Source organism: Cherax quadricarinatus, chromosome 4 (assembly GCF_038502225.1).
Source record: "Cherax quadricarinatus isolate ZL_2023a chromosome 4, ASM3850222v1, whole genome shotgun sequence".
Classification (NCBI taxonomy): Eukaryota; Metazoa; Arthropoda; class Malacostraca; order Decapoda; family Parastacidae; genus Cherax; species Cherax quadricarinatus.
Window position 1 is genome coordinate 15,439,066 of NC_091295.1, and position 261,154 is coordinate 15,700,219.

General features: G+C 40.0%; 2 protein-coding genes across 13 annotated transcripts in view; one reads left to right on the plus strand and one right to left on the minus strand.

The window, feature by feature from the left end:
- LOC128684182 (uncharacterized) overlaps positions 1-60,390 on the minus strand; it is a 132,241-nt gene extending 71,851 nt beyond the window's left edge. Inside the window, exons 1-3 of one of the 11 annotated variants that reach the window (XM_053770326.2) lie at positions 60,111-60,390; positions 27,329-27,379; positions 27,147-27,205 (exon numbers count right to left, since the gene is read on the minus strand). In XM_053770326.2, the coding sequence (XP_053626301.1) occupies positions 27,147-27,205; positions 27,329-27,379; positions 60,111-60,246 (246 nt within the window). In that variant the 5' untranslated portion in view covers positions 60,247-60,390. Of the gene's footprint in view, positions 1-7,330; positions 7,402-8,435; positions 8,720-27,146; positions 27,206-27,328; positions 27,380-60,110 lie in introns of all 11 variants that reach the window. The other 10 variants (XM_053770324.2, XM_070094670.1, XM_070094678.1 and 7 more) reach the window with 10 other exon arrangements.
- Positions 60,391-66,438: 6,048 nt separating this feature from the next.
- On the plus strand, positions 66,439-228,000 carry LOC128684184 (uncharacterized). Of its 2 annotated transcripts, none has more exons than XM_053770333.2 (6): positions 66,439-66,661; positions 75,471-75,620; positions 81,316-81,701; positions 97,963-98,101; positions 104,313-104,384; positions 224,884-228,000. In XM_053770333.2, exons 1-6 carry the CDS (start codon positions 66,470-66,472, stop codon positions 224,887-224,889), a joined length of 945 nt encoding a protein of 314 aa, XP_053626308.1. In that variant the 5' UTR covers positions 66,439-66,469; the 3' UTR covers positions 224,890-228,000. The 2 variants fall into 2 exon arrangements, with proteins under 2 accessions (XP_053626308.1, XP_053626306.1); XM_053770331.2 differs by lacking the exon at positions 224,884-228,000 and adding an exon at positions 147,514-170,277.
- The last annotated feature ends 33,154 nt before the right edge of the window (positions 228,001-261,154 follow it).

A 261,154-nucleotide genomic window follows, 5' to 3' on the forward strand; every position in this document is an offset into this window, starting at 1 on the left:
GCCTGACATCACATGATGTTACATCGAGTGTTTCAGTAATTATTTCAGTGTTGTCGAGAAGATTGAAAGAAGATATATGTCGTGTGTTAATTAATTCCTCTCAGTCAGTGTTCTCACATGTTAGTGTATGGCTTAGTGTCAATTTTGTGCACAGAAAAGCATCATTTGCTAGTTTAAGCCATGTTGTACCGCATGTACCGCGGGTGTGTTTACCTGGAGTTTACCTGGAGAGAGTTCCGGGGGTCAACGCCCCCGTGGCCCGGTCTGTGACCAGGCCTCCTGGTGGATCAGAGCCTGATCAACCAGGCTGTTGCTGCTGGCTGCACGCAAACCAACATACGAGCCACAACCCGGCTGGTCAGGAACCGACTTTAGGTGCTTGTCCAGTGCCAGCTTGAAGACTGCCAGGGGTCTGTTGGTAATCCCCCTTATGTATGCTGGGAGGCAGTTGAACAGTCTCAGGCCCCTGACACTTATTGTATGGTCTCTTAACATGCTAGTGACACCCCTGCTTTTCATTGGGGGGATGTTGCATCGTCTGCCAAGTCATTTGCTTTCGTAGTGAGTGATTTTCGTGTGCAAGTTCGGTACTAGTCCCTCTAGGATTTTCCAGGTGTATATAATCATGTATCTCTCCCGCCTGCATTCCAGGGAATACAGTTTTAGGAACCTCAAGCGCTCCCAGTAATTGAGGTGTTTTATCTCCGTTATGCGCGCCATGAAGGTTCTCTGTACATTTTCTAGGTCAGCAATTTCACCTGCCTTGAAAGGTGCTGTTAGTGTGCAGCAATATTCCAGCCTAGATAGAACAAGTGACCTGAAGAGTGTCATCATGGGCTTGGCCTCCCTAGTTTTGAAGGTTCTCATTATCCATCCTGTCATTTTTCTAGCAGATGCGATTGATACAATGTTATGGTTCTTGAAGGTGAGATCCTCCGACATGATCACTCCCAGGTCTTTGACGTTGGTGTTTCACTCTATTTTGTGGCCAGAATTTGTTTTGTACTCTGATGAAGATTTAATTTCCTCGTGTTTACCATATCTGAGTAATTGAAATTTCTCATCGTTGAACTTCATATTGTTTTTTGCAGCCCACTGAAAGATTCGGTTGATGTCCGCCTGGAGCCTTGCAGTGTCTGCAATGGAAGACACTGTCATGCAGATTCGGGTGTCATCTGCAAAGGAAGACACGGTGCTGTGGCTGACATCCTTGTCTATGTCGGATATGAGGATGAGGAACAAGATGGGAGCGAGTACTGTGTCTTGTGGAACAGAGCTTTTCACCGTAGCTGCCTTGGACTTTACTCTGTTGACGACTACTCTCTGTGTTCTGTTAGTGAGGAAATTATAGATCCATCGATCGACTTTTCCTGTTATTCTCTCAGTAGTAGTAACCAGTTACCAGTAACCAGTGTACCAGTAGTTGACTCACTACCAACCGTCTCTGCCTGAGTCACTGTCTATTCATATTGTGCTGACCACAGCAGTATTCAAAGACCCCCTCACATATGGGTACTGTGGGCGGCCAGTCAGTGTTACGAGAGTGAGCAAGGAGACAAGGTTACGGCTGTTAGGGCGCTCCCCACATTATCCGTAATTATATGTACTACCAGCCTACGTGAGTATTACTTTACCCTATCCACTTGTTCGAACTCCCACATGACAATTCCTTTAGCACGCATTTTGTGCGCTATTATGCCATGGTCACACTTGTCGAACGCTTTTGCAAAGTCTGTATATATTACATCTGCATTCTTTTTATCTTCTAGTGCATTTAGGACCTTGTCGTAGTGATCCAATAGTTGAGACAGATAGGAGCAACCTGTTCTAAACCCATGTTGCCCTGGGTTGTGTAACTGATGGGTTTCTAGATGGGTGGTGATCTTGCTTCTTAGGACCCTTTCAAAGATTTTTATGATATGGGATGTTAGTGCTATCGGTCTGTAGTTCTTTGCTGTTGCTTTACTGCCCCCTTTGTGGAGGGACTGTGTGTAAAGTTTTCTGTGTCCTTTGTGGTCTTGAGCCCACCTGTGTGTTGACCACAGGTCTGCAGCCAGACCCCTGTGTAGCTCTTTGTTGCCTGTCACCCAGTGTGACCAGCGCGTTTGACAGCTGATATTAGTCAGCCCTGAGCGTATGAGCCCCTTTGTACAGAAAGCTCTTATGCTCGTCGCTCATAGATGTTGCGCAGAATTCCCATCGAGATTTGTTTCACTTCACCTCCAGACCTTCAGAGTGTAGTTATATGAAGAGAAACAAGTCTGGGGATGCTTAGACTAACCTCTGCTATAACTCCAACTGCCAAGAGAATGACACTTGTCAAGCTGCAGTTAGCCCTGTCGGCAGGCGCTGTGTCAGCCTCGTGTCACAAGCTTCAGTGAGCTCCTGCACAAAGATGATGTCACTTTGACTGCTAGCTCGCTCACTGCAGTATGGTGTATGATGTTACAACTCCCAGATGTTTCGCCCAGTCGTCTCTGCCACGACTCGCTCCACGACTCACTCCACACTCGCTGGCAGTGACAGCCCCAGTGACAGTACCAGTCGAGAAGTGTCCTCCTGAGTCGCTTGCCAGAAGTCCTGCCCAGTTGCCGAGTTTTGACGACGCCTCACTCGAGGGCACCAGCATGTCGTGCCCCAGGTTGAGTGAAACCTGCAGTGACTCCTACGATGTCTGCTTCACCATTCTAGAGGATACCGTACCCCGTTATGTCACAGCTCAGCCGCAGCGATGTCTCCTGTATTGCGGTATCTGTCCAGATGCAGGAAGGTGTGCAGTGATGCCCTTCGATGCTCACTGCCTATGACCACGATGTTTAGCACACCCCACATGTTTTTTTCTTCCCTCCCTGTAGGAAGTTTTTTTTTCCATGTCCATATGTATATACATGTTTTTATTTTGTGTTCTGTGCCCTGTTCCTATGAGAGAGAGACCAAGTTTTTTTTTTTTACCACCAGTATTGTCGCGTCGGGACGACGTGAGGTAGGTGGCCGAGCAAATGTAGACAGCCTGTACTGTCTGCACAGACAGTCTATGCTGTCTGCCAGCTTAGTTCATATTTTGCGGCACTCAGGTGCTGCCCTCTCCAGGCCTGCCCAGGTCAGTGTGATGCTGGTCCCACTCGCACTCGCTCACTCACACAGTGGCCTAGAAGCAGTCAACAGTCCTACTAGCTCTCTCCCTTGTGGGCATGGCCCTCCTGGGCCATGGGCACAAACACACAAGTCTGTGTACCCACCACGACTTTGCAAATAAAGTAAGAAGCTTCTGAAGACGTATCATTTACTCCCCGCTACCAAAATCACCAAATAATCTCATTAAACAAGACTGATTTACTGAATCGCTTGACTGACTTAATGAATCACTTGACTGACTTACTGAATGACTTGACTGACTTACTGAATCACTTGACTGACTTACTGAATCACTTGACTGACTGAACGACTTGACTGACTTACTGAATGACTTCACTGACTTAATGACTTGACCAACTTACTGAATCACTTGACTGACTTACTGAATCACTTGACTGACTTACTTAATGACTTGACTAACTTACTGACTTGACCAACTTACTGAATGACTAGACTGATATACTGAATGACTTGACTGACTTACTGAATGACTTCACTGACTTACTGAATGACTTGACTTACTGAATGACTTGACTGACTTATTGAATGATTTGACTGACTTACTGAATCACTTGATTGACTTACTGAATGACTTGACTGACTTACTGAATGACTTAACTGACTTACTAAATGAATTGACTGACTTACTGAATGACTGGACTTACTGAATGACTTGACTGACTTACTGAATGACTTGACTTACTGAATGACTTGGCTGTCAAAGTGACATATTGTCTCATTACTCACTCCCCCTCCTGCCTGTCAAAACAATGGGGTCGGATGCTGCTTCCCCTCCTCCATTCTATCTAATTATCTTTCTCCCTCATTCTATATCTTTCAATCTGTCTCTCTTTCTATCTGTCTGCCTATCTCTGTCTCACAGGTACACATAAATACAAGTATACATAGTGTAAATTACCTAGGATAACCCAAGAAATCCAGACAAAGTGCTATACTCTGCTTGAAGATGTGAGTAAATGTGATGACACAGTCTTGTGGCTCTCTCTGAGACAAAGAGCTAGATGGACAGACAGGGAGCTTGACAGACAGACAAATAGACAGACAGAAATGTTTGTGTACCAGCAAAAACAAAGGGAGGGCGATGGTCATCTAACATTTCCTTATCAGCTCTACCCTCATTTACGCTCATCAAAGTCAGCTCTTAGATGTTATCTCCCCTTATCTTGTCACTGTCATGGGGTGGACTTTTTTTTTCTTGCTTCAAGGTAACAATATTATTACATCTTCTTCTTCTTCTTCCTCCTCCTCCTCCTCCTCTTCTCCTCCTCCTCCTCCTCTTCCTCCCCTCCTCCTCCTCCTCCTCCTCCTCCTTCTCCTCCTCCTCTTCCTCCCCTCCTCCTCCTCCATTGCTTTGGTCTCAAACTCCTCCAAATCATGAAATTGATCTTCACTGACACTTCCATCTGTGTTAGAGCATCACTTGGGAAGAGAAGAGTCCCAGATTTGCTGGGGAATCACATATTTCTTACCGCTAGACATGCTGAAAAAGGACAACTGAAATAGCATTCCCACAATGCACCACTGGCTCCCCGATTTTTTTTATATGGTGCACACTGACCATGGAGACAAATTCTCTCACATGTGGGCCTACCAGCTTTCTCCTGCTTGATTTGAAGCTGCTAGAATTTATGCGTATAAATACGTCAGAAACATTGGCTCGTAAGACGTATTTATACGTCGGAAACAGTCAAAGGGCTAAACTCGTGAGTGGAGGTTCCACTGTATAGGAAAGAGTAAGGTGATGAGGATAAAAAAAAGATTACGTGACGAAAGATTGGATATCAGATTGGAGGGAGAAAGTAAGGAGGTGAATGTATTCAGATACTTAGGAGTGGACATGTCAGAAAATGGGTCTATGAAGGATGAGGTGAATCATAGAATTGATGAGGGGGAAAAGGATGAGTGGTGCACTGTGAGGGAAAAGTTCAATAGATAGGAGTAGTGATATACAGTGGACCCCCGCATAGCGATTTTAATCCGTGCAAGATGGCTCATTGTTATGAGAAATGATCGGTATGCGAATGAATTTTCCCCATAAGAAATAATGGAAATCAAATTAATCCGTGCAAGACACCCAAAAGTATGAAAAAAAAAATTTTACCACATGAAATATACATTTTCCTACACACAAAGAGAAGGATACATGCACAATAGTAGAGTAGTACATGCACAATATATATTGTGCATGTACTACTCTACTAAATGAAGAATAAATGACACTTACCTTTATTGAAGATGCAGCAATGACTGATGAGACACTGTCCTGGGAGTGCCTTTTCCTCCTGAGTACTGTAGGTCCTGTTTGGCATTTTCTTCCAGAACAGGCCTTATCACACTGTGTATGCCACTACGATTCTTAAATCTCTCAAACCAACCTTTGCTGGCTTTAAATTCACCAATATGAGCACTAGTTCCAGGCATTTTTCCCTGTTCACCTGGGTGTTAGTCGACTGGTGTGGGTTGCATCCTGGGAGACAAGATTAAGGACCCCAATGGAAATAAGTTAGACAGTCTTCGATGACACTGACTTTTTTGGGTTATCCTGGGTGGCAAATCCTCTGGGGTTAATTGTTTCTTGGTATTCTCAATAAGCCACACCAACAACGGTGCTACAGCAGCAGCAGCAGCAGCTGACAGTGCTACAGCAGCAGCAGACGATGCTACAGCAGCAGCAGACGATGCTACAGCAGTAGCAGACAATGCTACAGCAGCAGCAGATGGTACTACAGCAGCAGCAGCAGCTGATGGTGGTACAGCAGCAGCAGCAGCTGACAGTGCTACAGCAGCAGCAGACGATGCTACAGCAGCAGCAGACGATGCTACAGCAGCAGCAGACGGTACTACAGCAGCAGCAGCAGCTGACGGTGGTACAGCAGCAGCAGCAGCAGCTGACAGTGCTACAGCAGCAGCAGACGATGCTACAGCAGCAGCAGACGATGCTACAGCAGCAGCAGACGGTACTACAGCAGCAGCAGACGGTACTACAACAGCAGCAGCAGCAGCTGACGGTGGTACAACAGCAGCAGCAGCTGACAGTGCTACAGCAGCAGCAGACGATGCTACAGCGGCAGCAGACAGTACTACAGCAGCAGCAGCAGCTGACAGTGGTACAGCAGCAGCAGCAGCTGTACCACCAATAGTAGCGATGGTTGATTGGGGTTTATTATACAACCTGGCCAGCTCGGAGACACGCACTCCACTTTCATACTTATCAATGATCTTTTTCTTCATCTCTATAGTAATTCTCACCCTTATTGCTGTAGGGTTGGCACTAGAAGCTTTCTTGGGGCCCATGGTCACTTATTTTGCAGATAAAATCACCAAAAACACTGTAATAATACGAAATGTTCCGATTGTATGCTTGGATGTTACCGCGGAGGCTGGCTGGTAAACAATGCCACCGGCGGCACATGTGAGGCTGGCTAAGGGCGCACATTGGACGTGTCTCGGACGAACAGCGGTGAGCGGGTTTTTGAGCGGTATGCGAGGCAAAATTTTTGCGATAAAAGCGAGCGGTATGCGGATTAAACGTTATGTGATGCCGACGGTATGCGGGGGTCCACTGTAGTAACAATAGTTTCATTGCCGGCTACCTGTTAAGGTAGGGTAAGTCCAGCTCCCGCTATCCCACCCCCCTTTTTCCCCCTCCCCGAAAGTGATAGTTTGCTTGCCGGCTACTTGTTAAGGTAAGGCAAGTCTAGCTCCCGCTATTCCCGCCTTTTTTTCCCCCCACCCCGAAAGTGATAGTTTGATTTCCGGCTGCTTGTTAAGGTAGGGTCAGTCTAGCTCCCGCTATCCCTTCCCTTCCTTCTTCCCCCCCCCCTCCGAAAGGTGACGTGTGGGGCTCCGGTCCAAACAGTAATCACTAGACTCACAGCTCCCAGCACTACTGTAAGTACATGCCTGCCTTGTATTCTAGTGGATTTATTGGTTGAAAGCTTCACTTTTGACCAATAATAAACTTAGTCCTTTCAGTCTTGCTCTAAGTTGACTGTTGTAATAATCACCACATCTTTTAGGTATTGTACTTATCATGGAGAGTGATTTCTTAAGCAGTGGGTAACCTGTCTATCTTTCCAGCTTGGATGACAGAGAGGGTCACCTGCCAATCAACGAGTAGAATTGAAGGAGATGGACTAACGTTCTGAGATGTCCCAAATTTTGATCCACTTACCTGTTTGTGTATGCAAGTAGCAGGATATAACCCCTCATCATTGCAGTGGAGAAAACCTGCTTTCCTGTCATCTGGAAGGATTATTGAAAGCTAGAAAATCTGTGAAGAACGAGCCGGTGGGTTGTCATCAACACATGCGACCCCCCCCCCTATCATCAGCAACGGCTACGATTTCAACAACACACAGTGTCACCAACACCAGACACCCACGTTTTATATACATTAGCATTGAATTCAGTTATCATTTATATTTTTCATTTTCTTTAATGCAGGATTAATACTTCACATTTAAGTGTTTTATATTTTATATTTTCTAAATAATAAAGTGTTTATGTTTGTCAGTTTTTATTCTTTTTCTATACATTAATTTTCCTGAGGAGGAGCCAGCCTTGGTAATACTGTCTGAAGTTGTTACAGGGCTGAGTAAGCCTTCACATGCACCCAGGAGTCTGTGGAGACAAAGAACTTTTTCCGTGGAAGTGAAGAGGGAAATGTATGAGAGTATAGTTATACCAACACTTACATGGGTGTGAAGCATAGGTGGCAAATGTTGTAACAAGAAGGCTGGAGGCAGTGGAGATGTCATGTCTGAGGGCAATATATGGTGTGAATATAATGCACAGAATTTGTAGTTTGGAAATTAGGAGGTGTGGGATTACCAAAACTATTATTCAGAGGGCTGAGGAAAGGCTGTTGAGGTGGTTTGGACATGTAGAGAGGACAGAACAAAATAGAATGACTTCGTGTATCTGTAGTGGAAGGAAGGCAGGGTAGAGGTCAGCCTAGGAAAAGTTGGAGGGGGTAAAGGTTTTGTGTGTGAGGGGCTTAGACTTCCAACAAGCATGCGTGAGCGTATTTGATAGGAGTGGAGACAAATGGTTTTAATACTTGTCATGCTGAAGTGTGAGCAAAGTAACATATGAAAGGATTCAAGGAAACTGGCAGGCCGGACTCAAGTCCTGGAGATGGGAAGTACAGTGTCTGCACTCTGAAAGAGGGGTGTTAATACTGCAGTTTTATAACTGTAGTGTAAGCAACCCACGGTTGAAATTTCTTTTTTGGGCCACCCTGCCTTAGTGGGAATTGGCTGATGATTTTTTATTACCTTTCTTTATTCAGAGTCTGTCTTCTCCATATCTATGGAGGAGAGAGAATTCTCAGTTTCATACGAGTCAGGTTTAAGTCCAAAAAATGAGGAGGAAGAGCTACTAGTCTCACTTTCACTTCCAAAGACGAGGTCAAGTATCATTTCTCCTCCACGAATATCGGAGGAGGTGGTAGTATTACAAATGCTACTATCCTCATCAGTGGAAGATAAAAGTAAGTCCGCAAGCACTTCCTCTCTCATTTTTTGGAAAGAGCCTGACTCAGTTACGTTTTTCTCACCACCTGAAACATAAATTTATATTATAAACTAAAAGTTTTGTTTTGCAAATATGTGGCAGATCTATAGTGTAGTGGTAGAAGTGTAGTGTAGTGGTAGATGTGTAGTGTACTGGTGGTAGCTGTGTAATGATGGCAAATGTACAATGTAGTGGTGGAAGATGGGTAGTGTAGTGGTGGTAGATGTGTAGTGATGGAAGATGTGTAGTGGTGGTAGCTGTGTAGTGGTGGTAGATATGTAGTGTGGATATAGTGATGGTAGATGTGTAATGTAGTGGTAGGTGTGTATAGTGATGGTAGGCATGTAGTGTAGTGGTAGGTGTGTAAGGTAGTGATAGTAAGTGTGTAGTGTAATAATGGTAGGTGTGTACTGCAGTGATGGTAGGTGTGTAGTATAGTGATGGGAGGTGTGAAGTGATGGTAGGTGTCTACTGCAGTGATGGTAGGTGTGTAGTGATGGTAGGTGTGTAGTGCAGTGATAGGTGTGTAGTGCAGTGATAGTAGGTGTGTAGTGTAGTGACAGTAGGTGTATAGTGCAGTGATGGTAGCTGTGTACTGCAGTGATGGTAGGTGTGTACTGTAGAAATGTTAGGTGTGTAGTGATGGTAGGTGCATAGTGTAAAGGTGGTAGGTGTGTAGTGTAGTGGTGTTAGGTGCATAGTGTAGTGGTTGCAGGTATGTAGTGATGGCAGGTGTGATAAATTTATCATTAAATATCAAATATTAAACATGTGCAACACTTAGGTATCTTTAAAGACAAAAAGTTTTGCCATGCAGTGGCTTCATCAGTCCAATAGAAACAGTAGCAGTGAAGATCTGAAGGAATTTTAGGTAACCAGTGCCTTCTGTTCCAGATTGATGGACTGATTACATTGACTCCATGTTGAGGGACTGATTACCTTAAATTTCTGATCTTCATGACTTTGCATTGTACTGATGAAGTGTTTTGCAAACCCTTTCGTCAATAAAGGTACTCAAGAGTATATTTATCAACTAATTTTAAAAAACTATCTACAGCTGAACATGGATTTAACTATAACTTTGGAAGGACACCTACTTACTACACAAAGCATTGTGGGCAAACTAATTCTAAAATTTACTTATTAGACCATTCTAAATGAAATATATTTTGATAGGTGATGCTTGATGGTTTGTTTTTGAATGTGGTATTGACTTCTTCTTGTTGCACTGTAAAACAGGACATGTCTTATGCACTCTTGATTGAGTCTTATCTGTTGTTTAGTTAATAGTACTAAAACTGGTCCCTGGTAGTCTATCAGTCATCTTGTGATCAGACTTGTTGGGATTTTTAACCCCAGAGGATTTGCCACCCAGGATACCACAAAAAAGTTAGTGCATCATCAAGAACTGTGTCATATTTCCACTGGTGTTCTTCAATCTTGTTCCCCAGCATGCCACCTACATCAGTCAAGGGGCCAGTGGGTCAAAATCTCTCGTGGTCTTGATAATTATGTGAAAAAATATGATTTTGGGTTTTGTTTACAGAAAAAATAGTGTAAGCACCTGGCAACATTTTGGTGAAAACCCCATCGTAATACGATGTTTCTAAAGCAAATTATAACTACTTGAAACATGTCAGGTGATGACCTGCCAGGTAAATATATGAGTAAGTGTGAGGTGAATTTTTTACATATTTTTTGATTTTTAATTTTCTGTATATTTTTCTAATACACTAAATTTACCACTTAATATCATTACAATGTGGGAGGGGCTTACAGCAGAGGTGGGAAGAACTTGCATGATGATGCAACAACCAGCTGCCGATGACAGCAACCTGATCACCACTCACAAGATGTCTTATACTGATGCTATTATTACTAATATCCTTTTTCTGCTTATATCATTTATTCAGTAATGATAGTATGCATAAGATAACTTGGATAAATACATAAGAAAGCCAGCCAAAATATTATTTGTATATTATACCCAGAGGTGGCCTGGTGGCTAAAGCTCCCGCTTCACACACGGAGGGCCCGGGTTCGATTCCCGGCGGGTGGAAACATTCGACACGTTTCCTTACACCTGTTGTCCTGTTCACCTAGCAGCAAATAGGTACCTGGGTGTTAGTCGACTGGTGTGGGTCGCATCCTGGGGGACAAGATTAAGGACCCCAATGGAAATAAGTTAGACAGTCCTCGATGACGCACTGACTTTCTTGGGTTATCCTGGGTGGCTAACCCTCCGGGGTTAAAAATCCGAACGAAATCTTATCTTATCTTATCTTATCCCAGATCCTCAATATAAGAGAAGGGTTTTCTTTGTTACCTCTGGTAGCACTATAGAAAACAGTGTACTACACATGGGAAACAATAAGAAATCACTTATATCGCATAAATAAACCCAAAGTAGCGCAATTTTCGTGATTTTTTTTTTATTTCTTGACGTAATTAGCTAGTCTGCGCTTTTACCCGAATATCTCGAAAGTAAGATTTTGGCCTATTGCTTAACAGTACACCATTATTAATGATTGCATTGAAATGATTTTCACAGACAATATATATAAAACAAAGTGTGTTTGAATTGAGAATGGAAAAGTTTTTGGAATATCTCAAATATTTTTGTTTTTCTAGGGGGTAAAAGGCATATATTTTGGTGAATGTCAAAAAAGCACACCAAATGTATTTTTTTTCACCATAATAATAAGGTATATTAGATGAATTTTATCCATTACAAATTCATGTTAAACATATTCTAACAGTTAGGATTGTGGAAAGTGTCACTCGTAGTGCCAATTTGTCGTGTCATGCTGCCGTATGTCAAAATCAGTAAATATTTTTTTCTCAGTTTGTCTGTTGGCCAATCTTATTGAAACTTTGTCATATTCATTTACATATGCACTTCTAAACGTACACCAAAAATAAAAGAAATTGGTTGAAAAATAAAGATTTTGAACGAAAAAGCTGCACGCCACCCTCAACTAACACCCAGGTACCTACTTGTTACAAATACAATACAAAAGTTTATTTCTTTTTACAAAGGTTACAAAATAAAAGCGTTGGTATAACTATACTCTCTCATATATTCCCCTCAGTGCAACATTCACCTTTTTCCCCTCACCAATTCTATGATTCATCTGCTGTCAAATCCACTCCTAGATTCTTCATTTTTTAACCCCACACCTCTTGCCAACACCCGAGCATTCACTTCTCTTACAATCCCATCTATAAATACGGTGGTCCCTTGTTTTTCGTAAGCATTGGAAGTCATAATTTTCGAAAATCCTAACTTTTTTCGTCAAAACATTGACTCACAAATCGTCATTTGACTTGCAAATAGTCGTTTGTCCCAGACGCGTATGCACACCTTGAGCGGCCCCACACTCCATTCCCAGCCAGTGTGCCATTGTTTATCAGTGAGGACGATCCCATGCGTTCATGCGATACATTTCATAATATTCCATTCATTTTAGTGCTTGCAACTGCCAAATCAGCTACCATGGCTCCAAAGAAAGCTTCTAGTGCCAGCCCTTTGGTAAAGAATGTGAGAAACTATATAATTCAAGAAAAAGTTTGTAGAAAAATATGAAAGTGGTGGTGGTAGAGGGTGGTAGTGATGGTGGTAGCAATTATGATGGTGGTAGAGGGTGGTAGTGTTGGTGGTAGAGGGTGGTAGTGTTGGTGGTAGAGGGTGGTAGTGGTAGTAGTGATGGTGGTAGAGGGTAGTAGTGATGGTGGTAGAGGGTGGTAGTGATGGTGGTTGAGGGTTGTAGTGATGGTGGTAGAGAGTGGTAGTGATGGTGGTAGAGAGTGGTAGTGATGGTGGTAGAGGGTGCCTTCTTCAGTGATTCTACAAACTCCTCCAATAGTGTTGGAGTTACACAGGGGTACAGAAAACAATGCCGCCTCAGTTACAACCTTCACCAACATTATGTACGGCTTATGCTCTCAGTGGCTCTTATGCACCTGTTGCAACCGCTGAATGGGTTACAATGATTATTATGTATATATAATGTATATTACCTTTTCATTTAATTTTATATTGCTTATATTTGCGATAATAGCTAAATCGTAAATGTATGACTTTATATTATTATTTGACTGTTATATTGTTATTTAGCTTATGTTGTTAGGATGTACATAAAATGTGCTCAGTTAGTCTTGATTGTCAAACTACTGTAATTATCGCTTGTCGCTCGTTATACTGCCGGCTTCTGAGCTGCAGTTGTCCACGTAGCTATCACGTGATCGAGGGGGGGTGTCCTCACCTCTAGTGAAGTAGTCAGTCTGCTGTAGACTCGCTTGGTGGTTGGACAGATTGTCTGTCTCATTATTCTTGTTAGTTCTGTAGAACTTTGTTCACAGAACATTGTATAGACTTAGTGATTTTCGACGTTGTACTGAGGTTGTGTGTCGCTTAGACACTCTGAACATCTCAGGTCCTTAGCTATAGCTTCTGATCTAATTTTGTACTGGTTCCTGTGTATTGTCACAGTCACAGTTTTACCTATGCTGAACATAGATTCAATATTATGGGAGTTTTGTAACTTTTGTGGAGGATCTGCAGATGGTCCCTACTTAGTGTCGTTATATTATTTCCCAGTTCCTGATTCTGTGTCGCAGTCACTTGATATTGCATTGCTATTGGGCTTAGCATTCTTTGTTGTTCAAGCAGACTGTTCGGGTTGCCAGTCGGTCAAGAAGTTAGTTTATTTGAGGACTTTGTCAGTCACTTGTTTAAGTCTTATTCGAGTTTTGAGACATAGCTAACTACTTAAGAGCACTTGCACGCATACACACACTTGTACATATTTGTAATATCTTATTAAATGTTAATGTACCTGACGGTACTTAAGAATTATAAATGTGATATGTGCTTTCAGCACAATAATATTGAACTCGAGAGATTGATTTTATTTTGATTGCTGTATTTAATTTAATTTGATAATATACCTCTAGACTTAATAAATTTATTAAATTTTAATTTCTCTAGTTAGTAGCCTACCAGTTGTAATCCTAAAGCACTATTGAACCATACTGAATTTTAATGGATAATTGGACAAGGATACTGACTACTTGTTACGAAAACCCAGTAACAGGCTGGATGCTAGAAGGGCAGTCCTTTCTAGTATTCACTGGAGATCTCTAAGCTTTTAGAATCTCGTTTTTTGTAACAAATGGGGGCCTGTCCGGGATCTCTTGATCCAAGGTGTTGGAGAAATTGTCCAGTTTGACATACTAGTGAATCTATGATCAAACACTTTGAGTACTTTCCTAATCTGAAGACTTCGAGTTTAGTCTTGTACAACATACCAGGTGGATGTATGTACCTGACTGAGTCTCTTGATCCAAGGAGATGGAAATACTATTTATGAGTTCTAGCTCTAAGACAACCAACACTAAAATTCCTATTAGGATTATAGTTTCCCATAATCACTCTCTCGTAGTACAATTATTTTCGTGATGTATGCCAAAGTGAAACAGTTAATTGATACCCTGACTTTGTCTGAGTTAAGTACATTAAAACTTCAGACGTGTTGGCGAGTAGCCAAATATCTCGGTGTGACGTATAACAGGAATTACACCGGTGAAACTGTCAGAGTGTTAATTAAAGATATATTGTTTCCTGCTCATATAGAGATGTCTGATTATGATTCAGATTCAGAAAGCCTAGTGTCACAATTAGGAAGTATGGCTCTATTTGAAGTTGAAGAAAGAGCAACTAGAGCAGAAGTGAGCCTAGTGTCTGAGCCTAGTGTAGCTCAGTTCTCGCTCACACCTTCCCGCCTCACTGACACTATAGTACAGAGTATAGCTGTTAGTATGACACAGCCTAATACTAGTACAGTGTATACTACACCTGTATTTACTTATCCTAGACCAGATCTAGACACTCTAGAGACGGCTGGACCAAGTGTCCGACCTAAGGACCGTCCAGACCATGTTAATTTCCCTACTCCTCCATTACCCACTGGTCCTATCTCTCAGGAACAGTTTGAGAGGTTGGAACGCCTCATTATGTTGCAGACTGCACAAATTGAGGCACAGAGGAGATTGAACGAAGAAGATTTCCAAAGAGAAAATGTTCGCCTGTTAAGACAACAGACTGATATATCACAGGACACATTAAATGTGCAGAAAGCTGCATCTATGGTTCCTAAGTTTTTTGAAAGTGACTTAGACACATATTTTGATGTGTTTGAGAACCAGGCACGTGCTATGAACTGGCCACGTAAGCACTGGGCAACATTGCTGCATACTGCTTTGACGGGAAGAGCTCAAACCTGTACTGCAGCCTTACCATTTGCCAAGTACATTAGTTATGACGCTGTCAAACAAACTATTCTAGAGACATATAACTTGTTACCTGTAAGTTATCAACGAGCATTTCGTACGTTACAACGACAACAAGATCAAACTTGTGTAGAGTTTGCTCGTGAGAAAAAAGTTGCATTTGAGAGATGGACTAGAGCTGCCGAGTGTAACAACTACGACAGCCTTGTTCAGTTGTTACTACACGAAGAGTTTAACAACTGTATGTCTCCCGACATGCAAGAATATCTGGTCGATCATACTACCTCAGATATTCTGGAAACTGCAGCATTAGCAGACAATTACGAGACTTCTCACAAACTTGTACGTACTAAAACACAAAGAAACAAGGTAACTAAAGATGGTCCTAGAAGTTGGCAACCTAAATCAGCTGCTCATTGCCGGCCTGATGTACCTGCTACTGTAACTTCTCGTACCTTTACCAGGAAAACTCATAATCCTGAATCTGTCTCTGTGGCTAGACAGAAATCTGGTATCGAGAAGAAGAAAGTTAAATGTACCTATTGTAACAGAAAAGGACATACTAGAGAGTATTGCTATAAGTTAGAAAGAGATACGAGAAACAGTCGTGCGGCTGGTGCCCCCACTCAAGTCGTATCCTCTTCCGAGCAACAAAGACACCAAAATCCTAGCAATTCCTCTGATCCTACTGTTTTAGATAATATTACTCAGGATAGATGACTAGTGTCAGAAAGTGTATCTGACGAAAAGATTCGTTCAGCGATGAGTCCTTACTTTTCGAGAGATAAAGTAGGATTTGACGAATCACATCTAACTGAGATAATTTCTTTCAGAGACACTGGCAGTTATCTCACGTTATTAAGAGAAGATGTACTGCCCATAACTGACGATACCTATTGCAAGATAGATGTATTGTTAGAAGCCTATGGAGGGGCTGTTATAAAAGTGCCTCTGCACAAAGTTTATATTGAAACAAGCTATTATACTGGTTATATTTCAGTGGGTATATCCAGTGGTGTATTTCCCATCAGGTCAGTGGACTTGTTGATAGGGAACGATATCCTTCATGCTGGTATATGTAAAGAACCACTTGTGATTGATAATAACACTGATGATAATTATGCCATTGAAGCTTGTAGAGAGAAACCTATTTTATTTCCTCTCAGCGCAATTACTAGAGCTATGTCAAAGATTCAACAACCATCCTTGTCTCCTGTTGAGTTAGTGGATGACAATGATTTGGGCTTGAATATGTTTAGTGATGCTCTGCGCCCAGGGTCATTAACACTAACTCCCCCCGGTCATCAACCTAGTCAAGACACAACTGACGTTAAATTTCTTACTCATGATGATTTAATCAAGGATCAGTTTGTTGATCAGTCACTGGAAAGACTGAGAGATATAGCAGTTACTGAGAGTGAAGCAAAGGATCTCGATAATTGTTACTATTATAGTAACGGTGTACTGATGGACAAAAATACATGTAAGTTGTCAGCTGATAGAGTTTCCACCACAGTCAAGCATTTCGTAGTGTTACCAGTTACATTTCGTGAACAAGCCATTGATTTTGCTCACAATAGTCCCATAGGAGAACATTTGGGTGTCAAGAAGACACTCGGTAAACTGGCAAAACATTTTACTTGGCCAAAGATGAAGGAAACAGTAGCTGATCATGTGCGACGTTGCCACGTGTGTCAAGTGACAGGCAAGCCAGCACACACACCTCCACCTACACCTCTCACTATGAGCTCCAGTAGCAAAGTTCAGTTCACCTGGACTAGAGATTGTTCAGACTCGTTCAAAAGGTTGAAGCGCTTGCTATCCTCTGCTCCTGTGTTGAAGAGTCCTAATTTCAATCTTCCCTTCTTTTTACATATAGATGCGAGTGGCTATGCAGTGGGTGCTGTGCTGCTCCAACAGTCAACATCCACTGATATTCTCCATCCTATATGTTACTATTCATCTAAGCTCAAACGACACCAGAAAAATTAGGCTCTAGCTCTTGTGGTGTCCTTTAAACATTTTGACGAGTATTTGGGCCCTTCCCCATTTAAAATTTACGTAATTTTATGCCCAAATACCTTTTGTTACTTGCTATGTCAAATTCAGTAAAGTAACTTAATCCCTCCAGCCCATATTAACTATATATACTCATGTCATGTCTAATTATTATATTTATATATTCACAGTAATGTTGTGTGAGGAGGAGACAAGCTGAGTTTTGAGTGGGTAGTGTCGTGTGGGAGATGGTACTGCATGATGCAACACTGTCCTGCCGCAGACCCCCCCCTCACTACACACCTTAAGCTGTTTCATACTCAGATGTTCATACTGCCTCGCATTCCACAACCACTACTTAAGAGTGGAATGCAGTCTCCTCTACTATGATCGAGCCTCAACGTGCCCTCCTTGTCAGCGCTATCCTGTCTCTACACTGATGTACATAACCACGAGTATACAGAGATACGATACTGTGTACTGCCCTAGTACTAGGGACATATCCTAGTGACGGACGCTGTGAAATTGTAGAGGTGCTTGGCACAAGAGAGACTAATTAATATTTATTTTGATAATGGTATTGATATGAGTAACCAGAAATAATGTGAAAGACATTCATGCAACTCCTAGTGCGACCCTCTGTCGTGTTGGGGGGGGGGTGTTGCAACCGCTGAATGGGTTACAATGATTATTATGTATATATAATGTATATTACCTTTTCATTTAATTTTATATTGCTTATATTTGCGATAATAGCTAAATCGTAAATGTATGACTTTATATTATTATTTGACTGTTATATTGTTATTTAGCTTATGTTGTTAGGATGTACATAAAATGTGCTCAGTTAGTCTTGATTGTCAAACTACTGTAATTATCGCTTGTCGCTCGTTATACTGCCGGCTTCTGAGCTGCAGTTGTCCACGTAGCTATCACGTGATCGAGGAGGGGTGTCCTCACCTCTAGTGAAGTAGTCAGTCTGCTGTAGACTCGCTTGGTGGTTGGACAGATTGTCTGTCTCATTATTCTTGTTAGTTCTGTAGAACTTTGTTCACAGAACATTGTATAGACTTAGTGATTTTCGACGTTGTACTGAGGTTGTGTGTCGCTTAGACACTCTGAACATCTCAGGTCCTTAGCTATAGCTTCTGATCTAATTTTGTACTGGTTCCTGTGTATTGTCACAGTCACAGTTTTACCTATGCTGAACATAGATTCAATATTATGGGAGTTTTGTAACTTTTGTGGAGGATCTGCAGATGGTCCCTACTTAGTGTCGTTATATTATTTCCCAGTTCCTGATTCTGTGTCGCAGTCGCTTGATATTGCATTGCTATTGGGCTTAGCATTCTTTGTTGTTCAAGCAGACTGTTCGGGTTGCCAGTCGGTCAAGAAGTTAGTTTATTTGAGGACTTTGTCAGTCACTTGTTTAAGTCTTATTCGAGTTTTGAGACATAGCTAACTACTTAAGAGCACTGGCACGCATACACACACTTGTACATATTTGTAATATCTTATTAAATGTTAATGTACCTGACGGTACTTAAGAATTATAAATGTGATATGTGCTTTCAGCACAATAATATTGAACTCGAGAGATTGATTTTATTTTGATTGCTGTATTTAATTTAATTTGATAATATACCTCTAGACTTAATAAATTTATTAAATTTTAATTTCTCTAGTTAGTAGCCTACCAGTTGTAATCCTAAAGCACTATTGAACCATACTGAATTTTAATGGATAATTGGACAAGGATACTGACTACTTGTTACGAAAACCCAGTAACAGGCTGGATGCTAGAAGGGCAGTCCTTTCTAGTATTCACTGGAGATCTCTAAGCTTTTAGAATCGCGTTTTTTGTAACAGCACCCAACAGCAACACAAGTCGTGACATACATAACGATGTATTTTATTCATTCTAGAGTATATTCCATGTTTCTATGTTATTAATATTGTTTATTATGTCATATTAGTTGAATTGTGATAGATAAATAAGCCAATGAGTTGACATTAGTGTCATTCTCCAACAATAAACTCATCTCCCCTCCCTCTGCCATACACCAACAAGAGTCTTCAATAAAGTTAAGTGTGATGTTAAATGTTCATTTATACATTTTATTAGTGCTTTACATTTATTTGTCATTCTTTTCTGCATGTAAATCTATATTTAAGCTAGGGAAGTGACCCCTGATAAGGACTTGGTACCTAGAGTCCTTATGGAGGGGGATTCCCCTTCCAAACAATAACCTCTCTTCCCTCTCCCCTTCTCCCTGTCTTCCATCCATCAACAACAGCCTTCAATAAAGGTAAGTGTCATGGTGAATGTTCATTCTTTTGTGCATATAAATCTATCTTTAAGGTAAAAAAATTTTTTTTTGTTGATATTTCTGGGTGTCCGGAATGAATTAATTTGATTTACATTATTTCTTATGGGGAAAATGGTTTCGCAAATCGTCAATTTTGATAATAGTCACACTGTCTGTAACAGATTAATTATGAAATATGAGGAACCACTGTATATTAAACAACCATGGTGACTTCACCCATCCTTGTCTAGGGCCTACTTTTACTGGGAAATAATCTCCTCCTCTCCTACATACTCTAACCTGAGCCTCACTATCCTCATAAAAACTCTTCACTGCTTTCAGTAACCTTCCTCCTATTCCATAGATCTGCTACATCTGCCACATTGCCCCATTCTATCCACCTTGTCATACACCTTTTCCAAATCCATAAATGCTACAAAACCTCTTTACCCTTATCTAAATACTGTTCACCTATATGTTTCACTGTAAACACTTGGTCTACACACCCCCTACCTTTCCTGAAGCTTCCTTGTTCATCTGCTATCCTACTCTCCTGCTTACTCTTAATTCTTTCAATAATAACTCTACCATACACTTTACCAACAGACTTATTCCCCTATAATTTTTGCACTCTCTTTTGTCCCCTCTCCCTTCATACAATGGAACTATGCATGCTCTCTGCTAATTCCTAAGTACCTTACCCTCATCCATACATTTATTAAATAAATGCACTAACCATTCCAAAACTACATCTCCACCTGCTTTTAACATCTCTATCTTTATCCCATCAATTTCAGCTGCCTTACCACTTTTCATTCTACCCACTGCCTCACAAACTTAACCCACACTCACAACTAGCTCTTCCTCACTCCTACAAGATGTTATTCCTCCTTGCCCTATACACAAAATCACAACTTCCCTATCTTAATCAACATTTAACAATTCCTAAAAATATTCCCTTCATCTTCCTGATACCTCTAACTCCATTTAGTTACTCTCCTCTCCTATTTTTAACTATCTAATCCACTCGTTCCCTAGGCTTCCTCAACTTGTTAATCTCGCTCCAAAACTTTTCCTTACTTTCAACAAAATTTGTTGATAACATCTCGCCCATTCTCATTTGCTCTCTTTTTACATTGCTTCACCACTCTCTTAACGTCTCTTTTAATCTCCATATACTCCTCCCTCCTTGCATTACTACTACTTTGTAAAAGCCTCTCATATGCTAACTTTTTCTCCCTCACTATTCTCTTTACATCATTCCACCAATTGCTCTTCTTCCCTCCTGCACCCACTTTCTGAACTGCTGAACAGCAACACTACATTCTTAAACCTACCACATACATCTTCGACCTCATTGCCTATACTCTCAATAGCCCATCTATTCTCCAGTAGTTGTTTATATCTTACCCTAATTGCCTCCTCCTTTAGTTTATAAACTTTCACCTCTCTCTTACTTGCTGCTTCTATTTTCCTTGTATCCCATCTACCTTTCACTCTCACTGTAGCTACAACTAAATAGTGATCTGATATATCTGTGGCCCCTCTATAAACATGTACATTCTGAAGTCTACTCAACAGTCTTTTATCTACTGATATGTAGTCCAACAAACTACTGTACTGTTATATCTTTTACGTATACTTACTTATCCTCTTTTTCTTAAAATATGTATTACCTATAACCAAACCCCTTTCTACACAAAGTTCAATCAAAGGGCCAAATTATCATTTACACCTGGCACCCCAAACTTACCTACCACACCCTCTCTAAACGTTTCTTCTACTTTAGCATTTAGCTCTCCTACCACAATTATAATGTGTATAAGTTGAAGACCAACAACAAACCCAAACATGGTGATTTTTTGTTTTACAGTCATCAGACAAATAATATTCAAGTAACAAGGAACAACACCTGCAAAAGACCAGCGCCCATGAAATTATCAACACACCCTCTCGTCTGAGGCCTGGTGATCACTACCCCATACAACTGCCTCATACTACTTTCAAGAAAACTGCTCAGAAAAGGTGTTATGTCTGTGCACATACCACAAAACACATACAAAAACAAAGAGACAATCGTTTTATGTGTGTGGAGTGTAAAATACCACTGTGCATATACACTGGACTCTCGACCAACGCTGGCATCATCTAACGATAAAATCGCCTAGCGATGCGTTTCTGTGAAAAAATATTGGCTCAACCAACGGTGAAAAACTTGGGTAACAACATTCGTCCCGAATGCGTCGGCTGTCCATCCAGCCTGAGTGCCTCAGCTGCCCTGCCTTCAGCTAGTGTGCCATTGTTTACAAGCCAGGGCGGGCAGTTCCACGCATACATCCGGAATATTCTGTATTATTCCATTGCTTTTAGTGCTTGTAACTGCTAAATAAGTCACCATGGGCCGAAAGAAAGCATCTAGTGCCAACCCTGTGGTAAAAAGGGTGAGAAATACTAACGAAATACTGTACTATCGTACCACGGTCAGCTGTTGCTGCACCACCGTCAGCTGCTGCTGTACCACGGTCAGCTGCTGCTGTTGCTGCACCACTGTCAGCTGCTGTTGCACCACCATCAGTTTCTGCTGTACCATGGTCAGCTGCTGCTGTTGCTGCACCATCGTCAGCTGTTGCTGCACCACCGTCAGCTGCTGTTGTACCACGGTCAGCTGCTGCTGTTGCTGCACCACCATCAGCTGCTGCTGTACCACCTTCAGCTGCTGCTGTACCACGGTCAGCTGCTGCTGCACCACTGTCAGCTGTACTACTCGAAGATGTGGAGCGAGTGTTGTTGGTGTGGCTTAACAAGAAACAATTAGCCCCAGAGGGTTAGCCATCCAGGATAGCCTAAGAAAATCAGTGCATCGAGGACCATCTAATTTATTTCCATTGGGGTCTTTAATCTTGTTCCCCAGGATGTGACCCACACCAGTCGACTAACACCCAGGTGAACAGGAAAAAATGCCTGGAACTAGTGCTCATATTGGTGAATTTAAAGCCAGCAAAGGTTGGTTTGAGAGATTTAACCCTTAAACGGTCCAAACGTATATATACGTTCACACGCATAGCACCCCCAAACATATATATACGTTTTCTTTGTCATTCATTCAACATTGCCACGATAAGCCTGAGTCACCTAGACATGAGAGAATAGGTGTGTGCACTCACTGTTTATTTTTTATTTATTTATTTAGAAATTTTAGCATACAAACAGAGGTACAAAAAATACAGGTAAGAGCAGCATGCCAAAGCCACTTATATGCATAGCATTACGGGCTGGCTTAAAATTAACTTAAGATTAACTAAGCAATGATGAAATCAGTGATAAGACATTATTGTAAACAGATAACTATAAAATACAAATGAGTATTACAAAGACAGGTCCTATGGTTGCATGCATTGCTGTTCATTCAGTAGAATGGAGTATTCTGTTAGGTAGTGTATTTAAAAAAATAACAAAGTTAGGTTTAACATTTGTGTGATATAATTGTGAGTAACATTTAGGATATACAATTTATATGGTTCAGTTATTCAGTATTTATTTGGTTTTGAGTGAGTAAGTGAACTTTGAGAAGAGACTTGAATTTATAAACAGGTAGTGTTTCTTTTATATTTACAGGTAATGAATTCCAGATTTTAGGGCCTTTTATGTGCATTGAGTTTTTGCATAGCGTGAGATGGACACGAGGAACATCAAAGAGTGATCTGTGCCTTGTATTATGGTCATGTGTTCTGTTGAGGTTGGCAAGGAGATGTTTGAGGGGAGGGTTAATATCAGAGTTAAGTGTTCTATGTATGTAATAAGTGCAATAATAAGTATGGATGTTTTGTATGGTGAGTAGGCTGAGTGTTTTGAATATTGGTGGAGTGTGCTGCCTGTAGTGAGAATTTGTTATCATTCTAACTGCAGCCTTTTGTTGGGTAATTAGTGGTCTGAGATGGTTAATTGTTGTTGAGCCCCATGCACAAATTCCATAGGTGAGATAGGGGTAAATAAGAGAGTGATAAAGGGCCAGGAGGGCTGACTGTGGAACATAGTACCGTATCTTCGATAGTATGCCTACAGTCTTGGAAATTTTCTTAGAAATTTGTTGTATATGTGTATGAAATTTGAGTCTATTATCGAGGTGGATTCCTAAGAATTTTCCCTCTGTTAGCTTTGTGATAGGTGATCCGTTTATCGTTATGTTAAGAGGTACATCTGTAGCTCTGCTACCAAACTGAATGAAGTAGGTTTTGTCAATGTTTAGTGTAAGTTTGTTAGTCCTCATCCAGGTAGATATTTTCTGTAATTCGGTGTTTACAGTATTGGCTAGCGTGACTGGGCTCGGGTGAGAGAAGACGTTATGTGGTGTCATCTGCAAGAAGTGTGGGTTTGAGTAATTGCGAAGCATTTGGTAGGTCATTTATGTATAGGAGAAAGAGAAGAGGGCCAAGGACACTTCCCTGTGGGACACCAACTGTAATTGGTTGTGCGGAAGAGCTTGCCCCATTTGCGTACACATATTGGCTTCTGTTGCTGAGATAAGACTTGAGGTAGTTGAGGGAGTGCCCTCTAATACCATAGTGTGACAATTTTACGTGGAGCAAGTCATGGTCAACTGTATCAAAAGCTTTACATAAGTCAATGAAGATCCCCAGTGGGACTTCTTTTTTCTGTGCGCCATATTAAAATAATTTGGGATGCCTGGGTACCATATGCTCTTTTTTCCTTTTAAAAAAAGATTTTTTTTTTCTCAAAAAATTTGGGGCACTACGCGAGTGAACGTATATATACGTTTGGACTGTTTAAGGGTTAAGAATCATAGTGGCATACACAGTGTGATAAGGCATGGCGAAGCTGAAAAATTCCAACCCTAACAAGTGTTCAATTGTGACGAAACAGGCCAGTTCTAGAAGAAAATGCCAAACAGTGCCTACATTACTCAGGAGGAAAAGGCACTCCCAAGACACAAGCCTATGAAAGACAGGCTAACTCTCATGTTTTCTTGTAATGCTAGTGGGGATTGCAAAGTGAAGCCTTTACTCATGTATCACTCTGAAAATCCCAGTGTGTTCAAGAAAAACAGTCTCTCATCACTCATCAATACTCTTCAATAGAAGTAAGTGTCATTTTAGCATTTATTTATGTAATTATTGTGCATGTCTCATTGTTTTCTTTGTAGGGAAATGTATACTTCATGAAAAAAAAAAATTTTTTTTTTTTAATACTTTTGCCTATCTGGAACAGATTAATGGATTTCCATTATTTCTTATGAGGAAAATTAATTCAGCAAATGATAAATTCGGCTAAGGACAAGCTCACTGGAATGGATTAATATTGTTGGTTGAGAGTTCACTGTATATGCCTTTTATTATCAGTTATAGTAGCTGTTATGATTCTTTTAGACAAATACCGTTGTCAGGATGGCATCAAATCTGATGCCTGATCTGTCACCTATAGTTTAACCATTGTTGGTGGGCACCTCATAATTGATCCCACCAAAAAAGGGTATTTTGTGGCCCAAAAATAAACTTGAAAAATGATCACAAATATGTCTTAGAATTGTTTAAATTATCACAATATGTATAGGTTGCAAATATTGCAGTTTTATAACTGTAGTGTAAGCATGCCTCTGGCAAGACAGCGATGGAGTGAATGATGGTGAAAGTTTTTCTTTTTTGGGCTACCCTGAATTGGTGGGAAACCATCGATGTGTTAATAAAGTATTATGTTTTAGTACAATTTAAATTAATGCAATTGAGACATTATAAGTTTAACCCTTTGACTGTCACAGCCCCCAATCCTAAAGTCTCTCTCTATCTCAAAATATTTGAAAAAAAAAAAAAAAAAATACTTTTTCTTATGAAATGATTGAGAATCTTTTCCCAATGGTAATGACACGAAAAGTACAAAATTTGATCGAAAACTTGCGGAATTATGCTCTCGTGAAGTTAGCGACCTCGGGAATATTTATGCTTCAGCAATTTTGCCCACTTTCAGTTCTATTTTTGGCTAATTCCATTGTTCCAGTCGACCAAACTCATAGCTATTTCTTTAGAACTCCATTTGTTCTATCGATTGAGTACAAGAAACTGCCCATTTACCAATTTCAACTACCTAAAAAAGTGGTCAGAAATTGGGAATTTGTTCCAGTCGACCAAACTCATAGCTATTTCTTTAGAACTCCATTTGTTCTATCGACTGAGTACAAGAAACTGCCCATTTACCAATTTCAACTACCTAATAAAGTGGTCAGAAATTGGCAATTTGGCCAATTTCATGCAAATTAAAAAATATGCCAATTTCAAAATAGGGTCCAGAATGAACACTGCAGACATTCCTGGCTCTAAAATAACACTTTCTTTGTTCATCAGTCATGTCTCCAGGTCCCTCTGATATTACTCTTGCTTTCTATTTTGAATTTTTATTCAGACAAAAAATAGAAGATTTACTGTTATGCAGACTACTGCAATATTGTAATAATTGTTTAAATAATGTCAACCCATTCATGACTGCGTATCAGAATGGTTGGATGGACATTTATTGGACAATTATGTCATTTGTTTACTCTTGAACATCGGCAAAAATCTAACATTTCTGCTACTTTCAACTCCATTTCAAGGTCCTTTTCATTGTGAAACCAATCAAAATCATTTCTATTTCTATAAAATGTCTTCCATTCTATTAAATGAGACCAAGAAAACGAGAATACAACCATAAATACTATACGAAAATATACCTCAAAGTCGGCATTTTAATCCAAAATCACGGTTAGGAGTTTTTTCTCATTATGCACTGTGTGCTGCAGAATTTTTTTATACTGTGCACACTGACTACACAGACCCATTCTCTCACATGTTGGCCTACCAGCTTTCTCCCTCTTACACAAATAACCCGCACATAAAAGAGAGAAGCTTACAACGACGTTTCGGTCCGACTTGGACCATTGACTTTGTCAATGGTCCAAGTCGGACCGAAACGTCGTCGTAAGCTTCTCTCTTTTATGTGCGGGTTATTTGTGTATCGTTCCAGTCACGGTAATGTGCCTTTTTGTTATTTATTTCTCCCTCTTGATTTGAAGCCGCCAGAATTTTTGAATATATATATATGTCAAACACATTGGATCGTGAGATGTATATATAGGACCGAAACAGTCTAAGGGCTAAAGTAATTAGTAAATGGTTTAGCAATCCTCATAATGCACAACAGGACACTTTTAAGTATCTATATACTAGTATGTCAGACACAGTTAAAAGGTTAATATTAATACAATGTTGCAGTAGAATAGTGCAATGTGTTAATAATACACAAATAGGTCTCCCTCAACATTCGTGAGGGTTAGGGGATCATGAGCCTCATGAATGTTTGGTGCCTCAATATATTGTAGGGAAATCTAATACAATACTGCTTCCTTAATTTATTGGGATGGATTGTGAAGGACCTGCCTAGTATGGACCAACAGGCCTGCTGCAGTGTTCCTCCTTTCTTATGTTCATATCTTCTTATAACCATACTAGACAGACTGTTCCACTCATCAACCCAAGAACATAAGAAAGGAGGAACATTGCAGTAGGCCTGTTGGCCTATACTTGGCAGGTGCTTCACAAATCCAACCCACTAACATTATAAATGCTACCCAAGCAATAAGCTTAGATAATTCTATTTACTCATGTGCAAGTCTCACTCAAATCTAACCCCTCTCACTCATATATTTATCCAACCTAAATTTGAAACTACCCAAGGTTTTAGCATCAATAGGACCTTGGGTAAAGGGACTGAGACTGTAGTGGCAGGCTTCCTTGTGAAGAACATTGTGATGGGCAACTGAGACCATTTCTTCATATCTATAAAGTGAGTTTTGTAGGGAATTATGCCTCAATCAATGTCATTCATTACCTTCAAAATCCTCAACATAAATATGATTTGGCGGCTGGGAATTCGCGAATGTTCAAAGCCTGTGAAAGTGGAAAACGTGAATGTTGAGGGAGACCTGTACACGTATATTACCATTATTAGTAATATTACCTAAATTAAGTTTATTCAGGTAGTACACACAATTACAGTTACACAGATCTTACCTGGAAGGTCTTCTGCCATTTTCTTGGTGCCATGAAGGACTACACCAGCATCTGTTTGGACAGTTAAGGGGTTAATTTGGAATTACAAACAACACAGAGAACATAAAAGTAAAAGATTATTACATGTATTATTATTATTATTATTATTATTATTATTATTATTATTATTATTATTATTAACCCTTTCAGGGTCCAGAGGCCGAATTTCGAAGTGTGCACCAGTGTCCAAGAATTTTCAAAAAATAATTTTATTTTTCTTATGAAATGGTAGAGAATCTTTTTCTGAAGGTAATAAAACAAAAAGTACAAAATTTGATGGAAAATTGATGAAATTATGCTCTCGCAAATTTTGACGTGTCAGCGATATTTACACATCGGCGATTTTGCCGACTTTGACTCCCATTTTAGGCCAATTACCTTATTCCAGTCGACCAAATTCTTAGCTATTTCACTAGTATTACTTCTATTCTAACGATTGAGCACAAGAAATCGCCATCTCAACTGTTTCAACTACAAAATAAAATGATTGAAAATTGGTAATTTGGCCAATTTAGTGGAAAGTTCAAAATAGGGTCCAGAATAAACAATGCAAGCATTCCTGGCACTAAACTAACATTTCCTCTGTTCATTAGTTACAGTTTCAGGCTTTACAAATGAATTCCATCTTAATTTTTAATTCACATAATGAATTTTTATTCAAACCAAAAAATAGAAGATTTACTATCATGCAATATTGTAATAATTGCATAAATAATATCAGCACATTTGTGAACGTATATTAGACCCAACAGCTGGCGTGTATTAGACGTGTGAGGTCATTTATTTACTCTTGAACATTGGCAAAAATTTAACATTTCCACTACTTTCAGCTCAGTTTCAAGCCATTTTCAATACTAAAACCAATCAAAATCATCTTTATGTCTGTAATATATCTTCCATTCTATCAAACAAGACCAAGAAATCACAAATACAACTGTAAAAACATATGAAAAAACACTGCAAAGTTGCTGTTTTAATCGAAAATTACGGTCTCAGTTTTCTCTCTCAATATGCACTGTGTGCTGCAGGATTTGTTTTTTGTGGTGCACACATACCACATAGATGTATTCTCTCATATCTAGGCCCAAATTTACTGCTCACAGCTCATCAGAGTGAGCTGAGCTCATGGCATAGATCTACGGTTTGGACCCTCAACGTAAAGCCGTAGATCTACGGCACAGACCCTGAAAGGGTTAATACATAATGCTTTTGTTTACAATTCAAGGCATGAATTATTCATTACTTCTCCATTTGTTTATGATGGCATCTCAAGGTAGTTGATAGAAACGATTAAACTCAGCGAACGTAGAATGTTGATGGTAATAATGTGTCTCTGGGCCACATTAAATATCGTGTAGCTATGTAGGTAGGTGTAGGTATGTAGCCCAGGTGGACTTCATACCTACATTATTATTATAACTGATAATTATATGTATGTGTACCTGTACCTAGGTAAACTTACACACTGTGCTGGCATGCAGGTACACATTAAAATCACTAAGAGTGTCTTATTAGTCTTTTTTTATTTTTTTTTATTATCACACTGGCCGATTCCCACCAAGGCAGGGTGGCCCAAAAAAGAAAAACTTTCACCATCATTCACTCCATCACTGTCTTGCCAGAAGGGTGCTTTACACTACAGTTTTTAACCTGCAACATTTACACCCCTCCTTCAGAGTGCAGGCACTGTACTTCCCATCTCCAGGACTCAAGTCCGGCCTGCCGGTTTCCCTGAACCCCTTCATAAATGTTACTTTGCTCACACTCCAACAGCACGTCAAGTATTAAAAACCATTTGTCTCCATTCACTCCTATCAAACACGCTCACGCATGCCTGCTGGAAGTCCAAGCCCCTCGCACACAAAACCTCCTTTACCCCCTCCCTCCAACCTCTCCTAGGCCGACCCCTACCCCGCCTTCCTTCCACTACAGACTGATACACTCTTGAAGTCATTCTGTTTCGCTCCATTCTCTCTACATGTCCGAACCACCTCAACAACCCTTCCTCAGCCCTCTGGACAACAGTTTTGGTAATCCCGCACCTCCTCCTAACTTCCAAACTACGAATTCTCTGCATTACTGTATATTCACACCACACATTGCCCTCAGACATGACATCTCCACTGCCTCCAGCCTTCTCCTCACTGCAACATTCATCACCCATGCTTCACACCCATATAAGAGCGTTGGTAAAACTATACTCTCATACATTCCCCTCTTTGCCTCCAAGGACAAAGTTCTTTGTCTCCACAGACTCCTAAGTGCACCACTCACCCTTTTCCCCTCATCAATTCTATGATTCACCTCATCTTTCATAGACCCATCCGCTGACACGTCCACTCCCAAATATCTGAATACATTCACCTCCTCCATACTCTCTCCCTCCAATCTGATATCCAATCTTTCATCACCTAATCTTTTTGTTATCCTCATAACCTTACTCTTTCCTGTATTCACCTTTAATTTTCTACTTTTGCACACCCTACCAAATTCATCCACCAATCTCTGCAACTTCTCTTCAGAATCTCCCAAGAGCACAGTGTCATCAGCAAAGAGCAACTGTGACAACTCCCACTTTATGTGTGATTCTTTATCTTTTAACTCCACGCCTCTTGCCAAGACCCTCGCATTCACTTCTCTTACAACCCCATCTATAAATATATTAAACAACCACGGTGACATCACACATCCTTGTCTAAGGCCTACTTTTACTGGGAAATAATTTCCCTCTTTCCTACATACTCTAACTTGAGCCTCACTATCCTCATAAAAACTCTTCACTGCTTTCAGTAACCTACCTCCTACACCAAACACCTGCAACATCTGCCACATTGCCCCCCTATCCACCCTGTCACACGCCTTTTCCAAATCCATAAATGCCACAAAGACCTCTTTAGCCTTATCTAAATACTGTTCACTTATATGTTTCACTGTAAACACCTGGTCCACACACCCCCTACCTTTCCTAAAGCCTCCTTGTTCATCTGCTATCCTATTCTCCGTCTTACTCTTAATTCTTTCAATAATAACTCTACCATACACTTTACCAGATATACTCAACAGACTTATCCCCCTATAATTTTTGCACTCTCTTTTATCCCCTTTGCCTTTATACAAAGGAACTATGCATGCTCTCTGCCAATCCCTAGGTACCTTACCCTCTTCCATACATTTATTAAATAATTGCACCAACCACTCCAAAACTATATCCCCACCTGCTTTTAACATTTCTATCTTTATCCCATCAATCCCGGCTGCCTTACCCCCTTTCATTTTACCTACTGCCTCACGAACTTCCTCCACACTCACAACTGGCTCTTCCTCACTCCTGCAAGATGTTATTCCTCCTTGCCCTATACACGAAATCACAGCTTCCCTATCTTCATCAACATTTAACAATTCCTCAAAATATTCCCTCCATCTTCCCAATACCTCTAACTCTCCATTTAATAACTCTCCTCTCCTATTTTTAACTGACAAATCCATTTGTTCTCTAGGCTTCCTTAACTTGTTAATCTCACTCCAAAACTTTTTCTTATTTTCAACAAAATTTGTTGATAACATCTCACCCACTCTCTCATTTGCTCTCTTTTTACATTGCTTCACCACTCTCTTAACCTCTCTCTTTTTCTCCATATACTCTTCCCTCCTTGCATCACTTCTACTTTGTAAAAACTTCTCATATGCTAACTTTTTCTCCCTTACTACTCTCTTTACATCATCATTCCACCAATCGCTCCTCTTCCCTCCCGCACCCACTTTCCTGTATATACCATTCGTACACAACTTGTCAGACACTGCAACATAATGGAATCTTAATTCTGAGGACATGTACAATACCTTCACGACTACGACAACTACTACTACTAACCCATCACTTTGGGAAGGACCTACTTCTACTGGGAATCCCGCCTACCAGTGAATATGCCCTCGTCTGCTACACCTGACGTTACTATATAAGCGCCAGGCTCCTTTCTTCTGCTTCAGAATCTCCACGACTATGGTGCTCTTCGCACCTACTCCTAGGTTGAGGGACTGATTACCTCATCTTCTGTACATAGTTCTACTGTCTTCAAGTTATGTCCTAGAATTTGTATTGATAAAGCTACTGGATGGCGAAACGTCTACAATAAAGATACCCAGATGTTGCACATGTGTCTTAATCTCATCTTCCTGTAACCACAAACTTCTGCTGAACACTCTAACACTACATTTTTAAACCTACCCCATACCTCTTCGACCCCATTGCCTATGCTCTCATTTGCCCATCTATCCTCCAATAGCTGTTTATATCTTACCCTAACTGCCTCCTCTTTTAGTTTATAAACCTTCACCTCTCTCTTCCCTGATGCTTCTATTCTCCTTGTATCCCATCTACCTTTTACTCTCAGTGTAGCTACAACTAGAAAGTGATCTGATATATCTGAGGCCCCTCTATAAACATGTACATCCTGAAGTCTACTTAACAGTCTTTTATCTACCAATACATAATCCAACAAACTACTGTCATTTTGCCCTACATCATATCTTGTATACTTATTTATCCTCTTTTTCTTAAAATATGTATTACCTATAACTAAACCCCTTTCTATACAAAGTTCAATCAAAGGGCTCCCATTATCATTTACACCTGGCACCCCAAACTTACCTACCACACCCTCTCTAAAAGTTTCTCCTACTTTAGCATTCAGGTCCCCTACCACAATTACCCTCTCACTTGGTTCAAAGGCTCCTATACATTCACTTAACATCTCCCAAAATCTCTCTCTCTCCTCTACATTCCTCTCTTCTCCAGGTGCATACACGCTTATTATGATCCACTTTTCGCATCCAACCTTTACTTTAATCCACATAATTCTTGAATTTACACATTCATATTCTCTTTTCTCCTTCCATAACTGATCATTTAACATTACTGCTACCCCTTCCTTTGCTCTAACTCTCTCAGATACTCCAGATTTAATCCCATTTATTTCCCCCCACTGAAACTCCCCTACCCACTTCAGCTTTGTTTCGCTTAGGGCCAGGACATCCAACTTCTTTTCATTCATAACATCAGCAATCATCTGTTTCTTGTCATCCGCACTACATCCACGCACATTTAAGCATCCCAGTTTTATAAAGTTTTTCTTCTTCTCTTTTTTAGTAAATGTCTACAGGAGAAGGGGTTACTAGCCCATTGCTCCCGGCATTTTAGTCGCCTCATACGACACGCATGGCTTATGGAGGAAAGATTCTTTTCCACTTCCCCATGGACAATAGAAGAAATAAAGAAGAACAAGAGCTATTTAGAAAAAGGAGAAAAACCTAGATGTATGTATATATATATGCATGTGCATGTCTGTGAAGTGTGACCGAAGTGTAAGTAGGAGTAGCAAGATATCCCTGTTATCTAGCGTGTTTATGAGACAGAAAAAGAAACCAGCAATCCTACCATCATGCAAAACAGTTACAGGTTTCTGTTTCACAGTCATCTGGCAGGACGGTAGTACTTCCCTGGGTGGTTGCTGTCTACCAACCTACTACCTACTTGAAGATGCCATATTAATAATGATAATAATAATAATAACACAATAATAATCACTCTAAGGAGCATCAAATATCCTATAAAACATTAATACAGCAGACCCTCAACTAACAGCGGCATCAAGTAATGGCAAATTCGTCTAATGGCGCTCTTTGGCATAAAAAAATGGCTCTACCAACAGTGAAAAACTCTTCTAATGGCGTTCATCTCAAACGTGTCCATGTGGCTGGAGCGCGGCCTGAGAGGGCCCAGCCACTCCAAGACTCGGTGTGCCACTGTTTACAAGTGTTGCGGTCAATTCCATGTGTACCTGTGATATATTTTGTATTATTCCAGTGTTTTTAGTGCTAAATAAGCCACCATGGGCCCAAAGAAAGCTTCTAGTGCCATGCCTGTGGTAAAAAGGGTGAGAATTATTATGGAAATGAAGACAGAGATCATTGAAAAATATGAAAGTGGAATGCGTACGTCCGAGTTGGAAAGGCTTTACAACAAACCCCATTTAACCATCAGTACTATCTTGGCAAACAGAAAGGTAATCAAGGAAGCTGTTGTTACAAAAGGTGCAAGTATGTTTTCAACACGGAGATCGCAAACAATTGAAGAGGTAGAGTGACTGTTACTGGTAATGATAAACCAAAAAACAATTACCAGGAGATAGTATGTCTCAGTTAATAATGTGTGAAAAAGCAAGGAAGTTCCATGATGATCTCGTTAAGAAAATGCCTCAAAATAGTGATGATATTGATGAATTTAAGGCCAGCAAAGGCTGGTTTGAGAGATTTAAGAATCGTAGTGGCATACACAGTGTGGCAAGGCATGGTGAGGCTGCCAGTTCAGACAAAAAAGCAGCTGAAAAATATGTGAAGGACTTTAAGGAATATATAGACACTGAAAACTTAAAACCTGAACAAGTGTTTAACTGTGACGAAACAGGCCTGTTTTGGAAGAAACTGCCAAACAGGACCTACATTACTCAGGAGGAAAAGGCACTCCCAGGACATAAGCCTATGAAAGACAGGCTGACATTAATGTTGTGTAGTAATGCTAGTGGTGATTGCAAAGTGAAGCCTTTATTGGTGTATCACTGTTATGGGGCTATAGGACCCAACATGTATTTATAAGTAACAGTTACTCTGGAATACCTAATTATATTGAATTGATGGGGACTTTGCTCTAAATGTCAGAAGGACTGATCAACCTTATGACTGAGAGGCAGCTGGGTCAAGCCTATTTTTCTCAATATAATAGGTTATACTATAGACACATAAACACAATTTAAATAAGTAGTTTATAAAGTTGTATTTCTTTTTGTAAAAGTAAAATTAAGGTGTGGTAGAATTGTGGTAACTGGAGAATTGTGCTTGGCAACAGTCTTTTGTTTTGGTGGGAGGAGCTTAGGTAGGCTTCTCTCTCTCTCCCTCTCTCTGACTCTCTCTCTCTGTGGCTGACCTTCAACCTGGCAGGATCTTTGGGTCCTTCTTCTATCTTTTGGGGCATCATGTGTGCTCCAGGGGTGAGTTTTTATAATTTAAGTTGTGGCCACCATACCCAGGGTGACTAAAGTGTGTCAAAACACTGGTTAGCCCAGAGTTATGTCAAGAAGAGAGAAGGACAAAAGTTGTTGGAACACACCATGTGGAGAACAGGTATGGAGTGTGTAGATTTTGTTTTGAAAATGTGAGGCTGTGATTGTATATTCTGTACATATCTATTGAGAATGCAGTTATATTTTTATAGTAGTAGTTTACATAACCTGTGAAGAGGGCTGGTGAAAGGGTATCAGAGACACTCAAGATGATCAGCCATGATGTAAGTATTACCCCTAGACAGATAAGGCCATTAAGTAAAAAGCTACCCCACACTAGAACATGTAGTGAGAACCTTACTATCAAAGTAATAAAAGACCTACCAACATAACAATCACTCTGAAACTCCCAGTGTCTTCAGGAAAAACAATATCGTCAAGAACAACTTGTGTGTGCTGTGGAAATCAAACAGTAAGGCATGGGTCACTAGGGAACTTTTTGTGGACTGGTTTTATGGTGTGTTTGGCCCCACTGTGACAAAATACCTCCAGGAAAAGAAATTGTCGCTCAAGTGCCTCCTGGTACTGGACAGTGCTCCTGCTCATCCTCCCAACTTGCAAGAGCAAATTGCAGGGGAGTTTAGCTTTGTTACAGTGAAGTTTTTGCCTCCTAATACAACTCCTCTCCTCCAGCCTATGGACCAGCAGGTCATTTCAAACTTCAAAAAACTCTGCACCAAAGCAGTTTCGAAAGTGCTTTGAAGTGACCTCAGACACTGAACTGACCCTAAGAGAGTTTTAGAAAGATTACTTCAATATCCTCAGTTGCATAAACCTTATTGGTAAGGCTTGGGAGGGAGTGACTACCAGGACTTTGAACTCTGCTTGTTGAAAACTGTGGCCACAATGTGTACAAGAGAGGGATTTTGAAGGGTTTGGGGCTAACCCTCAGGAGCCTATACCAGTAGTGGAAGCTATTGTGTCATTGGGGAAGTCCTTGGGGTTGGAGGTTTGTGGCGAGGATGTGAAAGAGCTGGTGCAGAATGATGAGGAAGACCTAACCACTTCAGACCTGCAAGAGCTTCAGGTGCAACAGCAACAGATCACATCTCAGGAATGTTCTTCAGAGCAGGAGGAAGAGAGACGGAGGAAGATGACTTTGTCAAGGATTAGGGAAATGTGTACAATGTTTACAAAGGTGCAAGCATTTATCGATGAATTTTATCCTGTCACAGCTGTTGCAAGCCATATTGGCAACATGTACAATGATACTCTTGTGTCCCATTTTAGGGAAATCCTAAGGGCATGTGAGAAACAGAGCACTCTGGACAGATTTTTGGTGAGACAGGGGTCCAGTGACTATCAAGCTGGTCCTAGTGACATTAAAAAACCAAGAAGGGAGGTAACCCTGCCAAAGGACTTAGTACCTCAAGTCTTTATGGAAGGGGATTCCCCTTCCAAACAATAAAAGACCTCAATCTCCCCTGCTGCTGGCACATCACTCATCAGCAACTCCACAATAATGGTAAGTGGCGTTTAATTATTGTTTATTCTGCATGTACCATTTATTTTTGTTTAGGGAAATGTATATTTCATGTAAAAAAACTATTTTGTTAAATACTTTCAGGTGTCTGGAACGGATTAATTCTATTTCCATTATTTCTTAAGGGGAAAATTAATTCGACTAACGGCAAATTCGACTAACAGCTAGCTCTCTGGAACGGATTAATGCCGCTGGTCGAGGGTCGTAAGTCGAAATGGACGTAAGTCAAACTTTACTACTGAATATCAACATAACATTTTTGTAATGACTTTATTTTATTGTTTTATTTTGGTATTTCATGTTTTACTTTACTTTTTATGCTGTTAGTACTGTATTTTATACTGTAAGGTTTAGGATAAACACTGTGTACAACACAAACACTTGTTTATTTCCCAGAAATTTGGCATAAAAAACACGGTCGTAAGTCGAGTCGTCGTATGTCGAGCAAGTCGTAAGTCGGATGGTAGGTGTGTATATACAGATCTCTCTCAACATTCACGTTTTCAACTTTCACGGGCTTCACACATTCACGAATTCCCAACCGTCAAATTCCCAGCCACCAAATTCCCAGCCGCCAAATCATATTTAAGTTTCCTGCCACCTGTGAGTCCCTACTACCCTCCCTCCGACCCCCACAACTGGCAGCAAGCCCTCCCACCACTCAGTGTGGTGAGTGTTTTGTTTGTTCATTATTTGCTATTAAACTACAGTATAAATACAGTAGACCCCCGCATACCGTTGGCATCACATAACGTTTAATCCGCATACCGCTCGCTTTTATTGCAAAAATTTTGCCTCACATACCGCTCAAAAACCCACTCACCGCTGTTCGTCCGAGACGCGTCCAATGTGCGCCCTTAGCCAGCCTCACATGTGCTGCCGGTGGCATTGTTTACCAGCCAGCCTCAGTGGTAACATCCAAGCATACAATCGGAACATTTCGTATTGTTAGTGTTTTTGGTGATTTTATCTGCAAAATAAGTGACCATGGGCCTCAAGAAAGCTTCTAGTGCCAACCCTACAGCAATAAGGGTGAGAATTACTATAGAGATGAAGAAAAAGATCATTGATAAGTATGAAAGTGGAGTGCGTGTCTCCGAGCTGGCCAAGTTGTATAATAGACCCCAATCAACCATCGCTACTATTAGTGGTACAGCTGCTGCTGCTGCTGTACCACCGTCAGCTGCTGCTGCTGCTGCACTGTCAGCTGCTGCTGCTGCTGCTGTAGCACCGTTGTTGGTGTGGCTTATTGAGAATACCAAGAAACAATTAACCCCAGAGGATTTGCCACCCAGGATAACCCAAAAAAGTCAGTGTCATCGAAGACTGTCTAACTTATTTCCATTGGGGTCCTTAATCTTGTCTCCCAGGATGCAACCCACACCAGTCGACTAACACCCAGGTGAACAGGAAAAAATGCCTGGAACTAGTGCTCATGTTGGTGAATTTAAAGCCAGCAAAGGTTGGTTTGAGAGATTTAAGAATCGTAGTGGCATACACAGTGTGATAAGGCCTGTTCTGGAAGAAAATGCCAAACAGGACCTACAGTACTCAGGAGGAAAAGGCACTCCCAGGACAGTGTCTCATCAGTCATTGCTGCATCTTCAATAAAGGTAAGTGTCATTTATTCTTCATTTAGTAGAGTAGTACATGCACAATATATATTGTGCATGTACTACTCTACTATTGTGCATGTATCCTTCTCTTTGTGTGTAGGAAAATGTATATTTCATGTGGTAAATTTTTTTTTTTCATACTTTTGGGTGTCTTGCACGGATTGATTTGATTTCCATTATTTCTTATGGGGAAAATTCATTCGCATACCGATCATTTCGCCTAACAATGAGCCCTCTTGCACGGATTAAAATCGTTATGCAGGGGTCCACTGTAATGTAAACCCATTCATGACTGTATATTGGAATGGCTATTTGGACAGGTATTAGACGGTGACATCATGTGTTTACTCTTGAACACAGCAAAGAATCAAACATTTCTGCTACAGCTAATAATAACAATAGTAGCAGTAATAATAATAATAATAATAATAATAATAATAATAATAATAATAATAATAATAAATACGATATAATTGAAGAAGGAAATTGTACAAAAATACGAGGGAGTGGTTGACACATCGTCTGTATGGCTTTGTTTATGCTGGAGTGAGCATTAGTCTCCATGCTCTTCCAAACATTTCACAAAAATTCATTGTGTTTGGTGCTTGCAGATTGAGTGTGACTGGAGTGGTAGAGGCAGTGGTTGAGGCAGCGATTGAGGCAGTGGTTGAGGCAGCGATTGAGGCAGTGGTTGAGGCAGCTGTTGAGGCAGCGATTGAGGCAGCGACTGAGGCAGTGGTGGAGGCAGTGGTGGAGGCAGTGGTTGAGGCAGCTGTTGAGGCAGCGATTAAGGCAGAGGTTGAGGCAGCTGTTGAGGCAGCGATTAAGGCAGCGGTTGAGGCAGCGATTGAGGCAGCAATTGAGGCAGCGATTGAGGCAGTGGTTGAGGCAGCGGTTTGAGGCAGCGGTTGAGGCAATGGTATTTAATAATATACATGTTAATAATAATAATAATACATGTTATTAATAATAACATGTACTATTATTATTTATAAGATATATGTTATTAAATACCACTGCCTCAACTGCTGAATTATTGTGAAATGTTTGGAAGAGCACAGAGACTAATGCTCACTCCAGCATAAACAAAGTCACACTGACGATGTGTCAACCACTCCCTCATATTTTTGTACAATTTCCTTCTTCAATTATATCATATTTATTATTATTATTATTACTATTGTTATTATTAGCAGTAGCAGAAATGTTTGATTCTTTGGTGTGTTCAAGAGTAAACACATGATGTCACTGTCTAATACCTGTCCGAATAGCCATTCCAATATGCAGTCATAAATGGGTTTACATTATTTATACTGCAGTTTAATAGCAAATAATGAACAAACAAAACACTCACCACACTGAGTGGTGGGAGGGTTGGCTGCCAGTTGCGGGGGTGGGAGGGAGGGTAGTAGGGACTCGCAGTGGTTGAGGCATTGGTGGAGGCATTGGTGGAGGCAGTGGTGGAGTCTGTGGTATTTAATAACATACATGTTATTAAAGCGTAACATGTATATATTTAGTACAATTTACGACGTTTTCATGTATTTTATGATTGTTCATGGTTCAACAAGTTAAGGAAGCAGTATTGTATTATATTTCCCTACAATATATTGGGGCACCAAACATTCACGGTTTTTCAACATTCACAAGGCTCTTGATCCCCTAACCCTCGCGAATGTTGAGGGAGACCTGTGTTTACGTATGTATGTATGTATGTATGTATGTGTGTGTGTGTGTGTATATATATATATATATATATATATATATATATATACAGTGGACCCCCGCATAGCGACCTTAATCCGTGCAAGAGGGCTGGCTGTTATGCGAAATGTTCGCTATGTGAATGAATTTTCCCCATAATAAATAATGGAAATAAAATTAATCCGTGCAAGACACCCAAAAGTATGAAAAAAAATTTTTTTTACCACAAAAAAATGTTAATTTTAGTACACACAAACTGAAAAAGGCATGCACAATTACATGACACTTACTTTTATTGAAGATCTGGTGATGATTGATGGGATGGGAGGAGGGGAGAGAGAGTGTTAGTGTTTAGAAGGGGAATCCCCTTCCATTAAGACTTGAGGAGGCAAGTCCTTTTCTGGGGTTACTTCCCTTCTTCTTTTAATGCCACTAGGACCAGCTTCAGAGTCACTGGACTTCTTTCGCACAACATATCTGTCCATAGTGGCCTGTACCTCTCGTTCCTTTATGATTTGTCTAAAGTGGTTCACAACATTGTCATTGTAACAGTCACCAGCATGGCTTGCAATAGCTGTGTGAGGGTGATTTTCGTCAAAAAAGGTTTGCACTTCAAGCCATTTTGCACACATTTCCTTAATCTTTGAAGTAGGCAATTCCTTCAATTTCTCTCTCCCCTCCTTTGAACCAGTTTCCGCAGGTCTGGCCTCTTGCTCTTGAAGTTGATCTATCAGCTCATCAGTGGTTAGTTCTTCATTGTCCTCCTCCACCAACTCTTCCACATCATCCCCACTAACCTCCAACCCCAAGGACTTCCCCAATGCCACAATTGATTCCTCAACTGGTATACTCCTCTCAGGGTTAGCCTCAAACCCTTCAAAATCCCTTTTGTCTACACATTCTGGCCACAGTTTCTTCCAAGCAGAGTTCAAGGTTCTCTTAGTCACTCCCTCCCAAGCCTTACCTATAAGGTTTACACAATTGAGGATATTAAAGTGATCCTTCCAAAACTCTTTTAGAGTCAATCGAGTGTCTGTGGTCACTTCAAAGCACTTTTGAAACAGAGCTTTTGTGTACAGTTTCTTGAAGTTGGAAATGACCTGCTGGTCCATGGGCTGCAGGAGAGGAGTGGTATTAGGAGGCAAAAACTTCACCTTAATGAAGCTCATGTCCCCATAAAGTCGCTCTGCCACGTCTGTAGGATGACCAGGGGCATTGTCTAACACCAGGAGGCACTTAAGTTCTAATTTCTTTTCAGTTAGGTAATCTTTGACATTGGGGGCAAATGCATGGTGTAACCAGTTATAGAAAAAGTCCCTAGTGACCCATGCCTTACTGTTTGATCTCCACAGCACACACAAATTATCCTTGAGGACATTCTTTTGCCTGAACGCTCTGGGAGTTTCAGAGTGATACACTAATAAAGGCTTAACTTTGCAATCACCACTAGCATTGGCACACATCAACAAAGTAAGCCTGTCTTTCATAGGCTTATGTCCTGGGAGTGCCTTTTCCTCCTGAGTAATGTAGGTCCTGCTTGGCATTTTCTTCCAGAACAGGCCTGTTTCATCACAATTAAACACTTGTTCAGGTTTCAGTCCTTCAGTTTCTATGTACTCCTTGAATTCCTGCACATATTTTTCAGCCGCTTTGTGGTCCGAACTGGCAGCCTCACCATGCCTTATCACACTATGGATGCCACTACGCTTCTTAAATCTCTCAAACCAACCTTTGCTGGCCTTAAATTCACTCACATCATCACTAGTTGCAGGCATTTTTTTAATTAAATCCTCATGCAACTTCCTAGCCTTTTCACATATGATCGCTTGAGAGACGCTATCTCCTGCTAGCTGTTTTTCATTTATCCAAACCAATAAGAGTCTCTCAACATCTTCCATCACTTGCGATCTTTGTTTCGAAAACACAGTTAAACCTTTGGCAAGAACAGCTTCCTTGATTGCCGTTTTCTTGGCCACAATAGAAGAGATGGTTGATTTGGGTTTCTTGTACAACCTGACCAGGTCGGTGATACGCACTCCACTTTCATACTTATCAATGATCTCTTTCTTCATTTCTATAGGAATTCTAACCCTTATTGCTGTAGGGTTGGAACTAGAAGCTTTCTTGGGGCCCATGGTCACTTATTTTCCAGAAACAGCACCGAAAACACTGTAATAATACGAAATATTCCGATTGTATGCTTGAATGTTACCGCGGAGGCTGGCTGGTAAACAATGCCACCGGCGGAACATATGAGGCTGGCTCAGGCCGCACATTGGACGCGTCTCGGACGAAGGCCGCTGAGCGGGTTTTTGGGCGCTATGCGGGGCAAAATTTTAGCGATCAAAGCGTCCGCTATGCGGATTGTCCGTTATGCAAGGCGTCCGTTATGCGGGGGTCCACTGTATATATATATATATATATATATATATGGAGCAAGGGGCTAGTAACCCCTTCTCCTGTATAAATTACTAAATTTAAAAAGAGAAACTTTCGTTTTTCTTTTTGGGCCACCCTGCCTCGGTGGGATACAGCCGGTTTGTTGAAAGAAAGAAGAAAGATATATATATATATATATATATATATATATATATATATATATATATATATATATACATGCATACATACATACATACATACACAGTAGGGCTCCACTTACACAGCAGGTTAGGTTCCAGGCTGTCGCCAGAAAGCAGACATCGTCAGAAAGCAGACATCGCCGGAAGGCAGAACGCCATTTTTTCCATTCATAAATCCATATAAATGCCAGACAACAAGTTTACACTAAATTATATTAAGTTAGTAATAGAACTAGGCAATAAAAACACACAAAGTAAAATACATTCACAGTACATTCATTACTTATCTTAAAGTACGTATTTGCAATCTTAATGTTGGGAGAGAGGTGAGTAGCACTTATTTGTAGGAAGTCAGGTGCAGGTAGCCGAGGTGTAGGTAGCCCTGGCTCCCCGTCTCATACTTAATAGGTAGGTGTAGCCAGCTTGGGCTACACCTACCAGCTACCTACACTGTGGCCCAGAGCCATATTATGAACATCGACATACCTTGTTCACTGAATTTAATCATTTTTAACAACTACCTTTAGATGCCATCATAAACGAAGGGAGAAGTAATGAAAAATTCATGATGAAAATTGTAAACAAAAGCAGAGTGGGGGAGTGGCTGGGCCAAACGCAGATTCATACACGTTTTCTCTGATGGCTGAGCAGAGAAAACGTAATGTTGTCCCTCCACCCGGCTACCACACAGGTCTACAAGTATTATTATCAGAGCACATAAAATATGCAATAAATGCCAGACAACAAGTTTACACTAACTTATATTAAGTTAGCAATCGAAATAGGCATTAAAAGCACAATAAAAGGTAAGATACACACAGAGTACACTTATTACTTACCTAAAAATATTAATATTAATGTGTGAGAGGCGAGTGGCAGGGTGTTTATTGAATAAAATCAGAACAGCACACCATCATCCTCTAACTTGGCATTTAAAGCAAGAGGCTTACGACTCCTCTTTTTCTCACAGCTAACCTTAGATGCCATCGTCAACGAGAGCCAACTAGTTAACGAAAGAGTAAACGAGAGAGAGAACGAGATACAGAGTTGAAACAATGTAAGAACACAAACTAAACAGGTAGTGGGCGATCACGTGGTCAGGCGAAATAAATGCGTATTAATATGTGTCTACTTTTAGTTCATTCATGTACGTTTGTAAGAGTTTGTAAAACATTTACCTCAATATTTTTTTATTATAATAATAATTACCTCACAATACAAATACTCTTACACTGTGCACAAGTTAGTTCAGAATAAAAAAACAGCAGCACACCATTTTTAGAGTGAATGAAGATATTATTATTATTATTATTATTATTATAAAAGGCACTAAACCCACAAGGGTCATGAATTGCTATATATAGAGTAAAGGCATACGAAAAGAATATTTTTCTACAGTTATCCTCCAGTTTGACTAGAGAAAACGTAATTCTTCCGACACTACCTACACAGCTTCATAAACAAATATCATATTTACGTCAATTTTTATTCTGTGAGTGTATGTATCATGTTTGTATGCTATGTAATGGGTTTCATATATAATTTTGAGCAAAATATCATATACGGATTAATGGAAATGCCTATATTAATGTAAAATAAGACATTTAGTGTGCCCAAGAGTGATTATCATTACGTAGTATTGGCGTCATGAGTAGAGAGAGACTTAGCGATTTTAATGTGTACAGTGGAACCTCAAAAATCGAACTGCTCCCAACACAACCAATTATGTAAGTGTATTTTTGTAAGTGCATTTATAAGTGTATTTTTGAGGGTCTGAAATGGACTAACCTAATTTACATTATTCCTAATGGGAATAAATTCATTCTATAAAGGCACTCGAACAGCCTTCTGGACCAATGAAAGTTTGATATTTGAGGTTCCACTGTACCTGCACACCAGCACAGTGTGCAAGTACAGTGGACCCCTGCTTTATGATCAGCTCCCAATGTGACCAATTATGTAAGTGTATTTATGTAAGTGCGTTTGTACGTGTATGTTTGGGGGTTTGAAATGGACTAATCTACTTCACAATATTCCTTATTGGAACAAATTCGTTCAGTACTGGCACCTGAACATACTTCTGGAATGAAATAATGTCGTAAACTGGGGGTCCACTGTATATTTAGGTACAGGTACACGTAAGTATAATTATCAGAGTACATATAAGATACGCAGTAACTTTAAAACACTTGAAATTTTGAAAAGTTTCCTGACATAATAGATGTGGTCATGGAGAATGTAAACAAACCAGGTGGGGGGCGCCGTATTTGAAAGACCGCTTGCCGTATAGCAAATTCTGGTCATAATTTGACATCGCCGTCTTAGCAGAATGCCGTAAAGCGGGGGCCTACTGTATATAAGATATATATATATATATACATTATATATATATATATATATATATATATATATATATATTTTTTTTTTTTTTTTTTTCAACAAGTCGGCCGTCTCCCACCGAGGCAGGGTATATATATATATACATTATATATATATATATATATATATATATATATATATATATATATATATATATATATATATATATATATATATATACGAACCTTGGAACAAGGAACGCAGTGCTTTACCAACCTAGCTACACTGGTCAATACCTTGGCGTGTAGCCTGAGCTAGACGTTGATCCAAGGCAGCCAGCTTTCAAGCAGGAGGCTTACAGCTTTTCGTCTCATCCCCTGCATGCATCAACCTTACTAGAGATTTTAACAATGCTAGGAATTCACAAGAACAGGCGAAATATTCACAAACACTGATCTTTGGCTGAAGGAGACTCGAACCTACGAACCTTGGAACAAGGTACGCAGTGTTTTACCAACCTAGCTACACTGATCAATACCTTGGCGTCTAGCCTGAGCTAGACGTTGATCCAAGGCATCCAGCTTTCAAGCAGGAGGCTTACAGCTTTTCATCTCATGCCCTGCATGCATCAGCCTTACTAGAGATTTTAACAATGCTAGGAATTCGCAAGAACAGGCGAAATATTCACAAACACTGATCTCTGGCTGAAGGAGACTCGAACTTACGAACCTTGGAACAAGGTACACAGTGCTTTACCAACCTAGCTACACTGGTCAATACCTTGGCGTCTAGCGTGAGCTAGACGTTGATCCAAGGCAGCCAGCTTTCAAGCAGGAGGCTTACAGCTTTTCATCTCATCCCATGCATGCATCAGCCTTACTAGAGATTTTAACAATGCTAGGAATTTGCAAGAACAGGCGAAATATTCACAAACACTGATCTCTGGCTGAAGGAGACTCAAGCTGGCTGCCTTGGATCAAACTCTAGCTCACGCTAGACGCCAAGGCATTGACCAGTGTAGCTAGGTTGGTAAAGCACTGTGTACCTTGTTCCAAGGTTCGTAGGTTCGAGTCTCCTTCAGCCAGAGATCAGTGTTTGTGAATATTTCGCCTGTTCTTGCGAATTCCTAGCATTGTTAAAATCTCTAGTAAGGATGATGCATGCAGGGGATGAGATGAAAAGCTGTAAGCCTCCTGCTTGAAAGCTGGCTGCCTTGGATCAACGTCTCGCCTCATGATAAAAAACTTGCTTACGTGATTCATCCAGGACGCATCCCACATGTGGCCTCACCTGCCCCATGGGTGCCAGTGTTTACAAGCCAGCCAGTGCGGTCACATCTAAGCATACATTCGGTACATTTCACATTATTACAGTGCTTTTAGTGCTTGTAACCACAAAATAAGTCATCATGGGCCCCAAGAAAGCTTCTAGTGCCAACTCTGCGGTAAACAGGGTGAAAATTACTATGGAAATGAAGAAAGAGATAATTGCTAAGTACAAAAGTGGAATGCGTGTCTCGGAGCTGGCCAGGTTGTATACCAAACCCCAATCAACCATCACTACTATCTTGGCCAACAAAACGGCAATCAAGGAAGCTGTTCTTGCAAAAGGTGCAAGTTTGTTTTCAAAACAGAGATCGCAAGTGATAGAAGATGTTGAGGGACTGTTATTTGTGTGGATAAACAAAAAACAGATAGCAGGAGATAGCATCTCTCAAGTGATCGTATGTGAAAAGGCTAGGAAGTTGCATGACGATTTAATTAGAAAAATGCCTGCAACTAGTGGTGATGTGAGTGAATTTATGGCCAGCTAAGGTTGGTTAGAGAGATTTAAGAATCGTAGTGGCATACATAGTGTGATAAGGCATGGTGAGGCTGCCAGTTCGGACCAGAAAGCAGCTGAAAAATATGCGAAGGAATTCAAGGAGTACATAGACAGTGAAGAATTGAAACCTGAACAAGTGTTTAATTGCGACTAAACAGGCCTGTTTTGGAAGAAAATGCCAAGCAGGACCTACATTACTCAAGAGGAAAAGGCACTCCCAGGACATAAGCCTATGAAAGACAGGCTTATTCTTTTGATGTGTGCTAATACTTGTGGTGATTGCAAAGTGAAACCTTTATTGGTGTATCACTCTGAAACTCCCAGAGCATTCAGGCAAAACTATGTCCTCAAGGCTAATTTGTGTGTGATGTGGAGGGCAAACAGTAAGGGACCTTTTCTATGACTGGTTACAGCATGCATTTGCCCCCACTGTGAAAAATTACCTAATGGAAAAGAAATTGGACCTTAAGTGCCTCCTGGTATTAGACAATGCTCCTGGTCATCCTTCAGACTTGGCAGAGTGACTTTCTGGGGACATGAGCTTCATTAAGGTCAAGTTTTTGCCTCCTATTACCACTCCTCTCCTGCAGCCCATGGACCAGCAGGTCATTTCAAACTTCAAAAAACTCTACACAAAAGCTATGTTTCAAAAGTGCTTTGAAGTGACCTCAGACACTCGATTGACTCTAAGAGAGTTTTGGAAAGATCACTTTAGTATCCTCAGTTATGTAAACTTTATAGGTAAGGCTTGGGAGGGAGTGACTAAGAGGACCTTGAACTCTGCTTGGAAGAAACTGTGGCCACAATGTGTTGAAGAAAGCTATATTGAAGGGTTTGGGGCTAACCCTGAGAAGTCTATGCCAGTTGTGGAATCCATTGTGGCATTAGGGAAGTCCTTGGGGTTAGAGGTTAGTGGGGATGATGTGGAAGAGTTGGTGGAGGAGGACAGTGAAGAACTAACCACTGAAGAGCTGCAAGATCATCTTCAACAGCAAGAGGCCAGACCTGAGGAAACACTTCAGAGGAGGGGAAAGAGAAATTGAGGAAGTTGCCTATTTCAAAGATTAAGGAAATGTGTGCAAAGTGGGTTGAACTGCAAACCTTTATGGATGAAAATCACCCTGACACAGCTACTGCAAGCCGTGTTGGCAACCTATACAATGACTGTTATGGCCCATTTTAGGAAAGTCTTAAAGGAACGGGAGGTACAGAGCTCTATGGACAGATTTGTTGTGTGACAGAGGTCCTAGTGGCATTAAAAGAAGAAGGGAAATAACCCCAGAAAAGGACTTGCTACCTCAAGTCCTCATGGAAGGGGATTTCCCTACCAAACAATAACAACTTACACCATCTCCCCTCCTCCCATCCCATCAACCATCACCAGATCTTCAATAAAGGTAAGTGTCATATATTCTATTCTTGGTAGAGTAGTAATTGTGCATGTCTTCTTCAGTTTGTGTGTATTAAAATTAATATTTCATGTGGTAAAAATTTTTTTTTCATACTTTGGGGTGCCAGGAACGGATAAATTTGATTTTAATTATTTCTTAGGGGGAAAATTAATTCGGCTAACGATAATTTCGGCTTACGACGAGCTCTCAGAAACGGATTAATATTGTAAGGCAGGGGTCCACTGTATATATAGTGGAACCCCGACTTATGAACAGCTCCCAACTCGAACAATTATGTAAGTGTATTTTTGTAAGTGCTTCTGTAAGTGTATTATTGGGGGTCTGAAATGGACTAATCTAATTTACAATATTCCTTATGGGAGCAAATTCGTTCAGCAACGGCACCTGCACAGCCTTCTGGAATGAATTAATATCGTAAGTCGGGGGTCCACTGTATATACAGTGGAACCTCAAATTTCGAACTTAATCCGTTCCAGGAGCTAGTTCTAAATTCAAAAAGACTGAAAAGCGAAGCAATATTTCCCTTAACCCTTAAACAGTCCAACCGTATATATACGTTCTTACATGTAGCGCCCCAAACGTATATATAAGTTTTATTTTTCCTGCCTTCAAATTTGGCACGATTGGCCTGAGATGCCTTGTCAGCATAGAATGGGTCCTAACACTCAGTGTGCACGGTATTAAAAAAATCTTGGATCACTTAGTACCTTGTGGGAGCACCAGTTAAATTGGATGCCAGCTAGAGCAAACAGTGTGGCAAACACCAAGGATTCACTGATGTAATGACATATTAACACTCCTCTTTTAAGAGGAAAGCGATGTTAACCCCAAGTTTAGGGTTTGTCTATCTCTGTATCTCTGTCTATCTCTGTCTTCCTCTATCTATGTCTGTCTATCTCTGTCTCTGTCTACTTCTATCTGTCTGTCTATCTGTCTCTGTATCTCTTTCAATATGTCTCTCTCTTCCTATCTGTCTGTCTATCTCTGTCTCACAAGTACACATAAATACAAGTATACATAGTGTAAATTACCTAGGATAACCCAAAAAATCCAGACAAAGTGCTATACTCTGCTTGAAGATATGAGTAAAGGTGATGATGCAGTCTTGTGGCTCACTCTGAGACAGAGAGCTAGACGGAGAAACAGGGAGCTTGACAGACAGGCAAATAGACAGACAGACATGTTTGTGTACCAGCGAAAAGTGAGGGCGATGCTCATCAAATATCACCTCTAATCTTTTCTTATCTGCTGCACCCTCCCCCACCCTCATGTGTGCTCATCAAACGTCAGCTCTTATCAGATGTTATCTCATCTTATTATTACTTATTATTACCTATTATTATTAATACATATTATTCTTCTCCTCCTCCTTCTCCTCCTCTTCCTCCTCCTCCACCTTCTCCTCTTCCTCCTCCTCCTCCTCTTTCTCCTCCTTTGTCTTTCTCCTCCTCCTCTTTCTCCTCCTCCTCCTCCTCTTTCTCCTCCTTTGTCTTTCTCCTCCTCCTCCTCCTCTTTCTCCTCCTTTGTCTTTCTCCTCCTTCTCCTCCTCTTTCTCCTCCTCCTCCTCCTCCTCTTTCTCCTCCTTTGTCTTTCTCCTCCTCCTCCTCTTTCTCCTCCTTTGTCTTTCTCCTCGTCCTCCTCCTCTTTCTCCTCCTTTGTCTTTCTCCTCCTCCTCCTCTTTCTCCTCCTCTTTCTCCTCCTCCTCTTTCTCCTCCTTTGTCTTTCTCCTCCTCCTCCTCCTCTTTCTCCTCCTTTGTCTTTCTCCTTCTCCTCCTCTTTCTCCTCCTTTGTCTTTCTCCTCCTCCTCCTCCTTTGTCTTTCTCTTCCTCCTCCTCTTTTTCCTCCTGTCTTTCTCCTCCTCCTTTGTCTTTCTCCTCCTCCTCTTTCTTCTTTGTCTTTCTCCTCCTCCTCCTCCTCTTTCTCCTCCTTTGTCTTTCTCCTCGTCCTCCTCCTCTTTCTCCTCCTTTGTCTTTCTCCTCCTCCTCCTCTTTCTCCTCCTTTGTCTTTCTCCTCCTCCTCTTTCTCCTCCTTTGTCTTTTTCCTCCTCCTCCTCCTCCTCCTGCTCTTTCTCCTCCTTTGTCTTTCTCCTCCTCCTCCTCCTCTTCCTCCTCCTTTGTCTTTCTCCTCCTCCTCCTCTTTCTCCTCCTCCTCTTTCTTCTCCTCCTCCTCTTTCTTCTTCTCCTCCTCCTCCTCTTTCTCCTCTGCCTCCTCCTCTTTCTTCTTCTTCTCCTCTTTCCTCCTCCTCCTCCTCTTTCCTCCTCTTCCTCTTTCCTCCTCCTCTGCCTCTTTCCTCCTCCTCTTTCCTCTTTCCTCAGTCCTCCTCCTCTTTCCTCCTCCTCCTTCCTCTTCCTCCTCCTTCCTCCTCCTCCTTCCTCCTCCTCCTCCTCCTTCCTCCTCCTCCTCCTCCCTCCTCCTCCTCCTTCCTCCTCCTCTTCTTCCTCCTCCTCTTCTTCCTCCTCCTCCTCCTCTTCTTCCTCCTCCTCCTCCTCTTCTTCCTCCTCCTCCTCTTCTTCCTCCTCCTCCTCCTCTTCTTCCTCCTCCTCCTCCTCTTCTTCCTCCTCCTCCTCCTCTTCTTCCTCCTCCTCCTCCTCTTCTTCCTCCTCCTCTTCTTCCTCCTCCTCCTCCTCCTCTTCTTCCTCCTCCTCCTCCTCCTCTTCTTCCTCCTCCTCCTCCTCTTCTTCCTCCTCCTCCTCTTCTTCTTCCTCCTCCTCTTCTTCCTCCTCCTCCTCCTCCTCTTCTTCCTCCTCCTCCTCCTCCTCTTCTTCCTCCTCTTCCTCCTCCTCTTCTTCCTCCTCCTCCTCCTCCTCTTCTTCCTCCTCTTCTTCCTCCTCCTCTTCCTCCTCTTCTTCCTCCTCTTCTTCTTCTTCTTCTGCTCCTCCTCCTCATTATTATATACTTCCACATATCCAAAACATTGCTGGGACATATAAATACTTTGTATATATTCCAAGACAATAGTAAATGGCCAAGGCAGGTGTAAATGTCCACCTGTCAGTGTGTTTGTGACAATTTGAGTACAATTTCAGTGTCAGAACAAAGATGGGTTATAAAATGACAAGAACTACTACAAATTGTAATTATTAAAACATAAAAATTACATAAAATATGAAAAATAGAAAAAAAGGTATATAGGCAACACTTCTGCAAGCGGCAGGACTCAATGTTGCTGTCACATGAGCATCCAGTGCCAACTTCTCGGCCTCATATCTTGGTAAGTACTGACTCTATTTTTTTTATTCTAAGACATGTCAAAAAATGTCTTCTTTTTTCTATAATTTTTTTTTTTTTTTTTTTACAAAATATTCGGGGCACTGCTTGAGTGAACGTATATATACGTTTGGACCATTTAAGGGTTAAGAAATAATGGAAATACAATTAATCCGTTCCAGAAACCCAAAAATATTCACAAAAAAATACATTTTATAGAGATAAATTATAGTTTTACGTACACACAACAAATATAGTGTACAATTATGTATTAATTTAAATAAACATATAAAATAACATTTTTACTAACCTTTATCGAAGATTGGTGATGGCATCTGGAAGATAGGGAGGAGGAGAGAGGGAGTTGGGGTTAGTGTTTGGAAGGAGAATCCCCCACCATGAGGACTTTAGGTATCAAAGCCCTCTCTGGGGTTACTTCCCTTCTCTGTCTTTTAATGCCACGAAGACCAACTTGAGAGTCATTGGACCCCAGTTTCACAAAATAACTGTCCACAGTCCTCTGTTTCTGGTGCCTCTGTATTATTTCCTTCTTCACATCTATTGTGTTTCTCACTTTCTTTACCATAGGGGTACCACTAGCAAGTTTCTTTGGGCCCATGGTAGCTTATTTCACAGTCCCACAAGCACTAAACATAATGAATTAATCGTAAAATGTTTGAATGAGAGCACAGGTTAGTGTTCACTCAAGTATCAACAAAGCCAGACTTGCTCACAGCGCCTCTGCAGGGACGCGGACAGAGCGGGCTGGCAGACAGGTCTGGTACTCGGCGGTTCAAAAATAGGGGCGAGTTCGATAACAGGGACAAAGTTGGTTCGAAAAAAGCAGTCGATTTTCGAATAAGCGATACGTTCGAAATCTGAGTTTCCACTGTATATATATATATATATATATATATCAATCAATGGGAGCTATAGGGATGCGCAAAGCAACGCATGTAGTTTTACAGTACCTTGAGAGATGTGTTAGGAACTCAAGACCCCAGGTTTACTTAAGCAGCGATGCAGTGGGACACACTTGCAGACTCCTCCAGTAGACCAGCTCCACCCAAAGAGCACAAACAGTCCCACTGGGACACAACAATCATGGAAAAAATCACCAACACAATGCTCAGGAAGGAAAAAAAACTGGCAGGAAATGGCAGAAATCGTACACCAAATCCAGTCATTCCTGGAGTGGAACCACAGTCGATGGCCTCCACTCCAAACCGACAGATACAGATACTAATGCCGGAAAAAAAATCCCCCCCCAGTACCAACAATACCACCAGTCCGATAACATTCTTCTTTGCAAATATACAGGGTCTAAAGCCAGCAACAAACAACAAAATACCTTTCATCCATGGACTGCTTGCAGAGGCAAAGGCAATGTTCGCGGCTTTCACTGAGACCCACATAAAGGATCACTTGGACAACGAAATATGGATCCCAGATTACAACCTATACAGATGTGACAGAGTGAACAGGCAAAAGGGGGGGGTTGGCCTGTACATTGCAGAGTCACTTGTTTGCACAGAACTGCTAAATGCCTCAAATGATGTAGTGGAAGTTTTAGCAGTAAAGGTCGAGAACCAAAACCTAGTCATTGTGATAGTCTACAAGCCTCCGGATGCAACATCCCAGCAATTCCAGGAACAGCTGTTAAAAATTGACCACTGTCTGGAAAACCTTCCAGCTCCTGCACCCAACATCTTGCTCCTGGGGGATTTCAACTTAAGGCACCTAAAATGGAGGAATATAGCAAATAATATTGTTGCAGTAATAACACCAGGAGGCAGCTCTGATGAAAACTCACACTCATGCGAGCTTTTAAATCTCTGCACAAAATTCAATTTAAACCAGCAAATAATAGAGCCTACTAGACTGGAGAATACACTAGACCTCATCTTCACTAACAATGATGATCTGATAAGAAATATCACCATATCAAAAACAATATACTCAGATCACAACATAATTGAGGTTCAGTCATGTATGCGCGGAGCCCCAGACCGACATAATGAGATTAGTCACGAGGGAGCATTCACCAAATTCAACTTCAATAACAAAAACATAAAGTGGGACCAAGTAAACCAAGTCCTAACCGATATAAGCTGGGAAGATATACTAAGCAACACAGACCCCAACTTATGCCTAGAACAGATTAACTCGGTAGCACTCGATGTATGCACAAGGCTTATTCCTCTAAGAAAAAGGAGGAGTAGATGTAAAACAGAAAGAGACAGGCGCTCCCTTTACAGGCGACGGAAAAGAATAACAGAGCGGCTAAAAGAGGTCAATATATCTGAAATGCGTAGGGAGACACTGGTCAGAGAAATAGCAAGCATCGAACTTAAGCTAAAAGAATCCTTTAGGAGTCAGGAATCGCGGGAAGAACTAAAAGCCATAAATGAAATCGAAAGAAACCCAAAGTATTTCTTCTCCTATGCCAAATCAAAATCGAGAACAACGTCCAGTATTGGGCCCCTACTTAAACAAGATGGGTCCTACACAGATGACAACAAGGAAATGAGTGAGCTACTCAAGTCCCAATATGACTCAGTTTTTAGCAAGCCGCTAACCAGACTGAGAGTCGAAGATCAAAATGAATTTTTTATGAGAGAGCCACAAAATTTGATTAACACAAGCCTATCCGATGTTATCCTGACGCCAAATGACTTCGAACAGGCGATAAATGACATGCCCATGCACTCTGCCCCAGGGCCAGACTCATGGAACTCTGTGTTCATCAAGAACTGCAAGAAGCCCCTATCACGAGCCTTTTCCATCCTATGGAGAGGGAGCATGGACACGGGGGTCGTCCCACAGTTACTAAAAACAACAGACATAGCCCCACTCCACAAAGGGGGCAGTAAAGCAACAGCAAAGAACTACAGACCAATAGCACTAACATCCCATATCATAAAAATCTTTGAAAGGGTCCTAAGAAGCAAGATCACCACGCATCTAGAAACCCATCAGTTACACAACCCAGGGCAACATGGGTTTAGAACAGGTCGCTCCTGTCTGTCTCAACTATTGGACCACTACGACAAGGTCCTAAATGCACTAGAAGACAAAAAGAATGCAGATGTAATATATACAGACTTTGCAAAAGCCTTCGACAAGTGTGACCATGGCGTAATAGCGCACAAAATGCGTGCTAAAGGAATAACAGGAAAAGTCGGTCGATGGATCTATAATTTCCTCACTAACAGAACACAGAGAGTAGTCGTCAACAGAGTAAAGTCCGAGGCAGCTACGGTGAAAAGCTCTGTTCCACAAGGCACAGTACTCGCTCCCATCTTGTTCCTCATCCTTATATCCGACATAGACAAGGATGTCAGCCACAGCACCGTGTCTTCCTTTGCAGATGACACCCGAATCTGCATGACAGTGTCTTCCATTGCAGACACTGCAAAGCTCCAGGCAGACATCAACCAAATCTTTCAGTGGGCTGCAGAAAACAATATGAAGTTCAACGATGAGAAATTTCAATTACTCAGATATGGTAAACATGAGGAAATTAAATCTTCATCAGAGTACAAAACAAATTCTGGCCACAAAATAGAGCGAAACACCAACGTCAAAGACCTGGGAGTGATCATGTCGGAGGATCTCACCTTCAAGGACCATAACACTGTATCAATCGCATCTGCTAGAAAAATGACAGGATGGATAATGAGAACCTTCAAAACTAGGGAGGCCAAGCCCATGATGACACTCTTCAGGTCACTTGTTCTATCTAGGCTGGAATATTGCTGCACACTAACAGCACCTTTCAAGGCAGGTGAAATTGCCGACCTAGAAAATGTACAGAGAACTTTCACGGCGCGCATAACGGAGATAAAACACCTCAATTATTGGGAGCGCTTGAGGTTCCTAAACCTGTATTCCCTGGAACGCAGGAGGGAGAGATACATGATTATATACACCTGGAAAATCCTAGAGGGACTAGTACCGAACTTGCACACGAAAATCACCCACTACGAAAGCAAAAGACTTGGCAGACGATGCACCATCCCCCCAATGAAAAGCAGGGGTGTCACTAGCACGTTAAGAGACCATACAATAAGTGTCAGGGGCCCGAGACTGTTCAACTGCCTCCCAGCACACATAAGGGGGATTACCAACAGACCCCTGGCAGTCTTCAAGCTGGCACTGGACAAGCACCTAAAGTCAGTTCCGGATCAGCCGGGCTGTGGCTCGTATGTTGGTTTGCATGCAGCCAGCAGCAACAGCCTGGCTGATCAGGCTCTGATCCACCAGGAGGCCTGGTCTCAGACCTGGCCGCGGGGGCGTTGACCCCCGGAACTCTCTCCAGGTAAACTCCAGGTAAACTCACCAACACTTCAGGAAAGGACAAAGCTCATCTCCAAGCAGTGAAGGCACCACACTCAGGAGATTTCCTTCTAGCTGTTCCCAATTCCTCCCTGGGCACTCAACTCAACCCACAGGCCATTCAGATTGGTGTTGCTCTTCGCCTAGCTGCCCCCATCCTCACCGAGCCAAAACGTGCAAGACAAAACGGTGCTAAATGACAGTCTACTGTATTACTAAAATGTAATAATTATTAATTCCATTTAATTTTTCTAAACTATACTAAATTTTAATAATATATTGTAAATTGTTTTTGAAATTGTTCCACTGTCCCATTGTAGTTCACCCATATTGTAAATTAATTCCACTTGTACCATGATGAGATTAAGACACATGTGCAACATCTGGGTATCTTTATTGTAGACGTTTCGCCATCCAGTGGCTTTATCAATACAAATTCTAGGACATAACTTGAAGACAGTAGAACTATGTACAGAAGATGAGGTAATCAGTCCCTCAACCTAGGAGTAGGTGCGAAGAGCACCATAGTCGTGGAGATTCTGAAGCAGAAGAAAGGATCCTGGCGCTTATATAGTAACGTCAGGTGTAGCAGACGAGGGCATATTCACTGGTAGGCGGGATTCCCCAGTGGAAGTAGGTCCTTCCCAAAGAGATGGGTTAGTTGTAGTAGTAGTTGTCGTAGTCGTGAAGGTTATGTACATGTCCTCAGAATTAAGATTCCATGATGTTGCAGTGTCTGACAAGTTGTGTACGAATGGTATATAATACCGACAAGATGAGATTAAGACACATGTGCAACATCTGGGTATCTTTATTGTAGACGTTTCGCCATCCAGTGGCTTTATCAATACAAATTCTAGGACATAACTTGAAGACAGTAGAACTATGTACAGAAGATGAGGTAATCAGTCCCTCAACCTAGGAGTAGGTGCGAAGAGCACCATAGTCGTGGAGATTCTGAAGCAGAAGAACACTGCAGCATCATGGAATCTTAATTCTGAGGACATGTACATAACCTTCACGACTACGACAACTACTACTACAACTAACCCATCTCTTTGGGAAGGACCTACTTCCACTGGGGAATCCCGCCTACCAGTGAATATGCCCTCGTCTGCTACACCTGACGTTACTATATAAGCACCAGGATCCTTTCTTCTGCTTCAGAATCTCCACGACTATGGTGCTCTTCGCACCTACTCCTAGGTTGAGGGACTGATTACCTCATCTTCTGTACATAGTTCTACTGTCTTCAAGTTATGTCCTAGAATTTGTATTGATAAAGCCACTGGATGGCGAAACGTCTACAATAAAGATACCCAGATGTTGCACATGTGTCTTAATCTCATCTTGTCGGTATTATATACCATTCGTACACCACTTGTACCATAATCTATAATAATGCCCATATAATTATCTGTTATTGCCTGTTATTGTACGTGAGTTGTTTTTAAACTGCTCCATTGAGATACTACCATATTATAAGTTAACCCAAACTGTACCACTATTTGCAATTACCTAATTTTTATAAGCTAAATTCAACACTGCATTTACTGAACTCAGATATCAAATACCCAGATACATACATAATTTTTTTTTGTACCTCTGTATGTGTGCTCAAATTGTAATAAATAAATAAATAAATAAATAAATAAATAATAATCTGTTGTTGCCTTCCTAATCTTAAGTTATTATTTTTTGCCCGCAATGCTCTGCATACAAAGGGGCTTCTGGTATGTGCACCCAACTACGTATTATATTCTTTGTCCAACTATGTATTGTGTCAAAATAAAAATTGTTATTATTATTATTATTATTATTATTATTTATTATTATTATTATTATTATCATACATAGTAGCATACACATATTATGTGTAGATTACCTAGGATAACCCAAAAAAGTTAGACGAAGTGACTTATTTCCATTGGGGTTCTTGCAAGACATGTCTTAGTGTGCTGCTCCACTCAAATATACATATGATAATGCCTATTTTTATTTATTTTATTTATTTTTATGTCTTTGCAAACAGTACATTGAGATTTTGTATTTACAATAGTGGGTTGCAGTGCAAAGAGAGCCTCTATTATGCCTAGGCATTATGGGCCAACTTAACATTATTGGCTTACAGACTACTTAACACTAACGATTATATCATAGCTGTACAGTAGGATAGTAATTATTTCATAGTTGTACAGTAGATTATTAATTATAAGTGAATCAAAATTTGTATAAGACAAGAGATATATTCATATAATCAAAAATACTTTTTTGTGAAATCAATGATTCAGTTATATTCCTGTCAAACAATGGATAAAAGGTTCAAAGTGATTGTTGAAGTTATGATGTGGGAGAACATAAATGAGTATTCAGCTTTTAGTCTAGCGTAATTAAGTGGCTTTTGAGAAGAATCTTAAATTGATTTTCAGACTGGGTTACTTTAATATCTTCTGGTAATGAATTCCATATTTTGGGGCCCTTTATGTGCATAGTTTTTACACAGTGTGATAAGAACACGAGGTATATCAAAAAGAGATCTGTGTCTTGTGTTGTGGTCATGTGTGGTCATGTTGTGGTCATGTTGTGGTCTTGTTGTGGTCTGTTATGCCTATGCATAACAGAGGTTCTCTTTGCATTGCAACCCACTACTGTAAATACAAAATCTCAATGTACTGTTTGTAAAGACATAAAATAAATATGTTTTAATTTTTCTTATATCTCCCAAAACAAAAATTTGTTCAGGAAATTATTATTTCATGATGTAGCTATATAGATTGTATCTACTGTATGAAAAAATTTAAACTAATGACTGAGTTCCACTTAGTAGTTGTCAGTAGCTGTTACGTTAATGTATACTTAAATCTAAATTTTGGTGTTGGATAATTCATGGTTACATTTTAAATCAGAAAACCTGTCTCTTGGATAACTCGCTCAAGTTGATAATTTGAAGTCAGTGACCACCAGACATTGACTATACTGTAGGTTATTTCTTTACTTGATTAATATAATTTATACAGTTATACTTTGCAGATGACACCCAAATCTGCATGACAGTGTCTTCCATTGCAGACACTGCAAGGCTCCAGGCGGACATCAACCAAATCTTTCAGTGGGCTGCAGAAAACAATATGAAGTTCAACGATGAGAAATTTCAATTACTCAGATATGGTAAACATGAGGAAATTAAATCTTCATCAGAGTACAAAACAAATTCTGGCCACAAAATAGAGCGAAACACCAATGTCAAAGACCTGGGAGTGATCATGTCGGAGGATCTCACCTTCAAGGACCATAACATTGTATCAATCGCATCTGCTAGAAAAATGACAGGATGGATAATGAGAACCTTCAAAACTAGGGAGGCCAAGCCCATGATGACACTCTTCAGGTCACTTGTTCTATCTAGGCTGGAATATTGCTGCACACTAACAGCACCTTTCAAGGCAGGTGAAATTGCCGACCTAGAAAATGTACAGAGAACTTTCACGGCGCGCATAACGGAGATAAAACACCTCAATTACTGGGAGCGCTTGAGGTTCCTAAACCTGTATTCCCTGGAACGCAGGAGGGAGAGATACATGATTATATACACCTGGAAAATCCTAGAGGGACTAGTACCAAACTTGCACACGAAAATCACTCACTACGAAAGCAAAAGACTTGGCAGACGATGCACCATCCCCCCAATGAAAAGCAGGGGTGTCACTAGCACGTTAAGAGACCATACAATAAGTGTCAGGGGCCCGAGACTGTTCAACTGCCTCCCAGCACACATAAGGGGGATTACCAACAGACCCCTGGCAGTCTTCAAGCTTGCACTGGACAAGCACCTAAAGTCAGTTCCTGATCAGCCGGGCTGTGGCTTGTACGTTGGTTTGCGTGCAGCCAGCAGCAACAGCCTGGTTGATGAGGCTCTGATCCACCAGGAGGCCTGGTCACAGACCGGGCCGCGGGGGCGTTGACCCCCGGAACTCTCTCCAGGTAAACTCCAGGTAATACTATACAGTTTTCCACTTCAATAATTACAAAGTGTATACATAGTATAAATTTGTACTGTATAATCATCATAGATTAATGAGTACCATTTTAAGATTTTATTCATGTTATTAACCTGGATGGTGAAAAACCCAGAATAAACAGAGAAAGAAATTCAGACCCATTTCCATTGTGGGTCCTTTGAGCCTCTTCCCCAGGATGCCATTCACAACCATTAGTTGACAACCAGATATTGTACCTACTTACTGTTAGGTGAACAGGGAATAGGTGTAAAGAAACATCTTATTGCTGCACTAAAAAGAAAAAAATATCAGTAAAGATAATATAAAGAAAGAAATGCTAGTTCATTTATTTTCATATTGGAATGACTCATGGCTCAGGAGGTAGCACCTTCAGTTCACAGCTGAAGGAAGCAAAATGAGTAGAAACGTTGGTCTTCTTCCCTTACACATATTACTACTGTTCATTTAGTAGTAAGTAGTTAGTTTTTAGCTGACTGTTGTGGGTGTCATCCTGGGGAAGAGGATCAATGGACTCCAGTAGACATAAACCATACTGACATTCTTAAGTTTATCTGGGTTACTAACACTCCAAAATAATCCTGGAGGGCTAATACCAAGCAATGGAGCTATTACCAGTAGGGTGTTTTTAGGCCCTTTCCCAGGATATATTATTATTATAATGAAGGAGGAAGCGCTAAACCCGGAGGATTATACAGCGCCTGGGGGGGGATGTGGAAGGCATTCAGGCTTAATTCGGGGAACTAGAGCACAGATCCAATTCCCTAAATCAAGAGCCCCTCACCAACATCAAGGAACCTTCCTTGAGGGGCCCAGGATATAACCCACAACAGTAGACTAATTTCTTGATATGTTTCCTGCTCAGTAATGTGCAGCACATTTTAGGAATACTACATAAATAAGATAGTATATGTGTGACACTGCAGCATGTTAATTATTATAATAAAGGGGAAGCGCTAAACCCGGAGGATTATACAGCGCCTGTGGAGGGATGTGGAAAGTATTCAGGCTTAATTCAGGGAACTAGAGCACAGATCCAATTCCCTAGATTAAGAGCCTCTCACCAACAGCATGTTAATAATAATATTACATAAAGTAAGTTTATTGAGGTATACACAGACAGATCTTACTTCCAATATTTGTTGTCTCGTCTTTACTGATGTGAGGTTCAGCGTAGGTACATGAAGAGCCAACTTCCATTGGTTCCTCATGTACACAGCTAGCATCAACAAGTTTTACATCCATTCCCTCTTGTTGTTCATCCATTTATCTCCTTCCACACACTACAGTAGAAGAGTCAGACTTCAACCTGCCGCCTTGCTGACCTAGAGGTTATAAGGTCAAGTAATACCTTAAGTTGTATCCTTCCAGCTGTACCACCAGTTTATCTCGACCAAACCTGGGACATTAAACAAAAATGAACAAGAGTTACTTTCTAAAATAGAAACATGAACTAAAAGTTTCCATTGAGATCTGGTGGATCACCTTGCCAAGCCCCAAGACAGGCTGGCTTCCACACCACACTTATGTTCATAACCGGCTGCCCACTAAAACCGTTAAATTATCCTAAGAGCGGGGAAAAATCACCTGAATAAAATGATAACAGCTGATTAATACATATTTTGTATGTTTTATGTATTATATACTGTATTCTTACTGTATTATATACTGTATTCTTACTGTATTATATACTGTATTCTTACTGTATTATATACTGTATTTTTACTGTATTATATACTGTATTCTTACTGTATTATATACTGTATTCTTACTGTATTATATACTGTATTCTTACTGTATTATATACTGTATTCTTACTGTATTATATACTGTATTCTTACTGTATTATATACTGTATTCTTACTGTATTATATACTGTATTCTTACTGTATTATATACTGTATCCTTACTATATTATATACTGTATTCTTACTGTATTATATACTGTATTATATACTGTATTCTTACTGTATTATATACTATATTATATACTGTATTCTTATTGTATTATATACTCTATTCTTACTGTATTATATACTGTATTCTTACTGTATTATATACTCTATTCTTACTGTATTATATACTGTATTCTTACTGTATTATATACTGTATTCTTACTGTATTATATACTGTATTCTTACAGTAAAGTAAGCAAGAGAAATCAAAATGTTATTAAGTGTTATTATTAACATTAAACATCAAAAATGAAAAGATAATGTGAAAAAGAAATTCACTGATTTATGATTTAATATTATATGTTTAGGTTAGAACCGTCCTGGGGACCCTCATCCTCAGAGAAAAGAATAAACTTGTTTCAGGGAAAAATCAAGGTTCTCCCTGAAGCTGTTTGAAAATTTTCTCCTACCTATTTTTTTAGCTAACATACGTGTAAATTTTACCATATTACTAGTAATGACCCTCGTATTGTAGATAGTCTTAATGACCTTGGTGTAGTAGATAGTCTTTTTAGTATGATAATAAGGTGTTATCTTCATTGTAGAATAATAAGAACATATTATAACCTTTATATTATAATAATAAGGTAAAAGGACCCCAATGGAAATAAGTCACTGTGTCTGACTGTTTTGGGTTATCCCAGGTTCTCTACACATATGCTGCTATGTATGATAATTCTATGTAACTGTATTTGTGTATACCTGAATAAACTTACTTACTTACTTACTTACTTACTTACTTACTTACCACCCCGGAGATAAAACACCTCAATTACTGGGAGCGCTTGAAGTTCCTAAACCTGTACTCCCTGGAACGCAGGCGGGAGAGATACATGATTATATACACCTGGAAAATCCTAGAGGGACTAGTACCGAACTTGCACACGAAAATCACTCACTACGAAAGCAAAAGACTTGGCAGACGATGCAACATCCCCCCAATGAAAAGCAGGGGTGTCACTAGCACGTTAAGAGACCATACAATAAGTGTCAGGGGCCCGAGACTGTTCAACTGCCTCCCAGCATAAATAAGGGGGATTACCAACAGACCCCTGGCAGTCTTCAAGCTGGCACTGGACAAGCACCTAAAGTCGGTTCCTGATCAGCCGGGCTGTGGCTCGTACGTTGGTTTGCGTGCAGCCAGCAGCAACAGCCTGGTTGATCAGGCTCTGATCCACCAGGAGGCCTGGTCACAGACCGGGCCGCGGGGGCGTTGACCCCCGGAGCTCTCTCCAGGTAAACTCCAGGTAATCATATAACTGCTGCAGCATACGGGCGCCTGGCATACCTACGGATAGCGTTCCGATACCTCAGTAAGGATTCGTTTAAGACTCTGTATACCATTTACGTCAGGCCCATACTGGAGTATGCAGCACCAGTTTGGAATCCACACCTAGTCAAGCACGTCAAGAAATTAAAGAAAGTGCAAAGGTTTGCAACAAGACTAGTCCCAGAGCTACGGGGATTGTCCTACGAAGAAAGGTTGAGGGAAATCGGCCTGACGACACTGGAGGACAGGAGGGTCAGGGGAGACATAATAACGACATATAAAATACTGCACGGAATAGACAAGGTGGACAAAGACGGGATATTCCAGAGAAGGGACACAGACACAAGAGGTCACAATTGGAAGTTGAAGACTCAGATGAATCAAAGGGATGTTAGGAAGCATTTCTTCAGTCATAGAGTAGTCAGGCCGTGGAATAGCCTAGAAAGTGACGTAGTGGAGGCGGGAACCATACATAGTTTTAAGGCGAGGTATGATAGAGCTCATGGGGCTGGGAGAGAGAGGACCTAGTAGCAATCAGCGAAGAGGCAGGGCCAGGAGCTGTGACTCGACCCCTGCAACCACAAATAGGTGAGTACAAATAGGTGAGTACACACACACACACACACACACACACACACACACACACACGTACTCATATAAGAAGGGAGGCCCAACGTCAAAATGAAAACGACATAGCAGCAAAAGCCAAATCTGACCCGAAGCTGTTATACAGCCACATCAGGAAGAAAACAACCGTCAAGGACCAGGTAATCAGGCTAAGGAAGGAAGGAGGAGAGACAACAAGAAATGACCGTGAAGTATGTGAGGAACTCAACAAGAGATTCAAAGAAGTGTTCACAGAGGAGACAGAAGGGGCTCCAGAAAGACGGAGAGGTGGGGTACACCACCATGTGCTGGACACAGTACACACAACCGAGGAAGAAGTGAAGAGGCTTCTGAGTGAGCTAGATACCTCAAAGGCAATGGGGCCAGATAACATCTCTCCATGAGTCCTGAGAGATAAGATAAGATAAGATAAGATTTCGTTCGGATTTTTAACCCCGGAGGGTTAGCCACCCAGGATAACCCAAGAAAGTCAGTGCATCATCGAGGACTGTCTAACTTATTTCCATTGGGGTCCTTAATCTTGTCCCCCAGGATGCGACCCACACCAGTCGACTAACACCCGGGTACCTATTTGCTGCTAGGTGAACAGGACAACAGGTGTAAGGAAACGTGTCGAAATGTTTCCACCCGCCGGGAATCGAACCCGGGCCCTCCGTGTGTGAAGCGGGAGCTTTAGCCACCAGGCCAGAGGCGCTACGTGTACCCCTAACAACAATATTCAATACATCTATCGAAACAGGGAGATTGCCTGAGGCATGGAAGACAGCAAATGTGGTCCCAATCTTTAAAAAAGGAGACAGACATGAAGCACTAAACTACAGACCAGTGTCACTGACATGTATAGCATGCAAAATCATGGAAAAAATTGTCAGGAGAAGAATGGTGGAACATCTAGAAAGGAATGACCTCATCACCAGCAGCCAACATGGTTTCAGAGACGGGAAATCCTGTGTCACAAACCTACTGGAGTTCTATGACATGGTGACAGCAGTAAGACAAGAGAGAGAGAGGGGTGGGTGGATTGCATTTTCTTGGACTGCAAGAAGGCGTTTGACACAGTACCACACAAGAGATTAGTGCAAAAACTGGAGGACCAAGCAGGAATAACAGGGAAGGCACTGCAATGGATCAGGGAATACTTGTCAGGAAGACAGCAGCGAGTAATGGTACATGGTGAGGTGTCAGAGTGGGCACCTGTGACCAGCGGGGTCCCACAGGGGTCAGTCCTAGGACCAGTGCTGTTTCTGGTATTTGTGAACGACATGACGGAAGGAATAAACTCCGAGGTGTCCCTGTTTGCAGATGACGTGAAGTTGATGAGAAGAGTTCATTCGATCAAAGACCAGGCAGAAATACAAAGGGATCTGGACAGGCTGCAAACCTGGTCCAGCAACTGGCTCCTGGAGTTCAATCCCACCAAGTGCAAAGTCATGAAGATTGGGGAAGGGCAAAGAAGACCGCAGACGGAGTACAGTCTAGGGGGCCAGAGACTACAAACATCACTCAAGGAAAAAGATCTTGGGGTGAGTATAAAACCCGGCACATCTCCTGAAGCGCACATCAACCAAATAACTGCTGCAGCATATGGGCGCCTGGCAAACCTCTGAACAGCATTCCGACATCTTAATAAGGAATCGTTCAGGACCGTGTACACCGTGTAAGTTAGGCCCATATTGGAGTATGCGGCACCAGTTTGGAACCCACACCTAGCCAAGCATGTAAAGAAACTAGAGAAAGTGCAAAGGTTTGCAACAAGACTAGTCCCAGAGTTAAGAGGTATGTCCTATGAGGAGAGGTTAAGGGAAATCAACCTGACGACACTGGAGGACAGGAGAGATAGGGGGGACATGATAACGACTTACAAAATACTGAGAGGAATTGACAAGGTGGACAAAGACAGGATGTTCCAGAGACTGGACACAACAACACGGGGGCACAATTGGAAGCTGAAGACACAGATGAATCAAAGGGATGTTAGGAAGTATTTCTTCAGCCACAGAGTAGTCAGGAAGTGGAATAGTTTGGGAAGCGATGTAGTGGAGGCAGGATCCATACATAGCTTTAAGCAGAGGTACGATAAAGCTCATGGTTCAGGGAGAGTGACCTAGTAGCGACCAGTGAAGAGGCGGGGCCAGGAACTTGGAATCGACCCCTGCAACATCAACTAGGTGAGTACATGGTAATGCATTATTTACAGCTAGCAAAGTCAGGGTATTTCTCCAGAATGGTCTGTAATATACCACTGTGGATAAAATACTTTGCCATTTCTTGAACATTTCTGAGTGAGTTGTTTCTAAATTCATTAATTTTATCACACTCCAGTACATAATGACGCAGGGTGTGACAATAGTCCATCTGGGAAAGTTTACATTTCGTTTGGTCTACATCCATTCCCCAATGGAAATAAGTCACTCTGACTTTTTTGGGTTATCCTAGGTTCTCTACACATATGCTGCTATGTATGATAATTCTATGTAACTGTATTGTGTATACCTGAATAAACTTACTTACTTACTTACTTACTTAATCTGGTGGTGGTGATTTAGTCTGCCATAGATACTTGTAACCCAGCCAGAGCTGGGCGGTAGTGACATCCAAGAGTCTGCTTATCTTGTTGGATGCACCATAGACATGTGGCTCCTCCTGCATAATGGAATGATGATAGATGGACTGACTTGTGTCAATCTCCCTAAGTCTTAAGTCAATAAAGTTCTTTTCGTATTATTGCTCTCAAACTGCTAACTGACAACCCAAGATTGTAATCTACCCTCTCTTGGAAAACATACAGCTTAGCCAATTTATCAGTTTTATCATGCATCCGAAAACCAATGTGTGATGGAATCCACAGCATGTGCACTCTGACTCCACTGTCCACAATCTTACCATACCTATGTCTGGCTTCTGACACAAGCATGCCACAATTTATACTTAATGAGTTGAGAGCATTTATGGATGACAGAGAATCAGTTACAGTTAGTGTCAACCTTAGATACATGGATACATTTGAGTGCAAGAGGTATGGCAAACAGTTCTGTTTGAAGGGTAGAGGCCCAGTTATTGATACGTGTTCTAATTTCTTTATGAGAGCCATCACTCTATGACAACAGCAGCACTACCAGCTGCACCAGTGGACTGGTGAACAGAACCATCAGCGTAAATAATTTGTGAAAGAGTATTCTGTATGACTGTTATCAATACAGCTTAAGGCATCGTGTTTGGCTTGAAGACGAAGCTTTGGTTGTGATTTAAGAAAAGTTTTGGGGGGAAATGGAGGAATAGTAGTTTGGAATGGGGTAATATCCCATGGAGCAGGGAAGTGTGTCTGTTGCCTAACTTGACATAGATCATGTAGCTGGTTCATGCGGAGGTCGGTTCCAGTTTTTTCGATCCATCAGGAAGGATGTTCACCAGTGCTGAGGAAAGTTTGGAGGGCTTCTGTGCAGGAGTTTGAATGTGCTAACCTAAGCACATTGACCCCAATAAGGATATTTCTCCGTAGTAGTATTGAGGAAAAAACAGTTGATGGTAGTAGTGTATATGAGCGCCATCTATGGTAGTAGTGTTGAGGTGCCTCAGACATATAAACTACTAGTGTATGTTACTATTATCACTTATATACACTACTCAACACACAACAATGACGCCTATACAGTGGCTGGCAGTACCTACTGAAATAAGATTACCCAACTTAGTGAACTCCCCGGCTGATAATCTTGACTCAAATACTATATATTTGAATGGCAAGAAAGTTATTATTAAGGAAGAAGAATGTGATGACTCTATTTGTAGTGAGGATGGTAACAGCTCCAGTATGTATATCTATCCTGTGGTAAGTACTTCTATATATCATGTTCAATTAAATAAATATTATGTCGTAATAAAGTTGGTAGAATTACCGACAATATGTAAAGTAAAAGGACACAAGTGCAACTAATGTGGAGAGCGAAACGTTGCCACAATAAAATGTCACATTAGTTGCACTTGTGTCCTTTTACTTTACAAATATTATGTCAAACACAAGGTTGCTATCATAACTTGTATATTTTATCTTTGACAACAATCTCTCACACTTAAACAAGAAATAATAATAATACTCAGACACAAACTTACATAAATATTTGTTTCACCTTTAATTTGAAATCTCATCCAAAGGATCATAATTGTATGATAATTGTTCTTTAATATACCAATACCTAAATAAACTTGATTAAGCTTTTCCATGAAGTATCAGTTAAGGGATAAAAACATTATTGTAGCTAGGGAAAGCGTTAAAGCTGTATGGGTTTTGTTTTAGATATTACCACAACCACAGAATTTCTCTGATTAATTAGGCACATGTACAATTATTATAAATAGTGTAAATTACCTAGTACTTTTTTTGGGTTATCCAGATAATTTTAATTTTGTATTATAATTGGATTTGTGTAACTGTGCCTAAATAAACTTAATCATAGATAAATCCTGTTGTTTGCAGTAATGTCAAACAATATCCATATAGCTTTAACACTTTCCTTAACCTGGAGTATACCTGGAGGGTGTTCCAGGGGTCAATGTCCCTGCTGCCTGGTCCATGACCTGGCCTTATGGTGGATCAGGGTCTGATCAACCATGCTGTTACTGCTGGCTGCACATAAACTGACATATAAACCACAGCCTGGCTGATCATGTACTGACTTTAGGTGTCTGTCCAGCAGCACCTTGAAGACAGCCAGGGGTCAGATAAGATAAGGTTTTATTTGGATTTTTAACCCTGGAGGGTTAGCCACCCAGGATAACCCAAGAAAGTCAATGCATCATCGAGGACTCTCACTTATTTCCATTGGGGTCCTCAGTCTTGTCCCCCAGGATGCGGCCCACACCAGTCGACTAACACCCAGATACCTATTTGCTGCTAGGTGAACAGGACAACAGATGTAAGGAAACACATCAAATTGTTTCCACCCCACTGGGAATTGAACCCGGGCCCTCCACCTGTGAAGCAAAAGCTTTGCCAGCCAGGCCACAAGGTCCGTTGGTAATCCCCCTTTGTGTATGCTGGGAGGCAGTTGAACAGTCTTGGGCCCCTGACACTTATTATGTTGTCTCTTAGCATACTTGTGGCAACCCTGCTTTTTATTAGGGGAATGTTGCATCTCCTGCCAAGACTTTTGCTTTTGTAGGGAGGGATTTTTGTGTGTAGATTTTGGGACTAGTACCACAATAATTTTCTTTTTTACCACTTAATTGATAGTTCATGGTAAACTTTGAATAAGTTTATTTAGGTACAGGTACACGTAAGTACAGTTATCATACATAGTTTAACATGTGTTAATTACCTAGAAACCTAGAAAATTCAGAGTGACTAACTATTTCCATTGCTTGAATGTGAAGGCAGGCGAACCTACCAATGTTTCCAAGTCATCAGTCAATAATGAGTAGTCTTCCTTATATTTCTATAGGCAAAATTTTCTCCCCTATTAAATTTAGTAAGTTATTGGCAAACACTAATCTGAACCAAAACTAAATTTTAAATTATGCTGCTAGAAAAATAATAGGATAGATAATGAGCATCTTCAAAATTAGGGAAACCAAGCCAGTGATAAGATAAGATAAGATTTCGTTCGGATTTTTAACCCCGGAGGGTTAGCCACCCAGGATAACCCAAGAACGTCAGTGCGTCATCGAGGACTGTCTAACTTATTTCCATTGGGGTCCTTAATCTTGTCCCCCAGGATGCGACCCACACCAGTCAACTAACACCCAGGTACCTATTTGCTGCTAGGTGAACAGGACAACAGGTGTAAGGAAACGTGTCGAAACGTCTCCACCCGCCGGGAATCGAACCCGGGCCCTCCGTGTGTGAAGCGGGAGCTTTAGCCACCAGGCCACCCAATTCTCTTTAAATTGCTTGTTTTAAGCAGGAGTATTACTGTGCACTAATGGGTCTTTTCAAGGCCAGCAAAATTGCAGCCCCGGAGAATACACAGAGAACTTTCATTGCTCATGTTAGTACAATAAAGCACTCAAATTCCTGGGAATGGTTGAAGTCCTTTGACATGTACTTCTTGGAACACAGGTAAGAAAGATGCATGATAATATATGCTTGGAAAATCCTAGAGGGTCTAGTCCCAAATCTGTACATGGAAATTGTTCCCTATGAAAGCAAGGAACGTGGCAAGTTGTGCAACATCTCCCAGTAAAAAGCAGGGGTGCCACGAATATGCCAAGAAACAACACAATAAGTGCCAGGGACCCAAGACTGTTCAGTTGCCTCCCAGCATACATAAGGAGGGATTACAAATAGACACCTGGCTGTCTTCAAGAAATTGCTGGACAGGCACCTAATCAGTACCTGACCAGCCAGGTTGTGGTTCATATGTTGGTTTGTGTGCAGCTAGTAGTAATAACCTTGTTGATCAGGCCCTGATCCACTGTGAGGCCTGGTCATAGACCGGACCATGGGGGGCATTGACTTCCAAAACACACTCCAGGTATACTCCAGGTATTGGATAACTCACATATATGCTTTAACAAGTCATCAGACCTGCTGTCTACATAATTCACTGATGTTAATCAGTTATATGAGAAGTCTCCATTCTCCTACTGCCAAAAAGTTCTTTAGTAAACAAATTTAGTAAAGCAGTTAGCATGGACTAACCTAATGTAAGCTACAGTTACTGGCAACTACTTGGCAAAACATTTTATTGGCAAAACATTTTATTTTACACTTGTGACTACATACCCTCTATATACATACATCATAGGATAAGTCCTGTACATATTCCTTGCTTAAAATTTTGTTTTGAGAGATAGTAATGAAAATTGGGTAGGTTAGGTTAAGCTACATTAGACTAGGTTAAATTAGGTAACGTTCATTTACCTAATTTAACCTAACACCGCTCATCTTTGTTTACCTTTTGGCCAGGTGCAAGTAAGTAAGTTTATTCAGGTATGGGTACACATAAATACAGTTACATAAATTATCATACGTATGACAAGATCCTAGATGCACTAGAAGACAAAAAGAATGCAAATGTAATATACACAGACTTTGCAAAAGCCTTTAACAAGTGTGACCATGGTGTAATAGCACACAAAATGCTTGCTAAAGGAATAACAGGAAAAGTTGGTAGAGGGATCTATAATTTCCTGACAAATAAAACACACAGTAGTAGTCAACAGAGTAAAATCTGAGACGGCTACAGTGAAAAGCTCTGTTCCGCAAGGCACAGTACTCACTCCCATTTTGTTCCTCATCCTCATATCTGACCTAGACAGGGATGTAAGCCACAGCACCGTGTCTTCCTTTGCAGATGACACCCAAATCTGCATGACAGTGTCTTCCATTGCAGACTCTGCAAGGCTCCAGGCGGACATCAACCAAATCTTTCACTGGGCCGCAGAAAACAATATGAAGTTCAACGATGAGAAATTTCAATTACGTACTCTGATATGGTAAACGTGAGGAAATTAAAACTTCTTCAGAGTATGAAACAAATTCTAACCACACAATAGAACGAAAAACTAACGTCAAAGACCTGGGAGTGATCATGTCGGAGGATCTCACCTTCAAAGACCATAACATTGTATCGATTGTATCTGCTAGAAAAATAACAGGATGGATAACGAGAACCTTCAAAACTAGGGATGTCAAGCCCATGATGACACTGTTCAGGTCGCTTGTTCTATCTAGGCTGGAATATTGCTGCATACCAACAGCACCTTTCAAGGCAGGTGAAATTGTTGACCTAGAAAATGTAGAGAACCTTCACGGCACGCATAACTGAGATAAAACACCTCAATTACTGGGAGCACTTAAAGCTCCTGAACCTGTACTCCCTGGAATGCAGGCGGGAGAGATACATGATTATATACACCTGGAAAATCCTAGAGGGACTAGTACCAAACTTGCACACGAAAATCACTCCCTATGAAAGCAAAAGACTCGGCAGATAATGCAACATCCCCCCAATGAAAAGCAGGGGTGTGACTAGCATGTTAAGAGAACACAATAAGTGTCAGGGGCCCAAGACTGTTCAAGTGTCAGGGGATTACCAATAGATCCCTGGCTGTCTTCAAGCAGGCGCTGGACAAGCATCTAAAGTCGGTACTTGACCAGCCAGGCTGTGGTTCGTATGTTGGATTGCGTGCAGCCAACAGTAACAGCCTGGTTGATCAGGCCCTGATCCACCATGAGGCCTGGTCACAGACCGGGCCGCGGGGGCTTTGACCCCTGGAACTCCCTCCAGGTAAACTCCAGGTAGCAGCATGTGTGTAGATTTCCTAGGATAACCCAAAAAAGTCAGATAGAGTGACTTATTGCCATTGGGGTTCTTGTGGGGTCTTTAGTGTGCTGCTCCACTCAAATACATATATTAATTTTTCTTATATCTCCCAAAACAAAAATTTGTTCAAGAAATTATTATTTCATGATGTAGCTACATAGATTGTATCTACTGTATGAAAATTTTTAAACTAATGACTGAGTTCCACCTAGTAGTTTTCAGTTTTGGTGTTGGATAAGTCATGGTTATATTTTAAGTCAGAAAACCTGTCTCTTGGATAACTCGCTCAAGTTGTTAATTTGGAAAGTCAGTGACCACCAGACATTGACTATACTGTAGGTTATTTCTTTACTTGGATCTTCATTGATTTACGTAGAGCTTTTTATACAGTTGACCATGACTTGCTCCACATAAAATTGTTGCACTATGGTATAAGAGGGCCCTCCCTCAACTACTTGAAGTCATACCTCAGCAACAGAAGCCAATATGTGTACACAAATGGAGCAAACTCTTCTGCACAACCAATTACAGTTGGTGTCCCACAGGGAAGTGTCCTTGCTTAGTTAATCTTAAGTTAATTTTAAGCCTGCCCATAATGCTCTGCATACAAGGGGCTTTGGCATGTTGCACTTAACCACTGTATTTTTTGTACTTCAGTGTATCATGTTCAAATAAATAAATCAATAAAATAAAATACAGTTGTACTATACAGTTTTCAACTTCAGTAATTACAAAGTGTATATACAGTATATGTACTGTATAATCATCATAGATTAACAAGTAGCATTTTAAGATTTTATTCATGTTATTAACCTGGATGGTGAAAAACCCAGAATAAACCAAAAAAGAAATTCAGACCCATTTCCATTGTGGGTCCTTTGAGCCTCTTCCCCAGGATGCCATTCACAACCATTAGTTGACAACCAGATATTGTACCTACTTACTGTTAGGTGAACAGGCAATAGGTGTAAAGAAACATCTTATTGCTGCACTAAAAAGAAAAATATCAGTGAAGATAATATAAAGAAAGAAATGCAGTAAAGAAATGCTAGTTCATTTATTTTCATAATATTGGAATGACTCATGGCTCAGGAGGTAGCACCTTCAGTTCACAGCTGAAGGAAGCAAAATGAGTAGAAACGTTGGTCTTCTTCCCTTACACATATTACCCCTGTTCATTTAGTAGTAAGTAGTTAGTTTTTAGCTGACTGTTGTGGGTGTCATCCTGGGGAAGAGGATCAATGGACTCCAGTAGACATAAACCATACTGACATTCTTAAGTTTACCTGGGTTACTAACACTCCAAAATAATCCTGGAGGGCTAATACCAAGCAATGGAGCTATTACCAGTAGGGTGTTTTTAGGCCCTTTCCCAGGATATAACCCGCAACAGTAGACTAATTCCTTGATATCTGTTTCCTTCTCAGTAATGTGCGGCACATTTTAGGAATACAGTGGACCCCCGACTTACGATATTAATTCATTCCAGAAGTCTGTTCGGGTGCCGTTACCGAACGAATTTGTTCCCATAAGGAATATTGTAAATTCGATTAGTTTGTTTCAAACCCCCAAAAATACATGTACAAAAGCACTTACAAAAATACACTTACATAATTGTTCGAGTTGGGAGCTGATCGTAAGGTGGGGGTCCACTGTACTACATAAATAAGATAGTATATGTGTGATATTGTATTGGTGAAGAGGCATTTTGATCACAGGAACTATTAATTCAGTGAAATTAAATGATAAAGCTCCTGTGAATGAAATGTCTTCTTAGTAAATATCCTACATATGTGATTTGTTTGCTTACATGTTATTTATACTGACTCATACTTAGGTTTTAGAAATTTTGCTCATATGGTCAGCCTTGACCAGGGTTTCACCTGGGTACTTTGTACTATTGCACTTGAAAACTTTGGTAATAACTTTATCAGTGTTCTTGATATTGCACCAATAAAGGAGATAAGGATAAAAAGAAGAAGTAAACCCTGGTTGATTGGTGACATATTAAACATAATCAGATACAGGTATGATAGTTTGTGCAGGATCAACATAAAAAAATTGGGTAACAGATTATTAAATTTTATTGTTTAATAAGTATAGTATAGTATAGTATATAACATTTAGTGTAGTAATATCTGTTAGATAAGTTTATTTTTTTACCCCCATACCCATCCTGTGTATGCAAGTTAAAATACGGAGATACAGAATAGGTCGAGATATTAGATTCCAGCATTGTTAGCTAGGCAAGTTACAGTAGTAATGAATTATTTTCATCAATAATATATATAGTTGTAGTAAGAGGGTTGGTTACAAAGTTAATTCAGTCTCATAAACTTTACAGTGAAGCATATGCAGTATATCATACACACACTGCTGTCAGTATATCATATGCACACTGCTCTCAGTATATCATATGTGCAATGCTCTCAGTATATCATACGTGCACTGCTTCCACTGTACCATACGCACACTGCTCCCACTGTATCATACGCACACAGCTCTCAGTATATCATACGCACACTGCTCTCAGTATATCATATGCACACTGCTCTCAGTATATCATACACATACTGCTCTCAGTATATCATATGCACACTGCTCTCCGTATGTCATATGCACACCGCTATCAGTATATCATATGCACACTGCTCTCAGTGTATCGTGCACACACTGCTCTCAGTGTATCATGCACACACTTCTCTCAGTATATCATGCACACACTGCTCTCAGCATATCATGTGCACACTGCTCTCAGTATATAATGCACACACTTCTCTCGGTATATCATGCACACACTGCTCTCAGCATATCATGTGCACACTGCTCTCAGTATATCATGCACACACTGCTCTCTGTATATCATGCACACACTGCTCTCAGTATATCATGCACACACTGCTCCCTGTATATCATGTGCACACTGCTCTCAATATATCGTGCACACACTTCTCTTGGTATATCATGCACACACTGCTCTCAATATATCATGCACACACTGCTCTCAGTATATCATGCACACACTGCTCTCTGTATATCATGCACACACTGCTCTCAGTATATCATGCACACACTGCTCTCTGTATATCATGCACACACTGCTCTTGGTATATCATGCAAACACTTCTCTTGGTATATCATGCACACACTGCTCTCAGTATATCATGCACACACTGCTCTCTGTATATCATGCACACACTTCTCTTGGTATATCATGCACACACTGCTCTCAGTATATCATGCACACACTGCTCTCTCTATATCATGCACACACTGCTCTCGATATATCATGCAAACACTTCTCTTGGTATATCATGCACACACTGCTCTCAGTATATCATGCACACACTGCTCTCAGTATGTCAAATACACACTTCTCTTGGTATATCATGTACACACTGCTCTCTGTATATCATATACACACTTCTCTCAGTATATCATGCACATACTGCTCCCTGTATATCATGCATACTCTGCTCTTGGTATATCATGTACACACTGCTCGCAGTATATCATGTACACACTGCTCTCAGTATATCATGTACACACTGCTCTCAGTACATATATCATGTACACACTGCTCTCAGTATATCATGTACACACTGCTCTCAGTATATCATGTACACACTGCTCCCAGTATATCATGTACACACTGCTCTCAGTATATCATGTACACACTGCTCTCAGTATATCGTGTACACACTGCTCTCGGTATATCATGCACACATTGCTCTCGGTATATCATGTACACACTGCTCTCAGTATATCATGTACACACTGCTCTTGGTATATCATGTACACATTGCTCTCAGTATATCATGTACACACTGCTCTCGGTATATCATGTACACACTGCTCTCAGTATATCATGTACACACTGCTCTAAGGGAGTGGCAGATGTGTTCTACTAGTTGCTACAGTGGTTTTAAGAACATCTTTTAAAATCTATTATTTGCTGATTTAGTGTTCACAATCCACTAGGAATACAATATATCCTGTGGAAATACCCATGCTTTACTTGACACCATTATAAAGACCTGTAGTGCAATTGAAAAGTTCAAGAAATATGTTGATACTCATAATAACTCCATTATTAGTCTCCTTAAACACATCTCATAGCCGCATATTAATTTTCTCTTTGGTTGAAATAATGTACAGTATTCTACAGAGCATGAATTCATGCATCACAGAATTCCAAAAAAATAAACTAGCCTTATCTGTTCACAACTAACACACACATTTAAAATGAAAACTCAGTGTTTCTATCCATCATGGGTCACTTTCATTCTTGTAGGTACCCGTTGGTTACCCATTAGCAACCTGAGTTGCGAATGACTTTAATACAACAATTACAGTAAGTTGTGTTTTCCACAGGGAGCCGGTGTGTTGTCATCTCAAGAAGGTGTTCAGAATTTTGCATTAGACTGTCCACCTGTCTCTCCTGAGAGGAAGTGTTCTGTCACTACACAGGCACCTCCAGATGTAATTATTGTCAAATCAAAACCAAAGAACCCTGATTATAAGGTAATTTTTTTTAACAAATCTTCACTTTATTTCAATATTAAACAAGAGTTAAGTTTATTCTCAGTTTTTTTTTATGAAAATTAGCATCCATGTTTTCATTGTACAGTGGACCCCCGCATAACGATTACCTCCGAATGCGACCAATTATGTAAGTGTATTTATGTAAGTGCGTTTGTACGTGTATGTTTGGGGGTCTGAAATGGACTAATCTACTTCACAATATTTCTTATGGGAACAAATTCGGTCAGTACTGGCACCTGAACATACTTCTGGAGTGAAAAAATATCGTTAACCGGGGGTCCACTGTACTTGAACAAAATTAAATTTCTAATGTTACTTTACCTTTCATCAATTGATTCAGCACACACTCATCTGGAATTATGGTTTCCATTGGAGAGAAGTCTAGAAGTCTATAATCTCTCAGGCTGGATAGTAAGAGCTTTCAAAAACAAGAAAAACAATGCAGGGGGGACTTCTGCACAACCTTTCTCTGCTCTAATCAGTAAAAAAGTTTTCCTTGTGTGGGCGGGTGAGTGTGTGTGTGTGTGTGTGTGGGTGGGTGGGTGGGAAAGGGATGCTTTTCCTCATTTTTTTTCCCCCCACCGTGCTCATCAGTGGTCAGTACACCATACACCTTCTCTTTCTCAACTGTGTATATTTGCCCAACTGGTGGTGCACCATTTACTAACTCTTGTTAGGCAAGGGCATCTTGCATCACCTGGTCTTAGGTGGAGTGCCCACCTTCATGATTATTAGAATGCTTGTCACTTTTTTTTCCAGCTTTAGGAAATATTTTTACCTGATCAGTGGCTTTTAAAAGCACAAGTAATACCAGGCCAATGTTAACACTGTTTAAGGCACTTGTCCTTTCCAAAGCTGGAATTTGGCTGCACACTCACAACCCCATGTGCAGCAAGCAAAATTGTACATCTGGAAAATGTGCACAGAACTTTTACTGCCAGCATCGGTTCAAATACTGTGGCTGAATTACTGAACTGCTTCAATGCCCAGGCTCTACCCCCTTGTGGCATAGGTGCAAAGTACAGTGGTACCTTGACTTACGAGTTCAATTCGTTCCGTGACCAAGCTCATTACTCAATTTGCTCATACAGTGGAATCTCGGGGTACGAATTTATTTCGTTCCAGAAAGCTGTTCGAGTGCCGATACCGAACGAATTTGTTCCCATAAGGAATAATTTAAATTAGATTAATCTGTTTCAGACCCCAAAAAATACACTTACATAAATACACTTATATAATTGTTTGAGTTTTGGGCTGTTCGTGTCCCGAGGTACCACTGTATATCAAATCAATTTTCTTCATTGAAATTAATTGCAATACGATTAATTCATTCCAGCCCCCAAACAACCACCCCAATTTTTTTGTTACAGGTTTTTTAATAAGAAAAATGGATTTATAAATAAGAAATGATTTTTGCCAGGTCCCAGCAATGTTTTAGAAATGCTGGAGTATACATGTACATATATGAAACTCCTTGAAGCAGGGTGTAAGATGAGTGTCACTCTACTGCCAGTGGAGTGACATTTGATGATCATGCACTGCCTTAGCTTTATTTTTTACTGTTACAAATAAACTATGACTATCTGTTTGTTTCTATCTGTCTTTTTGTCTGTCTGTCTAGCTCTGTCTGTGTTCATCTCTGTCTCTGCTTATCTGTCTTTCTGTCTGCCTGTGTTTCTGTCTTCCTGTCTCTCTACTTGTCTCTCTCTCTCAGAGAGAGAGCCGCTCATGAACCAACCAGTATTACACACGATGCAGAGTCAGTCACATCTGTTTCCTAAACAAGTGAAAATGTATATTACTTGCCAATCATGTTTACTATGTCTTATATCTACAAGCATAGCATAGCACTTTGTCTGGATTTTGGGTTATCCTAGGTAATTTACACTATGTAAAACTGTATTTGTGTATCTGTGAGGCAGAGATAGAGACAGAGATAGACAGAGACAAACCATACCACGGGCGGGATTTGAACCCGCGGTCAGAGAGTCTCAAAACTCCAGACCGTCGCATTTGCAATCGTGTCATTACGATTTCATGAGTCAAGACAGAGACAGAGATAGACAGAGACAGAGATAGAGACAGATATAGACAGAGACAGAGATAGAGACAGAGATAGACAGAGACAGAGATAGACAGAGACAGAGATAGACAGAGACAGAGATAGACAGAGACAGAGATAGACAGAGACAGAGATAGACAGAGACAGAGATAGACAGAGACAGAGATAGACAGAGACAGAGATAGACAGAGACAGAGATAGACAGAGACAGAGATAGACAGAGACAGAGATAGACAGAGACAGAGATAGACAGAGACAGAGATAGACAGAGACAGAGATAGACAGAGACAGAGATAGACAGAGACAGAGATAGACAGAGACAGAGATAGACAGAGACAGAGATAGACAGAGACAGAGATAGAGATAGACAGAGATAGAGATAGACAGAGATAGAGATAGACAGAGATAGAGATAGACAGAGATAGAGATAGACAGAGATAGAGATAGACAGAGATAGACAGAGATAGATAGAGACAGAGATAGACAGAGACAGAGATAGACAGAGACAGAGATAGACAGAGACAGAGATAGAGACAGAGATAGAGACAAAGATAGAGACAGAGATAGAGACAGAAGGAGATAGAGAAAGCCAGAGCAAATCAGCCAGCTGCCAGCCAGCCAGCCAGCTGGCCACCCAACCAGCCGGCTTGCCACCCAACCAGCCGGCTTGCGAACAAGTATTACACGTTCCAGAAATGTTTCTCTTTACTTAGGGCATATGTTATAAAACATTCTTGCAGGATGACCAGTGGATTTGAACCCGCGGTCAGAGTCTCAAAACTCCAGACCATCGCATTTGCAATCGTGTCATTACGATTTCATGAGTCAAGACAGAGATAGACAGAGATAGAGATAGACAGAGATAGAGATAGGCAGAGATAGAGATAGGCAGAGACAGAGATAGACAGAGACAGAGATAGACAGAGACAGAGACAGAGATAGACAGAGACAGAGATAGACAGAGACAGAGATAGACAGAGACAGAGATAGACAGAGACAGAGATAGACAGAGACAGAGATAGACAGAGATAGAGATAGACAGAGATAGAGACAGAGACAGAGATAGAGACAGAGATAGAGACAGAGACAGAGATAGAGACAGAGACAGAGATAGACAGAGACAGAGATAGACAGAGACAGAGATAGACAGAGACAGAGATAGACAGAGACAGAGATAGACAGAGACAGAGATAGACAGAGACAGAGATAGACAGAGACAGAGATAGACAGAGACAGAGATAGACAGAGACAGAGATAGACAGAGACAGAGATAGACAGAGACAGAGATAGACAGAGACAGAGATAGACAGAGACAGAGATAGACAGAGACAGAGATAGACAGAGACAGAGATAGACAGAGACAGAGATAGACAGAGACAGAGATAGACAGAGACAGAGATAGACAGAGACAGAGATAGACAGAGACAGAGATAGACAGAGACAGAGATAGACAGAGATAGACAGAGACAGAGATAGACAGAGACAGAGATAGAGACAGAGACAGAGATAGAGACAGAGACAGAGATAGAGACAGAGACAGCGACAGAGACAGAAGGAGATAGAGAAAGCCAGAGCAAATCAGCCAGCTGCCAGCCAGCCAGCCAGCTGGCCACCCAACCAGCCGGCTTGCGAACAAGTATTACACGTTCCAGAAATGTTTCTCTTTACTTAGGGCATATGTTATAAAACATTCTTGCAGGATGACCAGTGGTATCAAAATTGAAAGGATTTTACATATTGGTTATTATCGAGGTTTTTGATATTTCCTCTCTCCTGCGAGTGGCAGCATATCTGAAGCTCACTTGTAACTCTGGTTTTGGCTCGCGACTCAAAGCAAAAAATCGACTGAGCTCGTAACTCTGAAAACTCGTAAGATATGGGCACTCGTAAGTCAAGGTACCACTGTAATTATAATAATTTACTCCAGGAAAGAAGTTGAGAACAGCACACTGAACTTGGAGGGTACCATGGGGGAAGACTGAAGCCCCCTAAATGTAATCAGCTCTCAAATAAAAATGCTGCTTTAGGAGAAGTCACCTAGCCTCCCCAGATTGCTACCCCTAAGCCCTTCTTATAAAACTTCTGCAGCTGCCCCTGCACTGAACTAATCCCTTTGGAGAACAGGAGACATTAGATGGTGTAAAATAGCCCCATTGAAAAGCCAGGGTGTAGTAAGTACTCTTAAAGATATGACTTAATATGCATTAAAAGTCAAAGGCTTTTCAATACCCTCCCTTCAAATATGAAGGAAGCTGGGCAAATTGCTCCGAACTCTTCCTGATCAGGCAAGGTAGTGTTGCAGGATACACCAACTTGACTGACCAGGTCATCACCCTGGAGGCCTAGATCACAGGGTAATGATTCTTGAAATTATCAACAGGTATGTGAGGGAAAAATATGCTGCATAATTTGCAACACTTCTTATGTGTACACTATTCATTGAAGACACTGACTGTACTGTCCTTATTTTTGATGATCTCACAAGATGATGGTTGGACCATCCTGAGGTAATTTATGGAGCTATCGGAAAGATGAAAATTATGATGGATATTACAGTACTGTAGTTAATATAGTTTTAGATGGAAAGATGTGATACAAGATGACCAGTGTTTCTGTTAATGTTTCGTATTAATCATGGTAGGGGAAAAAATTGTGGCAACAAATACTGAATGGGCTCTGCATTGTGTTTGATCAAGGTAAAATGTTAGTAGGTAAGTGTTGGTAACTGAATATGCTGGAAGTGAAGAGGTAAATATTTGCTTTGCCTGTAAGAGAATAAAATTGTGAGTATGTTGAACAGAGTAGAATAGGAAGGATTATTAGAGGAAGAAATCTAATTAGATGTTAGGGAACAACATGTCTGCCACTCATGACCTGCTTGAATGAAACCTAGATGTGGAGATGATGCAAAAGTTACAGCTTTATGCTTGTGGAGTTAATACTATAACTATAATAAATGCATGTAATATTCATAAGCAGTGAAGACATTATTGGAAAGTATGTGGAAGATGTAGGATAACAAAAATCAGTAGTAAAATGGGTTAGGGGAATATTTCGACTTGTAGAGAATGATGGATGATAGTCTTGCAGGAAAAAAATATACAAGAAGGAATTAAATAATAATTAGACAGCCAGCTTATGATAATTGGAAGTCAGAGATACACAGGATAATATCTTCTGAAAGCATGAAAGGAATAAAACAAGATGATTTCTTCTTTTTGGCTTTGGCCGGGGATTTGATTTTCAGACCTCAGTGATGAGAGCTATAACTACTGGGATATGGTGGTTCTAAATGATTATCTAGATAGATAAGTGTGGAGGCTTTCCTGCCCAGACTATCACATTAGAAGGTAGTTTCTAAGTTTTCTAAGGAAGAAATGGAAGTTCATATTATGATGCTTACATATGCAAATTTTACATAAAAAACATAATCTTTCCTTAATGTAGATTATGCATGGGAATTTTATGATGATTTAATACGTTTAGTAAGGTTGAGTTTTCCTTTCAGACTGAAAGGAAACTTGTATTGTCATGCCACAAATTATAAGTGTATTAATTAGTTCATATTTTTTACAGCTAAATGCACGTACTAATGCAAATATCTTGCCTCAGGTAAGAAACAACATACTGGCTACAAAACGAAGTAAGCCAGTGCATTGCAAGATAGTGAGAGCGAGACCTGGAATGAGAGTGTATATTTCAATGTCGTACCAAGGCCACATCTATGGAGATAAACCCGTTACTAGATGTAAGAAGCATGATGAGTGTTCCTGGTGCAAAGACCACGAGTATAACCAGTGTTTCTGCGTCATAAGCAAATGTCATAAATTTGAAATTGATAAAAAAGGACAACCTGTTGCTGTAATTACCGTTTCTCAGGACCATTTGGACAATGAAGGAAATGTTGAATTTTCCCTTGTCTTTTCATGCTGGAATTCATGTGACACCCATAGCAGATTTGGGAAAGAGTTGAATCTTAAAATACTTATACTTGATAGGTAAGTTTAAAATAGTTTTTTTATTCTATTTTTTTTTTTTGCTTAGAATAGTATCAAAAATACTTTACTCATCTTTTTCTAGGACTTGGCTGGGAAAGCTAAGATTAGTTCCTCAAAACATATCAAATACTGTAGATACAAGATAGGATTGACTTAAAGTAACATTTTGGTTTTATCATAATTTATAAAAAGCAAAGAACATAGTAGATAAACAAAGTTATCAGTTGTTACTTGTATGATATTATTGGAATGCAATTCTCTGGTTAAGCATAGTTGAGGCATAACACTTAATAGCATAATAAAAGCTTTACAAATGGGGAGTTCCATGAAATGACAACCAGGACCTAACACTTACCATCTCCAAATCTCATGAAATTTGGCATTCAAGGTTCTCCTGTGCTGTGAAGTTATGACCATCAATCTTAGTTCAGTCTGATCTGTAGGTTGAGTTATAACCTAGGCCATTTTATGTGCATACTTATTTTTTGGGTGACCCTACGATTCTGGGAGACTTCCATTGTGTTAAAAAAAACATTATTGTTTTGAGGCCTTTCTGTAATAAAAGCATCCATATACACAGGTTTTATTGTAGTTTCTTATAGCAACCATGCCATTATATATTTTTAGTTCTCCATTGGGAAGTGGAACAGAATTCTTCGTCCGTAGGCCATGCGAGTCTTAAGAGGAGACTAAAATGCCAGGGGCAAGGGGCTAATAACCCCTTCTCTTGTATACATTACTAAATTTAAAAAGAGAAACTTTTGTTTTTCTTTTTAGGTCACCCTGCCTTGGTGGGATATGGCTGGTTTGTTGAAAAAAATTTTTTTAGTTAATTAGGCGCCTTCATGAGGTTGATCGAATTTTTTTTCTTTTTCTTCCTCCAACTTTATTTCACTCATAACCTGAGAAAAGCCACATCCAGTCAGCTTCAAATTATCAGCACTTGTTCACTGTAACCAGGACCAAATTCAAGGAACAATTGGTATGTTTGCATGCACTATGACCAGAGTTGTTGAACCCATTTCCAACCCTCACTTTCATAGCTTCAACTGCTCAGGAAAGGTGCCATAAAATATGACAACAGCAAAGAGTGAAATTCAAATGTCTAAGTGCAGATTTTACCATTTTATGTGTAAAATAGCACAAATTTTTATTATTAACCCTTTGAGGGTCCAGACCCCCGATCTGAAACATGTCCACAGGGTCCAAGAATTTAAAAAAAAAAATTTTACTTTTTTTTTTATGAAATGGTAGAGAATCTTTTTCTGAAGGTAAAAAAACAAAAAGAACAAAATTTGAGGAAAAATTGACGAAATTATGCTCTCACAAATTTTGCTGCATCAGCTATATTTGTGCATCAGCAATTTTGCCCACTTTGACTCCCATTTTAGGCCAATTACATTATTCCAGTCGACCAAATTCTTAGTTATTTCACTAGTATTACTTCTGTTTTATTGATTGATCACAAGAAATCGCCCAGTCAACTATTTCAACTACCTAATAAAGGGATCGGAAATTGGTAATTTGGCCAATTTCACACAAAGTTCAAAATATTCCAATTTCAAAATAAGGTCCAGAATAAATAATGCAGGCATTCCTGGCACTATAACATTTCCTCTGTTTATTAGTTATGTTTCCAGGCTTTACAAATGAATTCTACTTTGATTTTTTATTCACATAATGAATTTTTATTCACACCATAAAATAGAAGATTTACTGTTATGCAATATTATAATAACTGTATAAATAATATCAGCACATTTGTGAACACACATTAGACCCACCAGCTAACGTGTATTGGACGTGTGATGTAATTTGTTTACCTTCGAACATCAACAAAAATCGAACATTTCTGCTACTTTGAGCTCAGTTTCAAGCCATTTTCAGTACTAAAACTAATAAAAATAATCTTCATTTCTGTGATATATCTTCAGTTCTATCAAATGACACCAAAAAACCATTAATACAACTGTAAAAGAACAGGAAAATACACCGCACAGTCACTGTTTTAATCCAAAAGCACAGTCGCAGTTTTTTTTTTTTCTCATGCGCTGCATGCTGCAGGATTTGTTTTATATGGTGCACACTTACCACATAGCTGCATTCTCTCATATCTAAGCCCAAATTTACCTCTCTCAGCTCATGGCGTAGAACTACGGCTTGGACCCAGGCTTCAAAGCCGTAGAACTATGGGACGGACCCTCAAAGGGTTAAACCACATGTAATATGACATGTACTTAATGGTTGATGTATCTTATGGCCAGGACAGTACCTATAATTTTAATATGCATGCAGGTAAATTTGCTTTTGGAATAAAATACTAAAAGAATTGGAATCACTGGAATTTGTGCCAAAACTGAAGAATGACTCATCTGATCAGCTTCAAATTTTCACCACTGATATGGTTTCCTGAAAACAGGGCTCATGCTGCCACTGTGTGGCATAAATTTGCTAATTTTATTGAATAAATAGTGATATTAATTTTTTATTCAATAACTAAATGCTGTTGCCTCACATTTAGGTGTCCCGTAGCTTGATTGCTTGGGCAGTCGGTTGACACTGAGGTCCGGGGGTCGATCCCAGATACAGCTGGAAACATTAGGGTGTGTTTCTTTAAAATGCCTGCTGTCCATGTTTACCTAGCAGTAAATAGATACCTGGGTGTTAGACAACTGGTGTGGGTCATATCCTGGGACAAAATTGGCCTAATTTGCTTGAAATGCATTGCATAACAAGGGGCTTTATATATAGTAATATGTCATTGATGTCAGCTATGCCTGTATACCATGTACATGTAGAAATGGATTATTATTGACTTCAAAATATTATTGATTCATTCTGTAAGATGCATAAGTTTAGTCTGAATACATTTATTATTATTTTTTATTATCACACTGGCCGATTCCCACCAAGGCAGGGTGGCCCGAAAAAGAAACACTTTCACCATCATTCACTCCATCACTGTCTTGCCAGTTTTTAAACTGCAACATTAACACCCCTCCTTCAGAGTGCAGGCACTGTACTTCCCATCTCCAGGGCTCAAGTCCGGCCTGCCGGTTTCCCTGAACCCTTCATAAATGTTACTTTGCTCACACTCCAACAGCACATCAAGTATTAAAAACCATTGGACTCCATTCACTCCTATCAAACACGCTCACGCATGCCTGCTGGAAGTCCAAGCCCCTCGCACACAAAACCTCCTTTACCCCCTCCCTCCAACCTTTCCTAGGCTGACCCCTACCCCGCCTTCCTTCCACTACAGACTGATACACTCTTGAAGTCACTCTGTTTCGCTCCATTCTCTCTACATGTCTGAACCACCTCAACAACCCTTCCTCAGCCCTCTGGACAACAGTTTTGGTAATCCCGGACCTCCTAACTTCCAAACTACGAATTCTCTGCATTATATTCACACCACACATTGCCCTCAGACATGACATCTCCACTGCCTCCAGCCCCGCTTGAGGCAGTGGAGGCTGCAACATTCATCACCCATGCTTCACACCCATTAAAGACCATTGGTAAAACTATACTCTCATACATTCCCCTCTTTGCCTCCAAGGACAAAGTTCTTTGTCTCCACAGACTCCTAAGTGCACCACTCACCCTATTCCCCTTATCAATTCTGTGATTCAGCTCATCTTTCATAGACCCATCCGTTGACACGTCCACTTCCAAATATCTGAATACATTCACCTCCTCCATACTCTCTCCCTCCAATCTGATATCCAATCTTCATCACTTAATCTTTTTGTTATCCTCATAACCTTACTCTTTCCTGTATTCACTTTTAATTTTCTTCTTTTGCACACCCTACCAAATTCATCCACCAATCTCTGCAACTTCTCTTCAGAATCTCCCAAGAGCACAGTGTCATCAGCAAAGAGCAACTGTGACAACTCCCACTTTATATGTGATTCTTTATCTTTTAACTCCACGCCTCTTGCCAAGACCCTCGCATTTACTTCTCTTACAATCCCATCTATAAATATATTAAACAACCATGATGACATCACACATCCTTGTCTAAGGCCTACTTTTACTGGGAAATAATTTCCCTCTTTCCTCACTATCCTTGTAAAAACTCTTCACTGCTTTCAGTAACATACCTCCTACACCATACACCTGCAACATCTGCCACATTGCCCCCCTATCCACCCTGTCATACGCCTTTTCCAAATCCAAAAATGCCACAAAGACCTCTTTAGCCTTATCTAAATACTTTTCACATATATGTTTCACTGTAAACACCTGGTCCACACACCCCCTACCTTTCCTAAAGCCTCCTTGTTCATCTGCTATCCTATTCTCCGTCTTACTCTTAATTCTTTCAATAATAACTCTACCATACACTTTACCAGGTATACTCAACAGACTTATCCCCCTATAATTTTTGCACTCTCTTTTGTTCCCTTTGCCTTTATACAAAGGAACTATGCATGCTCTCTGCCAATCCCTAGGTACCTTACCCTCTTCCATACATTTATTAAATAATTGCACCAACCACTCCTAAACTATATCCCCACCTGCTTTTAACATTTCTATCTTTATCCCATCAATCCCGGCTGCCTTGCCCCCTTTCATTTTACCTACTGCCTCACGAACTTGCCCCACACTCACAACTGGCTCTTCCTCACTCCTACAAGATGTTATTCCTCCTTGCCCTATACACAAAATCACAGCTTCCCTATCTTCATCAACATTTAACAATTCCTCAAAATATTCCCTCCATCTTCCCAATGCCTCTAACTCTCCATTTAATAACTCTCTCCTCCTATTTTTAACTGACAAATCCATTTGTTCTCTAGGCTTCCTTAACTTGTTAATCTCACTCCAAAACTTTTTCTTATTTTCAACAAAATTTGTTGATAACATCTCACCCACTCTCTCATTTGCTCTCTTTTTACATTGCTTCACCACTCTCTTAACCTCTCTCTTTTTCTCCATGTACTCTTCCCTCCTTGCATCACTTCTACTTTGTAAAAACTTCTCATATGCTAACTTTTTCTCTCTTACTACTCTCTTTACATCATCATTCCACCAATTGCTCCTCTTCCCTCCCACACCCACTTTCCTGTAACCACAAACTTCTGCTCAACACTCTAACACTACATTTTTAAACCTACCCCATACCTCTTTGACCCCATTGCCTATGCTATCATTAGCCCATCTATCCTCCAATAGCTGTTTATATCTTACCCTAACTGCCTCCTCTTTTAGTGTATAAACCTTCACCTCTCTTCCCTGATGCTTCTGTTCTCCTTGTATCCCATCTACCTTTTACTCTCAGTGTAGCTACAACTAGAAAGTGATCTGATATATCTGTGGCCTCTCTATAAACATGTACATCCTGAAGTCTACTCAACAGTCTTTTATCTACCAATACATAATCCAACAAACTACTGTCATTTTGCCCTACATCATATCTTGTATACTTATTTATCCTCTTTTTCTTAAAATATGTATTACCTATAACTAAACCCCTTTCTATACAAAGTTCAATCAAAGAGATCCCATTATCATTTACACCTGGCACCCCAAACTTACCTACCATACCCTCTCTAAAAGTTTCTCCTACTTTAGCATTCAGATCCCCTACCACAATTACTCTCTCACTTGGTTCAAAGGCTCCTATACATTCACTTAACATCTCCCAAAATCTCTCTCTCTCCTCTACATTCCTCTCTTCTCCAGGTGCATACACGCTTATTATGACCCACTTTTCGCATCCAACCTTTACTTTAATCCACATAATTCTTGAATTTACACATTCATATTCTCTTTTCTCCTTCCATAACTGATCCTTCAACATTACTGCTACCCCTTCCTTTGCTCTAACTCTCTCAGATACTCCAGATTTAATCCCATTTATTCCCCCCCCCAAATCTCCCCTACCCCCTTCAGCTTTGTTTCGCTTAGGGCCAGGACATCCAACTTCTTTTCATTCATAACATCAGCAATCATCTGTTTCTTGTCATCCGCACTACATCCACGCACATTCAAGCATCCCAGTTTTATAAAGTTTTTCTTCTTCTCTTTTTTAGTAAATGTCTACAGGAGAAGGGGTTACTAGCCCATTGCTCCCGGCATTTTAGTCGCCTCATGCGACATGCATGGCTTATGGAGGAAAGATTCTTTTCCACTTCCCCATGGACAATAGAAGAAATAAAGAAGAACAAGAGCTATTTAGAAAAAGGAGAAAAACCTAGATGTATGTACATGTATATATATATATATATATATACATATATATATACATATATATATATATATATATATACATGTTTATAGAGGGGCAACTGATATATCGGATCATTATTTAGTTGTAGCTACAGTTAGAGTAAGAGGTAGATGGGAAAAGAGGAAGGTGGCAACAACAAGTAAGAGGGAGGTGAAAGTGTATAAACTAAGGGAGGAGGAAGTTCGGGTGAGATATAAGCGACTATTGGCAGAAAGGTGGGCTAGTGCAAAGATGAGTAGTGGGGGGGTTGAAGAGGGTTGGAATAGTTTTAAAAATGCAGTATTAGAATGTGGGGCAGAAGTTTGTGGTTATAGGAGGGTGGGGGCAGGAGGAAAGAGGAGTGATTGGTGGAATGATGAAGTAAAGGGTGTGATAAAAGAGAAAAAGGTAGCTTATGAGAGGTTTTTACAAAGCAGAAGTGTTATAAGAAGAGCAGAGTATATGGAGAGTAAAAGAAAGGTAAAGAGAGTGGTGAGAGAGTGCAAAAGGAGAGCAGATGATAGAGTGGGAGAGGCACTGTCAAGAAATTTTAATGAAAATAAGAAAAAATTTTGGAGCGAGTTAAACAAGTTAAGAAAGCCTAGGGAAAATATGGATTTGTCAGTTAAAAACAGAGTAGGGGAGTTAGTAGATGGGGAGATGGAGGTATTGGGTAGATGGCGAGAATATTTTGAGGAACTTTTAAATGTTAAGGAAGAAACAGAGGCAGTAATTTCATGCACTGGTCAGGGAGGTATACCATCTTTTAGGAGTGAAGAAGAGCAGAATGTAAGTGTGGGGGAGGTACGTGAGGCATTACGTAAAATGAAAGGGGGTAAAGCAGCTGGAACTGATGGGATCATGACAGAAATGTTAAAAGCAGGGGGGGATATAGTGTTGGAGTGGTTGGTACTTTTGTTTAATAAATGTATGAAAGAGGGGAAGGTACCTAGGGATTGGCAGAGAGCATGTATAGTCCCTTTATATAAAGGGAAAGGGGACAAAAGAGACTGTAAAAATTACAGAGGAATAAGCTTACTGAGTATACCAGGAAAAGTGTACGGTAGGGTTATAATTGAAAGAATTAGAGGTAAGACAGAATGTAGGATTGCGGATGAGCAAGGAGGTTTTAGAGTGGGTAGGGGATGTGTAGATCAGGTGTTTACATTGAAGCATATATGTGAACAGTATTTAGATAAAGATAGGGAGGTTTTTATTGCATTTATGGATTTAGAAAAGGCATATGATAGAGTGGATAGAGGAGCAATGTGGCAGATGTTGCAAGTATATGGAATAGGTGGTAAGTTATTAAATGCTGTAAAGAGTTTTTATGAGGATAGTGAGGCTCAGGTTAGGGTGTGTAGAAGAGAGGGAGACTACTTCCCGGTAAAAGTAGGTCTTAGACAGGGATGTGTAATGTCACCATGGTTGTTTAATATATTTATAGATGGGGTTGTAAAGGAAGTAAATGCTAGGGTGTTTGGGAGAGGGGTGGGATTAAATTATGGGGAATCAAATTCAAAATGGGAATTGACACAGTTACTTTTTGCTGATGATACTGTGCTTATGGGAGATTCTAAAGAAAAATTGCAAAGGTTAGTGGATGAGTTTGGGAATGTGTGTAAAGGTAGAAAGTTGAAAGTGAACATAGAAAAGAGTAAGGTGATGAGGGTGTCAAATGATTTAGATAAAGAAAAATTGGATATCAAATTGGGGAGGAGGAGTATGGAAGAAGTGAATGTTTTCAGATACTTGGGAGTTGACGTGTCGGCGGATGGATTTATGAAGGATGAGGTTAATCATAGAATTGATGAGGGAAAAAAGGTGAGTGGTGCGTTGAGGTATATGTGGAGTCAAAAAACGTTATCTATGGAGGCAAAGAAGGGAATGTATGAAAGTATAGTAGTACCAACACTCTTATATGGGTGTGAAGCTTGGGTGGTAAATGCAGCAGCAAGGAGACGGTTGGAGGCAGCGGAGATGTCCTGTCTAAGGGCAATGTGTGGTGTAAATATTATGCAAAAAATTCGGAGTGTGGAAATTAGGAGAAGGTGTGGAGTTAATAAAAGTATTAGTCAGAGGGCAGAAGAGGGGTTGTTGAGGTGGTTTGGTCATTTAGAGAGAATGGATCACAGTAGAATGACATGGAAAGCATATAAATCTATAGGGGAAGGAAGGCGGGGTAGGGGTCGTCCTCGAAAGGGTTGGAGAGAGGGGGTAAAGGAGGTTTTGTGGGTAAGGGGCTTGGATTTCCAGCAAGCGTGCGTGAGCGTGTTAGATAGGAGTGAATGGAGACGAATGGTACTTGGGACCTGACGATCTGTTGGAGTGTGAGCAGGGTAATATTTAGTGAAGGGATTCAGGGAAACCGGTTATTTTCATATAGTCGGACTTGAGTCCTGGAAATGGGAAGTACAATGCCTGCACTTTAAAGGAGGGGTTTGGGATATTGGCAGTTTGGAGGGATATGTTGTGTATCTTTATATGTGTATGCTTCTAGACTGTTGTATTCTGAGCACCTCTGCAAAAACAGTGATAATGTGCGAGTGTGGTGAAAGTGTTGAATGATGATGAAAGTATTTTCTTTTTGGGGATTTTCTTTCTTTTTTGGGTCACCCTGCCTCGGTGGGAGACGGCCGACTTGTTGAAAAAAAAAAAAAAAAAAAAAAAAAATATATATGTATGTATATATATGTATGTATATATATGTATGTATATATATGTATGTATATATATGTATGTATATATATGCATGTGCATGTCTGTGAAGTGTGACCAAAGTGTAAGTAGGAGTAGCAAGATACAGTGGTCCCTCACTTTTCATAGTTCTCGGCAATCATAAATTTCGCCAATCATAGGGGTATTTTCGTATAAACATGGACTCGCTTTTCATTGGTTGACTCGCGAATAGTCGTTCGTCCGGGACGCGTATGCACGGTGTGAGCCGGGGCGGCCTCCCTATCCAGCCAGTCTGGTATTGTTTACCAGTGAGTGAAGGTCCCCTCAAGTGCTCCTACGAAATATTTCATAATATTCCACTCATTTTAGTGCTTGCAAGTACTAAATAAGCTACCATGGCTCCAAAGAAAGCTCCTAGTGCCAAGCCTGTGGTAAACAAGGTGAGAAATATGTACAGTGACAAAGTCTTGGGCCATTTTAGGGAAGTGTTAAAGAAACACCAGAAACAGAGCTCTCTCCACAGTTACTTTGCGAGACAGGACTAGAGTGACTCTCAAGGTGGTCCAAGTGGCATTAAGAAACAGAGAAGAGAAGCAACCCCAGAGAAGCAATTGGTACCTGAGGTGTTGCTGGAAGGGGATCCCCCTTCCAAACTGTAAACAATTCAATCTCTCTCCTCCAGTCTCCCATACACTAAGAAGAATCTCCAATAAAGGTAAGTGTTATGCTGTTAATGTTTCATTCATCATTTCCCATTGTATTGTTTATGTACTACATGTATATTTCATGTAAAAAAAATTTTTGTTTTAATACTTCTAGGTGTCAGGAACGGATTAATTGTATTTACATTATTTCTTATGGGGAAAATTGATTCGCAAATCGTAAATTTCGTTTATAGTAATGGCTACAGGAACGGATTAATTACGAAAAACGAGGGACCACTGTATCCCTGTTATCTAGCGTGTTTATGAGACAGAAAAAGAAACCAGCAATCCTACCATCATGCAAAACAGTTTCAGGTTTCTGTTTCACAGTCATCTGGCAGGACAGTAGTACTTCCCTGGGTGGTTGCTGTCTACCAACCTACTACCTATGAATACATGTAGGTGCAAATTTGAAATTTTACTGAAACTGTCAAAAATCTTAGATTGTTGGAATTGGATCAATTACTGGAGAAAATTTTTCCTAATCTGCTTTCAGCTTGTACCATTGGTGGGCTTTATATAACAGCTTGTTACTCTGATCTGTGCAAATTTCAATTTGCCAATTTTATTAAGCAAATTGTTTCCCATGTTATAACTAGCAAATGCCTCTTCCCTTAACTTTAAACCTTAAGTGCTGGTGTATCTTAATAGGAAGTATTTTTGTATTAATTTGGGGCTATAAGGGATGCCAGTTTACCCTTTTTTCCATTTTTTTTTTAAACTGGATTTTTTAAACAAATAAAAATATTTTTTCATAAAGGATTAAGGAGATTTTCAAATAGACTGCAGTTTTATGATATTTTTGAGTTTATGGAGAGACTTTCCTGTGTCTCAGAATGTTCTCGGCAACATTTTCATTTACTTTCTCAGAAATTTTTGCTTATTACTTGAGAAGGCCTTATTTGATCAGCTTCAAATTGTCAGTGCTTGTGTAATGTATCATGGGTAAGACTTGTGGAATTGTTTGCCTGCGTGGAGGCCCCATGCACAATGCTATGTGACCCATTCCCTGATTTTTGTTTCTGTGTGATAGGGGGAGATAGGCCCTTCTCATCAGCTTCAGAATTTCAGCACTTGTGTATCCTTAGAATAAGGTGTCTTGTAGCTTGATCACTAGCACACGCAGCTCTCACACTGAAGATCTGGGGATTGATTCCCCAGTTCCGCTGGAAAACATCAGGACGTATTTCCATAAAACACCTGCTGTCCCTGTTCACCCATCAGTAAAATGGGTACCTAGGTGTTAGTCGACTGGTGTGGGTCACATCGTGGGAAAAAAATTGACCTAATTTGCCCCAGAATGCTCTGCGTAACAAAGGGCTTTCTATATAGTAGTATGTCATTGATGTCAGCTTGGCCTGTATACCTTGTACATGTACTTGTAGAAATAAATGTAAGGGTGTGTATAAATGTCATTTTGTCACTTTTAATCTTGAAATAGTATAAAGCAGTATTTACATTGTTGCATTATTTTTGCCGTAGTGCTAGCGAGAGGCTCTTGATTCAAGAAACTGGACTTACCTTCCCCTTGCTTCAGTGAATTGTATGCCTTTCATTCCAAGGGTGCTATATAACCCCCGTAGGTTTGTTTTCCTCTGATTAAAATATAATGATTATAAAAAACATGGATGAGAACCAACAAGCTCGCTATCATCATAGCCAAAACATACTTCATGCTGTTTGGAAACAGTAAATCTCCAGTTTAATATACCGATAAATGAGTCCCGCATTTCAAGATACACTGAGGGTAAATTTCTAGGTCTTCCTGACTAATCTTAAATTTCATTCCCACATCCAGCATATTTACGTATTTTTTATATAGGTGGACTTGAGTCTTGGAAATGGGAAGTACAATGCTTGCACTTTAAAGGAGTGGTTTGGGATATTGACAGTTTGGAGGGATATGTTGTGTATCTTTATACGTATATGCTTCTAAACTGTTGTAGTCTGAGCACCTCTGCAAAAACAGTGATTATGTATGAGTGAGGTGAAAGTGTTGAGTGATAATGAAAGCATTTTCTTTTTGGGGATTTTCTTTCTTTTTGGGTCACCCTGCCTCAGTGGGAGACGGCTGACTTGTTTAAAAAAAAAAAAAAAAATCCAGCATATATCCAAGAAAATTTCCAAATCAGTAGGTGTCCTTTCCATGATAAGATACTACATACCCCAAATGACACTCCTTAGTCTATACCACTCTTTAATATATCCCTACCTCACCTATAGTATTTGTGTCTGGGGACCAATCACTGTCAGCCACCTTAAACCTTTAATAACCCAACAAAAAGCTGCTGTTCAGATGATTACCAGCTCCTGTGTTAGACAGCACACCCCACCACTTTTCAAAAGCCTGAACTTGCTAAATATACGAGACATTCGCTCATATTGTTATGCCTACTACATATACAAAACATTAACCCTTTGACTGTTTTGATCGTATATATACGTGTTACAAGCCAGTGTTTCGGATGTATATATACTCAGTAATTCTAGCAGCTTCAAAGCAAGCAGAAGAAAGCTGGTAGGCCCACATGTGAGAGAATGGGTCTGTATGGTTAGTGTGCACCATATAAAAAAAATCCTGTAGCACTCAGTGCATAATGATAAAAAAAAAACTCCGACCGTTTTTTTGGATTAAAACGCCGACTTTGAGGTGTATTTTCGTATAGTATTTATAGTTGTATTCTCGTTTTCATGGTATCACGTGATAAAATGGAACACACATTACAGAAAAAGAGATGATTTTGATTAGTTTCACAACGAAAACGACCTTCAAATTGAGCTCAAAGTAGTGGAAATGTTCGATTTTTACCAATGTTCAAGAGTAAGCAAATCACACCACACATCCAATACACGTCAACTGGGGAGTCTGATGTTCTTTCACTAGTGCACTGATATTATTTATACCATTTTTACAATAATGCAGTAGTCTGCGTAACAGTAAATCTTCTATTTTTTGTATGAATAAAAAATCAAAATAGAAAGCAATAGTAATGTAAGAGGGGCCTAGAGATGTGACTAATGAACAGAGGATGTGTTATTTTAGTGCCAAGACTGTCTACATTGTTTATTCTGGACTCTCTTTTGAAATTGGCATCTTTTTTAATTTGCGTGAAATTGGCCAAATTGCCAATTTCTGACCACTTTATTGAGTAGTTCAAATCAGTATTGGGTAGTTCAAATCGTCAGTTTCTTATACTCAATTGATAGAAAAGATGGAGTTCTAAAGAAATAGCTATGAGTTTAGTCAACTGGAACAACGGAATTGGCCAAAAACAGGGCTCTAAGTCGGCGAAATCGCTGATGTGTGCATGTTGCCAAGACCGCTAACTTCACGGGAGCGTAATTCCGTGAGTTTTCTACCAAATTTTGTACTTTTGGTGTCATTACCATCAGGAAAAGATTCTCTATTATTTCATAAGAAAAAAATAATTTTTTTTTTTTTTTCCAAAAATTTTTCGACACTTTCAGAAAGGGGCTTGTGACAGTCACAGGATTCAACTCCAATATAAACCCTCCACTTAAACTTCTTGATAGCTACACCAGAACGCACAGTCACAATACAAGGCATAAGGCACTCTTCAACATCCCACGTGTCAGCCTTGCACTATGCAAAAATACAGTGCACATAAAGGGCCCAAAGATCTGGAATTCACTACCTGAACCAGTAAAGGATCCCCTGACTACTCATAAATTTAGGACTTTGCTTAAAAATCATCTCATCTGTCAATACTAACCAAACCAACCAAAACAACTTCTAATCAGTTTTTTTTTTTTTTAACACATTGGCCGTCTCCCGCCGAGGCAGGGTGACCCAAAAAGAAAGAAAAACTCAAAAAAATGTTATATTATATATGACCTTTAGTTTATTAAACATCTGCCAGTCCATGAAATACTACTACTAGAACCATTAATTGTAATACAGTACAACTTCAAGATTATTGTTCTTATAAACCTCCACCTTGACCACCTCACATTAGTATTAAAATTAAATAAAGATTTTAATAAAAGTTAAGCACTCTTACCTTGTGTAGATTTAAGTAGTTATTATGTACTAGGATCAGTCTTCCTGAACTACCCCGGCATGATAGTCACTTTGTACTTACCAAACCAAAATTTTAAGTACACTTTGTAACCTTAACAAAGAAATAAAATCTTTATCTTTAACCCTTTCAGGGTTTCGGACGTACTAGTACGGCTTACGCACCAGGGTTTTTGACATACTAGTATGCCTAAATTCTAGCGCCCTCAAATCTAGTGAGAGAAAGCTTGTAGGCCTACATATGAAGGAATGGGTCTATGTGGTCAGTGTGTGTAGTATAAAAAAAATCCTGCAGCACACAGTGCATAATGAGAAAAAAAACTTTGACCGTGTTTTTGGATTAAAACAGCGACTTTGCACTGTACTTTCATGTGGTATTTATTGTTGTATTCTAGTTTTCCTGGTCTAATTTTATAGAATGGAAGACATGTTACAGAAATTGAGATGATTTTGACTGGTTTTACAGTGAAAAGTACCTTGAAATTGAGCTCAAAGTAGCAGAAATGTTTGATTTTTACCAAAGTTCAAAAGTAAACAAATCATGCTAAGCATCCAATACACATCAACTGGTGAGTCTAATATTCTTTCACAAGTGCGCTGATATTATTTATACCATTTCTACACTAATGCAGTAGTCTGCATAACAGTAAATCTTCTATTTTTTGTGTAATAAAAATTCAAAGTGGGAAGCAAAAGAATGTAAGAGGGGCATGGGGACATGACTAATGAACAGAGGAAATGTTATTTAAGTGCCAGGAATGTCTTTCTTGTTTATTCTGGACCCTATTTGGAAATTGGCATCTTTTGAAATTTGTGTGAAATTGGCAAAATTGCTAAATTCTGACCACTGTATTGGATAGTTGAAATCGGTAAATGGGTGGTTTCTTGTACTCATTCGATAGAAAAAATGGAGTTCTAGCGAAATAGTTATAATTTTTGTCGACTAGTACACTGGAATTGGCCGAAAATAGGGCTCAAAGTGGGCAAAATCACCGATGTGTAAACATCGCTAACTTTGCGAGAGCATGATTCCATAAGTTTTCCATCAAATTTCATACTTTTGGTGTCATTATGATTGGGAAAAGATTCTCTGTCTTTTCATAAGTTTTTTTTTTTTTTTTTTTTTTTTTTTTTTTTTTTTTTTTTTCTTTTTTTTTAAATTTGGGGGACCCTGAGAACAAGTCTCTGAGAGGACCTGTGGACCCTGAAAGGGTTAAAAGACATCAGTGGCTGATGCATTGTATGAAACAGATGGATCATTTCATGGGTTTAAGATGTGTAGGCACAAATTTTTTGGATTCTCTCTAATAAGTGGAAAATACATCTGGGTTAGCTTTAAAGTTTTAGTGCTTATTTGTTTTTTCCTCAAAAAAGAAAAAAATAATCTGATGTTAACTTATGTAAGTTGTCTGGTGCCAGTTTTATTAATGTAATCAAATTAGTTTCTGGGAAATGATTGGATAATGTCTCTTCCGATTGGAAAAAGTCAGCGTTTGACATTATTTAGTTATCCTAGGTTGAATCAACTTAATGTTCTTTTGTGTGTGTATAACATCTGTGTGCACTCAAGACCATTGTTAAATATTTGTATGTTATGTACATTAAGCTTGTGTAAAACTTGCTTAGCATATTTTGTCTTTTTTGGTCTCCTTAAAAGGTTTGACTTAGGTTTGGACTGTGTAATGTCTTAATTTACCATTTTTTATTGATGAAATTTGGATATTAGCATATAGAATGACTTGTAAATGCTGCTTCTGATTCCCTTCAAATCTTCAACACTAATATTTACTGCATTATTAACTTATGCTGCACTCTGCACAATTCCAGTCACGTGCATAGAGGCTCTGGGAATTGGGGTTATAGAGTACGAGGATACCTTTATCGGAGCATGCAGCGACCGAGGTGCGTTTAGTTTTATCATAATTTATCAAGCATTAAATATTTTCAGCTAGGTAATTAAAGATTTTTCTTTCATTTCTGGGTCACCCTGAATTTGTGGGAAATGGCTGACATGTTTAAAAAAAAAAAATAAAGCTTGCACCAGTTGAATCTGATTCCAGATATGAATTGTTTAATAGGTATATTCTGATTACCTATATTTTATATCTTTATATATGCTTCTAAACTGTTGTATCTGGGGACCTCTTCAAAAACAGTGATTATCTATGAGTGAGGTGAAAATGTTGAATGATGATGAAAGTATTTTCTTTTTGGGGATTTTCTTTCTTTTTGGGTCACCCTGCCTCGGTAGGAGACAGCCAACTTGTTAAAAAAAAAAAAAAATTCTGATTACCCAAGTTATATTCCAGAGCAATGCCTATTGTCTCATTTCCTCAAAATTACCTATGCCATAAATCTTGACTTAGAGGCCATACTGAGCTGAGATTTATTTGTGCCTGTTGAAGGCATTGAATAACTTTGAATACCAGATTTGAAGGTATTTAGAGATAGTAGGGTGTTAAATCCCAGAAATATTGAATGTCCTGTCCTGGAACTCTCAAAATCTTCCATGCTAGAATTACAAGTCCTCATAATAAAATTTGTTGAATTTTTTATATATTGTTTATAAAGTTTTTGCGATACATATTTTCCACTACATGTAAAAAATATTCATTTCAGTAAAATAATTAAGATAGAGTACTCCATTCATTGCTGTCAAAACCTCCTGAGAGATGCTTTTAAAGACAGGAAGAGAGATCCACACACCACACCGGGTATTAAACGTAAACAGGTGTCAATACCAGATAGCAACTGTGAGGTATGTATTCCTAGTCATTTTTAGTGAGAGAACACATCAGCTGCTGCAACCCATTTCCTCTTTATTATACAAAAAGAGGAAATTGGGTTGCATCAGTAGTCAATATGGAATGCTTACCTATACTTGTTTTCACATCTTGTCTGCCCTTCTGTCCACGACAAAACTGCCATCCATCCCCTTAAAAAATCACATCCACCTTAGGGTGAACTTTCCACCCAAAATAGCACTGACTTAAATTGTTTGTCAGTATTCATATACTGACTTGTTCCTGCTGTTAACTCTCCTTTGCCTAGCAGCACTTTCTGACTTACACAGGGTTGGCAAATATTTTGTGCATACAGTGTACTGTAGTGATGATAATCAGGAGCCAGTCAAAATGGACTTCCACAACCACAATTTCTGCATAATAATGAATTTTAATTTTTGACACAGAGACTAAAAAATGAACTGCAGTATAATAATTTTCACTTGCTCTACAATTTTATTATGAATGTGTCATTTTAGCAAGCATGGGAATGTATAATAATTGTGTAATATATGATACACTATGAGTACAGTACTTATTGTACATACTGGAACAGAGCTATGCTCATGGTGCCCTGTCTTCAGTGTTTCATCTCTCATGTACAGTAATTGTTTAAATTTTACAGGAATTGTATCATTTACTTTCTCTTGTATCCCATTCTAGTGTTCTTCCACTTGAGAAAGAAACTTAGCATTATTTGATGCTACATTTTTACCAAATTAAAACTTTCTCTGTTCTTCCTATTGATGGTACCAAGAAGTCTTCTTTATCTATTCTTTTGCATTATTATATATCCTTACAGTTGATTATCATGTTTTTTTTTTTCTCATCTCAGCAAACAAGGGCATTATTGCTGTTTTCAGCCTTATTGTTTTCATTAGTTTTATGCCATTAGTAAAGAACAGTTCATAGGATTTTATCCCCTTGTTCAAGTCATTTATATATTTTTAGAGTAGCATGGGCCTAGATATGGATCCTTTGGGAACCAAACTTGTTACACTCTCATCCCATCAACCCTTAAACTGTGCATGGGAATGTAGTGACATATCTGCTATGGATAGTTTTTTTCTCTTAGGATTATAGAGCACCAATAATTGGCTGTAATCTAAAAAAATGTAAGTAGAAATTAGAAACACGTTAGCTCCATTGGAATGGTGAAATCTTGTATTTTAGCAATGCTGCACTATTTCCTGGCTGAAAAGGACTTGTCATTCAGTTTCTTGAGTTTCTCATTATTATTATTATTATTATTATTATTATTATTATTTATTATATTCATATTAAACTCTAAACTCATGCAAGTAATTCAACACAGATGTGGTGGAAGCTTGATCCTCCATGTGCTGAACACGAGTCAGACATGCTTACAGTTTGTACTCGCCTTTGTACTACTGTATGTCTCATCTTAAGTGACTCATTTAGAATTAATCTTCGAAGGGATAGAACATAAAACATAGACATAGAACATCAACTGTTTGATTGTGGGCAGAAATTATCAGGGAAGATCCAGGTGGCCTGTGACTTATACCTGCACTATTACTTTGAAGCTAAATGTCTTAGGTAATGTACAGTTTTTTTTTTTTTTTTTTTTTTTCAACAAGTTGGCCGTCTCCCACCGAGGCAGGGTGACCCAAAAAAAGAAAGAAAATCCCCAAAAAGAAAATACTTTCATCATCATTCAACACTTTCACCACACTCGCACATTATCACTGTTTTTGCAGAGGTGCTCAGAATACAACAGTCTAGAAGCATACACACATAAAGATACACAACATATCCCTCCAAACTGCCAAATATCCCAAACCCCTCCTTTAAAGTGCAGGCATTGTACTTCCCATTTCCAGGACTCAAGTCCGACTATATGAAAATAACCGGTTTCCCTGAATCCCTTCACTAAATATTACCCTGCTCACACTCCAACAGATCGTCAGGTCCCAAGTACCATTCGTCTCCATTCACTCCTATCTAACACGCTCACGTTATGTTGATATATTCAAAGACTTGCTTGCCATATGTGGTAACTTCATTTTACTTCTAACAGCTAGGCTCATATACACATTTGAACCTAGATGAGCTGGATGTGGTTTTAGAGCCTGAGTGAATTTACATTAAATATGATTTGGCTGTTATGTGGTTAAATGAGTACCACTTTGCTTGTAGTTATCAGGCTGTATAGTCAAGGATAAAAGTCTTATTAGATGATCAACTTTAAACTGCTGGAACCTGCATAGGATTTTGTACAGCTTCAAACAGGTGTGTGGCATACCTGTGAGATAACTGTCATGTGATAGTGAATAATGAAGAATGGATTGTCTGTGACTGTGCATACTGGGAGCAGATTGTCCATGACTATACATGACAGGGAAATATTGTCTATGATGATACAAACCAGATTGTTCATGATTGTGCATATTTGGAAATGTGATTGGACCTACTTGAAAAATAGGTTATCTGATTGTTCTTACAGTAGAAACTGGGAAATAGTTTATCCATGACAATACTACTTACTGGGAAATAAGTGTCTGTGGCTACATGTGGATAAACAGGATTGCCAAAGATAAAATTGAAATAAATAGTAATGGTTAAATAAGATGGGATGAACCATAGAATAGACTAGCAGAAAATAAGGTAGGTGAAGTGTTGAGGTATCTGTGGAAAGAAGTTTATCTTTGGAAGCAGAAATAAAAATGAGACTAGTAGTACCAACAGTTTCATATGAATGTAAAGCATAGGTTTCAAACACTGCTGTAATGAGGGAACTAGATATAGTGAAGATGTCATTTTTGAGAGGTTTGTGATGGTATGAATGTTATATACAGAATTTGAAGTGTAGAAATTAGAAGATAGTGTAGGGTTATGAAAGGTATAATTCAGAGGATGTAGGAGGGATCGTTGAGGTGGTTTGGGCATTTAGAGAGACTGGAGCAGAATAGGATGTATAAGGAGGGAATGGCTAAGAAGGGTAAAAGTTATTCCAGGAAAGGTTGAAGGAAAGGGACTAAGTATCCAGTTGATGTGTGTGTGAGCATATTATATCAATGGAAAAAAAAAAGATTTGGTTTTATGGGTTGACATTCTTCTGGAGTGTGATCAAGACAGCATTTATGGAAATATTTTGGAAAACCAGTTAGCTGGATTTGAGTTTTGGAGGTAAGAAGTACAGTGTCTACACTCATAAGGAAGAGTATACAGTGGACCCCCGGTTAACGATATTTCTTCACTCCAGAAGTATGTTCAGGTGCCAGTACTGACCGAATTTGTTCCCATAAGAAATATTGTGAAGTAGATTAGTCCATTTCAGAACCCCAAACATACACGTACAAACGCACTTACATAAATACACTTACATAATTGGTCACATTCGGAGGTAATCATTATGCGGGGGTCCACTGTAGAATGTTAAACTTTAGGTCATTTGAATTGTGATATCTCTACACTTCTGGCAAGACAGCTATTGAAAGATGGTGAATGCTTCTTTTTTGGGGGTTAATCTACTTTGAGAGATGGCAGGTTTGGTAAAATAGTTTAAATATGACTTTATTTACAAACAATTCCTAGCTATTAAGTATTTCATAAACATTTTTGGTAATCTAGGGACAATACATGTAATAGAATTAGTGTAATGAATACTGATCAGTATAACATCCACATGGAGACCGGAAGAAAGAGTGAAATGGGAGCTGTGTTGTAGGGCAAAATATAAACCTCTCATTTCAACAATTCCCTTGTGATTTTTTGTCTTGTATAAGTTTTGTGCATATGTGTTTGACACTTAAGATACAGTGGAACCTCAAAAATCGAACTTAATCCATTCCAGGAGCTAGTTCTAAATTCGAAAAGTCTGAAATTCGAAGCAATATTTCCCATAAGAAGTAATGGAAATACAATTAATCTGTTCCAGAAACCCAAAAATATTCACACAAAAAATACATTTTATAGAGATTAATTACAGGTTTACATACAACAAATACTACAGTTTTTAATTATGTATAGTAATACATATAAAATAACATTTTTACTTACCTTTATTGAAGATTGGTGATGGCATCTGGAAGATAGGGAGGAGGAGAGAGGGAGTTGGGGTTAGTGTTTGGAAGGAGAATCCCCCTCCATGAGGACTTCAGGTAAAGCCCTCTCTGGGGTTACTTCCCTTCTCTGTCTTTTAATGCCACTAGGACCAGCTTGAGAGTCACTGGACCCCTGTCTCACAAAATGACTGTCCACAGTCATTTCCCTAAAATGGGACATGGTTCTGTCACTGAACTTGTTGCAAAGATGGCTTGTTTCAGCTTGCTCAGGGTGGTACTTCTGCACAAACATTTGGATATCATTCCACTTGGCACAAATCTCCTTAATCTTTGAAGAAGGCACCTCATCCACTCCCTCTTCCTCCTCCTCTGAAGCAAGTTCCTCAGCTGTGGTCTGATACTGCTCCAGATGAAGCTCTTGCAGCTCTTCAGTGGTTAGCTCTTCCCTGTGGTCCTCCACCAACTCTTCCACATCCTCACCACTCACCTCCAACCCCAGGGTGTTCCCCAATGCCACAGTAGAGTCCACAACAGGCAGAGGGTCAGCTGGGTCAGAGACATGGTCAGCCTCAAACTCTTCAAAATCCTTCTTTTGGACACAATCTGGCCACAAGTGTCTCCAAGTAGAGTTCAAAGTCCTGGAAGTCACTCCCTCCCAAGCCTTACCTATAAGGCTTATGGAGCTGTAGATGTTGAAGTGATTCCTCCAGAACTCTCTAGGGTCAACTTAGTGTCTGTGGTCACTTCAAAGCACTTTTCAAACACTGCTTTTGTGTAGTTTTTTGAAGTTAGAAATGACCTGCTGGTCCATGGGCTGGAGGAGAGGAGTGGTGTTAGGAGGCAAGAACTTCACTTTTATAAAACTGAAGTCCTTAGACAAGAGGTCTAATAAGTTTGGAAGATGAGCAGGAGCATTGTCCATTAACAGGAGGCACTTGAGTGGCAATTTCTTTTCCTGGAGGTATTTTTTCACACTGGGGCCAAACACTTCATAGACCCACTCTGAAAATTTGCCTTGTGACCCATGCCTTATGATTAGCTTTCCACAAGACACATAACTTGTTCTTAAAGACTAGGATTTTCTGAATGATACACAAGTAAAGGCTTCACTTTAAAATCACCACTAGCATTAGCACAGAACAAAAGAGTAAGCCTGTCTTTCATAGGCTTGTGTCCTGGGAGTGCCTTTTCCTCCTGTGTGATGAAGGTCCTTTTTGGCATTTTCTTCCAAAACAGGCCTGTTTCGTCACAATTAAACACTTGTTCAGGTTTGAATTCTTCACTGTCTATGTACCCCTTAAACTCCTGTACAAACTTCTCAGCCGCCTGTTTGTCTGAACTGGCTGCCTCGCCATGTCTTACAACATTGTGTATGCCACTACGCTTCTTAAATCTGTCAAGCCAGCCTCTGCTGGCCTTAAATTCACTATCAGCACTGGTTCCAGGAGTTTTCTGTACCAGATTGGCATGCAACTTCCTTGCCTTTTCGCAAATAATCGTCTCTGGAACACTATCACCTGCAATCTCTTTATCCTTGATCCACACCAGCAACAACTTCTCAACCTCTTCAACTATTTGTGGTCTTTTTTTGGTTAGCATATTAACACCTTTCGCAACATCAGCTTCCTTGATTTGTTCTTTCTTTACCAGGATAGAACCGATGGTCGACTTGTTTTTCCCATACATCCTGGCAAGCTCAACAAGTCTCACACCACTCTCATACTTCTGTATTATTTCCTTCTTCACATCTATGGTGTTTCTCACTTTCTTTACCACAGGGGTACCACTAGCAAATTTCTTTGGGCCCATGGTAGCTTATTTCACAGTCCCACAAGCACTAAACATAACAAAATAATCGTAAAATGCGTGAATGAGAGCGCAGGTTAGTGTTCACTCAAGCATAAACAAAGCTAGACTGCTCACGGCGCCTGCGCGGGGATGCAGACAGCGGGCCGGCAGACAGGTCCCGTACCTGGCGGTCCGAAAATAGGGGTGCGTTCGATAATAGGGACACAGTTTGTCCGAAAAAATGGTCCTATTTTCAAAGCGTTCGATTTGTGATACGTTTGATTTTTGAGGTTCCACTGTACATATTTTAAAAATTAATACTCATTTGCCATCTACCATTTTAAATCTCTAAAACCTTTATACCTTTTAGTGTTCCAAGGCATCCTGTAGAACTGGAGTGGAGGAGAATAATAGAATGGAGAAACCAATGGATTTAGTTGTTGTAAGTACAGTATATCCATCCTTTTGTTTTTGCTCCATCTTTTAAGGTGATACAATAGACCGTCATTTAACATGAGTTTATTTGGCACGATTCAGGTATAGCACGATTGAAGAATTGCTGCACAATTTTATGTAGCACTTCATAAAATTAATTTAACGCGGTTCACAGGAGGGGAAAAAATTTTGAGCGCACGGTCGCCTGCGGGATTGGTGATGGGTTACACCACTGAGTCAATGGGGGAGACCTATTGCCATTCCCTGCTACCCTCAGCCACCCACACCACCCTCCCAGCCTTCAGTTTGGTTCATATGTGTGTAGGACGATCCTCAGGAAGCTCGCAATGTTTCTTTACATACGTATTTTAATTGCCATATCCTAAATCTGCCAAGCAATCATGGCACCCAGTAGGCCCACAAGTGTTGCTGAAAGTGGCAAGAAAAGGTTTAAACATTTAAATCTTAGAATTAACGAAGAAAACAGAGATATTAGACAAGAGATAACCCGTGGCCGTAATGAAACGTCACTGTGCACATCAAATGAAGTAAATATGAGTTTGTGTGATTGACTGACTTACTGACTGACTGACTTATTGACTTGACTGAATGACTTACTGACATGACTGAATGACTTATTGACTTGCCTGAATGACTTACTGACTTGACTGAATGGCTTACTGACTTGACTCAATGATTTACTGACTGACTGAAAAACTACCGACATGACTGAATGACTTACTACTGACTGACTGAATAACTTATTGGCTTACCTGGTACCACATGGAGAGGGTTTCGGGGGTCAACGCCCCCGCGGCCCAGTCTGAGACCAGGCCTCATGGTGGATCAGGGTCTGTTCAACCAGGCTGTTACTGCTGGCCACACGCAAGCTGACGTACGAACCACAGCCTGGTTGGTCAGGTACTGACTTTAGGGTGCTTGTCCAGTGCCTTCTTGAAGACAGCCAGGGGTCTATTGGTAATCCCCCTTATATATGCAGAGTGACTTACTGACTTGACTGAATGACTCACTGACTTGACTGAATGACTTACCGACTCGATTGAATGACTTACCTACTCGACTGAATGACTTACTGACTCGACTGAATGACTTACTGACTTGACTGAATGACTTACTGACTTGATTGAATAACTTACTGACTTGACTGAATAACTTACTGATGACTGAATGACTGACTTACTGAATGACTTAGTTAGACTTTTACTCTTTAGAGGACCCAGAAATGGTGTCTAGAGCAGCTGATGCCTTACCATCAGTTGTATAATGTACTGCAGGGTAAAATAGAACAGAAATCCATTACAGAATTTATGCAAACTCCAGTACAACCATCAACTTCAGTACCAGAACCTCTGCCATCCACCTCAGCCCAGTAGGGCCACAGCATAACTCTCCACTCTCTCTCTTCACAATCATTGACAAATACCATCATCCACAGTTTAAGGTAAGAAATACTATTATTTCTGTTGCATTTGTAGTCTTAACAGTAAAAACAACATAATACATCACGACAATGAACTACAATTACATATTCATGTTGGGAGGGTTCGTGGAGATGTGATGGTTGGAGTTAAACACACTTGTTGGATGGTAACACTTATATTAGCTGAGTGTGAAGGAGGAGCCCAGCCTGCCATGTGTTGCCTGTTGTAGACCTAAGCGCAGAGTGAGAACGATTACGGGAGCACAGCGCTCACAACGCATCACGTGACATCACACAAGCTAGTCACTGAGCCTAGCAAGGGGTCATGTATGTAAAACATATGGATGGTACTAACTATGATACTCAGATAACATATACAAATACAGGGGATCAGCAACTATGCTGACATTCACTTTTATTTTTGTAAGATCTGTTGGTCTAAAAAAAAAGTTGTTTGGCTTTTTGGGGGCTTCCAGGAATGTAACCCTATTTTTTCCATGAGTTCTTCAGTTCATCTAACACAGCGTTTTTCAGGAATGTAAGTACCGTGTTAAATGACAGTCTACTGTACTTCATAACTCTGCTATATTATTATGCTGATTTGTTTATTTTGCTACGTAATCAATTTTTTAGGTTTATACTGTTTTGGTAGACATCCATAGTACTGGGCTGTTGAAGTTATAGTATATCTCAACTATGAAATTTACATCTATTAAAAATACTAGTTTATACTTCTTTGTTTATGTATTCTGAACTTGAGCTTCAGTGGGAAATGGCTGATGTGTTAAAAAAAAAAATTGATAAAAGTAAGGAAACTTTTGTTGCATTCTTAGATTTAGAAAAGGTAAATAATAGGGTGAATAGGAGAGCAGTGTGGCAGATGTTGCAAGTGTATGGAATAGATTGTATGTTACGGAAAACAGTTAAGAATTTTTATGAGGATAATGGGGCTCATGTTAGGGTTTGTAGGAGAGAGAGAGAGAGCAGGAGATTACTTTCCATTGAAAGTAGACCTTAGACAGGGATGTGTGATGTCACCAAGGTTGTTTAACATATTTATAAACAGGGTTGTAAAGGAAGTAAATACTGTACTAAGGTGTTCGGGGAAAGGTATGGGATTAAAATTTGCAGAATCCAATACAAAAGAAGGAAGTTGAAAGTGAACATAGATAAAAGTGAGGTGATGAGGGATAACAAATGAGTTAGGTAATAAAGGATTGGATATCAGATTGGAGGGAGGGAGTATGGAGGAAGTGAATGTGTTCAGATATTTGGAAGTGGACCCGTCAGGAGATGGGCATATGAAAGACGAGGTGAACCATAGAATTGAAGGGAAAAAGGTGGGTGGTGCATTGAGGTATATGTGGAGACAAAGAATGTTATCCATGGTGGCAAAGAGGGTAATGTATGAGAATACAGTGGTGCCAACACACATGGGTGTGAAGCATGGGTGGTGAATGTTGCAGTGAGGAGGAAGTTGGAGGCTGTGGAGGTGTTGTGTCTGAGGGCAGTGTGTGGCGTAAATATTATGCAGAGAATTCGTAGTTTGGAGATTAGGAGGAGGTATGGAGTTACTAAAAGGGTTATCCAAAGGGCTGAGGAGTTGTTTGGTCATTTAGAGAAGATGTAGCAAAATAGGATGACTTTGGAGGGTGTATAAATCTGTAGTAGAGGGAAGGTGAGGCAGAGGTCATCCTAGGAAAGGATGGAGTGAGAGGGTAATGGAGGTTTTGTGTGCAAGGGGCTTGGCCATGTATAGAGCAGAGCATTGCTGTAGGGATACTGGCCAATACTAGGCAGATACAACTCACTCCCACTGTTTTTAAAGCTACCCAATGTTCTCGCTTCAGTGGCACTACCCAGGAGTGTGTTTCACTTAAAACTCTCTTGCCATTTCACTGCTTATATCCTTCCTAAAATTAAATTTATTTAACCTGTATCCATTGCTGCGAATCCTGTCTTGATTAGGTATTTTCAGTGCACTATTAATGTTTCTGGTTTTCCATTCATATAAGTACTTTAATCGTGTCCCCTATTTCTTTTTTTTTCCTGAGTGAAAGTTCAGTGCTTTCAGTTTATATTCATAGAAAATGTTTCTGATACAGGGGATCAACTGTCTCATCTTCTGTTTTCCTGTGCATTTGTTCTTTCTGTAATATGGAGAACAGACCTGAGCAGCGTAATGTAAATAAGACATTAACAAAGATATATAAAGTTGGAGTATAACCTTAGGATTTCTATTATTTATGCGTCTTGATATGATGCCACCAATTTTATTAGCCTTATTGCAAAGACTTTTCCATTGTTGTCTTGGCTTTAGATTTCTGCTAACCAGAGCTGCTAATGATTTTTCATACATTTTGATAAAGTTATACAGTATTTTTTATAAGTGCCATAGATATTTTTCTTTCCCCTACAAGTTCATATTAAACTGTATCTGCCACTTCTGTGACTACAACATTAAGCTATCCAGATCATCCTGTAGCTCCCTAGTGTCCTTATCAAAAATTATTTGATTGCCTGTTTTAATGTCATTAGTAAACTTGTTTGATGGTAGGATTGCTGGTGTGTTTTTTCTCTCTCTCAAACATGCAAGATTTCAGGTACGTCTTGCTACTTCTACTTACACTTAGGTCACACTACACATGCATGTATGAGCATATATATACACACCCCTCTAGGTTTTCTTTTATCTTTCTAGTTCATGTTCTTGTTAATTTTTACTTATCTCCATGGGGAAGTGGAATAGAGTTCTTCCTCCGTAAGCCATACGTGTCGTAAGAGGTGACTAAAATGCTGGGAGCATGGGGCTAGTAACCCCTTCTGTATATATTACTAAATTTAAAAGGAAAAACCTTTGTTTTTCCTTTTGGGCCACCCTGCCTCGGGGGGATACGACCGGTTTGTTGAAAGAAGAAGTAATCTTGCTCATGTCACTGCTTGTTCCTTCGTCTGTATTGTTTATGTAGATTGCTTGCAAGTGGTACAGTACTGACCCTGTGGCACATCAATAGTAATAGGCCCCCATTTATGCAGACTGTTTCCTATAAGTCAGCCATGCCTCAGCCTGAAGATAATGTCTCCTATACCACGTTCCACTACTTGCTTCATTCTACTCCTGTTTGGAACTCATTCAAAGGCCTTACTGAAATTCACCCCTATACACAATATTGTATCCTTCATCATTGTTTATCACTTCAAGTACCTAAGTAACAAAAGATTAACAGATCTGTAAAGCAAGAATGTCAATTTTTAAAAGTGTTAAGATTCATTGATCAAATTAATTGTATCTACACTTATTCACTCCATCACGTTTCCTACAATTTTAGTTAGACTGATTGGTCCTTGGCTTCAAATTATAGACGTATCTTCTGCTTTGTAAATCTGTCAGTAAAATTTCCCTGTGTGCTGTGTGCTAATTTTTCTCAAACTTTATGGTGTGATTGATATGTCACTTTCCTGTTCTGCTAAGACTTGGGTGCAATATTTCTGTTATGGTTTGTTGAAAATGCAATCCCAGGACATGTGATATGAGATTCTACTGTATGTATTCACAAAAGTGATAAATTTACAAGGGTAAGACAGCGAAATTGCTAAGTCTAGTAATTTAGCAACAGCCAGATTACTAGACCTAGTTTAAACGTATTGAAGGGAGGGAAGCTACCCAGTGCCTTCACACCATGTATTTTTTTTTTCTAGCTGCCTTGTTGATATTTTCTTGTACAACACCTGTACAACTTCATTCATATACCTAAAAACAAAAAGTTACTAGCAGTGGGCCACAAGCCACCTTCAGCTGGAGAGGAAGAGAAAGTGGGACCAGCCTCCTGAGTACACTATAGTATATAGTTGTGTATTTTATTATTTAAAAAAAAAAACTGAAAGTAGATAGATAGTCTGTATACAGTGGAACCTCATTTTTCGGCCACTGCGTTTATCGGCCGATTCGTATTTAGGCCGTTTCTTTGGCGGAAATTTTGCTTCGTATTTCGGCCGTTGCCTCGCAAGTCGGCCGTATTAGACACGTCAGCCTGCCAGGACGCGCGTAGGCGAGTCAGTCTCCCTGTGTCTGTCAGCAAGTCAGCATATACTCTGCACATTCATCCAAAGGTTTCCTTAAAATCCATTGTTTTTTGTGCTTCTTTATTAAGTACGACTGTGAAATAAGCCACCCTGGGCCCAAAGAAAGTTCCTTTGGCAAAGAAAGTGAGAAACATGATGGAATTTAAGAAGCGTAGTGGCATACACAGTGTTTTAAGGCGTGGTGGAGGCAGTAGTTGAGGGGAGGATTCCCCTCCCTCTCTCCTCCCTATCTTCCAGATGCCAACAAAAGTCTTCAATAAAGGTATGTAAATGTGATTTTAAATGTTCATTTAAATGTTTATTTATCTGTTTCATTAGTCATTCAACCCTTTGACTGTTTTGGTCGTATGTATACGTCTTACAAGCCAGTGTTTCAGACGTATATATACCCAATACTTCTAGCGGCTTTAAATCAAGCACGAGAAAGCTGGTAGGCCCACATGTGAGAGAATGGGTCTGTGTGGTCATTGTGCACTGTATAAAAAAAATCCTGCAGCACGCAGTGCATTATAATGAGAAAAAAAAACTGACCGTGTTTTTGGATTAAAACGCCGACTTTGAGGTGTATTTTCGTATAGTATTTATGGTTGTATTCTCATTTTCTTGGTTTCATTTGATAGAATGGAAAATATATTACAGAAGTAAAGACGATTTTGATTAGTCTCATCATGAAAACGACCTTGAAATTGAGCTCAGAGTAGCAGAAATGTTCAATTTTTACCACTGTTCAAGAGTAAGCAAATCACACCACACGTCCAATACACGTCAACTGGGGAGTCTGATATTCTTTCACTAGTGCACTGATATTATTTATACCATTTTTATAATAATGCAGTAGTCTGCATAACAGTAAATGTTTTATTTTTTGTATGAATAAAAAATCAAAATAGAAAGCAAGAGTAATATAAGAGGGGCCTAGAGACATGACTAATGAACAGAGGATGTATTATTTTAGTGTCAAGAATGTCTGAATTGTTTATTCTGGACCCTATTTTGAAATTAGCATCTTCTTTCATTTGCTTGAAATTGGCCAAATTGCCAATTTCTGACCACTTTATTGGGTAGTTAAAATTGGTAAATGGGCAGTTTCTTGTACTGAATTGATAGCAAAAATGGAGTTCTAAAGAAATAGCTATGAGTTTAGTTGACTGGAGCAATGGAAATTTCCAAAAATAGGGCTCAAAGTCAGTGAAATCGCCAATGCATATATATCTCCGAGATCGCTAACTTCACGGGAGCGTAATTCCGTGAGTTTTTGATCAAATTTCATACTTTTGGTGTCTTTCCCATTGGAAAAAGATTGATCATTTCATAAGATTTTTTTTTTCCAAAAATTTTTCGACGTAGAATGACAGTTTCAGAAAGGGGCTTGTGACAATCAAATGGTTAAGTACAGTGGACCCTCAGTTTTCGAGCTTAATCTGTTCCAGAAGGTTGCTCTAAGTCCAAAATGCTCGAAAACTGAATTAATATTTCCCATAAGAAATAGCATGAATCCAATTAATGTGTTCCAGACACCTAAAAATATTCACAAAAAATGAATTTTTTAAAGATTGACTATAGTTTTCCATACACAAAACAGTTATAAATAAATAGTATAAACATTACGTACCTTTAATGAAGACTCTCTCTCACAAGTTTTTGCTTGAATTCTGTCGTGTTTGTCACTTTCTTTACCGAAGGGCTGGCACTCATGGTGGCTTATTTCACTGCCACACTCAATAAACAAGCACCAAAGTGAATGAATGAACACACAGAGTATTCTTTACACAACGAGAGACAGACGCAGACTGAGTGTGATACATGTGAGGAAGCGGCGTTGCCAACGGGGTGGACGCATCTCAAACACTCAGTTTCCAAGCGGATGCTTGAAATCCGGGACGAAATTTCGCTGAAAAAAGTATTCTAAATCCGAATTACTCGATTTCTGGAATGCTTGAAAACCGAAGGTCCACTGTACTATATTTATAATTTTTTTTTTTTTTTCAACAAACCGGCCGTATCCCACCAAGGCAGGGTGGCCCAAAAAGAAAAACGAAAGTTTCTCTTTTTAAATTTAGTAATTTATACGGGAGAAGGGGTTACTAGCCCCTTGCTCCTGGCATTTTAGTCGCCTCTTACAACACGCATGGCTTACGGAGGAAGAATTCTGTTCCACTTCCCCATGGAGATAAGAGGAAATAAACAACAACAAGAACTAGAAAGAAAATAGAAGAAAACCCAGAGGGATGTGTATATATACATATATATGCTTGTACATGCATGTGTAGTGTGACCTAAGTGTAAGTAGAAGTAGCAAGACGTACCTGAAATCTTGCATGTTTATGAGACAGAAAAAAAGGACATCAGCAATCCTACCATCATGTAAAACAATTACAGGCTTTCGTTTTACACTCACTTGGCAGGACGGTAGTACCTCCCTGGGCGGTTGCTGTCTACCAACCTACTACCTAGAATATTTATAATTGTTTTGTATATATCAAACTATAGTTATTCTTTAACCCATTAACTGTCGAAACATAAATCTACTTTCTTGCTGCTAGTGCTCCAAACGTAGATCTATGTTTTATTTTTCCTGCCTCCAAATTTGACATGATTGGCCTGAGATGCCTGGTCAGCATAGAATGGGTCTTAACACTCGGTGTGTGCAGTACTAAAAAAAATCTGGGACCACTTAGTACCTTGCGGGAGCACCAGTTCAATTGAGCGCCTGCTAGAGCAAACAGCGCGGCAAACACCTGGGATTCACCGATGTCGTGTAGTATTAACACTCCTATTTTAAGAGGAAAGTGAGGTTGACCCTGAGTTTAGTGGTTTTGAGGTGGATGTGGCCATAAGTGATCAAGTAAATATCAAAAGCCTCCATAATAACCCATGTGCAACATTTGTGCAACACCCATTCAGAATGTCTTATAACCTATGCCCTAAGTAAAGTGAAACAATTCTGGAATATGTAATATGTGTTTGGCAGGCTGACTGGCTGCATGCCTGGCTTGCCTGCCTGGCTTGCCTGCCTGGCTAACTGGCTGGCCAGCTGCTGGCTGGCTGGCTCTATCTCCATCTGTCTGTATCTATGTCTATCTCTGTCTCACAGGTACACATAAATACAATTATACATAGTGTAAATTACTTAGGATAACCCCCAAAAAAAATCCAGACAAAGTGCTATACTGTGCTTTTAGATGTAATGCGTAAGCATGACTGCCAAATACATATTTACACTTACTCAGGAACCAAACGTGGTGTGTAATATCTGTTGGTTCACGAGTGGCTCTCTCTTAGACAGAGACAAGCAGACAGAGAGACAGATAAGCAGAGACAGAGATATATAGAGAACTACACAGACAGACAGACAGAGAGCTTGGCAGACAGACAGACATGTTTATATGTAACAGTGAAAACAAATAGTCAGGGGCCGTGGATGCTCATCAAATGTCACCACTTATCACTGCATTATCAGCAGTGTACTGACACTCATCTTACATCATGCTTCAAGGGAGATTATTATTATTATTATTATTAGTAGTAGTAGTAGTAGTAGTAGTATTATATACTCCTGCATATCCAAAACATTGCTGGGACCCATAAATGCTTTGTATAGACAGTAGTAAATAACCAAGGCAGGTCACACACACACCTGTCAGTGTGTGTGTGTGTGTGTGTGTGTGTGTGACAATTTGAGTACAATCTCAGTACCTAATATTAGTGTCAGAGCAAAGCTTGGCTATGAAGTAACAAGAACTATTGTAAATTGTAATTATCAGAAAATAAAAATTATATAAAATAATATGGTAGTAGGTTGGTAGACAGCAACCACCCAGGGAGGTACTACCGTCCTGCCAAGTGAGTGTAAAACGAAGCCTGTGATTGTTTTACATGATGGTAGGATTGCTGATGTCTTTTGTCTGTCTCATAAATATGCAAGATTACAGGCATGTCTTGCTACTTCTACTTACACTTAGGTCACACTACACATACATGTACACATTTATTTATACACACTCATCTGAGTTTTCTTTGATTTTATCTTAATAGTTCTTGGTCTTATTAATTTTCCTTTTATATCCATGGGGAAGTGGAATAAGAATCTTTCCTCCGTAAGCCATGCGTGTTGTAAAAGTCAACTAAAATGCCGGGAACAATGGGCTAGTAACCCCTTTTCCTGTAAAGATTACTAAAAAGAATAAGAAGAAGAAAATTGTCAAAGTGGGAAGTCTGAATGTGCGTGGATGTTGTGCAGATGATAAGAAAGAGATGATTGTGGATGTTATGAATGAGAAGAAGCTGGATGTCCTGGCTTTAAGTGAAACAAAGCTGAAGGGGGTGGGAGAGTTTCAGTGGAGAGGAATAAATGGGATTAGGTCAGGGGTTTCAAATAGAGTTAGAGCTAAAGAAGGAGTAGCAATAATGTTGAAGGATAAGCTATGGCAGGAAAAGAGGGACTATAAATGTATTAATTCAAGGATTATGTGGAGTAAAATAAAGATTGGATGTGAAAAGTGGGTTATAATAAGCGTGTATGCACCTGGAGAAGAGAGAAGTGTAGAGGAGAGAGAGAGATTTTGGGAAATGTTGAGTGAATGCGTGGGGAGTTTTGAATCAAGTGTGAGAGTAATGGTGGTTGGGGATTTTAATGCTAAAGTGGGTAAAAATGTTATGGAGGGAGTAGTAGGTAAATTTGGGGTGCCAGGGGTAAATGTAAATGGGGAGCCTTTAATTGAGCTATGTGTAGAAAGAAATTTGGTAATAAGTAATACATATTTTATGAAAAAGAGGATAAATAAATATACAAGGTATGATGTAGCACGTAATGAAAGTAGTTTATTAGATTATGTATTGGTGGATAAAAGGTTGATGGGTAGGCTCCAGGATGTACATGTTTATAGAGGGGCAACTGATATATCGGATCATTATTTAGTTGTAGCTACAGTTAGAGTAAGAGGTAGATGGGAAAAGAGGAAGGTGGCAACAACAAGTAAGAGGGAGGTGAAAGTGTATAAACTAAGGGAGGAGGAAGTTCGGGTGAGATATAAGCGACTATTGGCAGAAAGGTGGGCTAGTGCAAAGATGAGTAGTGGGGGGGTTGAAGAGGGTTGGAATAGTTTTAAAAATGCAGTATTAGAATGTGGGGCAGAAGTTTGTGGTTATAGGAGGGTGGGGGCAGGAGGAAAGAGGAGTGATTGGTGGAATGATGAAGTAAAGGGTGTGATAAAAGAGAAAAAGGTAGCTTATGAGAGGTTTTTACAAAGCAGAAGTGTTATAAGAAGAGCAGAGTATATGGAGAGTAAAAGAAAGGTAAAGAGAGTGGTGAGAGAGTGCAAAAGGAGAGCAGATGATAGAGTGGGAGAGGCACTGTCAAGAAATTTTAATGAAAATAAGAAAAAATTTTGGAGTGAGTTAAACAAGTTTAGAAAGCCTAGGGAAAATATGGATTTGTCAGTTAAAAACAGAGTAGGGGAGTTAGTAGATGGGGAGATGGAGGTATTGGGAAGATGGCGAGAATATTTTGAGGAACTTTTAAATGTTAAGGAAGAAACAGAGGCAGTAATTTCATGCACTGGTCAGGGAGGTATACCATCTTTTAGGAGTGAAGAAGAGCAGAATGTAAGTGTGGGGGAGGTACGTGAGGCATTACGTAAAATGAAAGGGGGTAAAGCAGCTGGAACTGATGGGATCATGACAGAAATGTTAAAAGCAGGGGGGGATATAGTGTTGGAGTGGTTGGTACTTTTGTTTAATAAATGTATGAAAGAGGGGAAGGTACCTAGGGATTGGCAGAGAGCATGTATAGTCCCTTTATATAAAGGGAAAGGGGACAAAAGAGACTGTAAAAATTATAGAGGAATAAGCTTACTGAGTATACCAGGAAAAGTGTACGGTAGGGTTATAATTGAAAGAATTAGAGGTAAGACAGAATGTAGGATTGCGGATGAGCAAGGAGGTTTTAGAGTGGGTAGGGGATGTGTAGATCAGGTGTTTACATTGAAGCATATATGTGAACAGTATTTAGATAAAGATAGGGAAGTTTTTATTGCATTTATGGATTTAGAAAAGGCATATGATAGAGTGGATAGAGGAGCAATGTGGCAGATGTTGCAAGTATATGGAATAGGTGGTAAGTTATTAAATGCTGTAAAGAGTTTTTATGAGGATAGTGAGGCTCAGGTTAGGGTGTGTAGAAGAGAGGGAGACTACTTCCCGGTAAAAGTAGGTCTTAGACAGGGATGTGTAATGTCACCATGGTTGTTTAATATATTTATAGATGGGGTTGTAAAGGAAGTAAATGCTAGGGTGTTTGGGAGAGGGGTGGGATTAAATTATGGGGAATCAAATTCAAAATGGGAATTGACACAGTTACTTTTTGCTGATGATACTGTGCTTATGGGAGATTCTAAAGAAAAATTGCAAAGGTTAGTGGATGAGTTTGGGAATGTGTGTAAAGGTAGAAAGTTGAAAGTGAACATAGAAAAGAGTAAGGTGATGAGGGTGTCAAATGATTTAGATAAAGAAAAATTGGATATCAAATTGGGGAGGAGGAGTATGGAAGAAGTGAATGTTTTCAGATACTTGGGAGTTGACGTGTCGGCGGATGGATTTATGAAGGATGAGGTTAATCATAGAATTGATGAGGGAAAAAAGGTGAGTGGTGCGTTGAGGTATATGTGGAGTCAAAAAACGTTATCTATGGAGGCAAAGAAGGGAATGTATGAAAGTATAGTAGTACCAACACTCTTATATGGGTGTGAAGCTTGGGTGGTAAATGCAGCAGCGAGGAGACGGTTGGAGGCAGCGGAGATGTCCTGTTTAAGGGCAATGTGTGGTGTAAATATTATGCAGAAAATTCGGAGTGTGGAAATTAGGAGAAGGTGTGGAGTTAATAAAAGTATTAGTCAGAGGGCAGAAGAGGGGTTGTTGAGGTGGTTTGGTCATTTAGAGAGAATGGATCACAGTAGAATGACATGGAAAGCATATAAATCTATAGGGGAAGGAAGGCGGGGTAGGGGTCGTCCTCGAAAGGGTTGGAGAGAGGGGGTAAAGGAGGTTTTGTGGGTAAGGGGCTTGGACTTCCAGCAAGCGTGCGTGAGCGTGTTAGATAGGAGTGAATGGAGACGAATGGTACTTGGGACCTGACGATCTGTTGGAGTGTGAGCAGGGTAATATTTAGTGAAGGGATTCAGGGAAACCGGTTATTTTCATATAGTCGGACTTGAGTCCTGGAAATGGGAAGTACAATGCCTGCACTTTAAAGGAGGGGTTTGGGATATTGGCAGTTTGGAGGGATATGTTGTGTATCTTTATATGTGTATGCTTCTAGACTGTTGTATTCTGAGCACCTCTGCAAAAACAGTGATAATGTGCGAGTGTGGTGAAAGTGTTGAATGATGATGAAAGTATTTTCTTTTTGGGGATTTTCTTTCTTTTTTGGGTCACCCTGCCTCGGTGGGAGACGGCCGACTTGTTGAAAAAAAAAAAAAAAAAAAAAAAAAAATATAAAAACAAGAAGAAAAGGTATATCGGCAACACTTCTGCAAGCGGCAGGACACGATGTGGCTGTCAGGTGAGCATCCAGTGCCAACTTTGCGGCCTCATATCTCTGTGAGTACTGACCCTTACAAAAATTTTTTTTATCCTATGACACCTAGAAAAAGGCACTTTTTATTTCTATAATATTTTTTTTTTTTTCAGAGCACTGGGCAAGAAAACGTATGTATATGTTTGGACAGTTTATGGGTTAACCCTTTGAGGGCCAGCAGGTCCTCTCAGAGACTTGTTCTCAGGGTTGGCCAAATTTAAAAAAAAAAAAATTATTTTTTCTTATGAAAAGATAGAGAATCTTTTCTCGATCATAATGACACCAAAAGTATGAAATTTGATGGAAAACTTACGGAATTATGCTCTCGCGAAGTTAACGGTCTCGACGATGTTTAACCATCGGCGATTTTGCCCACTTTGAGCCCTATTTTCGGCCAATTCCAGTGTACTATTCGACAAAAATCATAACTATTTCGCTAGAACTCCATTTTTTCTATCGAATGAGTACAAGAAACCACCCATTTAGCGATTTCAACTATCCAATAAAGTGGCCAGAATTTAGCAATTTTGCCAATTTCACACAAATTTCAAAAGATGCCAATTTCTGAATAGGGTCCAGAATAAACAAGAAAGGCATTCCTGGCACTAAAATAACATGTTCTCTGTTCGTTAGTCACATCCCCAGGCCCCACTTACATTTCTTTGGCTTTCCACTTTGAATTTTTATTCTTAAAAAAAAAATAAGATTTACTGTTATGCAGACTACTGCATTAGTGTAGAAATGGTATAAATAACATCAACGCACTTGTGAAAGAATATTAGACTCACCAGTTGATGTGTATTGGATGCTTGGCATGATTTGTTTACTTTTGAACTTTGGTAAAAATAGAACATTTCTGCTACTTTGAGCTCAATTTCAAGGTACTTTTCATTGTAAAACTAGTCAAAAATCATCTCAATTTCTGTAACATGTCTTCCATTCTATAAATTGAGACCAAGAAAACTATAATACAACAATAAATACCATACGAAAATACAGTGCAAAGTCACTGTTTTAATCCAAAAACACGGTCAAAGTTTTTTTTTTCTCATTACGCACTGTGTGCTGCAGGATTTTTTTTATACTGCGCACACTGACCACATAGACCCATTCTTTCATATGTAGGCCTACCAGCTTTCTCTCACTAGATTTGAGGGCGCTAGAATTTAGGCGTACTAGTGTGTCAAAAACCCTGAGGCGTAAGCCATACTAGTACGTCCGAAACCTGCAAAGGGTTTTTGTGTTTTTTGTGAGTATTTCTGGGTGTCTGGAACAGATTAATTGTACAGTGGTACCTCAGGTTACCAACTTGATTCATTCCAGAAGGCTGTTCAAGTGCCGATACTGAACGAATTTGTTCCCATAAGGAATAATGTAAATTAGATTAATCCATTTCAGACCCCCAAAAATACACTTACAAAAACACTTATAAAAATACACTTACATAATTGTTTGAGTTGGGAGCTGTTCGTATGCCAAGGTACCACTGTATTTACATCAATTCTTATGGGAAATGTTGCTTTGAATTTAGGACGATCTTCTGGAACGGATTATAGCTGAAAAACGAGATTCCACTGTTTAAGGTTATTGATAGTTATGGAAAGATTTTATTTACCAAACAAATATTTTCTCTTGTCTTGATCTAGGTTGTTAAGTAAGGAGTAACAGTTTCATTTCCTATGGAAAACATGGATTCCAAATTTGTAGAAGCAGTATTCATTTAACCCTTAAACTGTCCAAGCTGATCTACGTTCACATGCGTAGTGCTCCAAAAGTAGATCTACGTTTTTTTTTACATTTTTTCAAATATATATATATATAAAAAAGTAGATCAAAGTTTTTTTACACATTTTCAAATGTAAAAAAAAAAATTTTTTTTTTTTTTACATACTTTCTAATGTTGAAAAAAACGTAGATGTACGTTTGGACAGTTTAAGGGTTAAGGAGAGCTTGTTTGTTTGGATTTTTGTGCCTCTAAAGTAGCAAACCACAAATGGTCTAAAAATTAGTGACCCTCAATAAAAACCATTTATCCTTTGAAAGGTCAGACCTGTGGGATCTCTTTAATTTTCAAGGGAATTTGTTCTTCAGATTTTAGGGAGGTCAGACTTAGGGCACAGCGTTGAATGTCACGTACTGTTCTTGGTTGAATGTACTTGTTGTAATTAACCCTTTCAGGGTCTGTCCCATAGATTTACAGCTTTACGTTCAGGGTCCAAACCATAGATCTATACCATGAGCTCAGCTCACTCTGATAAGCTGTGAGTAGTAAATTTGGGCCTAGATATGAGAGTATACATCTATGTCGTATGTGTGCACCACATAAAACAAATCCTGCAGTACACAGTGCATAAGAAAAAAAAAACTGAGACCGTGATTTTCAATTAAAACAGCGACTTTGCAGTGTTTTTTCGTATGTTTTTTATAGTTGCATTTGCGATTTCTTGGTCTCATTTGATAAAATGGAAGACATATTACAGAAATGGAGATGATTTTGATTGGTTTTCCTACTAGAAATGGCTTGAAACTGAGCTCAAAGTAGCAGAAATGTTAAATTTTTGTCGATGTTCAAGAGTAAACAAACGACCTCACATGTCTAATACACGCCAGCTGGTGGGTCTAATATACATTCACAAATGTGATGATAATTTATACAATTATTACAATATTGCATAACAGTAAATCTTCTGTTTTTTGGTTTGAATAAAAATTCATTATGTGAATAAAAAATCAAAATGGAATTCATTTGTAAAGCCTGAAAACATAACTAATGAGCAGAGGAAATGTTAGTTTAGTGCCAGAAATGCCTGCATTGTTTATTCTGGATCCTGTTTTGAAATTGGAATATTTTGAACTTTGTGTTAAATTGGCCAAATTACCAATTTCCAATCACTTTATTTTGTAGTTGAAACAGTTGACTGGGCGATTTCTTGTGCTCAATCGATAGAATTGAAGTAATACTAGTGAAATAGCTAAGAACTTGGTCGACTGGAATAATGTAATTGGCCTAAAATGGGAGTCAAAGTTGGCAAAATCGCCGATGCATAAATATCGTTGACACATCAAAATTCACGAGAGTATAATTTCGTCAATTTTCCATCAAGTTTCATACTTTTTGTTTTATTGCCTTCAGAAAAAGATTCTCTACCATTTCATAAGAAAAAATAATTTTTTTTTTTTTTTTTGAAAATTCTTGGACACTGGTGCACCCTGTGAATTGTCAAGTTCATTGTTTACTGGGCAGGGAGACAAAATATGCAGTATAATCTCAGGGTTCAACAGCATCAAAGCATAATGTTCTTATTCTAATTTAAACAATTGTCTCTTAGTGAAAATGCGAATTCAGTGGAACCTCAGCTTACATTCACCCCACCATGTGAACTTTTCAGGATACGTACCGTTGTTTGATTGATTTTTTGCTCCTGGATACATAGGAAATTTTAGGATGCGCTCTTCCCCTTCAAGGGAGGTTCCTTGGTGAGGGCCTCTTTATCTAGGGAATTGGATCTGTTTTTAGTTCCCTAAACTAATAATAATAATAATTTTTTTTTTTCAACAAACCAGCCGTATCCCACCGAGGCAGGGTGGCCCAAAAAGAAAAACAAAAGTTTCTCTTTTTTAAATTTAGTAATTTATACAAGAGAAGGGGTTACTAACCCCTTGCTCCCGGCATTTTAGTCGCCTCTTACAACACTCATGGCTTACGGAGGAAGAATTCTGTTCCACTTCCCCATGGAGATAAGAGGAATTAAACAAGAACTAGAAAGAAAATAGCAGAAAACCCAGAGGGGTATGTGTGTGTATATACGCTTGTACATGTATGTGTAGTGTGACCTAAGTGTAAGTAGAAGTAGCAAGACATACCTGAAATCTTGCATGTTTATGAGACAGAAAAAAGGACACCATCAATCCCGGCTGCCTTACCCCCTTTCATTTTACCTACTGCCTCACGAACTTCCCCCACACTCACAACTGGCTCTTCCTCACTCCTACAAGATGTTATTCCTCCTTGCCCTATACACGAAATCACAGCTTCCCTATCTTCATCAACAAGAATTGTTAAATGTTGATGAAGATAGGGAAGCTGTGATTTCGTGTATAGGGCAAGGAGGAATAACATCTTGTAGGAGTGAGGAAGAGCCAGTTGTGAGTGTGGGGGAAGTTCGTGAGGCAGTAGGTAAAATGAAAGGGGGTAAGGCAGCCGGGATTGATGGGATAAAGATAGAAATGTTAAAAGCAGGTGGGGATATAGTTTTGGAGTGGTTGGTGCAATTATTTAATAAATGTATGGAAGAGGGTAAGGTACCTAGGGATTGGCAGAGAGCATGCATAGTTCCTTTGTATAAAGGCAAAGGGGATAAAAGAGAGTGCAAAAATTATAGGGGGATAAGTCTGTTGAGTGTACCTGGTAAAGTGTATGGTAGAGTTATAATTGAAAGAATTAAGAGTAAGACGGAGAATAGGATAGCAGATGAACAAGGAGGCTTTAGGAAAGGTAGGGGGTGTGTGGACCAGGTGTTTACAGTGAAACATATAAGTGAACAGTATTTAGATAAGGCTAAAGAGGTCTTTGTGGCATTTATGGATTTGGAAAAGGCGTATGACAGGGTGGATAGGGGGGCAATGTGGCAGATGTTGCAAGTGTATGGTGTAGGAGGTAGGTTACTGAAAGCAGTGAAGAGTTTTTACGAGGATAGTGAGGCTCAAGTTAGAGTATGTAGGAAAGAGGGAAAGTTTTTCCCAGTAAAAGTAGGCCTTAGACAAGGATGTGTGATGTCACCGTGGTTGTTTAATATATTTATAGATGGGGTTGTAAGAGAAGTAAATGCGAGGGTCTTGGCAAGAGGCGTGGAGTTAAAAGATAAAGAATCACACACAAAGTGGGAGTTGTCACAGCTGCTCTTTGCTGATGACACTGTGCTCTTGGGAGATTCTGAAGAGAAGTTGCAGAGATTGGTGGATGAATTTGGTAGGGTGTGCAAAAGAAGAAAATTAAAGGTGAATACAGGAAAGAGTAAGGTTATGAGGATAACAAAAAGATTAGGTGATGAAAGATTGAATATCAGATTGGAGGGAGAGAGTATGGAGGAGGTGAACGTATTCAGATATTTGGGAGTGGACGTGTCAGCGGATGGGTCTATGAAAGATGAGGTGAATCATAGAATTGATGAGGGAAAAAGAGTGAGTGGTGCACTTAGGAGTCTGTGGAGACAAAGAACTTTGTCCTTGGAGGCAAAGAGGGGAATGTATGAGAGTATAGTTTTACCAACGCTCTTATATGGGTGTGAAGCGTGGGTGATGAATGTTGCAGCGAGGAGAAGGCTGGAGGCAGTGGAGATGTCATGTCTGAGGGCAATGTGTGGTGTGAATATAATGCAGAGAATTCGTAGTTTGGAAGTTAGGAGGAGGTGCGGGATTACCAAAACTGTTGTCCAGAGGGCTGAGGAAGGGTTGTTGAGGTGGTTCGGACATGTAGAGAGAATGGAGCGAAACAGAATGACTTCAAGAGTGTATCAGTCTGTAGTGGAAGGAAGGCGGGGTAGGGGTCGGCCTAGGAAGGGTTGGAGGGAGGGGGTAAAGGAGGTTTTGTGTGCGAGGGGCTTGGACTTCCAGCAGGCATGCGTGAGCGTGTTTGATAGGAGTGAATGGAGACAAATGGTTTTTAATACTTGACGTGCTGTTGGAGTGTGAGCAAAGTAACATTTATGAAGGGATTCAGGGAAACCGGCAGGCCGGACTTGAGTCCTGGAGATGGGAAGTACAGTGCCTGCACTCTGAAGGAGGGGTGTTAATGTTGCAGTTTAAAAACTGTAGTGTAAAGCACCCTTCTGGCAAGACAGTGATGGAGTGAATGATGGTGAAAGTTTTTCTTTTTCGGGCCACCCTGCCTTGGTGGGAATCGGCCGGTGTGATAATAAAATAAAAAATAAAAATAATATTACGTACTAATATTAATATAATAATACAGTGGACCCCCGGTTAACGAACTTTTTTCATTCCAGTAGTATGTTCAGGTGCCATTACTGACCGAATTTTTTCCCATAAGGAATATTGTGAAGTAGATTAGTCCATTTCAGACCCCCAAACATACACGTACACACGCACTTACATAAATACACTTACATAATTGGTCGCATTTGGAGGTGATCGTTAAGCGGGGGTCCACTGTAATACAGTGGAACCTTGATTTGCGAGTTTAATCCGTTCCGTGACCTAGCTCGTAACTCAGCTCTCGTATGTCAAATCAGATTTTCCTCATTTAAATTGAAATGCCATTAATCTCTCCCAGAGGCAGGACAAAATATTTCAATATAACACTATCAACTCTATGGCTTATTTATCTATCACAGTTCATCTAATATGACATAATAACAGAGAAACCTGATATATACTCTAGAATGAATAAATTTGGCCATAATATGACTAGAGATGACGGCAGCGACAGCATCTGTGTTTTGTCCTTTTTTCTTTCGCTTAATCGCTTAATTAACTTGCTACAATCTTAATGCTACTTTATCACTTAACTGATACAGTTTGCTTTAATTCCATGTAAATCATCCTCTTTTTTTCTCAGCACTGTCTTTTGTATCTATTTTCTTAGAACCCATGGTTAGAAAGCAGAAATTTGGCCAAATGACTGTAAAATATGCAAGCACTAGAGAACTGCTTCAACGGTGATGTAAACATGTGGACTCCTTACCGGATGTTTTGTCATCAGCTGCGCCAACTAGTGGCAGCATTCTAAATTATTATTACGTATTGCATATGTATGTATGTATGTATATATTATTATTATTATTTTTTTTTTTTTTTTTTCAACAAGTCGGCCGTCTCCCACCGAGGCAGGGTGACCCAAAAAAGAAAGAAAATCCCCAAAAAGAAAAATACTTTCATCATCATTCAACACTTTCACCACACTCGCACATTATCACTGTTTTTGCAGAGGTGTTCAGAATACAACAGTCTAGAAGCATACACATATAAAGATACACAACATATCCCTCCAAACTGCCAATATCCCAAACCCCTCCTTTAAAGTGCATGCATTGTACTTCCCATTTCCAGGACTCAAGTCCGACTATATGAAAATAACCGGTTTCCCTGAATCCCTTCACTAAATATTACCCTGCTCACACTCCAACAGATCGTCAGGTCCCAAGTACCATTCGTCTCCATTCACTCCTATCTAACACGCTCATGCACGCTTGCTGGAAGTCCAAGCCCCTTACCCACAAAACCTCCTTTACCCCCTCTCTCCAACCCTTTCGAGGACGACCCCTACCCCGCCTTCCTTCCCCTATAGATTTATATGCTTTCCATGTCATTCTACTTTGATCCATTCTCTCTAAATGACCAAACCACCTCAACAACCCCTCTTCTGCCCTCTGACTAATACTTTTATTAACTCCACACCTTCTCCTAATTTCCACACTCCGAATTTTCTGCATAATATTTACACCACACATTGCCCTTAAACAGGACATCTCCACTGCCTCCAACCGTCTCCTCGCTGCTGCATTTACCACCCAAGCTTCACACCCATATAAGAGTGTTGGTACTACTATACTTTCATACATTCCCTTCTTTGCCTCCATAGATAACGTTTTTTGACTCCACATATACCTCAACGCACCACTCACCTTTTTTTCCCTCATCAATTCTATGATTAACCTCATCCTTCATAAATCCATCCGCCGACACGTCAACTCCCAAGTATCTGAAAACATTCACTTCTTCCATACTCCTCCTCCCCAATTTGATATCCAATTTTTCTTTATCTAAATCATTTGACACCCTCATCACCTTACTCTTTTCTATGTTCACTTTCAACTTTCTACCTTTACACACATTCCCAAACTCATCCACTAACCTTTGCAATTTTTCTTTAGAATCTCCCATAAGCACAGTATCATCAGCAAAAAGTAACTGTGTCAATTCCCATTTTGAATTTGATTCCCCATAATTTAATCCCACCCCTCTCCCAAACACCCTAGCATTTACTTCCTTAACAACCCCATCTATAAATATATTAAACAACCATGGTGACATTACACATCCCTGTCTAAGACCTACTTTTACCGGGAAATAGTCTCCCTCTCTTCTACACACCCTAACCTGAGCCTCACTATCTTCATAAAAACTCTTTACAGCATTTAATAACTTACCACCTATTCCATATACTTGCAACATCTGCCACATTGCTCCTCTATCCACTCTATCATATGCCTTTTCTAAATCCATAAATGCAATAAAAACTTCCCTACCTTTATCTAAATACTGTTCACATATATGCTTCAATGTAAACACTTGATCTACACATCCCCTACCCACTCTGAAACCTCCTTGCTCATCCGCAATCCTACATTCTGTCTTACCTCTAATTCTTTCAATTATAACCCTACCGTACACTTTTCCTGGTATACTCAGTAAGCTTATTCCTCTATAATTTTTACAGTCTCTTTTGTCCCCTTTCCCTTTATATAAAGGGACTATACATGCTCTCCGCCAATCCCTAGGTACCTTCCCCTCTTTCATACATTTATTAAACAAAAGTACCAACCACTCCAACACTATATCCCCCCCTGCTTTTAACATTTCTGTCATGATCTCATCAGTACCAGCTGCTTTACCCCCTTTCATTTTACGTAATGCCTCACGTACCTCCCCCACACTTACATTCTGCTCTTCTTCACTCCTAAAAGATGGTATACCTCCCTGACCAGTGCATGAAATTACTGCCTCTGTTTCTTCCTTAACATTTAAAAGTTCCTCAAAATATTCTCGCCATCTACCTAATACCTCCATCTCCCCATCTACTAACTCCCCTACTCTGTTTTTAACTGACAAATCCATATTTTCCCTTGGCTTTCTTAACTTGTTTAACTCACTCCAAAATTTTTTCTTATTTTCATTAAAATTTCTTGACAGTGCCTCTCCCACTCTATCATCTGCTCTCCTTTTGCACTCTCTCACCACTCTCTTTACCTTTCTTTTACTCTCCATATATTCTGCTCTTCTTATAACACTTCTGCTTTGTAAAAACCTCTCATAAGCTACCTTTTTCTCTTTTATCACACCCTTTACTTCATCATTCCACCAATCACTCCTCTTTCCTCCTGCACCCACCCTCCTATAACCACAAACTTCTGCCCCACATTCTAATACTGCATTTTTAAAACTATTCCAACCCTCTTCAACCCCCCCATTACTCATCTTTGCACTATCCCACCTTTCTGCCAATAGTCGCTTATATCTCACCCGAACTTCCTCCTCCCTTAGTTTATACACTTTCACCTCCCTCTTACTTGTTGTTGCCACCTTCCTCTTTTCCCATCTACCTCTTACTCTAACTGTAGCTACAACTAAATAATGATCCGATATATCAGTTGCCCCTCTATAAACATGTACATCCTGGAGCCTACCCATCAACCTTTTATCCACCAATACATAATCTAATAAACTACTTTCATTACGTGCTACATCATACCTTGTATATTTATTTATCCTCTTTTTCATAAAATATGTATTACTTATTACCAAATTTCTTTCTACACATAGCTCAATTAAAGGCTCCCCATTTACATTTACCCCTGGCACCCCAAATTTACCTACTACTCCCTCCATAACATTTTTACCCACTTTAGCATTGAAATCCCCAACCACCATTACTCTCACACTTGATTCAAAACTCCCCACGCATTCACTCAACATTTCCCAAAATTATTATTATTATTATTATTATTATTATTATTATTATTATTATTTTATTATCACACTGGCCGATTCCCACCAAGGCAGGGTGGCCCGAAAAAGAAAAACTTTCACCATCATTCACTCCATCACTGTCTTGCCAGAGGGGTGCTTTACACTGCAGTTTTTAAACTGCAACATTAACACCCCTCCTTCAGAGTGCAGGCACTGTACTTCCCATCTCCAGGACTCAAGTCCGGCCTGCCGGTTTCCCTGAACCCCTTCATAAATGTTACTTTGCTCACACTCCAACAGCACGTCAAGTATTAAAAACCATTTGTCTCCATTCACTCCTATCAAACACGCTCACGCATGCCTGCTGGAAGTCCAAGCCCCTCGCACACAAAACCTCCTTTACCCACTCCCTCCAACCTTTCCTAGGCCGACCCCTACCCCGCCTTCCTTCCACTACAGACTGATACACTCTTGAAGTCATTCTGTTTCACTCCATTCTCTCTACATGTCCTCAACAACCCTTCCTCAGCCCTCTGGACAACAGTTTTGGTAATCCCGCACCTCCTCCTAACTTCCAAACTACGAATTCTCTGCATTATATTCACGCCACACATTGCCCTCAGACATGACATCTCCACTGCCTCCAGCCTTCTCCTCGCTGCAACATTCATCACCCATGCCTCACACCCATATAAGAGCGTTGGTAAAACTATACTCTCATACATTCCCCTCTTTGCCTCCAAGGACAAAGTTCTTTGTCTCTACAGACTCCTAAGTGCACCACTCACTCTTTTCCCCTCATCAATTCTATGATTCACCTCATCTTTCATAGACCCATCCGCTGACACGTCCACTCCCAAATATCTGAATACATTCACCTCCTCCATACTCTCTCCCTCCAATCTGATATTCAACCTTTCATCACCTAATCTTTTTGTTATCCTCATAACCTTACTCTTTCCTGTATTCACCTTTAATTTTCTTCTTTTGCACACCCTACCAAATTCATCCACCAATCTCTGCAACTTCTCTTCAGAATCTCCCAAGAGCACAGTGTCATCAGCAAAGAGCAGCTGTGACAACTCCCACTTTGTGTGTGATTCTTTATCTTTTAACTCCACGCCTCTTGCCAAGACCCTCGCATTTACTTCTCTTACAACCCCATCTATAAATATATTAAACAACCACGGTGACATCACACATCTTTGTCTAAGGCCTACTTTTACTGGGAAAAAATTTCCCTCTTTCCTACGTACTCTAACTTGAGCCTCACTATCCTCGTAAAAACTCTTCACTGCTTTCAGTAACCTACCTATTACACCATACGCTTGCAACATCTGCCACATTGCCCCTCTATCCGCCCTGTCATACGCCTTTTCCAAATCCATAAATGCCACAAAGACCTCTTTAGCCTTATCTAAATACTGTTCACTTGTATGTTTCACTGTAAACACCTGGTCCACACACCCCCTACCTTTCCTAAAGCCTCCTTGTTCATCTGCTATCCTATTCTCCGTCTTACTCTTAATTCTTTCAATAATAACTCTACCATACACTTTACCAGGTATACTCAGCAGACTTATCCCCCTATAATTTTTGCACTCTCTTTTATCCCCTTTGCCTTTATACAAAGGAACTATGCATGCTCTCTGCCAATCCCTAGGTACCTTACCCTCTTCCATACATTTATTAAATAATTGCACCAACCACTCCAAAACTATATCCCCACCTGCTTTTAACATTTCTATCTTTATCCCATCAATCCCGGCTGCCTTACCCCCTTTCATTTTACCTACTGCCTCACGAACTTCCCCCACACTCACAACTGGCTCTTCTTCACTCCTTCAAGATGTTATTCCTCCTTGTCCTATACACGAAATCACAGCTTCCCTATCTTCATCAACATTTAACAATTCCTCAAAATATTCCCTCCATCTTCCCAATACCTCTAACTCTCCATTTAATAACTCTCCTCTCCTATTTTTAACTGTCAAATCCATTTGTTCTCTAGGCTTTCTTAACTTGTTAATCTCACTCCAAAACTTTTTCTTATTTTCAACAAAATTTGTTGATAACATCTCACCCACTCTCTCATTTGCTCTCTTTTTACATTGCTTCACCACTCTCTTAACCTCTCTCTTTTTCTCCATATACTCTTCCCTCCTTGCATCACTTCTACTTCGTAAAAACTTCTCATATGCTAACTTTTTCTCCCTTTCTACTCTCTCTACATCATCATTCCACCAATCGCTCCTCTTCCCTCCCGCACCCACTTTCCTGTAACCACAAACTTCTGCTGAACACTCTAACACTACATTTTTAAACCTACCCCATACCTCTTCGACCCCATTGCCTATGCTCTCATTAGCCCATCTATCCTCCAATAGCTGTTTATATCTTACCCTAACTGCCTCCTCTTTTAGTTTATAAACCTTCACCTCTCTCTTCCCTGATACTTCTATTCTCCTTGTATCCCATCTACCTTTTACTCTCAGTGTAGCTACAACTAGAAAGTGATCTGATATATCTGTGGCCCCTCTATAAACATGTACATCCTGAAGTCTACTCAACAGTCTTTTATCTACCAATACATAATCCAACAAACTACTGTCATTTCGTCCTACATCATATCTTGTATACTTATTTATCCTCTTTTTCTTAAAATATGTATTACCTATAACTAAACCCCTTTCTATACAAAGTTCAATCAAAGGGCTCCCATTATCATTTACACCTGGCACCCCAAACTTACCTACCACACCCTCTCTAAAAGTTTCTCCTACTTTAGCATTCAGGTCCCCTACCACAATTACTCTCTCACTTGGTTCAAAGGCTCCTATACATTCACTTAACATCTCCCAAAATCTCTCTCTCTCCTCTGCATTCCTCTCTTCTCCAGGTGCATACACGCTTATTATGACCCACTTCTCGCATCCAACCTTTACTTTAATCCACATAATTCTTGAATTTACACATTCATATTCTCTTTTCTCCTTCCATAACTGATCATTCAACATTACTGCTACCCCTTCCTTTGCTCTAACTCTCTCAGATACTCCAGATTTAATCCCATTTATTTCCCCCCACTGAAACTCCCCTACCCCCTTCAGCTTTGTTTCGCTTAGGGCCAGGACATCCAACTTCTTTTCATTCATAACATCAGCAATCATCTGTTTCTTGTCATCCGCAATATATCTGTAATATATCTTCCATTCTATCAAATGAGACCAAAAAAACGAGAATACAACCATAAAATCCATTCGAAATTACCGCTAAGGGGTGGCTAATTGCTGAGAAGTGAACTCCATTATTTATGCTTAGATTTCTTTCATTATTATTATTATTATTGTTATTATTATTATTATTATTATTATTATTATTATTATATAAATAATATTAAGTTTTATTCACACAAATATAAGCTTTACTGTTATTCCTTATTGCAATAATTGCATAAATAATGTCAACCCATTCACGACTGCATATTGGAATGGACAGCCAAGCAGTGGATCATTTCTCCTTGAGCTCTATTTCAAGGTACGTTTCACCGTTAAAGCAATTAAAATCATATTGATTTCTGTAATATATCTTCCATTCTATCAAATGAGACCAAAAAAATGAGAATACAACTATAAAAACCATTCAAAATTACTGCTAAGGGGTGGCTAATTGCTGAAAAGTGAACTCCATTATTTATGCTTAGATTTCTTTCATTTTTGGTGTACGTTAAGAAGCATCTTTCCATCATACATTGCCCAAGTTTCAATAAGATAGCCCAACAAACAAATGAGATACAATTCCCGAGATCAAGAGCAAGAGCCCCTCACCAGTGTCAAGGAACCTGCCTTGAGGTCTGCTTGCTTGTGGAAATTTTGCTCGCGTATAGATGCAAAAAATCGACCCATCGACTGCTCGTATTTGGAAAAACTCGCTATTACAACCCAGGATTCCAAATGGCCTGTTTTCCTGGGTGTAAAGGGAGCAAAATAAACACAGCAGAAAAAGTTTAGACTTATATTATCCTTAACCAATTTAGAACAGCAATATGTACACTATGTACAGTGATAAGTATAGTGCACTCCACGATAAGCAAGGCAGAAATAGAAGCCACAAGAAAGCAGACCGTGCTTCAACCAGCTCTAGAATGGGAATGACAAGGGCAGACAGGAGAGTGGTACCCACATAACCTCTGCGATTGCCAAAACCATCTTCTTATTGGCTGGAACCTGGTCACTAGTTGAACGACGGGGCCCCATCATCAACTCTCAGCAACCTGGTTGGGGGAGATAGCCTGTAAATGAGGGTGTATACATGCGCTGAATAAAGGTTGCGTACTCTTTGCATGCCACACCCCCACCCCGAGAAGGCTCAGAATTAAGCTGCCACCTCCCATTGGTAACCGTGCCGCCATGGCACAAAATAATGGGACCGCCTTTCCTCTCCACCATCCAACTCTTAGATAGGGTTCAGCTTTTCTCGTGACAAAAAGCCAAACCCTAAACTCAGAGTGAGACAGCAGTCAGTCGGGCTAGCATAGGTCCAAGATACAGGCGGACGGTAGCCCGCATCCCCTCACTAAAAAAAAAACCCCACAGCAGGGGATAAAAAAAAAGAGCGTGAAAAGGGGGTTACCACAAATAATATAACATCCTAACCTAGGTAAATAAAATTAAACTCTAGATAAAGAGTCTGCCAACACATTTTCTTTGCCGGCAATATGTACAATTTTAATATTATAGGGCTGCAACCTTAGCGTCCAGCGCATGAGCCTTGTGTTGTGGTTCTTCATGGTTTGGAGATATACTAGAGGATTGTGATCACTGTAGACGGTGACCACCTGCGATGTCTGGCCCACATAAACATCGAAATGCTCCAAAGCAGGTACCAGCACGAGGGCTTCTTTTTCGATGGTAGAGTAAGCCCTCTGATGCGGCTGGAACTTGGCTGAAAAGTATGCTACAGGCTGCAACTCCTCATTCTCGTTTTGTAATAGTACTGCCCCAACCCCAGACTCACAAGCATCAACCTGTAATGAAAAAGGTTTGGAGAAGCCTGGAGACAAGAGAATGGGTGCAGTACACAATATTCTTTTTGCTTTGTCAAAAGAAGTTTGACAATCTTGGGTCCAATTAAAGGGAACTTTGTGACTGGTAAGAGGGGCCACAATATCCGAGAAATTTTTACAGAAGCTTCTGTAAAATCCTAACATGCCTAGGAAACGTTGAAGAGATTTCCTATCATGAGGAACTGGATAATCTTTAATAGCAAGAACTTTAGCAAGTTTAGGGGCAACTTTACCACTACCTACTTCATGGCCTAGAAAAGTGATAGTGGCCTGGCCAAAGGAAAATTTGGATAAATTAACTGTTAAATGGGAACTCTGAAATGTCTCAAAAAGAGCCTTAAGTCTAAGTAGGTGTTGATCCCGAGTATCGGACACCACAACAATATCATCTAGGTATGCTGCCATGCCTTCAAGTCCTTTAATAGCCTGATGGATAAGTTTCTGGAATGAAGAGGGGGAATTTTTCATTCCGAAGGGGGTAACTGTGTATTGATAATGACCTGGAATTACAAAGGCAGAGATTTCCTTCGCCTTATCCGTCAAAGGTACCTGATAGTAACCTTTAAGGAGATCTAATTTTGACACAAAAGTAGCCTTACCCACAAAGTCAATTACGTCATCCAGACGAGGAAGAGGGTAAGCATCTGTAATTGTGACCTCATTCACCTTACAGTAGTCTGTACACATACGAAACCCTCCATCAGCCTTCTTAACAAGGATGCACGGTGAAGCCCATGGACTAGATGACTCCTCCACTAAACCATGCTTTAACAAAAAATTCTACTTCCTGCTGAAGTAGCCTCTGCTTTTCAGGATTAGCTCTGTAGGGGGAGCGTTTAATAGGGTTAGAGTTTCCCACGTCTACATCATGATAACCTAATGTACATTTTTTCGGCACATCCGAAAAAATATTAGGATATGACTGTAGAAGGTCAGTTAAACTTGTTGCTTGCATTTCAGATAGTCCCTCCATTAAAGGATTAGGATCCTTGAGGAGGACAGAATTAGAAAGTTTAACATTAATTTCAGAGATAGAGTGCAAAGAATCAGAGTCGTCCTCAGAGGTAGAGGACAGAGTCATTACTGGGACTTTATCTGGTGTATGAAAAGATTTTAATTGATTGATGTGGTAAATTTTAGTTTTTGAGGTCTTATCAATGGGAGCTACCATGTAATTTACATCAGATAATCTACTTACAATCTGCATAGGTCCCGTAAATCTAGTTTTCAAGGTGTGGCCAGGTATAGGTTCCTGCACCAACACCTTGTCTCCTGGATGGAAGGAGCGGAATTTTGCACTTCTGTCATACCTCTGTTTCATCTTACTTTGAGCTGTCTTTAGGTTAGCCTTTGCTAACTGACGTGCCACCTGCAACCTTGAAGACGGGTTGTAGAGTGTCGAGCTAACGTCTTCTCCCATCCATCCTTCTTTGAGCACCCGAAGAGGACCTCGTACATTGTGCCCAAAGATCAGCGCAAACGGACTATACCCTGTAGACTCTTGCACCGTCTCTCGTACCGAGAACAGCAACAAAGGTAGTGATTCATCCCAGTCTGTAGGAAAGTGCATGCAAAAAGTTCTCATCATGGTTTTTAATGTCTGATGGATTCTTTCCAAGGCGCCTTGGGACTGAGGATGATAGGCAGTGGATAAGTTGTGGATTATCCCTAACCTAGTTAATACTTCCCTAAATCCTTGATCACTTTGAATAGTTTTAGGAATGCCAAAACAAGAAATGAATTTTGTTAAAGCTTTGAGAATAGCTTTAGTATTAATACTGCGCATGGGAATTGCTTCAGGATATCTGGTTACTTTATCCATAATCGTAAATAAATATTGATTTCCAGACTTTGACCTAGGTAGTGGACCTACACAATCTATAATTAAATCTGCAAAAGGTTCTCCATCAGCAGGTATAGGTTGGAGAGGTGCAGGTTTAATGGAATGTCCAGGTTTTCCTACTTGCTGACATTCTCGGCAACACCTAATATGATTCTTCACATCTTTCTTTAATTTTGGCCAATAAAATTCTTTTGTGATTCTATACAAGGTTTTAGTAATTCCTAAGTGACCTCCTAATGAAGTATTATGAGCTATATTTAACATTTGAGGTCTAAACTTAGTTGGAACCACTAACCTGTCATGCAATTGCCAGCCCTCTATCTCCTTACCAGTCTCAGTGCAGATCAAATAATCGTTTTTAACTTCATACTTGACCGGATGACCCAAAGAGGATTTACCCATGGCTGCCTGAAAAGCGAATTTTAAAGAAGGGTCCTTTCGTTGTTCCTCCCGGAAGGACAGTCCCTCGGGCATGGAAACAGAGACATCTGGCAATCCTGCAACCTGGGAATAGGAAGGCTTGATCGGGGTCTGTTCACTTGATTTACGAGGCTCCGGCCGGTGTGCCTCATAAAACAACGTGGCTGTTCCGAGATCGGAGTCGTCCAAGGATAGGTCAACATTCTCTCCAGACAACCCTTGGGATGTTGCCCGAGTTATGGCCAACACCGGAGAAGAATTAATCATTATAGGTTCAGGACACGCACTAACAGTAGTAGTGTTATTACCTAGTAATAACATGTCATCTTTCATGGGGAATCCTTTTGAGACACCCACAGTCAAGTACCCAGTGTAATATTTGCACTGTACATAAATTTTATGCAAAGGGACAGAATATATAGCTCCTCCAAATGCTTCCAATAAAACAGGAATTCAAGGAAGTGTTCTCTGAAAGGGGTAATATTCCTTCTCTTATAAGTGAGCAATATGTTCCAGTATCTCTAAAGGTCTTTACTTCAGTTGTTTCTGAGTTTTCCTGAAGGGAAATAAGACTCTTGCAATAATAAGGGGCCATACCTTTTTCTACTTCTCTCGGGGACATGTTACTAGGGATATTAGAGATTTTCCCGATGGGTTGGGGTTTGTGGGGGCAGTTGGGACGGATATGACCTACTTTGTTACAGAGGAAGCAGACGACAGGCTTGCCCTTTACTCCCTGTGAACGTTGCAACTGGTGTCGCTCTGGCTGGTGTCTCTCTAGATACTGTTGTCGAGATGCACCATGTTGAGTAGTTTGTCTCTCAGCAGGTAGACCATAAGTTGAGAAGCGTGGCTCACCAGGTGACTTAGTTGGCTGACGTAGACGTTCTCCCTCCGGCTGGCACTTCCTTCTCCAAGGTTGACGATCTCTGCTCATACCAGGCTGTTGAAAAGAGAGACGGGACCGCTCAGACAAGGAGCGGTTAGATTCGAAGGTATCAGCCAACCTGGCTGCCTCCAATGCAGTGGTTAAGTCACGATCTTGCAGAAAGACTCGAACCTCTGGTCCCACAGACTCCAGCAGGTTATCAATCAGAATAAGCTGTACCAAATCTTCTAAGGTAGAGACACCACTTGCTTTATACCAGCTGGTAAAAGCTTTGGTTTGCTGTCGTACAAAATCCATCAGGGATTGACCAAGCTGCCGCCTGCTTAGTTTAAAAAGCTTACTGTATTTGGCTGGGATACATGTATATGCTCCCAACACTGTGGTCTTCATTACTTGATAATCAGAAAATTCAGCGTCATTTAATACTGACGTAAATTCCTGTGCCTTACCAAACAATGCTGTATGAACCAACGATGCCCAATGCTGTTCCGGCCACCTCAAGGCTCGAGCCTGATTTTCGAAGCTTTCGAAAAATTGTTTTGGTTCGGCCTCATTGAAGCGGGGAACAAGCTGTACTGCTTTCTGTAAACTAAAATCATTTACAGAATGCGAAAACTGCCTCCTTTCTCTTTCCCTATCAAATTCTTCCCTAGTTTGCTCAAGATTGATTTTTGCCAGCTCAAGTGCCAACGACGCTGATTCACCTTGAGACAACCCAGCTGCACTATACTGACTATTTTGCTCCGTTGGTATATCATCTTCCTCCTGCGAGAACATAGTAGTTTTTGCCCTAGCTCCCGTAGAGGGAGGAGTCTGATGTGCCATCTCTTCTTCTATAAGTTTGTCAGCAATCAGTGAACGCAGTTGCGCAGCTGTGAGAGTGCGTTTGTATTTAATGCCAATGGAACGAGCAATTTTCCAACAACACTGTAGGGACAATTTAGGTAGGTTATGCAAAGTATATGCCGACACCAGACGTCTGACTCGTCTAGGTGGCTTAAGTTATTCACTATGAACAGTACGATTGCAGAATACCCCAACGTAACACGTTAATTTGCAGAACACGTTTAGCTATGCACAGTACGATTGCAGAATACGCATACAAGCAAAGCTGACTGCAAAATTCTCCACACCGAACAGGCTAGTAACAACTGACACGCAAAATTTGTAAAGCAATGCCAGACAGCTACACTGTTCTAGAAGATTGACCGTAGCGAAGCAAGCACACCGAACAAACTAGTAGCGAGCTGTTGAACGATCACACAATAGCAAGGCTGGCCATAACAAAGCAACTGACACGCAAAATTTGTAAAGCGTTGGCAAAGCTAATGCAATGCCAGACAGCAAGCTGCACAATGTTCCTGCTACGAGCTTCACCCTAAGCTCAACCGTTTCTCTAAGTCCAGCTCCAGCTCTTGGACAGGCTATCCATATTACAACCCAGGATTCCAAATGGCCTGTTATCCTGGGTGTAAAGGGAGCAAAATAAACACAGCAGAAAAAAGTTTAGACTTATATTATCCTTCACCAATTTAGAACAGCAATATGTACACTATGTACAGTGATAAGTATAGTGCACTCCACGGTAAGCAAGGCAGATATAGAAGCCACAAGAAAGCAGACCGTGCTTCAACCAGCTCTAGAATGGGAATGACAAGGCCAGACAGGAGAGTGGTACTCACATAATCTCTGCGATTGCCAAAACCATCTTCTTATTGGCTGGAACCTGGTCACTAGTTGAACGACGGGGCCCCATCATCAACTCTCAGCAACCTGGTTCGCTGGTTGGGGGAGATAGCCTGTAAATGAGGGTGTGTACATGCGCCGAATAAAGGTTCCGTACTCTTTGCATGCCACACTCGCACTTGGACACGCTCGCAAGTAGAGGTTCCACTGTATTAACATAATATACTACATTTAATGAGACTGTGATTATTATTGTCATTACTAATATGGCGTCTCGAACCATAAGACACACTGATTTTAATGTGTACCTGCACACCAGTACAGTATGTAAGTTTATTTAGATACAGGTATACTTAAGTATAATTATCAGAGTATATATAAAATATGAGATAACTTTTAAAAACACTTGAAATTTTGGAGTTTCCAGACATAATGAAGAGATTTAGTGCTACGGATCTCACATAGAATGTAAACAAACTGGGTGGGGCGTGGTGATCGTATTAGAAAGTCAGGTGGGGGGAGCCATATAGAGAGTTTTAGTCATAATTTGAAATGACCGTATTAGCGGAACGCCGTAAAGCGAAACGCCGTAAAGTGGGCCTTACTGTATATACGTCTTAAGAGCGGCTTCAAATCAAGCAGGAGAAATCTGGTAGGCCCACATGGGTCTGTGTGGTCAGTGTGCACCACATAAAAAAAATCCTGCAGCACGCAGTGCATAATGAGAAAAAAAAAATTGACCGTTTTTTTGGATTAAAATGCCGACTTTGAGGTGTATTTTCGTATAGTATTTATCGTTGTATTCTCGTTTTCATGGTCTCACATGATAAAATGGAAAACATATTGCAGAAATAGAGATGAGTTTGATTAGTTTCACGATGAAAACGACCCTGAAATTGAGCTCAAAGTAGCGGAAATGTTCGATTTTTACCAATGTTCAAGAGTAAGCAGCTCACACCACACGTCCAATACACATCAACTGGGGAGTATAATATTCTTTCACTAGTGCACAGATATTATTTATACCATTTTTACAATAATGCAGTAGTCTGCATAACAGTAAATTTTGTATTTTTTTGTATGAATAAAAAATCAAAATAGAAAGCAATAGTAATATAAGAAGGGCCTAGAGACTTGACTAATGAACAGAGGATATGTTATTTTAGTGCCAAGAATGAAATTGGTCAAATTGCCAATTTCTGACCACTTAATTGGGTAGTTCAAATTGGTAAATGGGCAGTTTCTTGGTTTAGAAAGACACGTAAGCAAACACTATAACATTTGATAGAAAAAATGGAGTTCTAAAGAAATAGCTATGAGTTTGGTCAACTGGAACAATGGAATTGGCCAAAAACAGGGCTCAAAGTCGGCAAAATCGCCGATGCATATATGTCGCTGAGAGCACTAACTTCGTGGGATCATAATTCCATGAGTTTTTGACCAAATTTCATACTTTTGGTGTCATTACCATAGGAGGGATACGTTGTGTATCTTTATACGTATATGCTTCTAAACTGTTGTATTCTGAGCGCCTCTGCAAAAACAGTGATAATGTGCGAGTGTGGTGAAAGTGTTGAATGATGATGAAAGTATTTTCTTTTTGGGGATTTTCTTTCTTTTTTGGCTCACCCTGCCTCGGTGGGAGATGGGAAAAAAAGTAATAAAAAAAAGAAAAAAAAATATTTTTTTTTTTTTTTTTTTTTTTATTTTTTTTTCTAAAAATTTTGCGACATAGAATGACAGTTTCAGAAAGGGGCTTGTGACAGTCAAAGGGTTAAACAAAAATACCCACCACTCCAACACTATATCCCCCTTGCTTTTAACATTTCTGTCTTGATCCCGTCAGTTCCTGCTGCTTTAACCCCTTTCATTCTATGTGACGCCTCACGCACCTCCCCCACACACGCATCTTGCTCTTCTTCACTCCTAAAAGATGTTATACCTCCCTGGCCAGTGCATGAAATTATCGCCTCCCTTTCTTTGTCAACATTTAAAAGTTCCTCAAAATATTCCCACCATCTACCCAGTGCCTCCAGTTACTCATCTACTAACTCCCCTACTCTGTTTTTAACTGACAAATCCATTCGTTCCCTACGCTTTCTTAACTTGTTTATATCACTCCAAAATTTTTAATTATTTTCGTCAAAATTTCTTGACAGTGCCTCTCCCACTCCATCATCTGCTCTCCTTTTACACTCTCACCACTCTTTTCACCTTTCTTTTACTCTCCATATACTCTGCTCTTCTTATGACACTTCTGCTTTGTAAAAACCTCTCATAAGCTACCTTTTTCTCTTTTATCACACCCTTTACTTCTTCATTACACCCTTTACTTCTTCATTCCACCAATCACTTTTCTTTCCTCCTGCACCCATCCTCCTATAGCCACAAACTTCTGCCCCTCATTCTAATACTGCAATTATTATTATTATTATTATTATTATTAGTAGTAGTAGTAGTAGTAGTAGTCGTAGTAGTAGTAATTTAGGGAACTGAAGCTCACTCTTTATTATTATATATATATTTTTTTTTTTCAACAAACTGGCCATATCCCACCAAGGCAGGGTGGACCAAGAACAAAAACAAAAGTTTTTGTTATTAAATTTAGTAATTTGTACAGGAGAAGGGGTTACTAGCCCCTTGCTCCCAGCATTTTAGTCGCCTCTTACAACACGCATGGCTTACACAGGAAGAATTCTGTTCCACTTCCCCAAGGAGATAAGAGGAAATAAACAAGAACAAGAACTAGAAAGAAAATAGAAGAAAACCCAGAGGGGTGTGTATATATATGTTTGTACATGTATGTGTGACCTAAGTGTAAGTAGAAGTAGCAAGACATACCTGAAATCTTGCATGTTTGAGACAGACAAAAGACACCAGCAATCCTACCATCATGTAAAACAATGACAGGCTTTCGTTTTACACTCACTTGGCAGGACGGTAGTACCTCCCTGGGTGGTTGCTGTCTTCCAACCTACTACCTACAATAATAATACATATGTGATAATAATAATACTTTTTTTTTTTTTAACAGACCGGCCGTATCCCATCAAGGCAAGGTGGCTTAAAAAGAAAAACGAAAGTTTCTCTTTTTAAATTTAGTAATTTATACGAGAGAAGGGGTTAAATAATGCACATGTAATAATAATAATAATAACGAGAGCTTCAGAACGCCACCAACTCAGTGCACTGTTTACAGTCATTTGGCCAAATTTCGTTTCTCTAAGCATGGGTTCTAAGAAAGTAAGTGCAAAGGACAGTGTTGAGAAGAAAAAGAGGATGATTTCCTTGGAATTAAAACATGAAATCATAGATAAACAAGTGTGGTGTGCAGGTTTTGGGTTAAGGGGAAAGCAGGGGGGGAGCTGGCTTGTAACTCGGATGTTGACTCATAACTCAGAGCAAAAAATCGACCCAGCAATGACTCGTATCTCAAAAAACTCGTGTGTTGGGACTCTCATAAGTCAAGGTTCCACTGTATAATAATATAATAATAATAGGGTACACTCATTACTGACCTTAAAATATTTGTAGTCTAATGGTCTTAATATTGGGTGCAAGGTGAAAAGTAAGGTAGATAGGTATCAGTGTGGTAGGTATGTAACACCCATCTGGCCACCCCATCCACACATTATATACTAGGCATTTAAAGTGCCCTAGAGCGATAAAATTCCTATACAGTACATTCATTTTTATACATTTACTAACTTTTCTAAGGAATTGACTTACTTTTTATACTTGTTGGAAGTATTCAGTTCTTTTGTATACACAAATACAGTTACATAGATTATTATACATAGCAGCATATGTGTAGAGGACCTAGGATAACCCCAAAAAAAAGTCACAGCCACTTATTTCCATGATTATCATGTCTTGATTGTTTCCATCAGACAGTAACACAAGAACTGCTTGGCATGTCTTTAGTCTTTGTCCTTCTGCTATATCCTTTTCTTCTAGAAACCACCTGACTTTAGACTGGATAGTCAGCTACGTTTTTTTTGTGTTTGTACTGTTGCTGATGTTTCCAGTGTGGGTATTTCTACCATTGTTGATGTCAGATATTTTTTTCTACAGATGCTTATCACTGACCACAACTCTGCCTCCTTCATGGTGCTAACCAATCTTTCTACATAAGATATAAGCATTTTGAAACTATATTATTATTTTTTTTTTTATTATCACACTGGCCGATTCCCACCAAGGCAGGGTGGCCCGAAAAAGAAAAACTTTCACCATCATTCACTCCATCACTGTCTTGCCAGAAGGGTGCTTTACACTACAGTTTTTAAACTGCAACATTTACACCCCTCCTTCAGAGTGCAGGCACTGTACTTCCCATCTCCAGGACTCAAGTCCGGCCTGCCGGTTTCCCTGAACCCCTTCATAAATGTTACTTTGCTCACACTCCAACAGCACGTCAAGTATTAAAAACCATTTGTCTCCATTCACTCCTATCAAACACGCTCACGCATGCCTGCTGGAAGTCCAAGCCCCTCGCACACAAAACCTCCTTTACCCCCTTCCTCCAACCTTTCCTATGCCGACCCCTACCCTGCCTTCCTTCCACTACAGACTGATACACTCTTGAAGTCACTCTGTTTCGCTCCATTCTCTCTACATGTCTGAACCACCTCAACAACCCTTCCTCAGCCCTCTGGACAACAGTTTTGGTAATCCCGCACCTCCTCCTAACTTCCAAACTAGAATTCTCTGCATTACTGTATATTCACACCACACATTGCCCTCAGACATGACATCTCCACTGCCTCCAGCCTTCTCCTCGCTGCAACATTCATCACCCATGCTTCACACCCATATAAGAGCGTTGGTAAAACTATACTCTCATACATTCCCCTCTTTGCCTCCAAGGACAAAGTTCTTTGTCTCCACAGACTCTAGTGCACCACTCACCCTTTTCCCCTCATCAATTCTATGATTCACCTCATCTTTCATAGACCCATCCGCTGACACGTCCACTCCCAAATATCTGAATACATTCACCTCCTCCATACTCTCTCCCTCCAATCTGATATCCAATCTTTCATCACCTAATCTTTTTGTTATCCTCATAACCTTACTCTTTCCTGTATTCACTTTTAATTTTCTTCTTTTGCACACCCTACCAAATTCATCCACCAATCTCTGCAACTTCTCTTCAGAATTTCCCAAGAGCACAGTGTCATCAGCAAAGAGCAAGTGTGACAACTCCCACTTGATGTGTGATTCTTTATCTTTTAACTCCACGCCTCTTGCCAAGACCCTCGCATTTACTTCTCTTACAACCCCATCTATAAATATATTAAACAACCACGGTGGCATCACACATCCTTATCTAAGGCCTATTTTTACTGGGAAATAATTTCCCTCTTTCCTACATGCTCTAACTTGAGCCTCACTATCCTCATAAAAACTCTTCACTGCTTTCAGTAACCTACCTCCTACACCATCCACCTGCAACATCTGCCGGTGTATGGTGTAGGAGGTAGGTTACTGAAAGCATAAGATATAAGCATTTTGAAACCATACTTTTTTATATATCATCAGATTTGTTTATTAATAAACTTTGCACAGTCAGTTGCTTTAAACCCTTCACTTGCAACAAAGTTGGTAGAATTACCGACAATATGTAAAGTAAAAGGACACAAGTGCAACTAATGTGACATTTTATAGTGGCAATGTTTCGCTCTCCAGGAGCTTTGTCAAGCCGTTACAAACAGTACATGGACACAGAGGGTATATATAGGCTCAGAGTGAGGTGCAATACTAGTGGTAGTAGTAGTAGTAGTAGTAGAAATACAATATGTTAGAACAATTAACTTGCACATGAGTAATAGGATATAAAAGCTATTACTTGGGAAACATAAAAATAGGTTAGACAAATATTTCTATGGGAGGCTGGATAGAGAAGGCCTGTTTCAGTGTTCATTCTCTGTAATGTGCTTGTGTAGTATTAACAGGAGAGACTATCAATCAATCAATCAACCAATCAAGTTTATTCTCTATAAGGATTACAATGCTGGGTTTACAGATTTTGGTTATTGTGTGGTTTACATGTAATAAAATACTAATTACAGAGGGGGCCACTAGGACACCTAGCATGGCTAGGCATTTCGGGCAAACTTAGATTAATTCTTAACCCTAAATTATTACAAATTATGGAGTAAGTTGACTAAATACTAAGTGACTAAATACTAGTTTGTGAGTTTAGGAATGTGAATGCTTTTGTTTTGGCACAATACATAGTTTCTATATTGGAGTATCACAGGCAAACTTACGACTAGTTAGGAATCATTATTTTAAGATTAAGATTCGTATTTCTGTGTTTATAGTCAAATGGATGAGTGAGTGTAAGTGTGAACCACCAGGTGGTTTTCATGTAGTTAGTTGACCGGGTGTATCAGGGAGATAAGATGTTTTCTAACGGTAGTTTTGAAGGTGATGAATGTGTCTGCAGTTCTAGAGTTTTCAGGTAGGGTATTCCAGATTTTAGGGCCTTTGACATGTTGAATTTTTGTAAAGCTTTAGTCGGACACGGGGAATGTCGTAGAGATGTTTGTGTCTGGTGTTATGCCTGTGGGTCCTGTCGCAACTATCAAGAAAGCGTTTTAGGTCAATGTGATGGCAGGGTTTACTGTTTTCAGGAGTATTCTTGCTAAGACTTCAGAGATGGTGAAGCTGCCTTTGTTTTGTTTAATTGTATTAGAAACAGCCATTAGTGAAGATTCAAGGCACTTGCGTCTGCAGAAATTAGTTTCTTTGATCACTAGTTGGGCGTCCCTGAACTTCATGAAATGATTGGTGGAATTTCGGTGTTGTACACAGGCGTTGTTCAAGTTGTCGTTCCTACATGCGTAAATGTGTTCATTGAGGTGGGCGTTGAGGTTTCTTGCCGTTTCACCTACATAAATCTTGTCACAGCCTCCACAGGGTATAGTGTAAACCCCTGCGTTGACTGGTTCATGGTGCTTGGATTTCTTCTGGCTAGATCCTTTATCGAAGTGCTGGAAGTGATGGCGGCTCTGGTGTTAGCTTGTGAAAGTACTTTAGACACGTTCAGTGCAACCAGGCTGTTGGGAAGAATTATAACTATGTTGGGAGTGGTGTTGGTGCATGGAGAATTAATGATCTGAAGAGCTCTTTTCTTGCACTCTTTGATGAAAAAGGAAAGAAAATGTAAATCAGTGAAGGTTTGGTGAATGTACGTACATTCCTCGTCAAGAAACTCAGGACTACAAATTAGCTGTGCTCTTAGGAAAAACCCGATGATGATGCCTCTTTTGGTCTTGGTATCTTGACTGGAATAGAAGTGTGTGAGATCATTTTTATTGGTAGGTTTCCGATAAACTTGAAATCTTAGGTTGTTGTCTACTTTGTGAATGAGAACGTTGAGGAAAGATAGTTTGTCATTGGACTCTTCTTCTAGTGTAAACTGGATCGCCAGTTCAACTGTGTTGAGCCTTGCCTGTAGATTCTGTACATCAAAACATTTGGGAGTTATTACGAGGATGTCGTCCACGTAACGTAACCAAGTGATGCTTGAAGGGATGATGTTGGCGAAGTGTTCGGACTCTAGGTGTTCCATGTACAAGTTGGTTAAGACGGCACTGATGGGGGACCCCATTCCCATGCCATAGGTTTGTTTGTAAAGCCTGTTATTGAAAGAAAAACAGTTGAAATTAACACAGAGTTCAATCAAGTCAACAAAATCTCCGGGAGGTAGAGGAAGATTAAGGTCCTGATTGACCTCACGTCGTAGAACCTCGATGGCTTTTGTGGTAGGTACTTTTGTGAAGAGGGAAGTCATGTCCAAACTGCTTAGTTTCTCGTTACGGGTGGAGAGGTTTCAGATGCGGTTGAGAAGGTCACCTGAATGTTTAAGATGAGCGGGGCTGATGGTTCCCAGAAGGCAGGAAAGATGTTTGGCAAGAACTCTGGCTAGTTTGTGTGGTGCACTGCCTATACCTGACATGATTATACAACACCTGTGTACAACACCGAAATTCCACCAGTCATCTCATGAAGTTCGGGGACGCCCATCTAATGATCAAAGAAACTTATTTCCGCGGACGAAAGCGCCTTGAATCTTCACTAATAGCTGTTTCTAATACAATTAAACAAAACAAAGGCAGCTTCACCATCTCTGAAGTCTTAGCAAGAATCCTCCTGAAAACAGTAAACCCTGCCATCACATAGTCTCTCCTGTTAATACTTCACAAGCACATTACAAAGAATGAACACTGAAACAGGCCTTCTCTATCCAGCCTCCAATAGAAATATTTGTCTAACCTATTTTCATGTTTCCCAAGTAATAGCTTTTATATCCTTTTACTCATGTGCAAGTTAATTGTTCTAACATATTGTATTTCTACTACTACTACTACTACTACCACTAGTATTGCACCTCACTCTTGAGCCTATATATACCCTCTGTGTCCATGTACTGTTTGTAACGGCTTGACAAAGCTCCTGGAGAGCGAAACATTGCCACTATAAAATGTCACACTAGTTGCACTTGTGTCCTTTTACTTTACAACCCTTCACTTATTCCTTTTGATAGATGTGAGGGGTAAATCACAAATGGTAATTTTGTAACTAGTATATCCATGGGGAATTGAGAAGAATCCTTCTTCCGTAAGCCATGTATGTCATAAGAGGTGATTAAAAATGCAAAGAGCAATGGCTAGTAACTCCTCCTGTATAAATTACTAAATGTAAAAAAAAAAAAAAAATTCAGGTCACTTTGGCTTGGTGTAAGATGGCCACTGTGTTAAAAAAATTCATAAAGAAATAAAGCAGTCTTTATCTCTCAGATTATGAATGGCTCAATAACTGATTTAAGTGTTTTCAGTCAACTTGTAATTGTTATAGAATTCACCACCAATCTGAGGTGGTGGGCATCTTATTAACTTTGAAGTGAATTTTCCTCTTCAAGGGAGGCTCCTTTGTGCATTGAAGAGGCTCTTGGTCTGAGGAATTAGATCTTATGCTTTCTTTCCTCAGACCGATCCTAATTACTCCCCAATTCCCCCTTCCCTATCCCATCCTCCTAATCCCCCCTTTTCCCTTTTCCCCATCCCATTTGTAGCCTCTGGGGTCCTCCCCTCTGGCATTACAGTTTTTGGGTAGGGGGAAGTGTGCTGGGGTTCATCCCACTCTGTGGGGTCCCTCAGGAGTAGTGTAGTTTGTCATGGAATCTGGATCATCTGGAGGTGCCCTGCTCCCTTCCCGGATTTCCGGGAGGTAGGGCGTGGCATCCTGCAGGTGACAGGTGTATCTCTGTAGGCTGCCTGTCGATTATGGGAGGTGGCAGCCGAGGGAAGTATGCTTTGTGATGGGTGTCCGACCACCCTCTCTATTGTCTGTCGAAGTGGTTCAATGGACATGAGGTTGCTATCCCAGAGCGTTGGTTTACTGGTGTGAAGGGTAGGGTGTGACACGGGTTCCACGCTGCATCTGCGCTGCTGGCGATTTCGAGATCCTCTTGGATGAAGGGAGGAACTTACAGCCCTTCTATGCCTTTTGGTAACTGTCTCTTCACTGTCCCTTTTTTTTTTTTTCCTTCAAGAAGTTCAGCAAAACTAACACCAGCAACCCGCAAAACGGGAGCCGGGTCCAGAATGTACTTGCCACACAACTTCCGTACCTTCTTCCAAGCTGCACACACAGGGGAAGTCGAGGTAACTGTAGAAACATAGTCTTGTGAACATGTGTGTTCAGCATCGCGTATGATGCGGCAAGCGACTGCCCTTGCCCGCTTAAAATTCAAAAGATGATCTGAGGTCTTAATAACTTTTTTCCTATCACCTCTGATCCCCTCTCCACCTAGCTGTTTATAGCCCCGGCACTATTTTCTTCCCCGCAGCACTGCATGACCCTTCTCGGTTTAGCGCTTTATTTGATTGATTATATGAAGCGAGTTTTGGCTGTCATTACTGCATATTGTAACTGGTATGGCTGGGCTTCCTCTGCAGGACTCATTCATGTATGATTTTTTTGCCCAGCTTTATCATATCTTATGGACTTGAGTAATTTCTTTGCAATATGAATATAAAATTATTGGGAAATATGTGCATGTATTTTTTTTTTCAGCACTATTTGTTGCATAACTTTTATACATGCTCTCTTATTCTATGTTGTATTGAATAAATAACAAAAAGGCACAATACCGTGACTGGAACGATACACAAATAACCCACACATAAAAGAGAGAAGCTTACGACGACGTTTCGGTCCGACTTGGACCATTGACAAAGTCACACTAACAGAGGTGGAGCAGTCGGACCGAAACGTCGTCGTAAGCTTCTCTCTTTTATGTGCGGGTTATTTGTGTATTGTATTGAATAGTGTGTTAAATTCATTTAGTGTCTGAATGTTAGTTTATTGTAAGTGAATAATTAGTAAGTCATGTTATATAAAAAAAATGTTTTGCAGGAAGGACTTGATGCAGAAAGAAGAGATATAATTGAACGAATGGTGAAGATCATGGGAGGGAAGACTTTTCCAATTCCTCATTTGGCAAAGTTAAAAGGATGTGAATCTTTAAACAAAAAGGAAGAGCAAAGTACTTTAAATGAAAAAGAATAAAGAATAAAATTTGGGTGATTATTCTTATGACTTTGATACAGTCTGTTACATAAATTAAAAATTTCAGAGCATTATGTCTGAAATGTGTAAGAAATGAAATGTGAAAATTGTGCAAGTTTTCAGATAGTTTTGAGTGCAAAGTTACAGAACCTCAGTGAGTGCTGTTTAATTTAGTCGTAAATCTTACCATAATTCCAGTTTTTGATTGTACAATATGAAAGGAATTTAATTGAGCAATTCAATACCTCTTACTAAATTATTGTGTTGAAATTACCCAGTTGGAGGCAGCTGAAAATGATGAATATGAGGCATTTGTGTTGGATAAACATTGTCTGTAGTCTTGGAGGAAGCACAATGAGGGAAGCAGGCCACAACGCAGCAACCATGTTCGTAATTATTTTTGCTGTACAGCCATTGAAGGGACTATTTTAGTATGTAAGGACCCTAAACATAAATATCAAAGGGAAAACTATTGTACAGTATGTTACTAGTTGCTTTACTAAACTTGATGAATTGATGGAAAGCTGTGATGGGTATCATACATATTAAATGTAGCATTGTCATTACTTGATACAGTTCAATGCTGCTAGTTTTTAAATGTAGCTCTGCTGCTGTTACTCGCTACTTTGTTACTTTGCTTGGGAAAATATACAGTGACGCTAACAAAAGACATGAGGAAAAGTATGTTAAATTTAAATGTTACATAAACTTAGTGTTCCTCTTTTATAACATTGGCACTTTGGAACCAAATATTAACTCTGAACACTGACTTACTCATCCGATATGCAGGAGCGCTTACAATTTATGTGAAACTTTTGTTGCCAAATGCATTCACACTTCATTCATTTTATGCATGAATAGTGAGCTCAAATTTGAGTTTGGTCATCCTGGGAAATGATGGAGGGAGGGGGTAAAAGAGGTTTTGTGTGCAAAGGGCTTGGACATGCAGCAGGCATTCTGTGAGTATGTTAGATATGAGTGAATGGAGATGAATGGTTTTTGGGACCTGACAAGCTGTTGGAGTGTGATCAGGGTAATATTTTGTGAAGGGATTCAGGGAAACCAGTTAGCCTAACTTGAGTCCTGGAGGTAGGCAGTACAATGCCTACACTTTAAAGGAGGAGTTTGGGATATTGACTGTTTGGAGTTGCAGCTAAGCTGTTGTATCTGTGTGCCTCTGCAAAGGCAGTGATTGTGTGTGAATGATGGTGAAAGTGATTTATTTTGGGGGGGGAGGGGTCACTCTGCCTCAGTGGAGGTGGCCAATGTGTTGAAAAAAAAAATTCTTAAGATTGTAATAGCCACCACAAGCTGCTACCTGCTTACTGAGGTGCAGAACAACATAACTTGCAGCACAAGTACACAATCACTGTATTACTTGGCATTTGAGGTACATAACAAAAGTATCATAATACACCACTAATCATATTCAGAGGCTAATGACCTTGATACTTTATGCTAAAGCATATCCCAGAGCCAGCCCTTCACCCTGACCTTGACCATATAAGACACAGGGTAATTTTCCAAGTTTTTTTTTGTGGAGAAGGGAGGGTGAAGCATGTCTTATATTCTGGAAAATAAGGCACATTTGCCTCTATTTTTCTATACTACATACAAACCCACCCACCCTCTTGCTTGACTCCATCTCTTCCCCTCTCAGTGAAACTGTTGTATGACTCTACACATGTGCAGTATTATAGCTTTGTTCTTTTTATTTAACAATGTTTAACCCTTTGACTGTTTTTTTTTTTATTATTATTATCACACTGGCCGATTCCCACCAAGGCAGGGTGGCCCGAAAAAGAAAAACTTTCACCATCATTCACTCCATCACTGTCTTGCCAGAAGGGTGCTTTACACTACAGTTTTTAAACTGCAACATTAACACCCCTCCTTCAGAGTGCAGGCACTGTACCTCCCATCTCCAGGACTCGAGTCCGGCCTGCCGGTTTCCCTGAACCCCTTCATAAATGTTACTTTGCTCACACTCCAACAGCACATCAAGTATTAAAAACCATTTGTCTCCATTCACTCCTATCAAACACGCTCACGCATGCCTGCTGGAAATCCAAGCCCCTTGCACACAAAACCTCCTTTACCCCGTCCCCCCAACCTTTCCTAGGCCGACCCCTACCCCGCCTTCCTTCCACTACAGACTGATACACTCTTGAAGTCATTCTGTTTCGCTCCATTCTCTCTACATGTCCGAACCACCTCAACAACCCTTCCTCAGCCCTCTGGACAACAGTTTTGGTAATCCCGCACCTCCTCCTAACTTCCAAACTACGAATTCTCTGCATTACTGTATATTCACACCACACATTGCCCTCAGACATGACATCTCCACTGCCTCCAGCCTTCTCCTCGCTGCAACATTCATCACCCATGCTTCACACCCATATAAGAGCGTTGGTAAAACTATACTCTCATACATTCCCCTCTTTGCCTCCAAGGACAAAGTTCTTTGTCTCCACAGACTCCTAAGTGCACCACTCACCCTTTTCCCCTCATCAGTTCTATGATTCACCTCATCTTTCATAGACCCATCCGCTGACACGTCCACTCCCAAATATGTATCTGAATACATTCACCTCCTCCATACTCTCTCCCTCCAATCTGATATCCAATCTTTCATCACCTAATCTTTTTGTTATCCTCATAACCTTACTCTTTCCTGTATTCACTTTTAAGTTTCTTCTTTTGCACACCCTACTAAATTCATCCACCAATCTCTGCAACTTCTCTTCAGAATCTCCCAAGAGCACAGTGTCATCAGCAAAGAGCAACTGTGACAACTCCCACTTTATGTGTGATTCTTTATCTTTTAACTCCACGCCTTTTGCCAAGACCCTCGCATTTACTTCTCTTACAACCCTAAGTGCTCTTGTAAGTGTATTTTTTTTTTTTGGGGGGTCTGAAACGGATTAATCTAATTTACATTATTCTTCATGGGAACAAATTCGTTCGGTATCGGCACTCGAACAGCCTTCTGGAACAAATTAAGTTCATAACCCTAGGTACCACTGTGTATGAAATGTATGGAATATTATGGCTTAGGACTAAATCTCCTGTGATAACATAAGTGTCTGTGGGGAAAATAGGTATCTAATTCAGTCAACACACTAACAGTTTTCAAGAATAAATTAATCTGTCCTGTAGGATGTAGGACACACTTGCCATGGGTTCCAGCTCTACCTAGTCTGTGACTTGTTTCCAATCATGTTATTATGATTTCATGAGTTACTTGGATTGATACACGACCCAGGTAAAATGGTCGAGTTCATTAACAATTTTTTATTACGGCACAGTTAACTCGTAGACAATACAGTACAGTTAGTGAACCTCTCATAGTTCAAGGGATGCATTCTTGAAAATCAGTACTTTATGGATAATAGAGTTATGTGAAGTGAAGAGCATACAGGAAAAATAGGCATACATTTTGAACACCTTCAAATTTGCCAATCACATTTTTTTATTTTTCTCTTTTACTACGGTATAACTGAGCTCACATTCTGTTAATTGTTACTTGAATCATTTCAAGAGTGTCATGGATCTATCCATGACATTTAAATTTTCTGTATAACTTATTTTGTACGAGCTGTTCATGCGGGGCTGATATTATAGTGTTTAGTCATAAACTAATTACTGTTGTTTACTCCACAAACTTTGCCTGAACTAAGGCAGAGTCAGCAGAGAAATAGCACTCCTCCACCTCCCCATTCAGAATATTAATACAGTGTTAATATAATATATTCGCCCTCCCTTATCTGCAGGGGATACATTCCAAGACCTACTGTGGATTCCCGAAACTGCGGATAGTAGCAAATCCTATAAATGTCATTTTTTGTTTACATACATACCTATGATAAAGTTTATTTGATAAATTATGCACAACAAGTGGAGAATTATCACTTTTTCATTGATGGAAAGCACTCCATGGCTTCTCTTAAGCTTTGAAGAACTGCCACCATCACTTTATTAAGCAAAATTGAGGCTTTTGGGCCATGGCAAACCGTGGATGACTGAAATCATGGAAACCAAATCTGTGAATATGGGAGTTCTACTGTAATAATAATTTGGGATTTTAGTTAAGTGTCTTTTTTTTTTTTTTTTTTCCAAGAAATTCACAAGCACTCACATGAAACCATAAATGCAACAAGAATATGGAAAATTTTCTAGGGGGTGATTACCCTTATGTCCTTCAACATTACATGCTTACAAGTAAACTCATTGGGAGACAACCATATTGTTTACCGTAGTCACCCCGTGTAGACATGTGAGAAAACTTAACCACCCCTGGTCGCGACAAGTGGTTCCTTCGACCTCACAATCTTATCCATATCTATCCGAGACCAGTATGGATTGGATAGCACCCACAAGTACGGTGCTACTAATTAATTGTGGACTGTATAGATTATATTAGTGTAACTGAATGAAGGGGGGGGGGGTAGGTTACACATGGATATATCCATCAAGGAAAACCACTTGTACATAATCTCTCCACTTATCAGATATTCTCTGGTGGTCACTTGATGTAGCTGGATCACTCATAACCTATCCAATTACAACATACCTAACTGGCCAGTATCAGTCTGCTATAACTAGAAGGGTTACTTAACTGTGGGTGATTGATACTCCTTATTTCCTCCATTCACCATCTCATTTCGATGTTCTGCTACACCGACACGGTTCTCATTCCAGCAGGACGAGGTACCCGTCGGTTTGTCCCGGTTTAGAAGTCGTGTTTCCATAAAGCTTCCCTATCCTCGGTACGAGAATCACACATTCACTCGGAGCAGGGCGATCTATTTCACATCCCGCATTCTCTTAACTCAATGTTATTATCACTGATTACATTACCATTCACAAGACGATTTAACCTCTCATAATTATTATACACATTAGAGGTCACTCCATTAAGATCTGAGGCCGATGAGCGAGGATTAACACACGGGTATTTCCCCTGGACACACACCATGGCCGTGCACCAGTCACACCCCGTCAAACCATTATTCACTAATTTTACCACCCTTTTACGGTGGTCCCGTAAATCACGTTCCCTCACTCTTCACCAGGAACAGTTACGACACTTCCTATTATGAAATGAGGCCTATATTAATCCTTAGGCCGCCGTGAATGCCAATTTCCTAGTTCCATGATTTCCCAGCCTCCTCACCACATTCAAAACACTCCCGCCTCCCCCATCGCCCGAGTCGCCCCAAACCCCCGCACATCCGCGCATGCGCAAAGGGAACTCTTGGTTCTACCCTATTGTCAAATACATTTTTGACTCACATCGACACATCAAACACCGACCAGGCGCCACAGCTTCGGAAAATCAAAAATTTTCCACAAAGAATGATGAACAAGAAATGCTAAAGTTTATATTCAGAAGTGATGGTATAAGCTCTAGACCCTAGTGGGTTTAGCACTTCTTTTTGATTATAATAATATAAGCTCTAGAAAAGAGCGTTCAATTGAGACCTAAAAGCATACAGGTTCCTAACCCTTAACAAACACTGGCAACTTGTTGAACAGTCTAGTAGTTACATAACAGGGACAGCAGCTAAAAGGAGACTTCCCTATACATCATTTATTTCATTAGCCAAGTAAACTTAACCTTGCTTTACCAAACAAGATGTAGGGAATTCCTATAATGTGCTTTGTGTTTGGGCAGTCAGCTGATGTAGCTCCTTGGTGAATGCACACTATCGAATACAACGTGATAGTTTAACCCCTAAACTGTCCAAACATAGATCTATGTTCACTCTCATAGCGCACCGAATATTTTTTTTTTTTTTTTTAATGAAGAGGGCATTATTCTACACATTATAATTTTCTACACATTATAATTTTCTGATTTTATGCAACTTGAATATAATTGGCAAGACCATCATTTTAGCTAAAAATTAGTTAACCCTTAAACTGTCCAAACGTAGATCTATGTTTGCACGCGTAGCACTCCAAACATAGATCTGCGCTTTTTTTTTACGTAAGAAACCATGTGAAGTTGAACGTAGGGCTACATTCGGAGCGCTACGCGTGCGAACGTAGATCTACATTTGGACAGTTTAAGGGTTAAGAACTTCATTTGACTGTTCAGATAGTTTTACAGTGCAGTAGGACCCCCAGTTTTTTGGGCTTCTGTCTCCCAGAAAATTCATCGCAAGTTGATTGTTTTGTACATAAATCTAGTTTTTCCCTAGAAAACCACAGTGGAACCTCGATTTTCGTATGGCCTACTTTGTATGTAAAACTATAGTTATTCTCTATAAAATGTATTTTTTGTTAATATTTTTGGGTGTCTGGAACGGATTAATTGGATTTACATTATTTCTTCTTTCAACGTACCAGCCGTATCCCACTGAGGTGGGGTGGCCCAAAAGGAAAAACAAAAGTTTTGCCTTTTAAATTTAGTAATATATACAGGAGAAGGGGTTACTAGCCCCCTGCTCCCGGCATTTTAGTTGCCTCTTACGAGACGCATGGCTTACGGAGGAAGAATTCTGTTCCATTTCCCCATAGAGATAAGAGGAAATAGACAATAACAAGAACTAGAAAGAAAATAGAAGAAAACCCAAAGGGGTATGTATATATATGCTTGTACATGTATGTGCAGTGTGACCCAAGTGTAAGTAGAAGTAGCAAGACATACCTGAAATCTTGCATGTTTATGAAACTGAAAAAAGGACACCAGCAATCCTTTCTTTCAACACATTGGCCGTATCCCACCGAGGTGGGGTGGCCCAAAAGGAAAAACGAAAGTTTCTCCTTTTACATTTAGTAATATATACAGGAGAAGAGGTTACTAGCCCCTTGCTCCCAGCAGTTTAGTCGCCTCTTACAACTCGCATGGCTTATGGAGGAAAAATTCTGTTCCACTTTCCCATGGAGATAAGAGGACATAAACAAGTACAAGAACTAGAAAGAAAATAGAAGAAAACCCAGAGGGGTATGTATATACTATATACTTGTACATGTATGTGTAGTGTGACCTAAGTGTAAGTAGAAGTAGCAAGATGTACCTGAAATCTTGCATGTTCATGAGACAGAAAAAAGGACACCAGCAATCCTACCATCATGTAAAACAATTACAGGCTTTTGTTTTACACTCACTTGGCAGGACGGTAGTACTTCCCTGGGCGGTTGCTGTCTACCAGCCTACTACCTATAACATTATTTCTTATGGGAAATATTTACAAAAAATACATTTTATAGAGAATAACTATAGTTTTACATACAAACTAGGCCATATGAAAACAGGTTCCACTGTATATAAAATGGATTAGTGCATTCCTGTGCTATAATCCATGTATGTAAAATTTTGGTTGTTTATCCATTTTTTTTTGAGATCATACATTCAATACAGTTGTTTATCACTTAAATATCATTAAACATGGGTGTGTGAGAGGAGATAGGTAATGTGTGAAGTGAAGGTAGTGGTGTGAGGGTGTGGACCTGCTCTTCTCTCCATTGAACATGGGTGGGAAAGTGGGTGGATGTTAGTGAGTCTGGGTGTAAGGATAAGTGGGTATGAGAGACACTGGATGTAAGGATGGGTGAGTGTGGGAAGATATGTAGTATGAAGTGTCAGGGTGTTTTGTGTAGACTTATATCTCATTCCACTGACTATGTGTCCACTACACAACTACCAGTGTGAAACCATGGCCTTCCTGGGCCTTTGTCATCCCGCCCACCCACCTCCCTGTCATTAGATCCATTCTTCCCTTCCCTGCTGGCTAACTGCTGATGTCCCAAAATATTAAATAACCATGCATAAAGTATCATTACATATGATAAAAAACTAAGAAAAAAATACTGATTCATCTTTAATAAAAACATAAATATTGAATATGTATTCAGATCTTGACAAATCTTTCCCTAACGAATGAGTTCTCTATGTATGCATAAAATGGATGTACACAAAGTGTGAATGTATTTGTTAAGAACTTGAAAAAATATTCAGTTAGTTGTCCTGACATGAAAAGAGGGAGTTATTTTAAGTACAGTGGTACCTCAAGTTTCAAACAGTTCCCAACTCAAACAATTATGTATGTGTATTTTTGTAAGTGTATTTTTGGGAGTCTGAAACGGCCTGATCTAATTTACATTATTCCTTATGGGAACAAATTCGTTCAGTATCGGCACTCGAACAGCCTGAGTTTGTAACTTGAGGTACCACTGTACTGTAATTGGTTCCAAAGTGCCAATGACATAACTGCTATACCTCATAAGTCAGAACGTCATAAGTCGTGACCCTACTGTACTATACTTGCTTCGAGTATTTATTTTCTTTATTTACCTCGGCTGTCATCTCTTTCCAAGGTAGGGGTGACCCAAAGAAGGAAACACATTCATCATCATTCACTCAATCTGTCTTGCCAGAAATGTGTTGACAGCATAATTTAAGTTGCCCTTTGACTGCAACATCCTTGCCCCTCCTCCGAAGTGCAGGCACAACTACTTGCTTCCAGAGCTTGCATCCAGCTAACCGGTTTATCTGAATCTCTTCATAGCTCATACTCCAACAGCACATTAATGTGAGGAGGATTTCTGTAAGATGACAGTGAATTAAATTGGTCATGGCAGTATGAGGGTGTCAGTATTGCAAGAAAAGGTAGTTGTTGAAACTGCTGAATACCCAGATGAGTCTAGTGCTTTGTGAAGAAAAAAAGACACCTTATGTTTCTCACATTTTTTCATCTTCATGTAAATTTCTTGTTTGACTGTTATCACTTATCTTCGCAAGCACCAAACAAGCCTGGCCTAGGGCTGGGCTGCGGGAGTAGAAAAAATGAAAACTCCATTTAAGGTATATCGAAAGTATCACGGACATTGGCCAAATTGTGTACTGGCAGACTGTGAGTATTTAGAGACAGGTGTAATGCTGCAGCTTTGTCGGTTGACACATTTGTCATGTGAAGATTTTCTATACTTTTGGCATTATATTCATAGACTCTCCACGGTTATGGAAAAAATCTGAAAGTACCAGCACTTTTGAATACAGAAGCATGGCATGTTGTAGAGGGTGTAGCAGTGAATGCACTTGCCATTGTCACCATTAATAGACAGTCAGCTGCCTCCCTCACGGATGTACAGACTCAAGCAAATGCTGCTGTGAAGTTCTCTTCATTATATAGTTGTAGATATGACAAAAAGTTTGTTTTAGGGCTTGTAACTCTAAATAGAACATTGCACTTATGAACAGGGTACTTTGGAAATAATTTGTTAATTCTAATGTTCAGGTACAAACATTGGGGGTATTCAGACAATTTTTTTTGTTTTATCAAGTGCTGTGATTTTTAATGATGCACTGGCCATCTCCCACTGAGGTAGGACGACTCAGAAAATGAGGAAACACATTCCTTGTCATTCATTGTTGCAAAATGAATAAATTTTTTATGTTTTTATTTCATGGATGTGTGTGGTGGGCTTGCATTTGTTTGCCATGGAATGGCCAAAAACTATAGATTTAATAATGGTGTTGGGCAGTGTGGCAAATACTATAAAAAATCAGAATGAGATTGCTTAGTTTATTAGGACCTGTCGAGTGCATTACAGTCATTAAAGCAACTTAGTCTAATCATTAATATCAAGGATACTAGTTCGGAAATATTATCTATATTCATTATACATTATGGAGATACTGTACTTGGTTTTCTGTAAACTGGTTTTCCTGGCAACTCTCTCATGAGTGATTTCCTGTTGGTTACCGAGGCTTTGCCATTACGCTGAGAGAGATGTGTAGAGAATTTGTATAATTATTTGTGCAGTGTTCCTTTATTTTGAGTTTTTCTTGTTTTTTTTTTTTTTTTCATTTTTTTTTTAAGTTTTGTTACAAGAGCATGCACAACCTGGAACATACATCCCAGACAACAGAATGTACTTCCACTGGGTACATACATCTTAAGAGTACAGAGCACAGATTTTGGCATGCCTCCCAGAGTACATGGGTTGCTTTACACTTCTCAGAGCACATAGGTCTCTGTACACTTCCCAGAGCACACAGGTCTCTGCACACTTCCCAGAGCATACAGGTCTCTGCACTTCCCAGAGCACAGAGATCTCTGCACACTTCCCAGAGCACTTAGGATTTGTGTTAGTGTATGTGGTCACATAGTAAATATGCTGTATTGCCTCAAACTAAGATGCAGGTCCGAGTCATAAGTTAAGTCTATAACTAGCTGTGGGACATTACTGTAGTTTTTGCAAGGCCAATGTAAGTTAGGAAATGATATAGTAGAGCCCTAACTTACGAGCTGGATGTGTTTCTGGAAATTTGTAAAACTCAGTTGTTTGGAACCCTGAACCATAATATTCCATATTTAATTATGGAAATTACTGACACAGTAGAGTACAATTGTCTCCCATCTGATGCACCATCGGTTGGAAACGTATCTACTGCATCAGATGGGAGACAATTGTACTGTACTGTGTCAGTAATTTCCATAATTAATTGCACAGAGCAAAACCAGTCTACAATAACATGTGCAGTATAAGGGTGTGATCTGAGGCTTTACAAATTCTACATTTTTTTGATGCTGAAGTGTCAGTGCTCCTGTGGCAAGACAGTGATGAAATGAATAATGGTAAAAGTGTTTTCGTTTTTGGGTTACCCTACCTTAGTGGGAGATGACCATTGTATTAAAAATAAAAAAAAATTATTTGTATAAAGTAGTCCAAACACTGTGGAGAAATTTTTTTTTTTTTTTTTTTTTACCATCCCTCCTCTTCAATCACTACCACGATTCAATGAGTTTGTCTCTCTGGATTGTAGTGCACACATGAACCTGTGAATACAAATTTCTTCTTTCCTCTTCCCCCTCTCCTCTCCTAGTGTTGACTTTGCATCGGCTCCACTTATAACTGTGGCTGTGTGCCCATTTTGCTTTTGACTTGATGTAAGACTCTGAATTGAAAACCAGCAAAAGAATTTAATTTGAAATATGCTCATTGGATTTCCCATGCTCAGATCTGTTTTCTTTCTTTTATTTCTTATAAATGTCAAGATAAGCAAGTTTAGAGTGATATTTGAAGATACTTTTAAAAAATCAGGTGGTTCTGGGCTTGGATGATTGCATAAGAGTGAATTTATACATTATGTAACAAATTACTGGTAGAAGTGGCATTACTGCATGAAGACTACTTCTCATAGTGATAAACCTGAATGAGTTTATCTCTTCCTTGTTCTCCCTCGTCTTCTCCCTCCCATTTCCTAACCTTACTTCCTTGTTCCTTACCCTTCTCTTACATTCCCTTCCCTCTTACTTCCAGTCATTCCTACACATTTCATCTGATACAAAAGTTTTGCTGTAATATTTCCACTCTAACCCAATGCACACTCAAATAATCCTAAGCACTTTGAAAAGTTATGAAAATTAGGTATGGGCTAAGATGACTGGAAACAGAGTATAGGTTGAAAACCTTCCTGAAAGCACTACTGTGCTCATCACCTCTTATTCTTATTATTAAGCATGTGTGGGAAGAATGTGGTGAGAGAAGTGTTGATACATGCAGACAGTTCCCTCTTTCCCCACTCCCACATTGTATCTCCCTAATTCTGGGTCATTTTAAACTAGATGGTGAGGTTAAAGTGATTTGTGCCTAGGGGTAGGAATCTCTTCTCTGGGAGGGGTGCCCAACTTTGCACAGGATACTGTCTAAACACCCAGCTTCTCTTTTGGCATAAATAATGGGGATATTTCCCTTCCTGTTTAATTTGCTGACATGGCCATTAACCCTTAATGAATTATTTATATGGGTCATGCACCCCTTGAGATGTTGATGAGGGATTCTTGATTCACAGAACTGGACTTGTCATCTCTTCCTTGGATTAAATCTGAATGCCTCCCATTTCCCAGGCACTGTATTACCCTTATGAATTTGGCAATGCACCCTGATTAAAATAAATATGGATTGTAGAATGTAAAAAATAGGCTGTGATTTGTTAAAGGTTGTGATTATTTTATGTAATACAAGAGTTGATAATGATGTAAGTTTGAGAATGTTAGAAGTGGAATACAGTGTGTTTGAAGTGCTGAATAACCAAACTGGCCTAGTACTTTGTTAATAAAATAAAGCGGACATCTCATTGTATATGACACAACATGCACTATATAAACAATTCATCCTCTCACTGTCATGGTATGGGTGTTAGGTGCCTAGGAATATTTTGAGGGAAGGTGGTGTGGCTGTACTATATGTGCCTCTTCAAGGGGGGCTCCTTGGCATGGTGAAGAGGAACTTGGTCTGAGGAATTAGACCTGTTGGTCTCCTTCCTCAGACTGAACCTAATTACCCCCCAATCCCCCCTTCCCTTTCCCATCCTTCCTTTTTCCTTTCCTCCTCCTCCCCCCCCATCCCTCCCTTTTGCTCTTCCTCTTTTTGGCCTTTGGGATTTTTCCCACAGGCACACTAGTTCCTGGGTAGGGGAAAGGGTACCAGGGTCCATCCCATTCCGTTGAGGTTCTTGGCGGTGGTGTAGTTTGCTGTGGAATCTGGATCGCCTGGGGATGCCCCAATCCCCCTCCGGTCTCCCGGGGGGTGGTTTTGTGTGTCTTTCGGGCGACGGGTGTATCTCTGGAGGCTGCCTTTCAGATTCCAGGGGTGGTGGCCAACGGAGATATGCTTTGTGGCGGATATCTGGCCACCCTCTCTTTTGTCCACCGAGGTAGCTTGGCAGATGTGAGGTTGCTATCCCGGATTGCTGGTTTACTGGCATAAAGGGTAGGGTATGGCACGGGTTCCATGCCACAGCTGCACTACTTGCGGTGCTGAGGTCCTCTTGGGCGCGGAGGGAGATTTCTGGCCCTTTCATTCCTCCTAGGAACTATCCTTCCTCAGTCCCCCCTTTTTTTATTCTTTTTTTTTATTTTTATTTTCTTTTCTTTTTTTTTTTTTCTTAAAAACAAAAAGAAGGAAGTAACCTAACTATGGCGGACCCAATCCATGACCCCGCTACCCTCGGGCCTCTTCTTGTTACTGCACTCCGTTTTGACCCTGCCTCGTCTTTTGACCACTCTTTGGACACTCCGAACCAACTCTGGTCCCACTCCTAAACGGCAACGACAATTGCCTGATGATACTTCTTTGCCACCTTCTCGTTCTACTCAGAAAAGACCAACACGTCATGCTCTCCCTTTCCACGCTCAATTTCGGAATGCACAATGGACTAAATTCTTTACTTTACGACCGACTTCCTCTATTGGCTATCTTTCCGACCATAGTATTGGCAAGGCGCTCCTACACTATGTTGGTACAGATATTTCATTTCACGCTCTCAAGAGCGGTACCCACATCATCACTGTCCAGAATGCCACCCAAGCTCATGATCTTTCTCTTCTTTCACATATCGATACTATTCCTGTCACTATTGAAAAACATCATTCCCTCAATTCTTGTAGTGGTACTGTTATTCTGCCCCATACCATAATCCAACAGAATTTCCAGACATGTGGCAATGTCATTCTTGAACAGCTGGAACTCCAAGATCTCCCAATCCTCAAAGTAGACACTTACGTCCTTCCTGCCCACGGGCGGAGACGTTACCCTTGCAATGTGGCTCGATTAACTTTTGACAGCCATGAACTCCCATCCTCTGTTTATGTAGCAGGACATCATTTACATGTTCAAAAGGTGATCCCTACACCGCAACAGTGTAAAAACTGCTGGCGATTTGGTCACCCTGCAAAATATTACAGATTTATAGCTGAATGCTCAGTCTATGGTGCTGATGACTATTCTAATATGTCTTGTAGTCAACCTCCCTCTTGCCTTAATTGTCATGAGGCTCACCCTTCTTACTCTCGCCGTTGCCAGGTCTACTTAAATGAGCGAGAAATCCGTTGCCTCCAAGGAGCTGAAGGTCTCCCTTATTCTATGGCAGTTTCTCAACTGCGCCTTCAAGGGAAACTGCCTCGTATTTCTTATTCTCGTGTTTCTAAACGTCCCCCCACTTCTGCAGTCCCATCTTCTGCAACTTCCTCTGTGGTTACCCCCTCCCATAGTCACTTCTGTCTCTAATTCTTTTGCTGTCCTGGGCTCAGAAGTCCCTACTTCAACACTTCAGTCTGTTCTCACTTCTTCGTGTTCTCCCTCGCAAACCCCTGTATCAACAAGACCTCGTACGACACCTCCTTCCAATCGTCCCTCTACTTCTCAGAAGTCCAAAAAATCTCCATTGCTCAAATCTCCTTTAACCCCTCCTTCACTTCTTCCACCTCCAAATTTTACCTTCCCGGTCTCTATACCTGGTTCTTCCCCTCTCACTGGCTCTGTTACAAGTGTGGAGGTTCACCCTCCTCCTCGTGCTGTGCCTTCCTCCTCTGTCCCCTCCCCAGTTTCTTCCTCTTCTGCCACCTCCCAGGTTTCTGCCTCTTCAGCCCCCTCCCACACTTCTTCTCCAGTTCCCTCCACCCTTTCATCCACCCCTACTTTGGTACAGTCCATTACAGTTCCAATCTTTACTCACCCTCCTCCTTCCATCTCCAGTATTGTCTCCCATGTGACATCTTTGAATTCTGAAACACTTGAAGCTATCTCTGAATATATTGCAGAGACCAAACCATCAATGGACACTGATCCACCCCATGTTCCTTCTCTTTCCTCTCCTCCATCTGCGCAACTCCTTTCTTCGCAGTGCACCATTCCTTCGCTGCTTGAACGTTTTCCGCTACCGCCACATGTGGACTTTTCTAACCCCTCTAGTCTGTAGGTACCCTTACCTGAGGATTTTTGGTATCTTTATCGTTGCCAGTCATGGCCTATTTACAGTGGAATATACGCGGCCTCAGAGGTAATTGGGGTGAGCTTCAGATGTTGCTCTCCCAGTTTTCCCCTGTTGGTGTTTGCTTACAAGAACCAAAATTACACTCTGCTGTTATCTATCCCATCTCAGGCTATAATTTATTGTATTCTTCGGATCCTTTTAGTGATGGGACCTTTAATGAAAGTGCCCTTCTACGCACTGATATTCCGTACCATCAGCTATTTGTTCGTACTTTGCTGCATTGCACAGCAGCCCGTATTCACTTGCATAGGTGGTATACACTCTGTTCTTTGTATCTCTCTCCTTCTCGAGCATTATCTATCCCGGATATTGCCTTTCTTGTTTCGTCTTTACCTCCACCACTTCTGTTAATTGGCGATTTTAATGCCCATCATTTCCTCTGGGGGGTCTCACTGTGATTCCCGTGGCATTCAGTTGGAGGCTTTTCTTGCTTCCCACCCCCTCCATGTTTTAAATACAGGTACTCCAACCCATTTTGATCCTCGTACTCATACTCTCTTGCATTGATCTCTCAGTCTGCTCTTCCTCTACCGCACAATACTTCACCTCGTCTGTTCTCCCGGACTTACATGACAGCGATCATTTTCCAATCATTCTTACTTATCCTTCATATTCACTACCTCTTCATAGCCTACACTGGCAGTTTGATCAAGCAAATTGGGACCTTTACTCACAACTAACTGCTTTTAGTGAGGTTCCTTCTTCGTCCTCCATTGATGAGTTTTTACATCTCTTCTCGTCCTCAGTTTTAACCGCAGCTTCTCATTCTATACCCCAAACCTCGGGCAGGCATTCTCAGAAGTGTGTGCCTTGGTGGTCTCCTGCTTGTGCTCTTGCAGTACATTTGAAACGCGCTGAGTGGGGCAGGTACCGGTACAATAGAACCACTGAGAGACTTCTTGAGCTTAAGCAGAAGCGTGTGGTCACTCGCCGTGTCATTCGTAACGCTAATCACACTTGCTGGCGAGATTATGTTTCCACCATCACCTCTGCTTCCTCTATGAGTGCAGTCTGGAAAAAAGTGTGGAAATTGAGTGGTAAATACTCTCCTGACCCAGCTCTTCTGTTCTGTGGGTTGCCGGTGCTGATATAGCAAACCCTCTTGATGTTGCCATTGAAATTGGCAATCATCTTGTCCGTATTTCTCAGGGGCTCCATCTGTGCCCCTCGTTTCTTTCTTCAGAGTCTGCCACAGAGTTAGCACCCTTAGACTTTTCTTCTCTCAAAGAAGAACCGTATAATGTGTCTTTTACACTTCGAGAACTAGAGGCGACACTCTCAGCTTGCCGATCATCGGCAGCTGGGCCTGATGACGTTCATATTCGGATGTCACAACATTTACATAAGTCAGCCCTTGCAGTCCTCTTACACCTCTTCAATCTTATTTGGTCACAAGGAGTTCTTCCCCAGCTGTGGAAATCTGCCATTGTTCTCCCGTTCCGCAAACCGGGTACTACGGGACATGAGGCCTCCCACTATCGTCCCATTGCTCTTACCAGTGCAGTTTGTGAAGTGATGGAGCATCTGGTAAATAGACGTTTAATGTGGTATTTAGAGACACACAACAGTCTCTCCACTAGTCAATATGGCTTTCGTAAGGGCCGTTCTACCCTAGACCCCTTACTACGCTTGGATACGTATGTTTGTAATGCCTTTGCGAATAACCACTCAGTTATTGCCATATTTTTTGACCTTGAGAAGGCATGTGACACAACTTGGAGGTATAATATTTTGGCCCAAGCCCACTCTTTAGGCCTCCGAGGCAATCTACCATCCTTCCTTAAGAACTTTTTAATTGACAGACATTTCTGTGTTCGGGTTAATAATGTGTTCTCCCTGTACTTTGTCCAAGCTGAAGGTGTCCCCCCAGGGATGTGTTCTGAGCACAACACTTTTTCTCCTTGCTATAAATGATTTGGCCTCTAGTCTTCCATCCAATATTTGGTCATCACTCTATGTTGACGACTTCACTATTGCTTGTGCAGGTGCTGACTGTCACCTCATTACAGTTTCTCTCCAGCATGCAGTCGACCATGTTTCTAATTGGGCCACCACACATGGGTTTAAATTTTCCAGTACCAAAACTCGCCAAATTACTTTCACTAGACACTCTGTCAACTCCGATCATCCTTTGTACCTTTATTGCTCACGTATCCCTGAACGTGATACAGTCAGGTTTTTAGGCCTTCTCTTTGACCGTAGGTTATCCTGGTAACCTCGCATTACTTCTCTGAAGGCAACCTGTCACAGCCGGTTGAACCTTCTTAAAACTCTTGCTCATCTTTCATGGGGAGCTGATCGTCGAACTCTCCTTCGCCTACATTCAGCCCTCATTTTATCAAAACTCGATTATGGTGACCAGATCTATTCAGCGACCTCTCCTGCTACTCTCTCTAGCCTTAATTCCATCCATCATCATGGATTACATTTATGCCTTGGTGCTTTTCGCTCTTCTCGTGTTGAGAGCCTTTATGCAGAAGCAAATGTTCTATCCTTGTCCGATCACCGTGATGCCCATTGCCTTCGTTACTATGTACGCTCTCATGATCTCTGCAATCCTTCCATTTACAGAATAGTCACCGATATTAGTAGACATTCTTTATTTGTTCGCAGCCCCTGTTTGCTCCGTCCCTTTTCTCTTCGCCTACATTCGCTCTTGTCTTCCCTTCAATTGCCACCTTTCTATGTTCATGTAGCATCTCACTTTTCCCTACCCCCCTGGGAAGTTCCAGCTGTTCGAGTCTGTTCTTTCTCACTCCCTTGCGTGAAAGCCCAACTGCCTACGGTAGCTTCTCGCTCTCTTTTTCTTGACCACTTCCACTCTCATTCTCATGCCATCGCAGTGTACACAGGTGGCTCTAAGTCTTCTGATGGTGTTGGATTCGCAGCAGTGTTTCCGGACAGCGTCATGCGAGGGCATTTACTGTCTTCAGCTAGCATTTTTACTGCTGAATTGTATGCCATTTTTGCAGCACTTATCCGTATTGCATCTATGCCTGTGTCATCATTTGTGGTTGTTTCAGACTCCCTTAGTGCTTTACAGGCTATACAAAAATTTGATACACCTCATCCCCTAGTTCTCCGTATCCAACTTTGGTTACGCCGTATCTCTACCAAGCATAAAGATATTGTTTTTTGTTGGGTCCCTGGTCATGTTGACGTACAGGGCAATGAATAGGCAGACACTGCTGCGCGGTCTGCAGTACATGACCTTCCAGTTTCATATAGAGGTGCTCCATTCACGGACTATTTTGCTGTTATAGCTACCCACCTTCACACCCGTTGGCAACAACATTGGTCTGCTCTGCTCAATAACAAACTTCGTTCTATTGAACCGAGTATACGTTACTGGTCGTCTTGTCATCAGTGTCGAGGTTGAGAGAATTGTCAGGTTCCAGTATCGGTCAGCCGCATTCTATTAGACTGCCCACTCTATCAACGAGCACACAGAATTTACCTCTGTCATCGTCTCTGCTCTGCTGCTCTCTCTTTACCTTCCCTTCTTGCTGATGGACCCTCCTTTCATCCGGACTCTCTCTCACTGACTTTTTGACAACAACTGACTTGCTCCACAAACTCTGATGACGATACCTTTAGCACTCCCCTCAGCCCTTTCTGCCTCAATCTCTTGCTACCCTCTACCCCCACACTATCCTTTGCCCCGCTGTTTTCTGTAGCCTACTAATCATCCCTCCTCCCCTTTGCCGCCTGATACCTTCGCTTCCTTCCCTGCCCTTCAGCGCTGTATAGCCCTTGTGGTTTAGCGCTTCTTTTTGATTATAATAATAATGTACTATATGTGAAGGAAGGTGGTATGGCTGTACTGTATGTGAGGGAAGGTGGTGTGGCTGTACTATATGTGCAGGAAGGTGGTGTGGCTGTACTATATGTGAAGGAAGGTAGTGTGGCTGTACTATATGTGAAGGAAGGTGGTGTGGCTGTACTATATGTGAAGGAAGGTGGTGTGGCTGTACTATATGTGAAGGAAGGTGGTGTGGCTGTACTATATGTGAAGGAAGGTAGTGTGGCTGTACTATATGTGAAGGAAGGTGGTGTGGCTGTACTATATGTGAAGGAAGGTAGTGTGGCTGTACTATATGTGAAGGAAGGTGGTGTGGCTGTACTATACAGTAGGGCCCCGCTTTACGGCGTTTTGCTTTACGGCGTTCCGTTAATACGGTCATTTCAAATTATGACCAAAACTCGCTATACAGCTCCCCCCACCTGACTTTCTAATACGGTCACCATGCCCAACCTGGGTTGCTTACATTCTCTGTGAGATCCATAAGCACTAAGTCTCTCCATTTTGTCTGGAAACTCCAAAATTTCAAGTGTTTTTAAAAGTTATTTCATATTTTGTATATACTCTGATAATTATACTTAAGTATACCTCTACCTAAATAAACTTGCATACCGTGCTGGCATGCAGGTACACATTAAAATCAGTGTCTTATGTCTCAAGACGCCATATTAGTAATTAGTAAGTAAGTAAGTAAGTTTATTCAGTTACATAGAATTATCATACATAGCAGCATATGTGTAGAGAACCTAGGATAACCCAAAAAAGTCAGACAGAGTGACTTATTTCCATTGGGGTCCTTTTACCTTATTATTATAATATGAATGTTATAATATTTTATATTATTCTATAATGAAGATAACATCTTATTATCATACTAAAAAGACTATCTACTACACCAGGATCATTAAGACTATCTACAATACGAGGGTCATTACTAGGAATAAGGTAAAATTTACACGTATGTTAGCTAAAAAATAGAAAATCATCCCCCTCCCTTTCTGTAGCTACATTCATCAGACACCTTTTGGCACTCTTCTTGAACTGGTTCATGCTATGACTGGCTTTGACATGTGCGGGCAGTCTGTTCCATTCCTTTATTGCTGTACAATAAAAGGTGTTTAAAGCCTGGCCACTGACTGTGGGTACCACAAAGTTGTGCTCTCCCCCCCTAGTACTATGATTGCTTTGGTTCCCAACCTTGACAAAATTGACAGCAAGATATACTGGACACTGTTTGTGAGCAATTTTATAAACATGATTTAGCTTCAGTTGTTTTACTCTGTCCTCAACATTCATCATATCCAACTGCTGTAATTCATTCTGGCCTACATGCTCTCTTGGTCCCAGCCCCAGGATGAATCTTACGATTTTGTTCTGGGTGATTTGCAGTCTATCTTTCAGTTTTTTTTGTCAAGGCAGAGTACAATGAAGAGCAAGCGTAATTCATATGACACTGTATAAGGGCTAGACATAGGGTCCTGCGAGCCTCAGTAGGTAGACACTGTGCTTGTCTATAGAGGAACTTCAGTCTGGCATTCTCTTTCTTTACTACACTGTTCTCTATCAATTTTCCTGACATGCATGGGTCAAAGGGGATTCCCAGTTATTTTACTGATATTTTACCGAGTCTCATTTAAATGTCGTATATTACGTTAATATACACATTTTCATTAATCCATCTATGATATTTTTTCAAAATTATATAATAAACACAATGCATAAGATATAAATATGATAAATACACCCCACAGTAGAATAAATAAACATAAATATGAGATGTGGTAGCAGACAACTTACACAAGTGACGCCATATTAGAAATAATAATCACCGAGTCTCATTAAATGTCGTATATTACGTTAATATACACATTTTCATTAATCCATCCATGATATTTTTTTTCAAAATTATATAATAAACACGATACATAACATATAAAGATGATAAATACACCCCACAACAGAATAAATAAACATAAATATGAGATGTGGTAGCCAGATAACTTGTACAAGTGATGGCAAGAATAACATTTTCTCTAGTCTAACATAAGAGAAAATATGTTACTGGGGATAACTGTAGAAAATTATTCCTTTCGTATGTAAGTTTATTCAGGTATACACAAATACAGTTACATAGATTATCATACATAACAGCATATGTGTAGAGAACCTAGGATAACCCAAAAAAGTCAGTGACTTATTTCCATTGCCTTCACTCAGAGCATCATTTCTTCTTAAAATGGTGTTATGTAGAGACAACTTGTACACAAACCAGACGTGTACACTTTGTTTACAAAACTTACGTTCGCCTGGTTTGTTTACATAACTCTGCGTCTGTCCTTCCTCATGTACTCATTCTCTCTCATTTATTTGTTTTATCTCATTTACTTACTCCTGACCCTACATTAAGACTACAAATATTTAAGATAAGTAATGAGTGAACTGTATATGCATTTTATCACTCTGGGATGCTTAAATGTAATAGAATATTGTGTAGGTGGGGTGGCCTGGTATGGTAGCCCGGCTGACTGCCATACGTACCACACTTGATTTCTTACAATAAATACTACTCATTTCACCCTAGATTAAGACTACAAATATTTTAAGGTAAGTAATGAGTAAACTGTATATGCATTTTATCGCTCTGGGATGCTTAAATGTAATAGAATATTATGTGTAGGTGGGGTGGCCTGGTATGGTAGCCTGGCTGACTACCATACATACCACACTTGATTTCTTACAATAAAGACTACTTGTCTCACCCTAGATTAAGACTATAAATATTTTAAGGTAAGTAATGAGTGCACTGTGTGTGTATTGTACTTTTTTATTGTTTTTTGATGCTTAGTTCTGTTGCTAACTTAATATATGTTAGTGTAAACTTCTTATATAGTATTTATAAGCATTTATAAGGAAAAAAAAAGGGTGTTCCACTTTACGGCGGTAGCCTGGAACCTAACCTGCCGTATAAGTGGGGCCCTACTGTATGTGAGGAAAGGTGATGTGGCTGTACTGTATGTGAAGGAAGGTGGTGTGGCTGTACTATATGTGAAGGAAGGTGGTGTGGCTGTACTATATGTGAGGGAAGGTGGTGTGGCTGTACTATATGTGAGGGAAAGTGATGTGGCTATACTGTATGTGAGGGAAGGTGGTGTGGCTGTACTGTATGTGAAGGAAGGTGGTATGGCTGTACTGTATGTGAAGGAAGGTGGTATGGCTATACTGTATGTGAGGGAAGGTGGCATGGCTGTCCTGTATGTGAAGGAAGGTGGTATGGCTGTACTGTATGTGAGGGAAGGTGGTGTGGCTGTACTGTATGTGAGGGAAGGTGGTGTGGCTGTACTGTATGTGAAGGAAGGTGGTGTGGCTGTGCTGTATGTGAGGGAAGGTGGTGGTGTAGCTGTGTTACCACACACAAATACCTAGATAGGGCTACCATCCACTTCCCAAGAGTATCATAATTATTGAATCCCCATGCCTTGACCGATATCTAACAAATGTGAGCTCACCACATATACTTAACATAAATATACATACACACATACTGTAGTGGAAAAGTATCTAGGAAAAAATTTTTATTGTTTTTAAAATTTTAATAAAGTAATTATATGTACAGTTCCCAGTTAATTTCAACCAAACAAATATGAGCATTCCAACATTCCCAGTGTCATTGCCCAAATCTTGGTGGGGTAAAAAAAAATAAAATAAAAAATCTCCCAGATAGGGGATGTATATCTTACTGCTGAATCTCGAGCGGTAATCAGTTTCTCCCAGATGTGCCAAAATCTACATACACAAAATGTGAGTGCACTTAGCAAAAATGAGATTTTTTTATTGAAGGTAATATACTGTTCTTTTGTCGTTTGAAAGGTTTGTAACTGCAGAGATTAGTGTTTGTAAGAAATTAATTGGCTCCAAAGTGCCTCATTTGTGACTGTGGGTGTTTGTAAGTCTTAACCTACTGAAGTGTTGAGGAACATATCTCTGATTATAACACAGGTGTCATGGAGGAAAAAATAGAAAAGGTTCAGAGTTTCCAAATGATTTTCAGTTATTCTCATAAGCTGCAGGAAAAAGGGAGGAACAGACATCTATTGATATTCACAAAGTTCCAGAAAGAATGTCATGGGAAATCCAGTGAACACATTTTGAATGTAATCCTGTAGTTTGATTTAAATTAAAGGGTTTGTGCCAGGCTAAATGAAAAAAGCCATTGGGCAAAATCTACAGTTCAAATTAAATTTTTTTTATTTCTTTGTGGTACAAAAATAATGTAATTTAAATGTAATTAAACATTAGTAGGCACAAAAGAAAGCCAATAGTAGGCAATATATTTCAAACAAACTAATCCTAATGCTTAAAGACTTCTTAAGAACTAGACATAGACTATTTAGTAGGATTTTTTATGCAGTTAATTACAGTCATATGTACAATAAGAAAGGTAGCTAATGAACAAATAATGCAACTGCAAAAGTATGAGTTATTATTTCAAGCTGATTCAGTGATCTTCAGTTTTGTGGAATGATTGAATAGCGATGGTGAAGATACAGGAAGTTACTTAGTTACAGTAGAAATATGATGAGACAAGATGTGTAATCAATTTTCTATGGGAGTTGAAGGAAGACTGGAAGAAGAACAGAGACAGAGTTGGATGAGCTGCAGATTTATACAAAATATGAATATACTTGTGAGGCCTGGTCATGAACTGAGTTGCTGAGGCGTTGACCCTCAGAACACCCTCCAGGTGTACCACGTATAAACCAGAAATGCACATGCAGTATAAAAAGTAATGTATTCAAGTAAAAATCATAAAAAGTTAGTGAAAAAATTCACCATGTGAATTTAGCCCATATGAAAAGAACATCATTATTTCTCATGTACAGTATTTCTTTCTTTTCAATTAATTTTCCTAGGAAGGATGAACTATTGGGTGTAGGAAATTGATTGAGCAGTCTGAGAGTCCTGTGCCTGGTTTTATTTTTAAATTTGGTTTTTGGTTATATATATATAGGTTAAATATTTAGTTTACTGAATATACCAGGTAAAGTATGGTAGGGCTATTATTGAAAGAATAAAGATTTTATTTTAGAGGTAAGACAGAGAGCAGGATTGCAGATGAACAAGGAAGAATGGGTAGGAGAGGTGTAGATCAAGTGTTTACGGTGAAGCATGTATTTTTTTTTTTTTTTCAACAAGTTGGCCATCTCAAACCGAGGCAGGGTGACCCAAAAAGAAAGAAAATACCCAAAAAGAAAATACTTTCATCATCATTCAGCACTTTCACCTCATACATAATCACTGTTTTTGTAGAGGTGCCCAGATACAACAGTTTAGAAGCATATATAAAGATATATAACATATCTCTCCAAACTGCCAATATCCCAAACCCCTTCTTTAAAGTGCAGGCATTATACTTCCCATTTCCAGTACTCAAGTCTGGCTATATAAAAAATAACCAGTTTCCCTAAATCCTTTCACTAAATATTACCCTGCTCACACTCCAGCAGATTGTCAGGTCCCAAAAACCATTCATCTCCATTCACTCCTATCCATCATGCTCACGCATGCTTGCTGGAAGTCCAAGTCCCTCACCCACAAAACCTCCTTTACCTCCTCCCTCCAACATTTTCTAGGATGACCCCTACCCTGCCTTCCTTCCCCTACAGATTTATATACTCTCCACGTCATTCTACTTTGATCCATTCTCTCTAAATGGCCAAACCACCTCAACAACCCCACTTCAGCCCTTTGACTAATACTTTTATTAACTCTACACCTTCTCCTAATTTCCACACTCCAAATTTTCTACGTAATATTTACACCTCACATTGCCCATAGACAGGACATCTCCACTGCCTCCAACCACCTCCTTGTTGCAGCATTTACAACCCAAGCTTCACACCCATATAAGAGTGTTGGTACCACTATACTTTCATTCATTCCCTTCTTTGCCTCCATAGATAACATTTTTTGTCTCCACATATACCTCAATGCACCACTCACCTTTTTTCCTTCATCAATTCTGTGGTTAACCTCATCCTTCATAAACCCATCCTATGACACGTTGACTCCCAAGTATCTGAAAACATTCACTTCTTCCATACTCCCTCTCTCCAATGTGAACAATATTTAGATAAATGTAGGTAAGTTTTCATTGCATTTATGGATTTAGTAAAGGCATATGATAGAGTGGATAGGGGAGCAATGTGGCAGATGTTGCAAGTATATGGAATAGGTGGTAAGTTATTAAACGCTGTAAAGAGTTTTTACGAAGATAGTGAGGCTCAGGTTAGGGTGTGTAGGAGAGAGGGAGATTACTTCCCAGTAAAAGTAAGTCTTAGACAGGGATGTGTAATGTCACCATGGTTGTTTAACATACAGTGGTCCCCCGCTTTTCGTAGTTCCCGGCAATCGTAAAATTTGCCAATCATAGGGCTATTTTCGTATAAACATGGACTCGCTTGTCATAGGTTGACTCGCGAGTCATAGTTCGTCCAGGACGCGTACGCACGGCATGGGCCAGGGCGGCAGCCAGTCTGGCATTGTTTACCAGTGAGTGAAGGTCCCCTCGCATGCTCCAGCGAAATATTTCATAATATTCCATTTATTTTAGTGCTTGCAAGTACTAAATAAGCTACCATGGGTCCAAAGAAAGCTCCTAGTGCCAAGGCTGTGGTAAAGAAGGTGAGAAATATGATTGAATTTAAGAAAACCATCATTGAACAATATGAAAGTGGTACAAGTGTGGCCGAACTGTCCAGGATGTATAAGAAACCCTACACAACCTTATGTTCCATAGTGGCCAAGAAAAATGAAATAAAGGATGCTGTTGTTGCAAAGGGAGTAACTATGCTGACAAAAATGAATTCACCAGTACTGAAAGAGGTTGAGAAGTTATTATTGGTGTGGATAAATGAGAAACAATTAGCAGGAGATACTCTTATGATGACGTCGTTTATTTGTGAAAAGGCTAGGCAGTTGCATGAAGATTTGGTAAAGAAATTGCCTGCAAATAGTGGTGAAGTGAGTGAATTTAAGGCCAGCAAAGGCTGGTTTGAGAGATTTAAGAACCATACTGGCATACACAGTGTGGTAAGGCATGGTGAGGCTGCCAGTTCGGACCACAAGGTGGCTGAAAAATATGTGCAGGAATTCCAGGAGTACATAAACAGTGAAGGACTGAAACCTGAACAAGTGTTCAGTTGTGACGAAACAGGCCTCTTTTGGAAGAAAATGCCAAAGAGGACCTTCATTACACAAGAGGAAAAGGCAATGCCAGGACATAAGCCTATGAAAGACAGGCTGACGCTAATGTTCTGTGCTAATGCTAGTGGGGATTTCAAAGTGAAGTCATTACTAGTGTACCATTCTGAAAATCCCAGAGTGTTCAGGAAAAACAATGTTATGAAGAGTAAATTGTGTGTTTTGGAAATCTAATAGTAAGGCATGGGTCACGAGGGAAATTTTCGTCGAGTAGTTCAATGAAGTGTTTGGCCCTAGTGTGAAGGAGTATCTCCTGGAAAAGAAATTGGATCTCAAGTGCATGCTAGTAATGGACAATGCACCTGCTCATCCTCCAAACTTGGATGACCTAATTTTTGAGGAGTTTGGGCTCATCACAGTAAAGTTCTTGCCCCCGAATACCACTCCTCTCCTCCAACCCATGGGCCAGCAGGTTATTGCAAACTTTAACAAACTCTACACAAAAGCAATGTTTCACAGGTGCTTGACTGTGACCACAGACACTCACTTGACCCTTAGGGAATTTTGGAGAGAACACTTCAGCATCCTCCACTGCATAACCCTTATAGGTATGGCTTGGGAGGGAATGACTACCAGGACTTTGAACTCTGCCTGGAGAAAATTGTGGCCAGATTGTATCGACAAGAGGGATTTTGAAGGATTTGGGACTGACCCTAATGAGCCTATGTCTGTTGTAAAATCAATTGTGGCATTGGGGAGTTCCATGGGGTTGGATGTGAGTTTGGAGGATGTGGAAGAATTGGTGGAAGACCACAATGAAGAGCTCACCACTGAGGAGCTGCAAGAGCTTCAGCAGGAAGAGCAACACATCACAGCTCAGAATCTTGCTGCAGAGGAGGAGGAAGAGAGATGGAAGAAGGTGCCTTCTTCAGAAATTAAAGAGATTTTTACTATGTGGGGTAAGATGGAAAGCTTTATGGAGAAACATCACCCTAACAAGGTAGTTGCAAGCCAGGTTGGCAACATGTACAGTGACAAAGTCTTGGGCCATTTTAGGGAAGTGTTAAAGAGACACCAGAAACAGAGCTCTCTCCACAGTTATTTTGTGAGACAGGACTCCAGTGACTCTCAAGGTGGTCCTAGTGGCATTAAGAAACAGAGAAGAGAAGCAACCCCAGAAAAGCAAATGGTACCTGAGATGTTGATGGAAGGGGATTCCCCTTCCAAACTATAAACAATCCACACTCTCTCCTCCTCCAGTCTCCCATACACTAAGAAGAATCTCCAATAAAGGTAAGTGTTATGCTGTTAATGTTTCATTCATCATTTCCCATTGTATTGTTTATGTACTACATGTATATTTCATGTTAAAAATTTTTTTGTTTTAATACTTCTGGGTGTCAGGAACGGATTAATTGTATTTACATTATTTCTTATGGGGAAAATTGATTCGTAAATCGTAAATTTCGTTTATAGTAACGGCTCCAGGAACGGACTAATTACGAACAACGAGGGACCACTGTATTTATAGATGGGGTTGTAAAAGAAGTAAATGCTAGGGTGTTCGGGAGAGGGATGGAACTAAATTATTGGGAATCAAATACTAAGTGGGAGTTGACACAGTTACTTTTTGCTGATGATACTGTGCTTTTGAGAGATTCTAAAGAAAGGTTGCGAAGGTTAGTGGATGAGTTTGGGAGGGGGTGTAAAGGTAGAAAGTTAAGAGTGAATATAGATAAGAGTAAGGTGATGAGGTATCAAATGATTTAGATAAAGAAAAATTGGATATCACATTGGACAGAGGGAGTGAGTATGGAAGAAGTGAATGTGTTCAGATATTTGGGAGTTGACTTGTCAGGAGATGGGTTTATGAAGGATGAGGCTAATCATAGAATTGATGAAGACAAAAAGGTGAGTGCTGCTTTGAAGTATCTGTGGAGACAAAAAGCATTATCCACGGAGGCAAAGAAGGGAATGTACGAGAGTATGTATAGTCTTACCAACACTTACATGGGTGTGAAACATGGGTTGTAAATGCCGCAGCAAGGAGGAGGCTGGAGGTAGTGGAGATGTTGTGTCTAAGGGCAATGTGTAGTGTAAATATTATGCAGAGTATTCGTATTGTGGGAATTAGGAAGAGGTGTGCAGTTACTAAAAGTATTAGTCAGAGGGCTGAAGAGGGGGTGTTGAGGTGGTTTGGTCATTTAAAGAGGATGGATCAAAGTAGAAATTCATGGAGAGCGTATAAATCTGTAAGGGAAGGAAGGCGGGGTAAGAGTCGTCCTCAAAAAGGTTGGAGGGAGAGGGTAAAGGAGGTTTTGTGGGCTAGGGACTTGGACTTCCAGCAAGCGTACGTGAGCATGTTAAATAGGAGTGAATGGAGACAAATAATTTTTGGGAAGGATTTGGGATTTTAGTGAAGGAATTCAGGGAAATCAGTTACTTTTATGTAGCCGAACTCGAGTCCTGGAAATGGGAAATACAATGCCTGCACTTCAACCCTTTCAGGGATGGTGCCGTACTAGTACGGCTTGCACGCCAGGGTTGGTGCCGTACTAGCACGCATAAATTCTAGCGCCTTCAAATCTAGCGAGAGAAAGCTGGTAGGCCTACGTATGAAAGAATGGGTCTATGTGGTCAGTGTGCGCAGTATAAAAAAAAAAATCCTGCAGCACGCAGTGCATAATGAGAAAGAAAACCTCTGACTGTGTTTTTGGTTTAAAACAGTGTCTTTGCAGTGTATTTTCGTATGCTATTTATGGTTGTATTCTAGTTTTGTTGGTCTCATTTTATAGAATGGAAGACATATTACAGAAATTGAGATGATTTTGATTGGTTTCACAATGAAAAGTAGCTGGAAATTGAGCTCAAAGTAGCAGAAATGTTTGATTTTTGCCGAAGTTCAAAAGTAAACAGATCATGCCACACGTCCAATACACATCAACTGGTGAGTCTAATATTCTTTCACAAGTGCGTTGATATTATTTATACCATTTCTACATTAATGCAGTAGTCTGCATAACAGTAAATCTTCAATTTTTTGTGAGAATAAAAATTCAAAGTGGAAAGCAAAAGAAATGTAAGAGGGGCGTACGGACGTGAAATGCTATTTTAGTGCCAGGAATGTCTGTCTTGTTTATTCTGGACCCTATTTGGAAATTGGCATCTTTTGAAATTTGTGTGAAATTGGCAAAATTGCCAATTTCTGACCACTTTATTGAATAGTTGAAATTGGTAAATGGGTGGTTTCTTGTACTCATTTGATAGAAAAAATAGAGTTCTAGCAAAATAGTTATGATTTTTGTCAAATGACACATTGGAATTGGCTGAAAATAGGGCTCAGTGGGCAAAAATCACCGGTGCATAAACATCGTTGAGACTACTAACTTCACGAGAGCATAATTCCGTAAGTTTTCCATCAAATTTCATACTTTTGGTGTTGTTATGATCGGGAAAACATTATCATTTCATAAGAATTTTTTTAAATTTCCGACTCTGAGAACACGTTTAGGAGAGGGCCTGCTGACCCTGAAAGGGTTATAGGAGGGGTTTAGGATATTGGCAGTTTGGAAAGTTATGTTGTGTATCTTTATACGTATATGCTTCTAAACTGTTATATTCTGTGCACCTCTGCAAAAACAGTGATTATGTATGAGTGAAGTGAAAGTGTTGAATGATGTTGAAAGTATTTTCTTTTTGGGGATTTTCTTTCTTTTTAGATCACCCTGCCTCGGTGGGAGACGGCCAACTTGTTAAAAAAAAAAAAAAAAAAATCTGATTAATACTGCAGGTCCACGACTTAAGATATTCAGTTTTTATAACATTGACACTTTGGAAGCAATTTGTGACTTAGTAACATGGATTCACTCTTTTGATAAGCATGTCTTATGATTTATTTAAATACAGGTATTATTTTTTCCCTCATAGTAAGGATTCACCCTTTTAATAAGCATGTCTTATGATTTAGTTAATATAGGAATTATTTTTCCTCTTGTAGTGTTTTAACCAAATGCATTGATGCTTTTTATTTGTTTATTTTATGCATGAAGAGAGCTCACTGGTTGAGATTGGTCAACTATAGATTTAATTATTTATTAGTACGAGCTGTCTCCTACCAAGGTAGCGTGACCCTTAGAGCAAAAGAAATACATTTACTATTATTCATTCAATATCTGTCTTGTCAGCACTGTGCAGATATCACAGTTTAACTGACCCTTCAAACTACAGCATTCCCACTCCTTCAGAGTACAAGTTTTGAGCTTATCTTCTACAGGAGTCAGGTTCAACTAACCAGTTTCCCTGAATCCTTTCATAAATGTTACGTTATTCTCACTCCAGTAGCAAATCAACCTCTAAATAACACTTGTCTCCATTTGCCTTGAATGTCGCAACCCCCAATCCTGAAGTGTCTCCTGGTGTCGCAAAATTTAAAAAAAAAATTATTTTTTCTTATGAAATAATAGAGAATCTTTTCCTGATTGTAATAACACCAAAAAACACGAAATTTGATGGAAAACTGACGGAATTACTCTCTCGCGAAGTTAGCGACCTCGGCGATATTTACAAATCGGCGATTTCGCCCACTTTGAGCCCTATTTTCGGCTAATTCCATTGTTCCAGTCGACCAAACTCATAACTATTTTTTTAGAAATCCATTTTTTCTATCGATTGAGTACAAGAAACTGCCCATTTACCGACTTCAACTACCCAATAACGTGGTCAGAAATTTGCAATTTGGCCAATTTCATGAAAATTAAAAAATATGACAATTTCAAAATAAGGTCCAGAATGAACAATGCAGACATTCCTGGCTCTAAAATAACATTTTCTTTGTTCATCAGTCACATCTCCAATCCCCTCTGATATTACTCTTGCTTTCTGATTTGAATTTTTATTCAAACAAAAAATAGAAGATTTACTATTATGCAGACTACTGCAATACTGTAATAATTGTATAAATAACATCAACCCATTCATGACTGTATATTAGAATGGCTAGTTGGACATTTATTGGACAATGACATCATTTGTTTACTTTTGAACATTGGCAAAAATCAAACATTTCCCCTACTTTGAGCTCCATTTCCAGGTTCTTTTTATAGTAAAATCAATCAAAATCAACTCTATTTCTATAATATGTTCTCCATTCTATCAAATGAGATCAAGAAAATGAGAATACAACCATAAATACTATACGAAAATAGACCACAAATTCGGCATTTTAATTAAAAAAAACGGTTGTAGTTTTTTTTATCTCATGCACTGCGTGCTGCAGGATTTTTTTTATATGGTGCACACTGACCACACAGACCCATTCTCTCACATGTGGGCCTACCAGCTTTCTCCTGCTTGATTTGAAGCCGCTAGAATTTATGAGTGTATATACGTCAAACACGGTACCTCGTAAGACGTATATATACGACCTCGACAGTCAAAGGGTTAACATGCTCACACAGGCCTGCCAGATACTCCAGTCCCTTGGCTTCAAAGCTTTTTTTTACCCCCTTTAACCCTGTTTCTATGATTTTCTTAAGGCCAAATTAGAAGTACAGTCATCCCATGTTAAAGACCATTTTAATATAATTTTGAATAATGATAAACCTAGGACCTTTCGAAATCCCACCCAAGTACCACATTTTTATTTATTTTTTAATACGCTGGCTGTCTCCCACTGAGGCAGGGTGCCCCAAAAAAGAAACACTTTCACCATCATTCACACTATCAATGTCTTGTAAGAAGTTCACCAATACAGCAGTTAAGATGCCCCTCTGAACAGTGCCTGCATTCCTTCAGAGTGCAGGCACACTACTTTCCACCTCCAGGACTCAAGTCCAGCTAACTGATTTCCCTGAATCCCTTCACAAGATATTACCTTGCTCACACTCCAAGAGCTCACTCCTATCTAACACACATGCCTGCTGTATGTGTATATAAGATATAGTTAATTTAATGACATACGTATAATTAATACGTACGTACTGTATTGTAGGTCTGTTATATTTAATTATTTATTACTATTTTTAAATAAGAAGAACCAGTATTGAATGTAAAATATTGAGTAAATGTTCTAGTTAAAAAATAAGAGGCGATTAGATATGGAATATTATGGCTCAGGTATGCATATCCAACTATATTGTTGGTGTCTGAAGGAAAATAGGTTCCAGGTTAAAAGCAGCGGACTTACGAAAAACTTTCAGGGGACCTATTGTATTGATGTTGATGAGAAATAATGTAATGAAGAGAGATTTAGGTATTGGAAAGCAATTGAGCACATTTTGAGGGAAATCCCATGGTTAGTTTTCAATGTAAAGGTCATGAACTAAGCCACAGTAAAAATGCTGTGAAACAATGGTGAATAATTGAAACTTTGCAAGATGTCCTTCAGTAAAGCATTCGAATTATTGAAGCGTGCAAATTTAGGGAATTGACTGTACTGTAACTATTCAGTTCATGTTCAGTACTGTATAAACTGTATACATAACTAGCAAAAACTGAATGACGTGAAGAAAAGGGATATTTTGAATGTGACTCATAGTTCCAAGTGAGGTTCTGTATATGTATAGGCAGTTGTAAATAAATATGATTTTTTTTTTCAGTTAAAACTATGATTACTATTATTGCCATCCTCCCCAGGTTCAGGTTTCCTTGTCAGTCATTCATGTTATATTGATACAGCCATAATTATGCCATCATGAAACAAAATGTTTGTTTACATACAGTATACACAGCTTTATAAATGCACGGTTTTCTAATTCTCTTTGTGGGTTAAAACAAAAATGTTTGGTGAAGGAAAGTACAGTATGTTGACAGTGATGTACGACACATGCTATGCAAGTAAACATTATTTCACATAACATTTTTCCTTACAGGGTTTTATTGATAGACTTGTAAGGCAAGACATCATCAAGAGAGTCTGCTTCCTATACACTTACTTTCTAAGTTAACATATAACAGTATCTGACATTATTGTGCCACATTCAGTTTTACTGTAAATAAAGTAGCGAGTAGCAGTTAATGAGAAAAAAATACAAGAGTTGTTACCACTCTCACTATCTTACTTGGAAAATAGAGGCGCTACTAAGCAGTCCTAGTAGCAGGACTGCTTCCAGTTCTAATCAGAGGGCATTTAAGGAGGTGATCATTTTTGATCTTTATTTTGTATTTTATTTGTGAAAGGAAGGGGGAGGTCTGTTACCACAGGTTCTTGCTATAAGCTCTTTAGTGGGGGCATTAAGTTATATGTAATAGTGAAATATATAATTTATATATATATATATATATATATATATATATATAGGAGAGAGAGAGATTTTGGGAGATGTTAAGTGAATGTATAGGAGCCCTTGAACCAAGTGAGAGAGTAATTGTGGTAGGGGACTTGAATGCTAAAGTAGGAGAAACTTTTAGAGAGGGTGTGGTAGGTAAGTTTGGGGTGCCAGGTGTAAATGATAATGGGAGCCCTTTGATTGAACTTTGTATAGAAAGGGGTTTAGTTATAGGTAATACATATTTTAAGAAAAAGAGGATAAATAAGTATACACGATATGATGTAGGGCGAAATGACAGTAGTTTGTTGGATTATGTATTGGTAGATAAAAGACTGTTGAGTAGACTTCAGGATGTACATGTTTATAGAGGGGCCACAGATATATCAGATCACTTTCTAGTTGTAGCTACACTGAGAGTAAAAGGTAGATGGGATACAAGGAGAATAGAAGCATCAGGGAAGAGAGAGGTGAAGGTTTATAAACTAAAAGAGGAGGCAGTTAGGGTAAGATATAAACAGCTATTGGAGGATAGATGGGCTAATGAGAGCATAGGCAATGGGGTCGAAGAGGTATGGGGTAGGTTTAAAAATGTAGTGTTAGAGTGTTCAGCAGAAGTTTGTGGTTACAGGAAAGTGGGTGCAGGAGGGAAGAGGAGCGATTGGTGGAATGATGATGTAAAGAGAGTAGTAAGGGAGAAAAAGTTAGCATATGAGAAGTTTTTACAAAGTAGAAGTGATGCAAGGAGGGAAGAGTATATGGAGAAAAAGAGAGAGGTTAAGAGAGTGGTGAAGCAATGTAAAAAGAGAGCAAATGAGAGAGTGGGTGAGATGTTATCAACAAATTTTGTTGAAAATAAGAAAAAGTTTTGGAGTGAGATTAACAAGTTAAGAAAGCCTAGAGAACAAATTGATTTGTCAGTTAAAAATAGGAGAGGAGAGTTATTAAATGGAGAGTTAGAGGTATTGGGAAGATGGAAGGAATATTTTGAGGAATTGTTAAATGTTGATGAAGATAGGGAAGCTGTGATTTCGTGTATAGGGCAAGGAGGAATAACATCTTGTAGGAGTGAGGAAGAGCCAGTTGTGAGTGTGGGGGAAGTTCGTGAGGCAGTAGGTAAAATGAAAGGGGGTAAGGCAGCCGGGATTGATGGGATAAAGATAGAAATGTTAAAAGCAGGTGGGGATATAGTTTTGGAGTGGTTGGTGCAATTATTTAATAAATGTATGGAAGAGGGTAAGGTACCTAGGGATTGGCAGAGAGCATGCATAGTTCCTTTGTATAAAGGCAAAGGGGATAAAAGAGAGTGCAAAAATTATAGGGGGATAAGTCTGTTGAGTGTACCTGGTAAAGTGTATGGTAGAGTTATAATTGAAAGAATTAAGAGTAAGACGGAGAATAGGATAGCAGATGAACAAGGAGGCTTTAGGAAAGGTAGGGGGTGTGTGGACCAGGTGTTTACAGTGAAACATATAAGTGAACAGTATTTAGATAAGGCTAAAGAGGTCTTTGTGGCATTTATGGATTTGGAAAAGGCGTATGACAGGGTGGATAGGGGGGCAATGTGGCAGATGTTGCAAGTGTATGGTGTAGGAGGTAGGTTACTGAAAGCAGTGAAGAGTTTTTACGAGGATAGTGAGGCTCAAGTTAGAGTATGTAGGAAAGAGGGAAATTTTTTCCCAGTAAAAGTAGGCCTTAGACAAGGATGTGTGATGTCACCGTGGTTGTTTAATATATTTATAGATGGGGTTGTAAGAGAAGTAAATGCGAGGGTCTTGGCAAGAGGCGTGGAGTTAAAAGATAAAGAATCACACACAAAGTGGGAGTTGTCACAGCTGCTCTTTGCTGATGACACTGTGCTCTTGGGAGATTCTGAAGAGAAGTTGCAGAGATTGGTGGATGAATTTGGTAGGGTGTGCAAAAGAAGAAAATTAAAGGTGAATACAGGAAAGAGTAAGGTTATGAGGATAACAAAAAGATTAGGTGATGAAAGATTGAATATCAGATTGGAGGGAGAGAGTATGGAGGAGGTGAACGTATTCAGATATTTGGGAGTGGACGTGTCAGCGGATGGGTCTATGAAAGATGAGGTGAATCATAGAATTGATGAGGGAAAAAGAGTGAGTGGTGCACTTAGGAGTCTGTGGAGACAAAGAACTTTGTCCTTGGAGGCAAAGAGGGGAATGTATGAGAGTATAGTTTTACCAACGCTCTTATATGGGTGTGAAGCGTGGGTGATGAATGTTGCAGCGAGGAGAAGGCTGGAGGCAGTGGAGATGTCATGTCTGAGGGCAATGTGTGGTGTGAATATAATGCAGAGAATTCGTAGTTTGGAAGTTAGGAGGAGGTGCGGGATTACCAAAACTGTTGTCCAGAGGGCTGAGGAAGGGTTGTTGAGGTGGTTCGGACATGTAGAGAGAATGGAGCGAAACAGAATGACTTCAAGAGTGTATCAGTCTGTAGTGGAAGGAAGGCGGGGTAGGGGTCGGCCTAGGAAGGGTTGGAGGGAGGGGGTAAAGGAGGTTTTGTGTGCGAGGGGCTTGGACTTCCAGCAGGCATGCGTGAGCGTGTTTGATAGGAGTGAATGGAGACAAATGGTTTTTAATACTTGACGTGCTGTTGGAGTGTGAGCAAAGTAACATTTATGAAGGGATTCAGGGAAACCGGCAGGCCGGACTTGAGTTCTGGAGATGGGAAGTACAGTGCCTGCACTCTGAAGGAGGGGTGTTAATGTTGCAGTTTAAAAACTGTAGTGTAAAGCACCCTTCTGGCAAGACAGTGATGGAGTGAATGATGGTGAAAGTTTTTCTTTTTCGGGCCACCCTGCCTTGGTGGGAATCGGCCGGTGTGATAATAAAAAAAAAAAAAAAAAAATAATATATATATATATATATATATATATATATATATATATACACATATATACAGTGGAACCTCTAATTGCGAGCATGTTCACGTGCGGGTTTTTCCAAATATGAGCAGTCGATGGGTTGATTTTTTGCTTCCATACGTGAGCAAAATTTCCATAAGCGAGCAGACCTCAAGGCAGGTTCCTTGACACTGGTGAGGGACTCTTGCTCTTGATCTCGGGAATTGTATCTCATTTGTTTGTTGGACTATCTTATTGAAATTGGGCAATGTATGATGGAAAGATGCTTCTTAACGTACACCAAAAATGAAAGAAATCTAAGCATAAATAATGCCAGAGATCAGTGTTTGTGTATATTTCGCCTGCTCTTGCGAATTCCTTGCATTGTTAAAATCTCTAGTAAGGCTGATGCGTGCAGGGGATGAGATGAATAGCTGTAAGCCTTCTCCCTGAAAGCTGGCTGCCTTGGATCAACGTCTAGAGCAAGCTGGATGCCAAGGTATTGGTCCAGTGTGGTGAGAAGGGTAATGCACTGCTTACCTTGTTCCAAGGTTCGTAGGTTCGAGTCTCCTTCAGCCAGAGATCAGTGTTTGTATGTATGTATGCATGTATATATATATATATATATATATATATATATATATATATATATATATATATATATATATATATATATATATATATATATACATATATACATATATAATTTTTTTTTTTTTTCAACAAGTCGGCCGTCTCCCACCGAGGCAGGGTGACCCAAAAAAGAAAGAAAATCCCCAAAAAGAAAATACTTTCATCATCATTCAACACTTTCACCACACTCGCACATTATCACTGTTTTTGCAGAGGTGCTCAGAATACAACAGTCTAGAAGCATACACATATAAAGATACACAACATATCCCTCCAAACTGCCAATATCCCAAACCCCTCCTTTAAAGTGCAGGCATTGTACTTCCCATTTCCAGGACTCAAGTCCGACTATATGAAAATAACCGGTTTCCCTGAATCCCTTCACTAAATATTACCCTGCTCACACTCCAACAGATCATCAGGTCCCAAGTATCATTCGTCTCCATTCACTCCTATCTAACACGCTCATGCACGCTTGCTGGAAGTCCAAGCCCCTTGCCCACAAAACCTCCTTTACCCCCCTCCCTCCAACCTTTTCGAGGACGACCCCTGCCCCGCCTTCCTTCCCCTACAGATGTATACACTCTCTATGTCATTCTACTTTGGTCCATTCTCTCTAAATGACCAAACCACCTCAACCCCTCTTCAGCCCTCTAACTAATACTTTTATTAACTCCACACCTTCTCCTAATTTCCTCACTCCGAATTCTCTGCCTAATATTTACACCAAACATTACCCTTAGACAGGACATCTCCGCCACCTGCTCACTGCAGCATTTACAACCCAAGCTTCACAAACCATACCCCCGGCCGGGATTGACCCTGCGGTTTGTCTGCAATTGTGTCATTACGATTTCTTGAGTCAAGCTTCACACCTATGTAAGAGTGTTGGTACCACTATACTTTCACACATTCCCTTCTTTGCCTCCACAGATGTTTTTTGTCTCCACATATACCTCAATGCACCACTCATCTTTTTTTCTTCATCAATTCTATGGTTAACCTCATCCTTCATAAATCCATCCGCTGACACGTCAACTCCCAAATACAGTAGGGCCCCACTTATACGGTGGGTTAGGTTCCAGGCTATTGCTGGAAAGCACACATCGCCGGAAAGCAGAATGCCATTTTTTTCTTTTGTAAATGCATATAAATGCCAGACAACAAGTTTACACTAAATTAAGTTAGTAATAGAACTAGGCATTAAAATCACACAAAGTAAAATACATTCACAGTACATTCATTACTTATCTTAAGGTATTTGTAATCTTAATGTAGGGAGAGAGGTGAGTAGTACTTTTTTGTAGGAAGTCAGGTGTAGATAGCCCTGGCTCCCTGTCTCATACTTAACCCTTAAATGGTCCAAACGTATATATACGTTCTTACGCATAGCGCTCCAAACGTATATATGTTTTATTTTTTCTGCCTTCAAATTTGGCACGATTGGCCTGAGATGCCTTGTCAGCATAGAATGGGTCCCAACACTAAGTGTACACAGTATTAAAAAAATCTAGGACCATTTAACCCTTTCAGGATCCACAGGCCCTCTCAGAGACTTGTTCTCAGGGTCCCCCAAATTTCAAAAAAAAAAAAATATTATTTTTCTTATGAAAAGATAGAGAATCTTTTCCTGATCATAATGACACCAAAAGTATGAAATTTGATGGAAAACTTACAGAATTATTTTTCTCGCAAAGTTAGTGGTCTCGACAATGTTTGTGCATCGGCGATTTTGCGCACTTTGAGCCCTATTTTCGGCCAATTCCAGTGTACTAGTCGACAAAAATCATAACTATTTTGCTAGAACTCCATTTCTTCTATTGAATGAGTACAAGAAACCACCCATTTACCGATTTCAACTATCCAATACAGTTGTCAGAATTTAGCAATTTTGCCAATTTCACACAAATTTCAAAAGATGCCAATTTCCAAATAGGGCCCAGAATAAACAAGAAAGACATTCCTGACACTAAAATAACATTTCCGGTGTTCATTAGTCACGTCCCCATGCCCCTCTTACATTCTTTTGCTTTCCACTTTGAATTTTTATTCTCACAAAAAATAGAAGATTTACTGTTATGCAGACTACTGCATTAGTGTAGAAACGGTATAAATAATATCAGCACACTTGTGAAAGAATATTAGACTCACCAGTTGACGTGTATTGGACGCTTAGCATGATTTGTTTACTTTTGAACTTTGGTAAAAATCGAACATTTCTGCTACTTTGAGCTGAATTTCAAGGTACTTTTCATTGTAAAACCAGTCAAAATCATCTCAATTTCTGTAATATGTCTTCCATTCTATAAAATGAGACCAGGAAAACTAGAATACAACAATAAATACCATACGAAAATAGTGCAAAATCACTGTTTTAATCCAAAAACACAGTCAGTTTTTTTTTTCTCATTATGCACTGTGTGCTGCAGGATTTTTTTTGTACTGCACACACTGACCACATAGACCTATTCTTTCATATGTAGGCCTACCAGCTTTCGCTAGATTTGAGGGTGCTAGAATTTAGGCGTACTGGTACATCAAAAACCCTGGTGCGTAAACTGTACTAGTACATCCGAAACCCTGTGAGTGTTAATGAGATCCTCATGCAACTGCCTTGCCTTTTCACATATGATTGACTGTGAAACACTACCTCCTGATAATTGTTTCTTGTTTATCCACACCAACAACAGTCTCTCCACATCATCGAGTATTTGCGATCTCTGTTTTGTAATCACACTTGCACCTTTTGCAACAACAGCTTCCTTGATTGCCTTTTTGTTGTGCAAGATAGTAGTGATGGTTGAATGGGGTTTGTTGTGTAACTTTTCAAACTCCGAGATATGCACTCCACTCTCGTACTTTTCTATTATCTCCTTTTTCAATTCTATAGTGCACCTCACCCTCTTTACCACAGGGTTGGCACTAGAAGCTTTCTATGGGCTCTTGGTGGCTTACTTACCAGTTACAAGCACTAAAAACAATGGAATAATACAAAATGTATCACATGTACGTGTGGAACCATCCTCAGTGGCTTGTAAACAATGGTACACTGGCTGGTACATGGGGCGACTGGCTGGGCCCGCTCAGGGCACCATGCGGACACGTTCGGGACGAAAGCTCCTAACCGAGTTTTCAGGTGTTATCCGAGCGAATTTTTTTAGGTCAAAGCAAGGCGTTGTCTAATGCAGGTGTTAACTGAGGGTCCAAAATGTGTGTGTGTGTGTGTTTGTGTGTGTATATATATATATATATATATATATATATATATATATATATATATATATATATATATATATATATATATATATATATATATATATATATACAGTGTACCCCCGCATACCGTTGGCATCACATAACGTTAAATCCGCATACCGATACATTTTATCGCTAAGATTTTGCCTCGCATACCACTAAAAAATCCGCTCAACACTATTTGTCCGAGACGCGTCTAATGTGCGGCCTGAGCCAGCCTAGCATGTTCCGCCGGTGGCATTGTTTACAAGCCAGCCTCTGCGGTAACATCCAAGCATACAGTCGTAACATTTCGTATTATTACAGTGTTTTTGGTGATTTTATCTGCAAAATAAGTGACCATGGGCCCCAAGAAAGCTTCTAGTGCCAACCCTGTGGTAAAAAGGGTGAGAAATATTATCAAAATACTGTGGTACCATGGTCAACTGCTGATGCTGCTGCTGCTGTAGTACTGTCAGCTGCTGCTGCTGCTGTAGCACCGTCAGCTGCTGCTGCTGCTGTACCACCGTCAGCTGCTGCTGCTGCTGTACCACCGTCAGCTGCTGCTGCTGCTGTACCACCATCAGCTGCTGCTGCTGCTGTAGTACCGTCTGCTGCTGATGCTGCTGTAGTACCGTCTGCTGCTGCTGTAGCATCGTCTGCTGCTGCTGTAGCATCGTCTGCTGCTGCTGTAGCATTGTCAGCTGCTGCTGCTGTAGCACTGTCAACTGCTGCTGCTGCTGTAGCACCGTCAGCTGCTGCTGCTGTACCACCGTCAGCTGCTGCTGCTGCTGCTGCTGTTGTAGTACCGTCTGCTGCTGCTGTAGCATTGTCTGCTGCTGCTGTAGCACTGTCAGCTGCTGCTGCTGCTGTAGCACTGTCAGCTGCTCCTGCTGCTGCTGCTGTAGCACCGTTGTTGGTGTGGCTTATTGAGAATACCAAGAAACAATTAACCCCAGAGGGTTAGCCACCCAGGATAACCCAAAAAAGTCAGTGTCATCCAAGACTGTCTAACTTATTTCCATTGGGGTCCTTAATCTTGTCTCCCAGGATGCAACCCACACCAGTCGACTAACACCCAGGTGAACAGGGAAAAACGCCTGGAACTAGTGCTCATATTGGTGAATTTAAAGCCAGCAAAGGTTGGTTTGAGAGATTTAAGAATCGTAGTGGCATACACAGTGTGATAAGGCCTGTTCTGGAAGAAAATGCCAAACAGGACCTACAGTACTCAGGAGGAAAAGGCACTCCCAGGACACAGTGTCTCATCAGTCATTGCTTCATCTTCAATAAAGGTAAGTGTCATTTATTCTTCATTTAGTAGAGTAGTACATGCACAATATATACTGTGCATGTACTACTCTACTATTGTGCATGTATCCTTCTCTTTGTGTGTAGGAAAATGTATATTTCATGTGGTAAAAATTTTTTTTTCATACTTATTGGTGTCTTGCACGGATTAATTTGATTTCCATTATTTCTTATGGGGAAAATTCATTCGCACAACGATAATTTCGCATAACAATGAGCTCTCATGAACGGATTAATATCGTTATTCGGGGGTCCACTGTATATATATATATATATATATATATATATATATATATATATATATATATATATATATATATATATATATGGTAAATGCAGCAGCGAGGAGACGGTTGGAGGCAGTGGAGATGTCCTGTTTAAGGGCAATGTGTGGTGTAAATATTATGCAGAAAATTCGGAGTGTGGAAATTAGGAAAAGGTGTGGAGTTAATAAAAGTATTAGTCAGAGGGCAGAAGAGGGGTTGTTGAGGTGGTTTGGTCATTTAGAGAGAATGGATCAAAGTACAATGACATGGAAAGCATATAAATCTATAGGGGAAGGAAGGCGGGGTAGGGGTCGTCCTCGAAAGGGTTGGAGAGAGGGGGTAAAGGAGATTTTGTGGACAAGGGGCTTGGACTTCCAGCAAGCGTGCGTGAGCGTGTTAGATAGGAGTGAATGGAGACGAATGGTACTTGGGACCTGACGATCTGTTGGAGTGTGAGCAGGGTAATATTTAGTGAAGGGATTCAGGGAAACCGGTTATTTTCATATAGTCGGACTTGAGTCCTGGAAATGGGAAGTACAATGCCTGCACTTTAAAGGAGGGGTTTGGGATATTGGCAGTTTGGAGGGATATGTTGTGTATCTTTATATGTGTATGCTTCTAGACTGTTGTATTCTGAGCACCTCTGCAAAAACAGTGATAATGTGCGAGTGTGGTGAAAGTGTTGAATGATGATGAAAGTATTTTCTTTTTGGGGATTTTCTTTCTTTTTTGGGTCACCCTGCCTCGGTGGGAGACGGCCGACTTGTTGAAAAAAAAAAAAAATATATATATATATATATATAATCTTTCTTTGAACACACCGGCCATATCCCACCGAGGCAGGGTGGCCCAAAAGGAAAAACGAAAGCTTCTTTTACATTTAGTAATACAGTGGACCCCGGTTTACGATGTTATTTCATTCCAGAAGTGTGTTCAGGTGCCATTACTGAACGAATTTGTTCCTATAAGGAATATTGTGAATTAGATTAGTCCATTTCAGACCCCCACACATACACGTACAAATGCACTTACATAGATACACTTATATAATTGGGAGCTGATCATAAAGCGGGGGTCCACTGTATATACAGGAGAAGAGGTTACTAGCCCCTTGCTCCCGGCATTTTAGTTGCCTCTTACAACACGCATGGCTTACTGAGGAAGAATTCTGTTCCACTTCCCATGGAGTATGTGTGTGTGTGTGTGTATGTATGTATGTATGTATATTATATATTATATATATATATATATATATATATATATATATATATATATATATATATATATATATATATATATATATATACATACATACATACATACATACATACATACATACATACATACATACATACATACATACATACATACATACATACAGGTTTCCCTCAACATTCGCGAGGGTTAGGGGATCAATAGCCTCGCGAATGTTTGGTGCCCCAATATATTGTAGGGAAATATAATACAATACTTCTTCCTTAACTTGTTGAACCATGAACAATCATAAAATACATGAAAATGTCGTAAATCATACTAAATACATACATGTTATGGTTTAAAAACATACCTGTTATTAAATACCACTGCCTCCACTTCCTCGACCACTGCGAGTCCCTACTACCCTCCCTCCGACCCCCCCAACTGGCAGCCAGCCCTCCTACCAGTGTGGTGAGTGTTTTGTTTGTTCATTATTTACTATTAAACTACAGTATAAATAATGTAAACCCATCATGACTACATATTGGAATGACTATTCGGACAGGTATTGGACGGTGACATCATGTGTTGACTCTTGAAGACAGCAAAGGATCAAACATTTCTGCTACTGCTAATAATAACAATAGTAGTAGTAGTAATAATACTAATAATAATAATAAATTATAATAATAATAATAAATACGATAGAATTGAAGAAGGAAATTGTACAAAAATACGAAGGAGTCGTTGGCACATCGTCAGTGTGGCTTTGTTTATGCTGGAGTGAGCATTAGTCTGCATGCTCTTCTAAACATTTCACAATAATTCATTGTGTTTGGTGCTTGTAGATTGAGTGCAACTGGAGTGGTAGAGGCAGTGGTTGGGGAAGCGGTTGAGGCATTGGGTGAGGCAGCGGTTGAGGCAGTACACAATGTAAGAGTATTTGTATTGTGAGGTAATTGTTATAATAAAAAAATATTGAGGTAAATGTTTTACAAACTCTTGCAAACGTACGTGAATGAACTAAAAGTAGACACACATTAATATGCATTTATTTCGCCTGACCAAGTGATCGCCCACTACCTGTTTAGTTTGTGTTCTTACATTGTCTCAACTCTGTATCTCATTCTCTCTCTCGTTTACTCTTTCGTTAACTAGTTGGCTCTCATTGACGATGGCGTCTAAGGTTAGCTGTGATAAAAAGAGTAGTCGTAAGCCTCTTGCTTTAAGTGCCAAGTTAGAGGATGATGGTGTGGCATTCTGATTTAATTCAATAAACACCCTGCCACTCACCTCTCACACATTAATATTAATATTTTAAGGTAAGTAATAAGTGTACTCTATGTGTATCTTACCTTTTATTGTGTTTTTAATGCCTACTTCTATTGCTAACTTAATATAAGTTAGTGTAAACTTGTTGTCTGGCATTTATTGCATATTTTATGTGTGCTCTGATAATAATACTTGTGGAGCTGTGTGGTAGCCGGGTGGAGGGACAACATTACGTTTTCTCTGCTCAGCCATCAGAGAAAACGTGTATTAATCTGCGTTTGGCCCAGCCACTCCCCCACTCCGCTTTTGTTTACAATTTTTGGCATGAATTATTTATTAATTCTACCTTCGTTTATGATGGCATCTAAAGGTAGTTGTTAAAAATTATTAAATTCAGTGAACACAGTATGTCGATGTTAATAATTTGGCTCTGGGCCACAGTGTAGGTAGCCGGTAGGTGTAGCCCAGGCAGGCTACACCTACTGCCTACCTACACTGACTTCCTACAAATAAATACTACTCACCTCTCTTCCTATATTAAGACTACACATATTTTAGGGTAAATAATGAGTGTACTGTATGTGTATTTTACCTCTCTGGGATGTTTTAAATATCGTATAGTAAGTATGAGACGGGGAGCCAGGGCTACCTACACCTGGGTACCTGCACCTGACTTCCTACAAATAAGTACTGCTCACCTCTCTCCCTACATTAAGATTACAAATACTTTAAGATAAGTAATGAATTTACTGTGAATGTGTGTTTTTAATGCCTAGTTCTATTACTAACCTAATATAATTAGTGTAAACTTGCTGTCTGGCATTTATTTTTTATTTTTTATTATCACACTGGCCGATTCCCACCAAGGCAGGGTGGCCCGAAAAAGGAAAACTTTCACCATCATTCACTCCATAACTGTCTTGCCAGAAGGGTGCTTTACACTACAGTTTTTAAACTGCAACATTAACACCCCTCCTTCAGAGTGCAGGCACTGTACTTCCCATCTCCAGGACTCGAGTCCGGCCTGCCGGTTTCCCTGAACCCCTTCATAAATGTTACTTTGCTCACACTCCAACAGCACGTCAAGTATTAAAAACCATTTGTCTCCATTCACTCCTATCAAACACGCTCACGCATGCCTGCTGGAAGTCCAAGCCCCTCGCACAAAAAACCTCCTTTACCCCCTCCCTCCAACCTTTCCTAAGCCGACCCCTACCCTGCCTTCCTTCCACTACAGACTGATACACTCTTGAAAAGTCACTCTGTTTCCCTCCATTCTCTCTGCATGTCTGAACCACCTCAACAACCCTTCCTCAGCCCTCTGGGCAACAGTTTTGGTAATCCCGCACCTCCTCCTAACTTCCAAACTACGAATTCTCTGCATAATATTCACACCACACATTGCCCTCAGACATGACATCTCCACTGCCTCCAGCCTTCTCCTCGCTGCAACATTCATCACCCATGCTTCACACCCATATAAGAGCGTTGGTAACACTATACTCTCATACATTCCCCTCTTTGCCTCCAAGGACAAAGTTCTTTGTCTCCACAGACTCCTAAGTGCACCACTCACCCTTTTCCCCTCATCAATTCTATGATTCACCTCATCTTTCATAGACCCATCCGCTGACACGTCCACTCCCAAATATCTGAATACATTCACCTCCTCCATACTCTCTCCCTCCAATCTGATATCCAATCTTTCATCACCTAATCTTTTTGTTATCCTCATAACCTTACTCTTTCCTGTATTCACTTTTAATTTTCTTTTGCATACCCTACCAAATTCATCCACCAATCTCTGCAACTTCTCTTCAGAATCTCCCAAGAGCACAGTGTCATCAGCAAAGAGCAACTGTGACAACTCCCACTTTATGTGTGATTCTTTATCTTTTAACTTCACACCTCTTGCCAAGACCCTCGCATTTACTTCTCTTACAACCCCATCTATAAATATATTAAACAACCACGATGGCATCACATCCTTGTCTAAGGCCTACTTTTACTGGGAAATAATTTCCCTCTTTCCTACATACTCTAACTTCAGCCTCACTATCCTCGTAAAAACTCTTCACTGCTTTCAGTAACCTACCTCCTACACCACACCCTGCAACATCTGCCACATTGCCCCCCTATCCACCCTGTCATACGCCTTTTCCAAATCCATAAATGCCACAAAGACCTCTTTAGCCTTATCTAAATACTGTTTACTTATATGTTTCACTGTAAACACCTGGTCCACACACCCCCTACCTTTCCTAAAGCTTCCTTGTTCATCTGCTATCCTATTCTCCGTCTTACTCTTAATTCTTTCAATAATAACTCTACTATACACTTTACCAGGTATACGCAACAGACTTATCCTCCTATAATTTTTGCACTCTCTTTTGTCCCCTTTGCCTTTATACAAAGGAACTATGCATGCTCTCTGCCAATCCCTAGGTACCTTACCCTCTTCCATACATTTATTAAATAACTGCACCAACCACTCCAAAACTATATCCCCACCTGCTTTTAACATTTCTATCTTTATCTCATCAATCCCAGCTGCCTTACCCCCTTTCATTTTACCTACTGCCTCACGAACTTCCCCCACACTCACACTCACAACTGGCTCTTCCTCACTCCTACAAGATGTTATTCCTCCTTGCCCTATACACGAAATCACAGCTTCCCTATCTTCATCAACATTTAACAATTCCTCAAAATATTCCCTCCATCTTCCCAATACCTCTAACTCTCCATTTAATAACTCTCCTCTCCTATTTTTAACTGACAAATCCATTTGTTCTCTAGGCTTCCTTAACTTGTTAATCTCACTCCAAAACTTTTTCTTATTTTCAACAAATTTTGTTGATAACATCTCACCCACTCTCTCATTTGCTCTCTTTTTACATTGCTTCACCACTCTCTTAACCTCTCTTTTTCTCCATATACTCTTCCCTCCTTGCATCACTTCTACTTTGTAAAAACTTCTCATATGCTAACTTTTTCTCCCTTACTACTCTCTTTACATCATCATTCCACCAATCGCTCCTCTTCCCTCCCGCACCCACTTTCCTGTAACCACAAACTTCTGCTGAACACTCTAACACTACATTTTTAAACCTACCCCATACGTCTTCGACCCCATTGCCTATGCTCTCATTAGCCCATCTATCCTCCAATAGCTGTTTATATCTTACAATAACTGCCTCCTCTTTTAGTTTATAAACCTTCACCTCTCTCTTCCCTGATGCTTCTATTCTCCTTGTATCCCATTTACCTTTTACTCTCAGTGTAGCTACAAGTGTAGCTACTGTATATATATATATATATATATATATACAGTAGGGCCCCACTTATACAGCGGTTAAGTTCCAGGCTGTCGCCAGAAAGCAGACATCGCCGGAAGGCAGAACGCCATTTTTTTACATTATAAATGCATATAAATACCAGACAAGAAGTTTACACTAAATTATATTAAGTTAGTAATAGAACTAGGCATTAAAAATGCACAAAGTAAAATACATTCACAGTAAATTTATTACTTATCTTAAGGTATTTGTAATCTTAACCCTTTGACTGTCGCGGCCGTATATATACGTCTTACGAGGTACCGTGTTTGAAGTATATATACTCATAAATTCTAGCGGCTTCAAATCAAGCAGGAGAAAGCTGGTAGGCCCACATGTGAGAGAATGGGTCTGTATGGTCAGTGTGCACCATATAAAAAAAATCCTGGAGCACACAGTGCATAATGAGAAAAAAAAAACTCTGACCGTTTTTTTTAATTAAAATGCTTACTTTGTGGTCTATTTTCGTATAGTATTTATGGTTGTATTCTCGTTTTCTTGGTCTCATTTGATAAAATGGAAAACATATAGAAATAGAGGTGATTTTGATTGATTTTACTATAAAAAGAACCTTAAAATGGAGCTCAAAGTTGGGGAAATGTTTGATTTTTGCCAATGTTCAAAAGTAAACAAATGATGCCATTGTCCAATAAATGTCCAACTAGCCATTCTAATATGCAGTCATGAATGGGTTGATATTATTTATACAATTATTACAATATTGCAGTAGTCTGCATAATAGTAAGTCTTCTATTTTTTGTTTGAATAAAACTTCAAAATAGAAAGCAAGAGTAATACCACAGGGACCTGGAGACATGACTGATGAACAAAGAAAATGTTATTTTAGAGCCAGGAATGTCTGCATTGTTCATTCTGGACCTTATTTTGAAATTGTCATATTTTTTAGTTTTCGTGAAATTGGCCAAATTGCAAATTTCTGACCACATTATTAGGTAGTTGAAATCGGTAAATGGGCAGTTTCTTGTACTCAATCGATAGAAAAAATGGAGTTCTAAAGAAATAGCTATGAGTTTGGGCGACTGGAACAATGGAATTAGCCGAAAATAGGGCTTAAAGTGGGCGAAATCGCCGATTTGTAAACACCGCCGATGTCGCTAACTTCGCGAGAGCATAATTCCGTCAGTTTTCCATCAAATTTCGTTTTTTCGGTATCATTACAATCGGGAAAAGATTCTCTATCATTTCATAAGATAAAATAATTTTTTTTTTTTAAATTTTGCGACACCAGGAGACACCTCAGGATTGGGGGTTGCGACAGTCAAAGGGTTAATGTAGGGAGAGAGGTGAGCAGTACTTATTTGTAGGAAGTCAGGTGCAGGTAGCCCAGGTGTAGGTAGCCCTGGCTCCTCGTCTCATACTTAATATATGATATTTAAAACATCCCAGAGAGGTAAAATACACATACAGTACACTCATTATTTACCTTAAAATATGTGTAGTCTTAATACAGGAAGAGAGGTGAGTAGTATTTATTTGTAGGAAGTCAGTGTAGGTAGCCGGTAGGTGTAGCCCGCCTGGGCTACACCTACCGGCTACCTACACTGTGGCCCAGAGCTATATTATTAACATCGACATGCCTTGTTCACTGAATTTAATAATTTGTAACAACTACCTTTAGATGCCATCATAAACGAAGGTAGAAGTAATGAATAATTCATGCCGAAAATTGTAAACGAAAGCGGAGTGGGGGAGTGGCTGGGCAAAATGCAGATTCATACACATTTTCTCTGATGGCTGAGCAGAGAAAACGTAATGTTGTCCCTCCACCCGGCTACCACACAGGTCCACAAGTATCATTATCAGAGCACACATAAAATATGCAATAAATGCCAGTCAACAAGTTTACACTAACTTATACAGGTCTCCCTCAACATTCACATTTTCAACTTTCACGGGCTTCACACATTCGCGAATTCCCAACCGCCAAATTCCCAGCCACCAAATTCCCAGCCGCCAAATCATATTTAAGTTTCCCGCCACCTGCGAGTCCCTACTACCCTCCCTCCGACCCCTGCAACTGGCAGCCAGCCCTCCCACCACTCAGTGTGGTGATTTTTTTGTTTGTTCATTATTTGCTATTAAACTACAGTATAAATAATGTAAACCCATTCATGACTGCATATTGGAATGGCTATTCGGATAGGTATTAGACGGTGACATCATGTGTTTACTCTTGAACACTGCAAAGAATTAAACATTTCTGCTACAGCTAATAATAACAATAGTAATAATAATAATAATAATAATAAATATGATATAATTGAAGAAGGAAATTGTACAAAAATACGAGGAAGTGGTTGACACATCGTCAGTGTGACTTTGTTTATGCTGGAGTGAACATTAGTCTCCCTGCTCTTCCAAACATTTCACAATAATTCATTGTGTTTGGTGCTTGTAGATTGAGTGTGACTGGAGTGGTAGAGGCAGTGATTGAGGCAATGGTATTAACCCTTTGAGGGTTTTGGTCGTACTAGTACGTTTTACGCGTAGGGGTTTTTGACGTACTAGTACTCATAAATTCTAGCGGCCTCAAATCTAGTGGGAGAAAGCTGGTAGGCCTTCATATGAAAGAATGGGTCTATGTGGTCAGTGTGCACAGTCTAAAAAAAATCCTGCAGCACACAGTGCATAATGAGAAAAAAAAAACTTTGACCATTTTTTTTAATAAATCAGCGACTTTGCAGTGTATTTTCGTATGGTATTTATTGTTGTATTCTAGTTTTCTTGGTCTCATTTTATAGAATGGAAGACATATTACAGAAATTGAGATGATTTTGACTGGTTTTACAATGAGAGGTGCCTTGAAATTGAGCTCAAAGTAGCAGAAATGTTCGATTTTTACCAAACTTCAAAAGTAAACAAATTGTGCCAAGCGTGCAATACACGTCAACTGGTGAGTCTAATATTCTTTTACAAGTGCACCAATAATATTTATACCATTTTTTACACTAATGCAGTAGTCTGCATAACAGTAAATCTTATATTTTTTGTGAGAATAAAAATTCAAAGTGGAAAGCAAAAGAATATAAGAGGGGCCTTGAGACGTGACTAATGACTAGAGGAAATGTCATTTTAGTGACAGGAATGTCTTTCTTGTTTATTCTGGACCCTATTCGGAAATTGGCATCTTTTGAAATTTGTGTGAAATTGGCAAAATTGCTAAATTCTGACCACTGTACTGGATAGTTGAATTTATAAATGGGTGGTTTCTTGCACCCATTCGATAGAAAAAATGGAGTTCTAGCGAAATATTCATGTTTTTTGTCGACTAGTACAGTGAAATTGGCCGAAAATGGGGCTCAAAGTGGGCAAAATCGCCGATGCGTAAACTTCGCCGAGACCGCTAACTTTGCGAGAGCATAATTCCGTAAGTTTTCTATCAAATTTCAAACTTTTGGTGTCTTTATGATCGGGAAAAGATTCTCTATCTTTTCATAAGAGAAAATAATTTTTTTTTTTTTTAAATTTGGCCGACCCTGAGAACGAGTTTCGGAGAGGGCCTGTCGACCCTCAAAGGGTTAATAACATACATGTTAATAATAATACATGTTATTAATAATATGTACTATTATTATTTATAACATATATGTTATTAAATACCACTGCTTCAACCGCTGAATTACAGTATTGTGAAATGTTTGGAAGAGCAGGGAGACTAATGTTCACTCCAGCATAAACAAAGCCACACTGACCATGTGTCAACCACTCCCTCGTATTTTTGTACAATTTCCTTCTTCAATTATATTGTATTTATTATTATTATTATTATTATTATTATTATTATTATTATTGTTATTATTAGCAATAGCGGAAATGTTCGATTCTTTGCTGTGTTCAAGAGTAAACACATGATGTCACCGTCTAATACCTTTCCTAATAGCCATTCCAATATGCAGTCATATTATTTATTCTGTAGTTTAATAGCAAATAATGAACAAACAAAACACTCACCACACTGAGTGGTGGGAGGGCTGGCTGCCAGTTGTGGGGGTCGGAGGGAGGGTAGTAGGGACTCACATTGGTGGAGGCAGTGGTGGAGTCTGTGGTATTTAATAATATACATGCTATTAACATACATGTTATTAAATAACATACGTTATTAAAGCATAACATGTATATATTTAGTACAATTTACGACATTTTCATGTATTTTATGATTATTCATGGTTCAACAAGTTAAGGAAGCAGTATTGTAATATATTTCCCTACAATATGTATATTGGGGCACCAAACATTCATGGTTTTTCAACATTCGCGAGGATCTTGATCCCCTAACCCTCGCGAATGTTGAGGGAGACCTGTATTAAGTTAGCAATAAAAATAGGCATTAAAAACACAATAAAAGGTAAGATACACACAGAGTACATTTATTACTTACCTTAAAATATTAATATTAATGTATGAGAGGTAAGTGGCAGGGTGTTTATTGAATAAAATCAGAATGGCACACCATCATCCTCTAACTTGGCACTTAAAGCAAGAGGCTTATGGCTTCTCTTTTTATCACAGCTAACCTTAGACGCCATCGTCAATGAGAGCCAACTAGTTAACGAAAGAGTAAACGAGAGAGAGAGAACGAGATACAGAGTTGAGACAATGTAAGAACACAAACTGAACAGGTAGTGGGCGATCACGTGGTCAGGCGAAATAAATGCGTATTAATATGTGTCTACTTTTAGTTCATTCACGTACGTTTGTAAGAGTTTATAAAACATTTACCTCAATATTTTTTTATTATAATAATAATAATTACCTCACAATACAAATACTCTTACACTGTGCACAAGTTAGTTCAGAATAAAAAAACAGCAACACACCATTTTTAGAGTGAATGAAGATAATAATAATAATAATAATATTATTATTATTATTATTATTATAAAAAGCACTAAACCCACAAGGGTCGTGAATTGCTATATATAGAGTAAAGGCATATGAAAAGAATATTTTTCTACAGTTATCCCCCAGTTTGACTAGAGAAATTCTTCCGACACTACCTACAAAGCTGCTTTGTAAACAAGTCTCATATTTGCATCGATTTTTATTCTGCGAGTGTATGTATCATGTTTATATGCTATGTAATGGGTTTCATATATAATTTGAGGAAAATATCATAGATGGATTAATGAAAATGCCTATATTGATGTAAAATAAGACATTTAGTGTGCCCAAGAGTGATTATTATTACGTAGTATTGGCGTCATGAGTAAAGAGAGACTTAGCTATTTTAATGTGTACCTGCACACCAGCACAGTGTGTAAGTATATTTAGGTACAGGTACACATAAGTATAATTATCAGAGTACATATAAAATATGCAGTAACTTTGAAACACTTGAAATTTTAGAAAGTTACCTGACATAATAGATGTGGTCACGGAAAATGTAAACAAACCGGGTGGGGGTGCCGTATTTGAAAGACCGCTTGCCGTATAGCAAATTTTGGTCATAATTTGACATCGCCGTATTAGCGCAACGCCGTAAGGCGAAACGCCATAAAGTGGGGCCTTACTGTATATATATACTCACACACGCACACATACATACATACAGTGGAACTTTGGTTTTTCATTTGCCTCTGTTTTCATCGATTTCAGTTATCTATGACTTATTTTGTCAAAACACTATCTCCGTTTTTGTTCATCGCTTCAGATTTCATCGGACATACCTAATGTGTCCACCTGCTGTGCGTACACAAAGCCTCCCACACACGCATTCTGAGTCAGTGTGCTGTTGTTTCTCAGTGAGTGAACATTACCCTGCAAGTTCATATGAAACATTTCGTAATAATTCATTGTTTTTTGTGCTCGCGACTCCTAACTAAGCCACCATTGGGCCAAAGAAAGTTGCAAGTGCCAGCCCTTTGGTAAAGAAGGTGAGAAACATGATAGAGTTCAAGAAAGTGGAGTGAGGTGCAATGTTTTGTGGAGAAATATCACCCTAACAAAGCTGTTGCAGGCTGTGTCTGCAACATGTTCACTGACAATGCCTCTGGACAGATGTTTTGTGCGATAGGGGTCCAGTGACTCTCAATCTCGTCATAGTGCCAGTAAAAGACAAAGAAGGGAAGTAACCCCGGATAGGGTCTTGGTACCTGAAGTCCTTATGGATAGGAATTGCCCTTCCAAACAATAACCTCTCCTCCCTCTCCATTCCTCCCTGTCTTCCATACATCAACAAGAATCTCCAATAAAGGTAAGTGTGATGTTAACCCTTTGACTGTTTTGGTCATATATATACGTCTTACAAGCCAGTGTTGCGGACATAAATGTACTCAATAATTCTAGCGGCTTCAAATCAAGCAGGAGAAAGCTGGTAGGCCCACAAGTGAGATAATTGGTCTGTGTGGTCAGTGTGCATTGCATAAAAAAAATCCTGCAGCATGCAGTGCATAATAAGAAAAAACTGACCGTTTATTTGGATTAAAACACCAACTTTGAGGTGTATTTTCGTATAGTATTTATCGTTGTATTCTCGTTTTCATGGTCCCTTGTGATAAAATGGAAAACATATTACAGAATTAGAGATGATTTTGATTAGTTTCATGATGAAAATGACCTTGAAAATGAGCTCAAAGTAGCAGAAATGTTCGATTTTTACCAATGTTCAGGAGTAAGCAGATCACACCACACATCCAATACACATCAACTGGGGAGTCTAATATTCTTTCACTAGTGCACTGATATTATTTATACCATTTTTACAATAATGCAGTAGTCTGCATAACAGTAAATTTTGTATTTTTTGTATGAATAAAAAATCAAAATACATAGAAAGCAATAGTAATATAAGAGGGGCCTAGAGACGTGACTAATGAACAGAGGATGTGTTATTTTAGTGCCAAGAATGTCTACATTGTTTATTCTGGACCCTATTTTGAAATTGGCATCTTTTTAATTTGTGTGAAATTGGCCAATTTCTGACCACTTTATTGGGTTGTTTAAATCGGTAAATGGGCGGTCTCTTGTACTCAGTTGATAGAAAAAATAGAGTTCTACAGAAATAGCTATGAGTTTGGTCAAGTGGAACAATGGAATTGGCCAAAAACAGGGCTGAAAGTCGGCGAAATCGCCGATGCGTATATGTCGCCGAGACCGCTAACTTTGTAGGAGCATAATTTTGTGTTTTCGACCAAATTTCATACTTTTTGTGTCACTACCATCAGGAAAAGATTCTCTATCATTTCATAAGAAAATTTTTTTTTTTTTCCAAAAATTTTGCGACATAGAATGACAGTTTCAGAAAGGGGCTTGTGACAGTCAAAGGGTTAAATGTTCATTTATCCATTTTATTAGTCATTTTTATTATTTCTCATTGTTTTCTGTATGTAAAACTATATTTATTCTGTAAAAAATGTATTTTTTGTTAATGCTTTTGGGTGTCTGGAACGGATTAATTGAATTTACACTACGTATTTCATTTGGGAAATACTGCTTTGGTTTTCTTAAGACTCTCTGGAATGGATTAATGACGAATATGGAGATTCCACAGTGATTATGTATGAGTGAGGTGGAAGTGTTGAATGATGATGAAAGTATTTTCATTTTGGGGATTTTCTTTCTTTTCGGGTCACCCTGCCTAGGTGGGAGACGGCCGACTTGTTGAAAAATAAATAAGTTATATATATATATATATATATATATATATATATATATATATATATATATATATATATATATATATATATATATATATATATATATTATATATACATACATATATATATATATATATATATATATATACATATATATACATATATATATATATATATATATATACATATATATACATATATATACATATATATACTGTGCTTATGGGAGATTCTAAAGAAAAATTGCAAAGGTTAGTGGATGAGTTTGGGAATGTGTGTAAAGGTAGAAAGCTGAAAGTGAACATAGAAAAGAGTAAGGTGATGAGGGTGTCAAATGATTTAGATAAAGAAAAATTGGATATCAAATTGGAGAGGAGGAGTATGGAAGAAGTGAATGTTTTCAGATACTTGGGAGTTGACGTGTCGGCGGATGGATTTATGAAGGATGAGGTTAATCATAGAATTGATGAGGGAAAAAGGTGAGTGGTGCATTGAGGTATATGTGGAGTCAAAAAACGTTATCTATGGAGGAAAGGAAGGGAATGTATGAAAGTATAGTAGTGCCAACACTTTTATATGGGTGTGAAGCTTGGGTGGTAAATGCAGCAGCGAGGAGACGTTTGGAGGCAGTGGAGATGTCCTGTTTAAGGGCAATGTGTGGTGTAAATATTATGCAGAAAATTCGGAGTTTGGAAATTAGGAGAAGGTGTGGAGTTAATAAAAGTATTAGTCAGAGGGCAGAAGAGGGGTTGTTGAGGTGGTTTGGTCATTTAGAGAGAATGGATCAAAGTAGAATGACATGGAAAGCATATAAATCTATAGGGGAAGGAAGGCGGGGTAGGGGTCGTCCTCGAAAGGGTTGGAGAGAGGGGGTAAAGGAGGTTTTGTGGGCGAGGGGCTTGGACTTCCAGCAAGCGTGCGTGAGCGTGTTAGATAGGAGTGAATGGAGACGAATGGTACTTGGGACCTGACGATCTGTTGGAGTGTGAGCAGGGTAATATTTAGTGAAGGGATTCAGGGAAACCGGTTATTTTCATATAGTCGGACTTGAGTCCTGGAAATGGGAAGTACAATGCCTGCACTTTAAAGGAGGGGTTTGGGATATTGGCAGTTTGGAGGGATATGTTGTGTATCTTTATATGTGTATGCTTCTAGACTGTTGTATTCTGAGCACCTCTGCAAAAACAGTGATAATGTGCGAGTGTGGTGAAAGTGTTGAATGATGATGAAAGTATTTTCTTTTTGGGGATTTTCTTTCTTTTTTGGGTCACCCTGCCTCGGTGGGAGACGGCCGACTTGTTGAAAAAAAAAAAAAAAAAAAACATATATATACATATATATATATTTATATTATATATATATACATATATATATATATATATACATATATATATATTATATATATATGTATATATATATATATATATATATATATATATATATATATACATACACACACACACACAGACACCCCCCCACACACACACACACACTCATATATACATGCACACACACACACACACGCACACACTATCCATACATAGCTTTAAGCAGAGGTATGATGAAGCTCACGGTTCAGGGAGAGTGACCTAGTAGCGATCAGTGAAGAGGCGGGGCCAGGAGCTCGGACTCGACCCCTGCAACCTCAACTAGATGAGAAGTAGGTGAGTACATACATACACACACACACACACACACACACACACACACACACACACACACACACACACACACACTCATATATACATGCACACACACACACACGCACACACTATCCATACATAGCTTTAAGCAGAGGTATGATGAAGCTCACGGTTCAGGGAGAGTGACCTAGTAGCGATCAGTGAAGAGGCGGGGCCAGGAGCTCGGACTCGACCCCTGCAACCTCAACTAGATGAGAAGTAGGTGAGTACATACATACATACACACACACACACACACACACACACACACACACACACACACACACACACACACACACACACACACACACACACACACACACACATACATACTGTTCATTTGTGTTTAAGTCAACATTACACAACTTAAATGTTGAGAGAATTGTTTTTGGGTTCATGAAGTAGAGGAAGTAATGTGTCATATTAATGGTTTTTACAAACTCAGGAACATCTTGGTACAAATACATACGTCAAGGTAATAAATAACCTCAGGAGCATTATTGCACAAGCAACATGTACAGAGAAAACTCACTAACTGAGCTCTGTGTCATTTCCCATTTGCAGATAAATTTGTGAGCAATTTAAATTTGTGTTAGCAAGTGAAGTAAAGCTTCATTGTGTTTCATTATACTGTTAGTGCTCATTTGTAAGTTTGGTTTTAGCTCTTGATAGAAACTTTATTAAAATTATTTAAACAAGTGGAATATTTTCTCCATTTTGCATGTAAGATCTGTGAATGTAGAGGCGGCCATGAGCTCGGGAGGAATATACGCCCAGTGAGTTTACTATCTATATGATGTGGTGTGACTGTGGGTAAACCTCTTGTCAGTGCAACATTGCAGCATGTCAAAAACATGACTGACCTGCATGCACAGGTTGATCAACTTTTGGTATGTGCTAAAGTTAAAATACAATCCAAATAAAAAAAAAATGGAAAATAGTACTGTACTTTTTTTAATAAAATTTCTGTCAAAGCTTTATTAATGATTTAATTAATCTAAAAAATTATATTCAATAAATGCAACATTTTAAAACCATGTACAGTAACCTGCTTTTCACGGAGTTATGTAATATATTTATGTTATTCTAATGTTATAGGTTTATTTTAATACGTATATAATTTGGCATCAGTCTTATCATTGATTATTTCAAACTGCTTCATGGGTTTTAATTTTAAGTCTTAAGAACCTTTAAGGTTCATCTTATGCAAATATTGTATAGGTCTTACTTAAGATAATTTTTCTTTAAACCAGGTTTCCAAAACAAGTTTCCTTCTTAGTTATACTTTTATTATACAAATAATTATGATTATTAGATACATGTATATTTATTTTATGTTAATATTGCTTTTATTAAAATTAGGTACCTTCACCTAACAGTTCTGCTCTAATGTTGTGCTTGTAATAATATTGGTAGAATTACCAGTAATATGTAAGATAAAAAGACACAAGCGCAACTACTGTGACATTTTATTGTAATAAGATTTCTCTCTCCAAGAGCTTTGTCAAGCAAGGTGTTGCCACTGTAACATGTCACAGTAGCTGCACATCTTTAAGATGTCACAGTAGCTGCACATCATCTTTAATATGTCACAGTAGCTGCACATCTTTAAGATGTCACAGTAGCTGCACATCATCTTTAAGATGTCACAGTAGCTGCACATCATGAAGATGTCACAGTAGCTGCACATCATCTTTAAGGTGTCACAGTAGCTGCACATCATCTTTAAGATGTCACAGTAGCTGCACATCATCTTTAAGATGTCACAGTAGCTGCACATCATCTTTAAGATGTCACAGTAGCTGCACATCATCTTTAAGATGTCACAGTAGCTGCACATCATCTTTAAGATGTCACAGTAGCTGCACATCATCTTTAAGATGTCACAGTAGCTGCACATCATTAAGATGTCACAGTAGCTGCACATCATCTTTAAGATGTCACAGTAGCTGCACATCATCTTTAAGATGTCACAGTAGCTGCACATCATCTTTAAGATGTCACAGTAGCTACACATCATCTTTAAGATGTCACAGTAGCTGCACATCATCTTTAAGATGTCACAGTAGCTGCACATCATCTTTAAGATGTCACAGTAGCTGCACATCATTAAGATGTCACAGTAGCTGCACATCATCTTTAAGATGTCACAGTAGCTGCACATCATCTTTAAGATGTCACAGTAGCTGCACATCATCTTTAAGATGTCACAGTAGCTGCACATCATTAAGATGTCACAGTAGCTGCACATCATCTTTAAGGTGTCACAGTAGCTGCACATCATCTTTAAGATGTCACAGTAGCTGCACATCATCTTTAAGATGTCACAGTAGCTGCACATCTTTAAGATGTCACAGTAGCTGCACATCATTAAGATGTCACAGTAGCTGCACATCATCTTTAAGATGTCACAGTAGCTGCACATCATCTTTAAGATGTCACAGTAGCTGCACATCATTTTTAAGATGTCACAGTAGCTGCACATCTTCTTTAAGATGTCACAGTAGCTGCACATCATCTTTAAGATGTCACAGTAGCTGCACATCTTTAAGATGTCACAGTAGCTGCACATCATCTTTAAGATGTCACAGTAGCTGCACATAATCTTTAAGATGTCACAGTGGCTGCACATCATCTTTAAGATGTCACAGTAGCTGCACATCTTTTTACCTAAAATATCCTACTTTCAGTTTAAAAAAAAAAACTTGAATGGACTTTGCAAGTGAAACACTTGTACAAAGCTTTTTTATTGGATTTTCATTTACAATTTGGGTATAGCCCGGTGGAAACCATTTTGGGAGTGTAACTATTCCTAACATTGACTGGAGCAAGGATGTTCATTGTTTTGCCATGGTAAAACACTTAACATTGTATCTATTGTACACCAATGTACTGTAAACTTCCCTAGTACAATACTGTACACAGTCTGACCTCATAATGCCATCATTGATAATTGTCTAAATTTTAAGCTAATTTCTCTTTTCATGTTATTTAGGTTAGGTTTTATTTAGCTTTGGTTAGCATGTCAGTGGTTCTTAACCTGAGGTAATTAGCCCCCAAGTGGCAATTCAGCTAATTTCTGGGGGTACTGATCTGGTGCACTGTCATCACAGGGTAACAGACTTTTTTTAATTCATTTTTCATTTCAAATATTTTGTGCCAGTTTTTACCTTAACAAGCATAATATTTTTTTACATATCTTTTTTTTTCCTACTCTTAAATTCGTTTGGAGTATGTAAAAATGTAAAAGGTTTTATTCTGTGTTCTGCATGAAAATCAACAAAAATATGATAGATGCTTATTGAACTGATAATGGATGAGAAGTGTAGTAGCAGGTGTCACTTTGCAGAAAAGCAATGTCTGCCCTGACCTGTTTTTACTAGGTCTGAGTTATTTTTTGGGACACTGCAAACCATCACCAATCTTTCCTGGTTAAGGTTTATTATCTGAGAAATAGGATGAATCTTTGATTTATTTGGTGTGATTATGAATTCAGAATAGAAGCCAATTGCTAATTGTAATATAGGAGAGGCCTGGAGATATGATTAATGAGCAGAAGAATGTGTACAGTGTTTAGTTTGGACTTTTATTTGAATTTTTTTTAATTTTGCATAAAATTGGCCAACTTACTGAGTTCTGTGCACTTTTGATAGTTGAATAGCAAGCATACTAGCAAAATAGCCAAGAATTTTGACAAATTGACAATGAAATTTCCTTAAAATAGGACACAAAGTGGGTAAAATCACCAATGTGCATTTTGAGCCCTGACTGCTAACCTTGTGCATGCATAATTCTGTAAGTTTTTTGGCAAATTTTGTGCTTTTGGTGTCATTAACTTTAGTAAAAGTTTCAAAAGATTTTTTTTTTAAATGTGGACATGGAGCACTTTTAATTTTAAGGCTTTGCACAGTGAAGGGGTTATAAAAGAAGCTTCTCATTCTGAAAGCTTCCTTTTTTGGATTCAACTGATCACTGTGCTCAGACAAATGATGCTACTTGTGTGCCCTATCACATTGCTCTCTCTGTTGGTAAAAACAAGAAATTCCCTACAACTGAAGAGGGTACAAAGTCATGTCTAGTAGAAGTGGTGGTGAACCAGATATTACTCTCAATCACCACTGTGAGAAGCTTGCTGTGATGCCCAAGAACATTTTGAATCAGGTAGTTACAGAAATTAAAGCTTGCTCCTTCTTTGTGTTTTATTTGGATGAATCAACAGATGTTGCATTTTGTACCCAACTGCTTGTTTATACTCGGTACCTTAAAAGGAACTCCATGAAATGGGAATATCTGTTCTCTAAACCGCTGATCACCATTGCCTATGAAGTTGTACTAATGACATTTCAAAATTCCATCTCTGACAACGAATGGAGCAAGTGAAATTAGTTTTCACCTCGATGCCTCACTCATCCACCATGTACCTCATGTTCTTTGAGATTGTTAAAATTGTTAGACATATCCAAGGCAGTGCCACATACTCCAGAATTTTTTCAAATACTATGTTGTGTGAAGAGGTTGGAGCCAAATTCAGTTATATGGCTGTTCCATACAGAGATTCACTGGATATCCATCACTGTGTTAATGCTGAGAGAAGAAAGTATCATGTTCCTGGAAAAGTGAAGCATTACTGAAGAGCACAAATATGGTGAATACTCTCACAGCTCAAGACAAGGTTGCCAATCTCCTTGATAAGTTACTGTTTACCAGTGTTGAGTGGAGGCTGATGTACAGAAGCAGGGCTATGCTCTTGGTGTCCCATCTTCAATAATTTTTTCATTGTACAGTAGTCCCCCATATCTGTGGGGGATGTGTTCCAAGACCTACCATGGATACCTAAAACTGTGAATAGTAGCAAACCCTATATATGTCATTTTTCATTTACATACATACCTGTGATGAAGTTTAATTGATAAATTACACACAATAAGTGGAGAATTAGCACTTTTTCATTGATGGGAAGAGCATCCTGGCTTCTCTTAGGCTTGGAAGAACTACCACCATCACTACTTTTGTGCTTTAGGGCCATTATTAAGCAAAATTAAGGTTAATTTTCAGGCCACAGTAAACCATGGATAACTGAGACTGCAGAAACTGAACCTGCAGGTATTGTGGTCCTGCTGTATATTTTTAAGTGCTCATTTATTGGTGATAATATTTGACACTTTTTCATGAAAGGCCCATACATGTTTGTTGCTTTTTATTAATACAGTAAAATCTCTAATTAACCCTTTGACTGTTGCAACCCCAAATCCTGAAGTGTCTCCTGGTGTCGAAAAATATTAAAAAAAAAAAATTATTCTTATGAAATTGTTAAGATTAATTTTCTGATTTTTTTAAGCCCCCCAAAAAATTTTTTGCGATCAGTATTTACTGAGATTTAGAGGAGAAAAGTTGGCAGAAAATGAGCTGCGTATGGCAACAGTGGCGAATGCCGCTCACCCAGTAAATTTTGGTTTACTTGCATTTGAAGGTTCCTTGTTTTCACTACTTTATTTTTTCACGTAACTTATGTGGCCTGTGAGACAAAAGTAAGGTGCAATGTGCATATATACGCTCATTGAATGTAACACAATAATAGCAAAAACATTAATATCATTATATTGTTTACAAAACTTATTTACACAAATGAACAACATAAAAAAACTTTTATTACTATTGTTCTGTAATATATATATATATATATATAAATGTACAATCACTGCATACTTTCCTAGAACTGCTGCAGCTTGTGGAATTCTTTGAAACATGAGTATATGCACAGTGGTACTTTCTCTCCTCACACATAAAACGAGTGTGTCTGCATTTTTGTGGGCCTTTCTGAGCCTTTGTCTTGAAAATAGTAGGAGGTAGTTGTATGGGGTAGTGATCACCAGGCCTCAGAGGAGAGGGCATGTGTTGATAATTTCGTGCACGCTGGTCTATTGCAGGTGTTGTTCCTTGGTACTTTAATATTATTTGTCTAATGACTGACAAACAAAATTCACCATATTTGGGTTTGTTGTTGGTCTTCAACTTACACATATTATAAGCATTCAGCATGGAAATGTCAAGAAGATGGAGAGAGAGTTTTATGTACCACAATCAGCAAACCCAATCTGCATGTCACATTTGTCCACTAAGCACATCACAGCTGCAGGTTTTACAATGGGTTCATTGGTCTCTCTATTCTGCTTGCCATTGTCTACCATTTTGTGTCAGTGATTTGATGTCAACATTGTGACATCACATTTGTCATGCCACCAAAATGCCATGATGTCATTGGCAGCAAACACTTGCATCTCACCTCTACGAGTGCCTGCGTCAAACCTAGGCATATGTTTACGATTTCCACGCACTGTGCCACACACGTCTGTCATGTTCACTCGCAAGAAATCACTGAATAAAAGGCTTGTGTATCAATTATCAGTTTATAAAATATGCCCTTTACCAAGATATGGTTCCATCATTGTTCTAACCACATCACCAGACACACCAAGTAACTTCCTGGTATCTTGCAATGTATTACTGCCAGTGTACACAGATATATCCAAGACCAGACCACTTCTGCAATCACACAGTACAAATAACTTTATACCAAAGCATATCCTCTTGTTTGGTATATACTGCTTGAATGACAGTCTGCCTTTGAGCAAAATCAAAGACTCTTCAATAACAAGCTTCCTGAATGGATAAAAATACATACAGCACTTTTGTTTCAGGTACGTAAACACATTGCTGAGCTTATATAAGCTGTCGCTTCTGTCAGACCTTGTTTTGTCTGAAAAGTGTTGCATACATAACAGTAGCACAAATCAATTTACTGGTGTAATGTCACCGAAAACTGGGGTTGAAATCAGGCGGTCTATCGGCCAGTATGTGTTGGCACTGCTTATACACATGTGGCATAAGCTTTATTGTGGCAAAGAACAGATACATCTCTGCCACAGTTGTGTCCTTCCACTGGTGTAGGCATGATCTTGGTGAAAAAACTGTGTTTGCAATGATGTACTCTTAAGTATGTATTGCTTTCCCTGACAGTAATGTCCATCAGGGGCTCATTGAAGAATAAGTGAAAGCATTCCAGTTCAATGGCATTGTTCCCAAGTGTACATGATGGCCATATTCCACTTTACATTTCATCAAAGTGATGGGGATTGGGAACAAAATTGTCAGGTTACTGCCAATCCCAGATTCGGTCTGCTGGTGGGTACTGGATATTTACAGGTAGTTGTGGTTGTGAAGGTTGTGGTTGTGGGGGTGGTTGTGGCTGTGCTGAGTTAGCAGCATGGGTGGTAGCTTGGCCCACTGCTGGTACCACATGACTCGTGCCACCGCCAACACCACCACCACCTGCTGCCCCACGTACATTATTCATCCCCATCGTAACTATATCGTCATCTTCACTATCAGTTTGTGGTGTAGGGCCACAGGATGTAGTCTGAGATTTATTCCTTTCCCTTGGAATAGCATATGGCACACTTCCAGAACACATGCTGCATCATACATACTGCTGCTTCATTGGAGAATACAGTAGTCACCCTCACTGTTGCAACTAGAGCTGCTTTCAGTAGCTTGGAAATCACTATCACTTTCACTGCTCACATCTGAGTCCTGTACACGGGGAAATAGTTTCCTCTTTTGCCCTGGTACAGGTGAACATGAATGAGACGGCCCAGCACCAGAGGTGGAAGGTTGTGGGTCATCTGGATTTTCATCACTAATTATGTTATCCTGGGCACTGCTTTCAGTCACACACATTCCAAAACCATGAAATTCACTTTCACTGGCACTTTCATCGCTGTTAGAGCTAGCACTTAGGAACAAAAGACCTCCAATCCGCTGAGGAGTGAGGTACTTTTTACTGAGAGGCATGGTGAACAAGGACTACTGGAATGGAGCTCCCACAATGCACCACTGAGTCCTCAATTTTTTTCACAGTGTGCACACCCGCTACACAGACCCATTCTCTCACATGTAGGCCTACCAGCTTTCTCCCGCTTGGTTTGGGGCCGCTAGAATTTATGCACATTAATACGTCAAACATGGTGGCTTATAATATATATATATATATGACTGAAATAGTCAAAGGGTTAATGGACCCTCATTTAACATATTTTGGAAACTATCGACAAAAAAAACTGGGCAAACAAATGTTAAAATCATCAGACAAAATGGAAAAAATCTGCAGATTCTGGATTTTGTCCATAGCAACAAACATTTTTCCCATATGGGCTAAAGCATCCACATCCAGGATTTGTTTGTTTTCAATGTTCCCCAACAATAGGCCACCTGCATCAGTTTATTGTCTGTGCTGGCTCATGCATACACTTGTCACTCCAATTTTCCTCAGATTTACAGGGAAAATAATAGTAATATACGTACTATAATAATAGTAATACTATAATAACAAGTGTTGTGTATCTTTATACGTATATGCTTCTAAGCTGTTGTGTTCTGAGCACCTCTGCAAAAACAGTGATTATGTGTGAGTGAGGTGAAAGAGTTGAATGATGATGAAAGTATTTTCTTTTTGGGGATTTTCTTTCTTTTTGGGTCACCCTGCCTCGGTGGGAGACGGCTGACTTGTTAAAAAAAAAAAAAAAATAAGTGAGCTTCAGAATGCCACCACTAGGTGGCACAGTGAATACCAAAACAATGCTGAATGGCTGTCACCTCTTGTCACATAATGACATATTTTATTCATTCTAGAGTGTATATCAAGTTTCTTTGTTATTTATATTACTTATTATGTCACATTAGATGAATTGTGATAGATAAATAAGACTTAGAGTTGACATTAGCATTATATTGAAGTATATTTTGTCCTACCTCCTGAGATCAGGAATTCCGCTGGAACGGATTAATGGCATTTCAGTTAATTTAAATGAGGAAAATTGATTCAGTATATGAGCAGATCAGGTTATGAGCTAGGTCACGGAATGGATTAAACTTCTAAGCAGAGGTTCCACTGTATATTAGAGCTGATTTCCTCTATTCTGTTTATTACAATATACAGTGCACCACTAGAAACATTTAAAAATATACTAAAAATGTTATAAATGGTGCGAAGGTGACATTAAAAAAACACTATCAAAGATGGTTGACACAAACCCACTACTATTATAGTATGCCCCTTGCTTAGCGATGAATTAGTTTGACTTGGTCTTAGGAATGGAACTCCTTCATTAAGTGAGCAGAGGCTGCATTTTATTATCCAGGAAATAAACTATACATCTTCTATTTTTGTGTGACAGTGAATTAAAAATGGAAGGCAAGTGTAATACAAGATAGGCCTGGGGATGTGATAAATGAACAGAGGAAAGATTGTTTATGTGCCAGGAATATTCACATTGTTTATTTCTCATTGTATTTTTAAACAGATATTTTTTTTAAATTTATGAAAAATTGGTCAATTTTTTTAATTCTGTGCACTTTATAGGTTTTTTGTGCTCAGTAGAAGGGAAGTCATAATAGCAAAATAGCTAGGAATTTGGTTGAATGGAACAATGGAATTGGCTTGAAATGGGCAAAATTGCCAATGAGTAAATTACACCTAGACTTCTAACTTTGTGCACGTATAATTTCGTAAGTTTTCCATCAAATTTCATACTTTTGATGTCATTACTTTCAGAAGAAGACTCTACTATTTCAGTTTTTTTTTTTATACAAGAAAAGTGAACACTGGGAGCAACATTAATTTCAGGGGCCTGGACATTGAAAAATGTTAAACTAGATCTTGAAGGTGTCAAGGCTCTTTTATTGCTTAATAATCCACTTGTTTACCCTTAGGCTGAAAACTTAAGCATAACAAATGATAAAATTAAAACCATGGTTCTGTCCCCCAGTACCATCTTCCTTATCCAGCCTTTAGATCTTAGAGAATATATCATGAAGGACCAACATTAATGTATCAGACAATTCAAGCTGGATATATGTTTAAGTTTCAATTGTGAAAAATTTATTTCATAATTCAGAATCCATGGACAGTTGGCAATAATGTACACCCCTCCTCCCAGTTGGTCTGTACGTATTATAATAATTTCCATGAAGAGACCATCAATGGATACTGTTCTGATTTGGAACATTGTGAAATAAATGCATGACTGTGAGACCTTTTCCAGTGGAGGAAGGAGTCATCAAAGATAATGGCACAGTTAGAGTTCCTCGGCCTGAGAAGGTAATGCGCTGAAAGCAAACTTTCAGGACTCTGATGTAATCTTTCTGGTGAATACCCAATTTTCTGACAGCTCCGAAATCCTCATTCCAATTGCCCCAATATTTTGTTGAGGCTGTCTTTTCTATAATGATCAGCATTAAAACTGATACAAGAAATAAATTTGGTCTTACTCTTGACGTGTTGTACATGCTTGCTGTGACCAAACCTAACATATCAAAGTTGATCAAGAAAAAAAAACAGCATCAACCAGCACACTGAAAATTTCATCTCTAATGTATAGCTTGTCATGTGTTTATTCTTCTAAATGTGACCTGCATCATGTTAATATATTTTTTATTAGCCAGTGGATCGAAGTATTTTGTGTAAAATAGGAGAATAAAATAAGATTTTGTTATTCTTTCATGATTTTCCTTTTTTTTTTTTTTGAAAGCTAAAAGTTTGATTTTATTAAAGGTGATATTAATAACTATCTCAACATTGTTCTTATTGTTCTTAGTAAATATAATTTGAATACATATATCAATTCCTTAACAGTCAAATACTTTAATGCAAAAATAAATGGTATGTGATACAAAAATGCTATGGTCAGACATACCAGTATCTGTTTATAATGAATTTTGGCTCTAGATATCGAGCCTTACATTTTTTGGTACTTTACCACAATATTTTTAATATGCTACAACAAAACATATAGTAAATATGTACAATGTTTGTTAATGTTAATTATTTTTATTTTAAAATTTTAACAACTGAAGATTGTGTTGCTTTCCTTCACTGGTTTATGTACAGAAATGCTTTTATAATTATTATTATTATTATTATTATTATTATTATTATTATTATAATCAGAACCAGGTGATGAACCCACTAGGGTCATACAGTGCTGCAGGACAGGAAGTATTGCTGGAGCTGAGAGTAGCCAGGGTGAAGAGAATAACAAAGGAAGAGCTAGAAAGGGCTGTAAGGAGTGCTAAAAGAAATATGAAAAGTTTGTGTAATAAATTGGTTGCTGTCAAAAAGTCAGAGGTAGTCTGAGTCTAAGGTGAGGCCATCAGCAAGGAATACTCTGTTCAACACGCAATGCATGTCAAAGACAAGTATTATTACACAAAGTTCATTTTCCATCATTCCTGTTATGTGTGTACAGTGGAACCTTGGGTTTTGTCGGACGTATGGAACATGTCTGAGTGCCGTGCACACACAAAGCCTCCCCCACACATGTTCTGAGTCAGTGTGGTGTTGTTTCTCGGCGAGTGAACATTACCCTGCGTGTTCATACGAAACATTTTGTAATAATCTATAGTTTTTTTGCATGTTTATTGGTGTGTGACTGCTAAATAAGCCACCATGGGCCCAAAGAAAGTTAAGAGTGCCAGCCCTTTGGTAAAGAAGGTGAGAAACATGATGGAATTCAAGAAAGAACTCACAGAAATCAATGAGAGTGGCAAGATATACTGGAATTCCTCGTCAACAATCAGTTCCATCATGGCGAGGAAAAAAGAAATCAAGGAATCTGATGTTGCGAAAGAGGTAAATCTGCTAACAAAATAGAGATCACAGACAATCGAAGATGTGGAGTTGTTGTTGTTGTTGTTGGTGTGGATCAATGAAAAACAGTTAGCGGGAGATAGTGTTATGGAGGGGATAATTTGCGAGAAGGCAAGGAAGTTGCATGCTGATCTTGTAAAGAAAATGCCTGGAACGAGTGCTGCTGTTAGTGAATTTAAGGCCAGCAGAGGCTGGTTCGAAAAATTCAAGACGCAAAGTGGCATACACAGTGTGGTAAGGCATGGCAAGGCTGCAAGTTCAGACAAATGTGCGACTGAAGAATTCATGCATGAATTCAAGGAGTACGTAGAGGCTGAAGGATTTGTCCCCCAACAAGTGTTCAGTTGTGATGAAACAGGCCTCTTTTGGAAGAAAATGCCAAAGAGCATCTACAATGCACATGAGGAAAAGGCACTGCCAGAACACGAGCCAATGAAAGATAGGCTTACCCTTTTGTTCTGTGGTAACGCTAGTGGGATTTTCAGTGAAGCCAGTTGTACTGGTGTATCACTCTGAAAATCCAGTGTATTCAAGAAAAACAATGTCGTCAAGAGTAAATTGTGTGTGTTGTGGAGAGCTAGCAATAAGGCATGGGTCACGAGGCAAATTTTCCTTGATTGGTTCAATGAAGTGTATGGCCCGAGTGTGAAGAAATACCTCCTGGAAAATAAATTGCCACTCAAGTGCCTCCTGGTACTGGACAGTGATCCTGCTCATCCTCCAGACTTGGAAGACCAAGTGCTGGAGGAGTTTAGCTTTATCACAGTGAAGTTCTTGCCCCTTAATACCACTCTTCTCATCCAGCCTATGGACCAGCAGGTCATTTCAAACTTCAAAAAACTCTCCACCAAAGCAATGTTTCAAAGGTGCTTTGACGTGACCTCGGACACTGAATTGACCCTAAGAGAGTTCTGGAGGAGTCACTTCAATATCCTCAACTGCATAAGTTTTATAGGTAAGCTTTGGTAGGGAGTGACTTCCAGGACTTCAAGCTCTGCTTGGAGAAAATTATGGCCAGAATGTGTCCTTGACAAAGCAAAGAATGTATTGTCTTTGGGGAAGACCATGGGGTTGGATGTGAGTGGCCAGGATGTGGAAGAGTTGGTGGAGGACCCCAGTGAAGCGCTAACCACTGAAGAGCTGCAAGACCTTCATCTGGAACAGCAGCAGACCACAGCTAAGGAAATTGCTTCACAGCAAGAGGAAGAGAAAGGGGAGAAGGTGCTTTCTTCAGTGATTTAGGACATTTGTGCAAAGTGGAGTGAGGTGCAAACATTTGTGGAGAAACATCACCCTTACAAAGTTGTTGCAGGCTGTGTCTGCAACATGTTCAATGACAATGCCTTGTCCCATTTTAGGTAAATCTTAACCCTTTCAGGGTCTGTGCCATAGATCTACGGCTTTACATTGAGGGTCCAAACCGCAGATCTACGCCATGAGCTCAGCTTACTCTGATAAGCTGCGAGCGGCAAATTTGGGCCTAGATATGAGAGAATATATCTATGTGGTATGTGTGCACCACATAAAACAAATCCTGCAGCACACAGTGCATAAAGAGAGAGAAAAACTGAGACCGTAGTTTTTGATTAAAACAGTAACTTTGCAGTGTTTTTTCGTATGTTTTTTATAGTTGTATTTGTGATTTCTTGGTCTCATTTGATAGAATGGAAGATACGTTACAGAAATAGAGATTACTTTGATTGGTTTTAGTACTGAAAATGGCTTGAAACTGAGCTCAAAGTAGCGGAAATGTTAAATTTTTGCCTATGTTCAAGAGTAAACAAATGACCTCACAGGTCTAATACATGACAGCTGGTGGGTCTAATATACATTCACAAATGTGGTGATATTATTTATACAATTATTACAGTATTGCATAACAGTAAATCTTCTATTTTTTGGTTTGAATAAAAATTCATGTGAATAAAAACTCCAAATGGAATTCATTTGTAAAGCCTGAAAACATAACTAATGAACAGAGGAAATGTTAATTTAGTGCCAAGAATGCCTGCATTGTTTATTCTGGACCCTCTTTTGAAATGGGAATATTTTGAACTTTGCATTAAACTGGCCAAATTACCAATTTCCGGTCACTTTATTTTGTTGTTGAAACAGTTGACTTGGCGATTTCTTGTGCTCAATCGATAGAATAGAAGTAATACTAGTGAAATAGCTAAGAATTTGGTTGACTGGAATACTGTAATTGGCCTAAAATAGAAGTCAAAGTTGGCAAAATCGCCGATGCATAAATATCGCCGAAACATCAAAATTCGTGAGAGCATAATTTCGTCAATTTTCCATCAAATTTCATACTTTTTGTTTTATTACCTTCAGAAAAAGATTCTCTACCATTTCATAAGAAAAAATAACAAATTATTTTTTGAAAATTCTTGGACCCTGGTGCACACTTTGAAATTTGGCCTCTGGGCCCTGAAAGGGTTAAATATGGCTGTACAGTACTTTGAAATGTGCTGAGGTACGATAGCAGTTCATGGACTTCAAATTCATTTTTTAAAAAAGTATCATTGTCATGTCCAAGAGGAACAAACAAGATAAATTTATCATCTATATATAAAAAATGAAGTAGACAGAACACTATTGTGATGGTTAGCTTCCAAGATGGCGAGGTGTAGTTAAGGCCAGATTAAGGCATGAGCTTTAGGGGTTGCAGCCCAGAGGCCTCTGCCAGCTGGAGGGCCTCCAGAGATGTCCTCAACAATTACTGATATTATGGAGAAATTTGTTTCCAAGAAATTACATACACAAAGTAAATGTTTGAATTTTAATTATGGTTAGCCTTGTAAAAATAAATTTTAATATTTCATTAACTTTTTTCTTTTTGAAAATATCACTGGGGGCTTCACAGTACCTGTAGCCCAGGGGTCTATAAAATCTTAATCCGGCTCTGGGTGTAGTTGACTTGGTGTTACTGCAGACTGTATTTGAGAAGAAAATCTTAAATAACAGGAAGGTGTCTTAATGCTGGTGTTGGGCTTTTGATCAAAGAAATTGGAGCTTCTCTCTTTTTGAGATCAAACTTGGAGAGGAGAAGTTATGTACTGTAAACTACAACCTTTTGCGCCAGGTACTGCATTTCCATCTGTTGGTGATTCATTTTTTTAATCTATTAACACCTTCGCAGCAAAGAATTTTCCTGCTGAGTTGCAGGAAATGATTTCTAAGGGTCACTGTGCTCTTAAGCAAGTATTTAATGCTGATGAGATGGTTGTTCTGGAAGAAGATATCTTCTAGAACTTATGTCGGCAAGCAGAAAGAAAAGTGCTGCTTGCTTCAACCAAACAGGTCTATTACAGTTTGCTGCTGTGCACTAATGCAGTGATTGACATTAAGCACAGATCCATGCTTGTTTATTACTGAAAGAATCCCCATGCTTAACGTAAAGTAGAAAGATAGAACCAGTTTGGCAATCAAACCAGTCAGCATTGATGACAGAGGAATAATTTATTGATTGGTTCAAGCATCAATTTATTCCTTAACTCATGTTTTATCTGCACCTCAAGAACCTCACATTCAAGATTCTCCTGACCTGATAATTCCTGTGCCCATCCTGACCTGTTGCAGGCTTTGAACCCAAATATTAAGGTTATTTTTTTCCACCAAGTGTGACATTACTGATACAACCACAGGATCAAGATGTAATAGTCATTTAAATGTATCTACACATGCAGAGTAGTAAAGTAAAGTAAGTAAAGTTTATTTCTTTGTAAAGGTTACAGTGTGTAATTACAATTTTGATTTGCTAAGTACAAAGATAGCCACTATCATGCCGAGGCATTTTGGGCAGACTAATCCTAATATATAGTAACTAATTAAGTACATAGTAACTACACTTAAAACTAGATAATTAGTAGTGGTTAACTGTTTTACAATCTTATTTAAACTTAATACGAATATGAGGTAGTAAGGTGGAGTAAGGTTCGGTAAAATAATCTTGAAATTGCACACAAAATCTAACTTAAAAGTAATGGTTCAGGTGGTAATATTTTATGGTTTGGTAGAATTAAAAGCCTAGAGGTCACATAAAACTAATTAGCAGATGTTTTGGTTGATTTGGTAAATATTGAGAGATGAGATGAGTTTTCTAGGTAGTAGGTTGGTAGACAGCAACCGCCCAGGGAGGTACTACTGTCCTGCCAAGTGAGTGTAAAATGAAAGCCTGTAATTGTTTTACATGATGGTAGGATTGCTGGTGTCCATTTATCTGTCTCATAAACATGCAAGGTTTCAGATATGTCTTGCTACTAATACTTACACTTAGGTCACACTACACATTCATGTACAAACATGTATATACACACCCCTCTGGGTTTTCTTCTATTTTCTTTCTAGTTCTTGTTCTTATTTCCTCTTACCGCCATGGGGAAGTGGAACAGAATTCTTCCTCCTTAAGCTATGCGTGTTGTAAGAGGCGACTAAAATGCTGGGAGCAAGGGGCTAGTAACCTCTTCTCCTGTATATATTACTAAATGTAAAAGGAGAAACTCGTTTTTCTTTTTGGGCCTCCCTGCCTCAGTGGGATACGGCCGATGTGTTGAAAGAAGAAAGAAGATGAGTTTATGGATTGGCAGAATTAAAAGCCTAGAGGTCACATAATAAAATTAGTTAGCATATGTTTTGGTTGATTTGGTTAATATTGAGAGATAAGATGATTTTTTTAGCTAGGTCCTAAATTTATAAGTTGTCAGGGGATCCATGACCTGTTCCGGTAGCGAGTTCCAGATCTTCGGGCCCTTTATGTGCATAGCGTTCTTGCATAGTGTAGTGAGAGACTGACTTGAGGGATGTTAAAAAGTGCCTTATGCCTTTATTGTGACTGTTCATTATGTTGTAACTGTCAAGTAGTTTTAGGGGAGGGTTTACAGTGGAGTTTAATGTTCTGTATATGTAGTAGGCACAATAATATAAGTATGTCTTGTATATTTAGCAAGCTGAGTCTTCTGAAAAGTGGTGGGGTGTGCTGTTTAGCACAGGAGCTGGTTATCACCTGCACAGCAGCTTTTTGTTGGGTTATTAAGGGTCTAAGGTGGTTGGCTGTGGTTGAGCCCCAGACACAAATACCATAGGTGAGGTAAGGATATATTAGAGAGTGGTACAGGGTAAGGAGTGTCGTTTGTGGTATAGTATCATATCTTGGAAAGGATTCCTACTGATTTGGAAATTTTCTTGGCTATGTGATGGATGTGGGATTGAAATTTAAGATTACAGTCAAGGACAAGACTTAGAAATTTGCCCACAATATGTCTTGATATAGGGGAACCATTTATCAATATGTTAAGTTGGATATTTAAAGCTCTTTTGCCAAACAGCATGAAGTATGTTTTGTCTATGTTGATAGTGAGTTTCTTGGTCATCATCCAAGTAGTATATATCTTTAGCTGTTCATCTGGATAGTCCTTGTGGCTTAGCGCTTCTTTTTGATTATAATAATAATAATAATAATAATTTAGCTGTTCATTGTTTACAGTGTGTCTAAGTACAGCTGGGTCTGAATGGGAGTAGACATATGTAGTGTCATCTTCAAATAGAACTGGTTTAAGGATTTGGGATGCATTGGGGAGATCATTGATGTAGATGAGAAAGAGGAGTGGGCCTAGGACACTACCTTGGGGTACTCCTACAGCTACAGGTTGGATAGCAGAGTTGCCTCCACTTGCATATACATACTGGTGCCTGTCGTTAAGATAGGATTTTAGGTAGTCAAGAGAATGTCTTCTGATGCTGTAATGATTCAGTTTGAGGTGCAAGAGACTGTGGTCAACTGTATCAAATGCTTTTCGTAGGTCGATGAAGAGCCCCAGAGGATATTCATTTTTATCAAGAGCTGTGTACATTGGTTCAAGAATTTGTATAATAGCGCCATTCATACTTTTTGGTCTAAACCCAAACTGGCAGGGGTTAAGTATGTTGTTGGAAGTAAGGTAGAAGTAAAGACACTTGTGTATTATTTTTTCAAATAAGTGGACCCCCGGTTTACGATATTACAGTGGACCCCCGGTTAACGAACATTTTTCATTCCAGTAGTATGTTCAGGTGCCAGTACTGACCGAATTTTTTCCCATAAGGAATATTGTGAAGTAGATTAGTCCATTTCAGACCCCCAAACATACACGTACAAACGCACTTACATAATTGGTCGCATTTGGAGGTGATCGTTAAGCGGGGGTCCACTGTATTTCATTCCAGAAGTATGTTCAGGTGCCAATACTGACCAAATTTGTTCCCATAAGGAATATTGTGAATTAGATTAGTCCATTTCAGACCCCCAAACATACACATACAAACGCACTTACATAAATACACTTACATAATTGGTCGCATTGGGAGCTGATCGTAAACCGGGGGTCCACTGTATCTTGGAAAGTAAGGGCAAGTTTGATATGGGTCTATAATTGTTCAAGTCAGTTGGATCACCTTTATGGACTGGGGTGACCCTTGCTGTCTTGAGTATAGATGGGAAGTTTGAGGATGCTACAGATTTGTTAAACATTGTTGCAGTAATGGGGGACAGCTCATGTGCAGCATTTTTGTATATGAACGGTGGCAAGTTATCTAGATCACCTGCTTTGTTTTTTAACCCCTAAACCAGGTAATCTCCAGGTAAACCATCCAAACGTATATACAGGAGGGCCCCACTTATACGGCGGGTTAGGTTCCAGGCTACCGCCGTAAAGCAGAAACCGCCGTAAAGTGGAACACCCTTTTTTTCCACTTACAAATGCATACAAACACTAGATAACAAGTTTACACTAACATATATTATGTTAGCAATAGAACCAGGCATCAAAAAACAATAAAAAAGTACAATACACACATAGTGCACTCATTACTTACCTTAAAATATTTATAGTCTTAATCTAGGGTGAGACAAGTATTTATTGTAAGAAATCAAGTGTGGTATGTATGGTAGTCAGCCAGGCTACCATACCAGGCCACCCCACCCACACATACTATTTTATGATATTTAAGCATCCCAGAGCGATAAAATGTATATACAGTTCACTCATTACTTACCTTAAAATATAGGGTGAGATGAGTAGTATTTATTGTAAAAAATCAAGTGTGGTATGTATGGTAGTCAGCCAGGCTACCATACCAGAGAGAAAGAATGAGTGCATGAGAGAGGACAGGCACAGAGTTATGTAAACAAACCAGGCGAAGGTAAGTTTTGTAAACAAAGTGTACACGTCTGGTTTGTGTACAAGTTACATTGTGTACAGGTTGTCTCTACATTGATACGGTAGAATAAATAAAGAAGAACACTCCCATTCTCATGTAACATCATTTTGAGAAGAAATGATGCTCTGAGTGAAGGCAATGGAAGTAAGTCACTCTGACTTTTTTGGGTTATCCTAGGTTCTCTACACATATGTTGTTATGTATTTATGTTATGTATCGTGTTTATTATATAATTTTGAAAAAAATATCACGGATGGATTAATGAAAATGTGTATATTAACGTAATATACAACATTTAATGATACACCGAGCTCAGACAGCGTAAACAAACAAACTGAACAGGTTGTGGATGATCACTCGGTCAGGCGAAATAGACGGTATTAATACGTGTCCAGTTTTAGTTCATTCATGTACATTTGTAAGAGTTTGTGAAACTTTTACCTTATAATATTTTTATTATTATTATAATAAATAAGTCACGAAACAAATACTCTTACACTGTGTACAAGTTAGTACAGAATTATAGCTATAAAGTGAAGGCATACGAAAGGAATATTTTTCTACAGTTATCCCTAGTAACAGGTGACGGGCTAGAGAAAACGTAATTCTTCCGACACTTCTACAAACCGTTTGGTAAACATCTCATATATATTTGTATAAATTTTTATACTGTGGGTGCATGTATCATGTTTGTGTGTTACATAATGTGTTTCTTATATAATTTTGAAAAAATATCATAGATTAAGGGAAATGTCTATATTAACGTAATATACGACATTAATGCTCCCAAGAGATTATTATTATTACTATTATTATTATTATTATTATTATTGCATCAAGAGTAGAGAGACTCTTAGTGATTTTAATGTGTACCTACATGCCAGCACAGTGTGTAAGTTTATTTAGGTACAGGTGTACACAAGTTTAATTATCAAGTACAATACATATAAAATATACAATAACTTTAAAACACTTGAAATTTTGGAAAGTTTCCAGACATAATAAGGAGATGTGCTCAGGGAGAATGTAAACAAACTCGGTGGGCCGCTGTGACCGTATTAGAAAGACAGGTGGGGGGAGCCGTATAGCGAGTTTTGGTCATAATTTGAAATGTCCGTATTAGCGGAACGCCGTAAAGTGAAACGCCGCAAAGCGGGGCCCTCCTGTATATGTTTTCTCGCGTAGCGCCCCAAACGTATATATACATTTTCTTTGTCATTCATTCAACATTGCCATGATAAGCCTGAGTAGCCTAGACATGAGAGAATGGGTGTGTGCACTCACTGCGTGCCATATTAAAATAATTGGGGACGCCATATGCTCTTTTTTCCTATCAAAAAAAAAACTTTTTTTTTTCTCAAAAAATTTGGGGCGCTACGCGAGTGAACGTATACATATATACGTTTGGACCGTTTAAGGGTTAATGATTTAATGATGAGTGAGACTTCCGTGGAATTAGTTGGTGCTAGAAATAGACTATTTGGGTAGCTGCCAGTGAGGTACTCATTCAGCTAGGAATTTGACTTGCTAGCTTTGATCCTGCAGTAGAGAAGAAGACATTAAATTTGTCGGCCGTGTCTATAGGCTGTATGTGAGGTTCATCTGGTTTGGTTAAGTTTATCTCTCAATTTCCAGACGGTTTCCTAGAGCCCAAAGTTTTGGAGAGGGTTTGCCAGGTACTTTTCATATCACCTTTTATTTCACTAAATCTATTTTCATAGTAGATTTGCTTTGATTTTTGTATTAGTTTTGTGAGTATTGATGTGTATCGTTTAGTTAATTCTTTAGTAATTAGGCTTAATCTGAACTGTTTTTCAAGTTGGTGTTTTTTTTTTATTAATAGATCTGAGGATTTGAGGTGCAGAACCTACTTGCAGCAGTGGTCGATGGCATAAATTCAACATTGCAGATGCCTTACTTCATGTCAAGGGTGCATGAGATAATGTGCCAAAATCAACACTAAATATAAGCTAGAGAAAATTATGGCCTAGTGGTGAATAATTTCACAGGATTTCTCTCAGTTGAGAGTAAAGTTGAGGGAATTGTTCACTGCTTCAGGGCTTTGAAGACATGCAGGCAGAAGAACTATTAGAAAATGATGAGGAAGAAAGAAGTTCAGAGGATATGTTGGCAAAACTGAATTTCCAAATAAAAGGGACATGGAAATCCAAAGAATATGAGGAAGAGCCTGCAGAGAAACATTAATATTTCATCAGTTATGTAAGCAGTTTCATGTTGCTGCTAAACCTGCAGACTTTGTCAATGAAGAAAATCCAGACACATCTAGAAGTGCTGCTCTGAAACGAATACTGGACCAAGCAATGATGTCCTACCATCAGCTGTATAAAGTACTGCTGGGTAATACACAGCAGATACACTTAACAGAATACTTCAGAGCGCCCATAAGTAACAGCTGTGTGTCGACCTCAGGCTACAAACCCCAGCCAAACACTTTAGTCCATGAACCCCAGCCCTCTGCTTCATCCATCCTATCCACTTCATCTGAGGCCCAGTAGAGCCACATCATGCCTCTCCATTCATGTCAAACCACTTAAGCAACAACCAGAATTTAAGTTTGTGGTAGCTTAAACCATCTTGTATTATACATAATAACATGCTTTATTGTGTCCATAACATAACATCTTAACTTTTAAAATCATTGTACAATACTTAGTTTATTATTTTTAGTGAACTGTATTTACTAGAAAAGTTGTTCGGCTTTTTTTGAGGGGTGGCAATGTAACCTATTTTTTTGCACATAAGTTTTCACTCCATCTATTGCATTTTCACATTTAACTCCATTTTTCTGGAATATATATATATCTGTATCCAGTTGTCTACTGTACTTTACAATACTACCAGTCATAAGTCTGGAGGTATACTTTTTCAAAACAGTACACTGCATATACATGTAGTGCAGTATTTAACTTAGTACAGTTAAATTACTTGTTTCCAGTTTTGTTAAAGTGTTTCACCAATTAGATTACAATAATGGACATAGTGAAGAGTGTCTGACTGTGGAAATGACAATTTCACTCCTGCTGCTCACGTAAATTAATTTTGAACATACCTTGCTGTGCTACAATGACTCATAAACCAAAGAGATGTAATGGCAGTGGGCTACACCTACCAGCTACCTACACTGGGGCCCAGAGCCATATTATTACCACTGACATACCTTGTTCACTGAATTTAATTGTTTCTAACGACTACCTTTACATGCCATCATAAACGAAGGGAAAAGTAATGAATAATTCATGGTGAGAATTGTAAACAAAAGCAGAGTGTTAAGTGGAGTGACCAGGCCAAACACAGATTCGTACATGTTTTCTCTGATGCTGGACCAGAGAAAACATAGTTTTTCCTCTTCCCGGCTATGACACCTCCATAGCATATAAACATAGCTTGTTTATATGCTATGTAAAGTGTTTCTCATATACCTAATTTTGAAGAAAATATGGATTAATGAAAATGTTTATATTAATGTAAAATAAGCCATTTAATATGCCCAAGAGTGATTATTATTACGTACTATTAGTATTACATAATGTTTTCCCTCCGCCCAGCTACCACACCTCCATAGCATATAAACATAGCATATTTATATGCTATTGTTATGACTTAAACATCAACTTAAATAAAAGGTCCTGGCTCCTAAATGGCTGCTCAAACTGCTGTCTAGGGGCATTTAAATTACACTTGAAAAACAAAAAAACTCTCAGGGCAGCATGTACTCATACAAATTATGAAGCATGAGTGCAAATAATTAATATAGAGTTAGGAAGGATACAAAAACTCACCTATACAAAAAATATATCTGGAGTATACCTGGAGAGAGTTCTGGGGCTCAACGCCCCTGCGCCCCACTCTGTGACCATGCCTCATGGTGGATCAGGGCCTGATCAACCAGGCCGTTACTGCTGGCCGCACGTAATCCAGCATACGAACCACAACCCGGCTGGACAGGTACTGACTTTAGGTGCCTGTCCAGTGCCTGCTTGAAGACAGCCAAGGGTCTATTGGTAATTCCCCTGATGTATGCTGGGAGGCAGTTGAACAGTCTTGGACCCCTGACATTTATTATGTTGTCTCTTATTGTGCTAGTGGCACCCCTGCTTTTCTTTGGGGGGATGTTGCACAGTCTGCCAAGTCTTTTGCTTTCGTAGGGAGTGATTTTTGTGTGCAAGTTTGGTACCAGTCCCTCTAGGATTTTTCAGGTGTATATAATCATGTATCTCTCCCTCCTGTATTCTAGGGAGTACAGGTTTAGGAACTTCAAGCGCTCCCAGTAATTGAGGTGTTTTATCTCCGTTATGCGCGCTGTGAAGGTTCTCTGTACATTTTCTAGGTCAGCAATTTCACCAGCCTTGAAAGTTGCTGTTAGTGTGCAGCAATATTCTAGCCTAGATAGAACAAGTGACCTGAAGAATGTCATCATGGGCTTGGCATCCCTGGTTTTGAAGGTTCTCGTTATCCATCCTGTCATTTTTTTAATGAGTAATTTTTATACAACTTACAATCTAAACCAAAAAACCACCACGCTCCAGTTCACATTAGCTCACTAGTACACTGCTACTAGTGGCAAAATTTTAAGTACATTTATAAACAGGGAGGATCCATGACACCCCCCTCCCCTTCACTTCTACCTGGTAGACTAGTTACCAGCAGGCAAAAACACCAATGGTATACACTAAGAAAACCTACCCACCACCACATACTCACACTGCTTCATCTTGCTTCCTCTGCTGTGAGTAACCTACTGCACTAAACAACTCATCTGCTCCTGTTCACTCTGCCTGACTGACAGGAATAAAACGTGTCCGGATTCAGTACAATCCCGGAACTATGGAGCATTATTTTTTTATATTCACTTTTACGGCAGTACACTGCGTAATAGCTATGTAACGTGTTTCTTATATAATTTTGAAGAAAATATCATAGATGGATTATTGATTATTATTATTATCATAATCAAGGGGGAAGCGCTAAACCCGTAGGGTTATACAGCACCTGGGGGGGATGTGGGAGGTATTCAGGTTTAATTCAGGGAACTGGAGAACAGATCCAATTCCCTAGATCAAGAGCCCCTCACCAGCATCAAGGAACCTTCCTTGAGGGGATGGATTAACGAAAATGTCTATTTTAACTTAAAATAAGACATTCAATGTGTCCAAGAGTGATTATTATTATGTACTACTATTAGCATTACTATGGCATAAGACCAGAGGGACACACTCAGTGATTTTGATGTGTACCTGAATGCCAGTATAGTGTGTAAGTATAATAGGTACAGGTACACAAGTATGTATTATCATCAGAGCACATACATATAAAATATGCAATAACTTCAAAACACTGAAATTTTTGAAAGTTTCCGGACATAATAGATGTACTCACAGAGAATGTAAACGAACCGGGTGGGGCACGCCATATTAGAAAGATTGCTGTATAGCGAGTTTTGGTCATAATTTGAAATTGTCATATTACCAGAAGGCCGTAAGGTGAAACAACATAAAGTGGGGCCCTGGGGCCCTACTGTATGTATGTACAGTGGAACCCCAAGTTTTGAACGCATTGCTTATCAAACTCTTTGAGTTTCGACAGCTTTTTTCGAACCAACTTTGTCCCGATTATCGAACTCGCTCCGTCTTTCAAGCCGCCGGGTACTGGACCTGTCCGCCAGCCCGCTCTGTCTGTGTCCCCTCACAAGCCAGACTGGCTTTGTTGATGCTCGAGTGAACACTAAACTGCTGCTCATTTAAACATTTCACAATTAATTCACTGTGTTTTGTGCATATTTCTTAAGTGCGACTGTCAGATAAGATACCATGGTGGTGATGGTTGATGGTGGTGGTGGATGGTATTGGTGGTGGATGGTATTGGTGGATGGTGGTGATGGTGGATGGCAGGCAGGCTGGCTGGCAACCAGCCAGCCTGCCTCCTTGCCAGCCAGTCAGCCAGCCTGCCTCCCTGCCAACCAGCCAGCCTGCATCCCTGCCAACCAGCCAGCCAGCCTGCCTCCCTGCCAGCCAGCCTCTCTGCCAGCCAGCCAGCCAGCCTCCCTGCCTGCCAGCCCAGCCCAGCCCAGCCCAGCCCAGCCCAGCCCAGCCCAGCCCAGCCCAGCCTAGCCCAGCCCAGCCCAGTCCAGCCCAGCCCAGCCCAGCCCAGCCCAGCCTTCCTGCCTGACAGCCTGCTTGCTTGCTTGCCATGTTGTTTACACAACCCCATGCTCCCTTAAACATTTTTTTTTTTTTGGTAAGTAAAAATGTTATTTTATATGTTTATTTAAATGTTTATTTATCTATTACTAATTGTACTGTGTATGTTTGTTGTGTGTATGTAAAACTATAATGTAATCTCTTTAAAATATATTTTTTTGTGAATATTTTTGGGTTTCTGGAACAGATTAATTGTATTTTCATTATATCTTAGGGGAAATACTGGCTCGACTTTCGAACTTTTCAACTTTAGAACTAGCTCCTGGAACGGATTAAGTTCAAAACTCGAGGTTCCACTGTACAGTGGTACCTTGTCTTACGATTTTAATTCATTCCATGACCTAGCTCATAACTCAATTTGCTCGTATATCAAATTAATTTTCCTCATTGAAATCAATTGAAATGCCATTAATCCATTCCAGCCCCCCTAAAAAACCCACCCCAGTTTTTTGTTAAGGGTTTTTTTAAATAAGAAAAATGTATTTATAAATAAGAAATATTGTAAACTCCACCCACCACCTTCACTACCCCACCTACCACCATATCTACTCCACCCACTATTATCACTACTACACCCACCACCATTACACCACTTCTCCTCACCAACCTTAACAGGATGCACGACCATAACACAAGACACAGATCACTTTTTGATGTACCCCGTGTCCACACCACACTATGTAAGAACTCTGTACTCATAAAGGGCCCCAAAATTTGGAACTTATTACCAGTAAATACTAAAGTAACCAGGTCTGAACATCAATTCAAGATTCTTCTTAAAAACCATCTACTCACCCTAAACTAAATATTCAATACTCAATACTTAAATTAAGATCTCCTAAATCTTAACACTTCAAAATTTAATTACCCAAAGTTCATACATAATACTACTACATTGTAGTATAAATACCTGCACAAAACTATACTGCCTTACACAATATTGTAGCATTCTCATGCTCTAAACTACTTTCACCAACGCTCAATATTGTATTCCAATAATATAACACTAAATATTTATTATTGATATACACAACCTACAAAATACCTTCAAATTGTCCCAATGTAATATCCCCAGATTTTAATTCGAGATAACTTACTGTCTGCTTTAAATAAAATCAGATATACAACAGAAACGAACTATGATCAATTTCTCTAGTATTAAGTAGCCTGTAAGCCATTAATTTAGTCTGGCCATAATGCCATGGCATGATAGTGGCTCTCTGCCTACAGCTCATTATTGTAACTAAAGAATTTCAATGTAAACTTGCAAAGAAATTAAAATTTTATTGTATTTTACCACTATCACTACTCCACCCACCTTAATTAATGTTTCTGTCGAAATAGAGGTTATCTCTTCCCCAGATTTATATGAAAACATGAGAACCAAACAAAGGATGAGGTGCCTCACTACAATCTGGGATTAGTGTGGGAGTATTATCCTTCCAGTTATGTCTTGGAAGAGCATGTGGGATGGGATGAAGTACCTGACATTCCTCTGGGTACAGAATTGGATTTGACTTGAGATATGCCGCCAATTAATGGTGGCATATCTGAAGCTCACTTATAACTCGGATTTTGGCTTGCAACTCAAAGCAAAAAATTGACTGAGCAACGGCTCATAACTCAGAAAACTCGTAAGTTGGGGCACTCATGAGTCAAGGTATCACTGTACATTATTAAGCACAAAGTAAGTCACTAACATGCATGAGCATTTTGGGCAGACTAATACTAATACTTACACAATACAGTGGACCCCCGCATACCGTTGGCCTTACATAACGTTAAATCCGCATACCGATACATTTTATCGCTAAGATTTTGCCTTGCATAACGCTAAAAAACCCGCTCAACGCTGTTCGTCCGAGGCGCGTCTAATGTGCGGCCTTAGCCAGCCTCACATGTTCCGCTGGTGGCGTTGTTTACCAGCCAGCCTCAGCGGTAACATCCAAGCATACAATCGGAACATTTCGTATTATTACAGTGTTTTTGGTGATTTTATCTGCAAAATAAGTGACCATGGGTCCCAAGAAAGCTTCTAGTGCCAACCCTACAGGAATAAGGGTGAGAATTACTATAGAGATGAAGAAAGCGATCATTGATAAGTATGAAAGTGGAGTGCGTGTCTCCGAGCTGGCCAGGTTGTATAATAAACCCCAGTCAACCATCGCTACTATTGTGGGCAACAAAAAGGCAATCAAGGAAGCTGTTCTTGCCAAAGGTTCAACTGTGTTTTTGAAACAGAGATCGCAAGTGATGGAAGATGTTGAGAGACTCTTATTAGTGTGGATAAATGAAAAACAGATAGCAGGAGATAGCATCTCTCAAGTGATCATAAGTGAAAAGGCTAGGAAGTTGCATCAGGATTTAATTAAAAAAATGCCTGCAACTAGTGATGATGTGAGTGAATTTAAGGCCAGCAAAGGTTGGTTTGAGAGATTTAAGAAGCATAGTGGCATACATAGTGTGATAAGGCATGGTGAGGCTGCCAGTTCGGACCACAAAGCAGCTGAAAAATATGTGCAGGAATTCAAGGAGTACATAGACAGTGAAGGACTGAAACCTGAACAAGTGTTTAATTGTGATGAAACAGGCCTGTTTTGGAAGAAAATGCCAAGCAGGACCTACATTACTCAGGAGGAAAAGGCACTCCCAGGACATAAGCCTATGAAAGACAGGCTTACTCTGTTGATGTGTTCCAATGCTAGTGGTGATTGCAAAGTGAAGCCTTTATTAGTGTATCACTCAGAAACTCCCAGAGCGTTCAGGCAAAAGAATATCTTTAAGGCTAATTTGTGTGTGCTGTGGAGGGCAAACAGTAAGGCATGGGTCACTAGGGACTTTTTCTATGACTGGTTACACCATGCATTTGCCCCCAATGTGAAAGATTACCTAACTGAAAAGAAATTAGACCTTAAGTGCCTCCTGGTGTTAGACAATGCCCCTGGTCATCCTACAGACGTGGCATAGCGACTTTATGGGGACATGAGGTTCATTAAGGTGAAGTTTTTGCCTCCTAATATCACTCCTCTCCTGCAGCCCATGGACCAGCAGGTTATTGCAAACTTCAAAAAACTGTACACAAAAGCTCTGTTTGAAAGGTGCTTTATAGTGACCTCAGAAACTCAACTGACTCTAAGAGAGTTTTGGAGAGATCACTTTAATATCCTCAATTGTGTAAACCTTATAGGTAAGGCTTGGGAGGGAGTGACTAAGAGGACCTTGAACTCTGCTTGGAAGAAACTGTGGCCAGAATGTGTAGACCAAAGGGATTTTGAAGGGTTTCAGGCTAACCCTGAGAGGAGTATGCCAGTTGAGGAATCCATTGTGGCATTGGGAAAGTCCTTGGGGTTGGAGGTTAGTGGGGATGATGTGGAAGAGTTGGTGGAGGAGGACAATGAAGAACTAACCACTGATGAGCTGCTAGATCAACTTCAACAGCAAGAGGCCAGACCTGAGGAAACTGGTTCGGAGGAGGGGAGAGAGAAATTGAAGAAGTTGCCTACTACAAAGATTAAGGAAATCTGTGCAATGTGGCTGAAAGTGCAAACCTTTATGGATGAAAATCACCCTCACACAGCTATTACAAGCCGTGCTGGTGACTATTACACTGACAATGTTGTGAAACACTTTAGGGAAGTCATAAAGGAACAAGAGGTACAGGCCACTATGGACAGATATGTTGTGCGACAGAAGTCCAGTGACTCTGAAGCTGGTCCTAGTGGCATTAAAAGAAGAAGGGAAGTAACCCCAGAAAAGGACTTGACACCTCAAGTCTTAATGGAAGGGGATTCCCCTTCTAAACATTAAGACTCTCTCCTCCCATCCCATCAATCATCACCAGATCTTCAATAAAGGTAAGTGTCATGTAATTGTGCATGCCTTTTTCAGTTTGTGTGTATTAAAATTAATATTTCATGTGGTAAAAATGTTTTTTTTTCATACTTTGGGGTGTCTTGCACGGATTAATTTGATTTCCATTATTTCTTATGGGGAAAATTCATTCGCATAACGATAATTTTGCATAACAATGAGCTCTTATGAACGGATTAATATCATTATGCGGGGGTCCACTGTACTTAAGATTAGACATAGATCACTGAGTGGTAAATTTGAATTATGTATTATTACAACAGAAAGGTAACAAAGAATATTACAGTTAGTACAATCTACAATAATGCTTAAAGGCTATTTAAGACTAGACATAGGTTACTGAGTGGTAAAATTTTAATTATTCGTTATTATTATAAAAAGAGAGGTTGCAAAAATATTACAATTAGTATAATTTACAATAGTACAATTTTAAGTACTGTATACAGTGGAACCTCAGCTTCTAAACTTAATCCATTCCATAACCTTAATCCTATCCTGATTTGTTCATATGCTGAGTCAGTTTTCCTCATTTAAATTAATTGAACTGCAATTAATCTGTTCCAGCCTCTCAGGAGGCATGACAAAATAATGCTAATATCAACTCTATGGCTTATTTAACTATCACAATTCATCTAATATGACAGAAACAATATTAATAACATAGAAACATGATACTCTAGAATGAATAAAACAGGCCATAATATGGCAAGTGATGGCGATGCCAGCAGCATCTGCCATATACTCTCCCACTCTAGTATCTTCCCAGTCCATAACCCCACATCTAGCTTGTGTTTATCTTTGATCAGTGGTGAGGTTGTTACATATGTAACCGCAAGTGTGGTCAAGACAGATGTGTATATAGATGAAGTTGTGGTGGTGGTAGTGGTCACAGTGGTGGTGGTAGTGGTCACAGTGGTGGTGGTGGTTAGGTGCCTCACTCACTGCTGCTGCTTTCTTTGTTTCTCTAACTTTTTTCGTAGTTCCTAATCCTTCTTGCTGATTGTATGCAAATACTGTATCTTTGGGTGAGGCATTGTGTAAGAAATTTGTACAATATAAGACAAAATTACAGTCCTAAGGGTCTGCTGTGGTCACTCAGAATGGCGAACTTCCTCCTCCTTTTGACCCTTGGTCGGCGCTGAGATGTGGTCTAGCAGTTGTACCTACCTAGGAGTTGTACCTACCTAGTAAACAAAGTAAAGTCCCAGGTAGCCATGGTAAAAAGCTCTGTTCCACAAGGCACAGTACTCGCTCCCATTCTATTCCTCATCCTCAATTGTGACATAGAGATGTAAGCCATAGCTCCGTGTCTTCCTTTGCAGATGACACCCGGATCACCATGGCAGTGACCTCCATCAAAGACACTGCGAGACTCCAAGCGGACATCAACCAAATCGTCAAATGGGCCACTCAAAACAATGTGAAGTTCAACAAGGAGAAATTTCAACCACTCAGATATGGAAAACTTGAAGAAATTAAAAATGTGGCAGTGTATACAACAAATTCTAACCATACAATAGAGCAGAAAAGTAATGTGAAGGTCCTGGGAGTGATAATGTCAGAGGATTTTGCCTTCAAAGACTACAACGTATTTACCTCATCTGCTAGGAAAATGATAGGAGGGATAATGAGAACCTTCAAAACTAGGAACACCAAGCCCATGATGACTCTCTTCAAATCGCTTGTGCTCTCTAGGCTGGATTACTACTGTACACTAACGGCCCCCTTCATGGCTGGCGACATTGCAGACTTGGAGAGTGTACAAAGAACTTTCACAGCACACACAAATGCATTAAGGCACCTAAACTACTGGGAACGGTTGAAGGTCCTTGATCTGTATTCCCTCAAACGCAGGAGAGAGAGATACACGATAATATACACTTGGAATGTCCTGGAAGGATTGGTACGAAACCTGCACATGAAAATCACTCCATATGAAAGCAAAAGACTCGGCAGGAGATCCAACATTTCCCCAATGAAAAGCAGGGGTGCCACGAGTACACTGAGAGAGAACACAGTAAGTGTCCGGGGCCCAAGACTGTACAATTGCCTCCCAGCATACATAAGGGGGATTACCAATAGACCCCTGGCTGTCTTCAAGAAGGCACTGGACAGGCACCTAAAGCCAGTACCTGACCTACTGGGCTGTGGTTCATTTGTCAGCTTGTGTGCAGCCAGCAGTAACAGCCTGGTTGATCAGATCCTGATCAACAATACAGCCACTTGATACTGGAGTTCCACAGGGAAGTGTCCTTGGTCCCTTGCTCTTCCTCATATACATCAATGATCTTCCAGACGTATCTCAACACCTGAACCCCATTCTCTTTGCTGACGACACGACTTATGTCATCTCTCACCCTAATCTTGCCACCCTCAACACCATTGTTAACGAGGAGCTGATCAAAATATCGACTTGGATGATAGCCAATAAACTTAGGCTTAACACTGACAAAACCTACTACATTATGTTTGGTAGCAGAGCAGGAGATGCGCAAATTAACATTAAGATCGACAACACTCTAATTGCCAGACATAATGAGGGCAAATTCCTAGGCCCATACCTCGACAACAACCTGAATTTCAGCACCCATATCCAACACATAACCAAAAAAGTATCCAAAACGGTTGGGATCCTCTCCAAGATATGATACTACGTGCCCCAAACTGCCCTTCTCACACTATACCATTCACTTATATATCCATACCTCACCTATGCTATCTGTGCTTGGGGTTCAACTGCAGCAACACACTTAAAGCCAATAATAACCCAACAAAAAGCCACAGTAAGAATAATCACTAAATCCCATCCCTGGCAACACACCCCCCTACTCTTCATAGATCTAAACTTACTCCCTGTTAAGTACATCCACACTTACTACTGTGCAATCTACATCTACAGGACCCTAAATTCCAATATTAACCTTGACCTAAAATGCTTTCTTGATAGTTGTGACAGAACCCACAGGCATAACACCAGACACAAACATCTCTATGACATTCCCCGTGTCCGACTAAACCTTTACAAAAATTCAATGTATGTCAAAGGCCCTAAAATCTGGAACACCCTACCTGAAAACTCTAGAACTGCAGACACATTCATCACCTTCAAAACTACCATCAGAAAACATCTTATCTCCCTGATACACCCTGTCAACTAATTACACGAATACCACCTTGTGGTTAACACTTACACTCACTCACCCATTTGACCATAAACAGAAATATCAATCTCAATCTTAAAATAATGAACCTTAACTAGTCATAAGTTGGCCTGTGATACTCCAATACTGAAACTATGTATAGTGCCAAAACAAAAGCATTCACATTGCTAAACTCACAAACTAGTATTTAGTCACTTAGCCAAAATACCAACTTACCTCACAATTTTGTAATATTTTAAACTTAAGATTTAATCTAAGTCTGCCCGAAATGCCTAGCCATGCTAGGTGTTCTAGTGGTACACTCTGTAATTATTATTTTACTACATGTAAACCACACAATAACCAAATTCTATAAACTCAGCATTGTAATCCTTATATTATTATTATTATAATCAAAAAGAAGCGCTAAGCCACAAGGGCTATACAGCTGTAATCCTTATAGAGAAAAAATTTTGAATTTGAATTGAATTTGAATGGTGGGGGGTGCAATGTGGCAGATGTTGCAGGTGTATGGTATAGGAGGTAGGTTACTGAAAGCAGTGAAGAGCTTTTACGAGGATAGTAAGGCTCAAGTTAGAGTATGTAGGAGAGAGGGAGATTATCTCCCAGTAAAAGTAGGCCTTAGACAAGGATGTGTGATGTCACCGTGGTTGTTCAATATATTTATAGACGGGGTTGTAAGAGAAGTCAGTGCGAGGGTCTTGGCAAGAGGCATGGAGTTAAAAGATAAAGAATCAGACATAAAGTGGGAGTTGTCACAGTTGCTTTTTGCTGATGACACTGTGCTATTGAGAGATTCTGAAGAGAAGTTGCAGAGGTTGGTGGATGAATTTGGTAGGGTATGTAAAAGAAGAAAATTAAAAGTGAATATAGGAAAAAGTAAGGTTATGAGGAGGATAAAAAAGATTAGGTGATGAAAGATTGGATATCCGATTGGGTGGAGGGAGTATGGAGGAGGGGAATGTATTCATATATTCAGGAGCGGATGTGTCAGCAGTTAGGTCTATGAAAAATGAAGTGAATCATAGATTTGATGAGGGGAAAAGGGTGAGTGGTGCACTTAGGAGTCTATGGAGACAAGGAACTCTGTCCTTGGAAGCAAAGAAGGGAATGTATGAGAGTATAGTTTTACCAATGCTCTTATATGGGCATGAATCATGGGTGATGAATGTTGCAACAAGGAGAAGGCTGGAGGCAGTGGAGATGTTATGTCTGAGGGCAATATGTGGTGTGAATATAATGCAGAGAATTTGTAGTTTGGAAGTTAGGGGGAGGTGGAGGATTGCCAAAACTGTTGTCCAGAGGGCTGAGGAAGGGTTGTTGAGGTGGTTTGGACATGTAGAGAGAATGAAACGAAACAGAATGACTTCGAGAGTGTATAAATCTGTAGTGGAGGGAAGGCGGGGTAGGGGTCGGCCTATGAAAGGTTGGAGGGAGGGGGTAAAGGAGGTTTTGTGTGTGAGGGGCTTGAACTTCCAGCAAGCATACATGAGCATATTTGATAGGAGTGAATGGAGACAAATGGTTTTTAATACTTGATGTGCTGTTGGAGTGTGAGCAAAGTAACATTTATGAAGGGATTCAGGAAAACCAGCAGGCCAGACTTGAGTCATGGAGATGGGAAGTGCAGTGAAGGAGGGGTGTTAATGTTGCAGTTTTATAAACTGGTGTAAAGCACCCCTCTGGCAAGACAGTGATAGAGTGAATGATGATGAAAGTTTTTCTTTTTCGGGCCACACTGCGTTGGTGGGAATCAGCCAATGTGTTAATAAAAAAAATAAAAAATTATTTAACTTTGTTTACCATTACTTAATTTTAGTCCCTTATATATTTTCTCCTTTATTTTAGCTTTATATAACTACCCTAGTTTATATATTCACAATTGTTAAAATAATCAAGGTGCTATTCTCAGGTGATAAAGTAGAATAAGTTCACAATTTTGCCATTATATTCCAAAGCCCATTTATTTGATTACCACTTTATTCTTCACCACAACCTATATTAGTCCCTTTTATATTATAATTTTATACTATAATTCTAACTTTAAAAAATTACCTTTATAGTACTACCTACTATCATATTCCCAAGCTCCATTATTTGATCATCACTTTATTTGTATTAGTCCCTTTTATATTGTCTCCTTTATTTTAGCTTAAAAAAAAGAAAACTACCTTAGCTCATTATTTTACATTTGTTAAATAATTCAGGTGCTATTTTTTAGCTTAAGACTATTTACTTTGTTTTATACTTAATTCTAACTATAGATTCACTACAAATCTTATGATTACAAGCATTGATCCTGATACCAACCTCTTATTTAATGACTTAAATGAATCAAACAGTTACTGTAATTACTACACTGCAGAACAATCAAAGGCACTTCTCAGTGCCAACAACATAACTATCTTTAACTACAATATCAGATCTTTAAGCAAGCATTACGATGACCTCATAGCATTACTAAATTCCTTACATGCCAATATGTCCATCATTACACTAACTGAAACCTGGCTAAAGCCTGATAGTACAGATGTCTATGCCATTCCTGGTTACACAGCCATACACAACTGTAGGCCAGACCAACAAGGGGGTGGCACAGCCATATACTACTCAGACCAACTAGAATGTATCACTAATACTTGCACAAGGGATGAACATGGGGAATATATAATAGCTAAATTCAAATCCAAATACCTACAAAAACCTCTCACATTGATAAACATCTACAGAGTTCCACAGTCAAACATTAGCCAATTTAGTCAAAACCTAGGAAGTATGATAACTGATGCACGCATGAACAAAGATCACTTACTACTCTCAGGTGACTTCAATATAAATCTCCTGCAAGACCAGGACCCACACGTTACTGAATTCACAAACACAATGAGTAACTGTATGTTACTACCAACAGTAACAAAACCTACAAGAGTTACAGAGACTAGTGTTTCCCTACTTGACCACATCTGGACCAACACCATATCCCCTTTAAAATCAGGCATAATTACAGATAATACCACAGACCACTACCCTACTTTCCTCATAACTCTTGGTAAACTACCCCAAGACACTACTAAAGTCACCTTCAGACTTCACAATGAGGCAGCCATTAATAACTTCACAACAGCAGTAGCAAACATTGATTGGCACACTGAGCTAGAAATCTATACAGATATTGACGAATGTATTAATAATTTTCTAAAAAAGACCCAATACCTCTATAACAAGCACTGCCCTAAAAAAACTAAACAGATGACAGCTAAGAGACTGAACAGTCCCTGGCTAACACCCAGCATTCTCAAATCCATAAATACAAAACACCAACAATATGAAAAACAGTACAGAATGGGTCACATAACCAGAGACCAAACAAAACGTTACTCGTCAATCCTAACCAGCCTGATAAGAAGGGCAAAAAAATTGTATTATGAGAACAGATTATCCAACTTATGAGGTGATTTAAAAAAGACCTGGAAAACCCTATCAGAAATTCTGGGAACAAAAAAGATATCATGAAATAGCGAAATAAAATTAGCAAAATCAGATGAACCCCAACTCCCACCAACAGAAACAGCAAACAGACTCAATGATTTCTTCTCCACTATAGGACAAAACCTTGCCAATAAAATCCCAAGCTCAGATACCCCACCAAATGACTACCTCACCGGCAACTACCCGAAGACACTGTTCCTAGCTCCGACTAACCCATACGAAGTCTCCCTTATTATCAACGCACTAAAAAACAAGGCAGGAGATTTAAATACCTTACCACCCTTTATATACAAAAAAGTGTCACAAGTGCTATCACCAATCATTGCAACACTCTTTAACAAATCCATTGAATCCTCCACCTTCCCTACAGTACTCAAAATAGCAAGGGTCACCCTGATCCACAAAGGAGGAGACCAAACAGAGTTGAATAATATATAGGCCAATATCCAACTTACACCCTCTCTCAAAAATCTTCGAAAAATTATTTCATAAACGAATCTACTCCTACCTTATCTCCCAAAACATACTCAACCCCTGCCAATTTGGATTCAGGCCTAATAAAAATACTAATGATGCTATTATACACATGCTAGAACATATATACACTGCAATAGAGAAAAAAGAAGTCCCACTGGGGATCTTCATTGACTTACGTAAAGCTTTTGATACAGTTGACCATGACTTGCTCCACGTAAAATTGTCACACTATGGTATAAGAGGGCACTCCCTCAACTACCTCAAGTCATACCTCAGCAACAGAAGCCAATATGTGTACGCAAATGGGGCAAACTCTTCTGCGCAACCAATTACAGTTGGTGTCCCACAGGGAAGTGTCTTTGGCCCTCTTCTCTTTCTCCTATACATAAATGACCTTCCAAATGCTTCGCAATTACTCAAACCCACACTATTTGCAGATAACACTACATACGTCTTCTCTCACCCGAGCCCAGTCACGCTAGCCAATACTGTAAATACCGAATTACAGAAAATATCTACCTGGATGAGGACTAACAAACTTACACTAAACATTGACAAAACCTACTTCATTCAGTTTGGTAACAGAGCTACAGATGTCCCTCTTAACATAATGATAAACGGATCACCTATCACAAAGCTAACAGAGGGAAAATTCTTAGGAATCCACCTTGATAATAGACTCAAATTTCATACACATATACAACAAATTTCTAAGAAAATTTCCAAGACTGTAGGCATACTATTGAAGATATGGTACCATGTTCCACAGTCAGCCCTCCTGGCCCTATATCACTCTTATTTACCCCTATCTCACCTATGGAATTTGTGCATGGGGCTCAACAACAACTAACCATCTCAGACCACTAATTACCCAACAAAAGGCTGCAGTTAGAATGATAACAAATTCTCACTACAGGCAGCACACTCCACCAATATTCAATACACTAAACCTACTCACCATACAAAACATCCATACTTATTACTGCACCTATTACATACATAGAACACTTAACTCTGATATTAACCCTCCCCTCAAACATCTCCTTGCCAACCTCAACAGAACACATGACCATAACACAAGGCACAGATCATTCTTTGATGTTCCTCGTGTCCATCTCACGCTATGCAAAAACTCAATGCACGTAAAAGGCCCTAAAATCTGGAATTCATTACCTGTAAATATAAAAGAAACACTACCTGTTTATAAATTCAAGTCTCTTCTCAAAGTTCACTTACTCACTCAAAACCAAATAAATACTGAATAACTGAACCATATAAATTGTATATCCTAAATGTTACTCACAATTATATCACACAAATGTTAAACCTAACTTTGTTATTTTTTTTTTTAAATACACTACCTGAATGAACAGCAATGCATGCAACCATATGACCTGTCTTTGTAATACTCATTTGTATTTTATAGTTATCTGTTTACAATAATGTCTTATCACTGATTTCATCATTGCTTAGTTAATCTTAAGTTAATTTTAAGCCAGCCCGTAATGCTATGCATATAAGTGGCTTTGGCATGCTGCTCTTAGCTGTATTTTTTTGTACCTCTGTATGTATGCTAAAATTTCTAAATAAATAAATAAATAAATGGTCCTTGAAGGTGAGATCCTCCGACATGATCACTCCCAGGTCTTTGACGTTGGTGTTTCGCTCTATTTTGTGGCCAGAATTTGTTTTGTACTCTGATGAAGATTTAATTTCCTCGTGTTTACCATATCTGAGTAATTGAAATTTCTCATTGTTGAACTTCATATTGTTTTCTGCAGCCCACTGCTGTATAGTCCTTGTGGCTTAGCGCTTCTTTTTTATTATAATAATAATCTGCAGCCCACTGAAAGATTTGGTTGATGTCCGCCTGGAGCCTTGCAGTGTCTGCAATGGAAGACACTGTCATGCAGATTCGGGTGTCATCTGCAAAGGAAGACACGGTGCTGTGGCTGACATCCTTGTCTATGTCAGATATGAGGATGAGGAACAAGATGGGAGCGAGTACTGTGCCTTGTGGAACAGAGCTTTTCACCGTAGCTGCCTCGGACTTTACTCTGTTGACTACTACTCTCTGTGTTCTGTTAGTGAGGAAATTATAGATACATCGACCGATTTTTCCTGTTATTCCTTTAGCACGCATTTTGTGCGCTATTACGCCATGGTCACACTTGTCGAAGGCTTTTGCAAAGTCTGTATATATTCTGTATATATTCTTCTCTTATGTTGGTGCAGCACTGTTTTGTGCATTAGTGTTACCTTCTTTAGAGGCTCTATGGTGTCACCCCCTAAATGGTGTCACCCGGGGCGGCCTGCCCCCTCCGCCCCCCCCCCTTACGACGCCTCTGGTTGTCGATCTTAATGTTAAGTTGCGCGACACCTGCTCTGCTACCAAACATAATGTAGTAGGTTTTGTCAGTGTTAAGTATAAGTTTATTGGCTGTCATCCAAGTCAGAATTTTGAGCAGCTCTTCATTGACAATGGTGTTGAGGGTGGCAAGATTAGGGTGGGAGATGACGTAAGTCGTGTCGTCAGCAAAGAGAATGGGTTTCAGGTGTTGGGATACATTTGGAAGAAAGGGGTTAAAGCAGGTGGAACTGATGGGATCATGACAGAAATGTTAAAAACAGGGGGGATATAGTGTTGGAGTGGTTGGTATTTTTGTTTAATAAATGTATGAAAGAGGGGAAGGTACCTTGGGATTGGCAGAGAGCATGTATAATTCCTTTATATAAAGGGAAGGGGGACAAAAAAGATTGTAAAATTTATAAAGGAATAAGTTTACTGAGTATACCAGGAAAAGTGTACGGTAGGGTCATTACTGAAAGAATTAGAGGCAAGACAGAATGTAGGATTGTGGATGAGCAAGGAGGTCTTAGAGTGGGTAGGGGATGTGTAGATGGAGTGTTTACATTGAAACACATATGTGAACAGTATTTAGATAAACTTAGGGAATTTTTCATTGCATTTATGGATTTAGAAAAGGCATATGATAGAGTGGATAGGGGAGCAATGTGGCAGATGCTGCAAGTGTATGGAATAGGTAGTAAGTTACTAAAGGCTGTAAAGAGTTTTTATGAGGATAGTGAGGCTCAGGTTAGGGTGTGTAGAAGAGAGGGAGACTACTTCCCAGAAAGGTAGGTCTTAGACAGGGATGTGTAATGTCGCCATGGTGGTTTAATATATTTATAGATGGGGTTGTATTATCATTATAATCAGAAAGAAGTGTTAAACCACAAGGGCTATACAGCGCTGATGGGGTTGTAAAAGAAGTAAATGCTAGGGTGTTGGGGAGAGGGGTGGGATTAAATTATGGGGAATCAAATTCAAAATGGGAATTGACAGTTACTTTTTGCTGATGATACTGTGTTTATGGGAGATTCTAAAGAAACGTTGCAAAGGTTAGTGGACGAGTTTAGGAGAGTGTGTAAAGACAAAGTTGAAAGCGAACATAGAAAAGAGTAAGGTGATGAGGGTATCAAATGATTTAGATTAAGAAAAATTGGATATCAAATTGGAGAGAAGTATGTAAGTAAGTAAGTAAGTTTATTCAGGTATACACAAATACAGTTACATAGAATTATCATACATAGCAGCATGTGTGTAGAGAACCTAGGATAACCCAAAAAAGTCAGACAGAGTGACTTATTTCCATTGGGGTCCTTTTACCTTATTATTATAATATAAAGGTTATAATATTTTCTTATTATTCTACAATGAAGATAACATCGTATTATCATACTAAAAAGACTATCTACTACACCAAGGTCATTAAGACTATCTACAATACGAGGGTCATTACTAGGAATAAGGTAAAATTTACACGTATGTTAGCTAAAAAAATAGAAAATCATTCCCCTCCCTTTCTGTAGCTACATTCATCAGACACCTTTTGGCACTCTTCTTGAACTGGTTCATGGTATGACTGGCTTTGACATGTGCGGGTAGTCTGTTCCATTCCTTTATTGCTGTACAATAAAAGGTGTTTGAAGCCTGGCCACTGACTGTGGGTACTACAAAGTTGTGCTCTCTCCCCCTAGTACTATGATTGCTTTGGTTCCCAACCTTGACAAAATTGACAGCAAGATATTCTGGACATTGTTTGTGAGCAATTTTATAAACATGATTTAGCTTCAGTTGTTTTACTCTGTCTTCAACATTCAGCATATCCAACTGCTGTAATTCATCCTGGCCTACATGTTCTCTTGGTCCCAGCCCCAGGATGAATCTTACGATTTTGTTCTGGGTGATTTGCAGTCTATCTTTCAGTTTTTTTGTCAAGGCAGAGTACCAAGAATTGAATGTTTTCAAATATTTGGGAGTTGACGTGTCAGCAGATGGATGTATGAAGAATGAGGTTGACCAAAGAACTGATGAAGAAAAAAAGGTGAGTGGTGCATTGAGGTATATGTGGAGATAAAAAACATTATCCATGGAGGCAAAGAAGGGAATGTATGAAAGTATAGTGGTACCAACATACTTATATGGGTGTGAAGCTTGGGTTGTAAATGCTGCAGCGAGGAGGGGGTGGGAGGCAGTGGAGATGTCCTGTCTAAGGGCAATGCGTGGTGTAAATATTATGCAGAGAATTCAGAGTGTGGAAATTAGTAGAAGGTGTGGAGTTAAAAGTATTAGTCACAGACCAGGCCACGGGGGCGATGACCCCCGGAACACTCTCCAGGCAACCATCCAGGCAAGAGGGCTGAAGAGGGGTTGTTGAGGTGGTTTGGTCATTTAGAGAGAATGGATCTAAGTACAGCAACATGAACAGTGTATAAATCTGTAGGGGAAGGAAGGCGGGGTAGGGGTGTGAAGGCTTACTCAGCCCTGTAACAACTTCAGACAGTATTACCAAGGTTGGCTGCTCCTCAGGAAAATTAATGAATAGAAAAAGAAATAATTCACAAAGATAAACACTTTATTATTTATTAAAGCAAACTTAAAACAATAAAACATGAAAGGTATCTCCTATTTGAAAGAAAAATGAAAAATGAAATGAATAAAATAACATTTGAACTCAACGCAAATATATATAGGGGTGTCTGGTGTTGGTGACACTGAGTGTTGTTGAAATCGTAGCTGTTGCTGATGATGGGGGAGGGGGGGGTCACAGGTGTTGGTTACAACCCACCGGTTCGTTCTTCACAGTATAGCCATGAGTATTCTATCCTGATGGCAGGAAAGCAGGTTCTTTACCGCTGCAATGATGAGGGGTTACGTCCTGCAATTTCATACAGGTGCCCAGGTAATTAAATCCAAAAAGGGGAAGTCTCAGGACGTTAGTCCATCTCCATCAATTCTACTCGTTGATTGGCAGGTGACCCTCTCTGTCATCCAAGCTGGAAAGATAGACAGGTTACCCACTGCTTAAGAAATCACTCTCCATGATAAGTACAATACCTAAAAGATGTGGTGACTATTACAACAGTCAACTTAGAGCAAGACTGAAAGGACTAAGTTTATTATTGGTCAAAAGTGAAGCTTTCAACCAATAAATTGTGGCTTAGCGCTTCTTTTTTGATTATAATAATAATCAACCAATAAATCCACTAGAATACAAGGCAGGCATGTACTTACAGTAGTGCTGGGAGCTGTGAGTCTAGTGATTACTGTTTGGACCGGAGCCCCACACGTCACCTTTCAGGGGGGGGGGGGAGAAGGAGGGGAAAGGAAAGTGGGAGCTAGACTGACCCTACCTTAACAAGCAGCCAGCAATCAAACTATCACTTTTGGGGTGGGGGAAAAAAGGCGGGAATAGCAGGAGCTAGACTTGCCTTACCTTAACAAGTAGCCAGCAAGCAATCACTTTCGGGGAGGGGGAAAAAAGGCGGGAATAGCGGGAGCTTGACTTACCCTACCTTAACAAGTAGCCGGCAATGAAACTATTGTTACTATATACTCCCTCGCTACTCCTATCTACTGAGCTTTTCCCTCACACTCACCCATACCAAGACTTATAGTCAAGGAGTACAGTGGACCCCCGGTTAACGATTTTAATCCGTGCAAGAGGGGTAATTGTTATGCGAAATAATCGTTATGTGAATGAATTTTCCCCATAAGAAATAATGGAAATAAAATTAATCCGTGCAAGACACCCAAAAGTATGAAAAAAAAAAATTTTACTACATGAAATATACATTTTCCCACACACAAAGAGAAGGATACATGCACAATAGTAGAGTAGTACATGCACAGTATATATTGTGCATGTACTAGTCTACTAAATGAAGAATAAATGACACTTACCTTTATTGAAGATGCAGCAATGACTGATGAGACACTGTGTCCTGGGAGTGCCTTTTCCTCCTGAGTACTGTAGGTCCTGTTTGGCATTTTCTTCCAGAACAGGCCTTATCACACTGTGTATGCCACTACGATTCTTAAATCTCTCAAACCAACCTTTGCTGGCTTTAAATTCACCAATATGAGCACTAGTTCCAGGCATTTTTCCCTGTTCACCTGGGTGTTAGTCGACTTGTGTGGGTTGCATCCTGGGAGACAAGATTAAGGACCCCAATGGAAATAAGTTAGACAGTCTTCGATGACACTGACTTTTTTGGGTTATCCTGGGTGGCAAATCCTCTGGGGTTAATTGTTTCTTGGTATTCTCAATAAGCCACACCAACAACGGTGCTACAGCAGCAGCAGCAGCTGACAGTGCAGCAGCAGCAGCAGCTGTACCACCAATAGTAGCGATGGTTGATTGGGGTTTATTATACAACCTGGCCAGCTCGGAGACATGCACTCCACTTTCATACTTATCAATGATCTTTTTCTTCATCTCTATTGTAATTCTCACCCTTATTGCTGTAGGGTTGGCACTAGAAGCTTTCTTGGGGCCCATGGTCACTTATTTTCCAGAAAAAGCACCGAAAACACTGTAATAATACGAAATATTCCGATTGTATGCTTGGATGTTACCGCGGAGGCTGGCTGGTAAACAATGCCACCGGCGGAACATGTGAGCGTGGCTCAGGCCGCACATTGGACGCGTCTCGGACGAAAATCGGTAAGCGGGTTTTTAAGCGGTATGTGAGGCAAAATTTTTGCGATTAAAGTAAGCGGTATGCGAAATAATCGCTATGTGATGCCATCGTTATGCGGGGGTCCACTGTATAAGAAGAATAGGCGAGGAAAAAGTTCTAACACATGGAAGTCGCGTAAGGCAAGAAATCTTCTACTGACTGTCACGACTTAACCAGTCAGAGAAATAATTGGATGAACCATTGATATACACAATATGGAACTTAAAAGCCTGGAGTGCCAATGTCCACCTCAAGAGGCGACTGTTGGTTCCCTTAAAAGTTTATAGGTATATCAAAGGTTTGTGGTCCTTTTCTAAAATGAATTCTTTTCCCAGCAAATAAAATTTAAGTTTGGAGATACCCCACACAAGGGCCAAACATTCCTTTTCTATGGTGGAGTATCTCGTTTCTGCGGGAAGGAGTTTCCGGCTTAGGAAGCATACAGGGGAGTACCATCATGGTATTGTAGTAACACCGCACCTAAGCCAGTATTGGAGGCATCAGTTCTTAAACAAAATGTTTTATTCATATCTGGAATCTTAAGTATAGGGTCTTTCGAGAAGATATTTTTAATCTCATTAAACTTTTCCTGAGCTACGTCGGAAAGTTCAAGAGGTTCCTTCACAGACTTTTTAAGGAAGTCGGATAAGATGCCTGTAACATCAGTAAGGTTCGGGATAAACCGTGCATAAAAATTTACAGAACCAAGAAAGCTACGCATGAGCTTCTTGGTTTTGGGGAATTTAAATTCTAATAAAGCTTTGATTTTACTGGGAAGAGGCTGCAGAGAGTTATTAGAAAGTATCAGTCCAAGATATCTAATCTTGTTATACCCAAGGAAGCATTTCTTCGGCTTGGCAGTGAGGCCATGTGAGCGTAACCTACGCAAAACTGATGTTAATGTTTGGATATGTTCGCCCCATGTGGATGTCATTACGTAAATGTTATCAAAATAAACAAACATTTGGCATATTACCGAAGACCTTTCTCATCAGTCTCACGTAGGTAGCACAGGCAGTTACCAAACCGAAGGGCATAGTTCTATACTGCATCAGTCCTTGGTGTGTAGGAAAAGCGGTGTGCTGCTTAGAAGAAGGATCTAACATTACTTGATGATATGCCTGCGCAATTTCAAACTCTGAAAAGAAGGAAAAGTCATAAAATTTGTGTAGATCGCTATCTATTAAGGGCATAGGCTCAGCATCCCACCGAGTTATAGCATTAAGGCCTCTGAAGTCAATAGCAAGTCTATATGAATTATCCTCCTCCTTAACCATGACTACTGGTGAGCAATAAGCAGATACTGAAGGTTCAATGATCTTTAGTTTTAATAATTTGTCTACCTCTCGGTCAAATGCATCCCTAAGGTGAACTGGAACTGGGTATAATTTTCGTTTGATAGGATTGTCCGTCACTAAGTCAGTCTTATGGACTACCGTGGATGTAACACCTGGAATATCAGTAAAGACGTCTGAAAAGTTACACACTGAAGTAGTACATGTCTCTTATGGTTATCCAAAGATTCATTAATATTAATGTTGGTTGCGCCCGAGTGGTCAAGAGTCACCAAGTCATGTAGTTCTTTATCATAGTCTAAGTTAGAGGTGTCAATTAAGCACACCTTACATTCTTCAGTTGTCGCATCAAGTTCGTGTGGAAAAGCTAAGTCAAAGTTATTAAGGCAGTTAACCGAATTTCTTCGGTAATATTTCTTAAGGATGTTGATATGATAAAGCTTAGGTTTCCCCTTGACTTCTATGAGGTAGTCAACTTTCCCACAAATTTTTAATACTTTATATGGACCTTTCCATGCTACTAATAATTTATTTGACTTGATAGGCCAAAGTACAAGAACTTCATCCCCTATTTTAAAACTTCTCCTCTGACTTTTGGAATCAAAATAGGTTTTGTACTGGTCCATTGACAAGCTTAGGTTTTTCGAAACTATGTCAGAGGTCTCCTCAAGTTTGGATCTAAGGTCAAGGAGAAACTGGTAAGAAGACTGAACCTCAGCACTCACCTCCACATTAGTCCATAAGTCATGAAGGATGGACAATGGGCCTCTGGCCTGTCTACCATAGAGAAGTTCAAAAGGTGAAAACCCCAAAGAGTCACTGGGAACTTCCCTCATGGCAAACAAAGCACAGGGTAGGTAACGATGCCACTCCTTAGGTTTAAGGGACCAAAGTTTCCTTAAAATGGACTTGAGAATCGAATGCTGGCGCTCAATCCTCCCATTACAGCTGGGATGATAGGGTGTGGTGAAGAGAGGCTTCACTCCCAGAAGTTGGTATAGATGTTGCATTAAGTCAGATGTGAATTGTGTCCCACGGTCAGACAAAATTTCTCTAGGGATGCCCGCCCCTCAAGGAAGGTTCCTTGATGTTGGTGAGGGGCTCTTGATTTAGGGAATTGGATCTGTGCTCCAGTTCCCCGAATTAAGCCTGAATGCCTTCCACATCCCCCCCCAGGCGCTGTATAATCCTCCGGGTTTAGCGCTTCCCCCTTGATTATAATAATAATAATAATCTAGGGATGCCCACTCTAGAGAAGATGGACAAAAGGGCTTCAGCCACCTCTGTAGTGGTTATGGTCTTTAAGGGTATGGCTTCAGGGAAACTCGAAGCATAATCAACTAATGTTAATATATATCTATGTCCCCCAGATGAAAGTGGAGATAAAGGACCAACGATGTCAATAGCTACTCTTTCGAAAGGTACCGTAAAGATAGGCATTTTGACCATAGGTACTCGCCTGGTACCTCGGGAGGATGACAGTTGGCAAACTTTACACGATCTACAATAGGTAGTGATATCTGAGGACATTTTTGGCCAAAAATAGGTTTCCCTAATTTTATTTAAGGTTTTACGATGCGAGAAATGTCTGGCCACTGGCAGGTCATGAGCCATTTTAGGAACACTCTCTCTGCATTGACTTGGAACAACTAAGATGGAATAGTCTATCTCATCCGAATTTAATTTGAATACTGACTTGTACAAGATTCCTTTTATATATTCAAATTTATATGAAAAGTTTTTCCTTTGGATAACTTGATTTTGTTTAGCGGCATTATGGCAATTCTGAAGAGAAGGGCAATTACGTTGTAAATTGACAAAGGAGTCCTTCGATATATCTAAAGGCTTAAAGTCAGGGAAAATCAAAGGATGGACAGTAGGAGAAGCCTGGGCTTTGGTCTGAGCCCTAGTCAAGACATTTATGGTATCGGAGGTGATATCTTTACTTTCATCTAACAAGTGAACCGGTGATCCTACTACCTCGCTTTCGAGAGTAGCATCAATGGTTTTTAATCCCACATGAATCTCACGAGACATTGTCTCATTTGAACTTTCGAGGGGCTTCTCTGACTCTACAGGAAGAGGATCTGAAACACTTATGTCCATCTTTGGTGATCAAAGGTCAATCTCAGAAGGAAGAATGACACCTTTTACATTACCTATTAGCACGGAGCAAGAAGTGGTGGGAGCTAGTACGGCTTCAGACCAACCTGTGAACCATTTAGACCTAATGTAACAACGGTTGGTAGGAAAAGTGTCCGTACGGCCCAAGTAGTCTGAAAGTATAGCAGAGGAATGAGTTTCTTTAAGGTTAGGGAACAGCTTATCAGAAATGACTATACATGTGCATCCAGTGTCTCGTAAAATGGTAGATACATTAAGTCCATTAACTGTTCCTGAACAGTTAAATCATAACCAAAGCTTTGTCTTGAAGCCAAACACGATGCCTTAAAAGCTGTATTGATAACTTAGTCACACAGAACACTCTTTCATAAATTATTTACATTGATGGTTCTGTTCGCCAGTCCACTGGTGCAACTGGTAGTGTTGCTGTTGTCATACAGAGTGATGGCTCTCATAAAGAAATTGGAGCACGTATCAATAACTGGGCCTCTACCCTTCAAACAGAACTGTTTACCATACTCCTTGCACTCAAATGCGTCCATGTATCTAAGGTTGACACTTTAATTGTAGCTGATTCTCTGTCATCCATAAATGCTCTCAACTCATTAAGTATAAATTGTGGCATGCTTGTGTCAGAAGCCAGATATAGGTATGGTAAGATTGTGGACAGTGGAGTCAGAGTGCACATGCTGTGGATTCCATCTCACATTGGTCTTCAGAGGCATGATAGAACTGATAAATTGGCTAAGCTGTATGCTTTCAAAGAGGGAGTAGATTACATTCTTGGGTTGTCAGTTTGCAGTTTGAGAACAATAATACGAAAAGAACTTCAATTAAACTTTATTGACTTAAGACTTAGGGAGATTGACACAAGTCAGTCCATCTATCATCATTTCATCATGCAGGAGGAGCCACATGTCTATGGTGCATCCAACAAGACAAGCGGACTCTTGGATGTCACTACCGCCCAGCTCTGGCTGGGTTACAAGTATCTATGGCAGGTTAAATCACCACCACCAGATGTAGACCAAATGAAATGTAAACCTTGCTAGATGGATTATTGTCACACCTTGCGTCATTATGTACTGGAGTGTGATCAAATTAATGAATTTAGAGACAACTCACTGAGAAATGTTCAAGAAATGGCAAAGTATTTTATCCACAGTGGTATATTACAGACCATTCTGGAGAAATACCCTGACTTTGCTAGCTGTAAATAAAGCATTACCACGTACTCACCTATTTGTGGTTGCAGGGATCGAGTCTTAGCTCCTGGCCCCGCCTCTTCACCGGTTGCTACTGGGCCCTCTCTCTCCCCGCTCCATGAGCTTTATCAAACCTCGTCTTAAAACTGTGTATGGTTCCTGCCTCCACTACGTCATTTTCTAGGCTATTCCACTGTCTTACAACTCTGTGACTGAAGAAATACTTCCTAATATATCTCTGACTCATTTGTGTCTTCAACTTCCAATTGTGGCCTCTTGTTTCTGTGTCCCCCTCCCTGGAACATCCTGTCTTTGTCCACCTTGTCTATTCCACACAGTATTTTATATGTCGTTATCATGTCTCCCCTGACCCTCCTGTCCTCCAGTGTCGTCAGGCCGATTTCCCTTAATCTTTCTTCATAGGACATTCCCCTTAGCTCTGGAACTAACCTTGTCGTAAACCTTTGTACTTTCTCTAGTTTCTTGACGTGCTTTATCAAGTGCTGGTTCCAAACAGGTGCTGCATACTCCAGTATGGGCCTGACATACACGGTGTACAGTGTCTTGAATGATTCCTTACTAAGGTATCGGAATGCTGTTCTCAGGTTTGCCAGGCGCCCATATGCTGCAGCAGTTATCTGATTGATGTGCTTCCGGAGACATGCTCGGTGTTATACTCACCCCAAGATCTTTCTCCTTGAGTGAGGTTTGCAGTCTTTGGCCACCTAGCCTATATTCTGTCTGTGGTCTTCTGTGCCCTTCCCCTATCTTCATGACTTTGCATTTGGCAGGATTAAATTCAAGAAGCCATTTGCTGGATCAGGTGTCCAGTCTGTCCAGGTCTCTTTGAAGTCCTGCCTGGTCCTCATCAGATTTAATTCTCCTCATTAACTTCACATCATCTGCAAACAGGGACACTTCTGAGTCTAACCCTTCCATCATGTCGTTCACATATACCAAACATAGCACTGGTCCTAGGACCGACCCCTGTGGGACCCCGCTCGTCACAGGTGCCCACTGTGATACATCATTACGTACCATGACTCGTTGTTGCCTCCCTGTCAGGTATTCTCTGATCCATTGCAGTGCCCTTCCTGTTATATGCGCCTGATGCTCTAGCTTCTGCACTACTCTCTTGTGAGGAACTGTGTCAAAGGCCTTCTTGCAGTCCAAGAAGATGCAATCAACCCACCCCTCTCTCTCGTGTCTTACTTCTGTTATTTTATCATAAAACTCCAGAAGGTTTGTGACACAGGATTTGCCTTCCATGAATCCGTGCTGGTAGGCATTTATACTCTTGTTCCGTTCCAGGTGCTCCACCACTCTCCTCCTGATAATCTTCTCCATAACTTTGCATACTATACACGTCAATGACACAGGTCTATAGTTTAGTTCCTCTTTTCTGTCTCCTTTTTTAAAAATGGGAGCTACATTTGCCGTCTTCCATACCTCAGGTAGTTGCCCAGTTTCCAGGGACGTGTTGAAGATTGTGGTAAGTGGCACGCACAACATATCTGCCCCCTCTCTAAGGACCCACGGGGAGATGTTGTCCGGTCCCATTGCCTTTGAGGTATCGATGTCCCTTAGCAGTTTCTTCACCTCCTCCTCATCTGTATGTATGTCGTCCAACACTTGTTGGTGTATTCCTTGCTGGTGTCCCCATCTGATCTGTCCCCCCAGAGTCCTTCCTGTCTCTACTGTAAATACTTCCTTAAATCTCGTGTTGAGCTCCTCACATACCTCTTGATCGTTTCTTGTGAGTTCTCCACCTTCTTTCCTCAGCCTTATCACCTGGTCCTTGACTGTTGTCTTCCTCCTAATGTGGCTATACATTATTATTATTATAATCAAAGGGGAAGCGCTAAACCCGTAGGATTATACAGCGCCCGGGGGGGGGATGTGGAAGGCATTCAGGCTTAATTCGGGGAACTGGAGCACAGTTCCAATTCCCTAAATCAAGAGCCCCTCACCAACATCAAGGAACCTTCCATGAGGGGATGTGGCTATACAGTAGTTTCGGGTCAGATTTGACTTTTGATGCTATGTCGTTTTCATACTGTCGCTGGGCCTCCCTCCTTATCTGTGCATACTCGTTTCTGGCTCTTCTACTAATCTCCTTGTTTTCCTGGGTCCTATGCCTCCTGTACCTTTTCCATTCTCTGTTGCACTTAGATTTTGCCTCCCTACACCTTCGGGTAAACCAAGGACTCGTTTTGGTCTTCCTATTATTTCTGTTTCCCTTGGGAACAAACCTTTCCTCTGCCTCCTTGCACTTTGTTGCCACATATTCCATCATCTCGGTTGCTGATTTTCCTACCATTTCTCTGTCCCACTGAACCTCCTGCAGGAAGTTTCTCATACCTGTGTAGTCCCCCCTTTTATAGTTTGGCCTGTCCCCTTCAGTTCCTGTTACCTTCTCCACTTGTAACTCTACTATATAATCAAAACTCAGAACCACGTGATCGCTAGCTCCAAGGGGCCTCTCATAAGTGATGTTCTCAATGTCTGAACTGCTCAGGGTGAACACAAGATCCAGTCTTGCTGGCTCATCCTCCCCTCTCTCTCTGGTTGTGTCCCTGACATGTTGATACATGAGGTTTTCAAGTACCACATCCATCATCTCGGCTCTCCATGTTTCGGGACCCCCATGTGGCTCCAGGTTTTCCCAGTCGATCTCCCTGTGGTTGAAATCGCCCATTACCAGTAACTTTGCTCTGCTCGAGTGAGCTCTTCTTGCCACCTCAGCCAGTGTGTCCACCATCACCCTGTTGTTTTCTTCGTACTCCTCTCTTGGCCTCCTGCAGTTCTGTGGTGGGTTATACATCACTCCAATGACTATTTTATGTTCTCCGGACTGAATTGTACCTACAATGTAGTCTCTTTCTCCAATCATGTCCATGCCTTCCATTTCCTCAAATCCCCATTGGTGTTTTATGAGCAGTGCAACCCCTCCTCCCCCTCTACTCCTTCTATCTTTCCTCAGGATCTGATATCCCGTTGGGAAGATTATGTCTGTTATTGTCTCAGTGAGTTTTGTTTCTGTGACTGCTATGATGTCTGGGGATTTTTCACTGATTCTTTCGTTCCACTCCTCATGTTTATTCGTTATTCCATCCGCGTTTGTGTACCAAACTTTGTTTCTTTTCTATCATTGTGGTCATGCAAGAATATTGGGGTTGGGAGAGCGAGAGCCTTGGTGGGGGCCTATATGGGGCTGTGGTGTAGGTGGGGTTTGTGATGATGGGGGTGGGGTCAGAATGCCCATAAGGGACAGCTGTTGGGGTGAGGTTTGTGAAATGGGGGTTGGTGGCAGAGGGAACAGTGAGTGGGTTGTATTATTATTATTATAATCAAGGGGGAAGCGCTAAACCCGGAGGACTATACAGCGCCTGGGGGGGGATGTGGAAGGCATTCAGGCTTAATTCGGGGAACGAGTGGGTTGTAGTATAGGTTGCTCAGTTGCGTTGGGAATGTCGCGGTTGGAGTCTTTTGAAAGGGTCCTAAGAAGCAAGATCACCACCCATCTAGAAACCCATCAGTTACACAACCCAGGGCAACATGGGTTTAGAACATGTCGCTCCTGTCTGTCTCAACTATTGGACCACTACGACAAGGTCCTAAATGCACTAGAAGACAAAAAGAATGCAGATGTAATGTATACAGACTTTGCAAAAGCCTTCGACAAGTGTGACCATGGCGTAATAGCGCACAAAATGCGTGCTAAAGGAATAACAGGAAAAGTCGGTCGATGGATCTATAATTTCCTCACTAACAGAACACAGAGAGTAGTCGTCAACAGAGTAAAGTCCGAGGCAGCTACGGTGAAAAGCTCTGTTCCACAAGGCACAGTACTCGCTCCCATCTTGTTCCTCATCCTCATATCCGACATAGACAAGGATGTCAGCCACAGCACCGTGTCTTCCTTTGCAGATGACACCCGAATCTGCATGACAGTGTCTTCCATTGCAGACACTGCAAAGCTCCAGGCGGACATCAACCAAATCTTTCAGTGGGCTGCAGAAAACAATATGAAGTTCAACGATGAGAAATTTCAATTACTCAGATATGGTAAACACGAGGAAATTAAATCTTCATCAGAAGAGAAGACAAGAGCGAATGAAGGCGAAGAGTGAAGGGACGGAGTAAACAGGGGCGGCGAACAAATAAAGAATGTCTACTAATATCAGTGACCATTCTATAAATGGAAGGATTGCGGAGATCATGAGAGCGTACATAGTAGCGCAGGCAATGGGCATCACGGCGATCGGATAAGGATGGAACGTTCGCTTCTGCATAGAGGCTCTCGACAGGGGAAGAGCAAAAAGCACCAAGGCATAAACTTAATCCTTGGTGATGAATGGGGTTAAGGCTAGAGAGAGTAGCAGGAGATGCCGCTGAATAGATCTGGTCACCATAATCAAGTTTCGATAAAATAAGGGTGGAATGTAGGCGAAGGAGGGTTCGACGATCAGCTCCCCATGAAAGATGAGCAAGGGTTTTAAGAAGGTTCAGCCGGCTGTGACAAGTTGCCTTCAGAGAGGTAATGTGAGGTTTCCAGGATAACCTACGATCAAAGAGGAGGCCAGAAACTTGACTGTATCACGTTCAGGGATATGGGAGCCATAGAGGTACAAAGGATGATCGGAGATGACAGAGTGTCTAGTGAAAGTAATTTGGTGGGTTTTAGTGCTGGAAAATTTAAACCCACATGTGGTGGCCCAATTGGAAACACGGTCGACTGCATGTTGGAGAGAAACTGTAATGAGGTGACAGTCAGCGCCTGCACAGGCAATAGCGAAGTCATCAACATAGAGTGATGACCAAATATTTGATGGAAGACTAGAGGCCAAATCATTAATAGCAAGGAGAAAAAGTGTTGTGCTCAGAACACATCCCTGGGGGACACTTTCAGCTTGGATAAAGTCCGGGGAGAGCACATTATTAACCCGAACACGGAAATGCCTGTCAGTTAAAAAGTTCTTAAGGAAGGATGGTAGGTTGCCTCGAAGGCCTAAGGAGTGGGCTTGGGCTAAAATATTATGCCTCCAAGTTGTGTCATATGCCTTCTCAATGTCAAAAAATATGGCAATAACTGAGTGGTTATTCGCAAAGGCATTACGAACATATGTATCCAAGCGTAGCAAGGGGTCTATGGTAGAACGTCCCTTACGAAAGCCATATCGACGAGTGGAGAGACTGTTGTCTCTAAATACCACACTAAACGTCTATTTACTAGGCGTTCCATTACTTTGCAAACTGCACTGGTAAGAGCAATGGGACGATAGTGGGAGGTTTCATGTCCCGTAGTGCCTGGTTTGCGGAAAGGGAGAACAATGGCGGATTTCCACAGCTGTGGAAGAACTCCTTGTGACCAAATAAGATTATAAAGGGGTAATAGGACTGCAAGGGCTGACTGATGTAAATGTTGTAGCATACGAATATGAATGTCGTCGGGCCCAGCTGCCGATGATCGACAAGCTGAGAGTGTCGCCTCCAGTTCTTGAAGTGTAAAAGGGACATTATACTGTTCTTCTCTGAGAGAAGAAAAGTCCAAGGGTGCTAACTCTCTGGCAGACTTTGAGGAAAGAAATGAGGGGCATAGATGGAGTCCCTGAGAAATACGGACCAGATGATTGCCAATTTCATTGGCAACATCTAGTGGGTTTGCTATATCAACACCGGCAACCCGCAGAACAGGAGCCGGGTCAGGAGAATATTTACCACTCAGTTTTCGTACTTTTTTCCAGACTGCACTCATAGAGGAAGCAGAGGTGATGGTGGAGACATAATCTCGCCAGCAAGTGCGTTTAGCGTCACGGATGACACGGCGAGTGATCGCACGCTTCTGTTTAAAATCAAGGAGTCTCTCTGTGGTTCTATTGTACCGGTACCTGCCCCATGCAGCGCGTTTCAAACGTACTGCACGAGCACAAGCAGGAGACCACCAAGGCACGCATTTCTGAGAATGCCTGCCCAAAGTTTTGGGAATAGAATGAGAAGCTGCGGTGAAAACGGAGGACGAGAAGAGGTGTAAAAGCTCATCGATGGAGGACGAAGAAGGAACCTCTTTAAAAACAGTTAGGTGTGAGTAAAGGTTCCAATTTGCCCGATCAAATTGCCAGCGTGGGGTGCAAAGAGGTGGCGAATATGAAGGGGAAGTAAGAATGATTGGGAAATGATCGCTGTCATGTAAGTCCGGGAGAACAGACCAAGTGAAGTCTAATGCGGCGGAGGAAGAGCAGACTGAGAGATCGATGCAAGAGAGAGTATGAGTCCGAGGATCAAAATGGGTGTGAGTACCTGTATTTAAAACATGGAGGGGGTGGGTGGCAAGAAAAGCCTCTAACTGAATTCCACGGGAATCACAGTGAGACCCCCCCCCAGAGGAAATGGTGGGCATTAAAATCACCAAGTAACAGAATCGGTGGCGGTAATGACGAAACAAGGAAAGCAATATCCAGAATAGATAATGCCCGAGGAGAGAGATATAAAGAACAGAGCGTATACCACCTATGTAAGTGGATACGGGCTGCTGTGTAATGCAGCGAAGTATGAACAACTATCTGATGGTACGGAATATCAGTGCGCAGAAGAAGGGCACTTTCATTAAAGGTCCCATCAGGAAAAGGATCTGAAGAATACAATAAATTATAGCCTGAGATGGGAGAAATAACAGCAGAGTGTAATTTTGGTTCCTGTAAGCAAACACCAACAGGGGCAAACTGGGAGATTAACATCTGAAGCTCACCCCGATTACCCCTGAGGCCGCGTATATTCCACTGTAGATAGGCCATGATTGGCAATGATAAAGATACTTGAAATCCGCAGGTAAGGGTACCTATGGACTAGAGGGGTTAGAAAAGTCCACATGCGGAGGCAGTGGAAAACGTTCAAGCAACGAAGGAACGGTGCGCTGTGAAGAAAGGAGTTGCGCAGATGGAGCAGAGGAGAGAGAAAGAGTGGAAGGTGGATCAGTGTCCATTGATGGTTTGGTCTCTGCAATATATTCAGAGATTGCTTCAAGTGTTTCGGAATTCAGAGACGTCGTATGGGAGACAATATTGGAAATGGTAGGGGGAGGATGAGTAAAGATTGGAACTGTATTGGACTGTACCAAGGTAGGAGGGGGCAAAAGGGTGGAGGGAACTGGAGAAGCATGGCAGGGGACAGAAGAGGCAGAAACCTGGGAGGTGGCAGAAGAGGAAGAAACTTGGGAGGGAACAGGGGAGGAAGGTACAGTACGAGGAGGAGGGTGAACCTCTACACTTGTAACTGAGCCAGTGAGAGGGGGAGAACCAGGGACAGAGACAGGGAGGGTAAAATGAGGAGGTGGAAGATGGGTAGGTGGTGTTAACGGACCTTTTTTTGACTTTTGAGAAGTAGAGGGACGATTGGGAGGAGGTGTCGTACGAGGTCTCGTCGATACTGAGGCTTGTGAGAGAGAACACGAAGCGAGATCAGACTGAGGTGTTGAAGTAGGGACGTCTGAGCCGAGGACAGCAAAAGGATTAGATACAGGAGTGACTATGGGAGAGGTAACCACAGAGGTGGATGTAGAAGATGGGATACCAGAAGTGGGGGGGCGTTTTGAAACACGGGAATAAGAAACACGTGGGAGTCTCCCTTGGAGGCGGAGATGAGAAACTGCCATGGCATAAGGGAGACCTTCTGTCTCTTTGAGATAACGGATTTCCCGCTTGTTTAAATAGACTTGACAATGGCGAGAGTACGAAGGGTGAGCCTCATGACAGTTAAGGCAAGAGGGAGATCGATTGCAAGACGTATTAGAATGGTCATCGGCACCACAGACTGGGCATTCGGCGATAGATCTGCAATATTTCGCTGGATGGCCAAATCGCCAGCAATTTCTACACTGTTGTGGTGTAGGGATCACCTTTCGAACTAGTAACCGATGTCCTGCTATATAAACTGAGGATGGGAGTTCTCGGCTGTCAAAATTTAAACGAGCCACATTGCTAGGGTATCGTCTCTGCCCGCGGGCAGGAAGAACGTAAGTGTCTACCTTGAGGATTGGGAGTTCTTGGAGTTCCAGCTGTTCAAGAATGTCAGTGCCACATGTCTGGAAATTTTGTTGAACTATGGTATGGGGCAGAATGACGGTACCACTACAAGAATTGAGGGAATGATGTTTTTCAAGAGTGACAGGAACAGTATCGATATGGGAAAGACGAGAGAGCTCATGAGCCTGGGAAGCATTCTGTACGGTGATGATGCGCGTACCGCTCTTAAGAGCATGAAAAGAAATATCTTTATCAACATGGCGTAGGAGTGCCTTGCCAATACTGTGGTCAGAAAGATAGGCAGTAGAGGAAGTCGGTCGTAAAGTGAAGAATTTAGTCCATTGTTCAGTCTGAAACTGAGCGTGGAAAGGTAGTGAAGGACGTGTCGATCGTTTCTGAGAAGAACGAGAAGGTGGAGAAGTATCATCAGCAGGTAATTGTCGTTGGCGTTTAGGCGTGGGACCAGAGTTGGTCCGACGTGGAACGGGTCGGCGATTTGAAAATTGCCGCACCGTAGAGGGAAGCCGGAAGCATAGTCAGAGGAGAGCGAAAGTCCGATAAATCGAAGGAGTCAGTCGAGGCCTCAGTACCTGAAGCGGGTGAGGAAACAGCACCGGCAAGAGGTACAGAGGCATGAGGAGTGTCTGAAGAGTGGTCCAAAGACGAGGCGGGGTCAGAACGGGGTGCGGTATCAAGAAGGGGCCCGGGGGTAGTAGGTTCATGGACTAGGGCTGTCATGGTTAGGTTACTTCTTTCTTTTTGTTTTTAAGAAAAAAAAAGAAAGAAGAAAAGAAAATAAAAATGAAAAAAAGAATAAAAAAAGGGGGAACCGGGGAGGGATAGTTCCTAAGAGGAATGAAAGGGCCAGAAATCTCCCTCCGCGCCCAAGAGGACCTCAGCACCGCAAGTAGCGCAGATGCAGCATGGAACCCGTGCCATACCCTACCCATCATGCTAGTAAATTAACAATCCGGGATAGCAACCTCACATCTGCCGAGCTACCTCGGTGGACAAAAGAGAGGGCGGCCGGATATCCGCCACAAAGCATACCTCCTTCGGCCACCACCCCCGGAATCCGAAAGGTGGCTTCCAGAGATACACCCGTCGCCCGAAAGACACCCAAAGCTACTCCGGGATACCGGAGAGGGATCGGGACATCCCCAGGCGATCCAGATTCCACGGCAAACTACGCCACTGCCAAGAACCTCAACGGAATGGGATGGACCCC

Coding starts and splice junctions, on each gene's coding strand:
- LOC128684184 (XM_053770331.2), top strand. CDS start 66,470: ATGACGCCTATACAGTGGCTGGCAGTACCTACTGAAATAAGATTACCC. Junction 66,662..75,470: donor GTATGTATATCTATCCTGTG/GTAAGTACTTCT, acceptor TGTTTTCCACAG/GGAGCCGGTGTGTTGTCATC. Junction 81,702..97,962: donor AAAATACTTATACTTGATAG/GTAAGTTTAAAA, acceptor TATTCATTTCAG/TAAAATAATTAAGATAGAGT.